At 53.1% G+C, this 283201-nt stretch overlaps 1 protein-coding gene across 1 annotated transcript; it reads left to right on the forward strand.

The window, feature by feature from the left end:
- The first annotated feature begins 24268 nt into the window (after positions 1 to 24268).
- On the forward strand, positions 24269 to 159514 carry LOC129016782 (tensin-3-like). Its single transcript, XM_063655982.1, has 17 exons — positions 24269 to 24625; positions 32392 to 32503; positions 54290 to 54327; positions 107918 to 107970; positions 110308 to 110479; positions 112638 to 112688; positions 114546 to 114668; positions 121536 to 121600; positions 128721 to 128804; positions 137712 to 137824; positions 138922 to 138982; positions 141110 to 141185; positions 152166 to 152295; positions 152622 to 152687; positions 156169 to 156273; positions 157210 to 157299; positions 158998 to 159514. The coding sequence occupies exons 1-17, from the start codon at positions 24548 to 24550 to the stop codon at positions 159009 to 159011; spliced, it is 1431 nt and encodes a 476-aa protein (XP_063512052.1). The 5' UTR covers positions 24269 to 24547; the 3' UTR covers positions 159012 to 159514.
- Positions 159515 to 283201: the final 123687 nt, after the last annotated feature.

Here is a 283201-nt window from a genome sequence, read left to right on the forward strand (position 1 = left end):
CTTTGATTTTTTTTTAACCTTTAGCTGCTTAACTGTAACACGTAGCAGCTCAGGTGAAAAGCATCTTTATTGTGGGGACTTTCCCTTAGTGCTCTGTGGCACAAAAGTGCAGACCTATGTAGAAGCATTTAAGTATTTTGTGCATCAACAGGAAAATTAAAGGAACAAATTCTTATTGTATCCTTTAGTCCCTGAAGACAAAACCACAGTGACAGTAACTGGGTCATGGCATTGTATTCAGAGAGGGTCAGCCTTGGTCTTTGAGAGAGAAACACCTTTACCCCACCATCAAGACTCACTGAGCAGATGGGAAAGTTCAGGTGGAACATGCAGTGAATAGCAAACATGGTGACAGGGGCTCACTGCCATGCACTGCCATGCCTGCCATGGTCAGCAGACCTGTCTTCTACTTGACAACAGGCAAGTGAGAAACATTTTCTTGGAGATTTTCTTGATTCTTCCCAGTTGTGGCAGGATGGACTGACTTAGAGGAGCTCAGGAAGGTTGTTAAACAACACAGAAACACAAGACGAATTGTACTCCTCATCACGCCTATGTTAGAGCAGCAGGTCCTTGAAGCCTCAGCCACTCCTGGACACAGCATAATGCCCCTAATGATTTGAAATTTGGCTGCTAATCCCTGTATCCAGGGACAAAAAGAGACATAAACAACAAAAAGTTATAAAATAAGTGTGCCTAACATCTGCTTATTGTGGGAGGTAGGGATTTAAGATATAAGAATTTAGCTGCATGTGGAAGCTCACACCTGTAATCTCAGCACATTGGGAGGCCAGTGCAGGAGGACGGCTTGAGCCCAGGTGTTTGACATGAGCCAGGCAACACAGTAAGTCCCCATTCGTACAAAAATATTTTTGAAGAAAAGTAGTTGAGTGTGCGGGCACATACCTGTAGTCCCAGGTACGTGGGACGCTGAGGCAAGAAAATTGCTTAAGCCTGGGAGATTGAGGCTGTAGTGAGCTATGATCACAACAATGCACGCCAGCCTGTGAGTCCGGAGACCCGAAACGGCACCCTCAAGCAGGGTCCACCTCCACCAGTAGAAATCGGCTCAAGGAGGTCCTGAGGACAGGACTCCCGGGGTCTTGCCCTGGGGGGCCGGAAGCCCCCACTCCCACAATGCCCCCTACTACATCCCCGCTCCAGCCACCACCGCGACTGCCACAGAAACCCCCGTCCACGCATCACAGAACCTGTTTAAAAGGGCCGCAGCCAGACCTTGAAGAGCAAACCAAGCGTTGCACTGGGAAATGCGCATGCGCAAGGCGCGAGCCCATTATCCTGTCACAGTTACTCCAACGGTTGGCTGAGGACGACTCCCTGAACCTTATCAAAGCAGGAGCCCTTCGTGGCAGTGAGTTGGTGTTGAGGCTCCAGCCTGACCAATCCTGTGGGTCGACAAAACAGTTTCAGGACACCAGAATACACGGAGAGTCGACCACGATGCAGAAAGAGCAGAGGGAGTCCAGGGAAAACAGCTCAGCCTCACAGCCTCAGGCCTGCACGGACAGTGTTCAGGTGAGTGCCCCCAAAACAGCTGCCCCCCGCGATGTCGAGGACAGGTCAGCCTATGTGCCCGTGGGCTGCACTCCATCCTAGGGTCGTACTCCTGAAGAGCAGAACCCCGCAGCCTCAGGGATTGCCTGGGGGTGTGCGTTTCTCGGCCACTGCTCTATGTCTGTGGACCTGTGTCTCCCACTCTCTCTTCTATGTCTCTCACTCTCTGTCTGTGTCTCTTGCTTTCTCTGTCTCTGTGTGTGTGCCCGTGTGTGTGTGTGTGTGTGTGTGTGTTGGGAACAATGTGCCCAGTGAGCTACGAAGAGGTTTCTTGCATGTCAGCGTGTCTTCATGCAGCCTCTTTCTGCATTTCTGCTTGGCTCATGTTGCCAGTTGTCCATCGTTTCCGGGGCGGTTCCACATTGGTTTCTGAAGGCCTCGACGATGTGAGGAGATGCGTCTTCCACAAAGACATTGAAATTTCATACCGATCCTGAGCTACCTCTTTTCTACGATCAACATGACCAGACTATAGGAAAACAACAACAACAACAAAAGCCTCACTGGAGCTACTTGTCTTGCAGGAGGGGAGCAGACCGACTTGAAAGGAGACAGTGCTATCTCCTTGTGGCTCTTCTCTGAGAAAAGAAGCCCCACACCGAAATCTTACAGAAGTTGAGAACGGGACATGGCAGGATTCCGGTCAACGGAATCCTGGCCTCTAAGGACAAGTAACCCCTTTGGCACTCCTCCCCTTATGCGCGTGGCGGTGGTTTCCAGGTGTTCTTTGTCTTTCCCGGGGATTGAGGGAACAGTCACCTTTACCCCCCTTCCAAGGGGCACATGCGTGGACACCATTGTTGGTTTCGCCATCGCACCGTATGCCCCGGTGACACACATTCACACCATCTGCTCTGGGATACACTAGTGCCACGCGTGATCGCATTGTCTCCACCTCGGATTCGCCCCGTCCCTGTTTGAACCTGTCCTGAAAGCGGTGTCGGCTTGCAGGAGCACCAGGGCTTTTAGAAGTGGAGCACGCCGCTGCTCTTTCAAAGGAGGAGGGAGGCAGAGGGATCACGGTTCAGTGAACTTTCAGCTGACGCCATGCCTTGAGGGCCATGGGATCATTCTGTGATGCAGGGAGGCCCTGTCTGCCTCACCAGATATGCTGAGCCCATTCTTTCTCACACGGAGGGGTCCAAACTCGGATCTGAAGAGGAGTTCTCAGAACCCAGCAGCCGCCCTGAAGCTCCCCTTCCATCGGTGGAAGTCGGCTCAAGGAGTACCTGAAGAAGGGACTCCTTGGGGCTTGGCCCTGGGACATCCGCGGCCCCCTCTCCAACGCCTCCCGAAACTGGACCCCGGATCCAGCCCCAGCCACAGCTGCAGCAGGAGCCCGCCTGCCGACGCGCAGCTGCCATTATTTAAAGGGGAGGCAGCCTGACTGCCAGTAGCTGAGCGCGAGTCGGCCCAGGCAGTGCGCATGCGCGAGGCGCGAGCGGCTTCTCCCGTCACAGTGCTTCCCACGGTTGTCTTAGAAACCAGTCCCTGAGGCTTGGCAAAGCAGGAGCCCTCCGTGGCAGTGCTTGGGTGTCGGGGCTCTGAGGCTCCGGCCTGACTTCTCTACGGGGTCGACGGGAACGTCTCCCGATGGCAGGAGTCGCAAAGGGCCGACCAGGATGAGGAAACCCCAGGCAGAGTCCGTGGGAAGCAGCACGGCATCTCAGCCTCAGGCCTGCCCTGACGGTGTTGTGGTGAGTCTCCCCAAAAGTCCTGCCGCCGTGATCTCCAGGACAGGTCGGCCTGCGTGACCCTGGGCTGCTCTCTCACCCGAGGGTCGTTCTGGTCGAGAGCAGAATCACGCAGCCTCAGGGGTTGCCTGCGGGTGTGTGTTTCAATGGCTCTGCTCTATGACTCTGTGTGAGTGTCTGTGTGTGTGTGTGTCTGTGTGTGTGTGTCTGTGTGTGTGTGTGTCGTTTGTGTGTGTGTCTCCCATTCTTTCTTCTCTCTGTGTCTTTCAGTCTCTGTGTGTTTCTTTCCCTCTCTCTGTCGGTTTGTGTGTGTGTGCGCCCGTGTGCGTGTGTGTCTTTGGCCGAAAGTACCCTGTGCGCCACAAACCGATTTCCACCATGTCGGCCTGTCTTTGGTGAGCCTCTTTGTGCGTCTCTGCCTGGGTCATGGAGCCGATTGTCAATCGTCTTCGCCGCCGCGGATCCGCTTTGGGTGTGTGAAGACCTGGTCCACGTGAGGAGATACGTCGGTCCTGGAGCAATGGAAATCTCATCCCTGTCCTGAGCGGCCTCTTTTCTGGGATCAAGATGAACACACTGCAGCCAAGGACAAGATCCCCACAGGAGCTCTGAGAAATGAAGCCACACCACCATACAGTCTGGAAGAGGAAGCCGGGAATGGGAGATGGCAACTATCCCTGTCACTGGAACGCTGGCTTCTCTGGACAAGCCACCCTTTTGGGACCCCTCCCCTTATGCCCGTGGCGGTGGCACGGTTCTGTATCCTGCCTGGGCTCTGGGCTCTGGCCTCGGTTCTGTCCTCCCTCTTGCTCTGCCTCCCCTGTTTCTCAGGGGCCCGGATGCCTCTCGCTCTGGCCACATGTCTTCAACAAAGATGACTTCCCAGTCCGTCAGGGAGACACTTCCTGGGGATCCCTGTCATGATTCTTTCTCTCTCCAGACGTGTTTCTGCTTCATTGGTCAGGTCTCATGACCCTGAAGCTCTTGGCTTCCATACGTGTCTCAGACGGGGAAGCTTCCTTCTTCTCCACGATTCCCCTCATGGGTGGGTGGATTGCCTAGAATGAGCGCTAGGCGACCGTGACTGGCCTTGACTTCTAGGACAGGTGGTGTCGCGTTTCCTCTGCACTTCCTGTCTCATTCTGGAGGGACATCCTCTCCTCTGCTCCTGGGTGGACTGACTTCCTTGATGTTCGGGCCGAAACGAATGTCAGGGAACCAAAGGGACTAGGCTGGGGCTGGGGCTGGGGCTGGGTGCAGGGGAGGTTTCGTCGGGGCTACCAGGACGGTGGAGGGTTGGGGATGGGGCGAATTTTGCAGAAACCTCTTTGCTCCTCTGGTAGGCATTTGAAAACGCGGCTTGGGTCAGGCACAGGCACCCCCACCCCCGCGGTTCCCAGGTGTTCTTTGATTTTCCTCGGCATTGATGGAAAGTCCCTTGTTCCCCCCTTCCACCGGACCATGCCTGGACTCTACAGTTTGTTTCGCCGTCGCCCCGCCCCATATGCCTCCGGTGACACACGTTCACACCGTCTGCTGTGGGATCCGCCAGTGCCACGCGTGGTCACATGGTCTCCACCTCGGAATCGCCCCTGTTCCTGTTTGCACGTGTCCCGTAAGGCGCGGTCGGCTCTCCGGAGCCCCAGGGCTTTTAGAAGCGGGGCAGGCCACTGCTCTTTCAGAGGAGGAGGGAGGCAGAGGGCTGATGGATCAGTGAATTTTCAGCTGACACTACGCCTTGAGACCTATGGGATCATTCTGTGCTGCGGCGAGGCCCTGCCTGCCTCACCAGGTGTGGTGAGCCCATCCTATTTCACTCGGAGGGGGCCGAAATCGGATCTGAAGGGGAGTCCCGGGGACACAGCAGGCGTCCTCAAGCTCCCCCTCCATCGGTGGAAGTCGGCTCAAGGAAATCCTGAGGACAGGACTCCTGGGGTTTGGCCCTGGGACAGGACACCCGCCCCCTCTCCCACGCCGCCCCAAACTGGACCCCGGATCCAGCCGCCGCCGCGCAGCGGTGGCCTAATTTAAAGGGGACGCAGCCTGACTGCCAGGAGCGGAGCGCGAGTCGGCCCAGCCAGTGCGCATGCGTGAGGCGCGAGCGGCTTCTCCCATCACAGTGCTTCCCACGGTTGTCTTAGAAACCAGTCCCTGAGGCTTGGCAAAGCAGGAGCCCTCCGTGGCAGTGCTTTGGTGTCGGGGCTCTGAGGCTCCGGCCTGACCTCTCCACGGGGTCGACGGGAACGTCTCTGGTTGGCAGGAGTCGCAAAGGGCCGACCAGGATGAGGAAACCCCAGGCGGAGTCCGAGAGAAGCATCACGGCATCCCAGCCTCAGGCCTGCCCTGATGGTGTCGGGGTGAGTCTCCCTAAAAGTCCTGCCGCCGTCATCTCGAGGACAGGTCGGCCTGCGTGCCCCTGGGCTGTTCTCTCACCCGAGGGTCGTTCTGGTCGAGAGCAGAACCCCGCAGCCTCAGGGGTTGCCTGCGGGTGTGTGTTTCAATGCCTCTGCTGTATGACTATGTGTGTGTGTGTGTGTCTGTGTGTGTGTGTGTGTCTCCCATTCTCTCTTCTCTCTCTTTCTTTCAGTCTTTCCTTCCCTCTCTCTGTCGGTTAGTGTGTGTGTGCCCTTGTGCGTGTGTGTCTTTGGCCGAATATGCCCTGTGCACCACAAAGCGATTTCTGGCATATCGGCCTGTCTTTGCTGAGCCTCTTTCTGCGTCTCTGCCTGGGTCATGAGGCCGGTTGTCAATCGTTTTCGCCGCCGCGGATCCTCTTTGGGTGTGTGAAGGCCTGGCCCACGTGAAGAGATGCATCGGCCCCGGAGCATTTGAAATCTCATCCCCATCATGAGCTGCCTCTTTTCTAAGATCAAGATGACCACACAGCCACCAAGGAAAAAAGCCCCAAAGGAGATCTTTGTCCTGCAGTAGGGGAGCAGAAGCACATCAGGGAAGGTGGTTGTATCTTTTCACGGCTCTTCGCTGAGAAATGAAGCCACACCACGATACCGTGTAGAAGAAGAAGCCGGGAATGGGAGATGGCAACAATCCCTGTCACTGGAACGCTGGCCTCTCTGGACAAGCCACCCTTTTGGAACCCCTCTCCTTATGCCCCTGTCGGTGGCACGGCACTGTATCCTGCCGGGGCACTGGCCTCTGCTCTATCCTCCCTCTTGCTCTGCCTCACCTGTTTCTCAGGGTCCTGGATGCCTCTCACTCTGGCCAAATGTCTTCAACAAAGATGACTTCCCAGTGCGTGAGGGACACACTTCATGCAGATCCGTGTCATGACTGTATCTCTCTCCAAACGTCTTTCTGCTTCATTGGGCAGGTCTCATGACCCTGGACTTCTTGGCTTCCATACGTGTCTCAGACAGGGAAGCTTCCTTGTTCTCCATGTTTCCCCTCATGGGTGGGTGGATTGCCTAGAATGAGCGCTAGGCGAGCGTGACTGGCCTTGTCTTCTAGGACAGGTGGTGTCGCATTTCCTCTGCACTTCCTGTCTCATTCTTGAGGGACATCCTCTCCTCTGCTCCTGGGTGCACTGACTCCCTTGATCTTGTGGCCGAAACGAATGTCAGGGAACCAGAGGGACTGGGCTGGGGCTGGGGCTGGAGCTGGGGCTGGGGCTGGGTGCAGGGGAAGTTGCGTCAGGGCTACCAGGGAGGAGGAGGGTTGGGGGTGGGGCGAATTCTGCAGAAACTTCTTTGCTCCTCTGATAGGCATTTGAAAACCTGGCTTGGGTCAGGCACAGGCCCCCCACCCACCGAATCCCAGGTGTTCTTTGATTTCCCTTGGTGTTCACCGAAAGGTCACTTGCTCCCCCCTTCCACTGGCACATACCTGGACACCACCGTTTGTTTCGCCGTCTCCCGATATGCCTCCGGTGACACACATTCGCACCATCTGCTGTGGGATACGCCAGTGCCACGCGTGGTCTCATGGTCTCCACCTCGGATTCGCCCCTGTTCCTGCCCGCACGTGTCCTGTAAAGCGCGGTCGGCTTTCCGGAGCCCCAGGGCTTTTAGAAGCGGGGCAGGCCACTGCTCTTTCGAAGGAGGAGGGAGGCAGAGGGCTGATGGATCAGTGAAGTTTCAGCTGACGCTGCGCCTTGAGACCTATGGGATCATTCTGTGCTGCAGCGAGGCCCTGCCTGCCTCACCAGATGTGATGAGCCCATCCTATCTCACTGGGAGGGGGCCAAAATCGGATCTGAATGGGAGTCCCCAGAACACAGCAGGCGTCCTGAAGCTCCCCTTCCCTCGGTGGAAGTCAGCTCAAGGAGATCCTGAGGGCGGGACTGCTGGGTGTTTGGCCCTGGGACAGGGAAACGGCGGCCCCCTCTCCCAAGGCGTCCCAAGCTGGACCCCTTACCGACACGCCGCCGCGGCTGCAGCGGGGGCATTATTTAAAGGGGACGCAGCCTGACTGCCAGGAGCGGAGCGCGAGTCGGTCCAGCCAATGCGCATGCGCGAGGCGGGAGCGGCTTCTGCCGTCACAGTGCTTCCCACGGTTGTCTTAGAAACAGATCCCTGAGGCTCGGCAAAGCAGGAGCCCTCCGTGGCAGTGCTTGGGTGGCGGGGCTCTGAGGCTCCGGCCTGACATCTCTACGGGGTCGACGGGAACGTCTCCGGATGCCAGGAGTCGCAAAGGGCCGACCAGGATGAGGAAACCCCAGGCAGAGTCCAGGGGAAGCAGCACGGCATCCCAGCCTCAGACCTGCCCGGACGCTGTTGGGGTGAGTCTCCCCAAAAGTCGTGCCGCCGTCATCTCGAGGACAGGTCGGCCTGCGTGCCCCTGGGCTGTTCTCTCACCCGAGGGTCGTTCTCGTCGACAGCAGAACCCCGTAGCCTCAGGGGTTGCGTGGGGGGGTGTGTTTCAATGCCTCTGCTGTATGACTCTGTGTGTGTGTGTGTGTGTGTGTGTGTGTGTGTCCCATTCTCTCTTCTCTGTCTGTCACTCAGTCTCTGTGTCTTTCCTTCCCTCTCTCTGTCGGTTAGTGTGTGTGTGCCCTTGTGCGTGTGTGTCTTTGGCCGAATGTGCCCTGTGCACCACAAAGCGATTTCTGGCATGTCGGCATGTCTTTGCTGAGCCTCTTTCTGCGTCTCTGCCTGGGTCATGAGGCCGGTTGTCAATCGTTTCGCCGCCGCGGATCCGCTTTGGGTGTGTGAAGGCGTGGCCCACTTGAAGAGATGCATCGGCCCCGGAGCATTTGAAATCTCATCCCCATCATGAGCTGCCGCTTTTCTAAGATCAAGATGACCACACAGCTACCAAGGAAAAGAGCCCCAAAGGAGATCTTTGTCCTGCAGTAGGGGAGCAGAAGCACATCAGAGAAGATGGTTGTATCTTTTCACGGCTCTTCGCTGAGAAATGAAGCCACACCACGATACCGTGTAGAAGAAGAAGCCGGGAATGGGAGATGGCAACAATCCCTGTCACTGGAACGCTGGCCTCTCTGGACAAGCCACCCTTTTGGAACCCCTCTCCTTATGCCCCTGTCGGTGGCACGGCGCTGTATCCTGCCGGGGCACTGGCCTCTGCTCTATCCTCCCTCTTGCTCTGCCTCACCTGTTTCTCAGGGGCCTGGATGACTCTCACTCTGGCCAAATGTCTTCAACAAAGATGACTTCCCAGTGCATGAGGGACACACTTCATGCAGATCCGTGTCATGACTGTATCTCTCTCCAAACGTCTTTCTGCTTCATTGGGCAGGTCTCATGACCCTGGATTTATTGGCTTCCATACGTGTCTCAGACAGGGAAGCTTCCTTTTTCTCCATGTTTCCCCTCATGGGTGGGTGGGTTGCCTAGAATGAGCGCTAGGCGAGCGTGACTGGCCTTGTCTTCTAGGACAGGTGGTGTCGCATTTCCTCTGCACTTCCTGTCTCATTCTTGAGGGACATCCTCTCCTCTGCTCCTGGGTGCACTGACTCCCTTGATCTTGTGGCCGAAACGAATGTCAGGGAACCAGAGGGACTGGTCTGGCGCTGCCACAAACCTTCAGTTTGTTAAAAAAAAGTCTCAGTATCTGCAAAGTTCTATAAAGCAAAGCACAATAAAACAAGGTATGTCTGCCTGTTTGTGTCTTGTTGATTTCTGCAACGGAGGCAGAGAGTGATTTTTTGTTGTTATGTTTCTTCTTCTTTCTCCAGGCAAATTGTTTCTAGCCTTCACTCATGTGCCATGCTCTAAACGGCTTCCTGGCTTGGCAAGATTACTTTTAACGCATCTCTAAGCATCCCTTTTATTTGTCAAATCCCTGTTATTCTCTTAGAATCTATCTTGCAGCCAAAATAGCCTCAGGAGAAAAATAATGAAAAAAAGAAATGAATTAGGTGTGCCAGAAGAATGTGATGGTCGTGGGGAGGTTTATGCAGATAAATATGGTGGGTAAGAATGTCGCTCCTTTTCAATGTCTGTTTAAATGTTTCCATTTTCCTTGTAAAGGCACTCTAACAGAAGAAGTGCATTTGCAGAGAGGCCAAGGGTCGGTCCCCGTGGACACATGATTTTGTAGCCTCCTTCCCCACCCCACCCCTGCCCCGCTCCAGTTGTGCCTTAGCAGACGTCATTCCCTGTTATTTCAGTCTCTGCAAGTGCAAGAATTTAGGGTGATAACAACCATACTTCCATTCCACGAATTTGCACACTTCTTACTCTCCACTCATCTAACACACATGTGCACAGTGTGAACCTTGGTCTGTTGACTTAACTTTGCCTGTGTGGGATGTTGTTTCTCTCCTGTCTGTGGACACTTATCGAGTTTAGATTCACAGGTGTGGAAAGAGCGAGGTCTGCAGTGCAAATGTTTTCGTAGTTCTCATTGTAGACTGTCCAATGACTTTTCAAAGTGCTCCTCAAGGCATGAATTATTCCACTGGGGGTCTCCTTGCCTGTAGTTTTGAACCCTGGCCTAGCCAAAGGCTCGCCTGCTCTTGGTGGCTATGCTGGAACTCTAGTTCCTTCCCTTTGGCCTGAGGTCGCCACACCCAGGGCTCCAGCCACATGACATTTTGTGCCCTCACCCACCTCCTCCATGGTCTCCCCATTTGCTTAAGGAAACACCTGGATCGAGACAGAACCATCCAGTCCATGGCTTGGCCCCACTGGGCCTCCACCTTCAGGACGTGCCCAGGGTCTAGCCACCTGCTCGTGCTCTGTTCCCGAGTCCAGCGGCAGGAAGTGGACACCAGGCCAGCCTTCTGCCCGGGAGCTCAGGTGCTAAAGCTTGTCTGCCCTCTGTGTGGCAGTGAGCCCAGCTTGCCCATTTGAGAAAGAAGCAGGGGCACTCCGAGGAAACGCTTCCTGAAGGAACCGGGTGTTTTAGGAAGATCTTCCTGGCGCTTCCCGCAGGTCTGGTGAATGGTATTCACCCAGGCTCCCAAGAGGCTTAGCCCCTCCTCACCTCTTTTCTGAGTGAGCTCATCTTCCTTGGCTGGGTGCAGACTTGGGAGATGTGCTCAGTCACTCCACAGCAAAATTCTGTCTCTTTGGGGTGGCGTGAATCCTCAGGAGTGGGATAAGACTGTTTAGGAATGACCAAAACTTAGGTTTGTTTTGTTTTGTAACTTTGTTAATATCCCATGGGTGTTTTCCGTATAAGTGAATATGGATGTGATTATTATTTTTAGTGACTTCATAGTATTTGAATCCCATTCTATGTTAGTACCATAAAATGACCAGAACCCAGTTGCTGGCTATTAAAACTGCTTCCAGCTTTTTTTGTTGTGCATAATTCTGTAGCCTGCCCTTCCACGTAGATCTTTCCAGGCATGGTCATTGCCTTAGAACACATTCCTTGAAGGAGAATTGACCATTGTGATAAGTGTTTTAAATGAGATCATAGAGATTTTGTTTGCATGTGCCTTGCCCATTGAGACCCTGCTGCAAATGTGTCTTTGTGCTTCTGTCTCCTGGTCCTAGCTGTCTTGCTGTGGGACAACTAGGGACAGCATAGTTGGGAAGGTGAAGGTCAGAGGGGCAGCAAGTCAAGGTTACTGCCTTCCAGGACAGATCCTATGGTCTGGTTGCTCACCCATTTGTTCTACAAGTTTATCTTTTGCAAAGGGCTGTGAAGTTCACCAAGCCCTCTCCATACATCCAGGCTTACTGTGGACATTGCTGGCCATGGAACCATGGGGCTGTGTTTCTATTCCTATTTCCCTTCTTCCTTCCTTTATTAATTCAGCAAACAGGCATGGGCCCCTTCTCATGTCCGGGCCTTGGATAGATGAAGGGCAGGGTGAGGGTGCAGGGTTTCTCTGTGATGTAAGAACTTTTGTGGGGCCCTGAGGCCTGGGGCCAGAAGACCTTGCCTGATCCTCCCTGAGAAGGCCTTGCAAGGGAGACCTCAGTGTTGCATTTGGGGACCAATGCTCAGCTGAGTGGGGATGGGTGGGAGGGATGGAAGAGGGGAAAGGAGACCAAGGCATGGGTCTGGCACCCCTGTCAAGAGCCAGACAAAGTAACTAGGTTGTGGGGATGGGGGTGGGAGGGCAGGGACGTGGGTAGAGTTGATACGGCAGTGTTCTGGTCAGAGCATGAAAAACCTGGAATGGCCCAGTAGGCGGTCTGTGTGCCAGGGACCATCAGGAGTATCACTCATTCATTCAGCAAATCCTTAGCTGTGTTCTAGGCAGGGGGATCTCTGTGAACTGGGTGGACAGATGGACTAGAGTTTATGCCCTCTTAGAGGTGAGTTTTTCATACCCGATGACTATAAGACCAAGGTGGATGGACTTTTCCCTAGGGCCTCATGCAGGAGTGACATAAACTGAGCAGGGATCTGGGGGAAGTGAGTCCCGTGTGCAAGGAACAGCAAGTGCTAATGTCCTGAGGCAGCACCTGGCTGAGGAAGTTGGAGAGCAGGCCAGAGATTGGCAGGGGCTAGATCGCGTTGGTCTGTGGGCTCATGAAAAGAACTTTTTTTTTTTGAGACGGAGTTTCCCTCTGTCGCCAGGCTGGAGTGCAATGGCGTGATCTCAGCTCACTGCAACCTCCGCCTCCTGGGTTTGAGTGATTCTCCTGCCTCAGCCTCCTGAGTAGCTGGGATTACAGGCACCCACCACCACACCTGGCTAAGTTTTTTTGGTATTTTTAGTAGAGACGGGGTTTCACCATGTTGGCCAGGATGGTCTCAATCTCCTGACCTCGTGACCTGCTCACCTTGGCCTCCTAAAGTGCTGGGATTACAGGTGTGAACCACCGCGCCTGGCCAAAAGAACTTTTATTTATTTATTTTTTAAGGGTATAGATTCTAAAAGCTGGGAGAGGGTTTTGTGCTACGTTGTCATGTCCTGATTCCTGTCTTAAGAAGCTCCATTTGGTTGGCCTGTGGATGCAGAGAGATGGTCAGTTCAGTGGTGGATGGACCAGGATGGTGAGAGTGGAGACCGGGGAACTGGGCCTTTCTGGGGCTTTATTTTGCGGGGCTTGCTGACAGATTGGCTGTGTGCTGTAAGAGAAAGAGAAGGAGCCCGAAGGTTGAGACTTGACTGTGTGGGGAAGTGGGTGCTATTTGTGCAGACAGAGCAGCAGGGAGGACATGTTGGGGAGAAAACTGGGAGTTCTTATTTGGAGGATTGAAGTGAGCAGTGCTTCAGGGATGGCCCAGTGAAGGTGGGAGCAGGTGGTGCTCAGGACTCAGCAGGTCAGGGGAGAAGAAGCTTGGAGCGGTCAGGACCGTCAGCCGGCAGACAAGTGGTGGGAAGGGTGACAGCCCGCCTAGGGGTGCATGCACACAGAGGACCTTTAGGTCAGAGCCCAGGCACCCTGAAACTTAGAAGTACCCAAGGGGATAAGACCCTCCAAAGGAGACAAAGGCAGGACCAGTGAGGTAGGGCATGGGGTCACAGCAACCAGGGAAGAAAATGCGTCAGGAGATGGTGTGTTCAAATGCGGCTGGGATTGGAATAAAGTGAGGGACAAGTGTCCCTTACTGGGTCTGACAGGCTATGGCTAGGTGGTGACTTATGGAAAGTTGCAGTGAGATGGGTTGAAAATGGATTCTGGAGCCCATGAGCCTTTGGGTAAGGGACAGTGACTATAGTCAGCCTTTGAGGAAGGCTTCCTGTAAGGGGAACAGCAGAGAAACAGGCCAGGTATGGGAAGGCTGGGTGGGCATCCAAGGAGGGTTGTGTTTTCAAAGATGGGATGTGTTACAGCAGGCTGTATGCCACTGGGAAAGTTGGCACAGGCAAGAAAAACGTGAAGGTTAGGAGCTGGGGGGGCGGGGTGGGTGGTGACTCACCCCTATAATCCCAGCACTTTGGGAGGCCAAGGCGGGTGGATCACCTTAGGTCAGGAGTTCGAGGCCAGCCTGACCAACACGGTGAAACCTCAACTCTACTAAAAATACAAAATTAGCCGGGTGTGGTGGTGCATGCCAGTAGTCCCAGCTACTTGGGAGACTGACACAGGAGAAACGCCTGAACCTGGGAGGCAGAGGTTGCAGTGAACTGAGATCACACCACTGCACTCCAGCTAGGGCGACAGAGTGAGACTCCATCAGGAGTTGGAGAATGAGAGCCAGGGTGGCTGGGGACAATGCTGGAGCCCACTGTGCATGTGCATCTGGGTTTGGCACCGGCAGCGATGCACATGAGCTGGTGAACTGCAGTGGTCTCCACTTTCTTCTGGGCTGAGGTTTGTTGGGAGGCTTTAGCTTGCGTGTCTTGCTGCACAGAGCAGCTATGCACTGATGAGTAAGGACTGTGGAGGGGTGGATGGCGGCGTAGACTCAGGGCCATGCTGAGGGCTCCTGGAATACGGTGACCTTGGCTTGCTGTCCCTCTGACCTTCATCTTCCCGACCTCATGCAGGGAAGATGCACAATGTGGACCTGGCCAGCTGATGGAACTATAGGATTGTCCCCAGTACCTTGTACTGGTGACTAACAGTGGACACCTAGAGGGCTGGGAGGAGCAGCTCCCGGAACCGCATTGATACAAGTGTCTTCGTGTCCAGTGTGTGCTGCTGTCCCCTGCAATTTCAGCAATTTCAGCAGAAGCATGCGTGCAAACCTAATGTCCCCAGGGCTCCACTGAGTGCTGGTTACTCCTTCAGGTCCCACCCACGCTTGCCCTCCACTCCCCGACACAGGCCCCTTATCTCTCTTAAATTCTTAGTCCAGTTGAAGTCAACACAATTCTTCGCTTTGCCCTCCACCCCACTCCACCCTTTGCTCCTGAGCCTCTGCTTACCTGTTTTGGGCAAGGCCCAGTCTACACTGGAGCCCGACACACACTGCCTCCCTCCCTCCTCACCCTGGAGGGTCCACCGCCTCCTTGGCTTTATCTTCTCTCTGCTCCTTTCTAGGCTAGAAACTCAGGAATGAATGAATGGACAGATGAACCCTGCCAGTATAATTGTAAACCATCTAATCAGAAACTCAAAGGGCAGCAGATAGGAGGCCACAGCTCAGGGTGTTCCAAAGGCCCAGCCCAGGGCATGACTGAGGGGTGTGGTAGTCAAGTGGGTGACCTTAAAACGTGGCGTCTGACTTTGTTGGTTTAGCCATTCCATCCGCAGCGCCTTTTGAGTACAGCCGTGTCTTACCAGGCGGGTGCTGAGCGCACACACTGAGAGACCATGGTCTTGGCACACGCGTAGTTTATAGTATGAGTGGGGTATGCCGCAAGGCCATGTCTGTTCCCTGCTAGCCTGGGTGGACAGTGATGGCTGTCACTGCAGACACAGGATGAGAAGCTTCAGTGGTGAGGTGGGACTTGAACTGCCTTTTTCTTTGCTTGAATAACATTTAAAAACATTTTTTTTTTAATAAGGAGGATAAGAGGATTGTGAGTACTATGCTGTAAGTATACTTTAGTGATATTTAAAAAAAATTATGAGAGCAATACATCGAACCTTTTAGGAAGCTGAAAACAGATGTGTAGAAATTGCCACAGGCTCCCAGCCTCAACACCTCATTGTCCTGGGCCACCTGGCGGTGGGGGAGGGGGTTTCCTCAGGCTCTTATGCAGTAGATGTGCACAGGGCTGGGACGCAGGAAGACTGTAAGGAAGGAGCTCTCCTGCAGTGATGGCAGGTCCTGGGAGCTCAGTCCAGCTCCGGAACAGCAGTGCTGCTGTGCGGTGACTGTATGCGAGGCCAGGGGGTGCCCGACGTGGACGCCATGTGAGACAAGTGGCTCAGGTAAGATGCTTAAGGTCTGAGCCTCAGCCCCTCATTAGAAGCTTTTGAGGTCGGTTGCAATTTGATCATCCGCTTTAGCAGATGAAGAAACTGTGGCCCATAATAATTAATAATAAACCCGCAGGCAGTGAGTAGAGGAGTGGGGTCAGGGTCCGCCGCAGCTCTTGGCCCACCTCGGTCCAGGCCTCCTGGGGGAGGCTCCAGGCTACAGGAGGGCAGGGAACTGCCTCTATCCCCAAATCTCATGGCTCTGTGCTTCTTAACCCAACTACAAATCAGAGCCCCTGGGAAGACTGTGAAGAAATATCACTGCCTAGGGTTCCCCCAAGTCTGTGGTGTCCCCTCACAGTGGTGTAAGTGGTAGGGGTGGAGTTTGTGTGATGTTGGCATGTTTTTAACCAGCTCCTGCAGGGGATTTGAGGAGCAGTGTTGGCTGAGAACTGCTCAGGCTGCCCCCAGGTGGGATCCCCTAGGGCTTCATTACCCACAGTTCCAGATGTGGTCCAGTGGTCATTTTCTGATCTAAGTCAGGGAATGTTGGGGCATTTTCAGTCAGGAAGAAACCGGGGAGGTGTGAAAGGATGGGGGTCGATTAGAGAGGTTTCCGAAAGGACACTGGTAACTGAGATGGCTATCTGTGGGTGACCCGCCTCCCACTGCCCCAGCCTCCCCATGGGAGCCCCCCAAGGGAGGGAAGACCAGGCTGGGTCCTCTTGCCGCCAGCACCCTTTTTAAGGATCTGGCACAGGTTTTGAAGCTGAGCAGGTTGTTAAACTTGCTAGAGCCTTGGGCACCTTGTCCACATCAAACGGAGTAACAGAGATTTCTATGGGAGGGGAGTGTAGAAACCCCTCCCCTTTTGTGACCAGTGGCATGCACTACCATCTAGCTCTTCCTCAGTGTTCTAGAAGAGACCAGTCTGGCCAATATGGTGAAACCTGTCTCTACTAAAAATACAAAAATTAGCTGGGCATGGTGGTACATGCCTGTAGTCCCAGCTACTCGGGAGGCTGAGGCAGGAGAATCGCTTGAACCTGGGAGGTGGAGGTTGCAGTGAGCCGAGATTGCGCCACACTGCACTCCAGGCGACAGAGCGAGACTCCATCTCAAAAAAAAAAAAAAAGAAAAGAAAATGCCCTCTTACACATCTCAATATATTATCACGGAAGAGTTTAAAAGGCCAGGCACAACACCAACAACTGCGTCCTTTTTCTCCACCCCCCTGGAGGAAGTGAACATACCTCTCTCTGATTTTAGTGTTCGAGGTGCTCAAAGTGGCAGAGTAAGTCCTAACACCGTGGATCTGGTCCAGGCTTTTCGTACAAACTAACTCAGCAGGGTTCTTCTGCTTGGAGTCAACTTGATGGTGAAGAAATGCTTGGCAAGGAGTGGAAAAGTAAAAAGTAAATCATGATGTCCTCAGCACAGGGCACCTCTTAACTAGACAGTTTCCTGTGTTCTCATTTTCGGTTAGAATAGGTGGGGCAGCTCATTTGACAGGAGGAAACTGGCCTGTCGGAAGTGCGGGGATGCTCTACTGATCCGTGCCTGGGTCCTGGGACACCCATTGATAGCAGTGGGTCTGTAAGCTGGACCTGGGGACTTGGGCTTGTGGTTATTTAGCTCTGCGACCTCAGGCAGTTCTGGAAGCTATCACAGTTGGAGGCTGGAAGTCCAAGATCAAGGCTCTGGCAGATTGTCTGGTGAGGGCTGGCTCCTGGTTCATCCAAGGCACCTTCTGTCTGTGTCCTCCCATGGCAGAATGGGTGAAGGGTCTTGTGGGGTCCCTTTTTTAAAGGCATTAACCCCATTCATGCAGAGTCTCCCCTCATGACCTAAGCACCTCCCAAAGGCCTTACCTCCTAATATCATCACCTCGTGGGTGAGGATTTCAGTATATGGATTTTGGAGGCACACAGACAGCCCATTAGCTATGGGGGTCCGTTTTACCATGAGAAAGGCGTGCTCTGTGCTAGTGAGGGGTGGAGACAAATGGGCCCTTGTTTATCTCTCTGGCCGGGCACCCCCACCCCCGACCCGTGGGTAGGTGAAGGAAGGAAGATGCTCCTCTTGGCACCAGCCCCTGACTCTTCCTGCTCCTCTGAAGGGAGGGAAGGGGGCAAGATCCTACCAGGGACTTAGCTGGAGGGGGCTGGGGAGCCACTTTAATTTAACACTTTTTTTTGCTCTCTTCTGCACAGTCTGTAATGAAACAGCTCTGTTTTGAGCAGAGAAGAGGGAAGAAGCACCCACTGGAGGTGAATTTTGTAAGGAAAGCATTTTTTATTTACTTCTCAAAGTCGGGGGAAGGAACTCTGTGATGAGTCAGAGCAGAGGGAAACGGAGAACAAATGCTAGTTTCCCCAGGGCAGGCAAAAACACCATGCAAAGGATGTCAGAAGTCACCATCTGTTTGTCAGAAGAAGCCCCGAAGTGTGGCAGTCGCAGAATGACATTTCATTGACAGCCTGAGCCTGCACACCCCAGGGGACTCCCATGGGTGGGGACAGGCTGCGTGCCCGGGAACTTTGTAGCCAATGGAGATGTTTTGGTTAAACTGGTGGAATACATACACTCTCCTCTGTGGCCAGTGGACTCTCATTCATCACATATCTACTGAGTGTCTGTGTGATTTTCATGAGAAACAGTGTTGTGTAAAGGACAAAGCAGTACTGCTTTCAAGTGCTGCTTCCACCCGAGTGGATAACTCCGGCTTTGGACCATCTTGAGGGTCAGGCACTTCACAAATGGCATCTTTGATCATTAATACCACTCTGGGAGTTGGACTCCTCATCCCCTAGGATGTTGCTGGGTCAGTAAGAGCCTGGGCGAAAGCCCCCTCACCGCAGGGACTGGAAGCCAGCTCCCCAGCTCTCCAGTATTTCAGGTGCCCCATGCACATATCCTGAGCCCCTGGGACCTCATGTACCCAAAAGTCCTCTGCTGGTCTTCCTCCTCCCGCATGGTCCTGGGGAACAGGTGGGAAGATGTTTGCTGGATAGGTGAGATGCAAGTGTGCCTGAACACTTCCTGAATGTCCCAGAGGGTGAGTGCCCTGGGAGGCACACTGTTACACTGTCCCTTCTGGATTTCGGATGGAGCACAAGCTGGCTGCACAAGGAAAGAGACAAGAGGGAGGATTTTCCCAAAGTCTGTGTTTGGACAGGGCCCAGGTACAAGACCTGCCCCTAGAGACAGAGTCTGGGACTCCTGCTGCCCAGGGACCAGTGTTCCCGCCTTTGGACAAGGAGAGAGGGCCAGGCTCAATTTCTGCAGATGAGAGCTGGCAACAACTTGCTGATGTCAGAAATTCCTTAAACTGAAGGCAGTCTTTTTCAATATCAGAGGCAAAGTGCTTTTTTTTTTTTTTTTGACAGTCTTACACTGTTCCCTGTGATTGGAGTGCAATGGCGTGATCTCGGCTCACTGCAATCTCTGCCTCCTGGGTTCACGTGATTCTCCTGCCTCAGCCTCCCAAGTAGCTGGGATTACAGATGCCCACCACCACACCTGGCTAATTTTTTGTATCTTTAGTAAAGACGTGATTTCACTATGTTGACCACACTCGTCTGGAACTCTTGACCTCATGATCTGCCCTCCTCAGCCTCCCAAAGTGTTGGGATTACAGGTGTGAGCCACCGTGCTCGGCCGTAAAGTGCTTTTAAATGTGCTTTAGGTGGCACATAGGAACTCCCTCACACTCGAACACCTTCAAGCCATGGAGCAGAGGGACTGGCCGTGTTACATTTCGTGTCGACGCACATGTAGTGGGTAGAGGAGAGCTGGGAGTCATCTGCCCAGAGTATCTGGTGGCCCCAACTGCAGAGCACTGAGGCTAGGAATCAGGAATCAGGGCTGGATCCTGCCAGGGCAGTGGCTCTGTGAGCACACATCAGAGGGACTAAGGATTTGGACTCTCCACCCCTCACTTGGGTTGTCTGGCCAAGGTGTGGTGAGGATTTGGTTTAGATGATGCCTCTCTGCAGAAACACCCAGTGGTAATGCATGTTCTCCTCTCTGAATCACAGGTGGTACCAACCATGGCTTGTCCCATCCAAGGTCATGGTCACCTTGACCCCTTGATTAGGTGGAGACTGAAGGCTTCTCTGTTGTTGACTTACTCTTTTCCCTTTTATAGTAAATAAAGGAAAATATTTAGAGACTATGTATTCTCTCTAAAGATCAACCAGTGACAGCCCATTAGATTCTGTCTCTCCACTGCACATAACTCCCGAGTCTCCCATCCCACGACGCATGGAAGCTGAGACCTTTACTCTTCCTAATAACCTGCTCTCAGGCCTCCCATTGCCTCTCGGAGACTGTCTCTGTGGTCATTTGCTTATTTTTTTTGAGATGTAGTCTCGCTCTGTCACCCAGACTGGAGTGCAGTGGCGCAATTTCGGCTCACTGCAAGCTCCGCCTCCTGGGTTCACGCCATTCTCCTGCCTCAGCCTCCCGAGTAGCTGGGACTACAGGCGCCCGCCACCACGCCCAGCTAATTTTTTTTTTCTATTTTTAGTAGAGACGGGGTTTCACCCTGTTAGCCAGGATGGTCTCCATCTTCTGACCTCGTGATCCACCGCCTCGGCCTCACAAAGTGCTGGGATTACAGGCGTGAGTCACTGCACCCGGCCTTGGTCATTTGCTTCTATCAGTAGGGACTCAAAGAGTCTTGGATTCATATTGTATTCAATGGGTCGTAATCCAATATTATCACTATTTTGACGTCCAAGTCGTTTACAGTTTGCCTGGTGGGAGCCTCTTCAGGCTGGCCCCTGTGTCTTTTTGTTAAAAAACCCATTGCTCTGTGAGCGCTGTCTTACTTTCTGGCCAAAAAGAAGAGATTTCAGGCTCATTGGGGGTGACTGTTGCTATTGGAGCCTCCCCACCCTCCAAGGACAGATCTGGGAGTATCTCTGTGTGTGTGTGCATGTGCACTGGTGCGTATACACACATTCACATCTACTTTGATTTCTAGATGTATCTATGTCTCTAGATTGGAAACTCTGAGTCACACCAATACCTGATTCCTGTCTCCCAACACAGGGCTTAGTATAATGTTCCCCTTTCTAGACTAGCAAGCTCCTCCCCAATGGAAAGGAAGGTGGCTCCCATTTTTGTTCTCACAGATCCTTATGCTCAATCTTCCTGTGCATGACCAATCTCCCGTCACCTCTCCACTGCTATGGCCGTCCTCTCCCCTGTACATTTATCTGTGTTTCTAGGGCTGTTGCCCAAGGCTGAGGTTCTCTTACCTAGAGTTTCCATGTCCACTCCTGCTTTCTCCTGAGTGTCCTCCCAGGACTGCCAGGGGTCCTCCAGGATGAACATACACCTGTGATGCTTTTTCCTTTTTTCCAGTTATAGCTCCCTGTGACGTTGGAGTCCAGCCCAGCTCGGTACTGGGGCCTCCTTCCTTGTCACTGCTTTGTGCAATCCTGCTCACCACCCTGTCCTTGCTTCTTGAGCCTTGTCTACCCTCAGTGTCCCAACACAGCTGTGCATTAGCCACCCAGCCTTTGGCCAGTTCACCAAAAATATGGCGCTTTACCACCCTTGCCTCTCTTCACCTCTTTTCCTGTCTGGAAAGTGTCTGCTTCTGCTTCAAGTCACAGCCCATTCATGGAGTTCTTCCCATGATCTGTGGACTCCGTGCCCCCTCCTAATGCTGTGTGTAGATCGTCCCTCTGGAAGGGGCGGAGTGAGCCAGCTGCTGTATTTCCTCTGACATCGAGCACACACGTTGTTCACATATCTGTGGTTGAATACATGATCGTGTGAGGGAATGGACACATAGAAGCAGCCTCCAGTTTCCAGTGACAAAACAAGGGCACGAGTGGCCCCTCAGCTCTCCCCCAGGGAACCTTGTACTTGGTGTTAAAGTCTGACTCATGGAGGGGCTCATGTCCCTAGTTCCAGCGGGGTTTCCAACCCAGGTTGAGATGTAGCCTCTCTTCCTGATGGCTGGTTTGCTGATGTCTGCCTTAGCCGTCTGGAATTCATCCTCCCTGGGAAGAACCTCATTTTGTTCCTGGGAAGAACCTTGTTTTGTTCCTGGGAACCAAGTGCAGTCAGAAGCTAGGGGGAGACAACCCGGCGAGTATAAAGCACAAAGGATTGTGGCAAAGCACGAAGAAAATTGGAAGCTGGGCAGCAGCACAGAGCTCGCTGTGGCCTTAAGATGGAGTGAGGCCAGTCTGCCACCCAAGTTTTGAGGTGAGGGTCTGTGCCTGGAGGAGTCTGTGCCCTGGCTTCTGAGTCTCTTCGCATCCCCAGACCCTCAGCTACAGCTTACTTCTGGGAGGACTCAGAAGGGTGTGGTCTGAGACAGGCAGTGAACACCAGTGTTGATGTGGTGGAAATACAGCAAAGCAGAATGTTTTCATTCCTGCACCAGTGTTTATTGCTCCTGCTTGGTGCTGTGTGTAGAAAATCCCAGACAAGGTTAGGACTTCCTATTGGAGGCACAAGACTTATGACCACACTAGAGTGTCAGGGCCCCAACCATCGTTGGGTGGCTCAGCCATGGAGGATGATAAACCAGTCTGGGAGGTCCGATGGGAGGCAGATCTTCAACTGAGCCTAGGACAGCGGTTTTCAGCCAGAAAGGAGAATGGGAAACTGCCTTGGGAGAAACCCCAAGTGAGCCCAAGGGCGCAGAGCAGAAGGACCCTGGAGTGTAAGAGCCTAGATTGCAAGCCTGGCAGGAGGCGGTCAGAGTGGCGGGGCAGGGAGAGGGGCTGGAGAGGTGGCCTGCTGATGAACGCAGATTCGCCTTAGGATTGAGCACTGTTTCTTGCCAGTGAAAAATCAGTTTGTTGTCCTCACCGGGGAGGTTTATCACATGCATGTTATTTGTTACTAGTAATGAAGTGTGGGAGTTTTCTGAATGGCTACTCTTTTAAATAAGTAAGAGCAGATTCAGGGTATCCCTGTAATAAAAAGCCACCTTCAACCATTTGCCTTCCACTCTGGCTTGCATAGGCAGTGGGCTGGCCTGTGCTCCTGGCCATTGTTCCTGGGTGGACCTCAGAGAGTGTGAATCCTGGTACTCAGGTTGGAGGATTTTTATCCTGCTGGGGGCTATCTGTTCATTGCTGAATTCAGATTTATTTGGCCGGTTCCTGTGGGCACCGTGGTAAGGGCGGTGGTAGATCCAGCTGACCTCTGGGCGTGTTTGCCCTGGGTAAACCATAACAGCAGCACATCTTGTTCTTAGCTGTTTGTAGGCACTGCTATGTACCTCGTATTGTGTCAGATGTGAAGGAATCTGGAATGAATACGATACAGATGTGTTCTCAGGGAAGGATGTTTGAAAAGACTAGAGTTTGGATATGCTATAGGAAAACAATGATGAACGAATACAGAAAAATAAATGAAGGAATGAATATAGAAAAAGGTGAATAATAGTGTCATTTGAAGGACAGGGGGAAATAAGAATGCCTGCTTGTCTGCCAGGTGATGATTTAGTGAGGAATTGGAACCCAGAATGGTGTGTTCTAGGAGGAGGTTTTTTGCTTTGTAGTTGAAAGTTGAAGAGCAGCTTTACTCTTCTACTGCAGAAGTAGAAAGATGGATATTTAGTGCCGGAACTTGAGAGGTTAACGTCGGCCAGTTGAATTGATGGCTGGAATTTGCATATATGTCAGCCATAAAGGCCACGACTTAGCCCACCCAGACTGCTCCCCACATCCAAGGCATGTGGAGTTGCAAGTGGAGCTGTAGATCTGAAGTTAGGGTGTTGGAGCCACAAAGGCTGAGCTCTGGGACACTTCCCCTAGGCTGGGCCTGGAGTGAAGGCCAGTGGTAGGAGTACAGGGTTAGCTGGCCTGAGACTAGAAGGCCCCCTATCCTGCTCTGAGGCAGGGGTCTCTTCCGCTGCCCCCCGTAGACCACAGGTAGTGGCTTCATCTTAAACATGTTCTTTTAGTTTTAGACTTGCCACAAAGCTTCTTGTAGACAGCCAAGATCCACTGCCCCGGGAAGGCTGGTGAAGTCCGACAGGCATTGAAAGGCGGGATCTGCCTGTGGATCTTGCCCGCCTCTCCTCCTGGCGTTTCTAAGTGACCCTTCCTTCAGGATCCTGGCTTGTCCATCTTCTGCCATCACCCTGTCATCTTCACCTCCTGAACTTCGGGTTTCTAATTTCCTTCTAAAATCGCAGACCCATAAAGGAAGAAGGCACTTCAGATGTGTTGTGAATTGTCCTGATTTGCCAGGAGCAGGATGGCGGGGGGTGGGGGTCGGGGGGGTGAGGGAGGGATAGGCTGGGAGATAGGGAGGGGGGCAGGGAGGTGCAGCCCAGCCCCCAGGTGTGCAAGGCCCCGGGCGGTCCTGTGCTTTGACCTTTGCTTGAAATCCTCACCTGGTTAGGCGTGTCCCTCTCTGCAAGGCCAGGCTCCTAGTTTTTCTTAGTTGAAGAGGCAAATTAGAAAAAAAGCCTTTCTGCCTCGGTGTTTCCCTGCTTTCCACTCCAAATGCCCTGTTTGCTAGTTAGATTATCAGGGTAGTGTAGATTACTGTTCATTACAGATGCAGAGTTGACTGGATAATAATCAAGATTTAGAAATTCCGAAAGCCAAAGAGCTTGCTCGGTTTTGATTCTTTTAAGCACCTAGCCAGCGTTCTCGGAGCGGTTTGAAATCCTAGTAAAGCTGAACCCTGCGCCAAGCGCGGCGCGTCGGTAATTCCAGTCAGATGGCGGCTGCAAGACCCCGCTCCCCCCGCCTGGAAGGCGTTTCTTCACCCACTTTCCCAGTGTTTGGCGGCTCAGCCTGTGCCTCCGCGCTTGTTCAGAGCTGCGGTTGGGGCGGGCGGGGGAGGGAGGGCTAATTCGTGTCAGATGGAGGGACGCCGTGCGGGACCGTGCGCTCGCGCCTGGCTTTTGTTCCCGGCGTCTGACTTCTGACGGGCAGGAGTGGCTGTGGAGGCGGCGGCGCGCGGCTGGGACCTGGGCCGGCGGCCACGGAGAGCCCTTGGCCCCTCCCGTGTTGGCCATTTCCTGGGACTTGTGTCCGCAGGGGACTCGGGAGGCATCCTCCCCCCACCGATAGCCGCTGGGGAGGGGTCAGCGGCCGTCCTCGCCTGGCCGGACCCGGCTCCCCGCGGGCGGCAGGGGCGGCCATGCGGCTGCGCGCCCTGACCCCCAGGCCACCGGGAGGGTTCGCGCGCGGAACCCGGTCGCGCCAGCGCCGGCGCCAGGTGAGTGCAGCCCGGAGCTGGTGTGCAGGGCCAGGGGCACGAGGCACGGGCGCCTTCAGGGCTGCATGCACGTGGGCTGCGCCGGGTGTGCACTGGTGCCCGTGGACGCTGTGCCGGTGTGTACCCGCTTGTGCTCATGTGTATGCGTGTGCCCTTGTCAGTGCGCGTATGTCGGTGTGTGTTTGTGCACCCCGTCTGCACGTCCACGCGTGTGTGCTTGTGAGCGCGCGTCTGTGTGTGCAGGCATGTGTGCGCTGGTCCGTGCCTGAGTCCTGGTGGGTGCGTGTGTACCCTTGTGTGTGCGCGCGCAGGACAAGGAGCGAGAGGGCCAGTGGAGCTTTGCCTAATGGGGGAGTCTTCTGGTAAGCGTGGAAGAGGGTTGGGGCTTAGCTCTTTCTAACCCAACTGCCTCTTGAAAAGGCTTCTTGGGTTCCTTTCCCTGCAATGGAATTGGGATACTGGCCATTGCGCAGACCTGCTATCCCTCGCGTGTTTCTTGCAAAGGTAAAGGGCATTTGAGCTCTGCAATGACGTGGGGGATGCGCTGGGATGTAGGAATCCTTACAGGTTCCCTGGGGACCGCATGGGTTCCAGCGGTGCTCTGTGGTCCACAAGACGGCCCTTCACGGTGTTTGAATTAAACAGAGCAGTGCTAGTTGGCTCCCCGCTAGGTTCAGCCTCCCTTTCCCCAAGTCATTGCATTTGTTTTTCTGAAACTTTTATAAGGTTCTGTGGAGTGAAAAACTGTCAAAATTTCAGCTGGTTACTTGAGGTGTACTGCGCTCCCTTTTAAAGTGTAGTGGTCAAACGCTGCTGCCTGGAAGTGTGGGAACAATATGTGCTGGATGTGGAGGGTGTCCCTCTTGCCCCAGATACCGCCCCCCTGTGGGCTGGGAAATATCCCCAGGCCTGGAAGTGTTCCTGGCTGTTTAACATCAGAGTGAAGTTGGGCTGGGAATGTGTTTTTGATCAGTGTCTGCCTCTCCAGAATGCCTCTGAAGGTTTCCCAGGTGCCTGAATGCCCACCTAAATCCTCTTACTATGGTGGAGCTGAATATTTCCTGAAAGGAAAACGTAGCTGGGATTGTGCTGATGCAGCTTTGCACTTTTGCGTGTGTAACCATTTTGCCAGGGCGACCTTTAGCCGGGAGAACCTATCCGAGAGGTCCCTGCGGTTTTGCATTTCGGCAGAGTGGAGCATTCATGTGGAGCACCTCCCTGTTCAATTTTGCAGAGATTTTTCTTTCTCAAAAGAGACCTCACAATCAAGACCAGCACTAATTACTGTGTCCCCCTCAGGGAGTCCTTGTGGAACCAGCAGCCTGCTCTCTACCCTTCCAACATTTTGTTCCTAACAATTAAGTGCAATTTAGATTCCTGAACTGAGCCTGCTAAATGCTTCAGCATTGCTGCCTCCTCTCCCCCTTTGGGAGAAATGAAAGCACAGTATCAGGTGAAAACAAGGGCAGTCTAATCCCGTCTGGTCTCATTTCACAATAGAGATGTTATGTACAGATGAAGCGTGAGCAGATGTTATTACACTATCTTAAATGAACTCCTCAGGGATCCAGCAATTCAAATGGCTGAGCCCTCGCAACAGTGCTTATGCTGTTTCCCTCTTTAAGTTTTCTAGCTGTGGACCGCTGGGCAAGAAAGCTGCAGGAAAACAGTGCCTCTTTCTCCCTGGTTGGAATAAAGGTATTTGTAAGGAATAAAAGGTCACAGTATCTTTCCTTGGCCCACAGACTGTGGCTAATTCATTTGGTCAACAGGTATTAATTGAGGGTCCATGGTCCACTGTCTGCCAGGCGCTGGGCAGGGCCCTAAGAGGACAAAGGGGAAAGAGCCTGGTGTCCTGCATCTAGGAAACTGCAATCTAGCACAGGAGAGAAGGCATATAAACAAATAACTGCAATACCAGTGAAAAGTAAGTACCAGCTGCTGCATTGCAATAGAGAGATGTGTTTGTTAGGTGTTTGAATGCTACTCTTGTCTGAGCGTGAGACTGGGGCTTGAGGCATATGGGGCCTGAGTCCCATATGCCTCATCCATTGGCTGTGTGGTGCTGCATCTCGGTTTTGCATCTCACCATCACGGTTTGTAGACTAGTGGTGATTACAGTAATGACACAGAAGCACTTGGCTAGTGTTACCAACTGCATAATTAGCAGCATCATTATCCTTCTTTTGCAGAGCATTGAACACACAATCTCTGTTATCAGAAAGGATGCAATCTCTTTGAAAAAACCAGATACCGACATAGGAACAACTACATAACAACAGTGCCTTAAATGTATATAGATACTTATAGTATAGTCTGTTATATACAGTGGTGATTCTGTCTTGGCCGCAAATTGGAATCACGGGATGGAGTTGGGGTGGGGGGTTTGACAACAGTCCAGTGTTCTGATTCAGCCTCCAGGTAATCTGATTTAATTGGTCTGGGGTGGAGCCTGGGTCAGCTGTTTTAAAAGCTGCCCCAGTGATTCTTATGAACTGATAGATGGTATAGCGTTTGGTCATTTACAATAGCTGTTAAGAGACAAGAGGGGGAGGATATCTTTTCTATTTAAGAGAGGTTGTGACTTGTCCTGGGCCACAGAGCTTGTAGTGTAGGTATCAGAACTTACATGAAGGCTTCTGCTTGGTTCAGGACCCTTTCCCTTAGTTTATTTATTTTTTCTTTTTTTTTGAGATGGAGTCTCACTCTGTCAACTCAGGCTGGAGTGCAGTGCCATGATCTCAGCCTACTGCAGCCTCCGACTCCTGGGTTCAAGCGATTCTCCTGCCTCAGCCTCCCGAGTAGCTAGGATTACAGGTGCCCACCACCGCACCCAGCTAATTTTTGTATTTTTAGTACAGGCGGGGTTTCACCATGTTGGCCAGGCTGGTCTTGAACTCCTGAGCTCAAGTGATCCACCCGCCTTGGCCTCCTAAAGTGCTGGGATTACAGGCATGAGCCACTGTGCCTGGCCATGAAGTTTTTTATTAGGTGATTGTATTAGTATATTTTCATGCTGCTGATGAAGACATCCCCAAAACTGGGCAATTTATACAGGAAAAAGGGCTTAATGGACTCACAGTTGCAAGTGCTGGGGAGGCCTCACAATCATTTTGGAAGGTGAAAGGCACATTTCACATGGCAGCAGGCAAAGAGAGAGAGCTTGTGCAGAGGAACTCCCTCTTATAAAACCATCAGATCTCATGATAATTATTCATTATCACGAGAACAGCACAGGAAAGACCTGCCCCCATGATTCGGTTACCTCCCACTGGATCCCTCTCACAACAGGTGGGAATTCAAGATGAGATTTGTATGGGGACACAGTCAAACCATATCAGTGATTAAATGTTTAGGATTGTTTTGTGTTCTTGATGAATCAGTCCTTTTATTGTTATGAGAGGACTTTCTATATCCTTGTTAATGTTCTTTGATCTGTAGCCTACTTTGTCTGATATAGCCACTCCAACTTCCCTTTGATTAACATCAGCAAGGTACCTCTTTTTTTTAGCCTTTGTCTTAAAAAAAAAAAAAAAAAAGACCAGGTGTAGTGGCTCACACCTGTAATCCCAGCGCTTTGGGAGGCCAAAGCGGATGGATCACGAGGTCAGGAGTTTGAGACCAGCCTGACCAATATGGTGAAACCCTGTCTCTACTAAAAATACAAAGATTAGCGAGGCGTGGTGGCGGTTGCCTGTAATCCCAGCTACTTGGGAGGCTGAGGCAGAGAATTGCTCGAACTCGGGAGGCAGAGGTTGCAGTGAGCCAAGATTGCGCCACTGCACTCCAGTGTGGGTGACAGGGTGAGACTCCGTCTCAAAAGAAAATATACTTATATAATCTGATGACTTTTGTTGACTTATAATTGAGATATTTAGACTATTTACATAAATATGATTATTAATATGGCAAGGTTTGACTCTGTCATCCTGCTACTTGTTTTCTATTTCTCCTACCTATTATTTGTTCTGCTTTTCTTTTATTTCCTTTTGCCATTTAGATTAATTGAATAATTTTTATTATTTCATTTTATCTCTCTTGTTTGTTTATTACCCACAATTCATGATTTTAGTGGTTGCTCTAGGGTTTATACTATACCTCTGTAACATCACAGGCTACCTTCAAGTGATATTATATCCACTTCATGAATACTATGAGAGCCTTATAATAGTCTTATGGAATCTTTGGGGTGTCCAATTTCTGACTGGAAACCTCTGTGGCCAGTGGCACCTTTGCCTGAGTTCTTGTCCTGTGTCCAGGAAGAATGAGATACGCAGACAGGGGAAGGGTGAAGAAGATGAAGATAAGCTTTATTAAGTGTTAAACAGCTCAGAGGAGACCCACAGTGTCCTCTCTGTAGGCAGGTCATCCCGAACTCTGCTGCTCTCAGCAGAGAGGAGGCCCTGGAGAGGGTGGTTCCGCTCTGCAGCTGGAAGTCCCAACATCTCTGCAGGTCTCTGAAGCTCTCGGCAGAGAGGGTAGGTCCTCTGTGCAGCTGGTCTCTTGTGGGCTCTCCATTCTCTCTGTCCTCTCTCTTGCTCTGGCTGAACATGGAAAAGCCCTTGGAGGGGAGGAAGTGCCTGCTGATTGGTCCATGGGCAGCCATGGGTGGGCTGGAAGAGGCACCATGAGTCCCCACTCCAGTCTGTGGGACTGGCAGCCCGTCCCCAGCCTACAGGCCCTCCCTGGCCTGAAGGTGGGGCCTTACTGAGGACCCACCCCGTTCTGTCCAGGACTTTGCCTACTGCTGCCATTCAAGGCCCTGGAACTTGTCCCCAATCCCGCTCTGAGATCAGAGGTGGGGGGCCGGGAGAGGAGACAGGCCAGGCAGCCAGAACAGACACTCCTGAGCCAGCAGGGATGGTGGGGTGGGGGGGGCTTCCATGCCCCCGAGGGTGCAGGCCGCAGAGATGCCTGGGTCCTGTGCCTGGGAGGGTGGCTGCAGCTGCCTGCACTCAGGGAGCTCCTGCTTTTCCCCAGCTCCCGCCTGCTTGGAGTAGGAGGCCCAGGTCTGCAGCCGTGGATGGTGGCTGCAGCTGCACCCCGGGGGACAGATCCTGCCTGCTCCTGGCCCCACTCAAGAACACAGGGAGGATTGGATCTACAGCTGCAGTTTGGGCAGCTGCAGTGGCACCCAGGGAGTTCCCACCCCAACTCAGAAGAGGCGGAGCTCCCACCGGCTCCATGGAGAGTGCAGCCCCAGCCGCACCTCCCTGCTGCAGCCAGTGTGATGTAGCAACCACTGTCATCAATAGTATATTTCCTTTTCTTCTTTCCTGAACTTTGTGCTATTTTATCAGAAAATTTACTTTTAGATATGTCATATGTCACATTACACTATTGTTTAAACAGTTAATTATCTTTTGGTGAGCTTTAAATAATAAGAAAAACTCGTAAATTTACCTGTGTAATTAGCATTTCTGGTGCTCTTCATTTGTTGGTGTAAAGCCGTAATTCCATCTGCCATGTCCTTTTTGCCCAAGCACTGTCTTTAATATGTCATATGTGTCAGCTGGTGATGATTTTTTTTGGGCTTTAATTGTATATCTTTTTTTGCATATTTTAAGAAGTTTTTGGTTCACTTTTATTTTTAAGAGCTATTTTTATTGGGTACAGGATTCTAGATTGACACATTTTCTTTCAGTTTTTTGTTTTATTTTATTTTGTTTATTTTTTTAACTTTTAGGTTCAGGGTACATGTGTGGGTTTATTATATAGGTAAATTTTGTGTCATGGGGGTTTGGTGTACAGATTATTTCCTCCCCCAGGTAATAAGCATAGTACTCGATAGGTAGTTTTTCAATTTTCACCCTCCTTCCACCCTCCACCCTCAAGTAGGCCCTGGTGTCTGTTCCCTTCTTTGTGTCCATCTTTCAGTATTTTCTATTATACTGCTGTCTTCTCACTTATATTTTTTAAAACAATGAGAAACCTGTTATCCTAATGGTTGGTTCCCTGCATGTAATGTGTCTTTTGGCCCTGTGGTTGTTTTTAAGGTCTTTCTCTTTGTTACTGGGTTTAAGCAATTTGATTATTGTATGCCTTGGGGGTAGTTCCTGTCACATTTCTTGTGCTAGAAATACATATATATATAGATGGAGTTTCACTCTTGTTGCCCAGGCTGGAGTGCAATGGCACGATCTCGGCTCACTGCAACCTCCACCTCCTGGGTTCAAGCGATTTCCTGCCTTAGCCTCCCAAGTAGCTGGGATTACAGGCACCACCGCCATGCCCAGCTAATTTTTTGTATTTTTAGTTGACACGGGGTTTCACCGTGTTGTCCAGGCTGGTCTGGAACTCCTGACCTCAGGTGATCCACCCGCCTCTGCCTCCCAAAGTGCTTGGATTACAGGTTTGAGCCACCGTGCCTGGCCAAGAAATTTCTTGAGTTTCTTGGATCTGTGGGTTTATAGTTTTCCTCCTGGTTTGAAAAAGTTTCAGCCATTATTTTTTCAAATATCCCCCCTTCCCTGCCCTTCTCCGTCAGTCTCCATTACACATATGTTATGTTGTTTAAAGTTCTCCCGCAGCTTACTGATGCTTGTTTATTTATTTATTTAGGTTGTCTCATCTCTGTGTGCTTTGTGTTGGGAGGTTTGTACTGTGATGTCTTCAAGTTCATTCACCTGTGCTTCTGGCAGGCTCTAACCTGCCCGTAATCTCATCCAGTGTATCTTGCATCTCATATTCTTACATTTTCCTCAATGAATGTTTGATTTGGATCTTTTTATGTTTTTCAGGTCTCTACTTAACCTTCCAGCATATAGAATAGTTATTATGATGGACATTTGGGTTATATAAAGCTGTTATGACCATTCTTTCTCTTGTGGACATAGGTTTTTATTTCTCTTTAGTGTAAATAAGAATGGAATTGCTGAGTCATAGGACAGGTGTGTGTTTAAGTTTATAAGAAATTGTCAAACCATTTTCTAAAGAAGTTGTACCATTTATTCCACATTCTAAATACCATTTCATCTTTTCAAATAAATTTAATTATTCCAGTGGGTGAGTAATGGCCTCAATGAATCCATATAGATATTAAGTACTGATGGAATACACGGTCACATATCAGCAAATAGATATGATTAGTGCTTGACTCTAAAAGCAAATTGAATTCTTACAAGGTTATCACATAGCTGGGAGCCTTGGCTCTACAAACATGAATAGGTAGCCGAGTGGTTAGTTTTTCCAAGTGCTAATGCTTGTAATTGTGTTTGAAGAAGAACCACATGTGTGTCACAGGCTGGACTGTCTCTTCTTCTGCAGGAGAGCTCAGAGAGGCTCAAGAGCTTAGTGGTGATTCTGGAACACCTTTGAACCAGGAAAGCCAGTTGACTTCCTCATAACATAATTGTGCTGTTTAGCTAATTACTTTTTCCAGAAGAAAAAGGGTTGAGAGTCTAGAAGTGTATGTGGATTACTTTGTCACAGAAGTAGGTGGCTCTACGGCTCAAGTCTGGAAGGGAGTGCATTTTCACATAATGATGTTGGTTGATGTAATGTTTCTAGGCACCCCATGTGGTGATTGATGAGTTGGGTGAAAGTGAACGTCCGTCTAGGACTCTGGAATTGGGAATGCTAACAGGGTATCCGTGGGTCGTCTTGGGAATTTTAGCATCACCAAGATGGTTTCTTGTTCTGTGTTTGCTTGGTAATATTCCTGTTTTTGCTCTTTACAAATTCCACTAGATTTATTATCTCCCGAAAAGGAAAAAGAAAAAAACTGTGAGATGAAACGTTGACAATTTCTTCCTTTACTTTTTCAGCCAGAAGAATTAACCTCGAGTCTGCACACTTTTAAGAACAAGGCCTTTAAAAAATCCAAAGTGTGTGGAGTTTGCAAACAAATTATTGACGGTCAAGGTATTTTATGCCGAGGTAAGTCTGTGTTTATGATTCTCTCACCGATTAATCCAAGGCAAAACAAACAAAAAACAAAACGAAAACTTTTTTTCGGGAGTTTCCGAAAGTTAAATCATGGAATTCCCCTTCTTAGTTTATATGTCCCCCAACCCCCCACCCCCTTACTTAGCAGGGGCCAACCGTATTTACACAGATAAGTGCTCTTGAGGACATTTTTACAGAAAGAGCAGAGTTCCCCGATGGGAGAGGAGGCAGCAATTTGTAAATTAATCATTTATTCTCGGGTCTGCTCTGAAGTGTCAGTAACTCAGGTAATTTAGTTTGACTTTCAGATCTCTTACTCAAGTTTGCGAATGAAATGTTTCTATCTTTAGAATTCAGGTTCATTTTGGTATGGCCCCTTTCAGATCCTGTCACTAAACTAAGCCACCAGCTTGGGTACTAGATATTTAGACGTCAAGTAATGAATGGAACTTGCCAATTCTTTTGTGACTGCACATTAATAAATCTAGTAAGAGATGTGTGACTGTAATGAATGTGGGAATGGTCGGGGGGCAGGGACTGCTGGGCGGACCAGTGGGGTAACCACACAGAGGGAGTCACTAGGAGGACCAGGCCCTTGGAGAGTGCGGGGGCTGCTCTTTGGCATCATTTCATCTGCGGGGTTGGGGATTTCCTCTAGAAAATGTGCAGAGTCTCAGCCTGTGGGCTTCTGTGGTGTTAGGACCTCCCCCTCAGTGCCTCCTTCCCTGCAGACCCCCAGCAGGTGGTCCCTGATGGCCACTTTAGACTAGGGTGCCTATGATGGAAAGATGCATGCAGTCAAACCTTAATGGGTTGAGGATGTGACCAGGGGCCTCTAAGGGGCTCTTGGGATTCTTTTACAGTTCAAAGGCCTGAGTGTGGGTGAGAAGACTGGGGTGCCCCTCCTCTGATTCGGCCCCTTGGAGAAGTCAGTGCTAAAGAATGTGTTGGATGAGTGGTGGGTACCGGCCACCCTGGTCGCTAAGTAGAAGCCAGAGACCAGGGAGCCATTTGTGTAATTCATCTAGATCGGCATCCAAGGCAGAGAACATGGGCTATAGTGTACTCGGAGCCAACTGATAGGACATCCTGTGATTCAAAAGTTTTTTTTTTTTTGAGACAGGATGTCGCCCTGTCATCCAGGTAAGAGTGCGGTGGGATGATAAGGGCTCACTGCAGCCTTGACCTCCTGGGCCCAAGCCATCCTCCCACCTCAGCCTCTCCAGTAGCTGGACTATAGGCATGGGCCACAGGCCCAGCTAATTTTCTTACTTTTTTGGAGACAAAGTCTCATTCTGTTGTCCAGGCTGGTCTGGAACTCTTGGCCCCAAGTGATTTTCCTGCCTTAGCCTCCCAAAGTGCTGGGATTACAGGTGTGAGCCATTGTTATAAGCCCATATTTGCAAATGGCACTGCACTGGGTGATGTCTTGGTCATCTGTGAATGCTGTGGCCTGTCACTGGCCATTCCCCTGCATAGCTTGTCCAGTTCAGGAGGGCCATGTCAGCCAAATGTGGTGGCCCTTTGTGTTTGGGGCCTGCAGGTATAAAGTGATGAGAAATTGCACTGATGCTCTTGGACAGGCGTCCTCCATCAAGCTTGCTCTAAAATGTCTGTGGGCAAACATAGCAGCCCCTCTGTGTCCCACATACCCTACAGGGTCCAGTAGGGGCTTTGTGCCTTTCCAGGAACATGGCAAAAATAGAAGCCCAAGGAGTCTCCCCATCTTTGAATGTCATTCTCATAGAAATGCTCATATTTTATTTATTTATTTATTTTTGAGATGGAATCTTGCTCTGTCACCCAGGCTGCAGTACAGTGGCACGATCTCGGCTCACTGCAAGCTCTGCCTCCCAGGTTCACGCCATTCTCCTGCCTCAGCCTCCCCAGCAGCTGGGACTACAGGTGCCTGCCACCATGCCAGGCTAATTTTTTTTTTTTTTTGTATTTTTAGTAGAGATGGGGTTTCACCATGTTAACCAGGATGGTCTCCATCTCCTGAACTTGTGATCCGCCCGCCTCGGCTTCCCAAAGTGCTGGGATTACAGGCGTGAGCCACGGCGCCCGGCCAGAAATGCTCATATTTTAAAATTTTGGTCTCTAACTTTGACTCTCAAGTGTGAAAAGAAGGAAAAGGAAAGTCGTGGTTGAATTGGAACCATGAAACCAGCAGCCCAGAGAGCCTGGGAATCAGAGCTATAAGGGCCTGGTGTTGATCCTAGAGCCCTGGTCCTGTGCCAGCGGAGCCACTGGGCGATACTGGGAGAGCTGTCATGAGCAGCATGGCACCAGCAGGGACACCCTGGGCTTGTTCTCGGCTTCCTCATCCTGTGATGACATCTCAGGCAAAGCTGCAAACCAAAGGTTCCCCATGAACTGACTTCTGCCTGTCAGGTGCTATGTGGGGACAGGTCTGATTTGGGAGCAAAGGCGGAGGTCAGACAGAGCTGGGTCCTGGCCCTGCCCCTGACATGGGCAAAGTCTCCTCACTCTGGGTCTAGGACTTAGGGCTGTTCCAAGGGCAGAAGTCAGGCTTAAAGTGCACAGCCAGCGTTGTGGCACTTAGTTTTGTTATTGGTGTTAGGATTGCTCTGAAGGGAACCCACTGTGGGTAGCTCCATATGGCTGATGCCGCATGTGTGTTTGGTTAGCCTCTGCACCACACATCCTTGAGCTGTAATCCAGTGGGGGAGCTGCTTAGACACAGAGGCCTTTTGCCCAACTTACCACAGTGGCTTGGGCTGCACTAGGTTGGTTATACTGCTTGAGGAGTAATTTTTCCTTCTTTGTATAAATGAAAACTGAGTTTACTGAAGAGTTATCTCAGACATCCTTTTTAGTACTTCAGTATTCTGTTCCTGCCATTCAAGTAGCATTGACTATTTTCAAAGTAAATGTAACCAATGAAAGAGAAGAGCTTGAAGAAAGCACGGCCTCCAGCTGTGAAACACGCAAGCGCGTCTTGGACGGCGGGGAGCTGTCTTCTTTCTTTATCTGGAGGATCATCGTCTTAGTGCCTTCCCTGGGTTGGGACTTGTGTCTCTTCCCCTGTCCTGCAGTTGCACACACTCAAAAGGGCCAGGGAAGGACCCCAGATTGATCATCTGGTTCCAAATGAACTCTGTTTTGTGACATTTTAAATATGTGGTGTGTGAAATATTAGGGAGGGGTGAGGAGGCCTGCCAGAGTGGTGTGTATGTGCCTGAGTGTGTGGGTGTACATATGCATGGCTATGTGTGCGGTGCATGCATGCATGATTGAGTTCATGCATATGAGGACAAGCAGTGCACACACCTGTGATTGCATGTGTGTGCATGCATGCATGCGTCTGAGTGAATGCATTTGCTTGAGCACACAGATATTCCACATTGTGAGGGAACATGTGAGAGCATCCCTTCTGTTCAGACCACTTTGTAGAGTTCAGCTGCTCTACGACATCCATTATCTTATCTTGAGGGAGACAGAAACAGAAAATGTGCATGCGCACAGGAGCAGCTTTTGTTCTTGAAAGAGAAGAGAGGGAATAAATAGTGCCCTATCTGGACAAGATGTTCAACAGGCTTATCTTGCTGTGTGTCATCTGGTTGTTAAGGAAGATGAAGTAAGGCATGCTATCTCCAGATAATGGTTTAAATTTCACATGCTTCTGGCAACATCCAGGCACTCATGAGAACAAGGCCCAGTGTGGTGGCCCCACAGCCCATCTACTGGTTTCTGTTGGTATTGATGCTTTCCCACCTCCTCTTGGAACTCTCTGGAGTTCTGCTTCGATGTGAGGCAGCGAGACACCTAGAGCATCACCTCTGAGGATTCAAGGCCCACTTTGGCCTGGAGGACCCCACACATACCCAACATGGACAAGCAACGGGGCTGCCAGCTCTGTCCTAGTGCAGCATTATCTTCTGTCCTGTTTGGCTAATGCTCCTCTACTCCAGGGAACCCAGTATAGCACTGGTTTTTCTCACTGGTGAAATAGATTCTTGGTCAGTGGAGGTAACAAGGGGAAAAAAAGCCATATACATTTTTTTATCCCTTGAAGAAAATCACTCATGGACAGGTATGATGTTAGGTGACTTCACCCCTCTTCTCATGCCTGGTTTATCCCTTTCTTCTTTACCTCCTCCTCCCCCACAGCTTACTTTCCACCGCAGGGACACATTGCTGCTCTCATTGCCTTTTTAGGCTGGTTCCTTTCCAGGGGCAGCCAGGATGCAGGTATTATGGGCACACAGGCACCTGCTCCCGCTGTGTCCCTGTCTGTGACTCTGGGCCCCTCAGCTAGGATAGGATATCTTGTCTAGAGGCAGTAGAAAGAGATCAGGATGTGGGGTCAAGTTCTGGCTGTGCCACTCTCACTCTGGGCAGTTTTAGACACTAGGCTTTTATGAAGCCCATTTTCTCAACCCTAAAATGGGCATGAAAATGCAGATCCAGTGGTGCAGAGCTGGGACTCAGGGAGGGGTGTACGTGAAAGGGCCTGGTCTGCCAGGCCAGTGAGGTGCAGGGCAGGACCACCACCTTCCCAGGGGACGGCTGCTTCGTGCTGGTAGGCAGTGCTGCACTGCACCCTGGATGTGATGCCTTTCAGAGGGCGCTGGTTCAGCCTCTCCCCAAAGAGTTGCCATGAGCTTGGTGGCTGTGAATCCTGGGGATGGTGTGTTGAGTTGTGCACACCTTTCCAGCCTGGGTGCCTGCAGTGCATGCATGTGTGTTCTTGTGTGTGTGTGTGTGTCTGAATTCCTCCCTCACTCCTTGCTCTCCTCTTAGCGGTCCCATATGGTGAAGCTCTTCTGCCTTGAGCCCTCTGGGCTGGTGGGCTTCAGTAGGGTCTGTCCCCATGGTCCCTGGGTCCTTTCTTTGTGGTGGGTGATGGCAAGCACACAGCTGCTTTTTGCAGAGAGAACTGGCAGAAGCTGAGGATGTGGTAGGCTCGGGAAGCTGCATGTCCTGTTGAGTTCATGGCAGGAGGCCCATTATCAGGAGAAGGAACCAGGAACTGGCCCAGATGAAGGAAAACCTTTGCCTTCTGGAGAAAGGAGGGCCACTGCCCTTCAGGGAGCACTTGCAGGCTCCATCCCCGAGGAGGGACCCCCACTCAAGGCGCTTGGTGGAGGCATTGGGAGGAAAGAGCAGCCATGGGCACCATTGGAGGCAGAGGCATTCTGACTCAAGGGACGGGCCCACCTCTGGTTTCTGGTGCTGTTGACTTAAGCACGTGGTGAGTGTTGTGCCCTTGGGCATGTGTGCACTGAGATCTTGAGGACTTCCGTTAGAGAAGTGTCTGTCTTCTTTCTGTGGGATAGTTTTTTGGAACTGCCTCACGTGTGCCCTGTGTTACGGTCAGAACGTTTGTGTCTCCCCAAAATTCCTATGTTGACATTCTAACCCTCCATGGGATGGTGGCATTATGAGGTGGGGCCTTGGGGAGGTGATTATGTTTTGCGAGTGGAGCCTCACGGGTGGGATTAGGGCCCTTATGAAGGGGACCCTAGAAAGCTCTCTCACCCCTTTGGCTAGGTGAGGATGCAGTAAGGAGACGCCATCTATGAACCAGGAAGTGGGTCCTCCCCAGACACCGCATCTGTGGTGCCTTGACCTTGGACTTGCAGCCTCCAGAGCTGTGAGAAATAAGCAACTGTTTATAAGCCACCTAGTTTAGGGTAATTTTTAAATAGCCCAAACTGGAGGAGACATTATGTTTTTATGCACATACCTCTAGGAATTATGTTAATAAACAATAGAAACTCTTTTTTTTTTTTTGAGATGGAGTCTCACTCTGTCACCCAGTCTGGAGTGCAGTGGTGGGATCTCAGCTCACTGCAAGCTCCACCTCCCGGGTTGACGCCATTCTCCTGCCTCAGCCTCCCGAGTAGCTGGGACTACAGGCTCCTGCCACCACACCCGGCTAATTTTTTTGTATTTTTAGTAGAGACGGGGTTTCACTGTGTTAGCCAGGGTTGTCTCAATCTCCTGACCTTGTGATCCACCCACTTCGGCCTCTCAAAGTGCTGGGATTACAGGCGTGAGCCACCGCGCCCGGCCTAGAAACTCTTTTTAAAAAACATACAGGATTCCATGTTTCAGAAGTCTTTTAGACATGATTGTTTTCATTAGCTTTTTCAGTTATGTTAAGTTAATGTGTGTGCTAGAGACCAGGAGGTGTTCGGGGATGCTCCCAAGCCTGAGGTGACAGGGGTGCTCCCAAGCCTGAGGTGCCATGGTCTGTTGAGGCCAAGACGCCCTGTGGACAGGAGGTGTCATGGTGTAGGCTGAGGCGGCTGAGATAAGCCCCCATCATCAGAGCAGGAGTACTGGGGGATGGGAAGTTACGTGGAGGCCATGAGGCTGGCCTGGGGGTGTGGATGGGACTACCTTCCAGTGCAGAGGCTTGGGGCTTAGAGGTGGGCAGATCTGAAATGCCTTAGGGAGACACACCAGGGAATGTCACCCGTTGAGAGCCCTTGGCCTGCAAAAGCTGCTGCTGCACAGAGGCTTTAGTTTTCTAACTTAACGCAAGCAATAAATCTATGATCCTGCTTGCCTCTGAGGAGGCAGGGGGATACGGTGTCCCCACTTTTGGGGGGCAGGCATCCCATCCCTGCTGATACCTGGGACCCAGATCCACTGAATGGGAGAGCCCCGGCCAGGCTCTGTCCCCCAGCCCTGCCTGCTGCTCCACCCTTGCTGGCCTTCTTCCTGGAGGCTGGGCCCCGGTCCCCATCACCCTGCAGACCTCCCATTCCTCCTTCCTAACCCGGCTTCCCTGGATCTGGCCCTTTGTCTGCCCAGGCTGGGATGCCCTTGAGATTCACTCTCCTGTTTGCCTCTCCGCTCCTCTCCTGTTTGTACTCAGAGAACGGCTCTGCGAAACTGTAAACCATCCAGCGGGAAGAACGTGTGCCTGCATCCTCATGGTGGCCCTTTGAGGCTGTGCCTGCCTTGTTTGGTCTCTCCTGAATCCCCCAGGTGCTTTGAGAGGCTGGCTGCACAGGGCTCATTTTTGACCTTTTGCTGGACTGTGCTGCTCTGCCTGCTGACCCTCATCCTTTAGGTTTCCGCTCAGCACCAGGTCCTCAGGAAGCTGCCTCCCTGCCCTGCCACTGTGTCCCCTAGCATCTGCCCTTTTCCCTCCAGAACTATCCATGGCCAGTGACTAGCCAGCCATCTGGATGTTCACTGGGGCAGTGATTCTCTGCCCTCAGCTGGAGCCCAGGAGGCATGAAGGGCTGGCTCTGTGTTGTTCACCAGGTGCCTGTGCACAGGGCAGACACCTCCGTCCCAAAGTGGAGTGCTGTCTTGTCTTGCAGGGTGAACCCTCACCAGCACACTTTTACTGAGCAGGTGCGGCGTCTGGTGCATTGCGATGCCCACGGTGACCAAGGCTTCGAAGGGCTCGGGGTCTAGTGGGCTGGAGCAGTGAGCACGAACAGGATCCCGTGTGAGGAGTGCTTTATCAGAGGTATTTGCAGCCGCCCTGGGAGCACAGAGGAGGGACAGGCAATTCTGGGGAGGTGGGTTGGCAGGGAGTGTGGGCATTGTCAGGACGATGGAGGAACTGCTGTATTCTGATCATTTGTTTATGAATGTATCTGCTCCCCTGGGCCGACTGCCCCCACTATGATGTGATGCACTGCTGTTACTTGGGTATCCTGAGTCTCAGCAAAGGGCCTAGAGCCCAGTAGGTGCACAGACAATGTAAGTTGCATGACAATCCAGATGAATTTGTGCAGATAAACACCTGGCTCATTGATCTGCTCTTGTCTGGCAAATCCATGTGAAATGGCTCCAGATGTTATTTCCAAAGTTCTTTCCAGAACAATTGGAGGTGGTGAGTCTCCCACCCTGAGGCCAAGCCCAGCCCCACCGTGGGGTTGACTCCCACCGGGGAACTGAGCTCAGCCCTCCCATCAGACTTGCCCCATCCAGAGAAGTGGCAACACGACAGAATCTTCCAGAAGCTCCCAAAGGGGAAGGAGGCCCCCAGGTCAAATTTCATCTGAGTAATTTCTGGTCGGTGGTGGTTATCCCATGGGAAGCAGCACTTCCCTGCCTCTAAATTCTGCTCCTCTGTGGCAATACAAAGCCTTTCTCAGCCGCCTCCACACTGACTTTACTCTTGGATTTTGACTGAAATCCTTCCTGTTTTCTAACTCTGTGGCTGGGAAGAAGGCCTGGACCCCTCCCAGATGTTTCTCAACGGTCTGGGTTGTCAGGATTTGGGGTTTCTGCATGCCAGGGACGTCTGGGATGTGTTAGTTGATTGTGCTGGTGGATTTTGATTCTTAAAACTCACTGAGTAATGTAGACAAGCTCATAAATCCAAGTATTTGTTTTGCAGTAACTGGATTCCAGTAACTGGAATTTTATGTTAAGTTGTGGGGTTGTTTTCTGTCGGTTTATTCAGATGGATATAATGCTGCTCTCTGGGTGTGCAAGGTCTGCCTAGGTGTGGCAGGGGGACAAGGCCAAGTGGCAACTTCTGATTCCACATCCTCCAAGCCAGGGAAGAGGCAGTGCTGTGCTTCACGGAGCGCACGTGGGTATCGGCTACCCTGGGACACTAGCAGGCCTGAAGTGTTAAGAAATGTGAGGAGTGGCCGGGCGCGGTGGCTCACGCCTGTAATCCCAGCACTTTGGGAGGCTGAGGTGGGCAGATCACTAGGTCGAGAGATCGAGACCATCCTGGATAACATGGTGAAACCCCATCTCTACTAAAAAAAAATACAAAAAATTAGCGGATGTGGTGGCAGGCGCCTGTAGTCCCAGCTACTCGGGAGGCTGAGGCAGGAGAATGGCATGAACCCGGGAGGCAGCGCTTGCAGTGAGCCGAGATTGCGCCACTGCACTCCAGCCTGGGCAACAGAGTGAGACACTGTCTCAAAAAAAAAAAAAAAAGAAATGTGAGGAGCTCTTTTCCAGAGGATGGGGTCAAAGCCTGGCCTCTGCATGAGTCAGCCAGATGGCCCCTAACCTAGGGTGAGCATGGACAGGCAGGCTCCCCTATCACCCTCGCCCCTCCAACCAGCTCACTGTGGCTAGCATGGGTCTAGGAGGTGCCTACTGTGTCAGGTGCTGGCCACCCACATACAGGTGGACATCTGCCACCAGGCTGCTGGGCTAGTGAGGGACAAAGAAGTCCTGGACAGTCACACCCATGTGTGTGGGGGACTGGGGTTCTTGGGAGGGTGCTCTTGGTTTACATGGTGATGAGTGGCCCCACCACTTGGGTCTGCTCACACACAGAGTGAGGTGGGGGACTTGTTTCCTTCCAAACGTGTATTTGAAGTAGACAATTACTAAGAGGGTTTCCTGAGTTAGACTTAAGATGTTTTTGAGGGATTGGTACCATCTTCTCTCTTTCCTTTCATTTTGCAATATTCTATATTATGATCCCTTTGAATATCTGATGGAGATGCAGAGACATTCTCCTTTGCACCTGTGCCTTGTGTTGGGGGGGATATCTTAAATGGGGGGCAGGTTGACAACAAGGTAAAGAGACAACAAGGTACGTCCTATACATAGATTATGTAAGTAATGTTAGGGATGGGAGCTGGCGCCCCGAGACGAAGCAGCAGGTGGGGCCCCAGCGGGTCTCACTGACTCTGGGCTTGATTCTCTGGACTGTGAAGTGGGCAGTAAGGCCTGGCTGGCCCTACTCACAGGCTGTTCAGAGGAACATGTGAGTCAAGGGACGTAAAAGGACTCTGTCAGCTCCTGAGTGCTTCATCAACATTAGTCAGTGCCGCAGCTGATTCAGTGTCCTATTTGTGAAGATTAAGTCCACCTTGATTGATTTCTGAGAGGCTCAAAAGTTAAACCTGTGATCTCCAGAGCCAGGCTGATGTGAATTCAGACCTCAGCTCCACTGCCTCTCTGTGCTTCAGTTTCCTGGTCTGCCACATGAGGACAATAACTGAAACTCATCAAGGGGTTGTGTGAGGATCAGATTCATATCTGAGCACGTGAATCATGCCCATATGATAAGAATCCCTTGAGGGAGATAATGATTTATTTATTTATTTATTTATTTATTTATTTATTTATTTACTTACTTACTTATTTATATTCTTTCTTGTAGAGATGGGGGTCTTACTGTTGCCCAGGCTGTTTTCCAACTCACAACCTCAAATAAGCCTGCCAACTTCGCCTCCCAAAGTGCTGGGAATTCAGGCGTCGGCCGCTGTGCCTGGCCCCAACGATAATTTTTCGAGAAAAGAAAATCATTACATGGAAAGAATGAGAGAGAAAGAGTAAAACTGAATATCTGGGGATGAAAACTTCAAGAGTTTTTAGGGGCTGTTGTCTTGAAGTGTGGTTCAGTGTTCTTGGGCAGATCTGGCGTGGGGAGGTGAGGATCTGTGAAGAGAGTGAGAACAGCAAATAGATAAGAGCATGGAGATGGCCGCCCTCTGACATCAGCGGAGGGACCATGCAGCGACATCGAATCCTACCTGTGCCACACGGGCACACAGAGACGGCTGCTCTGGCTCGAATGGGAGCATCTTGAGCCTTATCCCCATTCCTGAGTTCATGTTCAACAGAGGATGGTCTGGAGGGTTTAACTTCCCTTTTAGGAGGCACCTGGCTGAGGAAATGGTGCTGTGGGAGGCAGTCTGGGTGCAGCCAAGAGCCTTGGGGTCTCCGCAACCCCAGTCGACCTGCCACAAAGGCCTGTGCAAATACTGGAGTTTGTGAGAGTGACTATCTTGGTTGACTGATTCTTGATTGATTGATTATTGATTGTTGACTGATTCTTGATTGATTGATTATTGATTGGTTGATGCCCTCAACAATTAATTTTATAGCGCCTTTTGGGTGCTGGCCTCCCTGAGGCTGTTTGACCCAGCTCCCTGTCACCTTCTCACCCGTTTGCTGCTATTTTTCTTCTTGTCTCTTCAGACTTTTCTTGACCCCTGATACAGAAATGAGTGTGGAACCCTCCCTCTGCCTTTAGGCTCCCTCTGCACCTTCCTGGAGTTACTTTCCTGTACCTCATGTCATCCTGATTGGATCTACGGTTCCTGTTGATTTTCCTTTCCTCTTGCACTGCAATGTACATTCATCAATGTTTTCTGTGTTCCCAATTGTATCCAGGGCCAGATCAGTTTCTGCCCTGTTGTAGGTTTCCAGGACATATTTATAGGCTTACAAAATGTTTCAGCTCTGGGTATTAATGAATACCGGTGGAACTAATGAGGGAATAAAAGGCAGAAGTATTTAGTTTGGTGAGTATTAACTTGTGGTTAACTTTGCATCTTTACAAACATCTGGTTTGTTGGAGGTGGTGAAGGTCCCTGCGGGTGAGCTCTTCCCCTTCCCTTTCCCGATGAGACTTATCTGAGGCTTGCCCTGTGGGTGGCTTTTGCGGGTAAAGATTGGTAATGACACCTTTCCTCTAGGTTTCTTTTGTCAAGCATGGGGCTGCAGGATGCTGTGGCTAGTAGCCCTGGTAAGATGAGTGTGATTTGAAACGGGGCTTGTGGAGACCATCCAGGAAAACAGCACAGCAGGATTTCTATTGCAAGGTTGGACGTTCTTGTCTTCAGTCAACATTGGCCAGGCTCCAGTAGGACCATAGAACTGGCACACCCCATGACACTGTGAAGGAAAAAGAGCCTGTGTAAGTACACCAGGCTGAACTGGGATACAATACATGAGCTAGATTTTTGTTTGTTTGTTTGTTTTTGAGATGGAGTTTTGCTCTTGTTGCCCAGGCTAGAGTGCAATGCTGTGGTCTCGGCTCACTGCAACCTCCGCCTCCCAGGTTCAAGTGATTCTCCTGCCTCAGCTTCCCAAGTAGCTGGGATTACAGGTGCCCACCACCACGCCCGGCTAATTTTTATAGTTTTAGTGGAGGTGGGGTTTCACCATGTTGGCCAGGCTGGTCTTGAACTCCTGACCTCAGATGATCCACCCACCTCGGCCTCCTAAAGTGCTGGGATTATAGCCGTGAGCCACTGCACCTGACCCACATGAGCTAGATTTTTATTTGTGTGTGTTTGTGTATCTTCACAGGAAATCATTTTAGCCCTTGCTCTTGTCAGTGTAGTAGGAGGAGGATGGACCTGGCCCATCTCCTTAGGTGCTGCCGCATGTGTAGATGGGGCATTAGCAGGGTAGGGGATGCTGTTTACTGAGTTGGAGCTGGGAGCCGGGCACAGTCACTGTGGGTGTAGATGGGGTAGAGGCAGGATGTGGGGATGCTGCAGCTCACTGAGTTGAGATGGGGTCCTGATAGTCACTGCAGGTGCAGATAAGGCAGAGGCAGGATAGGAAGATGCTGCTCACTGAGTTGAGATGGGGTCCTGGCAGTCACTGCAAGTTTAGACGGGACAGAGGTAGGATGTGAGGACTCTGCTCACTGAGTTGAGATGGGGTCCTGGCAGTCACTGCAAGTGTAGATGGGAGCCTGGCAGAGTCAGGGATGGGCTGCTCCACAGGAAGCTGTGGCCCTGGACAGTTGCACCCTATTTCTGTTCCTCAGTGCCGTGATCTTTACAATTTGTACATTAGAGTAGTTAATCTCTAGGATTTTCTCTTTCTTAATAGACTATATAGAGACCACTCCACAAATAGACAATTTCATAGTGTTCTCTAGTAATAATTCACATATGTCATACATTTTTGCATTTTGATCCCTTTGTGTACATGCTACCTGGAGACAACAAGGTATTCCCTTTACATAGATTATGTAAGTAATCATGCATCACAGTGATGTGACGTTTTGGTAGAGGTGTTCTTTCTTTGGCTTATTTCTGGGGAAGCAGTAGAGCATGGTGGAGCTGAGGTGGATGGTGGAGACAGCCTGCCAGCATTCCTGCTCTGCCTCTTTCTGCTTAGAGTCATTGTGAGGAATAGCAGGGTAAATACACATGAAACACAAACACTGAGGAGCTCCAGAAAGTGTTCAATGGTGTCAGTAATGACGACGATGATGATGATGTTGTTAGTGATGGTGATGAGGGTGACAATGGTATGCCGATAATGATGTTGTAATTGATGGTGATGACGGTAACGATGATGGTGATGGTGGATGGTGGCGTAATTGATGATGATGGTATATTAGTGATGATGGTGTTGATGGGGATGGTGATGATGATGGTATGATGTTGGTGAAGATGGTGATGGTGAAGATGATCATGATGGTGATGGTGAGTGGTGATGGTGTAATTGATGGAGATGATGATGGTGATGGTGTGGTTGATGGTGACAGCGGCACTAGTGATTATGTAGACATGATGATGGTGATGGTGACGATGTTGATGAATGGTGACAATGATGGTGATGATGATGGTGATGACAGTAATGATAGTGCTGTGACTGGTGATGGTGATAGTGGTAGTGTAGTTGATGGTGATAGTAACAATGGCAATGGTAACGATTGTGATGATGATGCTGATCGTAATGATACTGATGGTGATGATAGATGGAGAAGGGTTAGGGGCATATTCTGTGATGCAGGCCAGTATTTCTACCATTCCTTTTCTGGCTCATCCTTGGACTTTCAGGTCCCTGACTTTCACATTTTAACCTCCTATTTACATGCAAATTTCATGTGTGGTTAAGTTGAAAGAAAACATTTCATGTTTTAAAAACTGTTATGTTAACATGTAAGGGCCCTGTTATCTCTACTCTTGGAACTTTAAGTAAGGGAAAGAAAAGATAGAAATGACATTGAGCAATGGGGTTAAGTGTCCAGTTGTGGTTTTTCTTACACTGCTCAAAACCTTGCTGGTGTGCTCATACCATCAGTTAGGACTCTGAGGCAATCCGTTCTCACTACATGTCACTGAGTTCCCTTGGGTGGCCTAACATGGTCCAATTGCCACTGATATCCCAAACTGGTTGTATTTCACAGAGGACAGAGGAAGGCGCTGTTATGGGTGAGTCTCGGCATTCTGGAGTTGAGTAGATTCAGCCCCAAAAGTTACAAGTTTTGTGGGACTTGGTCCCTGGAAGAAGGAAGATCCAGGGAGGATCCAGGGTCAGACCACGCATAAATGCTCCCCATTTGAGAGATGGTTTTCTGGGATCTAATAGTGGAATCAGCGAGACTATCATGGAATTAGACAGGATGGCACAGAATAAAGAAGTGCTGCAACAAGAGAGACAGCTGTAGGGAAGGCCTAAAGGAGATGAGAGTTGAGAAAGGAAGCAAGGAGAAAGGAGAAAAGAAGCAAGGAGAAAGCTGAGAAAGGAGAAAAGAAGCAAGGAGAAAGCTGAGAAAGGAGACCAGAGGGAAAATGGGATGAAGGGAGTTTTGTAAGAAAGATTTGGTAATGGGTTATTCCACACGGTTAACCCAACATTATTAAGCACCTGCTAGGAGAGAAAGATGAGAGTTTTGTGTCCTGTCTTTGAGTCTGACAGAGTCAGCAATACACTAAGTGATTACAGAAAAAAGTTTGGAGATAGACGGGCAGGTCGGTAGGTGTGTGTTTTTTGCTTTGGGCCAGATGCAGTATTAGGACTCCAGGAGAACATGGTAGTTATTTAAAACTAACAAGGCAACAATGGGATCATGGGGTCGAGCAGTGAATGTGACTGCCTTGTCTGGCGGTCCCCCGCTGTGGGTCAGTCACTCCCCTCCTGCCTTGTGGAGCCTGTTACTGGGACACAGAGAGGCTGGCAAACTTGACAGTTGATGCTAGGAGAAGCAGAGGGTGACTCACAGGCTTGTTTATAACTTGGTCAATATGTGTCAAGTGTATAAAAGATTCTGACAACCCTGTAAGACAGTGGCCTGGATTCCCAAGGCTCGTGGAGACGTGAAGAATAGCAGTTCCAAGACAACATATAAAAATGTTGGGCGTTTGCAAGCCAGACAGCTCTGTGCTGTAACTGCTGTAGCGGGAGCCAGGATTCTTAAACATGAGTCTGGAAACCTCGTCTGACAAGGGAACTGATGTGTGGTTTGCAGACTGTCAGCTGTGGAGCTGAGTGTTCAGGCAAAGCCATGAGAAGGGGCCTGCCACACACCAGCTCAGATGCCAGAGGGTAAGCTGGGCTGGAGGAGGGACAGGCTCCTTACAGGAAAATGCTTTTGGTGGCGCCTACTTGCATGGAATGTCATTGACTCTCACTTGAGATTTTTCAGCTTTTCAGTTTTGCAAGTTGATGGATGAAAAGTGATGTCTCCTTTTTATTATGTTTTTCATTCATCTGGTGATTACATGAGGTTGAACATCTAAAAAGATACAGAAAAGCTGCCTGCAGCATTTCTGTTTACTTAGCAAAGCAGCCTTTCAAATCCTTTGCTCATTGCTTATTTAATAATTAGATTATTTTAGGGCGTGGTGAGGTGGCTTATGCTTGTAATCCCAGCATTTTGGGACGCCGAGGCAGGAGAATCGATTGAAACCGGGAGTTCGAGACCAGCCTAGGCATCAAAACAAGACCCCATTTCTACAAAAAATTTAAAAATCGGCCTGCACAGTGGCACGCGCCAGTGGTCCCAGCTACTCTAGAGGCTGAGGCAGGAGGATTGCTTGCACCTGGAAATTTGAGGCTGCAGTGAGCTGTGATCATGCCACTGCACTCCAGCCCGGGTGACAGAGTGAGACCTCATCTCTAAAAAGAAAAAAAATAAATAAATAACATTTTGAAAATTAATAAATTTAAAAATCATTTTTTTAAATTTCTAAGACTTCACTATATTATGAATACTAAATCTTATCTGTGATATTAGGCAGAACTTTTGCCAATTTCTGATGACATTTGTCCTCAGAAAAGGTCAGTTTCTTATCTTTCCACTTTGTACATTGCAAACATTCCAGTCAGTTGCTTGTCTAAGTTTGTTTGTGGCCTGTTTGTCACACAAAAGTTGTAATGTTTGGTTTGTTCAGATCTACTCATCTTTTCATTTAGTTCATACTCTTGTTCCTTGTTTTAGAATGCCTGCCCTTCTCCAAGGTCACAAAGATGTTCTCTGATATTTATTCTAATATTCATTTCAGCTTTTCCAATTCCGAATCAGTTCCATGATTGATGCATCTAAAATTCATGGTATTTCTGTTATTATTATGATGATGTTTTTCATGGAGTAACCAGTGTTCCCAGTTTTATTGTCTGGCTCCTCCTTTCTTTCTGAGTTGTGATGTGTCTCTCCAGTGTCATTTTCTCTCCTATGGATGAGGACACCGCATATGTCCGTCTGTCACAAAGTTTATTTCATACAATACAGAGTGCTGTATATCTGTTAGTCTTGCCTTTTATAAGAACTCTCACATGTGAAATAGTTTAAGATCATAATTTTTCAATAGCTACCTAATATTTTGTTTGTATATATATGTTATTTTATTTTTTTATTGCTTAGGTAAACTTTTCTTTTCATGGCAGAGAGGAATCTTGGCTATCACCCTGTTCTACTCCTAATTACAGAAGGGGAAATGGGTGCCAGAGAGGACATGACTGGCATGGATCCTTGGAGAGGGGCTGGAGTGAGCATGTGAGTTCAGACTCCTGAGGTCCCTGGACACCTGCTCCTGGTCCTGGTGTGTAGCTCATGGTGGATGTTTGCTTTAGTGGGCTCATGCATGTGGAGCCCCAGTTTTTGCACCAGGCACAGAAGAGCCTTTGCACACCAGCTCACTGGCTGTTCCAGTCCAGCTCTGGGAGGTGGGCTCTGCCCACGTAGAGCTGGGCTGGCAGCTGATGTCACTGCTTAACCTGCTCTGTCACCCAGGGCAGGCAGCTTCTGCTCTGTGCTGCAGTTTGCTATTTGTACAACGGAGTGAGAATGTGCCTTTCTCCTGGTCCCCATGGGAACAGGTGGAACAAGGCATCTAAAGTACATGGAGCTTCGTGGAAGGCACCGTAGCAGCCAATAACGGGGCTGCATGGGTGGAGCCTCTCCCAGCCAGCAGGGCATGTGTCTTCTGCAGGGGGAGGTGCGGCGGCCGGCGGGCTCCAGGCAGTGTGCCTGGGCCCCGGTTCTGCAGCCCGAGTTCTCCAGGTTCTTCCTGTGGGTCCAGCTCCATGCTCAGAGGAGGAGGTTCCAGAGGCTGAGACATTTTCCTTCTCTTGCTTCGTTCACAGGAGTGGGAAGGTCTGCGCCAGAAGCCCCTGGGAGAATTCACTTACCTTTCTGTTGGTCAAAATTGGGTCCTTACCCCATTCTGAGAGCCTCAGGCAAGGAGAATGAACAGGGTTGCCCTCGTGCTGCGGGTCTCAGGCACCCACTGCTAGGGTCCTAGAAGACCCTAAAGGGCTCCTGTCAGTGTGGTTTGTATTCATCACGATTTACCCTATTAGAAATGAGAAACTGATGAGTATTTAAAATATTTAAGCCAGTTAAAAGCAATGGTAATGAACCAATTATATGTTAAAATGAACATATGCTTAATAAAAAATAACTGTATGTTTCAAAACAACAAAATGAGAGGAGGGGCATTTTTTTGTGATTCTGTTACGCAGCCTTAATCAAGAGGCTGGTTCCCCCTGCATGCAGTCTTCTGCAATGTTTGGTTTGAAGCATTGAAAACAATCTAGCACCATAAACATATCTACTTGGAAAAGGAAGCATTTTAATAGGCTTTTCAGGCCATTGTAGATAATCCATTTTGATTCTACACCAGAACTCAAGTGACAGTTGCTTGAAGTTCAATTTCACTGTGGAATCTGAAATTGTATCAGTAGAGTTTTTCCTACTCTGTTTTATTAAAATCCACTGGCCTGTCTTGCACACCAAGTGTATCTTTTACCCGGTGTGGAACACCATGCACTGGACATTTGGAAATTATTGGTTCACTGACAATTTCGCAGAACTTCTAATTGTTGACATATTTGTTATACAATCTCAGGAAAATCCCCACATTTGTTAATATTATTGTTGATTTTAACAGAAATATCCTAGGAGTTGTTAGGCCCTGGTGACGGGTACAAGTCTTTTTTTTTTTTTTTTTTAAGACAGAGTCTTACTCTGTCACCCAGGGCATGATCTCGGCTCACTGCAACCTCTGCCTCCTGGGTTCAGGAGATTCATGTGCCTCAGCCTCCCAAGTAGCTGGGATTACAGACATGCATCATCATGCCCAGCTAATTTTTTGTATTTTTAGTAGAGATGGGGTTTGACTATGTTGGCCAGGCTAGTCTCAAACTCCTGACCTCAAGTGATCTGCCCACCTCAGCCTCCCAAAGTGTTGAGATTACACGCGTGAGCCACCGCATCTGGCCTGGGTACTAGTCTTCTAAAATTCTAATTTTCACTTGAAATCTCAAATTTTGACATTGGTTTATGATGACAGACTCACTTCATTTTTGAGAAAATGACAAGCACTTGAGTCTGAATAACCGCATTTTGTCTGCTAGGAGTTCTTTGAAATAAAAATGACATTCCCTGAGAAGGTGGCTGGTTTAGCTGCCAGCTCACACAAGTGCTATTCCAAAAAGGAGGCAGGTCTGCGTGGCTGAGGGTCAAAGTGACCTGTGGCCTCTTCTGGGCCTGTGTGCTTCAGAGATGGATTTTGGTGTGAAGTTCTTCTGCTGTTTTGGAGCCTCCCTTGTGGCCAGCACCTTCACAGCCCCAAATCCCTAAGTGGTGATCAGGTAATGAGGTCTCCACAGCCTGTGGGCCTGTTGGCTATGGGCTTCTGAAAGCAGACCTGGAACAGGTCAGGATTGGGACACAGTTGTCCAGCACATGAATCCTCAGTCTCATCCACAAACCCCAGTCTCACATTAGTAAAACAGGTGAAGATAGGTAGCTTCTTTCCAGGGTGTGGTGGAAATTTGGTAATACCCATGCAGAGCAAGCTTTTAGGTGCTGAGTGTATCAGCTGCCTGTCACTCCTGTTAGTGCTGCTATTGTGAGACCCTGGTCATGCACCACAGAGACGCTGTCGCTTGATGAGCTTGCAGCCCATCGGGAGAGATGGACACAGGGAGATCATCATGATATGACAAGCCATGATGACCTGCCATGATGGGTCAGTGGCACAGAAGGGTGTGAATTCAGGAATGGAGGCAGCTGAGCTGGGCCCAGGAGGTGGGTGCAGGATGGCGTGAATGAGGAGCTGAGGTTGGTATGGGCAGGGTTAGGGCAGGCAGGGGTAGGGCAGGCAGGGAGCTGTCTCCTGTGGGTGGCAGGATAGGAAGCTGGGCCTGGGCACTGTTAGATTCATATTTTGTAATATGTCAGAAAGGCAGGGAGAGTATGGGTGGATGAAAACACTGAATTTGATGCGCAGACGGGCTGGAGTCCCACCTTCATGGACCACGGCTGCCCCCTTGGCTGAGTCACCCTTACAGTTTCTCCCCGAGAGGTGCTTACGAGGAGCAAGTGCAGTAACATACGGGAAAGTATCTTGTATACTGCCTGGTGCGGTGCTGACCAGAGCTGGGCCACAGATAGATTGACGGTGGACTTGCTACTCTGAGGATTACCCATACTGCTGGCAATTGAGTGTGAAGTCCTAGTCCAAACACATGTAAAACTTTGAGGGTCACTTGTCTACGTACCAGCAACAATGGCCCTGCCTCTCAGGATTGTAGTCTTGGCTCATGGGCAGTTTATATGATTTCACTACGATAATTGAATTTAATGATTTTGCCCTACGGTGCCGATGGCTGTCTGGTGGCCGAGTAGGCCACCCACCATGGATGTATCATACCAGTGCCACCCTTGCACTGACCAGGGCCATTTTTTTGTGTTGAGTTGGAATGTTGCATGACAAATGATTCCCAAAGTTAGTACCTTAGCATAACAGTAAGCATCTGTTATCTCCCACTGTGTCAATGATCAGAAATTTGGGACATAGGTGACTGAGCAGTTCTGGCTCAGGGTCTCTGGAGAGGCTGCACCATCTGAAGGCTTGGTTGGGGTTGGAGACCAGCTTCCGAGGTGGTGCACTTCTGTGGCTGGGAAGCTGGGGCCAGCTGTTGGTGGGAAGCCTCAGCTCCTCTCCATGGGGGCCTCTCCATAGGGCTGCTTGAGTGTCCTCACAACATGGCGTCTGGCTGTCCTCAGAATGAGTGATCCTGGAGACCAGGACAGAAGCCATGATGCCTTTTAGCCACAAAAGTCACACACCGTCCCCTCTGCCAGGTTGCACTGTCACACAGCCCAGCTGATTCACTGTGGGAGGGGGCTATACACCGGCATGGGGGCCAAGAGATGAGGTCACCCAGGCCATCTGGAAGGCTAACTGCTGCATGATGTCGTGGTCTTGTGACACGCTGCTAAACGTGTGTGGGCAGAATTCTTTGCCTGACTCTAACTCAGCCAGAGGCCAGAAGCCTGCCCACCGCCCTTCTCCTTATCTCAGTCCTTTGTGCTGGCCTCTGCCAGGGATGGTTTCTGTCTGAACTTTTAATCTTGTGTGGAAGCCCCTTGTTTCCCAATGGCAAGTCTCTCTTGATTTGAAAATCACTGATCACCTTTGTGTGTTTTGCCCATTAGAAGGTGTAGGATAAATACATGTCTTTGTGAATAATCTTACAAACCTCAAGGTATAGAACGACAATTCAGCAATTCAAAAACATAGATCATACAAAGATAACAACCTAGCTGTAACTACTGGAGTTCTAATAATTGCCATGCATGGGCAAGTGACCTTATCTGTTTCATCCTCATTCAACCCTACTCAAACCTTTTTGACTTTGATACGTCATTGAAAACAGAGTGCAGGAGGGGGAGTCACATGGTGTCGACACGCAGAGCTGGGATGTGGGGCCCCTCTCCCTGCCTTCCGAGGCCTTGGTCTTCAGGTCCCACACACTTCTGCATGTGGACATTGCTTTCTAGTTTCAAAACAGGGTCCCTTGAAGGATTCCATTTGACCCATGAAAGACCCAGCTAGAGGGGCAGAGCCTGGATAGGAGGCTTTGGTCACTGTTCCCCAACCCAAGTCTCTTTCCTTCCTCCCACAGCTGTCCCTGTGGGCTGGCAAACATGGGGGAAGGGAGGGCATGTACCCGACGCTCCCTTGGAACTGGTACAGGAGGCTGTGTTGGGATTATTAGGTGTGCTGCTTCATTTCTCTTTCCCTATCCTGCAAGGCCTGCCTGCAGCATGCTCGTGGTGCTCGTGGGGAGGTTTATGCCTCATCATCACAGCTGCAGCCTCTGGGCAGAAGGGCCTGTGAAATCCACATTAGTTCCAGCTCCGCATTGCATTGTTAGGGCCTCCAAAGGGACACAGGACTCGAAGGGACACAGGACTCAAAGGGACACAGGACTTGCTCCGTTCTCACAGTGGCCCCTCTGGAAGGATTCTCCTATAGGAATTTAGACATGAATTTATTCTGACAGTCAGTTCTCAGGTTGGCAGGAAGTGGGAGCACTTCCGAAATCCAGATGCACGACTTTCTCACAAATTTAAAGACTCCAATCCGGTCTTTCATGGACACTTTAAATTCTGATTCTTAAGGGGCATTTTCCAGTTTCTCTTCTTTTTTCAGGGATCAGCTATAATTTCTGGGCATACATGAATGCTTTCTGCTGCTGAAATTCTTCTTTAGGGATCCAGTTTGGCTGGACGTACATACCCCTTGAAAAACCAATCTGCTCGTGACCCTGCTCCCAAGACATTCCTACCTGAGCCACCTGAGCTGTTGCTAACAGACAACAGTTGTAACTCTGCTCTTGCACACCACATCCTCACTGCCTTCTGTCCACACTGCCGTGTGTCATAAGTAAAAATCTCCCTCGTGCCAGAGAGAGACCACCTATGGGATCTTCAAGCCAGAGACTTTGAAGGATTGAGAGGGTTTGAAGATGTAAGAATTCTTGCTAGAGAGACTGCTCGACACACATTCTTTCTCTCTTTTTTCTTTCCAGCCTGCAAGTATTCCTGCCACAAGAAATGTGAAGCCAAGGTAAGCATTCCGTTGCTTTCCCGTGGGACTTTTTATAGCTGACTTGGCCTTCATTGAATGATATGTGTGGGGGGGCCTCTTTGGACTGCAGCCACGGAAAGAAAACTCTTTAGGAAAGCCAGGGCTGGGATACGGTGTATACCTTTCATCTCAAGGATAAACCAAAGAGCTTTGAAATCCACGGTTTTAATTATGGAAAATAATTCTTAAGAATTTGATTTCAGATAAGAATTCAACAGTTGTCCCCTGGCCACATCAACGGCTCCTTCTCAGTGGCGCACAGTCCCTGGTTTCTCACTGCCTTGTCATACTGCCTCTCAGCGGAGAGAGGGCAGGAGCAGGGATGTCCAGGGCATTCCCCTGGCCTGGGGACTTTTCTGCCTCATTTTGGAGATAGTTGTGCATAGATGGATTGGGGTTTTCAGCTGCCACGGAAACCTGGGAACCCTGGAGTAAGGTTTAGTGATGTTCACTGAGGTTTGTGAGTCTCTGGAGAGGTTAAATTGCCCGAAGACCTCTATGACCAAAGGAGGCCTGGCTATGTCCTGTTGGGCTTAGGGTTTTGGTGAGTGGGGAAGTGAGGTGGCCTGGAAGTGCCATGTGGGAAGTGACAGACACCCCAAGGAAGAAGCACATGGTTTTCTACCTTGTCTTGGTGCTCGCACCTTCAGATCTCCTGGGGATGGTGGCTGTATTTACGGAATCCCCAGGTATGATTTGGGTTTGCAGTCGGGGTGTCAGCAGTGTTTTGCCCTATCTACTGTTTGGCCCTGCCTATGGGGGCTCCGTAGGTGTCCTGACAGGTTGTCCCCATGGCTGTAGGTCCAGGGAAGAGGAGTTTTAGAGTCTTGGGATTTTGCTACTGTTACAGACCTTATGGGTCAGCTGTTTTGATCATTTCCAGCCCTGCCTTGGGCTCCGAGTGGAAGGCTGTGCTGGAAGCTGACTTCACGTTACCATGAACTCACTGCGTGTGGGTCTGCTTTCCATGTGAGGACTAGGGGGGTTGGTTTCCCCGACACTCCCGATCTCAGGCATACACAAACACACACATGCATAAATACGCACATGTGTGTGCACATAAATACACACGCACACAAACACATTTGTGCTCACACACACACATGCATATGTGTGCACACAAATACACACACACACACAAAGTTGGAAGAACTAGACTAGTATAGCTCTATTTCTTTTCTCCCAAGAGACTTTTTAAAGTTTTCATTATGGAGAATGCTGAGCACATGCAGGAGCAGAGAGGATGGCACAGGGCCTTGCTGCCCGCTTCCTGAACCCCAGACCAGCAGCCCCTGTGACCTGGCCACACCTCCTTGCTGGCTGTCTCCTCCAGATGTCACATGGGGTGCACTTCTCGGGCCTCCTGGGGGCTGTGTGGAGTGCTTCTCCTCTTGCTTTCCACCCTGCTCTGGAGAGGGCTTCCCCTTTTCCAGAGGAGTAGGCATTTCTTGTTCACACACTCTTAGGTGTAGCTGATTTCTGACCATGGTTTATTTGAGGTTTTTTGTCCACAGATAGGCTCCTTTCCTGGGGTGCTGTGCACCTTCAGTGGTGTGGGAGCAGTGCTTCTGAATGCAGTGGTGAGTGGGAAGATTGTACCTTTGGGGGAGCATTTCAGACTTGGAGAGCTTCCCCCTTCTCTAGGAGGACTGGGATGTGTTGTCCCTTAACCCTGTTGTGTGGTGCCTTTGTCCTCATTGCTTGCATCTCAGGTCAGCTGCAGAGTAGGAGGAGGGGGTGGGCTGCTTGTCCTGACTCTGTTGTGGGCCCAGCCACCTCTGAGCTGCAGCCGCAGAGATGAGCCTGCTGTTGTTCCTTCCATTTCTTAAATGAAGCCTGTCGCCGGCTGCTTAAGGGATTGAATTCTTTGGTTCAAAGTGTATTCCAAAATCCTTAACTATCACTGAATATGGAATTTCTAACGGCAACCATTGGCAGTTTGCTGAGGGATGGATAAGCTCCTATTCCTATCAGATCACAGTGCGGGGAAATATATCCATGTTCTTTTTTTTTTATAATACAGCTTTGAACCACAGGGGAGAAAGCCACTGGCAATAACAAAGCAACTTCTCATTTCAAAAATATAATGCCATCGTTGTTGGGGATATGAGGGCCATAACTCCCCAGCTGCTCCTGCAGGGTACTCGGCTAAGGGAGCGGCTCGGTCTTCCAGGAACTGAATATGGCTGTGGCTTCTCCCACATTATTGCACTCGGCTTTTGAGTCCTTGATTACTGTGTTTACATATATCGCCCAGTGGGCTCCTTAGACGCTGCACTCAGATTGCTCAGGCAAGTATGAAACCTTGGTTCAGCTTATAGGCTTTGTCTGGCATCAGACCCGAGACTGGGTGGTAGCGTGTGCTGTGTTAAACCCCCTCGATGGTGTTCCCCTCTGTGTGGGAGCACTTGCGCCTGTGTCTACAGGCTCCACACATGCCCTGGAGCATGTGGCTGGTGTGTGGTGGTGCTAAAGGCCACAGCTGTTGATCTGCTGCTGTCAGTGACATTGTCACAGGCTCCTCCTGTCCAGGCCCTCAGAGCCCCTTCTGTGGCACTGACGATGTGGAGGAACCATCCTGCAGAAATGGGGACCGAGACAGCAGTTGGGGGCTCAGGCAGGGAGGCAGAGCCATTGTTGGGACATTTTGAGAAGCCCCAAAAGACTGCTGTCACTCTCTTCTTGAGCCATTGGACAGTATGTCCTCTCAGGCCAGGCCATGCAGCTCAGTGGGTAGATGGAGGCAGACACCTGGACTTGGATCCCAGTGGGGCTTTTTGTCTCCCAAAGCCTTTCTAGTTCCCCTTGCTATGGTCTTGATGTTTGTGTCTCCCCCAGAGTCCTGTGTTGAAACCTGATCCCCAAGGTGATGGTAGCTGGAAATGGAGGCCTTTGGGGAGATGATTAGGTCGTGAGGGTGGAATGTCTATGAATGGGATTAGTGCCTTTATAAAAGGGACCCCAGAGAGATCCCTTACCTCTTCTGCTATGTGCATACATGGCAAGAAGGCATCCTCTATGAACCCTGAAAAGGGCCCACATCAGACACTGAATCTGCTGGTGCCTTGATCTTGTACTTCCCAACCCTAGAACCTTGGGAAGTATATTTCTGTTGTTTATAAGCCTTCCAATATTTTGTTATAGCAGCCCATGTGGACTTAGATAGGCTCTGAGCCTCACTTTCTTCCTGCATAAAAAAAGTGAATAATAGTTTTCTATAATAAACAGAAAAATAGCTTTCTCTTAGCTGTTGGTTATGATAATACTTAAGTTTCAGGAAAGTCAAATAATGTATGTACAATCACTTGAAAGTTTGGGATTTCAACTATTTTGCTTCCTGGAATGCAGTGCATATTCATGTGAGCCACATGAGCTGTGTGGGCATCATGACTTGCTTTTTTCCTGGCTGTCACTTGACTTACTGGCAAGAGTGAAAAAAGAAGTACGAGAAATGAAGCAGTTGTAGGAAAGCAGATGTTGGGGAGGGGAGAAGAGGGAGGAAAGGGTGGCAGGTGGTGCCCCACTAAAGGAAATGAAAGGGAGGTTCTGTGGAGCTTAGGCAAGCAGATGGAGGCACGGGAATCCTATCCTTGAAACCTGCAGCCTGGCATCATGGTGAGATGCCTCTTCCGCCTCTGCCCACTTGCAGACACATTTGCTCCTTAGAGTTGCACTTTGTGTAGGGTATTGAGTATCATCTTGAATCATCAGAGGAGAATGTGTAGGGCATTGAGTATCATCTTGAATCATCAGAGGAGAAATAGACCTGCAGGTAATTTTTTTGTAAACTTAAGACCCCATGTAGGGACCACATGCAGGAGTTAGTGAGGGGAACATGTGCAGGAGTAATGTTGGGGAGACGCCCTGCAGAGGGTCCCGATGCGCAGCTCCCCCTTTAATCCAGGAAAAACACAGAACCTCCTGCCACCTGGGCTCCAATGCTCTCAGACCCCCTGGCTCATCCTCAGCCTTTGCAGCCTGGCTGCGAAGGTCCAGCTTGCTGTTTCTCTCTCTGCACGTGCCTCGGTTTGCACCCTTCTTGGATATAAAATACAGGAGTGCTGGTGTTGCCTCCTTGCTGAGTCTGTAGAAGGAGAATGCAGCAAGAGGAGAGAGGTCCCAGGCTCTGTCCAGCCTCTTGGCTCCTGCAGGTGGCCTCAGCGTCTTATTCCACTGTCCTGGTGCTCCATCTGGGCAGTTGCCAAGCCAGGAGCCTTTCCCCGCTCTCCAGCTGGCTGCTTGAGGGAGAGAACTTTGTGATAGGCTTGCTGCTCTTTTTAAGCTGAGGCTACAGGAGGTCCTGGGGAAGTCAGCGGAACCTCCTGCTGCCCTCATTGCCTGCTGCCCTGGGGGCCTTTGCTGGGCTCTCCTATCAGGGATCCCCATGTCCTGGCTGCGGCTGATGCAGGAGCTTTGTCACTTCCACCAGACAGGCCCAGGGCAAAGACTTGATCCTCTGCCATGGAAAACACGGGACCTAGAGTTTATGGCTTCTTCAGAAACTGTCCCTAGACATTCATCCTGGGCGTCAACAGACGCTCAGTGGCCTAACTGATAAGTTTCAACCATTAACTTCTGTCTGGCAGTTAACTTTCATCTTCAGATCACTCCTTTTCTCTGCATGCTAAGAGCCGCAGCTGCCGTGCAGTAGGATACGGGCCTGCTGGGTCCCAGGGATTGACCTGTCCAGCCCCCTCTCCCCATTGTCTGATGAAAAACCTCAAGACCCCAGGGAGGTGAAACAACTTACCTGTTGTCACCTAGCTTCTGAGGCCCAGAATTCATGGGTGTTGCATTTCAAAGCTCTGATTTTTGCTGTTCCATGTGTTCTTTTTGGTGCTTTGCCATCTTCATGTATCAGAAATGGAGCTGAGGTTTGTGTGGGTGACTTTAGCCTACCTTGCTCGTATGCCTACAGAACCTACTATGCCTCTTGTGAACTCCAGCTCCAGGGCCAACTTCTCTAAAACACAAGATGAGCATCTCTCCCGCTTGGCTTGGGGCTCACTCCTCCTGGGCTGCATTTCTATTTCTCTCTCATGAAATGATGCCTGAGAATTCTCTGACTCCCGCATGGCTCAGGGCTCTTCTTCCCCGTGAAGGCTCTGCTCATACATCCGTGGCATCTTGTCCAAGACTCCCAGTCCTCCCACAAGACAGTGAGCAGGGGCAGTATCTCTCCCCAATTCCCATAGCTCTTTGCAACCCTGCAGGGGCCTCAGCTGTCGCAGCTGTGTGTTTCTGTTTTGGACCTTCTCACCCGTGCACAAGGAGGGAGGCTGTGGGAGCTGCTGTTTTGCTGACCCTGAGCTCTCGGTTACTGCATTCTCTGAGCCTGTCTCACCTTCCATGTCCAGACCTTACCCTGTCTATGGCCCCAGAGCCTCCACTCTCCAGCATCCCACCAGCCAGCTCTGCTCTGCTTAGGGCAGGGGCCTGTCTTTCCTGCCAGGACACAGGGCACGGAGGCTGCAGACTCTCGTCCCCACCTTCAGCAGGGTTGGTGCTCCCTGGGCTCTTGGTGGAGGACGGAATCTGGTTGAAGCTCATTGCCACAGATTTTAAGGTTGGGGTGTCAGCTTTGACCTCCCCAAAAGTTGTAAGTAGTGGCCTTTTTTCATATGGTCTTCACTAGGAACGAATGATCTGAATTTGTTAGTAACAAGGCCTAATAAATTCTTTCTTTCTCTCTTTCTCTCTTCCTTTCTCCTTTCCTTCCTTCTTTCCTTCCTTCCTTTCCTCTCTTCCTCCCTTTCTTTCCTTCCTCCCTTCCTCCCTTCCTCTCTTCCTCCCTTTCTCCTCTTCTTTCTTTCTCCCTTTCTCTCTTTCTCTCTTTCTGTCTTTGTTTCTTCCCTCCATCACACGGGCTGAAATGCAGTGGTGCGATCTTTCACAGCAACATCCACCTCTTGGATTCAAGGGATTCTTCTGCCTCAGCCTCCCAAGTAGCTGGGGTTATAGGCGTGTGCCACCACGCCTGGCTATTTTTTTTAGTTTTTATTTTTAGTAGAGATGGGGTTTCACCATATTGGCCAGGCTGGTCTCAAACTCCTAACCTCAAGTGATCCACCCACCTTGGCCTCCCAGAGTGCTGGGATTCTAGTGTGAGCCATTGAGCCCAGGCAGGACCAATACGTTTTTCATAACCAAAAGGAAAATCCCTGGCCCTGCGTGTAAAAGCTCTTTTGTTGTTTGTGAGTTCATCTCTTTCCTGCCCCTATTTGTACCCTTTACAATAGCTTCAGGAAGATGGCTACTCCCTCTGAACTCAGCTTCTTCATTTGAGCATAGGATTTTTAGGGATGTCATGAGATACATCTCTCCATGTCCAGCCTGTGCAGAAGGAATGCCATTCAGTCAGCATTGTTGAGGGATCTGCAGGACCCTGCTGAGCGCTTTAGATATGCTCTGTCATTTACTCCTCACACTTCTCTCTGAGGAGGCTTGTTCTGCTCCCTCTTACAGGTGACAGGGCTGGGACCGAGCAGTTGCACCTCTTGCTAAAGCCTGCAATGGTCCTGCCCCAACTCACGCGGCCAGCACCGGCTCTTCCTCTCTCTGCCATCTCAGTAAATGTTTACACGGGCGTCCCTTCTCCTCCCTCCCCACTTCTTGCTCTAAGGGTGGAGGCAGTTAATTTTTAAGCCAGCCAGCTCAGCAGACATTTCCTGAGTGTAGCTCTCGGCTGTGCACAGAGCTGGACCCAGATGCAGCATGCTGTCCACAGGGAGCTTCTGTCTGCAGCCCCACAGGGTGAAGTGAGAGTCCGATTCTGCCAGATGATTGCAGGTCTCCACCTATGTTTGCCAAGTGTGTGTGTGTGTGTGTGTGTGTGTGTGTGTGTTTTAATGTTTGACAGCTTTTAAAATGGTTTTTAAAATTAGAAGATGTTATTTTTAGAGCAGTTTCAGATTTGCCACAAAATTGAGGGGAAACAACCGAGGGCTCACACACACGTGCTTACATGTTCACACGCATGCATATTCACGCACAGAGACACACTCTCCTGCCGTCAGCATCGCCGCACCAGAACAGCATGTTTGTTAGAATTGATGAACCAGTATTGATGAGTCCACAGTCTACGTTAGGGCTCACTCTGGGTGTTGTACATTCCATGGGTTTGGACAGGTGCATCCCAAGTCACACCCACCATGACAGTACCGTATGGAGTAGTTTCACTGCCCTAGAAATCCTCTGTGCTGCGCTTCTCTCTCCTGCACCCCAGCAGCCGCTGACCTTTTCACTGTCTTCATAGTGTTGCCTTTTCCAGAATGCAATAGGGTTGGAATCATACATGTGTAGCCTTTTCAGATGGGCTTCCTTCACTTGATAATATGCATTTAAATTTCTTCCCTGTCATTTCTTGGCTTGATAGCTCATTTCTTTTCAGCTGAATAACACTGTGTCATCTGGATGTGCCACAGTTTACCCTCTGTTCACCTACTGAAGGTGGGTACTGATCGGTGGCTTCCATATCTTTCTTTTTTGCTAGTTGTCACTACTGTCAGAAGAACCATGAAGCATCCTTAAATTCTGCTCTTTTTGAGGACACTTTTATTCCTTTTCCTGTAAGATCCCTTTTCTGGTAGGCTGTCCTCACCAATCTTTTTTGACTCATTTTAATTAGAAAGTCACTTTACACATTAACACCTTACTAGAGGCATGTTTATACCTGTGTCTCTTTTTCTACTGGGAACTATTATTCCTGACTCCCAGAGTCTGGGAAGTGGCCCCACTGTGTGAATCCCGCCAGCCAAAGCCACGGTGTGGGCTCAAGGCTCATTCTCAAAGTCAGCAAGCCATGTTTGGCTTTTCATGTCAGCACAGTTATACTTTGTACAAAAGAATTAAGGTTTCTAAATCCCTAATAATCTAAGCCTCAATCAGAGGCATTGATTGTGGATTTCTAGGCCTTTCTTGGACTCGAAGGCGGCCAGCAGGACCAAGCCACTGTCAACTAAGGAAGTGCGTCAGCCGGGCGACACCAGCTGCCAGCAGCTCGGGGCCTTGCCCTGTGGGGCTCTGCTCCTTGCACCGTCTCGGCATCTGCGGGGCTTTATGGTGACCCTGCTGGCATCCACAGGCTGGGAAGTCACTGGGTTCACCATTTTACACCAGAGGAAACAGATCTTTGAAACTGGTGGTGACCTTTGGCCTGGCTGACGGGACCATGTTGACTGTCTGGTTATGAGTGTAGTTCTCGCCCTGCGATGGCAGGTTTGTTTTTTAGTGTGGCATAAGTGTAAGCTATATTTGTGTAGGAAGTCCTAGCCCTGCCCCAAAAAGAGGCCAAAAGAGAATTATAATCTTTTGAAACAAGATATTTGTTTTAAATAAATAATATAATTTTAAAATGTATCCTGTGTTTTCTCTGAATCATCAGTTTTCATTCCATATTGTGTTGTAACAGATGAAACAACACACACCTGGAATGAATCTGCACCTATTTGCCACGTCATTTTAACTACATGGCCAGTAACCTAATTAGCAGCCCTGCAGCCAGCATCTGTATCTGTCTCCTGGGCAGGAGGCTAGAAGGTGCAGCCGGAGGGAGAATGTGGGTCCCTGCGTCCTGCACGTGGCTCAGGCCAGGCCTGTCTGTCTTGACTCTCGGCATCTGTTAAATGAGGGTAACTTTCCATGGCACTGTGGTTACATGAGAGTGTAAGAGGCTGTTGGCAAGGGCACCCCGTGGCTGCAAGTGTGTTTTATTGATTAAACTAGGGCTTTCGAGGTGCCCTGGAAATCTTCTTCTGAACCCCACCTCTGTGTCTTTTGACCAGTTCTAACCTAAGAAAGAAGCGCTCCCTGCAGACCCTCCATTACTTGAGAAATAATTTGGGCAAGTGTGCTGTTGGTTAAGGTTCACTCCCCACCTCCACTCCGTGGGATGTTGTTGGGTGTCTGTTTACCAGGGGTGTCATGGAGGAGAGAAGGGCCAGCTGACCTCATGCAGCCAGGCTCTGATGACAGAGTGGGACACCCAGAGAAGATGAGGCCCCTGAATTCAAAACAGATGCCACTTTCATGGTGACAATAATGAATGTTTGAGTGACTGCCCTGACTCGGTCAGACAGACCACGGTGGGGAACCCGGTCCTGGAGGGAGCCCCATATAGCTCGAGGGGCAGGGGACAGAGCAGCAAGGCCAGGCATCCATGGGCACACGTCGCTCCAATGTAAACAAAAACAAAAGAAAAGAGCACGCGGTGAACATTTCCTGCTCTGTGTGTGTGTGTGTGCGCTCCATACGTGAAACTCTGTACTAGGTGATTACTTATTTTCTCTTGCCTGGCCTCTTTGGGAGAGCAGAAGTACAAAATGGAAATTTGCATGTGTAGCTCTCAGAAGCAGCTTCTGAAACTGTGAGGACTCATAAAAGAGAAGAATGAATAACAGACCTGGGTCTGGATCCTGACTCTGCTTTGTCTTACCCCTGTGACCTTGGGCTTCAGTTTCTTCCTCTATAAAACAGGAATTAACCCCTACTAAGAGGACTGCTGAGAATTGAATTCAACAGCTCCCCAAGCACAGGGCCTGGTGGCTTCTGCAGGAGTGCTCTTTTCCCTTTTTAATACCTTAATCTGCATCATTGTATTAGGAATCACTGTAGATGTCTACAGTGTCAGTTGCTGGAAACTACTCTTTCTGCGGTTGTGGTACTGACGCTAGTAGATTTATTTCATGAAATGTTGCCTACCGCTAGCATAAATCACTATGCATTTTATTTATTAACTGTTAAAGGACAAGAAAGTATATATATTTCCTAAATTTTCTTCTGAGAATGGGATCTGCTCTTTTAAGCAAACAAATTCCATTTAGTAGGCTTAATTAGTGCCTCAGACTTAGCCTGGGCCCACCTGAAAGTGGTTCCATATGGCTAATGGCAGAGCCGTGGGCTTAATATTTTCTGACATGGGAATCCAAGTGCCTCTTGCTCAATGCTGCCTTGGTTCTGGCCAGCTCTGTGACCTTTCCCCTAACTGGCTGCCCTTCTTTCTACTCCCCCCAGCCTCCTGCATTTGCACAGGCTCACCCTGCCTTGGCTCACCCCACGGAGGACTTCTGTAGTCCTGGCCCAGATCGCTGCAGCCACGGTGTCTGGGCCTAGAGCAGAGGTGGGTGCTGCAGGTGTCCCTGCCTGCTTGGTCTTGGGCTTCTGATGTGATTTCCCACAAGTCCCTGACGAGCAGGTACAGATGCATCCCCAGCCCTCCGCCTCTCTCACCTGTGTCTGGCGTTCTGTACTGCGTGTGCGTGGACTCTCCCACTCAGCCTCTGTTTGCGTTGGCCACCATCACTTTTACTCTCACTTCTCTTGAAACAGGTTCTGGCCGGTGGTGTGCAGATGAGGGTTTATACCCTGCTGGGGGTGCAGCGGGCTGATTGGCAGCCTCTGCTGATTCCCCTGGTGGAAATACACCCCCTCCCCCCACCTGCTTCCAAGCTACCAGCCTGACATTAATCAACTTGAAACACTCCTGCAAATGCCCTGTTCGGCTCCAGCACCTCCTGCCCATCAGCTCTGGTCACAGGCGAAACGTCCCTCCTTCCACACATGTGGCCCCAGGCGCTCTTTCTGCTGACTCTGGCTGCCATCTGCAGGAGCCCTTGGCCCCTTTCTAGAAGACCCCAAACTCTGTATTCCCCTGTGTGAGCTCACATCCTGTTCAGTGATGTCCTTCTTCTGACGTGCTTTTCTTACTACCCCTTTTTTCAGACCACCATTCAGTTTGTGAACTGCTCAGAGTCTATAATGTATGCTTCCTCCCATTATCCTGTCACCCCGCCTCCAGGCTCACGGGGGTCCTCTGCGCTCCTCAATCCAGGGCCTCTTCACCTCTGGGCTTCTGGGCTGGGTGGCATCGGGGCCTCTCCCCAGCCCTGTGGCACCGTGTGCTCCTTTTGAATCACAGCTCTTCCTCTCTGACCCTGACTCTGGCTCTGTCCAGGTTAGAAATCCACTTGTCATAATGTGTGTGGTTTCGTCCACTGCTCTCCTGAGTGGTCTGTCCTTACCCTTCCCTCTGCTGAGAAGGAGGAGGAAGGTGTGCTGCAGTTGGGGAGCTGCAGAACAGCCTGTTCTCTTTTAATGTTTAGACACCATATGCAGTGCATCTTTTTAAAATTTCTACTACGGTCATTCTTCCACATGGATGCCACCCACCCTGGCATCTAGCAATGTCATCTCTGCAGAAGCTTATCTCTGGGACTTTCTGGCAGTCCTGGGCCCTGGCTCTGGCTGGGAGACTGCATTCTGGCTCTGAGTGTAGGTTCTGGCTCTGAGTGTAGGTTCCCAGTGGGATCTTGTTCCTGAGGCCTCTCTATGGCCCGTTCAGACTCAGGTCTTCCAGAGCCTGAGTTCAGGCTGGGAGAGGTGCTGGAAGCCCGCCCCTGTTGGGACATAACCATCCCTGTCAGGCTAGGAGAGACCTCTGCAGGCCTCGTCCTCAGGGCGGGGGCTGTGGCCCTGTGCCCACCATACTTCCAGACACCCCACTCTGTCTTGTGCAGCCCCTGCCCCAGACACTGCCGTCTCATGTTGTCAGCATGTGTGTCCGTGAGTCTCAGCCCTCTAGACCACAGGACAGGCACTTAGTTGATGTGCGGCACTGAAGCCTGTGCTCTCTGGCGACCGCACCAGTGTTGCTGTGCATGTGCCTTCACGCCTCTCGTTGAGACATGGCTTCATGTTCCATGGGGAGGAGAACGTTTCTAATCAAACCTCTGGCTTTATTTTCGTGGGGCTACTTCTGAAGGATAGGTTTCCTAGTAAAGCCCCCATTTCTTCTCTTTTTCAGCCACATTTTTATCAGCGGGGCCAAAACCCATAACGAAGCATTCAAATCCCCACCTCCAGATTTTGAATTGTACAATAAAACTTGTTTCACCATGGGTTTCCCCTTCCCCCCTTTTGTAAAGCAGTTAATTTTAGGCAGGGATTCAGGAAGTGCCTGCTCCCATTTTCTGCCAGGCACAGAAATAGCTCGCGGGGCGCCCTCTCTCTGCCTCCTGGGAGCAGCTGGCGGAGTTCAGTTTTGTGTGTTTCTAGGCATTTCAACTCCTGCCTTTCTGCGCACTGTGTGTGTGTCCGTGCACCCTCAACTCCAAATTACCCTGGAACTTTCCGAAGCCCGCAGGCTTCCCTTCTGTTCTTAATAAAGCGGTGTGCAAGGATCTAGCTGTTAACCCTCCTTTATCACTGGAAACCGCCCCCTCTTCAGAAGGTCTTTAGAATAATAAACTCACAACTGCGTCTTTCAGGGGAGGTGGAGTGGATAGAATGGCTGAATGGTTGCAATACTGTGATGTGAGAAATTCTGCTTTCAGAATCTTTATCTAAAACCTTTTGATTTTTCAGAGGTTTCTTTACTTCTAAAAAGCATTTGGAGGGGAGTTGATTGAACCTTGGGAGGTTGGTTAGAAAGCTTAGCGCTGCCCAGCAAGAGCTGGGGTGGCCCAACCTTGAACAATAGGTGGGGTCAGTAGGAAGTAGACTTGTGGGCATTTTAAAGGTAGACCTGTTAGGATTGGCGTACCCACCCGGTGGGTCAGAGGCACGGCTCGTGAGTAATCCTTAGGTTTTGAATTTGAGACACCGGGCAGAGAGGAATGCCATTGGCAGGATTTTGTTAACATGGGTGGAAGTTTAGCTTTAGACCTGCAGGAACCAGTTTAGTTTTCATGGAATATGTTTATGTGGACATTAGAGTTAAATGGAATGCCATTATCAAGATTTTGTGAACAGGGGTGGCAGTTTAGCTTCAGACCAGCAGGAACTAATTTGGGTTTCATGGAATATGTTTATGTGGACATTAGAGTTGGCCAGTTGGCCATTTGCAGCCCAGTGCTTAATTTTAAAAGATTCGATAAGTTGTGAACTCTTAGGGTTTCTCACGTTTTCTTTTCTTGTCAGCTTTCTTTTTTTTTTTTTGTTTTGAGATGGAGTCTCCCTCTGTTGCCCAGGCTGGAGTGCAGTGGCTCGATCTCGGCCCACTGCAAGCTCTGCCTCCTGGGTTCACGCCATTCTCCTGCCTCAGCCTCCCAATTAGCTGGGACTACAGGCGCCCACCACCATGCCCGGCTATTTTTTTTTTTTTTTTTTTTTGTATTTTTAGTAGAGACAGGGTTTCAGCGTGTTAGCCAGGATGGTCTCTATCTCCTGACCTCGTGATCCACCCGCCTTGGCCTCCCAAAGTGCTGGGATTACAGGTGTGAGCCACCACGCCCGGCCTCTTGTCAGCCTTCTTTAGATCAAAGGACAGTTGGTTAAACCCAAACTGTTCCTCATGTGATTCTTAAACACTCTTGCCAAAATGTATTTCAGGGAAAATTTCTCTGGTGCCTACCTTTGTAGAATTTACCATTTTCTTCCCTGAATAACTGTTGTATGTTTGTACCTTTTCTTTCATTTTAAACTGAATTTCGAAGACAACTACTAATTCTTTCTCATCTCTGAGTGCCCTGAAGTGTGATATTTGATATGCCATTCTGCAATGAATGAATGAATAAGAGGTTGAGACAACTGACCCAAAGTTTGGAGAAGTGACCAGCTCATTTATTTGTGCTATTCCTTTTCTTTACGGATGACCACTGAACATTGACTGTCAGAGCTCTGCGCTTCACTCTGGAGGGTGGTTTTATTCGAGATCCTGCGATCCCCTCCCTAGGGGTGACCACTTCCTCTGCCTTGTCATTAGCAACAGGTCAGTGGAAGCCAGGGCTTGATGTGAAGAGCCTGCTATTGATTTCATATGGAAACCTCAGATGCTGCAGACCCCCAAGAAGTAGGAGCTGGGGGTGGCATTAGCTGATGTCATCGCCTGAGTCTCTGCTCCCTGTGAGCTCAGTGCTGTTCTGATGAACGGGCCTCGGCTCTCAGGGGCAGTGGGAGCTCCTCCTGCTCCAGAGCTCCGTGACCGGAACCCCGCCTTTCTCAGCATGAGGCTGGTGTGGTTGAAAATACAAACACCTGCTTGCCTGCTCCCTGGTGGATGTGGGGCCCACCCCTCATTTTAAAAGCCTCTGAAAACTGTGCTTTGTTTTAGTGTTACTGCCTCCTTGGACCTTTTCCTTTGAAATAAGAAGAGGGTATTACAAAATCACAGGAGGGAGGGTCATAACATTTCTGTGCTCGTCTCTTGAAGCAGAAATAAAAGCACATCTTACTTGTGTGTCTCCTGAAGAAGGGGCCTTGCCACTGGGCCTTGAAGCACAGGCACCTGCCCAGTAGGAGGTGGGCAGGTGGTTTTCCAGGCAGAGGGAGCAGCCTGGGCTGAGGCTAACAGGTGGGAGGTGGGGTTAGGCAAGGGAGTTGAGCCTGGACTATGTTGTCTGCAGGTGAGGACAGAGGAGAAGAAGAGATCAGGCGTGGGGAACTGACAGTGCCAGGCCCTGGAATCTACCATGCGGCAAGCGGGGCGGCCTGCCGACGTGCGGCTGTGTCCTCCATGAAGGCCTGCGCACCAGGCACATGGGCCCCAAACCCAGCCTTCCTGCTGCTGGCCAAACAGAGAGCTGTGGTGAGGGGCCGCCCCCACTATGGGGTGGCCAGAGCCACGACAGAAAGCCAGCGTAGGGTGGACATGAGATGATGACTCCCTGTCATTCGTGAGTGGGATTAGGAGTCACTGGCACACAGTTGGAAAGGGAGCCATTTCTGGTGCCAATAATTAAGGTCCCCATTCAGTAGGCTCATACAGCTTCTTCAGAGTCAGGTATTTTAACTTGTATGTTAAACATGAATAAATCAAAGCAAAATCAAAAAGCGTTCCTTCATTTGCTTAGACTACCAGTTGAGTGTTTTAGAATGTTCATGGTGTCAGGCATGGCATCCGGACCCGTCCTTCCAGGAGCCTGTAGGATCGCTCTCAGAACTGGCTGTGATTGATGGGGCCATGCACACATCAACATGAACCCGGGGCCATCTCTGTAGGACATGACTCTCGGGTTTCACCGTCCCAGTCAGGACTATGGTCTTGGGCACTGGTTCCTTCCTGCCTTCCTTCAGGTGAACAGGGCGGGGCGAGGGACATGTCTGTTTTGCCCCTGGTTAAGTATTATCATGAATCAGTATCATTGCTGCAGCTTCATCATCAGAAAATTGTCCAGGAAATGCCTAGTCTGAACAATATGGAGTTTGTGTGTCAGGAGAGAGGCAAAGTCTGTATGGCCGAGATGGCCTTCGGTCACTATGTGTGGTCTGAGATGGCCTTCAGTCACTATGCTGCTGTCTTTGAAAGGCCGTGGGGTCCCTTTCACCCTCACTCCAATCTGACAGTGTATATTTGATATAGTCCCACTGTCAAGACTTTGCTATGAGCTTGAGGTTCACATCCACCCCACGACGTCGTATTATCCCTATTTCACAGATGAGGAGGAAAATTGAGTTCACAGAGGACAGTCTCCGTAAATTCATCAGAGCCAGCTGGGAGAAGCGGAGGTTGTGCCCTAATTTCGGTCTCTGGATGCAAAGACAGAGCTTTTTCAGCTCTGTCCAGTCACTCTGGGGCTTGAAACAGTATATATATGGTTTAAAATACATGTTTGTTTAAACCCGAAGCTTACATTCAAGAACACCACATACCGTGCATGTTCAGCCTGATGCGTTTTTTGGTGAATCACAGTGTAGATGGACGAGAGGCTGCCCCTCTGCCTCTCCGCCCACTGGCTGGTGTCCTGGGTCATGTCTGCCCGCCTCGTGCTGAAGCCACAGCCGCGCTCTGTCAGCCTCTTGCTCCCACCATCGGTGGCTGAAATCTCCTCACCTGTGACAGCTCATGGCCTCATTGCTGCTGTTGGCTTTTTCAAGTGCTGATTTTGAGCCCCTTTCCTCCACTTCCTGACACACAGCACTGAAGGATGGCATTCTGGTGCCCAACACACTCATCTGGGCATGCTGGGGATGTGCGCATTGCTGGGCACACTATTTCTGTTCCCTGTTGTTGCCTAACAAATCCCCTGTACACTCAGTGGCAGAAACCAACAAGCTGTGATGGATTTGTGAGCTGGCTGGACAGTGCTTGCTTCATGTGGTGCTGACAGGGGGACAGGGGTGGCCAGAAGGTCACAAATGCCCTCATGCCCATTTCCAACGATTGGCACTGGACCCCTCGGTGCCCCCTTGTAGGTGTCTCCGTGCGGCTCTTCAGGCTTCCCTTCATTATGGGGGCTGGGCCCAAGAATGGGATGCTCCGGGCGAAGGCGGCAACTGCAGCTGTCTAAGGCCAGGCTTCAGAGTTCTACCATATTCCACCACTCACAGCAGGCCACAGGGCAAACCCAGGACGAGCCCAGACTCAAGAGGAACAGGGACAGACTCTACCTCTTGATGGGGGAATGGCAGAGTTCCTTTACAGAAGACCCTGTGTGATGCCACCATCTTTGAAAACACAACCTACTAAACTTACTCAGGCAATAGCATGCAGGGATGTTATTGTAGAGGTAATCATCAATCTCTTCTGATGAATTAAAATGTAAATTACTCACAAATGTCAGTGTCAGTACTTTATTACTTTATTATTAATTATAGGTGGCCAGTGAGAATTATAGGCTGATCAGATGTAGCTAGTGAGGAGTACATGAGTTGGGACCTGGATTTTCCTTGTGGAAGTGGATCCAGTAATGTTGATGCAGTTAAATCTTGGTCCTTGGCATTATAATGCTCTAATAAAAAGACCATTCAACAACTCAGTACTGCCTTTTAATCTTTCTGCAATTAGGTTGGATTTATGATTTATGAGTTTTTCTTCTTGTTTTTTTTGCAAGCCATTAGCATGTTATCAATCACCAGATGTCCTCTTTCTCTTTTTAAAAAGTTAAGGCGTAGGACTGTGGTAAGTGTTGGCCTTCAGGGGTCTGTGGACCCCGATTCTGCTTCTGCAGACCTCAGCTGCACCATGAGACGCTTGGCCTCCCTGCTCAGCCCTGGTCTTGTAAGACAGACTCACTGCAGGCAGGTGTTTGGGCCCTCGAGCGATCCTGTCCTGTGCCCTTTGCTGGGACTCGTGTATACAGCACGCAAGGGATCCTGAAAGTGCTTTTCAGCCACTTCGAGAATCCTCTGGACATTGTTCCAACAAGAGGTTCACATTTGATTTCTGATCTGAGACAAATAATGGTGACATAATGGATACAGGATACTATGCTTTTGCTTTAAATCTATTATATTCCCTACCAGTGGTAACTTGTTTGCCTGAGGCCAGGGAAGGCCTGGCCCTGTGTTGTGGGCCATAGGCCTCAACTGGGTAAAGGTAGCCAATGTCAAACAGCTACACAGCCTAAGTAAAGAATGAAAAACTAGGTTCCAATAGGTTCAGCTAAGCCCATCTGGGATAGGGGCACAACTCTTTTGTCTAAAAATTATTAGATTCCATAGAGTTGGATTGAAAGGGGAAACTGAGGCCCCCAGAGGTGAGGAGAGCCGAGACCAAGCCAAGATCAAGGACTGGGAAAGCCTGAGCCTTTCTTTTTTTGTTTTACTATGCCACAGACATGATCTTCACTAGCTGCTTGTTAACTGTAAGGAAAAATATAATGACCTGATTCTGGGAATTTTCCTTCTCTTTCTCTTCCGCTCCTGTCCCGTTCTCGGCCCACAGGCTGAGAAGGTTTAATTGCGTCTGCCGGGCGGGTGTTTTCTCATGGGGATTAGAGCAGACTAAATTGGGCTTTTACGCTTAGTGGGATAACAGAGCTTCCTGAGGAATGTGAACCTAATTAGGGATTCCAGGGTCAAGCCTGACAAAGGAGACACAGAAGCAAAGTTAGGGCGAGCTCTTGAAGGCAGCAAAGAAAGTTAATAAAGTCTCAAATGTCCTCATTTTGTACTGCCATTCTTTGTATAGATCTGCTGTTGTTTGCAGGCTTGTGTTGAAAGTCTGACCCTGGGCCTCTCTTCAACCCTCTACGTAGCCCCCTGTCCCCAGGCACCATTGGAAGAGCAGGCTTGAATGATGAGTAAGGCCACCTTTGGCATGTCAGGAGCCCCCGGCCTCACCTGGGGGACCCAGCTCCTATTGGTGTGCCCAGAACGTTCTGTGTCGACCTGACGTCTCCACCCGTCCTATCAGACCTTTGTTAATGCTGGGGGGTTGCATTTTGTTCCCGCAAATTCAAATGTTGAAGTCCAAATCCCCAGGACCCCAGAATGTGGCAGGATTTGGAGATAAGGTCTTTAAAGAGGTAATTAGATTAAAATAGGGTCATTAGGGTGGGCCTAATCCAGTATGACTGGTGTCCTTAGAAAGACTGGGACACAGACACACCCAAGGAATGGCCACGTGAGGACACTGGGAGAAGGTGGCCATCTGCAGGCCCGGGAGAGAGGCCTCAGGAGGAACCACCCTGCCCACATCTTCATCTCAGCCTCCTAGCCTCCAGGACTATGGGAGGATAAACGGCTGTGGTGTCAGCTGCCCATTCTGTGGTATGTTGTTACGGCAGCCGCCCCTCACTCAAGCTAAGACTGTTGGTTATTTAAGCAGATAAATACTTTGGTCAGTGTCAGCACTGGGAATGAGGGGACTTTCCTTCTGTGATTATTCTCCTTACCTTGCCCTTATAATAAATGATAATAATGGTAATACAAACACATGAACAGTGTATCCTTTTTCAATCTTAACTAATGGGTGAATTATAGATCTTGCTATTTTATCGATCAGTAACATACAATGTAAGAAGTCAAAGCTGTGGTATAATAGAAGTGGTCCTTCCTAAAAGCTCCACCCTCCTTGCAACCAGGCTGCTACTCCGTGTAGAGATTAGAGAAGAGTCCCAACCCCCAATTGTATCGTAAGGTCCTGGTGGTCAGCAAATATTTGGCGTCCGTATCTGTTTTTCCCTGGCTAGTTCAGGGCCTCAGAGGTAGGTTACCTCTGACTGTTTTCATGACTTAGGAAAGAAAGTACTGCCATCTTGGCGTCATCACGAAGTTTCTTTAAAAAGAATTGTTTTTGTAAAGATAAAATGAAAGTAAACTTCATTTCTGAGTCTTTGCAACTTATCTTAGCGTTAAAACTATTATGATTAAAGTAATTTTATGTATGATAGAACTTGTGCATAAGGTGATGTCTCTGTACTTGGCTTAACTCAGTGAATTGCTTTCTCCCTTGTCTGCAAGGTTTGGCAAGGTCAGTGGCTGGCCCGTTTGTCTCTACTCAGTTTCCACTTGTTTTGCACCTGAATGCTGGCCCAAGGATTGGCATTCGGTGGTGTGTGGTGTGTGTGCATTTGTGGAACGCATTTCATTGCTGTGAGTTGGTAGTGTTGGGCTGATTCTCCCCTCCAGAATCCTGACATCAACAAGGTTTGTCCAGGCCTGCTTGTTACCAGAGTAGAGTAGAGACTTCACATGTGGGCAGAATGATCTGGAGAACTAGCAGGAAGAAACGGTTAGAGAAGCCAAGCATCCGGGCTTTCCCTGTAGCTGCCGGATGTGTAAAAGCATGCTTGATACTTGAGGGTGCTCGCTTCGGTTCTTTTTTTTTTTTTTTCTTTTGAGACAGAATCTTGCTCTGTTGCGCAGGCTGGTGTGCAGTGGCACGATCCCAGCTCACTGCAACCTCCCAGGTTCAAGTAATTCTCCTGCCTCAGCCTCCCGAGTAGCTGGGATTACAGGCACGCGCCACCATGCCCTGCTAAGTTTTGTATTTTTAGTAGAGACGGGGTTTTGCCTTTTTGACTAGGCTGGTCTCGAGCTCCTGACCTCAGGTGATCTGCCCATCTGGGCTTCCCAAAGTGCTGGGATTACAGGCTTGAGCCACTGTGCCCGGCCTCTCTTCAGTCCTTACTTCATGTTTCTGTGAGGTTCTAGGAAGCTGATTCACGTGACCCACCATGACTGGAATTTTTGATGATTTGGAAAAGATAGAATTGAAATTTACGTTTATTCTCTTTATACAGAATATGCATGTTTATAGAATATGTAGTGCATCAGTTATACCCACAGGATTTTAGAGAAACTGATGGAAAAATGTCACTTTCCATATGGCTGTTTACAAAGCGAAATTTAATAAGAAACAATAATAAAAGCTGAGTTTGGAGTTTTATTGTGTTCATCAAAAGGAAAGCAATGTCTGTCAAGCACGAGGAGAACTGAGTTGTCCTTTATTTCTCCCAGGACTTGGATCTCCCAGAAGTAAGCAGAGAGGGATTGGTTCAGGTTTGAAGAGTTGATCTCACTCCTTACTGAGGAAGATCTGCACCCAAGCCCTGTGTCTGTCAGCACTGGGGGTAATGGTGGCCGGGCCGGTACACCTTGGGTGAAAGCACTTTCTAAGGCAGAATGTGCTTGTTAGCTGAAGTGCTTTCATTCACCTTGGGGGATGGAACTGCAGGGCTAAGCTTTGTTGTGTGTGCACACACACAAACACACAGGGACACATACAGGTATATACACTCACACACGGAGACACACACAGACACGCTCTCACATCGATACACTCACATGAGGCAGGGTATACATAGAAACACACGCAGACACACTTAACAAAACTCAGTTTCAAACATGCACATTCATACATTCTCACAAGCACACACACTCACACTCCCCCTTTTCTCACAAGCACACACGCTCACACCCCCACTTTTACACTCCCATGCACATAACCACTGACTCACCCACTCATATGCAAACTCACAACACTCTCAAACTTAAACACATTCACACAAAAGAATACATTTGCAGATATCCACAGCAAAATATACCTAGTCAAACACAGACACCACCACATATAGTCACTCTCACACACACAGTCACCCACACTCACCAACACACCCACACTCACACACCCACACTCACCCACACTCACACACCCACACTCACACATCCACACTCACACTCACCCACATTCACACATATGCTCACTCACACACTCACATTCCCAAGGACACAGTCATGACTTGGTGGCAAGCCCTTGTCCCTCTGCCCCTCTCTCCTGTGGACCTGCTGGCTTGGAGACAAGGTTATTGATGCCAGCGTACCCAGGCACCCACGTAGCCAGGTGTGGGGCAGGCACAGCAGTGTGTGTTTGTGGTTTCCTTAGGAACAGTAGATTAGGATCCCAGGATAGCTGAAAGAAGGCAATAAAGAGGCTCCCAAACAGGCTTCTCAGAGGGGCCCTCGCCTCCACCAGGGGAGGGATGGATCCCGGGGATGCCACAGCCCATGGCTTTTGGCCCACAGCCCATGACCCACTGCCTTCTCTCCAGCCTTCAGTAGCTGCTAACGGGAGCTGCTCTGCCCCCTTCCTTGTCTCACTGTTGTCACCTCTTGTCACCCTAACCCCTGAGGGAGCTGCTCATTATGAGAGAGGGTGCAGCTCCTATCAGGAGAGGAGCCTGGAGCTGGGGCACCAGTTGGCGTCGTCTCTGTGAGAGTTCCCATGGCTGGCCTGGCCCTCTCTGAGATGCAGCTTCACATACACAGAGTGGGGGCTTGCTGGCCTTATTGTGAGGGCTACAGAGAAAGACCTGCAGACAGGGCACTGTTCCGTTTTTATCCAGCTGATTCGAGTCCACACATTGGATGAGCCGTGGGCCTCCCCAGGAGTGTGCCTTGATACAGGGAACGCTGCCTGGTTTTTGTCTCATCCTCTCACACCCCTGCAGCTCACTTAGCATCATGTTACAGAGCAGGCAAAGCGCAAGGCCAGTGGGTGCCCATCTAGACTCCTGGCCATGCCACCGCACACATCCCAGCCATGCTGGCTGTGCACTGATGGGGCCAGGCGCAGCTCAGAGGCTTCTGGTTGGTGTCTGCAGGACAGTCTCAGGGGATGCAGTGCACCGGGACCCTCCCAGCCCTGCAGCGTTGGGTGGCTGCTCTCTCTGTAAGTCAGACTGGCATGTGAAGAACATAAGTGCTAAAGAAGTGTCAGCTTCTTCGTGCCGAGGAAGGCCAAGCCCACCTGGAGTTGGCCCCAACCCACAGTGCTTCCCTCTGTCCAGTGAAAACAGTGAAAGAACCCCACAGTGCCGGGGAATATGTGATCAGAGCTGGAGTTTGAGGTGAGGAGAGCAAGCAGGTGTGCCTCACTCCCTTACCTGGCTCCATCCACAGGAGATACCCTCCTGATGCATGGGAGGCAGAGCAGCCTGTAGATCAGTGGAGAGCTGTGTGCGCTCTGGCAGGGATGCAGCTCTGTGCACGGAAGCACTGTGCTTCTGCTTCTGCTAAGGCCGAAGAACTGCAAGTGACACCTGACTGTCCAGCAAATGCAGCTGATCGCACCGTCGCACAGTCCCCATAGGTTCCTTGGTGCTGAGCAGGCCGGTGTGAGCATCCCTAGCCTGGCCGCCTCGTCCTGTGGTTCTGTCTGTGGTCAGCTTACCTGCCTTAGTATAAGGGAGGAAAAGTGTGACAGAAATACAGTCTCTTTTCAGGGACTTCCTGTCCTGGAATCTGGTTTTAGCCACATTGAAGGAACAAGTGCCCTCTGTGTTCACTTGGTCATGGTTTTTACTAAATAAGATGTTTGTACTTATATAAATGATGAGTTTTCTCTTTATCAACAAGTGACTCTTTGCCTCTAGAATGTCCCTTTTTCTCTGGTTGGTGCTCCATGTGCATTTTTATTTGCAAATCCACTCCCACAAAAGGTCTTTCCTGAGACATTTTTGTCTGCATTTTCAGACAGTAGGGCCTGTGACCGATTCTCTTGGAAGAGAGAAGCAAGTTCAGTAGGATGTGAATGTGGAGGCTCAGGGCCAGGCTGCCTGCCATTTGCTCTGCAGAACCTGGGAGCTGCTCACTCCCCACTGTTCCCCAGCTCGCTTTCTTAAAAATGATTCATTTTATGCAGTTTCTATTACGTGAGCCATAAGCTCTGTGGGGTTGGGGACCAGTCTGCTTCATTTCCAAGTGAAGTCCTGGCAGGAGAAGGCTGTCAGTGAAAATGTGCGGGACAAGTGATGGATGGAGTTCGACAAGATTGGGCGTGCCAACTTATCGGGCGAGCCCGTTAGCCATATAAGCCGTGGATGGTCTGGGGCGAGATGGGATTCGGGCAGTCACGGCTTACAGAGCTCACCTCTCCTTTTCTGTAGGACACCCTGGGGCCAAGCCAGGTGGTGGGCAGTTATTGCACCCCATCTGGCCACAGAGGGATGTGGGAACACACAGACCTGGCTTCTGGACCAAATCCTTAAGTGGCTGCCATCTTTAAAACTCAGGTTTCTGACATTGCACAGGGCTTTTCTTTTCATTGTCTCAACAAATGTGTGCTTCCAGACAGTGAATTTAAAAAATGTATTATAGACTCTATTTTTAAGACAGTTTTAGATTTATACAAAAATTGGACACACTCAGGCCCGGCGTGGTGGCTCACACCTGTAATCCTAGTACTTTGGGAGGCCGAGGCAGGTGGATCATGAGGTCAGGAGATCGAGACCATCCTGGCTCACACAGTGAAACCCCATCTCTACTAAAAATACAAAAAATTAGCCAGGCGTGGTGGCGGGCATCTGTAGTCCCAGCTACTCGAGAGGCTGAGGCGGGAGAATGGCATGAACCCGGGAGGCGGAGCTTGCAGTGAGCCAAGATGGCGCGACTACACTCTAGCCTGGGTGACAGAGTGAGACTTCGTCTCAAAAAAAAAAAAAAAAAAAAAATTGGACACACTCTTCTTCCTCTTCATATATAAACATTTTCCATTCCTGCGGTACATTTGTTGCACTTGATTAGCCAATATTGATACAGTCTTAGTAACCAGAGCCCTTGGTTTACATTAGGATTCTCTCCTGGTGTTGTACATTCTGTGGGTTTAGACAAATGCAGAATGACATGCGTCCATCCTTATAGTATCAAGCAGAATAGCTTCATGACCCTAAAGAGTCTCTGTGCTCTGCCTGTTCCTCTCTCCCTCCTAATCCCTGGCTTTCACTGACCTTTTCACTGTCCCATAGTTTTGCCTTTTCCAGAATGTCACAGAGTTGAAATCATACAGTATGTGACCTTTTCAGAGTGGCTTCTTTCACTTAGTAATATGCATTTAAGTTTCCTCTTTTTGTTTTCCTGCCTTCATAGCTCATTTTTTTTTTCGTCATGCTTGACATGCCATTGCAGGAATGCTGGTAGTGAGTTTGAAAAGCAGGGGCCCTGATTCTTCGCACATTTCTTGCCTGCATGTCACATGTGGAGTGAGGCAACAAGATGCATGTGTGCATTGAGTAGATACCGTGCTCGGGCGGAGATAAGTCACACCGCTCTGTTAACCATGGGGTCTCCTTGTCCGGCTGTTTCCACCATCCTGTAAGGTTTTGTCTGTGACTCCTTCTGTTTCCAAAGCCGTTTTTGTTTTGTTTTGCTTTACATTTATTTGTTTACTTATTCTCTCATCCATTCATCAAACTTTAAAGGGGCCCTGAGAGAGGATCCCTGCCCCAGACATCCGTCTGAGTCAGAGCCATGGTGGAGTAATGATGTGTCCCAGACACAGGAACGGCCATGTGTCACATACTCCCTGAGGACTGGACTGCGTAAGATAAGCAAGAGGCTATAAATAGTTGTCCTGGTAAGGGCCAAGGTAACGCCGCCACCCACCCCAAACCACAAGTACAATTAGTCAGATCTCTGAGATTCTCTACGATTCTCCTTCCTTTGCACATTTTCAGACAACTCTATGAGAAGGCAGGTGCCAGGGATCTGGAGGGGGTAGTGCCAGAAGAAAGCTAAGGAGTGAGGTCACTCACCAGGAACTGAATCCTGTTTGCTGGCGCCTGGCTCCTGAGCGGCCCCCCAGAGCAGTGCAATGCCTGTCTGGCTCCCTTAGCCCTTGACCTGTGCCACTCTTCTGAGCTCCTCACGTGCCATCTCTTAATTCTCACCGTGAACCTGCCTGGAAGGCACTGTTGTTACCTGCAGTTTTCAGATGTGGAAACTGAAGCACAGAGAGATTAAAGGCCAAGGTCTTGTGGCTAGTAAGTGGTGGAGATCCTGCCCAAGGTGAGGTCTTTGCCCTGCAGGACTGGTGGCTCCCTGTGCCTGTTACTAACTGCCTCTCCTGACTGTGTTTGAACCGCCTCGTCTTCATTACTTTCTTTGTCTTTCCCAGGGAGCTCTCGGTCTTCAGAGACTATGGTGGAGTCAAAGTCTCCTCTCCCCATCTCTTGTGCGGAATGGAATAACCACGTTGACATTGCCACATTCAGACTCTTCAGTTCTACTTGTAGAAATAGTTCTAGAAAAGGTGGCCCCTTGTGTAGAGAATGCATGCCCCTGGGTGAGGATGGGAGGAGTGGGGGCTTGAAGACCACCAGGCAGAGCCTTCCACCTCCTTCTCTGGGCCCTGCTCCCAAGCTCCCCAAGCACAGACCGACTCAGAGGTTTCCATCCTTGAGGTCTACCAGTTCTTTGTGAAAGTGGGGGCTAAATTTTGTATCTATGCGTGATTTGCATTTTTCTGGAAGGGGAGGCCCCATGGTTTCCATGACATTAGCAAAAAGGACAGGGACTTTCCAAAAGTGAACAAAACTCTGGACTCTCTTAACCCTAAATCTTGTCAATCTTGATCTGCTACAGCTTTGTGGCCAGAGTGAGGTTAGAGACAGTTTCATACCTTTGGGAGCCTGGCTTGATTATTATGCTAATTTTTTCCAGGAGAATCCATTTGCTTATCTGTTTCTTCTCTCTTTGAAAGGTGGTGATTCCCTGCGGTGTGCAAGTCCAACTGGAACAGATAAGCCCTTTGCATTTCTTTGGCTCCATTGTTCCATCCTGTGGGACTAAGTCCTTTCTTGAAGCTGCGCCCTCTTTGGGGATCTTTTAGCTTCCTCTAAGATCCATGCCCTCCCTTTGACCCGTAGCTTGCATTCACAAGGCTCTCTCTGAGGACTTTTGACCATGCTGCACTGGCCATTTGCATGGTTTTTTAGAGAAGAGGATCCGCTGCGCCTTTGCGGGAGCTGCCTTTCTATCAGTAATAGTTACCTTCGGGGCGAATCTCCCTGAGCCGACTTTCCTTGGCTATAAAGTGAAGACAGCACAAGTCTGTTGTCTTAGTGATAAAAACCTGGACAGTGAGGGTGCCTGGGTCGTCAGGTGGCTGTGGACAATGTAGTGCAGTGGTTTGTAGACTGACATCCAGCTCTGACAAATACTGGGTGTGTGTGTGTGTTCAAATCAGATTGAAGGTAAACACAATAGCACTTTCTCTTTGGCTTTTCAAATGCAGCTCCTTGGAAGGTCGTGGTACCTCCTGGTGTTTTCTTTGCTTCCACCCTTTGGAGCTGAGTGGGTGAAGCTTTGTTTCTGAGGGCTTATTAGCAGCTTGCAGGATAACTGAAAGGCTCACTGTGCCTAGACAGCAGGACACAGGACCCTTTTCTCTCACTGCAAGTCAGAAGCGACTCCCTGGGAGGCAAATGGGAAGCTGCCTCTTGCTGCTGGGGAAGTGTGTGCAGGTCTGGGCCTCCCCGGTGGGGTAAGGAAACAGGTGCACCCTGTGGTTCCTCCTGGGCATCTGTCAGGTGTGTTGTTCCCTGTACTTCTCAAGTAGGGCAGGGCTTTCTGCCCTTGACTCCCCCTAGCTTCACCATACACAGAATCTGGGGTGTTCTGCCGGAGATTTGGCAGTCTTTCTGGGTTGTGAGCCTGGTGGCCTCCAGACATGGAACTGGCTAACTGGCTCTATCTTGTGGTGCAGTAGGACATCCTTCCCTAGGCTCGGCCAGCGGCGCCCGTGTGGCAGCTTCCCTGCTTTGATGAAGTCAAGATCAGATCCTGGCTCCAGTGGCTGGGCCTTGCCCTTGCCCCCTGCCCACCTGAGCCTTGGTTTCCTCCTTTACCCAGTGGGTGTGGGGGTGGCTCTCTAACCTCATCACTTGAGCGGCCGGGCCATGCCCTCGCCCCTGCCCAGCTGAGCCTCGGTTTTCTCCTTTATGCGATGGCCATAGAGGTGCTCTCTAACCTAGCTGCGGATGAGAGAAGAGGGACTACGGGGTCAGGCCTGTCACAGAAGCCTGGCCACAGGTGGGGTGCCCTTATTATGCTCCTTTTAATGCTGTCGTGTGGTGTGGTCTCTTTGCTTATGGAAGAGCAAAGTATGCATTTGAGGTCATAGGAACTTTAAAAAAAAATCTCACCCAGAAACCTAAAATATTGACAAACTGTGAGAAACATGTTGCAGCATCAAGAGCTGAGGCCATCCGGGGCGGGCGCCTGCCCGGCCGTCCTTGCTGGCCTCAGCCGTGTCCCCAGGCCTGTGGTCCACTCTCACTCCATTCCTTCTGTGGCACTCACCGCCGACAAGGGGGTGGAGGAGTAGGGGGCGTGGGGGGACTTGGGGGCATGTGTTTGTAGTTGGTTTTGACAGGCTGCGGTTTGTGACTGATTTCCTCAGGCTTGTCATAGGCCCCAGGAGCCAGGGGCTGAGTAACTGGGATTATATGCATGTGCCACCACGCCTGGATGATTTTTGTATTTTTAGTAGAGACGGGGTTTCATCATGTTGGCCAGGCTGGTCTCAAACTCCTGACCTCAGGTAATTCTGCCTGCCTCCTAAAGTGCTGGGATTACAAGTGTGAGCCACCATGCCCGGCCTAATTTTTGTATTTTTAGTAAAGATGGGGTTTCACTGTGTTAGCCAGGCTGGTCTTGAACTCCTGATCTCAAGTGATCTGCCTGCCTCAGCCTCTCAAAGTGCTGATTTTTTTTTTTTAAATGTCTGCAGTTGGAGAGAAGTTGGCATGTGACAAGGAGGCGTTACAGATTCCAGGTCAGAGGAGGCATTTGATTGGTGCATTATTTATATTACCTGAGTGTATTTTACCTGCAAAAGGGATACTCATGTAGAAAACCACACACAACAACATCTCCAACCTACATCCACTTGCGGGACAGCCAGCGTGCTGTGGGAGGGAGCTGACTTGGTCCAGGAGCCAAGGTCTAGGCTCAGGCCCCTCCCGTTATATATGGCCTTGTTTTCTAACCTGTTTTCTTATCTTCAAATATGGGGGTTGCTTGGCTATGAATCTGTGGTCTCCTGTGGCTCAATTGTCCTGTTTTAGAGAAGCAGGTGCCATGGCGGTTTCCTCAGGTCACTGAAGGCATCTTGAGCTTTTTGGGCAGAAACTTGACTCATACTGTGTGTTGCTGGGGACTCAAGTCTGGGCGTCAGTCTGCCAGCATCAGGGCAACTGTTGGCTTCAAAATCTGAAACTTCATGGGCTCCTGGTCCTCATAGCTGCTGTGATAATTGTCTCATTCTCATAACAAGAAACTCATAACAAGTTTCTTTTGTGCACTTTCCCGAGAGTATCAGGAAACAATTTTTGTTAAAAAATTAAAAAAAAGTCCTCCTGGAAACCTTGTCATATTTGGAGGCTCAATTGTAAAGAAAGAATAAGGAGAAACATGTTTAATTGGATGAGTATTTTCTGCTTTAGTGGGAAGTTTTTCTCTATTTAACTAACACTTCGTTTCCCAGCATGATGACCACTAGCACTCCCCATCCCGTCCTCTCTGGCCCTCTGGCCCTCAGGCCCCGGGGTAGCCCCATGGCCTGTCTTTCCAGAAATTATAGAATTTGAAGAGAACCTGGGGTCATGGAAGATGAGGGACTTCACAGGGGCAGGCTGTGCTTGCATCCAGGTTGTAATAGCTGTTAGCTTTGTACTTTGGACACATATGTAATTTTCTAACGTATGCAACAGACTTTCAAAAGTACTACTTACACCATCACCACCACCATCATCACCACCATTACCACCGTCATCACCACAGCACTCACTAGTTAGTTACCTTTGGGGGATGCTAGGGAACCAACTCATTCTGATTTGGTAAATAAAGAGAAGCAATAGAGCATTTAACCTTTGGGAACTGTTCTTTGGAGTTTCCAAATAAAGGAAGAGGGAAAGTTGTATTGAAAGAGGAATTCCAGCTAATAAACCTTGAAAATGTGATAGGGTTAACATAGTGCCCTTTCCAAACTCCTAATAAATGACTGTCTGGCTCTAGGCTCTGGTCCTCTGTAACCTGCACTATCACAAAAGGGGAGTTAGACCACGGGTCATAGGGTTGTAAGCCTCCTTGCAGGAAGTACACAGCTGAGTCCTCACCCTAGCCAAGTCCTCACCAGAATCAAACCAGAATCAGACCCAGCCTCAGATCCATCTGCAACTGACAGGAAGTCCAGGGGCCAGGACATCTGTGAAGCCGTACTGCAGGGCTCAGTGAAATCCAGGGCAGAGGGAATTCTACTGTGTAGAAACAACCCCAGTCTTTTTCAAATACATTGCAAAAAGAGGAGAAAGAAAAAGGAACAGGGTCGGGTGCTGTGGCTCACGCCTGTAATCCCAGCACTTCGGGAGGCCGAGGCAGGCGGATCATTTGAGGTCAGGAGACCAGCCTGGCCAACATGGTGAAACCCCGTCTCTACTAAAAATACAAAAATTAGCTGGTCTTGGTGGTGCGCGTCTGTGATCCCAGCTACTTGGGAGACTGAGGCAGGAGAATGGCTTGAACCCAGGAGGCAGAGATTGCAGTGAGCTGAGATTGTACCACTGCACTCCAGCCTGGGCGACAGAGACTCCGTATCAAAAAAAAAAAGAAAGGAACTGAAGTGACATATTAAATAAACATCGTAAGACTTTATTCAGACTATAACTTAGACTATAAAAATAAATCCAGACAACCCCAAAACACTTATGGCAGAGAAATTTGAACATGAATTAGATATTTTAAGGAATTATTCTTCACAATTCTGGCAGTTTGTTCTACGTTTTAAAATGTTCTTGACTTTCATTTTTTTAAAATTATTATTTATTTATTTATTTATTTTTAGGTGGAGTTTCACTCTTGTTGCCCAGGCTGGAGGGCAATGGTGTGATCTCGGCTCACAGCAACCTCCGCCTCTTGGGTTCAAGCGATTCTCCTGCCTCAGCCTCCTGAGTAGCTGGGATTACAGGCATGCACCACCACACCCAGCTAATTTTGTAGTTTTAGTAGAGATGGGGTTTCTCCATGTTGGCCAGGCTTGTCTCGAACTCCTGACCTCAGGTGATCCTCCCACCTCAGCCTCCCAAAGTGCTGGGATTACAGACGTGAGCCATTGTGCCCGGCTTGACTTTTAAAGATATGTACTGAGATATTTATGGATGAAGTGATGTGATATCTAGGGTTAGCTTTAAGTGGCACAGTTGGGTGGGGGGTGTTGGTGTATGGATGCAGTTCATCTGGGGACAAGTTGGTGACTGGAAACAAAGTGGTGGGACCTGGGGCTCCTGATCCATATGTCTCTACTTCACAGGAGCATTGTGCAGGGCGCAGATGATGTGTTCAGGCACAGAGCTCAGGCTGGCTGGTCACTGTTTTTATCACATGACACACCAATGTTTTCCAAGCCAGCGTCCTTTCCCCATCTTGCAGTTAACTTCCATGACCTAATGGCTTATGACTTTCCCACAAGTCTCGTGTGTGGCATTGAGCCGTTGACATCTGGGTGATATCCCCTCAGCAGTGCTACAATGTGTCTTATTTGATGAAATGTTTCACTGAAAACCCACTGGGTTTGTCGACAACATGGCGCAGAGTTCACAGGCTGCTTTGTAAAATAGTAACACTTGCTTTGTAAAGCCTCTAAAGAAATCATTCTGAATAAAGGGTTGTTTCACACTAGCCAGGTACATTTTTACTTTTTTTCCCCTGGGAAAATCGTACAACTCACTCACCGGGGAGATCAGCCTTGATAGGTTTTGTGCATGGAAGGAAATAGGGCCAAGGCGCAGGCATCCAGTGAGCACAGATTGTGATTCAAGAGAGCGAAGCACTTTGGAAAATTAGGGGAGTTAAACATGGACTTGGACTTGTATGAGGTCCTGAGCTCCCCATCATTGGTGCCATTTAAGAAGTGGCTGGAAGTTATGTTGCCGTATTCCTTCTTAGGGTGATTGGGAGACTGAGTGCGAATGATGGCAGAGGATGCAGTAATGTAGCCCGCATTGTACGTGGTGACAAGGTCGTTAGTATAAACCACACTGATGTACAAATATTTTAGGTCAGTGGATCACAGAGTGTCATCTAAGACCAGCAGCATCAACATAAACCTGGGAATTTAGAAATACAAACTCTTTGTGCCCACTCAGACCTGTTGAATCAGAAATTCTGGGATACGATCCCTAAATCTCTCTCCTAATGTGCCCTCCTGCTGGTTCTGATGCAAGCTGAAGTTTGTTCAGCCTGTTCTAGGAGATGACTTGCTGGGGTGGGGCTGCCACCCGGGACCACCTTGAGCAATCCTGGAGGTGTTGAGGGTGCTCGGGGCATAGGGTTACTGAGAACTCGGAAGCCTCTGGGGTTTGGGTGACCTGACATTTATGATTTCCTTCCATCTGGGAAACTTGCATTCTCTGATGCCTTTCTCCTTTCCATCCCGGGCAGATGACTATTGGCTTCTGTCATACGTGCTCCAGAAAATATTCTGATGCCAGATTCCTCAATGTGTTTGCCTAGAAAATACTTTAAGCTTCTCAAGGCAAGGCATTGCCAAATCAATAGAGGTCCTCAGGTAGGGAACATAAATCTGGAAGAGAAATGCACGTCTTTAGAAGGCATCCGCAGCATGAACTTGCCACCCTGGAGCTTCCTTGTCAGGAGGAAGGATTCCTCGAAGGCTTTGCTTTCTGTAGCAGCATGAGGCATCCTAAGAATAAAGAAGTAGAGTCAGGTAGATAAAAATTATGGGTGGACTAGGCTGTGATTATGGCCCTTTTAATAATGTTAGAGTAACAGTGTATTAAGTAGGGGCATTAGAATTAGAAACTGGCAAGTTTCTAGCAATTTTAAATCTACAAATTTAAAGATTAAATTATAGTTGATTTTCATTGCTTGTGGATTCCATATTTGCAAATTAGCCTCCTGGATACAATTTATTTGTAACCTCAAAATCAATACCAAGGACAATTTTGTGATCATTTGAAGACATGAGCAAAAAGACTCAAAATTCGGGTTGTCCACCTGCATGTTCCCGTCTGACACTGAAAAAGCAAAACTCTTCCTTGTTTGAACTCATACTGCAGACAGGCATCCTTTCCACAGTCTATTTAGTGCCACATTTCCCCCTTTTTTGTGCTTCTGTTGTTGATTATGCTGTTTAAAATGCAAGTGCATTGCTGATGTGATGTCCATTGTCCCTAAGCACAAGAGGACTGTCCTGTGCCTGCTGGAGAAAGCACATGTGTTAGACAGTCCTTCCTTCAGGTGTGAGTTACAGCACCAATGGCTGAGAGTTTCATGTTAATGAATCCACAGTATTTATTAAATTAGGGTCTCTCTTTGTCACTCAGGCCAGAGTGCTGTGGCATGATCTCTGTTCACTGCAACCTCTGCCTCCCAGGTTCAAGCAATTCTCATGCCCCAGCTTCCCGAGTAACTGGGATTACAGGCATGCACGACCACTCCCGACAATTTTTCCATTTTTAGTAGAGACGAGGTTTCACCACATTGGCCAGGCTGGTCTGGAACTCCTGACCTCAGGTGATCCACCTGCCTAGGCCTCTCAAAGTGCTGAGATTACAGGTGTGAGCCACTGCACCCGGCCAAGGTTATGCGTTGAATCGGTTGGTGAAAATGCTGTGACTAGAGCTCGAAGGACCCTAACCCTGTATTTCTCCTAGAGACAGAAGCTCAGTGTTGGTCAAATCAGTGTTTGCAACGACTTTATAGAACACGACTACCTGCAATAACGAAAATCAACTGTAATTGATTAGGGTCCATAGTAGGACAGCCCCACTGTCAGGTTTTCACTTAATGGTTCTTTCCCTGAGCTTACTATCTGAGAGAACAGATCCAAGCCCACTTTCTGGCCGCCTTCTGTGAACCTATGATAGGCAATTTGCTTACAAACTGGAGAGGCAGGGAGAAGAGAGGCACAGTGGGGAGGAATCAGGGCAGAGGGCTAACTATTCTTGGCTGTGGAGTTCTAGGGAGGTAGGAAAGTCGGTGGTCTCTCGTGGTGGAGTGAAAGCTAAGACAGACCTGGCCTGTGTCCTAGCACTCCCCTCGCTGCAAATGGCCTCAGGTGGCCAAGCCTGGTCCTGGGTTTGAACTAGATGAAGTGACAACCTGACAATGGGGCTGTCTTACTATGGACCCCTAGTCAATACCTAATCAATTACAGTAGATTCTCATTATTGGTGGTAGTCGTGTTCGATAAAGTTGCTGCAAACACTGATTTAGCCAACACTGAGCTTCTGTCTCCAGGAGAAATAAAGGGTAGGGTCCTGCGAGCTCTAGTCACAGTGTTTTCACCAACTGATCAACACATAACCTCGGCCAGGTGCAGTGGCTTATGCCTGTTTGAAAGTGGGGATGATAAGGGTTCCTTGCTCAGCAGGCTGCTACAAGGATGGAGAGAGAATACAAGCAAATCATGTTGCATTATGTCAGGAATAGAGTGGATGTGGAATAACTTGCTGTGACAATGATCGTTACTGGTATTAATACAGGGGCAAAGAGGAGGGTAATTGCTGCTTGCATGTCACTTACTATGCATTTGGCTTCACATCCAGGCAGAACCTCTCATTTAAAGGGATCAGAATTTATAAGTGATTATTGAACTGAAATATCAGTTAACTTGCAGAATCCTGAACTTTTCACTTTAGCATTCCATTGTGTCTGAAAACTGGTAAAAGTAGCCACCTGTCTTTGACGTACCATCCCACCCTGTCTTTGAGTTCTCTCCAGGGTCTGGGGTTCCCTGTCCTGTTTTTACATAGTGTACATCTACAATGAGCCATTGAAATTTCCCATTTGGGGTTCCTCAGAGTGTAAGAAAGCTTAAAGATACTTAGGAATAATCGGAGCATAGAAATCCTCTGGACTCTGCCCCAGCTGCCTTACAGAAACTTGATGAGTTTTACTGACTGCCTCACGCCAGGCTCTCAAAAACCTCAGTGTTTGCAGCAGTAACAAATCCTTTTTTCTCACATTTCATTGATTTCTGCAGTATTTTATTAAACTCTGCAATTACAATAACTGGTACAACCGGCATTTGTAGGGTTGGGAGCAGACGCAGTGGTCATTTGGTCAGCTTTTGAGTTGACAGAAGAAACACAGTGCGGGACTGCAGAGCCCAGCCTGCTGGCTCCAGGCATGCAGTGGGCATGCAGTGCCCGGCTCCTCAGTAGTAATAATGATGTTCCTGGACAGGGGTGATGAGGAAGGCCCTGGGCCCCTTCGGTCTTCATCTAGTTCCTACTTCTGCACTGCTAGAGTCTTGGCTGACTGAGCCCCTCAGTGGGAGCGGGGACAGACAATTCTCTAGTGCTCCATTGTGGAGCCCAGCCAGCTGGCTCAGGCCATGCATTCCATATTGTCTCACAGAACGAACAGGGAGACAGCAGATCCATGGTTGGTGGGAAACCTGTAGAGGTGGTTTTGGAGTGACCTCATTTATGTGGTTCTTGGAGGGCAACATGCAGTTTCATTCTAAGCAGTAAGCAGAAAAGACTCACACGTGAATGTGGCTTTGCTCAGCCTGGTTCAGCTTCCAATGTACTTATTTCTCGACATACAGCACTTAATGCAGGGCTCACTGTCTTATGTTTACACCTGCCTGTGTCCCCTCATCTCACCGTAAGCTTCCCAAAGGCGGGAATATTCTCTTTCCCGTTTTTTTTCAACTCCAGCATTTTCAGTGAGGCTGGACACATTCTAACAGCTGGAAAATAAATTTTGAAGTTAATTGCTCAATAAACTTATTTTCTCATGGCGGGATCTATAGATCTGTAATATTAAGTTATATGATGCACATAAAACCTCTCTGGTTTAGAGCACATCCTCCTTCAGCTTTATTGGAAGTTACTAGGTAGAGGAAGCGCCGAAAGTAGTTGGATATCTTGTGTCTTGATGCTCCTGCTGTTCCTCCTCCTTCAATATTTTGGCACGTCCATCAAATTGTCCAATCTTCCTAGTTACGTTAACCAGTTTAACTTACTGGATTGTTTTCCCCACTGCCTCTCCCTTTTATTTAACACATTCAGAAGGAGGAGGCAATGTTTCCACGTGTGGCTAGGGGCCATTCCGGCCCCACACCTTACGCCACTCCTTGCTTTATTGCTGCTGTTCACAGTCAGCCTGGCTTCCTGCCGAGAGAGCGTGAAGTGAGGGGAGCGCAGGGTGGCAGGTGAGCATCTCCAGGCCACCTGCCCATCCTGGGAGCTGAAGGTTGCTCCTGGCAGCAGCATTTCCCAAACACCCACCAGACATCTCAGAGCTTTCAGATGGCGTCTTAGTCAGCTTAGGCTGCCAAGACAAAGCACCACCGTGTGGGGTGGCTGCAGCAATGGGCGGTTATCACCCTCAGTCCTGGAGGCTGGAAGGCTGAAATGAGGGTGTCTGCAGGGTTGGATTCTCCTGAGAGCTTTCTCATTGGCTTGTAGGTGGCTATTTTCTCCCTGTGCCCTCACATGGCTGCCCCTCTATGTGTGTCTGTGTCCTAATCTCCTCTTCTTTTTTTTTTTTTTTTGAGACGGACTCTCGTTCTGTCACCCGGGCTGGAGTGCAGTGGTGCGATCTTGGCTCACTGCAAGCTCCGCCTCCCAGGTTCACACCATTCTCCTGCCTCAGCCTCCCGAGTAGCTGGGACTACAGGCGCCCACCACCATGCACGGCTAATTTTTTGTATTTTTAGTAGAGACGGGGTTTCACCGCGTTAGCCAGGATAATCTCTTCTTTTTATAAAGACACCACTCATACTGGATTAGGGCCACCCTAATGGTGTCATTTTAACTTAATCGTTTCTTTAAAGATCCTGTTTCCAAACTGTCACCCTCTGAGGTCCTGGGCGCTAGGACTTCAACATATGGATGTTTGTGGGAATGCATTTCATTCATTAACAGATGACACCAGGCATTTTGTCAGTCTCCAATGGGGAGGAGGACGGTGCTACCTTTGCCAGATATGGTGGGTAATAAATCATAAACTTGAAGTTATGGTCTTGATTATGGAACAGATGAGTCCTCTCTTCCACTGCCCCTCCTTCATTAATCAATCAGTTTATAAATATTTATGTCCTGGGGAACCTCTGATGCACCAGGCACTGGGCCCTGTGTGGGGATGTGGAGGCCTGCCGTGGTTCTCTTGTGGGGGAATTTACATTCTAGGACACTCCAGTGGCATAGTCCACTTGGGGCCTGAGACTGACCTGGGAGGGGATGAAGGTGCTTGCAGAGAGGGTTGGAGGTGCCGTTTTCTGCTCTGCTCTGTTCTGTGGGACACTGGTTTCATAACTATCCAGACACTTCAAGTCCCTTTACCTTTGACAAGATAGTTTCTTTTTTGGAAAGGGGATAAAATATGCTTAAATAGAAAAAGATGGAATGGGTTTCATGTTTTGTATGTTTCCTCTTCTCTAGGATGATGCATGTGGTCCTGGAAGTCACAGCACTTTCTAGAGGAAGTCCTAGCGATGTGGACCCCAAGGCACATGGCATCTCTGGGTGTTTATCCCGAGGCAGCCACTAAGGATGTTAACATTTTAAACTATAGAATGTTTCTCATAGCCTCATTCATAAGAGTGGGAAATTGGAGACCAAAAAACATGCTGTTAAAGGGGGATTCGGTTCCATCTGGACAATTGAGTACTATGCCGCTGTTAAAAATTGCAGTGCAGAAGAAAATATAGTGATATGGACATAAAGCACCATTTGGCTTTTAAATAAGTATGGGCGGAAGAAAGTCGCCCATACTTATTTAGGGGTCCATCCTATTTGGCTAAAGTTGGTTATCTTGGGGTATGGGAGGGAGGGAGAGGCTGATTCTGTCTGCTTCTTTTTGTATATGTCTACTTTCTGAATTTTCTGTAACAAAGTAACTTTTATCATAAGAATGAAAGCAGGTGGTACTTGTTATTTAAAAAGCTGGTTCTCAGAGCTAGCCTCTCAAGGGCAGTGAGGCCCTGCTCTTCAGCCACAGGGGTCTACACAGGCTCCTCAGATGGCCTGGGGCCTGCATGCCTGGGGTCTGACTCCCAAGCTGCAAGCTTGAATCTGCGGGAAGGGACTGCTTGTTCCTCACGCAGAAGGCTTCGTCTGCGGTTGGCTTCTGCTCACAGGAGGCGGCTGGAGCAGCCCCATTTTTCACAGCTCATCCCAGCGCAGCCTGATTTTATTTCATCTTGTTTTATATTACATTTTATTATATTATCATTTTCAGATCCAATTTGTACAGGACATCTAATCTCTCTGAGATAGAAATGAGGGGGAAAAAAGCCTGGGGCATCCAGGAGGCACAGCCGTTCTAAACGTGAGCCACTGACTCATGAGGCACTTCCAGATGGAAGCCTCAGAGGTTAGAGGACACATCTGTCCCCGTCTTTAAAAGGGAAATGGATGCCCTGTGCTCAGCTAGTGAAGCTGCCCTTTGGCAGAGCCCCAGGTGACTGTCCCATGGCCTGTGTGTGGGAGTTGGGAGGAGCCGTGGGCCTTGGCCTAGAACACTGATCCTGGGCAGATGTGGCCTTAGCTGACTAACCAGATGACCTTGGACGGGCCAGTTAGATACCAAGGACATTATTTCCTCACCTGTAAGAAATTGAGTAAGATGACCCATGTTTCTGTGTAGTGTAAACTTCATGTATGTGGCATATTGACATTATTTTGGCATGAGACATATTGTCTCAATAGATTTTAGAATTGACCTGAGCAGATATACTTCCTTTTTGGTGCGTCAGACTATGTCCTCTTCCCAGAGTCTCCTGATAGACTCAAGCTTCTGCTTGTGAGCTGCTAGGAACAAGTGCAGGGTGCACCTCAGGATAGTGCTGGGTCCCTGTCATTGTCCCCCTTTTTACAGATGAGGACACTGAGGCGACAGGGCTCACTGACTATCCGGAGTACCCTGTCTGTAGGGCAGAGCTAGGATTTGAGTCGGGCTCCCTGCCTCCAAGTCCTTTCCCATGGTCCTTCAACTGTAATACGCTCTGCGGATGGCGGAGGATGGATGGAGGGCACCATAGTGTGTAGTGGTTGGAGGGGACTGATTTGGAGCTCTATAGAAATAGGCAGCATTCTAGGTGCTTGAGTGGCAGGAAACCATGGTCGTGATGGGTTTTTGATAGCTTGGGTTTCAGAAGTGGTAACGAAGTTAATTTAGTGGAGAAAGTGGGAAGATGAAAGGGAGAGTGATTAGGAGGAGTGGCCTCTTGGAGGCTGTTGAAGCTATTCGGAGTGAGAAGGGCCTGTCTCTGAGATAGGTTGCCTATCCATGACATGTGTGTGGAAGTGGGGAGGAGCTGTAGGCCCTGGCCTAGAGCACTGATCCTGGCCATATGTGGCTTCTGCTGACTAACCAGATGACCTTGGACAGGTCAATTAGATATCAAGGACATCATTTCCACACCTGTAAAAAGAGAACATTTTAGTGAGGAATTGAGTAAGATCACTCACACATCCCCACTCCGTCTTCAGGGGAATTACCCAGCTAGCTTAGAATGAATCACGGCGGGAGTGTTTATACCACAGGAATGGACAGAGGATACATCGAGGTGGTTGCCTCTCCCCTCCCCTCCCCTCCCCTCCCCTCCCTTCCCCTCCCCTTTACCAGCACACCTCCAGGGAGAATGATATGGGAAGAATTGAGCCCACATTGAATATTTTAAAAGACATTTATAAAGAGAGGTTATCATTTTCTTAAAAGAAAGGGGTAAGGTAGGGAGGAAGTTACTATGATACTGAATTGTCCTACACAATGAGAGTCCTTGGAAGACAGTCTTGTTAATGTCATTCACTAATACTCATAACCTTCAAAAGGGCTGAGAAACACTCGAGGAAGAAGAGCTGAAAGCATCCTTAAGGAATGGGGACCTGTTGTTGCCCAGTTGGTTCTCACTCTTGGAGCTCCAGATGTGGAGGGAGTTGGCTGAGGTGAGCAGCAGGTGTGGGGCAGTGAATGTCTCATGGGCTGTGTTTTGTGTGTGCTTGCCGGGCCTGCACCTGTACGTGCTGGTCCTTGCACGTTCCCTGTTGCTGTCTCAGCATCATTTACCTCCTCAGCTTCAGGGGACCTGGTTCTGTTGGCCTTGTCTTCCTTCTCCTCACATCCTGAATGGATGCCCTCCTGGCCTCCATTGACTGCCCCAATAGTAATGATGTAACATAGTAGTAAAAGCTGGCACGTGTCGAGCATGTGTGGTGTTCCAGGCACAGTATTAAGCACTTTGCATGCTCACCTTGCTTGATCTTCCTAGAACTCTGCATTATGTGCCATTTCCACCCCCATTCCCCAGGTAGGGAATCTGAGGCTTCTAGAGGACGAATATCAGGGGGTTGCTGGTGAATGTTTAATAGAGGCTTTCCAGGTAAAAGCTCGGTCAGCAGTGTTTGCTGATTTCTTTGGTATAAATACTCCCCCCATTGCTGATTTCAACCTCCAACCTGATGTCTGGGAAGTGCACCCTGGGCTCCTGGAGCCTGCTGGAGCCACTCCTGATGCCACTAACAGATGAGGTCCAGGTCAGCAGCTGTCTGCTCTTGGGCCTGACATTTCCACCTATCTCATCACTGCCCAGTGTTCCCCTTATATTAATCTTGCTGCTGCTACCACTAAACCTTGTTAAAAACATTGGGATTGTGTCACTCCCCTATGCAGAAACTTCTGACACCTTTCATCGTCATGGATTTATCACCTGGCATTTGGGCTCCTTGAGCCCGGACTTAAGCCTCTTTCTCATGCATCCTGTGAGCATGGTGTGTGTCACTCCTGGCTGCCCCCACCCACTACATGCAGTGTGTCTCCATTTCTCTGCCCAGACTCTGTCCTCTGAAGGAATTTGCTCCTCCTGCCCCGCCTCTGCCACAGGCGCTCACTTTGTATCAGTTGCTTTCTAGCCATCCTGGCCTATCCCAAGAGCTGCCCTGATGGATCTGCAAAGTGGCCATGGTTTCTAGAGCTGGAGACGAGCTCTTCCTCTCCCAGGTGCCCATCACCGCCACCTCTGGCACTGCCTTCTCTCTCCTTTATGGGGTCTTAAATGTGTACTTATCCAGCACCTCCAGGACAGGATTCTCATCCATTCAGTTTTCAGTCCATCCTGGTCTTTCCCTTCTGTCACACCTGCATTCTCCCTGCAGTGCCTGAAATGGGCTGGCCCTCCTGCAAATACGTGTTTGCATTCGTGGATATGAAAGGGAAGCAGGGCTGCTCAGAGCCCTCTCTGCTTGTTCTTTCCCGGGTTATCCATGTGAATCTGATTATTGCAGGATAAACTCCAGATTAAGGCTGCTCTGTCAGTGTCAGTGCAATTCGTTAGCTCTTCATTCTAAAGCAAAAGCCCTACTGTGCCCTTCTGGGTGTGGAGGCAGGTATGGTCCTGGCCTGAGTTGGGGTGATCCTCTCAGCATTCTCTGGGCAGCCCCTTTGCCCATCAGAGTTTGCCAGGCTGGGGTGGGTGAATTAGGCCCTTCCCTCAGCCTTGCAAACATTGAGCTATTGTATAGAACCAGCTGGCTGCAGGGCCAGGGACCTATCTCTGTGGCCCATGGTGGCCAGCATCTGTGGGTCTTGCCCCCCTCAGCACCGCCGACGTCCCATGTGGACAGGACCAGGTGTCTGTATGCTGGGGGTTTGGTGGGGCTGTCCATGGGATGCCTGTGCTATGCCCTGAGGGGCTGGTTTCCAGGCTCTCTGCAGGGGGATCTGTGTGAGTTTGGGTGGGACATCTAACAGGACAGAACACAGCTCTGCAGGGCACTCTCCAGAGTGGACTCAGCATACATAACCCCTCCCACCTGCTGCAGGGCACTTTCAGACTCCCGAGATGACTGACATTAACACGGGCTCATTAACAATGTTGTCACCTTCTAGAGAAGGCACTTCCCTCCCAGGCCGCCCTTGCTGACTTTCTCGCCTATGGATGGGAGCCCCTTGCCTGGCTCTGCCTGGCTGGCCGCTGCCTGCGGTTGAGGACACTCCCATTGGGGGTACTTTGGGAGAGCTGGCTCTCTAGGGCTCTGCCTGTTTTCTGTCACCATGAAGTAAGGAATAAACTGGCCTGTCCTCAGGGTGCCACACCCTGCCCAGCTGTTGCCCCCCAGAGCAGCCCCTCTCCATGACCTTTCCTCCATTGTAAAATGCGGGAGTGGGACTGGAAACAACACATGCAACCCTCCTCTCTCCCCCAGGGCTGATGATGAGTGCTGCTGGCTTGGGCTTGGTGCCTTGAGGCATCTTCTTAGTCCCCACAGAGATCCTGGGAGGCTGGTGGTGTTGTCAACTCGTTTGCTCGGAGGAGTTAAAGTCCTGTTTAGTGTCTCCGGGTCTGAGGACTGTGGCCAGTAAAGGGACAGGTGGTCCTATTTTGACCCCCTGCTGTCACTGCTCTGTCTGCCCCTGCCAAATGGTGGGCAGGTGGCAGGAAGCACAGGCTGCCCTGTGGAGCTGAGCCTGGTCTGAGCAGTGCACCCCTGGCTAGTTATAAACTGGGGCCCCCCATTTGTGTTCAGCCTGGAAGGAGACACCACGTGGTTTCCAGTGGAACGGGCGCCCCCAGAACACCCTGCTCACTGATAGGGTTATGCTGGGGGCCCAATGAGGCCCTCCCCACCTCCCCTCCCTTGGTCCACTTTTCTATGTGAAGAAATGTTTTCGTTATGAAATAACTGATAAAAATAAAAGAATGTAAGTGCATGTAAGATGTTACAAAAAAGCACACACAAATCTCCCTCAGTTAAAGGGACGTGACTGACCATGTAGTCATGAGATCAGTGAGATCAGTTTAAACAGCTGCCTGGGTGAGTCTAACAGCTGAGGACACGACGTGGCCTGGGCTGGCCACCCTTCCTCTTAGCTCTGAGTGCTAAGTGAGGTAATAAGCCCTCCTCAGGCAGGTCTGGGACTCTATGTCACCAAGATCTGCCGTGTATCCAGCCTCCATCTCCCGTTTTGTAACTCAGAACCTGTCTGGTGCCTCATTCCCATAATTGAGGTTTCGCTGCATACCTTTCCTTCTCTCTGGCCCGGCCACTCTGTCTTTAACCCTGTTTTTGTGCTTGTTTATTGGTTTGGTTTTTATTTTAAAAACTATTTAATTATGTTCAACTCATTCGATGAGTCATCTCAAATTCTATTTGGAATGAAGTGGAGCAAAAACAAACTAAGGAAGGAAGTGGTAAAGGAAAGAATGGGGTTGGGGGAGAGGAAGGAAAGAGGGAGGGAGGAAGGCCAGTGGGCATCAGGCATCTGTTACCTGGGATACAGAGGTGAGTAACCTGCCCTCTCAGCAACTCGAAGTAGGTTTTGTTTTTCCTGGGGGAACTTTTGAGAGGCGGTTCTCCCTAGTGGCTAGTCCCCAGGAAGGCACAGCCACTCAGCTTCCTGGTCAGAGGGTTCTCCCGGAGAGTGCTGTTCTTGTTCCTGTCCCTCAGGCCCTTGGCAGGCTGGCCCTCAGCCCCGGGCGGACATTGTCCTGTGAGCTCCGTGCCTGCATGCTCACCGTGGGGCCGGGCACACCTGCCAGCTGCTCCTGGCTGTGGTCCTGGGGATTCCCACACTCACCAGGCTCTCCCACCTGGTGGGCTATTCCAGCTGCCTCCTTTATGCCCAGAGCTGCCGAGACATTAACATGAAGAGGGGTGTGTTTGACTAAAGCAGGGGAAGGAGCGAAACGTAGGAGGAGCTGTTTCTGGAAGGGAAAAGCAGCCCTGGCCGGTGGTCCCTGCCCAGGCCCAGCACAGTAAGTTCCCAACTCCCCAGGTGCCGCCTCTTGGCTGGGCTGGCACTGGGCACTTTGTCTGTCCCTGGCCACCCTCCTCTGTGGCCTCCGGTACTGGCTGCTTTGCAGTGAAGGGGCATTTCCAAGTCATTTTTCCCCTTTCACTTCAATGCTGCAGATGTTCGGTGGGATCTTGTGTCCTAAGAACCGTCCGCCCCATCTGCCCCTTCTTGGGAAACTTATCTGTGAGAAGAGCAAAGGGGAGCTTCCGACTTCTTTGGAAATGCTGACATCTCTGTGTCCTCCCCGAGCGTTGCTTACCTCTCCCTGCTGCCAGTCTTCCTGAGATGCCTCTTTCCATATGGTTCCAAACCAGCCTGAGCTCCTGGCCAGGGAGGCAGGATCCTGTGACTATTTGGTTACAAATAAATAGAGATACAATCTTAGTCTGTTGTTTCTCATAGTTGAATGTGAAGGTAAAATGACAAGATTACTTTATTTTAGTTTCCCACCCTCCATGGGGTGTACTTTCTCTGGCAGTTCTTAATGATTGCTGCTTATGTTTAAAAGCATTAAGCAGAAAATCAAGTTGGGCAATCCTGATAATTAATTGGTTCCTGGTATTCTTGTTCTGGAAGGGAAAAAATGTCTTATTAACCCTGTGGCTTTGGGAAAATCACTTACCCTCTCTGAGCGTTGTTTCTCCTACTGTTAAATGGGCATTGTGGTCACAGTTAGTTTTGTGATCTAAGGGGGATCCCACAATGCACTTGTGGATAAAGTGCATTTCCAGGGCCTCACACAGGCCAGACACAGAAATAAGATAATGGAATAAGTAGCTAATATTTCTTTGGCACTTATTACTGGCCAGGCACTGTTCTAAGCCCTATGTTTATGTTTCCTTATTTAATCCTTCCAAGAATGCTGTTTCTGTCTCCCTTTTCCAGATGAGGAAACTGAGTCACACAGAGGGCAAGTAAATTCCCAAGATCAGATGGCTTACTCGAGCAGTAGAGCTGGCTGCCTACCCAGGCATTAGTATTCCAAAGAGTGTGCGCTAAACCCCCAAATCGTATGTGCTGGATGGTGGAGGAATCAATGAAGGATGAACAAATAAATGCCTTGAAATTTGCCAACTGAATGTTGTTCAGGTTGTTGCCTTTGAAAAAGATTTTACATGTATTTATTCTCCATTTGCTTGGTGAAACAAAAACAGAATGTGCAGAGGTGTCTCAGCCCAACCTGTTTAACTGTCCCCACCTCACACATAGCCCGGCAGCTGTGATCTGTGTCTCTCATCACCATGCCCTTCATAGTCCTGCTTCCTTGCGGATTTGTCCATTGCTTTTGTTTCTTTTGATTTATTTATTTGTTGGAGATGGAGTCTCACTCTGTTGCCCAAGCTGGAGTTCAGTGGCACCATCTCGGCTCACTGCAATCTCCACCTCCTGGGTTTGAGCGATTTTCCTGCCTTAGCCTCCAGAGTAACTGGGACTACAGCCACATACCACCACGCCTGGCTAATTTTTTGTATTTTTAGTAGAGACAGGATTTCGCCATGTTGGCCAGGTTGGTCTTGAACTCCTGGCCTCAAGTGATCCACTTGCCTCCACCTCCCAAAGTGCTGGGATTACAGACGTGAGCCACTGTGCCTGGCCTTTTGTTTCTTTTTACAGAGCTGTTTACATTGCTAGTTTTCAGGGCGGGTGAGGCTGCTAGGAGCAGCGCACAGGCCCTGGGGACAACCAGGGGAGCTGATATTCTCACTGCAGGCTTAGGCCTTGCTGGGATTCCTAACATGACGTCCATAAAAGGGCTTCTTTTTCTTTTTTTTCAGACAGCGTCTCAGGCTGGAGTGCAATGGCACGATCTCAGCTCATTGCAACCTCCCCCTCCCGGGTTCAAACAATCCTCCTGCCTCAGTCTCCCAAGTAGCTGGGTTTACAGGCACCTACCACCACACCTGGCTAATTTTTGTATTTTTAGTAGAGACTGGGTTTCACCACGTTGGCCAGGCTGGTCTTGAACTCCTGACCTTGTGATCCCCTGCCTTGGCCTCTCAAAGTGCTGGGATTACAGGTGTGAGCCACCATGCCCTGCCAAGGGCTTCTTTTCTTTCCTCTTCACCAAAAGCCAGTGAGGACAAGGAGAGGCAGGGAACGGGGTGCCATGTCTAACCGACCCTGGCTCAAGGATCCTGGCACTGCCCTGCACCCATATTGGCCCGTGGGTAAGCAGGAGCGAGGGCCAGTGCTAGTCACTGCTTCTTTGGCCAGCCTGGGCTGTAGCTAGAGGCCTGGCAGATAGTGGAGACCTGCTTTCTGCCAGTGGTCAGAGCCCCCCTGGGAAGAGGGATGGTCACCTCCACTCCAGGGTCTTGGGTCTTAGGGAGGCAGAGATGCTAAGGGGACTGCTTCTTAAAGGGTAGTCTTGGGGAATTACATGAGAAAGCACTTAAAAAATATGTATTACCGTTTTCAGTACTTGAGTAGGCACAGGATACTGAGTTCAGCTCAGTGGGTGAGAAAAATCCGTAGTTTATAGTCATGTGTATCCAAGTCACAATATTAGCTTTTACCCAGCTGTCAAGCTGATACTTAACCACATTGCTATTCTGTGGGCACTGTCTTCCTAAATAGGCCCCAGTTATTCCATGTTATAACCTTGGGAAGGAGCAGATGTCACTGCTTTTCATCCTACTCTTCTTTTAGATAAGCCTGTTAAAGTCAGTGGGTACATTTATTTTTGTTAACCCAAAACTAAAGCTAACTAGCTGTCTGTTATTGAAATCTAACAACAGCATCCTCATGCCTCTTCAGATGGCCAGATGACTCCACAGCCACTTTGGGATTAGTGGTTCATTTCTTCCTTTCTTCATTCTACAGACTGCTGTGCTGGGTGGCTATTGCGTGCAGAGTGCCACCCGAGAGGCTAGAGATACCTCTGGGAGCTAGACTGCCAGTGCCTCTGCTGGATCTGCATGGGAGGGGGCTGTAGAGCTCAGACGACAATTCACAGTTAGTTGTTTTCTTGTAGTTGTGGTCGACACAATAAAGTAGACCAGGGCTGGACGTGGTGGCTCACGCCTGTAATCCCAACACTTTGGGAGGCCGAGGAGGGCAGATCACCTGAGGTCAGGAGTTCAAGACCAGCCTGGCCAACATGGTGAAACCCCATCTCTACTAAAAATACAAAAATTAGCCAGGTGTGGTGGCAGGCACCTGTAATCCCAACTACTGGAGGCTGAGGCAGGAGAATCACTTGAACCCGGCAGATGGAGGTTGCAGTGAGCCAAGATCACCCCACTGCACTCCAGCCTGGGCAACAGAGTGAGACCCTGTCTCAAACAAACAAACAAAAAAACAAACAAACAAACAAAAAAAACAAAACAAAAAGGAGACCAAAGTAGAAAGAATATATTAATGGCATCCCGACTCAGGTCGGGTAGGGAGATCAGATTATGCTTTGCTGGAAGTTGCCATCTGAGCCAAGTGCTTTGAGAAATCACAGGAGTTAACCAGGTAAAACTGGGATACATGATGAGGAGCATTCTAAACTGTGTGTGGTATGTGCAAAGAACCTGGGGCAGGAGGAAGCAGAGCGGGTAAGGTAGGGACAGGGAGTGAGGGAGGCACACGAGGAGGCAGGGGCTGGCTCACCCAGGGCTCTGAGGACCAGGCTGAGCACCTGCCTTTCACCCCATGGCAATGGGACGTCAGTGAAGGATACTCCATTTGAAATGCCGCACTAGCATTAATTGCATGACACAGGCTTGGTTTGCTGCAGCTGAGCTCTACTCTTCGGACTGCCTTCCACCTGCAGGATACGCACCCATGCCAGGTGCACAGTGCTGAACGTCGAGCAGTGACTTCCCTGGGCAATGGAGATTCTGTACAGTTTAACTGGATGCATCCGCAACATACAGTGCAAGGCTCAGGGACAATCTGCAGTGAGCAAGGCTAGCTTGTTAGTCTCAGGCAGGCATTGGACTTTTTTGTCTTTATTCTATGAACAGCCTGACAAGGCAGACATCATTATCCCGCTCCACAGATGGGGTCACTGAGGCTCATGAGTGCCCTGGCCCAAGATTCTGTAGCTGGCAGGTGGTGTGGGACTCACACCCAGGTCTGTCTGATGCCAGATTTCATTACTATACTGTGAGGTTTTGGAAACTTTTGATTTGTTCAAACAAGCAGTCGAAGGACACAGGTTAAAAAAGAACCAAATTCTGGCTGGGTACGGTGGCTCACGCCTGTAATCCCAGCATTGGAAGCCGAGGTGGGTGGATTGCCTGAGGTCAGGACTTTGAGAGCAGCCTGGCCAACATGGTGAAACCCTGTCTCTACTAAAAATACAAAATTTATCCAGGTGTGATGGTAGGTGCTTATAATCCTAGCTACTAGGGAGGCTGAAGCAGGACAATCGCTTGAACCCAGGAGGTGGAGGTTGCAGTGAGCCGAGATTGTGCCACTCCATTCCAGCCTGGGTGGCAGAGTGAGACTCTGTCTCAAAAAAAAAAAAAAAAAAAAATCGAATCCCCACCAGAGTTGGGCTCTCATTGATTACAAGCTTGTCTCGAAATTAACCTTCCTGTCAGGTGGGGGCTCCCAGATCCTCACCTGTGGAGACAAACATCAAACCAACTGGAATCCCATCCCGCCTGGGGAGGATCCCATGTCTCCCTGGGACGTCGTGGACTTCAAGGAAGCTTTGTTGCAGAGGGAATGGGGCCTGTGTCTTTCACTCTTCCCTCCTCCCTGTGCTCCCCCTCTGCATGCCCCACATGGGTGAGTGCAGAGGAGGCTGCTGGCTTTCTGGTGAGTGTGCTTACTCCTGCCCGGGTGGTGGCCATGGTGTTGATGTGACAGCCAAGGGAGCAGCTCCAGGGTTGGCTGCTCTGGAAATGTGCTTTGGCAGTGGCCTTGGGGAATCTCCAGTGGCCTTTTCAGTCCCAGCAGTCCACGGCCTCGCCTCCTTCCGCCAGGGCCCCCGGCCTCCTGCTGTCTTCTCTGCCTTCGTTAGGTGGATTTGCTTGGCTCTTCCCTCGGTCTGCTCCCAGATGTGCAGAAAGACTCTTTGAAGCTCAGGTCTTCCTTCTGATCAGGCCTGTCCTCCTGAGCAAGAAGCCACAGTTCACAGTGGAAAGCATGGTTCTCATAGAGATACTAGAGCGAGCATCACCACATGTTCTAGAGTTGTCCGCTGGTCTTGGCAAATGGCACGTGGTGGGGTGGGGCGCTGTGGGATGAGATGAGGCTTTAGGGTAGGGTCTTTAGGGTGAAGCCTAGGGTGTGCTAGGATAGCGCACTGCAGGATGGCGCCCTGCAGGAGGGCACATTGGGACCGAGAACTGTAGGGTCACTGCAGGACCATGTGCCATAGGGCCACTGTGAAAAGCAGGTTTGCCCTAGTGTGCCATGCGTGGATTGCTAACTCCAAGGTGAGATCGGGACATGAGCACACAGTCCTGGCAAGAGGAGGGAGATGAGGCTGAGGCGAGTGGAGGACCTTTCCTAAGGCTGCAGGTGCCAAGCGGTGGACCCTTAACTTGGACCCAGACTGCCTGATGTGGAGCCTGTGTGCTTTGCCATGAGGCTAGGCTGCTTTCTCCCAAAAGAGGTGTTTTTGCCTTCCTGCCGCTTAGTCTGCTCTCACCCACTGCGTGTGACACACTAGGAAGTGCTCTGTCCTGGGCAACAGAGCGAGACTCCATCTCAAAACAAACAAACAAACATATGTGGAACCAGAATGACCCTCCAGGCAGTGCATCTAATTCTTTATCTGAGGAATGCCTCTCCTCCCTTTTCACTCACTGACTCAGGGAGTCCAGGGCTGGGATGACCTCCAAGTGTTTGATCCACAGCTGTCATTTTACCAGAAGAGAAAGGGAGTTTAGTGACCTCATTGAGTCCATGGGGCCAGTTTGTCACATGGCCAGGATGAGCTCCAGGACCTGTAGAAGGAAAATGCTTCTAAAGAGCAGTCTGGCCGGGCACGGAAGCTCACGCCTGTGATCCCAGCACTCTGGGAGACTGAGGCCAGTGGATTGCTTGAGCGTCAGAGCAGCCTGGACAACATGGCGAGACCCCCATCTCTACAAAAAAAATACAAAAATTAGCCGTATTTGGTGATACATGCATGTAGTTCCAGCTTCTTGGGAGGATGAGGTGGGATGATCACTTGAGCCCAAGAAGTCACTGAGAGGCTGCAGTCAGCCGTGATCACGCCACTGCACTCCAGCCTGGGCGACAGTGAGAGCTTGACTCAAAAAAAAAAGAAAAAAAAAAAGCAGCCTGGAACAGGGCGGTCTTTGCAGGCTTACCTTCTGCAGGTTTAACCTTAACCACAGATTCTACCTGGGCCCCCCTTTTCCCTTTCTCTTATTTGGGTGTTGAAGGCTGTGGTAAGAGCATGCCAACAGGGACACAGGTGAGGGAGGCATGGGCTGGGCAGAGGCTGGGTGGGAGGCTTTGCTGTCTGGGTTTTTTCACCCTGGAAAACAAGAGAAAAAAAGAAGCAACTTGTGTTTCTATCTCATGGGAACTCTAATCACGAAGGGCTTGGATTTGATCGCCATCGGTGCTAGGGTCCAGAAGGAAACCACAGCTTGGGAAGGCTTCTGAGGACGTGAGCGGGCAGCTCTCTTTTCAAAACACCTAGAGAGTGGAACCCCGTCTCTACTAAAAATACAAAAAAATTAGCTGGGCGTGGTAGCAGGCACCTGTAGTCCCAGCTACTTGGGAGGCTGAGGCAGGAGAATGGCAGGAACCTGGGAGGTGGAGCTTGCAGTGAGCTGAGATCATGCCGCTGCACTCCAGCCTGGGCGACAGTAAGACTCTGTCTCAAAAAAAAAAAACAAACAAACAAACAAAAAAAACACCTAGAGATAGTGAGTTTGCAACACAGATTTGCAGGACTGGTGCCTACAAGTAGAGAGAGTTTTTTAAACCTTGTATGAGGTTAGGATTTCGGGTTTCTCAGGAGCCAGGTTTAATAAACCTATAGCAAGTTAGTTTCTCAGTCATCCTACAGTCATGAAATGCATTATTGTGCACACACAGGGTTTAGATTTGTGCAACCCAAGTGTAGGTATATTGTTTACTTTCAAATAAAGACTCAAAGGGACATCATATCCCTGAGTCTCCTCTTGACAAGCACAGTATTTTGGAAACTCTTGGCAGTAGTTCCAGTTCAGTATGGGGCTTGGTTCTCATTTTAGTCCAAGTCAAAGCAGCTGAGGGGGTTCTACCCCAGTGTGTCAGGGGGACCTGTCATAGGCATGTCCTCTACTTGATTCCAGATTTAACCCCTGAATGATTCAGGGGGATTTTAGTGCACATCAGATCTCAGATGCTGACTTGGAAGTGACGGAAGGGCCATAGTTTCTCTCCCCTTTTTGGCACAGGGCTAGAACAGCTCCCCCAAGCAAGAGTCTTTTATCCTCACTGATGTTCATGTGATTCAGGGGCAGCCTGTGCAGGAGAGGGTGTGGACCACCCAAAAGCCAGGAGATGGAAGGAGAACAGAGTTTCGGCATCAGAAGGTGCTACTGCAGCTTAACTGTGGGATTCCAACACGCCCGCCCACCAAATCCTCGTTTCCTCATCACCATCCGTATGTTACCATCCTGTAACATGTAACATAGGGATGGTGATGTCTGCTTACTGGGGTTTCTGCTGGGCTCCGTGCAATGCTCTTCAGGGTTGTGCTATGGAAGCTGCTGAGCACCACATACCTTGGAGGTGGCCAGGCCTGGGTTTGCACATCTGGAGGCATGAGGTGGACAGATGCGGGTCTGGGGCTGGGGATTCGAGTGGGTGTTGAACTCTCTGTGTTCTTGGAGGGTGGCCCTGAGATGTGCTGGGTCTCGCCTCGATTTTAAGTGGATGTAGACTTACATAGAAAATTGGGCATGTTGGGGGACGGGCTGAGTTCCTCCTTCCTACCCCTCTTCCCAATACAGAGGTTAAGGAAGGAGTGTCTCTGGGCAATGCTGGGACACTTCACAGGAACCCTGCATTTCTGAACACTTCATGGAAGCAACTTTGTGCAATTCAACACTTTTTCTGACTTTTCACCAGCTCAGGTGCTGGGGCCTCCCTGTGGTGATAGCTCAGATTACAGTTTCCTCCATTGGCCTTGACCTTAGAAATTATGTAACTATTGATTTAAAAGGTTTTTTTTGTTTCTTTTTTTGGCAGTGGTTGCAATTTGTATGGTTTCCGGGTTTGAACATTGGAGTTACTGTATCAAGGCGTATAATGCTGAATTGGATTCAGAGATTATTGGATTGAGAAGATCCCGTGGGTCTGTCTGACCTGCCCTTCTCACTCTGCAGCTGAGGAAATGGGCCCTGGGTCCCGTCAGGGACAGCAGAGTCCTCATGCCTTCTGGGACCCTTCCCTCCTTCCCTCCTGCCGTCAGGGCCCTGCCTGAGGGACAGTGACACTCCTACCCCATCACGTTGGTGCCGGCAGTGAGCAGTCACGTATTTGTGTGGTTGTCATCTTGGAATGATGTGCCATGTGAAAGTTAAATAGCTTTGCCCAATGAGTTATATAATGCTGTTTGTATGTTAAGTTGCATGCCAGGCTTTCACGGTCAAATGATAAGCGTGACATAGGGTCTGAAGCGACAGCCCACTTGTAGGAACTGGGCCAGGGTACTCCAGCATGGCATTGCAATGGGAGTCACTGTATTTTGGATGTGTGGTCTGGTCAAGATGTGGGACACATATAGTCAGATCCTGGTGGGTTCATATAAGACCCAGGACCATGGTCGGTCAAACTCCTTGCTGTTCTCCCCTGAGATGTTGGCTTATTGAACACTTTTTTGAAGTAAATGGGACCCTGGTTAAGCTGAATTTCTCTTTGATGGGATTGGTTCTATTAGGATTGCATCTGAGCTGCTTGAATTTGAGTCTTACATGTACAGGTTGTATGAATTAACCTAAACGGGTTTTTGATGTATCATTTCCTTACTTTTCAGAGACTTCATTTTAGTGCATTCAGTTTGCTTCTGGGATTGCATTCTAAATACTTTTTTTTTTTGTTTATTTGTTTGGGACAGAGTCTTGCTCTGTTGCCCAGGCTAGAGTGCGGTGGCACGATCTCGGCTCACTGCAACCTCCTCCTCCCAGGTTCAAGTGATTCTTGTGCCTCAGCCTCCTGAGTAGCTGGGATTACAGGTGTGCGCCACCACACAGGCTAATTTTTGTATTTTTAGTAGAGACGTCGTTTCACCATGTTGACCAGGGTGGTCTTGAACTCCTGGCTTCAAGTGATCTGCCCACCTCGGCCTCTCAAAGTGCTGGGATTACAGGTGTGAGCCACTGTGCCCGGCCGTATTCTAAATACTTTTTATACACACTGACAAGTTGTCCTCTGAAATCTTGCATCTGTTTATATTTCACCAAAACTTTAAAAAATGTTTTCAAGATTTTTATTTTTGCTGCTCTACTAGGCAAAAGAGTAGTCTCCTGTTTTGTAGCTGTCTAGTCTGAGCTGTGAAAGGCTTTGGGTTAGGGCTTTGAGAAGATCAGAGGAACATGTTTAGAGCCTCCTGCAGCTTTGTGGGCACAGGGGATGAGCAGGGGGTGCACCTCAGAAGTCGGGGTGGGCGGGGTCTGGAGACCACGGGACTTCACTTGACCAGGTCTGCCCAGCACGGGCAGTGGCCATGCGGTGCCAGGCTGGGTTCCAAGCCATTGACAGAATTACCTCAGTGAATCCCTGGACAGCTCCATGAGACTGGCCCTGTCTGTTACTATTCTCACTTCAAAAGGCAGGAGACAAAGAAGTGGAGTGACCAAGGGGCTTGCCCAGGGAAAGCAATGAGGAGGTGGACCCAGGGCTGAGCTCACCAGCACCTTGGTGTAGAACTCAAGAGCACACCCCTAGATCCTGCCCCTGTCTTGGGAGGCTGAGACGATGATCTCTGCTGTTTTGGAATTGGTACTAGGCTTTGCATTGCTATGATTTCAGGAAAACATCTGTATTGTTGGTCTCCGAAATATACATAGAATTTGTTTTCTGTTCATTTCTTGCCAAAGGAGTCCAGGTGAGCTGCACCTGCCTGAGTGGGATCCCAGGTGTGATCGGGGGTGTTGATACCTCTGATGGTGGTGTCTGTGGGCCTGCTTTGATCGGGGAGCAGGAGGAGTGCTGGAGGCTCTGTGTCCCCCCAACTCGGGGGTCTCTGGGCTCATGTGTGCAGCATTACCTGGCTTGGGCCAGAAAGAGACTTCGAGGGAGCCCTGTAGGGGGTGTCTGGGTTTCCCCATTCACCACTGCCATCTGACAAGATCGCTTCCCTCTTTGAGCCCCAATTTCCTCACTTCTGAAATATTGGAGAGCCTTCTTACTCATACAGTTGCTGGGCATTTTTCCTGAAATAGTAGATCTCTGTCACCATAGTATATAACAACCCTTATGCACAAGGAAGGGTTATATAACTGTAAAGTAATTATAACCCGAGTCTTTTCTCTCTGTTGAATAGGCTCTTTAAAAAAGAGTAGGTATGATTGACAATTCCTGAAAGTCACTCATTAATTGGTTCTTTCAAGTAAATAATAGCAGCCATGATAGTCATAGTGCTGGTGTCATCTGGCACCTCCCGTGTTGGATGGCAGGGCACTGTTTGCACGCCAAGTGATGCCTACCTTGCCCTGACTGGAGGGTGGCCTCACTGGCTCCTGTGGAAGCCCGTCCTGATGCTAGTTAGTGGCATTGCGTCCTCTGGTGAGCTGAAGCACACAACATGGTGTAGACCCTTCTGAGGTGATAAGGTGAGCTAGCAGTTATGATTGACTTGCAGTTTATAATTAAACTATGGGACAGCTGTCATTGTTCCCTCTCAGTGGTGTCTGTGTCATGTAGACTGGCAGGAAAGGAAACTTCAAAATGACCCTTGTTTTGTTATTTGCAGGCTCCAGGGAGTTCCACACTGTCCAGTTCTCTCTGCCATGATAAACCTCTGTGGTGAGTGTCTGTGTGGGTCATGCATTCCTGTGTCTCTGGCTGTAGGTCAGCTCTCCACAGAGGAAACTTGGGCATGGCATCATTTTATTCTGTAGAAATCATAATTTCTGTTTTGGTTGTAAACATTGCCAATCAAAGGTGATACAGGCCACGTTTTCTATCCGTTTCTAAATGCTGTGTCAGGGTCAGAAGCCCAGCTGGTAGAAACATCTGTGATTGTCTTTGAATAAATAATTGCACTGCTGAGGCCTGATTGTGCAAGTGTCACTTTTGGGGGAGACTCCAGGGTGTGCTGGCAAGAGCCCCTTTAGAGCAGATGATGGGGGCCCTGAGCCAGCATTTTCTGGAGAGGCACTCACTGTGGATCCTCATGACCGTAGGAAGCGCTTCATTTCTGTTCTAACAGTGTTCAATTTGACTTGGAATTAAATCCATGTCTGATAAATAAGGTAGAGAAAACAAAATCCTTGGGAATTGTTTGGATGCTGATTTGAACAAATCAACCTTAAAAAATAAATGTATGGGCCGGGCGCAGTAGCTCACGCTTGTAATCCCAGCACTTTGGGAGGCTGAGGTGAGGAGACCATAAGGTCAAGAGATCGAGACCATCCTGGCCAACATAGTGAAAACCCATCTCTACTAAAAATACAAAATTAGCTGGGTGTGGTAGTGCATGCCTGTAATCCCAGCTATTCGGGAGGCTGAGGCAGGAGAATCCCTTTAACCCGGGAGGCAGAGATTGCAGCAAGCCGAGATTGTGCCACTGCATTCCAGCCTGGCGACAGAGTGAGACTCTGTCTCGAAAAAATAAAAATAAATAAAAATAAAAATAAATGTATGGTATTGGATGTTTGATGTTATTATTTCTTTTCAAGGTGTGATAATGGCGTTGTAGACATTTTAATCAAAAAGTGCCCTTATCTTTTAGAAATCAATACTGCAAGATTTATAAATGAAATTACATAGTATCTGGGATTGCTTTAAAGCAATCAAAGTGGTGGAGGAGATTGCTGGGGGTATTGATGGACAAAGGTTAGCTGTGTGTCGGTAATTTTGAAGTTAGGTGATGTGGGTACATGGAGGTTTGTAAAACCATTTTATATGGTTTTGAATTTTTCTAAAATTAAAAGAAAGAGAGGAACACATAGGAGTAGTAAAAATGAAAACTCCAAAGCTGGTGGCAGCACTTTGGAGGGACTTAAGGACACGTCCTGTGGACCCATGCCTCTGGCTTTACCTCATGGGGGCACCGATTGGGTTTGACCTCATCCCCTCTCCCTGGAACCTTTTCCACCTCCTCCTGGATACCACCCTCAGCCCTAATGTTAGGAGCCCTCCTGGGAGGGGCTCAGGCCTCCCTGGGAACCACAGGGCTGGTGGAGAATCTGTGGTCTGTGGGAGGCCCTTGTCTCCAGTCACATTGGGTGCCTGGCTCCCACACTGCCAGTCCTGCCCACGTCCTCAGGCTGCTGGCCATGACATGACCATTTCTACCCTCTTCCCTCTTCCCTCCTCCACAGTCTTCATCTCACACTTGGGGACCTGCCCTGGCCACCTGGGCCCCTGGCTGGGTGGCCAGCCCCACATTCTACTCTGCATCCACCTGGCCTGTGGTTAGCTGGGTGGCGTCCCAGCGGGGCCCCATGGAGCTCTTAGCCTTCTGATAGGAGTCTGCTGAGTTGCTGCTCAGTAGATGAAAGGCCGCTTTGATTATGCCCCAGCTGGTCCCCTCTCCACGTGAGGTCCTGCCTCCTTCTTGGGCCTGTAGGGTCCTCCACGACCATAGCTGGCCACCTCACCAGCCTCATCCTTGGCCACACCTGCCCCAGGATGCCACATACGGACACGAGGAGCTGCTTGCTGATGTTTGGCTTCTGCTCACACCATCTCCTCTTCCTCCTGGCCCCCTCCCGGTGTCCCCTCGTGCCGACCTTGATACCTCGGAGCAGGGTTGAGGCTCCCTCTCCAGGAGTCCCACCTGGAACCCTGTTCCTGCTCCCAGTGAAACCACAAAAAGTCCTTCCCGCCTTCGTGCTTTTGCATCTGAGCCCATGTGTCACTGCTCTGGGTTGCTTTCTCTTTGTGCGTTCCCTGGCTGCAGCTTGCGGTACCCTGTCATGCCCTGCTAGGAAAATTCAATCTTGTGCCCCTCCCCACACTGCCCACCATTATGGGAACACAGCGCAGAGGCTGTGCACACTGTAAATTCCCGTAGCTGGCCGCCCAGGTGCTGGTGTGAACACCCAGGGGATGAGTGTCCGTCGTCTTCACCTTTTTCCTAGGGGATGTCTGTTGTCTCCTTACCCTGCTTCTGATCTGCCCACTGCTCTCTCGCAGGCTCGTCATCCTGAGTCCCACCATGGAGGAGGGCCATGGGCTGGACCTCACTTACATCACGGAGCGCATCATCGCCGTGTCCTTCCCCGCCGGCTGCTCCGAGGAATCCTACCTGCACAACCTGCAGGAGGTCACGCGCATGCTCAAGTCCAAGCATGGGGACAACTACCTGGTGATAGGTGGGCAGCTCCGGGAGCCTTTGGGCAGGCTCTGCAACAGGCACTGTGTAGGGATGGGCACTCACAGAACACTGGTTTACACATGAGGGAGAAGCTCAAGGGCCTGGGCTCACACAGCTGTCCATGTCGCCCTCGTCCTGTGTCTCTCTGCTGCCACGCCTGGGGAGGAGCCTTATGTGTCTCTGTAGGTAGCTTTCAGGGACACACGACTGCTGACCACAGGGATGGCTGTTGCCTCGTCCTGCACTCATCAGTGAGGCTGGCTCCCCAGTGCCTTGGGACATGTCCCCGGCCAGCCACCCCTGCACTCCCATGCTGCATCCCTGGTATCAAAAGACAAACTTGTGACTCTCCTCCTGAGCCAGAAATTAGGAAGACAAATTAGGTGGGCACCCAAGAAACCAGGGGCTGCCCTGGAGACAAGGAGACAGGTTGATTTTCAAAACACACGTGTCGAGTTGATGGTGGAGCCACATCTGAGGAATAAATAATACAGAACAGCTTCTCACCATCTCTCACCCTCTGATTGGCCCCTTGTTTTCTGTTCCCATGGTTGGTAGCCCAGGTGGAGGCTGACTTCCTTCTGCTGTCAACAGTCACTAATGGGATTGAATGACAGCTCCCTGGCACCCTCTCTCTACCTGCCTTCTTATCTCTAGTAAGGAGGCCTCCTTATCTGTGGTAAAGCTAATCTGCCCCGCAAGCCTACAAGGTGGTCATTGTCTTCCTTGTTGGTCTGCTCCAATGACTGGGACACCAGTGGCTGGGAGAGGTGGACCCAAGTGGCAGAGTAGGATGTGGCCTCCGTCTGATGCCAGAGCAGCCCTGGCCCGGGTGCTTCCTGTGTCCTGACCCCTCCCCAATCCTTGATTCACTCAAGCTCCTGCCTCTTTCTCGTCTTGAAGCCCATCTTGTCTGTGACCTGGCAGTGGACAGGAAGTGGTGGCCAAGCCCCATCTGATGGTGGTGCCTCTCACCAGGGGCCCTCTCCTCCCCAGGGCTTCCTCCTTCATCACTGAGGCAGTGTGCTCTGCAGGACCATGGCTCCTTCCTTTGGAAGCCACTCCCAGGCTGGTCAGCACATCCCGAGTCTCCTCTCTGGCCATCCTTCCCCTCTTCCCCAGTCCACCTTCCCCAAAGAGACCATGCAGAGGGCCTGGAGCCCTGGCCAGCACCTGTCTGTGGGGCCTTGTCAGGGCCAGAGCTCTCCCTGCAAAATGGCTATGGCAGGGATCTTTTTCTTGTGCAGGGTTAAGAAATGAACTGTGGGTCTCAAAGCAGCGCCCCCCCTTGTCATAAACAGGGCTTGCTGGGTGACCAGGACAAGCCCCCACCCTTCACTTTCCTCACATCTCTGACTCTGAAGTGAGAGGGACGTTTAGTTAATTTTTAAGGCTCCTTGTTGCTGGAACATTATTGTTATTATTTTTTTCAGTTTGAACTAGTGGAGTATTTAGCAAGGTTCCACAAATGGCTGTGATTTTTTCAGTGAACTTAGGCCGTGGCTCTTGGCTGGGCATGAACTCAGCCCTTTCCAGGCCTGGGGCCACCAGGCCATAGAGGAGGGACTGCCTTCCCCACCATGTGCCACCTCTCTATTGGGTCAGTTTGTGTTGTCAGGAGCAAGACTATGGAATTTATTTTATATATATATGTATATATATTTTATATTATATATTTTTTATGTGTGTGTGTGTATATATATGTGTACATATATATATCCTGTATGTTGGGATATTTTGTAGCCATGAGAATTAAAAAAAAAATAGTAACACGGTAAATTGCCTGGTTTAATACTAGTTAACGAAGTAGAATATAGACTTTATGTGTAAGGGTTCTGTATGCCATCCTTATCTTATTTATTTTATTTGTTTTGTATTCTGTGACCACACACGTCTATATTTTTCAATCTTTTCTGATCCTCAGTACCTGGAAGGGAAACATCATGTAAAAATGCAGTGTGTTTTCTCCTTTCATCTCTGATGTCAAGGATTTGTCTAAAAGCTTTTTATCCCCCAATTTGTGAGTGTGAAGATTTTAGATATTTTTTTAAAAAATTAGTATTAATTAAAATTAAATAAAAATTAAAGTATTAATTTTTTAAAATATTAAAATCTATTTTACGCAAGGCATTTTTTCTCTCTTTTATAGGTATTGAATCTTTCAGAAAAGAGATATGACCTTACAAAGCTTAACCCAAAGGTATGGAGTTCATCCCTTTATATTCTGCATTTTTGAAAAATGTAAACAATGCTTATTTTGTGCAAAAATAATTTGCTACTAGTCTTTGTGGAATGTGACTTGATAAGGAGTATTAGGAATTGTTCATATCAATTGTTTTAATTACTTTTTTTTTCAGTTTGAAATAGTTAGAGATTCATAGGAAGTTGTGAAAATAATACAGAGATCTCCTGTACTTCTCACCCAGTCTTTCCAGTGGGAGACTCTTACAACACTAATAGTAAAATATCTAGGTCAGGAAGTTGGCATTGGTATAGTCCACGGACCTCACTCACATTTCCCTGGTTTTGCGTACATGTGTGTTTCTCGGCATCGTGTGTATAGATGATAAATACTACATATATATGTATAGAACAAATCTATACACGTGATGCTTCCTCCTCCCGCCTCCTGGGATCTTTCATATATACTGCATATATATATGCATGGAACAAATCTATAACAAATATATGTATAGAACAAATCTAAACTGCATCATGTGTATAGATTTGTTAAGCCACCACAAACAAGAGACAAAACATTTCCATCAGCATGGGGCTCTCTTCTCCTAGTATCTCTTTATGGTCATAGTAATCCACTCCTTTCATGATAATTTTCATTTTTTAAAACATTGTTAAAATTTTTTCAAATTTTACTTTAAGTTCTGGGATACAGGTGCAGAACGTGCAGGTTTGTTATATAGATATACATGTGTCATGGTGATTTGCTGCACCTATCAACCTGTCATCTAGGTTTTAAGCTCCTCACGCATTAGGTATTTGTCCTAATGCTCTCATTCCCCTTGCCCCTCACCCTTCATGATCATTTTCAATAGCAAAGCTTGGGATAATTTTAAGACTCAATCAACATAAGTTGTGGTAATATATGTATGTATATTCTATATGTTGAAATATTTTGCAGCCATTAGAGTAACAGAGCGGAAACATGATAAGTTGCCTATTTTAATACTAGTTATCAATAGTAGAGTATAGAATTTATGTATAATGGTATCTCAATTATGCTGAATGTATATGGAAAAGAGACTAAGGGATTCATGAAAACATTGCAGTGGTTATCTTTGAGTGGTGGCAGCGGTAGTGACTTTTCCTACTTCCTGGCAGTTTTCTGAAATTTCCAACAATCTTACACTATTTCTACGACTTTCATCGTAAGATAGAGCCCCTTGTCCTCACCCTACTGACAAAAGGAAATCAAAGGAAAAGCAACACCCCCATGTGGCCACAGGCCACTGTGGACTTCTGTGTGCCTCAGGATGCTCAGAGCTGCAGTTCTGTACCGAGTCACTGTGTCTTTAGCACATGGTGGTGATTTTCTTTGTCCAAGCACCAAACTTAATCAGGGTTTTGAAGGTGCTTCCTCCTTAAGTCCTGCCTTTCCAGGAGATTGTCTCTGAGGTGTTGTCTGCACAGTGTGGGAGATGGCTGGCTGCACTCTCCAAACTGGGATTTTAACCCGAGTGGGGAGATTTTGGCAGCAGCTTGGGCCTAGGACTGCTGTTTGAGATCTCACTGGACTGCAGCCCTCTTCACACAACCTGCACCATCGGCAACTCAAAGACCTTTCTAGAATTGTCACCCCAGCTGCAGAAGAGCAGATGAGCCCCTAGAGGAAGAGGCATCACGTGGGCAGTATAATGCTTTATTTTTTCTTCCCAGTGAAGGAAGTTGGTCCTCGTGCTCACTGAGTTTTAGGAAATGGTCACCCAGCATGTTCTTTACTCCCAAATGAAATGTATCGATGATGAAAGAAGTCATTGTGAGATGGCCTCAGAAGGTTTCAGGAAATGGAAACTGAGGGAGCTCCCCTCTCTTGTTGCAGATCATGGATGTGGGCTGGCCGGAGCACCACGCACTGCCCCTGGATAAGATGTGTACCATATGCAAGGCACAGGAGTCCTGGCTGAACAGCAACCCCCAGCATGTGGTCGTCATTCACTGCAGGGTGAGCGCACCCCCTCTCACATTTGGGGGTCTGGCTAGGCTTTAGCCTTTGGAGTTGAGATGGAGACAACTGCTGCATATGAGCACATTTCCGCTTTGAGCTGGTGTGATGCGCTCCTTATGGGTTTGTCTTTAGGTTTTCCTACTTGCTCTTAAAGAAGGAAACAAAGAGTTATCACACCTCCCCAAGTTTGGCCTTAGAATTTATAGGATTGTGGTCCCTGAATGTGTAGCTGGACATTTGAAACTATTGACCCCAAATTGACCACAGTTATGAGAGCAAATCGTTTCGTTTTTATTAAATTTTATTTTTCATGGAAAGCCCTCCTTTTCAAAACAGCTATGCCCTTTTCAGATGGACTGTGTCAGACTTTCCATGCCGTCTTGAGTTATGGTAATCAGTTGATAGACTAGATGATGGCATGATGCCATTGCAGTAAACATGTCGTCCTTTCCACGTGGAGCCATTGCAGTGCAGATGTGGCCTGTGCATCTTCACAGAGTGGCTGGGACTGTCTGTGTGTCAGCCCCAGCAGGCTTGGTGGATGCCGGCAGCCCAGGTGCATAGCTGGTGGGCACTCCTCCTCCTGGCTGCATCGGGTTCCTTCCATGCTTCCTCCTCCTACCTCCTGGGATCTTTCCTCTTAATTCCCAGTTTTCTCAGCTGCTTTGCACTGCTCCTCAAATGTGATTGGTGTTGAAAGGGGTTGGACTGAAAGCAAACTCACTGAGGGGTAAGCGTGTGAAGCTTAACCCTCCTGCCAGAAACTTACTATTAGAGAAAAGCTCTTATCCCAGTCACACCTTGAGTCAGGGAGGAATCCTTTGGGAAAGGATGTAGCCAGGGGGCTGGGGTCGCTGTTCATTAATGGGCAGCTCCCTGTTTTGTGTGTTTGACAAAGCATTCTTAGGACCATCAAAGTATCTAGGAAGTGTTGACGGTTCAAGATAGAAGTGTTTTTTTTTTCTTCCGGACTCTTTCACACTAAAAAACTGCACAGAAATCCATTGTATTATGGAATTTAGTTTGAAAGAAGCTTCCATTTGAGTTATGTTAGACTCTCAGTATATCTTTCCCGCAAAGGCACTAGGTAGACCGGCCTGTGGATGCTGTTTACAGCTGTAAGGCATTTGATGACCATTCGATGTGCAGAAAACTTCCATCAGGGACACACAGATGTTATTTGCTTCTCTCTGGTATTGTCTCTTTCCTCACATCTAACTTGATCATATTTTCCCCCCAAATGGACAGGCACACCCATTAGGACCACCAAATTGTCTATGATGACCTGATCTTTTCAAGTATTATGTTAAATTATGGATCCTCCACCCAAATTGTGTTTTGGTGCAAACTAAGAGAGAGAAAAAGAGAGAGAGAGAGAGAGAGTCAGACAGACTTTTAAATCAATGTAATTCTTGTTAATTAAAACAACCTATGCTTTTCAGGCTTGGTGTGGTGATCTTGACACAGTGAGCCTGATATTGATGGATCATCATTGCCCAGGATCACGTAGCAAGCTGTTCTAAGCAGCATTCCTGAGCTGTGAGCCTGGGCCCAGCAGCAGCACCTGTGGAAAGTGCAGGTTCTAGGGCGCACCCAGACCTGCTGCCAGCTGCATTGTCAGAAGACTCTTGGAGTTGCTGGACTTGAAAAGTGCCATCCTTGGCCATTTATTCCATTTTAGTTGTTGTTCACTTCAATTCTTTAGATGAAATTGAAAGAAATGATGAGATTATTTAAAACATATGGGTCCTAGTGGGGACCACCTAGAGCTTTCTAAAATTCATCATTTTGCTAAGCAACTTTAGGCTTTCTGGACAGCTCTTGTTAGTGGAATTCATGGGAACATGTTGAAACTTCTCAGAAGTGATTTGCTAATCGCTTGCCCTCTTCTGGTGCCATGTAAATCATTTTTGAAAAGCTTAGAAATTGTGCCCTGAGAGATAAGCCCTCTTTTAATTTGAAATTGCTGATGTCGATGTTAACAGAAGTTCATCATCATCACTGCAGGGGTGAAATCGCTGACATTTGGCGAAATCCGCCTGCTTTGCAGAATGCGCGTATCCTTCCACACATGCCAGGAATTTCTAGCATAGCTGGGTGTGTCTCAGCCTGGGCGGGAACAGAGTGAGGGTCAGTCCTGCTATGCTTCCCATTCTGCTGTGTGATGCAGAGGCTTGTGTTTGTGTGGGTGTGTGCAGTCTCCTCCTCACCCCTCCACATCCTGGTTATTGACTGACCAGAAATGGCCTGCAGTTCTTTTGGGAGATTTCATCCACACCATGCCTTTTGTTTCTGAGTCCATGGTGAAGAATACCCATGGAAAATTGTGCAATTAGTGATTCTGTGATTTTTGTTAAGAACAGTTCCAAGTCCAAAAGAATGCAGCTTGCACTAAAACGTAACAGTCCATGAGCCTATCGTGCCCTCTTGTGTTTTCTACATCCTGTGAGCTAAGAGCTTTATTTACATGAACATTACATGAAGATGTCCTACTTCAGTTCCATACGTAGTTTGAGTGGAACATGGCCACCTCCATCTGTTCACGTACATCCATGGCTGCTTCCACCCACAATGCAGGGGTAGGTTTGAATGGTTGAAACAAGACTTTGCAGCCTGCAAAACCTTAAATACTTACTATTGCATTAAGAAAGACCTCATATCAGGGTACTGCTGGCCTTGTAAAATGAGTTTGAAAGTGTTTGCATTTCTTCAGCTTTCTGGCAGAGTTTGCAGTAGTCTGTTTTCTGTTACTTATAACAGAATATGTGAAACTGGGTAATTTGTAAAGAAAAGGAATTTATTTCTTATATTAAAATTTATAGGAGCTGAGATGTCCAAGCTCAAGGGGCTGCGTCTGGTGAGCGCCTTCTTGCTCTTGGGGACTCTGCAGAGGTCCTGAGGCTGCACGGGGCATCACATGGCGAGGGGGCTGAGGGTGCTAGCTCAGGTCTCTCTTCCTCTTCTTAGAAAGCCACCAGTTCCGCTCCTGTGATAACTCGTTAACCCATTAGTTAATTAATCCGCAGATGTATTAACCCATTCATGAAGGCAAGGTTCCCCATGACCCAGTCATCTCTTAAAGGCCTCACCACTCAATACTGCCACATTGGAGATTAAATTTCAACATGAGTTTTGGAAGGGGCTAATATTTAAACCATAGCAAAGTTTTCTCTTTTTTTCGATGATGGAATTCATCAGTTAAGTGATCAGGTCCTGGGCTTTTCTTTGTCGGAGAGTTTATATTACTGATTCAATCTCCTTACTTGTTATTGTTTTGTTCAGATTCTCTGTTTCTTCATGATTCAGTCTTAGTAGGTGGTATGTGTCTAGGAATTTATGAGTTTGTTCCAGGTTATCCAATTTATTGCTATGTAATTGTTTGTAGTTTTTTGTGTTTCTTTGTGTCTAAATGGCATCAGTTATGATGACTGCTCTTTCATTTCTGATTTTGAGTTTTCTCTTTTTATGTTAGTCTAGGTAAAGATTTGTCAATTTTGTTAGTCTTCAGGAAACCCAACCCTTAGTTTTGTTGATCTTTTCTATTGTTTTTCTAGTCTCTCCTTTATTTGTTTCTGCTCCAACCTTTGTTTTTTCCTTCCTTTGCTAATTTGGGGTTTAGTTTGTTCTTTGTTCCTTCAGGTGCAACATTAGGTTTTTTGTTTTGTTTTGTTTTTTGAGACAGAGTCTCACTCTGTCACCAGGCTGGAGTGCAGTGGCGTGATCTCGGCTCACTGCAACCTCCAACTCCCTGGTTCAAGTGATTCTCCTACCTCAGCCTCCCTAGTAGCTGGGATTACAGGCACGTGCCACCACAATGAGCTAATTTTTGTATTTTTAATAGAGACGGGGTTTCACCATGTTGGCCAGGATGATCTTGATCTCCTGACCTCGTGATCCACCCACCTCGGCCTCCCAAAGTGCTGGGATTACAGGCGTGAGCCACCGCTCCCGGCCTAACATTAGGTTTTTTTATTTGAGAGTTTTTTCTTTTAACATAGGCATTTATTGCCATAAACTTTCCTCTTACAACTGCTTTTGCTGCATCCCATAAGTTTTGGTGTGTTGTGTTTCAATTTTTGTTTCTCCCAAGATATTTCTAAACCTCTCTTCTGACTTTTTTCTTTGACCCAGTAGTTATTTAGGAGTATGTTGTTTAATTTCCATAAACTTGTGAATTTTCCAAGATTCCTCCTGTTATTGATTTCTGGTTTCATACCACTGTGGTCAGAAATGATACTTGAGGCCAGGCGCGGTGGCTCATGCCTGTAATCCCAGCACTTTGGGAGGCCAAGGCGGGCAGATCACCTGAGGTCAGGAGTTCGAGACCAGCCTGGCCAACATGGTAAAACCCCGTCTCTACTAAAAATGCAAAAAAATTAGCTGGGCATGGTGGCATGCACCTGTATTCCCAGCTACTCGGGAGGCTGAGGCACGAGAATCGCTTGAACCCAGGCAGTGGAGGTTGTAGTGAGCTGAGATCTTGCCACTGCACTCTAGCCTGGACGACAGAGGGAGACTCCATTAAAAAAAAAAAAAGAAAAAAAGAAAAGATACTGGATATGATTTCAGTCTCCTTAAATTCGTTAAGGTTTGTTTTGTGGCCTAACGTGCCATCTATCCTGGAGAACCTTCTGTGTGCACTTCAGAAGAATGCATATTCTGATGCAGTGTTCTGTATATGTCTGTAAGGTCTGTTTGGTCTAAAGTGCAGGTTGAGTACCCTGTTTTCTTATTGGTTTAGGTGATCTGTCCATTGTTGAAAATGCGGTACTGAAGTCCCCTACGGTTGTGGTATTTCTATCTGTCCCTTCAGATCTTTTAATATTTGCTTTATAGGCCGGGCGCAGTGGCTCATGCCTGTAATCCCAGCACTTTGGGAGGCCAAGGTGGGGGGATCATCTGACATCGGGAGTTCGAGATCAGCCTGATCAACATGGAACAACCCTGTCTCTATTAAAAATACAAAAAATTAGCCGGGCATGGTGATGCATGCCTGTAATTCCAGCTACTTGGGAGGCTGAGGCAGGATAATCACTTGAACTTGGGAGGTGGAGGTTGCCGTGAGTCGAGATCGTTCCATTGCACTCCAGCCTGGGCAACAAAAGCGAAACTCTGTCTCAAAAAAAAAAAAAAAAAAGAAAAAAAATCCATAAATAGTGCCACAAAAGCGATTGGTAATGGGGTAAATGTTACCGCCATGTGTGCCTGTTTTGGCTGAAGTGTTGTTTCTTTGTAGGTGAATTGCTGTCAAATACAGTTTTATGCAAGAGGCATACTAGTAGCCATACTGTTAATAATTTGCACGTGCCAGGATTCAGCTGCAAAGAGTGTATCAAGTGCCCGCATTGAGTACCTATAAGGCATGCTCTTGACTTTCACTGACAGAGAGGATGCTCCTGGGTGACATTCATGTGTGACTGGGCTTATCAGAATTGTGACTTGAATTTGATCAGTAGTTTCTTCTCAAGAAGTTAGGGAGCTACATATTAGAGGCCCTGCCTTTTTGGCTTTATATGATTCCAGATAAGGGGTTGGCAAATATTTTTAAAAACAGCCAGATTAGGCCGGGCGCGGTGGCTCACGCCTGTAATCCCAGCACTTTGGGAGGCTGAGGCGGGTGGATCACGAGGTCAGGAGATCGAGACCATCCTGGCTAACATGGTGAAACCCCGTCTCTACTAAAAACACAAAAAATTAGCTGGGCGTGGTGGCGGGCGCCTGTAGTCTCAGCTACCTGGGAAGCTGAGGCAGGAGAATGGCGTGAACCTGGGAGGCGGAGCTTACAGTGAGCCGAGATTGTGCCACTGCACTCCAGCCTGGGCGACAAAGCGTGAGACTCCGTCTCCAAAAAAAAAAAAAAAAAGAGCCAGATTGTATTTTACGCTTTTCAGTCCCCGTGGTCTTGCTGCAAATACTCAAACCTACCCCTGCAGAGAGAGTGAAAGCAGCCCTGGATGTAGGTGAACAGATGGGAATGGCCATGTTCTAGTCAAACTTTGTATATGGACAACTGAAATCTGAACTTCAACACATTTTCACATGGCATGGAATCTTCTCTTTTCAAAATTTTTTCTTAATAGTTAGAAAATGTAAAACTACTCTTAGCTCACAAGTTGTGGGAAAGTAGGTAATGGGCAGAAGTAGCTCCTGGGCTGTGGTTTGCAATCTGCTGTTGTAGGTTGTAAGAGTATGGTCTAGAAGGTGGCACTCTATGGCCCTGGGTGAGGGTGGCCTGTCCAATACTTTCTGCTTCTCCTGCTGGTGTTGCTGGTCTGTGGGCTGGGCTGTTGGTGTCTGTGGTTATGGTTTGAGTGGGTCCTTTTCCAGAACTTCTGCCTGGGACAATGGTTCCTCTATGTGTAGTGAGGGCGGGCTACGGGGGTGTACGTGGAGCTCAGGTGCTGGCAGTGCTGCCAGTGAGCTGGAATCTGTGTCCCATCATGCTGAGCTGTGTTTGCAGCCCTGATCGTTGTCAGCCCGTTAGCAGGCAGGCGTTCACTTCTGTCTGACGTGGATAATTAAGTCATGCTAATTGCTGCAGCTCCTGGCACAGTTTCTTCCAGCCTAATTGGGTAAAATGACAGGCAGCTGCTGTGTTGGTCTGCCCTCCTGGGCTTCTACGGCTGCTCCAGTTAGCACCCGCTCTTACTGTTTGCACCCAGCATGCAGGTTCGGTTCCCTGTTGCAGAGACTTCAGTTGCACTGGGTACTGACTTTCCCAGACAGGAAGGCTGTGGGTAATGCTGGCCTTACCTCCAAGGCAGGCTCTCTATTATTTTGTCCACTAGTGAGTCTTTTCCTGTTCTAATTACATCTCTGCTGTGGGATTTCAGAGAAAATCAGCTGATCTTTTGTCTCCTGCAGGGCGGGAAAGGATGCATAGGAGTGGTCATATCATCCTACATGCATTTCACCAACATCTCAGCCAGGTAGGATGATGTCAGCTCGCTGTCTTCAGGTGCTAAAAGCTGAGCCTGCATGGGGCTGAAGGCTGTCTGCGCAGGAGCTGTTCTGGATACCAAGGGCTTGGCTGACCTGTGTTTCCCATCCCCCAGTGCTGGGGTGGTCAGTGCCTGGAAACCCAGTTTCCAGTTAAGCGTTTACACTTGTGAAAGTGGCATTTTCCAGGTTGGGTGACTGTGTATGATTGATTCTAAGTACTTCCATGGAGGCATTAAAAAAATAAGTGGCCCCACTGTCCCTTGTTCTTTAATAGAGAATTCTCTAATAAAAAATAACAGAGATAAAAGTCACGATTATGAAAAGAACAGAGTGGTCTCACTAAATCAGCTCATACCTTGTATATAATGATGGTGACAGCCACCTCTTTTGCAGGCACTGGGCCTCTGGGAAGTATACTGAATAGTTTCCTTTTCTCCCTGAATTCTCCTAACTAACCCATGAGGCAGTTAGTATCATTCCCATTGCATGGATGAGGGAGGTGAGGCTCAGAGGAGCCAGGCAGCTTGCTCATGATCCCACAGCCTAGGAGTGGAGAGCCAGGTCTGGGCTGGTTTCCATAAGATGGAACTGTAATCATGGAGACTTTGGAGGTGCCACTTGGGTCCCCTTAGCCAGACATGACACAAACACGGCAGGGCCACCAGGACCTCAGCCCTATGCCCATCCTCCTGGCCTTGGGCAGCTGTGGTGTACACCTGAACCCTTCCCAGAGTGCAGATCTTCACTCTCGCTGAAATGCAATGCAGAAAATGTCATTATTTATGGGGTCTGCATTTGCATCTGCCCTGTCTTCTCAATGGCCTCTTTGTAAAGCCTGAGCTTTCCATTCTGAGGAAATAGAAGCCTATTCATATCAGCCGATAAACCTTTTCCTTTCTAGCACCAAGGAGTGAAATTTGACTTTCTGAATGTTTTCTCTGGAAACCAACTGCGGAGTTGGTGTCTGCCAGGGAGGAAACCAACCCCCAAGTGAAAATCAGATACCCTCTTGGTGAGAATAATCATCGGTGTGTGTGTGTGCCAGGAAAATCGAGATTCCTGGGCACATCCATCCCTCAATGATGCCAAAGACATTTGGTTGGTAACTAAACATAGCCTGGCTGGTTCTGGACAGAGACCACCTGAGCCTGAGCACTTCTGTTTTTTTTTTTTTTTTTTTTTTGACAGACTCTTGCTCCGTTGCCCAGGTTGGAGTGCAGTGGTGCAATCTTGGCTCACTGCAACCTCTGCTTCCCGGGTTCAAGTGATTCTCCTGCCTCAGCCTCCTGAGTAGCTGGGATTATAGGTGTGTGCCACCATGCCCAGCTAATTTTTTGTATTTTTAGTAGAGACAGGGTTTCACCATGTTGGCCAGGCTGGTCTTGAACTCCTGACCTCAGGTGATTATTCGCCTCGGCCTGCCAAAGTGCTGGGATTACAGGTGTGAGCCATCACGCCCAGCTGCAACTGAGCATTTCTATCCCCAGCAAAGTAGTACTGCCTGAACCGAAGTTCCATGCACTGTGGGTAGTCCTGGATTTTTTGGGAAGGGTAGATGTCTTAGGGCTAAAAACACACCTTTGACCTCTTGCTACAAATTCTGTTTTCTCTCAGTAGTCAATATGTATTTCATCTGCATGTGTCAGGCAATTTACATGAATCTCTCTAAGCCTCAGCATCCTTACCTGGAAAATGATGGTAGTCCTACTTCCCGGAATGTTGTGACAGTTCAACATATGTTACACAAAAAGCACTTAGAACAGCATCAGTACTCAGGTATTGGCTACCATTAACGCTGTTGTGATTAGTAGGTGTAATAGTATTAAGTGCCTTTCAATTAAATGGGCTGATACCACATGCTCTTTGTGACTTGCTTTTCTACATTAATATCATTTTATACGCATCGTTTCCCGACATCATTTCAGTGGCAGCATAGCACTTTATTCAACGGATATGTTATGTATTTAAGCATTTGTTGATTTTGCCTATCCAAGTTGCTTCCAGTTTTGTCAGTTTTGTGTGTGTGTGTGTGTGTGTGTGTTTAAGACGAAGTCTCACTCTGTCACCGGGGCTGGAGTGCAATGGCGTGATCTTGGCTTGCTGTAACCTCCACCTCCCAGGTTCAAGTGATTCTCCTGCCTCAGCCTCTCAAGTAGCTGGGATTACTGGCACCCGCCACTATGCCCAGCTAATTTTTTGTATTTTTAGTAGAGACGTAGTTTCACCATGTTGGCCAGGCTGGTCTTGAACTCCTGACCTTGCGATTTGCCCACCTTGGCCTCTCAAGTGTTTTTTTTTTTTTTTTTTTTTTTTTTTTGGTAATTAAGGTTGCTTCCAGTTGTTTTCTACTGCAAAGCTTGCCATGATGAACACATTCTTATACATACATCTTTGATCATTTCTACAATGTTCCCTCTTAGATTATATTTCAGAAGTAGAGTAATCCCAGATAGCACAAGCACATGTTTGAGATCTTTATCACAAACTGCAAACAGAAGAAAACAGAAACTTCAAGTCACCAGAGAAGAAGAACATTCTTGTATCAACACCATAAAAATAAGAGTTATAAAGACAAAACCAGTACTAATATTATTACTACTACTAATATTACTATGGAAAATAAACATTGGTCAAAATGTATTCTCAGCATTTAATAAAACAAGTAAATTTCAGAAAAAGGAATGCTTAAAAGTCACTGGGAGGCTATGGAGCTGCATTCTCCTGCTCAGTATGTGATGGACTCGGTGCTAAAGTGGGCCCTTCTGTTTGTAACTGCGCCACCAGCACAGCCCCTTGCCTAGTAAATGCACGTAGCAAGTTGTCCATTTTATAGCATTCTGTGAAAGTCAAATCACACTCAACTTACTTTTGAGTATGTTTCTTTCTCCTCCTGCCTGTCTCTCTACCGGTATTTTTATGAAGTCCACAGTGCTTATGTACATCATTTTTCTAGAGGGGCACAGACACGTTTTTCTAAGTAAGGGGCCCACTTTATCAGGTGTTGTTGTTGTTGTTGTTGTTGTTTTGAGATGGAATCTCACTCTGTCACCCAGGCTGGAGTGCAATGGTGTGATCTCTGCTCACTACAACCTCCGCCTCCCGGGTTCAAGTGATTCTCCTGCCTCAGCCTCTCAAGTAGCTGGGATTACTGGCACCCGCCACTATGCCCAGCTAATTTTTTGTATTTTTAGTAGAGACGTAGTTTCACCATGTTGGCCAGGCTGGTCTTGAACTCCTGACCTTGCGATTTGCCCACCTTGGCCTCTCAAGTGTTTTTTTTTTTTTTTTTTTTTTTTTTTTGGTAATTAAGGTTGCTTCCAGTTGTTTTCTACTGCAAAGCTTGCCATGATGAACACATTCTTATACATACATCTTTGATCATTTCTACAATGTTCCCTCTTAGATTATATTTCAGAAGTAGAGTAATCCCAGATAGCACAAGCACATGTTTGAGATCTTTATCACAAACTGCAAACAGAAGAAAACAGAAACTTCAAGTCACCAGAGAAGAAGAACATTCTTGTATCAACACCATAAAAATAAGAGTTATAAAGACAAAACCAGTACTAATATTATTACTACTACTAATATTACTATGGAAAATAAACATTGGTCAAAATGTATTCTCAGCATTTAATAAAACAAGTAAATTTCAGAAAAAGGAATGCTTAAAAGTCACTGGGAGGCTATGGAGCTGCATTCTCCTGCTCAGTATGTGATGGACTCGGTGCTAAAGTGGGCCCTTCTGTTTGTAACTGCGCCACCAGCACAGCCCCTTGCCTAGTAAATGCACGTAGCAAGTTGTCCATTTTATAGCATTCTGTGAAAGTCAAATCACACTCAACTTACTTTTGAGTATGTTTCTTTCTCCTCCTGCCTGTCTCTCTACCGGTATTTTTATGAAGTCCACAGTGCTTATGTACATCATTTTTCTAGAGGGGCACAGACACGTTTTTCTAAGTAAGGGGCCCACTTTATCAGGTGTTGTTGTTGTTGTTGTTGTTGTTTTGAGATGGAATCTCACTCTGTCACCCAGGCTGGAGTGCAATGGTGTGATCTCTGCTCACTACAACCTCCGCCTCCCGGGTTCAAGTGATTCTCCTGCCTCAGCCTCTCAAGTAGCTGGGATTACTGGCACCCGCCACTATGCCCAGCTAATTTTTTGTATTTTTAGTAGAGACGTAGTTTCACCATGTTGGCCAGGCTGGTCTTGAACTCCTGACCTTGCGATTTGCCCACCTTGGCCTCTCAAGTGTTTTTTTTTTTTTTTTTTTTTTTTTTTTTGGTAATTAAGGTTGCTTCCAGTTGTTTTCTACTGCAAAGCTTGCCATGATGAACACATTCTTATACATACATCTTTGATCATTTCTACAATGTTCCCTCTTAGATTATATTTCAGAAGTAGAGTAATCCCAGATAGCACAAGCACATGTTTGAGATCTTTATCACAAACTGCAAACAGAAGAAAACAGAAACTTCAAGTCACCAGAGAAGAAGAACATTCTTGTATCAACACCATAAAAATAAGAGTTATAAAGACAAAACCAGTACTAATATTATTACTACTACTAATATTACTATGGAAAATAAACATTGGTCAAAATGTATTCTCAGCATTTAATAAAACAAGTAAATTTCAGAAAAAGGAATGCTTAAAAGTCACTGGGAGGCTATGGAGCTGCATTCTCCTGCTCAGTATGTGATGGACTCGGTGCTAAAGTGGGCCCTTCTGTTTGTAACTGCGCCACCAGCACAGCCCCTTGCCTAGTAAATGCACGTAGCAAGTTGTCCATTTTATAGCATTCTGTGAAAGTCAAATCACACTCAACTTACTTTTGAGTATGTTTCTTTCTCCTCCTGCCTGTCTCTCTACCGGTATTTTTATGAAGTCCACAGTGCTTATGTACATCATTTTTCTAGAGGGGCACAGACACGTTTTTCTAAGTAAGGGGCCCACTTTATCAGGTGTTGTTGTTGTTGTTGTTGTTGTTTTGAGATGGAATCTCACTCTGTCACCCAGGCTGGAGTGCAATGGTGTGATCTCTGCTCACTACAACCTCCGCCTCCCGGGTTCAAGTGATTCTCCTGCCTCAGCCTCTCAAGTAGCTGGGATTACTGGCACCCGCCACTATGCCCAGCTAATTTTTTGTATTTTTAGTAGAGACGTAGTTTCACCATGTTGGCCAGGCTGGTCTTGAACTCCTGACCTTGCGATTTGCCCACCTTGGCCTCTCAAGTGTTTTTTTTTTTTTTTTTTTTTTTTTTTTTGGTAATTAAGGTTGCTTCCAGTTGTTTTCTACTGCAAAGCTTGCCATGATGAACACATTCTTATACATACATCTTTGATCATTTCTACAATGTTCCCTCTTAGATTATATTTCAGAAGTAGAGTAATCCCAGATAGCACAAGCACATGTTTGAGATCTTTATCACAAACTGCAAACAGAAGAAAACAGAAACTTCAAGTCACCAGAGAAGAAGAACATTCTTGTATCAACACCATAAAAATAAGAGTTATAAAGACAAAACCAGTACTAATATTATTACTACTACTAATATTACTATGGAAAATAAACATTGGTCAAAATGTATTCTCAGCATTTAATAAAACAAGTAAATTTCAGAAAAAGGAATGCTTAAAAGTCACTGGGAGGCTATGGAGCTGCATTCTCCTGCTCAGTATGTGATGGACTCGGTGCTAAAGTGGGCCCTTCTGTTTGTAACTGCGCCACCAGCACAGCCCCTTGCCTAGTAAATGCACGTAGCAAGTTGTCCATTTTATAGCATTCTGTGAAAGTCAAATCACACTCAACTTACTTTTGAGTATGTTTCTTTCTCCTCCTGCCTGTCTCTCTACCGGTATTTTTATGAAGTCCACAGTGCTTATGTACATCATTTTTCTAGAGGGGCACAGACACGTTTTTCTAAGTAAGGGGCCCACTTTATCAGGTGTTGTTGTTGTTGTTGTTGTTGTTTTGAGATGGAATCTCACTCTGTCACCCAGGCTGGAGTGCAATGGTGTGATCTCTGCTCACTACAACCTCCGCCTCCCGGGTTCAAGTGATTCTCCCACCTCAGCCTCCCAAGTAGCTGGGATTATAGGCACCCACCATCATGCCCCGGTAATTTTTATTTTCGGTAGAGCCAGGATTTCACCCTGTTGACCAGGCTGGTCTTGAACTCCTGACCTCAGGTGATCCGCCTGCCTTGGCCTCCCAAAGTGCTGGGATTACAGGTGTGAGCCACCACACCCGGCCTATCAGGGTTTTAAGGAAGCATTTGGCCCAAATGAGTTGGAATTGTTAAGACACTGCACTCATATTCCAGGATTTGTGCTGAAGTCATATCAAGAAATCCCACGAATGCCCTGCTGTGAGATTTCTGGAAGTTTCTGTCAGACACTAACTGTGAGCACTGTGGACCTGGCATTGAAGGTCAACTATATTGTTGAAAAGCAGGGTTACTTTCAATCACTTCAAAAACAATGCTGCAGCCCCGAGGCCTCAGATACATTTCCAACCCCGGTGCCCTGCAGTGTTCTCAAGCCCAGTCCTGGGAGTGACATACTGGTGGGGCACAGGCTGGCCCACTTGTGTCTTGAGGGTGCCTCTTGGGACTTCATGGGGGGGTCCGTTGACTCTCCTGCCCTGGGTTGCTCCCTGCATCCTTGTGGTCCTGAGACTTGAGTCTGCCTGCTTGTCTTGCACAGAACCCACTTAAAATGGTCTTTATTTAGGACGTAGGGTGGCCAAGGGACAGTTTTGGACACCAGCCCTACCACTTGCCTGCTGAGATGCCTCAGTTGGTTCTTCTGCAAGCTGGGTATTCAGCACTCTTAAGAATCATATCTTTAGATAAGGAGCTGTTATTTCAGATGAGAATTCTGACCCTGCACTATGGCTCCACTTTGAGCACAGTATATTCCTGCAGGGGAAATGAAGTCTAACAGGAGACAGGTGGATTGGGTGTGCACAGGTGCAGCAAAGGGTGAAGCCCCCTGTGGGAGCTGGTCGCTTTCAACAGCCATGAGACACATCCCCCATCACGCACCCACGTGGTGTGAGCTCCATTGAGTTATCTCTCTCTCTCTCTCTCTTTCCCCTCCAGCGCCGACCAGGCCCTTGACAGGATTGCAATGAAGAAGTTTTATGATGACAAAGTTTCAGCTTTAATGCAGCCTTCCCAAAAACGGTATGTATACATCCCCAAAGCCAGAGTGAAGAGGTGAATGAAATTTTACATATAAAAATGTGAAAACAGAAGAGGCATCTCTTCTGTCCCAATACCTAAATGGTATTCTTGGGTCATGCCAAAGACTGTGAAGGTGGTGGGGAGGCTTGTCCCTCCCGGAGGTTAAGGACCTAGCCATCCTGTGTGTCTGTGGTGAGAGAGAGCCCCCTATGCTGCTGGCTTGCACTGACAGGTAGAGGGAGGACTTGCTCCAGTTGGCATTTTCCTCTCTTGCAGTGAGTGTGTTTTGATTTCCATTATTATGTTGGAACTTGGTTCTATTGGCTAGACCAGGGGTCAGTGAACTCTCTCTGCAACAGACTAGAGAGTGGATATTTTAGGCTTTGCAGGCTACAGGATCTTTATCGCAACTGTTCTAACATGAAAGCAGCCCTGGGCAATATGGAAATCAGGGAATGTGGCTATATTCCAATAAAACTTTACTTACACAAACACATTAGCAGTTGCACTTGGCCAATTCTTGTAGCTCATCAGTTCCCTGAGGCCACGGAGTATTTTTCTGTCATGCTGCCCATCTCTCCCTTCTCTACTTCTGGGCATGGCCCCTGGAATGTGCTCAGTAAGTGGTGGGGAATAGCCATGGTGGGGTGCAGAACTTTCTCCTTTTGCTACCAGCCCCAGCAGGCTGAGGTCAAGAACCTGAGCAGGGCTGGCTGAGAGGCAGTGAGAAGGACCCACAGCTGGCTCCCCATCCAGGTGCACTTCCTCCACAGATGGTGACACCTAGAGCCAACCAGGTAGCTCCATGGCATATTTCAAAGCCCACAGCAGGGAATTTGTAGGAGAATTGCCAAGGTGATTGCCAAATGGTGTTCCGTTTTGGAGACAGGTAGTTGCACACCCGACCTTGTGTATGCAAGTTTTGATGCCTTGTATGTTTTCTCCAGTGCAACTGAGGGCTATATCAGCAGACACGGGGGTAGACGGGCAGAAAGGGATTTCAAGCATCACCAGAGGCACCTTTTCCTTTTGTCTTGCTATTTCCAATGGCATGGCTCTGTTTCTCTTGAAACCGGGTGTGTTGGAGGAACATGGGCTAGGGTGTGGGACCATGGTCAGCAACAGGGCCCACATGCAATGCAAGTTGCGTGCAGAAAACCTAGCATATTTTTTTTCAGAAAACCTAGCATTTTATAAAATATTTTAGTTAAACAGTCACTTGTGGTTTTTTTTTTGGAACCATTAAATGTTATTTCTTTGTTGAACAGTTTCCAAAATTGTGACATTCATATGACCTCCTGCATGGAAAATGAGGTGTAAATAGGGAGTAACTCATGCAGAATGCTTGGCACACAGGAAGTCCAGCTGTCGTCTTTCCTTTTTTTTGGTTCTTATTTCTTACGGCACCAGCAGCTTGTTTATAACATTAAAAGAATATGGGTAAAGGGAGAAAATATCTCCTCATTTTCTTTTTTTTCTTTTTTTGAAACAGAGCCTTGCTCTGTCACCCAGGCTGTAGTGCAGTGGTGCAATCTTGGCTCACTGCAGCCTCAACCTCCTGGGCTCAAGCAATCCTCCCACCTCAGCCTCTTGAGTAGCTGAGACTATAGGCACACATCACCATGCTCAGCTAATTTAAAAATTTTTGTGGAGACAGTGTCTCACTGTGTTGCCCAGGCTGGTCTTGAACCCCTGAGCTTGAATAATCCTTCTGCTGTGGCTTCCCAAAATGCTGGGATTGCAGGTGTGAGCCACCGTGCCCTGCTCTTCTCACGTTCCCATGCCCAGGGATTTCATGCATCCTTCCCGTCGTTACACATTTGAAGCCAGAGCATTTGCATTGTTTAATGTTTGTTGGATTCAATTTTACATACCATGGTTAATCCCTCTGCTCCTGAGATTAGGGAAATGCCCCTTATTCCTTGCTCTTTTCTTTTTATCTTGACCAGAGCCTCCATGAAAAGATGCTCACCAAATGGTAATCGAGCATGTAAACGAATGAATGCATAAGATAGATCTGGAGGAAAGTTTGAGACCAGAAGAACGTGTGAGGACAGCTTGTATGGGAATAGGCTCTGTGATGGGAGGTTTCTCTGTTGTCCTGAATGGCCTGGGAAGTGGGATGGGTGCGCTGCAGGCTGTTTTAGGACTGAGCTCAAGAAATCATTTTAAAGTCAAACTCGTAATAATCACTCTTGAGAATAATTAATTAGCAAGGAATTTGTGACTGGGAAGCTCAGAAGTCTCAACAGCAACTCTGATGGGAGGTCAATCTTTGTTACCTTGTTTGTTACACTAAAACACCATGGAGCAGTTGGCCCATGGAGCTGACCCATAAAACTTAAGTTTTCTGTTTTTATACCTTCCTTGTCTTCAGCAAATCATGAGAAGCAGCTTGTTGACACCCCGGTGTGGCCTCCTGTTGGTGCTCATGACCACCGTTGTGTTACTGAGGCACCCCTGAACTTCCTTCCCTAAACTTGGAAGCCTTCCTCTTTGAGAAGTAGTTAAAAAGAAATACTGGGTGTGGCACAGTGACTCTAGCCTGTAATCCCGATTTTTTGGGAGGCTGAGACAGGACAATCCCTTGAGTCTAGGAGTTTGAGACCTGCCTTAGCAACACAGGAAGACCCCATCTCTATCAGAAAAAAAAAAAAATTAGCTGGATGTGATGGCACACACCTGTAGTCCCAGCTACTCTGGAAGCTGAGGTGGGAGGATCCCTTGAGCCCAGGAGTTGGAGGTTACAGTGAGCTGTAATTGCCCCACTGCATGCCAGCCTGGATGACAGAGCTAGACCCTGTCTCCTCCTACCCCCCAAAAATCCGGGTATAGTTTTGGTTTATTATCAGCATCATGGAAAAATATTAAAATTATTAACGTTTCTGACATCTCTTTTCTTTTCCGCCTTTCCTTTCTTTCTGAGAGAGTTGAGACAGCAGCACACGTTTCTTGGCCCCATCACTGAGTTAATGGGGAAAATCACAGGTAGCCAGTCGTTTCTTTGGGGAGCTGATCTCTCCTGCGTGTTGCCTACCAAGGTGACCCTGGGAGGCCCCACATGGGAGTCAGACCTAAGGCCATCAGTCATGTTGTCTATGCACATTTGGGTGTCCCTTTGAGGTAAAGGGAAGACAGACCAAACAAATGTCTTGGCATGCAGAAATCAGGATGTCCTAGAAATTATCCTATATAGTGTTACTGGTGGAAGGTATCTGAGTTACCAGCAGTGAATCCATAATTGAGGTCTGCAGCAACCTCAATTCTTGCCTGCTCAGAAGAAAGAATTTGACTGAGGGGCATAAGGCAGAAAAAGGGACAGAGACAAGTTTCAGAGCTGGAGTGGAAGTTTATTTTAAAAGGCTTTAGAACAAGAAAGAAAGGAAAGTACGCTTAGAAGAGACCCAAGTGGGCACATGAAGGTCAAGTGTGGTGTTTACCCTTGGTCTAGACTTCATAGGCTGGCCCACTTCCCATGTCTTGTGCCCCTTTCCCATGATTCTTCCCTTAGAGGGGGCTGCCCGCATGCATAGTGCCCTCCTTTTGCTTGGGAAGTGAGCACATGCAGTATGTTTAGGAAGTTGTATGCATGCCTATCTGAGGGTTTCTTCCCTTTTCTGGTGGTGTACCCTGAGAAGGTCATACTCTGCCATTTCTTTCTGTTAATGCACGTGCCTGAGAAGTTGTGTCTCCCTGGGGCCTGCATTCAATTAACAGTGCAATAGGCGTGGACCATCAGGAAATGGCCTCCTCCTGGCACCGGCTGCCAGTGTATCACTTTCAGAGAGGCAATGTGGTAATTGCCGAACCATTACCCGACATTCTCCTAGTGGGTGCGGAAAGAGCCCACTGCTGCCCTGCTCATGCCTGTCTAACTACATGTAAAAATGGCATTATTTGATTTTTGATATTTCTGTCATTTTTGACACACTACCTCAGGTGCCTGAAAGAATACTTTAAAGATACAAAGGGAGTAGTTTTCCACATTCTCTAAAGGATGAGGCTCCTCAGGTAGTCTCTGTAACCGACAAATGGGTTCGTTATTCAGTGCCCAGATAGAACCGATTTACCAAGACGGGAATTGCAGTAGAGAAAGAGTTTAACTCATGCAGAGCTGGCTGAACAGGAGACCAGAGTTTTATTACTACCCAAATCAGCCCCCTGGAAAATTTGGAGGCTAGGGTTTTTCAAAGGTATTTTGGGGAGAAGGGGGTGGCTAGGGAATGGGTGCTGCTAAGTGGTTGGGGGTGCAATCATAGGGGAAAATGGCCCTCTTGCCTCTGAGTCCGCTTCTGGGTGGGTTGCCAGAGAACAGTTGGCAGGTCAGGTAGAGCTGTCAGTTGTCAGAAATGCAAAAGCCTGAACAGACATCTCAAAAGGCCAATCTTAGGTTCTACAATGGTGATGTTCTCTCTAGCAGTAATTGAGGAAGCTGCAAATCTTGTGATCCCCCGAGTAATCTTTTAAGTCTATACCTGGGCAGAATTCAAGCTGCGTTCATCCTCCCAATGTGGTAGTCTTGCATTAGTTTTACAAAGGTGGTTTAGTTCTGGGCTATTATCACTTAAACTATAAACTTCACTTTCTCCTAAAGTTAGTTTGGTCCAAGCCCAGGAATAGCCAAGGGCAGCTAGGAGGTTAAAGGCAAGATGGGGGTTGGTTACATTAGATCTCTTTCACTGTCATATTCTCTCACTGTTAAAATTTTTGCAAAGGCTATTTTACTTCATGCCCCTGTGGCCCTTCCCTGCACATCCTCCTTGCTGCCCACAGCCTGCGGAAAAAGGGTGACCATTCCTCAGGGAGCCACACACTTTGCCTGGGCCCGGACATCCCCTCTGAGTCACCAACTCTGTGGGCCAAGCCACCTACACTCTGGCAGCATACCTCAGGAGAGCAGAGGCTGTGGCAGATGTGTTGTGGTCTACTCTGACCCTTATGTCCATGCAACTGACTCATCTTTGCAGCAATTCCAATGTGTAGGTCTCATTATTCTCCCCGTTATATGAGAGGGAAGGGAATGCTCAGCAGAATGTTAAGAAACAGCCCAGTCTTGGCTGACACCAACAGGTGGCCCAGCTCACCTTTCCTGGACGGTTCGTGCTGCCCCTGCAGCCATGGCTGACTCTGTGAGTGCTAGGAATGTAGAATGAGTAAGCTGTTGGGAAAGATGTCCTGTAATGATGGTTCCTGTTGCTTGGAAAAGTAACATTTGAATGCTGATTTTTATGCACCCACTTTTCAGACAGATTTAAGCTTACGTCTACTGCAACTCAAATGTTTAGGGAGATTTATGGAGATTCCAAATGGAAGTTTTTGCTGTTAGAAGTGACTGTGAATAATGCAAGGGACAACTGAAAATTTCAAGCTGCTTTTATGTTCGTTTGCTTACAAGTTAAAAACAATCCTTTAGTTTTTAAAATGTGCTCACTGGTTTGAGAAGAAGCATGGAAAACATCATCTCCAGGGAGTTATTGCCTAAAAAGAAAGAAAAGATAGCAATGGGAAAATAATGGAGCTGTTTTTATAAAGTAACTGGTTTCTAATCTTTCCAGCTCTGAAAACTGTGTTGACTAAGTAGGAACATTTTATTTTGGATAAGGCTGTTGGGATGGTCTTCAGAGAGCATCTGATACCCTAAATTGATTCATTTATATCTACCTTTAATGCCACAGATAAATACCATGTATACGAAGTTAAAGTTGATCCTTTCCATAGTCAGCGGGATGAACTAATTGTGCAATTCTGTCCTGTCATGTTCGTTTCCCCTTCTTTTCTTTTTTTACTTTGAGACAGGGTCTTGCTCTGTCACTCAGGCTGGAGTGCAGTGGTGCACTCTAGGCTCACTGCAACCTCTACCTCCTGGGTTCAAGCGATTCTCATGCCTCAGCTTCCTGTGTAGCTGGGATTACAGGCGCATGCCACCATGCCCAGCTAATTTTTAAAATTAATTAATTAATTTTTTTGGTAGAGACAGGATTTCAGCACGTTGGCTAGGCTGGTCTCAAACTCCTGACCTCAGGTGATCCGCCCACCTCAGCCTCTCAGAGTGCTGGGATTATAGGCGTGAGCCACCGTGCCTGGCCTCCCTTATTTTCATCCATACCTGAATGTTCTTTTCTTTGATACTGATGGTGGTTCTCTAGGAAGTCACTCACAAACTCGGTGCTATCACCTATGCTTGGCTATCTTTCTGCAATCTCATAGCATTCACTACAGCTTATATTTGCAGTGAACTTCGTTGTTTTTATAAGGCATTGCTATTTTTTAAATGTTTTTTAAAGGCATGCTTTTATTTGGGATTTTGAACAATATGTTGGGTTTTTTTGTTGTTGTTGTTGTTAATCTTATCTTATTAAGAAAGCATGTGAAGGAAGAAAAAAAATTACATTTACCTTAGCATTTTATGTCTTTAATTTACCTGAAAATATGATGCATAAAAAGTTGTTTTCTATAAAGGACAGATGAGAATTATATTCCAAGGGGTTACTTTTTGATTGGTTAAGCTATCACCTGAGCAGCCCTTTGTAGACTGACCTGGGAGGTGATGACTGTTGAGAACTGGTTTTGGGGAAAGGACTCTGGAGTCCTGGGTCCCAGGCAGTGACAGCCTCCTTCCCTTCCCCTCTGACCACCACTGGGCTTGTGGCCCTGGACTTTGGCCTTCTTTGGGAGCCTGTGGCAAAACAAAGTTCTTCTGCTGTCAGCTTGGCCCTCCTCATCTGAAGGAAATACTTCTTGTGCTTTGTCTGGTGTCAGGGGCAACAATTCCAGCGAGGCCACATCAGCAGAAATGAAGCTCTGTGACCACAGTATGGTACAAGACCTGGGTCAGGGAGAGGCTGTGGTTTCCCGGAGGATGGCTGTTTGCCCCTCATAGGACCTTGGCGCTAACTCTGGGCTTAGCTACTTGGACCCCTTATGCAGCCATGAACAGGAGCCCCTCAGGCCCAGCGCTCCAGAGCCTTCCATGTTTGCATGAAGTCATAAAACAAACATCGACTTCATCTAGATGCCTGGTCCAGGTGCACATGGGGCACTGAGAACACCCCCAGGGAACAGGGCCATCTCAGCCACATGGTCACTACAGAACCGCCCAAGCACATGGCCAGACGGTGTAGGACTCAGTGTGCCACTGACAAACCGGACAAGCTGAGATGATTTCCCAGTGACCAGAGCTGCCCCGTGCTGGAAGAAGGGCGGAACTGCCCCAGAGGAGGTGACTCAGGCCTCTCAATCCGGGCATTTGTGGTTCCTCACTTTTACTCAAAACCAGGGAGCCAAAGGACCCATGAAATCCACAATGCATAAAATTTGCATGGTTAAAATTACACAATTCATGCATTCCTCTGCGTACATACAACGGAGGGTGAGAAGTCCTGTTGCCAGGGTAGAAAGTACCCTGCAGGGGAGGCGTGTGGGAGCTGCCTGGAGGTCCACTGAAGTCTGATCATTGGCCTCACAGGGTCCCCATGTCTCCAGGCTGAGCGTCTCTGTCCTCTGAGACTCTTGTGAGGTTTTGCCCTGTTCTGAGAGAGCAGAAGAGAAGTTTGCTGCCAGGAAGATGAAAATACTGACATGCCCTGTTTCTCACTATTAATTGTAACTGAACTAAAAGCAAACTCGCTTTTCAAACATTTTCCTAGTGGGTGGACTATAAGTAGGGTTTTCCTTTTTTTGATAATGTTTAACAGAAATCTCTTGTTTAGTTTGTTTGTATACAAATTTAACTGCTTGAATAAGGGACTGGGTGTGAATTGCCAGTGTAAGTGAGAGATTTTTTTCTTAACACAAGATCCGTGATGGCCGTTTCTGGCTTGGGGTAGTATGGTTGTAGGTGCTGGCAACACAGTCACCTGCCACTTCCTGCCTCAGTCTGCTGTGGCAATAGAGAGACGCACAGATTGTTAAATATTGCGGGGTTTTTGATTGTTTGGGTTTTTCTTGCAAAGAGTACAGTACTTTGGTGGAGACAGATATGGAAACACAGATTCCATGAGAGGTGTTGAGGCTACAGTGGAGGTTGTGTGGGTGCAGTGGCCACGGTGAGGGACCTCAGGGCAGGAGCCACGCCAGGCAGGGCACCAACAGGCAGGACAGGCCAGGGAAGCATCAGAGAGCTTGGCAAGCCTCCGGCTTGTCTTGTGGTCACTGCTGCCATGTCATGCCTCACGAGGACCTCAGCAGTCAGATGCTCCTAGTGTAGGAGCTTCCCTCTTGACCACCAAATGCTCATGGAAGTTGTGTGTGGTCGGTGTCGGAAGCATGAGGCTGATGCCTAGAATTCAGAAAGGCTGACGGCCCACATGGCCTTCACCTTTGGAGCTGGGCCCTGAAGAGAGAGGGACAGCAGGAAGGAGAGCCTCTTATCAGATGTGGTGTGGCAGGCTGCGAGATACGAGGGGAGTATGGACTCCAGCCTTTTCTTAGGGCTCTCGAGTATGAGCAGAAAGCAGCAGGTGCAGTGAGTGGTTCTGGGCCTGGGTCACGTGACCCTGCCATAGGTACAATGCTAGTGACAGAGCACACACCCACCGGTGTGCCAGGCCTCTGCTTCCTGCTGCTCACCAATGGGGATTGTGATGGCCTGTGGCCTGTGGCCTGGCTTTGCCTGGCGATAGGTTCAGTGGACAGGCACAGAGGCCTTTCAGGTGTGGGATGCTCAAGCCGAGAGGCCGGTTATGCCTTGGTGTCTCTGGTGCCTGGTGCCTGGTGCCTGGTGCGCTGGTGGGAAGCCCTCAGACCTGTGAGCGCAGCACCATGCTGAGAACAAACCCCAGGCTGTGAGCAGTGGACCGGTTCTCTCCCAGAGCCCCAGACCTAGCCAGGATGTTTCTCCTTGAGTTCCCTTCTCAGCAGGGGCTGAAGACACTTCTGGGAAGTCTAACCCAGCTGTCCGTTTTGCAGGTACGTTCAGTTCCTCAGTGGGCTCCCGTCCGGATCGGTGAAAATGAATGCCTCTCCCCTGTTCCTGCATTTTGTCATCCTCCACGGCACCCCCAACTTCGACACAGGTGGAGGTGAGTGTCCTTCATGATATGGCACCTGCGATTGGCTGGCCCAGACTTGGAGCTGGTCCTGGGCCCCTCAGTTTAGATAAGCCTCTGCTTTCCTTCCGAGAGGGCCCAGGGTCTGCTCCTCTGCCTCCCTGGCAATTGACTGTGTCCCCCTTCAGTGGTCAGAGCCCCATGTTTATGTGGTTGGGCCAAGTTATTTAATCAGGGGAGGGACTGGCAGCCAGCAAGGGGGATCAGAAATACCCCTGTGTATATGCACAGTGACTCGGGCAGGCAAGCATTTTCTGGGCTGCAGCCCTGGTGGGTCAGCTGTGCAGTTGGCCTTGAGGTCACAAGCTATGGAAGAAGCCCAGTAAGAGAGGCATGAATGCGACCCAGTCTCCCCTGATGCATCTCACAAGCCCGTCTCCTCCTTCTCCTTTAAAATGACCCCACAGGAAAGCACACAGCATGTAGCTGAGGGTGAGGGCCCTGAGCCCTCCTCCCTGTCCCACTTAGATGAGCACAGCACATGACTGGGGATCAGGGCCCTGTCCCCACATCCCCAGTTCCCCAACGGTGCACAGAGCATATGGCCGAGGGTCAGCAGGGCTCTATCCCTCCTCCCTTGTCCCATGCAGGAGCACATGGCACATGGCTGAGGGTCAGGGCCCTGTCCTCTCCTTCCCAATCCCGTGCAGGCACACACAGCACATGGCTGGGATTCAGGACCCTTGCCCCTCCTCGCCAGTCCCATGCAGGTACTTGCTCAGAGGTTTCTATTGTCTCTGAAGTACATCTATACCTTCAGGTCCCCCGGGTCATCATGGCCAGAGTGACCTTGCCAAGCTGCTAGTTGGTTTTGAAGCAGCCTGGCTTCAATTCAGGAGCCTTTGGCACCCTTTGGATAAAGGTCAAACTGTGTTGCTCTGCAGGCTTCTAGGACCGGGTCCGGCCTTTTCCTGCAGCAACCCTGTGGCTCCATGCACTGCCTTCCCAAACCTCAAAGGCCGCAGGTGCAGTCTTCTGGTCTCCTCGTCCCTTTCTGTCTTTCTGATTGCCAAATTCCTGTTCGTTCTGTACCGGTCATGCCTCTACAGACAGTTGTGCCTTTCTTTCAGTGTGCCGGCCCTTTCTGAAGCTCTACCAAGCCATGCAGCCTGTGTACACCTCCGGGATCTAGTGAGTGCTGCTGCTGCTGCTGCTGCTGCTGCTGCTGTGGGATCTGGATGGCTCAGGGAATTGCAGCTGAGCCTCAGGTGCCTGTCTAGTAGGAAGAGGGTGGGAGGGTTCAGGTCAAAGAATGCCAAGAAGCCAAAGAAGAGTCCAGTCGGGAAAACCCTCTTATGGCATGTGCTCCAGCATCACGCCTCGGCCCTCCCTCCTGCCCTGCACAAGTGTCTTTGGGCTGTCATACCAGTTGGATCCATTAAAGGACACAGGGGCTGGAATTTTGAGGGGAGAGAGGGCCATTTGCTTTTTGGAGTATGGTGGCACCTCGGTTTTCAAGGGGGATTGATTCCAGGAACCCCTTTGATTACCCAAATCCGAGGATGTTCAAGTGTGTTTTATAAAACAGCATTGTCTTGAACTCCTGACCTCAAGTGATCCACCTGTCTTGGCCTCCCAAAGTGCCAGGATTACAGGTGTGAGCCACCGAACCCCTGGCCATCATGGTGAAACCCCATCTCTACTAAAAATACAGAAATTAGCCAGTTGTGGGGTTGTGCACCTGTAAACCCAGCTACTCGAGGTGGAGGCAGGAGAATCACTTGTACCTGGGAGGCAGAGGTTGCAGTGAGCCGAGATCGCACCATTGCACTCCAGGCTAGGGGACAGAGCAAGAATAAAAAAAAAAAAAAAAAAGCCAGGCTTGGTGGCTCACGCCTATAATCCCAGCACTTTGGGAGGCCGAGGTGGGTGGATCACGAGGTCAAGAGATTGAGACCATCCTGGCCAACATGGTGAAATCCCATCTCTACTAAAAATACAAAAATTAGCTGGGCATGGTGGCATGTGCCTGTAGTCCCAGCTACTTGGGAGGCTGAGACAGGAGAATTGCTTGAACCTGAGACACAGAGGTTGCAGTGAGCTGAGATCGTGCCACGGCACTCTAGCCTGGCGACAGAGCGAGATTTTGTCTCAAAAAAAATAAAACAACAACAACAAAAAACTGGCATTGTATTTACATATAACCCATGAGCATTCTCCTGTATACTTTAAATCATCTCTAGATTACATAACAATACCTAATTCAATGTAAAGGCTGTGAAAATGGTTGTTACAATGTATTGTTTTTTAACTTCTATTATTTTTTATGGTTGCATTTTTGTTTTTTATTTATTTCCCACAATATTTTCTATCCCCAGTCAGTTGAGTCCATGAATGTGGAACCCAAGAATAGGGAAGGTTAACTGTGAGCATATTGGAGAGAGTCCTACGATAGGCTCTCACTACTGTGGTTTTTCTTTCTCGCTCCTTTCCATTTTGTTTTTTATTTTTATTTATTTATTTTTTTTGAGACAGCATCTCGCTCTGGCACGATCTCTGCTCACTGCAACCTCCACTTCCCAGATTCAAGCGATTCTCCTGCCTCAGCCTCCTGAGTAGCTGGGATTACAGGCAGCTGCCATCATGCCCAGCTAAATTTTGTATTTTTGTAGAGATGGGGTTTCACTGTGTTAGCCAGGCTGGTCTCAAATTCCTGACCTCAAGTGATCCGCCTGCCTTGGCTTCCCAAAGTGCTGGGATTACAGGCGTGAGCCATGTCCGGCCTCCTTTGCATTTTAAACAAAAGGTAGCCACACATCCCCCAAATTTGTATATATTTCTGAGCTTTCTTTGTCTTTTTGGATGTGGACAGGCATTTTATGAAAAGTCAGTAAAGGTAACAAATCTCACTACTCACAAAGAGCTGTTGTCACATTTCTGGGTTTGCTGTGGGCCCTGTGTGCACTGATGTCACTCTGGAATTGCACCCGCAGTTTGTAACTGAAACTGTGGCTGTGCCCACCCTGGGCCCCTTCGTCTAAGGCTGTATGGTCGTCTCCAAGCTTGGGCCTCTGGAGTTGGACCTTAGTCACTTCAAGTCAGTCACTGACCGTGATGATGCTATGAGGACCCTCCATGGCCTGGGAGCTTTCTTTACCTTTTTAGATTCATTTAGATTCTCAGGAATTAGATTCTGGGCGGATTGGGCATTCTGTGTAATTTCTGAGTTTTTGGTTGTAGGGTTGCTTTTCTCTACATGTATTCTTCCCACGAAATTATGAAGTTGCATAATGATCTGCCTTCTTCTTCATCCCAAAGCAACATTGGCCCAGAAAACCCCAGCAGGATCTGCATCATCATCGAGCCGGCCCAGCTTCTGAAGGGAGATGTCATGGTGAGTGCCCGCCGTGGCCGCAGATGTGTCTGTGTCCCCACTCTCCCAGTGGTGATGACTTGAAATCATGATTCTGTGTTAAAAAAGTAACCCCCACCCCCCAAAAAAAGTACCCTGTAGGAAGAATGAAAAGTAGCTTTTATCTTAACACTGGGGTCCCCCAGCCCCGGGCCGTGGACCTTATCGGTCCGTGGCCTGTTAGGAACTGGGCCTAGTGAGCGAGCAGGACCACCTGAGCCTCCCGTCAGATCAGCGGTGCCATGAGATTCTCATAGGAGTGCGAACCCTATTGTGAACTGTGTGTGCGAGCGATCTAGGTTGCACACTCCTTAGGAGAATGATGATCTGAGGTGGGTAAAAATATTGAGGCGCCGTTAGCATGGAGATGTGGATAATTCAGCCATAGTTTACATCTCAAGTGATGTGGGCGATTGATGAGAAGGCGGTTGAAGCGTCTGGTGAGTAGTGCATGGTTAGGAATAGCCCTGTAATAATTTGAGCAGGCGCCAAGAAGTGAGCGGAACAGTTTGATCCTGAAACCATCCTCCACCAGTCCATGGAAAAATTGTCTTCTGTGAAACCAGTCCCTGGTGCCAAAAAGATTGGTGACCACTGCCTTAAGGCATTTAATTAACTTTCTGAATAAAACTATTTTAATTAAAGGGACGGAACAAATCTTCATTCTTGATTCTCTTTCATTCTAGAGCCCCTTGAGATATATAACCTGGAAATTAATGTCCTAACTTGGCCACTCACTTCGGAGAACCCCTGTATTCTGACTATAATTTGCATTCTTCACATGATCACAGGCCTCCCAGAGTGTGGGTGCAGAAATAGAATATTTAAGTATCATTAATAGCCGAAGTGTGAAATACAGCTGGTGCAATTACAGCTTGATTAATGGTCAAAACAATGATTTCTCCAGATAATTTTGACTCTTGGGTGTGTTGGTTCTTGGAGGAGATTAGCCATTACATAATTACATTTTTGCCTTTTATCTTTCTTGAATACAGACAATTCATACATTTAAAATAATTTTACGAAAGTTTTTTATCTGAAATAAGGTAAGCTTTTAAGGCATATAATATGACTTTCAGCATGCATAGAATCATAGAATGTAAAGATTTCATGGCCTTGGAAGACCCACTTCTATAAGGCAGTAGGGTGAATTGAGAATTAGCTTTTCATTGTATTATAAATGCCCTGTACAATGTTTTTGAGGATATTCATTAATTTCCCCGTAACCCCTAGATTTTAAAATCTTAGCTTAGTGGGTGGTGAACTCCCTACCTTGCTGGTCCTGAATTCTTACAAAAATCAAATCAGCGAGGATCGAAAGTGGAGAGGATTGAAGATGGAGACCGTCTAAACCCATCCATGCCAGCGGGGTCCCTCTGGGGCCTCCAGTTCTGTCCTGTTTCACATGCTCACCACCTAATTGAGGGGTTCTTCAGGCCTGGAAGGCAGATCTGGAACAACAGCCGGGCCCAGCCCTTTTCAAGGCATTGAGTAAGCACTTTATAAACATCTTGCCTCCCATTTCATAGGCAAGAAAGCTGAGGTTTGGGGTGCGTCATACGTTTTTATAGACGCGTTTCCTTAGCTCTCTGTTCTACTGTCCTAAGGAGGAGGACCTGGGCTGGAAGTCTGTCCTCAGCGGTGCTGTGCTGCAGCGATGGTGCAGCATCCCTGTGGTTGGAAGTGAGAGGGAGGACCAGGAGGGGAGAGAGACATCCGCTCTGGTGTTCTCTCACATCCTGTGGTCCAGAAGGCAGCCCTGGGCTTGTTTCCTAGGAGACTTCACCCTGGAGGCTACTTCTCCCAGGACACTTCCTGGGATTGTTGGACAAAGGGCCTGAGTCTTTATTGAGCACCGGCTATGTTCAGCACTTTACTCCTCCACCCACTCTGGAACTGGGTCCAGTGTTCCAGCTTTAAAGAAGAGGCCGGGCTGGGTGCAGTGGCTCACGCCTGTAATTCCAGCACTTTGGGAGGCTGAGGTGGGTGGATCACGAGGTCAGGAGATCGAGACCATCCTGGCTGACACGGTGAAACCCCATGTCTACTAAAAATACAAAAAATTAGCCGGGCATGGTGGCGCGCGCCTGTAGTCCCAGCTACTCAGGAGGCTGAGGCAGGAGAATGGCATGAACCCAGGAGGCAGAGCTTGCAGTGAGCCAAAATTGCGCCACTGCACTCCAGCCTGGGCGACAGAGCGAGACTCCGTCTCAGAAAAAAAAAAAAAAATAGTAGGCCAAGAGAGGCTGGGGGCGATGCTGGTAGGATTTGCACCCGCCCTCATCTTGTTTGCATAGTGTTCTACCTGCCCTGGGAGGCAGCATCTCAAGGGCGGGTGCTCCCCAAACCAGATCTTCAGTGATGAGTAGTTATGGCCCCATGACCCAGTCCCTTTAAGATGACTCATGGGAGGCAGCTGAACAACTCAGTCATGGAGGGTGACCCTGTGGCTTCCCCCCTACCCTCCACCAAGAGCATGGGACAACCCTCTCCCCTGGGCTGTTTATGGGCTGGTAACTGCAGGGTCTTCCTGAGACCAGGCGGGTGGGGCAGTCTCCTGGGAAGTGCCTGGCTCCTCTCCTCTCTTCCAGCTACCTCCTCCTCCACCTGCCTCCTCCTCCTCCTTTCTCCCCTTTCTTCTCTCCCACCCCACCTTTACAAATTTCTCCCTCCTCCTCTTGCCCTTCTTCCTTTTCCTCCTCCCTGCTCCCTCCCTCCTTCCTCCTCATTATTTTCTGTGGCCCCTTCTTCCTACTGTCATTCATCCAGTAGTCTTTTTTTTGAATGTTTTGTGCTTTTTGAGTCCCTGTGCTTGGCTCTAGGCCCATGAGTGAAGTTTTTGCCCTAGGGATCCTGTTGGGGACATGGGCTTTCTGGCAGGAGGGAACCTGCTGCTACTGTGTAGCCCACAGAGGCCTTGATGAGACGGGGTGGGAGAGGTCACAGGAGGACTCAGATGGAAGTGTCCTGTGAGTTGGCTCCAGGTTGGAAGGGGTGTTATTATACAAACAGAGATGCAGCATCCCAGTCTTGAGGCACCCACAGAGGCTGATGCTGTTGTTAGGATGTCTGTCTTGCAAGGAAAGTCGTTGTCTTGGAAGGTTGAAACGAGATTTTGTAGGGCTTACATATTTGCATATTTTGTTTTGGGAAATGTTAGACCTCTTCCCAGTGAAGACCATACTTAGGGTTTGTGAGGATTAAATGTACTCAGTCGCATAAGTCTCCCAGGACAGCACCTGGCGGAGGATGAAACGGCATCGATGTGACCCTGCGGCATCACCAGGTCACTTTCCTCTATCAGACCAGACTGTGGCTTAGTCTTTGGGGCAGCCACTGCCTCTTCCCTCTGGAAGAACCCCCAGCACCCCACCCACCCCACAGGCCCTCTCCCCACGGTGCTGCGTCCTATCCTGTCCCACCCTGTAGTGGGCACCGCAGTCCAAGCGTGTGGTCTGAGTAGACATTACATGCATCTCTGTTGTAGCAGTTGGAATGAGGCTTTGAGTGGGTGGCATGGGTGGGACTTGGAAGGTGTGTGGTGGAGGTGTGGGTTTGGCACTTGATAACTGAGGCAGGCCCAGGAACAGGGTGGGGCGGGGTGGAGAGGGGCCATGAGTGGGTGAAGGAGGCGGTGGCCTCCTTTCCTCAGCGTCCCACCTGCAGCCCTTGGGAGTCTTCCCACTGGCCTCCAGGCCACTGTGGGCTGGCGTTCTCCAGCCTGACATCTCCTCCTGGTCCTCTACCTGTTGCTGGCTCTAACCTGCTTGGCATTCAGACTGTGTGTCCCTCAGGCCACTAGAACCCGCCAGCCGCCTCATGCTGCCCCAGCTGATCCCGCCATTCTGTCCCCAAGCCCTGCTGATCCAGCACTGTCCACCCACCCTGGCCCTGATCGCTCAACTCAGGCTTCACCGTTTGGTCTCAGCTTAAACAGCAGAGGTGATTCTCCCACAGTCCTGGAGGCTGGGAGCCTGAGATCCAGGTGTGGGCAGGGTGGTTTCTCCTGAGGCCTCTCTCCTTGACCTGGAGGTGGCTGTCTTCTCCCTGTGTCCTCACCTGGGCTTCCCTCTGTGTGTCTGTGTCCTCATCTCTTCTTCTTACAAGGACACCAGTTATCATTCATTCGAGCCCAGCCTAACGACCTCATTTTAATTTACCTTTGTGAAGACCCCATCTCCAAACACAGCCCTATGCTGAAGTGCTGAGACCTTCAACCTATGGATTTTAGAGGGACACCATTCAGCCTGTGACAACTCTGTTTATTAAATAAACCTCTCTTAGAAAGTTTAGTAAGATTACTAGTGCAGTCAGGTGCCATTGACAGCCCGGTCCATGTGGCTGTGGTTTGTCAACAGCCTTTATCCTGAGCACGTTCAGCGTGCGGCCTGCATGAGAGGATGTGGTGGACATGAGAGTGGGCAGTGCAGGGCTCCTGCTCCCGGGAGTCTGGGTCCTCCAGGGAGATGAGCATGCAGATAGCTAGGGCAGGTGGAACTGAGCATGGCAGAAGGTGTGCCGTGGCAAGAACTGAAGGTTAGGTGGGAGAGACGATTTCCAGCGTGTCAGAGAAGGCGTGGCTTCACAGCAGAGCTCACATCTGTGGTCGACCTGGAGAGTAGAAGCCCAGGGTGTCACTGCCAGTGCTCCCATCAGAGTCGGGAGTGCATCTTTTGCCAAAGCCCAGAAATCTCAGTGCTGTTGACTCCCTCTGAAAACGATCTAAGGGAACAACACAGGAAGAAAAAAATGTGGTTGCACGTTTCTCATTATTGGCAAAGCATCCCTAGAGAGGAGCGGGAGCCATCCCCTCCTCCTGTTCACGCTTCTTCTGGGTGTTCTGAGGGTGTGCAGTGCAGGAGTAGCACCGGATTCATCCTCTCCAGCCTCTTCCCACCTTCCAGTGACCCACTCTGCCATGCTCAGCACAGGATGCCCACGCCGCCTTCACTTTGCCCTTCATTCAGTTTTTCCCTGTGACTGCTTGACATGCCCTGCTGCAGGTTCACTGAGCACACCTTAAGTTGAGAAGGCTGCAGTGGGGGAAGAAGTTACAGGGCCTTTTCTGTGTAAAGTTCAGATACGCAGGTGGTTTTATTTCTTTTGGCAACAGTCATGGCTTGGAGAGGATCCTAAGGAGCAGAAAGCATGTGCATAGATTTATACCCTGAAGACTGCAGATGTCTTGGTGCTCTCAGTCTGGGTGTTTTCTGAGGCTGTCTGTGTACTTTTGAAGGCGGAAAGTGGCTTCCCAGGCGGGCTAGCCATCCTTCATCCTCCTCCTTCGAAAGGCCTCTTGTCCTCTTTGAGTTTTCCCCTCCGTGGTTCTGGTGTCTGCCTTGCCTGCGGGGACATCTGCCTGGCTTTCCTCATGAGGGCCTCTGCACTGGGACTTACTGGCAAAGATCACAGTCATCAAGTTCACAGAGAAGGAAGGGCCAGAGTCAAGTCTAACTGCAGAAAGTGACTTGGGAAAACAGAGCCCCACTTGCCACTCCCTGGACTCAGTTACTAGCAGGTGGAGCTGCTGCAGGCAACAGCAAAGCTGACCGTGACTCGCCGTCTGCCTTCGCCTCGACACAGCCAGCCCATCCCTGCTCAGCCCCTCCCAGTTGCACACCTGACCCGTCCCATCTTTGCAACGTGCTTTTCGCCAAAAGTCAGATTCTTAAGCCTGCTCCTTTCAAAAGGGCAGAACCTCAAGAGGTTTAGTAAATATGGCATTGTCGGGCAGTGCCATGGAGAGGGCAGCCGAGGCCTTGTGTAACCCTGTTCAGGAATTCATGCGGGCCCATCAGGAGTCTGGCAGGGCTCCAGGAGCCTGATCCGGCTTGCTCCCTCCCTGATCTCGGCTCTCAGGTCCAGAGTTTGTAAACACATGCTTCGTCTTGCTCCCCCTGCTTGGGCAAATCCACGGCCACTTGAATTTTGTGTTCATGGTTGCTGGCTCTAGAACCTTGCTCCGGTGACCCGACTTGTAAACAAAGGTGTTGCCTGCTCAAGAAGTTTTCACAAACAAACAGTGCTGTTCCTGGTTGTTTCTTACCAAGGGCACTTACATAAGGCCAGGGAAAATGAAAGTGTTCTCCTGAGACTCTGCCCCAGGAGAGGTTTCTACAGATCTCTGTTGGACACATCACAGCATTATTTTGTGATTATCTTTTCCTCTCGCTTTTAGACTGGGCTGCGTCTTAATCCATGCTGTCGTCTCAGCATAGTGGACTTGGTTGTGTTTTCACTTGCAGCCAGTATTTACCCACCTTTCAATTGCTTTAGGTCATGAATTACAATATTGCGAACATCTGAAATCATTTTCGGCTCCAAGCGAAGAAATCATGGTTTAGTGTTGGCCCTGCCTGACTTAAGTCTTTGACCTATGGGGCTTAGCTATCTAACTTTCTACCCTCCAAATATGTGGCTGTAACTCATTCTCTGAGTTCACAGATTCCTTGAGGCCTACGTAGACAGTTGCCTGGGCCACCAGTGGAGCGTTGAGTGAGAACGCTACTCTTTTCTGTTAGGGATGCTTTGAGGGTTCTGCTCTTTTGCTTAGTAAATTTAGGGGAAGCAGATCTGAATAGGAGCTGCCCAGCAACGGCTGGCATTGGGGGAGGATAGGAACCTGAGGGCTGACTTCTGAATTGGGGACTGGCATTCCTGGGGCTGATACCTTAAGCCTTGACCCTCTTGGTACAAGGTGCTTTTTCTCTTGTTGATGGAGAGTTTGAAATAAAAATACACTTATGTGGCCTAAAGTTAAGCAAGTCATCAGCGTCTTTAAACACTGGATTGATGGATAACTTCTTTGAGAATTCCACGTGTCTGCCTTCGACTTGGTGTACTCCAGGAGCAAATGAGGTCCAGGCAGGGCTCTGTTCCTGGTCACCAGCAACTTGTCCAGTCCAGTCAAGGGCACAGGCATATTTTTATTTTTATTTTTATTTTTTGAGACGGAGTCTCGCTCTGTCGCCCAGGCTGGAGTACAGTGGTGCAATCTTGGCTCACTGCAAGCTCCACCTCCCGGGTTCATGCCATTCTTCTGCCTCAGCCTCCCGAGTAGCTGGGACTACAGGCACCGGCCACCATGCCCGGCTAACTTTTTGTATTTTTTTAGTAAAGACGGGGTTTCACCATGTTAGCCAGGATGGTGTCGATCTCCTGACCTTGTGATCCGCCCGCCTCGGCCTCCCAAAGTGCTGGGATTACAGACGTGAGCCACCGCGCCCGGCCCGGCACAGGCATATTTTTACACCACTATTAGAAAATAAATTTTTGCGATGGTTTCTGAATTGCCTCATCAGACTAAAAGAAAGCAAGAGTGCTTACAGGCCTTCCCACTGAGATCATCATTCACCCTATATGTTTTTGAGTACCAAGTGCCCTCTCTCTAGAAGCTTATGCCCTTTAAATAATATATTCATATAAATATAGCATATCATTATTGGATTTATGAATTATATTAATATGTAGTGCAAATTTAATCTTTATAACAACATAGCCAGGTCAATATCATAATACTCATTTTGCAGTCAGAGAATTTAAAGTCTAAAGAGGCTACAACATTCTGAAGATCTGAGTGCTCCCAGTGATTTGTGATGTTGGCATCACACCCACGTACTTTTGTGGTTGGCTCTATGATAGCATGGTGACAGGCCATGCGCAGCCTTCGTTGCAGTGCTTGCTATTTCTTATTTCGTTTTTCTATGCTACCAAATCGTGACTGCACATCTTTGAGTTGTTATTTTAAATGCAGATATTCTAAAATCTGAAGGCAAAGGATCAACATATTCTAGAAACACTCTGGGGAGACCCAGGTAAATAAAGTTAAAGCCGGAGGGATGAAGAGAAAATTATAGACTTGAATCACTCTAATCTTTACGAAATGTTTGCATTACTATTATATCTTAAAGGGAGGCATTTGGGGGCCCTCGTACCAAGTACCATGTTGATTGTTCTTTCTGTTAAGTATTACAAGCATAATTCTGAGCTCTTGCCATCGGTCCTAAAAAGATTTGTTGGTGTAGATAACGCATAATTATTGCACACTATGGAGGGCTCCTGGTTGGTGAGTGGATTTTGTCTCAAGATCTGACCTGCTGTGTTGATGGTGGTTGCTGGGAGCCCCGAGTTAGGGAAAATCCTGTGATTTTCCGTGTCTTTCAGAAGAAGCCGGAGTCAGTTCATGATTTGGTCAGGGGGACTGGAGGGGGTGGTATTTACCTCCCTTAATCAAGAGGAAAGAGATTTAATATGAAACAGGGAGTGTGTATGATGAGGCCGTTAGGATCTCAAGCCAGCAAACAAAGTTAGCATTAAAATACACAGAGAAACCCCTGAAGGGAGGGCCACGTGATTTCAGGCAGCAGTTGTTCTCTGCCAGTGGGATAGACCGCTGTTTCTTTCACTGTGGAGCCTTAGGAGTATTTGAAAGCTTGTGCTGTGAAAAATAGGAATCTTACAGGAGAATCATATGGGGCCTGGAGAGGAACCTGTTTGGGACAGGCCGATTCCCATCTCCCGCCGCTCTGTACCTCCTGGGCACCATGGCCTGCCTTCTCCTCCCTTCTGGTATGTGGAGGGAGCTGGGATTGCTGCGGGAGGTGCAGTGTGTTTGTGTGTAGCTGCTATGAGGAGCAGTGGGGGGACCTGGGGGAGCATCCTGGATTCCTGAAGAGGGAGGGCAGGACCTGGCCTGGAAGGAGGCCCTGCGCTGGGCGGGGCGGTACTGACGGGAGGGGCACAGTGAGCTGCGGTTGGGGAGATTCCACTGTGCCCCTTATGCGGCCTGTACTGGAGCCCACAGCTCCCTCTGTTTTCACCCAGGACACTCCCTGCCTGCCAGGACCGAGCCCACAGCTGCCTCCTGAGGAATTTCCTGACTCCTGTGGGCAGATGTTGGTGCCCATGTCAGCACAGGCTGCGTGAGCTATCAGCTGACATCCTGTTGTTGTTTTTATTTTTTTAAATCTCTGGTTCCCTTAAATATTTATAAAATTTGAGAGCAAGACTGGCTTGAATTGGGGCCTCTCTTTTCCTTTTCCCTTCCCTAACCACTTTTCACTCCCCGTTTGCAAGGCACCAGTGGGAAGAAGGCAGACAGGGAGAGGTGGGTGCTATCATCCTTAGCAGTGGGGATGCATGTGTGGATTTACCCTTGGCCAGAAGGACCTCCCTCTGGGGATCTCTACAATATGCCCCAGGTTGAAGCATTTGAGGGGTGGTCAGTGTACTGAGTGTGGGGCATGCGGAGCTCAAAGGAGGGACCCAGATAGTCTCAGAACATCCTGGAAGGATCCCTGCAAGGGCAGCCTTTGATTGAGTCTTGCTGAGAAGTCAGACAGTCTCAGACAGAGGTGGTAGATTTGTGGCCAACGTGCCATTGGCTGTTGGAAAGCAAATTGAGGCAACATTTCTTCACAATGCCAGTTCTCTCTACTTGCAAACACCCTGGTTCCTGGGCCCCTGGAGGCCAGGCCTGAGTCTGAGCCCCATGTTTACGGCACCCCTGGCCAGCACCAGGCCGTACAAGGGAGACCCAGTCATGTTTGTCAACAGGGAACATCCTTCTACGGTCTTAATTATATTTTTTGGTTTGTTTACCCGTCCCTTTCCTTGTAGATAGCACAAGGGTAAACATCTTCTGGGTCTGCCTGGAGTCACAGCTCCCTGCCTCCTTGGCTGGGCTTCTGGGTCTTTTGTTCCTCTGGTGGACGTTCATCTGGTTAGGGAAGACAGAGCCCTCCCTGCCACGTTCTCCTGCGTGCTGGTCTGGATCATATCTGCTGCGGTGGCTTCTCATTTACTGTTGTGAGGCATGTGATATTTTAAAGCCATCTCTCTCCAAGAAAAGTCTCTTTTACGGGAACGTGGCTGTCTCTGCTAGTCACCACCCCTCAGCCTCGGGGTGGGGGAGGTGCCCGCCTGTGCACGGTTTGGTCTGAGAGCAGAATCTAGCCTGTCCAGGGCCTTCGACCTTCTGGGGATTTGGGAAAGTGCCACTACCTGGTGGTCCTGCCCCTGATCTCTGAGTGAGGGGTGTCCCTGTCCCTGCAGCTCTCCCAGCTGTGGCCTGAGAACCCTCCCAATGATGCCAGTGCTGCGCACGGTCACAAGAAGCAGGGGGGCCCCAGTTATAAAGGCAGGTCGGGACACTCAGGCGCCTGCTCTGCCCACCGTTCCCCACATGCCAGGCATCTGCAAGGAGGGGCTCTACCCTTTGGCTCATTGGCACAATCATTTAGGGTACTTGAGCTGCACCCTGGGGACCTCATGAACCCTAGCTTGAGTTCAAATCACATCAGGGTGATTCTGAACACTTGTGTCACACGACCCCTGACAGGACCTCTGGACAGTCAGGCATGGGAAGCTAAATGCCAACACCCTCTCTGTCTCCCTCTCTCCCTTCCTCCTTCTTTGTGTCTCTGTCTCTAAATTACAGCATGCACATAATCATTTAGGATAGTACACACAGTAATGACCAGCTGCTTCTTTTTGGAAAACAAAAAGCTTTAAGTTGCAACATGGAGCATTGAGATCAAAGAAAAGCTATCACAATCAGTTGTTAAAGTCTAGAAAAAAGAGACCATGGAATTCCATTTTTCAGATGTGTTCCAAAACAGGGCACATTCAGGTGGTCTGAAAGGGTTTAGGTGTGGCCTCTCTGAGGACTAGCGATAGTGGTGTTCAGAGCTGTGGTTCCACAGGAGCAGCACAGGGAACACATTGAAGCCTCCAGTGGAGCCCCGCACCCAGCAGCAGCAGTGTGGTGCCTCTGCCTGCACCCCAGCTGTCTGCAGGCGCCTGTCCCCCAGGGCTGAAGTTCCACTCCAAAGCGTGAACTCCCAGCCAGAGTCCAGAGGGGAGGCCCTGCTGTGCTGGCCTCCGCAGAGTGTGTTCCTTGCCGGGAGCATGTGTCCCCGCTGCAGCTGCTTTGTTTTGTTTTGTTTTGTCTCTCTAACCCAGGTGAAATGCTACCACAAGAAGTACCGCTCGGCCACCCGTGATGTCATTTTCCACCTGCAGTTTCACACTGGGGCTGTGCAGGGCTACGGGCTGGTGTTTGGGAAGGAGGATCTGGACAATGCCAGCAAAGGTGAGGCGCGGAGCTGGCAGCCCTGTGCTTGTGGGCAGCTGTGGTTGAATCTCCTTGGTTGATTCTTTCACTATCCTCTCTACCCTCTTTCCAAAATTCAGCCTACTGACAAAATTGTTCCCAAATCGGGAGAAAGTGATCATTGACCTTTGGGGGAAAAAAATTATGGATAACCAATGAAACTGCCTGTACTTTCTGTATCATGGGGCGTCTTTATTGCAGATTTGCGAGTGGTGCTGCACTGGTTGGAATAAAGGACAAAGTCAGCCCATCCTTTTCCAGTTAATCATCTCCACAAATGTGTTAAAACACATTGTTTTCTTCAGATGACCGTTTTCCTGACTATGGGAAGGTTGAATTAGTCTTCTCTGCCACGCCTGAGAAGATTCAAGGTGGGTAGCTTGGTGGAATACGGGGAGGTCCTTGTTGACACTGGTGAAAGGTGCATGATGGCTACACTGGGGCTGTAGTACTAGTCTCCTGCCTTTGTGCATATTTGGAGATTTCTGTGATTAATTTTATTTAAATTCAGGATATTGGATAGTGGAACAAGAAGGCCCACTTGTGTCAGTAAGCCCCAGAAGTGGCGTGACTTGCTCACAGCCACTCAGCCAGGAGAGCCTTGGGCATGACTGGCCGTTCTTGTAGGAGTAAGGTGGTATTGCATTGTGGTTTTAATTTGCATTTCCCTGGTGGTTAGTGATGTTTAGCATTTTTTCGTGTGTTTTGTTGGTCATTTGTATATCTTTTGAAAAATGTCTGTTCATATCTTTTGCCCACTTTTTGATGAGATTATTTATTTTTGTTGAGGATTTGTTCGAGTTCCTTGCAGATTTTGGATATTAGCTCTTTGTCAGATGCATAGTTTGCAAATATTCTCTCTCACTCCGTGGGTTCTGTTTACTCTGATGATTATTTCTTTTGTGGTACAGAAGATTTTTGGTTTAATTAGGTCCCATTTACTTATTTTTGTTCTGTTGCATTTGCTTTTGGGGTCTTAGTCATGGATTATTTGCCTAAGCAAATGCCCAGAAGAGTTTTTCCTAGGTTGTCTTCTAGACTTTTTATGGTTTCAGGTCTTAGATTTAAATCTTGGATCCATCTTGAGTTGATTTTTATAATATAAGGTGAGAAATGGGGATCCAGTCTTATTCTTCTACATGTGGCTAGCCAGTTTTCCCAGCACCGTTTGTTAAATAGGGTATTCTTTCCCCAGTTTATGTTTTTGTATGCTTTGTTGAAGATCAATCGGTTGTAGTCAGTTGTATTTCTGGATTCTCTATTCTGTTCCATTGATCTGTGTGTCTACTTTTATACCATGATGTTTTGGTAACTATAGCCTTTTAGTATAGTTTGAAATCCAATAATATGATGCCTCCAGATTTTTGTTTTGTTTTGTTTTTAGGATTGCTTTGGCCATTTGGGCCCCTTTTTGGTTCCATATGAATTTTAGGATTTTTTTTTCTAGTTTTGTGAAAAGTGATGTTAGTATTTTGATAGGAATTGCATTGAATCTGTAGATTGCTTTGGACAGTATGGTCATTTTCAGTATATTGATCCTTCCAATCCATGAGCATGGGATGTGTTTCCACTTGTTTGTGCCATTTCTGATTTCTTTCAGCAGTGTTTTGTAGTTCTCCTTGTATGGATCTTTCACCTTTTGATTAAGTATATTTCTAGTTTTTTTTTTTTTTTTTTAGCTGTCTTAAATAGAATTGAGTTCTTAATTTGATTGTCAGTTTGGTCATTGTTGGTGTATAGCAGTGCTACTGATATGTTTACATTGATTTTGAAACCTGATACTTTACTGAATTCGTTTATCAAATCTAGAAGTCTTTTGGAGGAGTCTTTAGTGTTTTCTAGGTATATGATCATATCATTGGCAAATAGCAACAGTTTTAATTCCTCTTTTCCAATTTAGGTGCCCTTTATTTCTTTCTCTTAGCTGATTGCTCTGGCAGTACTATTCCAGTACTATGTAGAATAGAAGTGGTGAAAGTAGGCATCCTTGTCTTGTTCCACTTCTCAGGGGGAATGCTTTCCACCTTTCCCCATTCAGCATGACATTGGCTGTGGGTTTGTCATATATGGCTTTTATTATTTTGAGGTAAGTCCCTTCTCTGCCTAGTTTGTTGAGTGTTTTTATCATAAAGGGATGCTAGATTTTATCGAATGCCTTTTTCGCATCTACTGAAATGACATATGGTTTTTGTTTTTAATTCTGTTTGTATGGTGTATCACATTTATTGACTTCTATATGTTAAATCATCCCTGCTTTCCTGGGATGAAATCCACTTGATCATGGTGTATTATCTTTTTAATGTGCTGTTAGATTCAGTTAGCTAGTATTTTGTTGAAGATTTTTGCATCTATGTTCATCAGGGATATTTGTCTGTGATTTCTTTTTGTGTTTGTGTGTGTGTTTTATATTCTTTCCCAGTTTTGGTATCAGGCTGATACTGGCTTCATAGAATGAGTTAGTTAGGGACAATTCCTCTTTCTCAGTCTTTGGAATTGTTCAGTAGGGTTGGCACCAATTCTTCTTTGAATGGATGGTAGAATTCAGCTGTGAACCCATCTGGCCCTGGGCTCTTTTTTATTGGCATTAAAAAAAATTATTGATTCATTTTCACTGCTTGTTACTAGTCTGTTCAGGGTTTCCGTTTCTTCCTGATTTAATCGAGGAGGGTTGTCTGTGTCCAGGAATTGACCAATTTTCTCTCAGTTTTCTAGTTCATATACATAAAGGTGTTCATAGTAGTCTTGAATGATCTTTCGTGCTGGTTGTAATGTTTCAAGTTTTATTTCTAATTGAATTTATTTGAATCTTCTCTCTTCTTGGTTAATCTAGCTAATGGTCTATCAATTTTGTTTATCTTTTAAAAATACCAGCTTTTTGTTTCATTGATCTTTTGTATTTTGTTTGAATTTCATTTAGTTCTGCACTGATTTTTGTTTTTTATTTTCTTCTACTAGCTTTGTGTTTAGTTTATTCTTACTTCTCTAGTTCCTTGAGGTTTGACGTTAGGTTGTCAATATGTAATCTTTCAGACTTTTTGATGTAGGCATTTAGTGCTATAAACTTTTCTCTTAGCACTGGCTTTGCTGTATCCCAGAGGTTTTGATAACTTGTGTCACTATTATCATTCATTTCAAGGAATTTTTAAATTTCCATCATGATTTCTTCATTAAGTAACCAGCATTTTAAAAAGAGAATTAGAAGTATAGTAGGCTGCAAGTATTATGTGCAAAACAAATTTTTTCCCTAAAAAATATATTTCAAAAGAAACCAGTCCCTTTATCATCAAGGTGAATTGTCCAGATCCATCACCAAGATCCACATCCATGGGAGTTTTGTTTCCCTTTTTAATAGCTATGTAAATAATCATGCTTTTTCTATGTTCATTGTCATAGATTTAGGCAAAAACCTTTAAATATATGGCTTGTGTGTTAAAAATCCCCTTGGTGTTCCTAAAAAGACTTGAAGGGAGGAGTGTGGATCTGAGAGCCTGGAGCCTGGATTCAAATCTGTGGGCTCTGAGGCTCAGAGACAGCTTATCGGGCCTCTGTGTCCTCATCAGTGAGGTGGTCTGAAGACTCCTGTTTTGCAGAAGTGTCCAAGCCTGGGACACAGTGGGCAAAAAATCAGTGCTTACTTATCCCTTTCCCCTCGTGGTTTTAACTATGGTTCTATCTGTGGAAAATCCTCCACAGTCTCTGATTAGTGTCATGGCTCCTGGCAGGAGGGTGGAGGATGGAGTGGCTTCTCTCTCCTGCTCAAGTCAGGCTGCTCACCTGTCCTTATGGTGGAGTCCGGTGGATGGAGGTGATGGGTTTCACTGGGACTAATGTTGCTGCCTGTGCCCTGTGCAGGGTCCGAACACTTGTACAACGACCACAGTGTGATTGTGGACTACAACACAACAGACCCACTGATATGCTGGGACTCGTACGAGAACCTCAGTGCAGATGGAGAAGGTGCGTGTGGTCATCTTGTGTGCAGTTATGGAGGTTAAGGGTGCAGGGAAGACAGCCCACTCAAAGATCTGAAGTGTTTTGCAGTCTGCTAAGAAGAAAAAAATCCCTGTTTTCTCAGAGGTCCAGAATCACACCTTTGTGTGACACTGTTGTGAGTTTTGAGGGTCTTCATGAGAATAAGTCATGGTGAGTTTGGGTCAGGGCTTTTCGTGAAGCTGTAACGGGTGGATGAGCTGTCCGTGAAGTTATATCGAGGAGCTCCTTGGCCTGAACTTGTGTGTATGTATAATGCCAGGGACCATTCCCCCTTCTTCCCTCCCTTCCTCTTTGCATATGGGGATGCCAAGCACTGGCCACAGCCAGCCTAGCTACTGTTATATGGCCCCAAATGCAACAGACATCTTGTTTTAATTTCTGTTTGCTTGTTAGTCTAGTGTTCCTGATTTATGGCTATATCATTTAAATCTCTGTTTTCATGAAACCATCTCACCCAAACATGTCCTCTGTTCACCTGTGGAATACGCACATTGGGTCATAGCTAGGAGCGTGATGGAGGAAAGGAAGGAAGGGGCAGCTGTGTGCTGGAATCTCCACAAGACACAACTGGAGGCTGATTTCAAAGGAGGGGAATTGAGGCTTTTCCTGGCATGTCATGCTGATCTCTTGTCTTTTTCAACCACCGACTGAGAATCAGACTTGCTTTGGGAAAGAAATTAAAACACTTTTTGTCAGATTAGTTACATCCAGATGTAAAATAGCTAAAAGCAAGTGTTGTGGAAAGAACTGCAGTAGCGCCCCATCTTTGTGGCTCGCTGAGCTTCCCATGACTCCAGGAAGGTGGTGTCTGTGGTTAGTGAGAAAGGACACCAATTGTGTGTCCCAGGGCAGCACACGGCTCCTCTCTGTTGCCCTGGGGAAAAGCTTGCTCCTTCGTAGGCCTTGTGGGATGGAATTTCAACTCAAGGAATTGTTGCAATGCAAATACACCTGGACCAGAGGTGGAGACCCACAGACGGAATGCTGATGGTAAGGACATTAAAACACAGATGAAATCTGGGGCTAGTGGGCAAGTTGTTGTGGATGGGGAGAGCCTTTCTCTGGCCTGTAAAGTAAACAGAGTATTCTTTGCTGGTGTGAATTATTCAGCACACCAGTCCTTCCAGATAACCAGCACGTTAAAAGAAATGTAGCTGAAAACTCTTGGAAAATGATACATTGTCTCTCAAAAGATCACAGTGCACACTGGAATCTTAAAGCTGTGAGAATAATTTCATAAGATTTATCAAACAACAATTATCAAACTTTTTGATCACAGAGCCCTTTTTCCAGTAACGTCTGTTTGCGTCTGCATAGCTATACTCTGTCTATCACATGGTGATGTTTTCCACTGGAGGAGAGAAGGGTGAAGCGGTGGCTGGTGAAGTGTGTAAATAATCAGCGCAAGGCAAGATGGGGAAAGGGGCTAATTTGGAGAGCTGGATGGGGACTCTGAGGACAGCTGACTTAGCATCCTAAATTCCAGACTGAGGCGAGTAGATTTTACCAGAGAGGTCCCTTGCTGCATGGGAGCCAGTGAACAGCGCTCTGTCCTGAGGTGAAGATTTGGTGGCTGTGCCGAGTCTCCTGGAGAACAGGGAAGCGAGTTGTGGAAAGGTCATTCTCGTGATGCTGGGAGGTTCCTTGCTTGCCAAGGGAGGGGCGAGCCTGGAGGGTTATTGACCATGTGGGAGGCAGGGGTTCTAAAACACAGGTGGGTGTTCTCTGTGCCAATGCCATAAGAGGGGAGCAGTGAAGTCCAGTGGACAGTGTGGAGGAGCCCCAGCTCCTGTGAGGAGCATGCTGTGGAGGGCGGCTCTGTGCTTAGTCCCGCTGTGGGTGCCCCGCTGTTGTCCCCAAGCTGGCTCCCAGCTGAGCCTGTGACCTGCCTGCGGGGCAGACTTTATCCTTCCCATGTCACAACCAGGGAACTGAAAGCTGGGCTCCTACAGCACGTCACTCACAGGTGGTGAAGGACCTACGTTGATTTTATGTAGAAAACATATAGACAGAAAATCAGTTGAGTGTTCACCATCCTTTAGGGGTTACATGAAACTTTACAGAGAATCTGTGGAATTACATGTGTGAACGTGTGTGTATAGATCCATATGTTGTAGAGGACTTGCCGTTATCACTGGGTGAAATAGACAGAATTCAGTCTTAAAGACTCAGCCACCTCAGCGTCTCCTGAAGATGCAGAGGGAGATACTTCTTTACTTAGAGGCCCTCTCAGCCCATTCATGCTGCCTTAACAGATGACCATAACCTGGGTGTCTTAAACAACAAACGTGTATTTCTCCTACTTTGAGAGGCTGGGAAGTCCAAGATCAGGCAGCCAGCCTGGCGGATTCTGGTGAGAGCTGTCATCTGGTTGCCAACTCCTGCCTTCTTGTGTCTCCACGTGGTGGTGAGGAGAGGAAGCTCCTTGGGGCCTCCTTTCTGAGGGCATCAATCCCACTTATAGGGGCTCCACCCTTATGCTCTGAGCACTGCCAAAGGTCCTGCCTCCTAATACCATCACACTGGGGATTAGGTTTTGATGTATGAATCTTAGGGGACACAGATATTCAGTCCACAGCAGATACTCAATGCGTGTTTCTTGAATGAATGATTAGAGAAGCAATTTGAACTTTAAATATCTAAGGCCCTGAAATTACAAATCACAATTCTCATTGGTGTATTTTTCAGGCAGCATCTTCTGAGCCAGTGGTGTGAGCAGGCGGGAGACTGCTGTGGACTGTGTGGTTGGAGGTGGTGGAGCCATGCAGGTGATGGTCTGGGCATCCACTTGGGACTCTGTGTCACCAAGAGTTGGGTCTAGGGGCGAGTAGAGAAGGTCTGGCATTGCCATGCAAAGGGTGGAGCCAGTCGGGAGTGGGTGCATAGGAGTTCTGGAAAGAAACTGAGAAAGACAGGGCAGAGTGGGAAGGACACCCTGGAGAGAGTGGTTCCCAGACAGGAGGGTGAGGAGTCGGATAGGGCGCCAAGGCAGCCAGGTACACTTTGCAGCCAGATTCACAGCTTTGTCATCACTGCTTCCAGGCTTCATAAAGCAGCAGAGACCCCCTTTATGGGCAGAGTCACGCCCAGACTCCTCAGGGATATAGTGGGTGAGAGTGCAGCCTCCTCCCAGCGCCTGGTTCATCCCTTGCAGCCTCGATGATATCTGAAGCCCATGAGCACCCCCAGGGAGATGGAGGGACAGGGGAGGACTCAGAGCGAGCTTAGGACTGGTATCCGGATGCTTAGCCCAGAACCCACCACACGGAATCTGAGTCGTCTCCCAAAACTGGATCTCAGCAACCTTCCCTTGAACCACTGCCTGAGCATTCTTGAGAATTCCAGCTCCTGAGTTACAGACAAGCACGGAGCCTTTCCTCAAATCTGCATCCCCTCCTCCTGAATCCCCTCCATCCCCATGTGCTGTCTGGCGTGTCTGGGGTACCTGATTCAATGGAGTGAGTTTTATGCTTTTCTTTCTTTCTTTTACATACATTTAAGATTGTATCAATACTTTTTGAAGATGTAAATTATCAAAAAGAAGGAATAATTACCCCCATCTTACCGTCTAAAGATGAAGCACTCGTCACTGGTGTATTTTCGGCATGATTTCTAAATATCATGTGATTTGTCATAATAGGATCAGCCTGTGCATTGTTTTATAGCCTGAATTTTTCACTTAACCCACCTCCTTGAGCATCTTTGCACATCTTTAAACTTTTCTTCCCATGTCCTTCTCACTGAGCACACTGGATTCCCTTAGAGGGGCTTCCAAAGTGCGTTTGATGTTATTGCTGCACTCCTGCAGGGTTTCCAAGTTCTGCCTGGGAGACACGAGGCTGCCATCACCACCTCTGCCATCAAAGCTCTGCAGAATCCCCAGGCTTGGGTCCTTTTGAGAAGGTGTTCCTCAGAAAGAGTAGTCACCTGTGGATAGAAAACTCATCCTTGCTGAATTTCCCTCCTCTCTTCCACTCTGCAGCCCTCCTCAGCCTCTCTTTGGCGTGGCGGCCGGTATGCTTCATTGGTGAGCTGTTACTCCAGGCAGCCTTCGCTCTTGCCTGTGGTCAGCAGTGCCTGGCTCGGGTCCCTGGACTGGATGCCACCTGGCGGGTGAAAGGCGGAGTCTCAGCCGCATTCCCACCAGGGCTTTAGTCTTCAGAGCTGTCCAATGCTTTGAGGAGTTAAGGAAGGTTTGGCAGCCTCTGAAACATTCTCTTTTAGCTGGGAAAATGATGTATTGCGGCACTCTCTTTTCCACCCCTGCCCTTGCATTTTCTATCCCCACCCCTGCCTGGTTAAAAACCCCAAAAGTGTTGACTTAAGCCGCATTTATCTCTAGCAGTGGTTGCCGTCCTGGAATGGAGCCCTCTGCAGCTGCCTTCAATCTGGGCCTGTGTTAGGGGAGTGCCTGCTTTGATGTGTGAGCGTAACATTCTGCTTCTATACTCAGAAAAGAGCCGGCCTTGAATCCGTTCCAGTGTGGGCAAGTGATTACAAACGCCCCGTCTTCAGCACAGAGAGGAGCACATGGCCCTGGTCTCCCCGTGGGTCTGTGGTCCTGGCAGATGATGGCTGTGGGGGATGGCAGTCGTGTCAGTGTTCCCTGGGGTGGTTGCTGTCCCTGAGGAGAAGGAAAAATGTCTCACCGCACACAGTGTGGCAGCCTGCCGGAAGCCTCACTATGGTATTTTAATCCTCGAGAGAACTTGTGAGCCCATTTTAGAGATAAAGAGAGCAGATCCAAAGAGAAATCAGAAGCTAGGCCAGGGACCCTGGTAGCCTTCTGGAGTTGTACACTGTCGGCGATGGCAGCTGTGACTCAGAGTGTGTCTTGTGCTGGAGACCGTGCAGGACAGGGCTCATACCCTTGACTTTCCTCTTTGAGACTTTGAGACTCAGTGAGACTGGGCTGAGTCTCACTGGGTGCCCCACCTCCTTGTCACACAAGAGGGCTGTGGGTGGGGGAATTTCTTACCCTAGTAGGATGTACCAGCTTTTTCAGTATCAGACTTGCTGTGATGGTCTAAGGGAATGCCCACAGCAACATATGTGTCCCTGGATTTGTAATGTCACCACCAAGAACGCAGCGTGTAGACAGATCCCACTGCTCCCTCCTCTCCATGGCTGAGAGTGATGAAAGATGGCCTCACTTCCTTTTTCTCCCCACCATTGGGCCTCAGCCCCTCCAGACAGGATTCTCCCCACAGTACCCTTCAGGGAGGCTCTGCAAAGCCCTGGACCCCCATGTTGCTGAGCCCCATGGAGAACATCTCATTTTCCTCGCTGGACGTCTCTGGAGCATCCGTGTCAGTGGCCACACTCCCCATCGGGATGCTTTCTACTTGCTCTCATAAGCCACATTCTCTTTGACTTTCCCAGTCTGTAAAGTGGACTGTTGTAATTGGATGACTCTAAAGATACCTCCCTCCAACTCTGAGATTTTTGTTATCATACACACCATTTGTCATATTCACACATCTCGTATTTTCTCGGGAATTGCCATGGCTCCGATGTTGGGGTGGGCGCAGGAAGAAACACAGCAGACCCTCTAATTGGGAAGACACAGATATACATTAGTTGTTGCCACAGGGTGCACCGTGTACCATAATTGGGGTATACCAGGAATTAGGAAAGAATTGAAGAGAAACAACCACTTTGCCTGTACAATCCAAGGAGATTCACGAAGAGGACGGCCCTTGCAGGTAGGGAATGCAGACAGGGTATGCCTAGCCCTGGGCATGGGGCATAAGTGAGCAGCACATATTCATGGGGTGGAAGTGTGTTCCGCCTGGCTGGTGTGTGCAGGAGGAAGTAAGAGGTGCTGTGTGTGATGGATCATGAGATCGGGGAACGTCAGCTTCCTTTCCTGAGCCTGGCTCCTTTGCCAGGTGACAGTGAGGATCCCAGGAGCCACATGACTGGAGGATACAGAAAGATAACAAAGGGGCTGGAGGACTCCCTGGGGGAGGCAGAGTCTGGAGAGGAAGGAGAGTAGAGAATGGGCTTCTGGACTCCCCAGCTAAGAACTGACGGAGGCCTGGACTTGGGTGTGGCTCTGGCGATGGAGAGTAGGGGCCTTTAGATATTTAGGAGGTAGATGAGTAAGACTCTATGACAGATTTAGAGGAAGGGTTGAGCAGCAGGGAAGCTTCAAGAATGGCTGAGGGTTGGAGATGAAGGCCTGCTCTGTCACTCTTGTCCTTGGTTTCTTGCCTTGACCTAGGACTTTTTGAGTGCAGCTCAAACTCTTACCAATCCAAGAGTATGCAGGACGAGGGCTGTGGCATTGCCAGGCCTGGGCTCTGCCACTTTAAGTGGATACCTTGATGAACATTCCCAGAGTCCAGGCTTTGGGGCTCCCATGGGGCTGCTAAAGCAGGCAGACAGAGGAGATTCACATTTGTCTGCAGCCTTCGCAATAAGACACAGTCCTGAAGTGGCCATACCGTGTTCTCAGAATACTGTTCCGAGCTCCAGGAATGGGCTACGATGAGGACATGTTGGGTCAGGAAGCACTGGCTGCAGTGTGCAGAGCTGGCTGGGAAGTGCCGGATCAAGCTGAGACCATTCAAGTGTTGCCACTTTGAAAATGGATTTGAAAACTTTCCTCCCCAGACGTTGTTGGGTTTTAAGATTTGGAAATTGAAGTAAACTTTGACAATTTTAGTGGAGGAGGGGGCCGATGGCACCTGACAGATCCTTCAGTCCTGGCTCTGCTCTTTGCTGAGTGCTTGGGTATACACAGTGCCTTGTGTCTGCAGCCTGGTCCTTGTTGGCAAGATGCGGTGCTGCCCCCCAGCATCCAGAGCTGCTCCAGGGCACTTTGCATGGTGTTCAGCCACCCTGTGACATTTGACTCTGCACCAGGCAGAAGAATATTTCTTTGGGTCTTGCCCCCAAACCAGGCTTTTCTAGGCATTGCTTGCTTGGATAGCTCTAGTGAAAAGCAGCTGTCATCAGGCAACTGAAGTTGTATGAGACAGAAACGGGCCAGATGGGCGTGTAGTCCTGTTCTGAGCCTGAGATTTCCTCCCTCTGCATCTCTTGATTGTGAATTGAGGCTGCAAGCTTCCAACCCACAAACACCAAAGGACCCCCTTGCAGGTGTGATCGCAGACCAAACAGCAAATCTTCCTGAATCTCACCTGAGAGAGTGGCCTGGGGGTGCCGGCTTCCTCCTGTCTCAAGTGTGAGAGGCCTACCCTCTGTTAAAACCAGGATCAAGTCGTGTGGGTGTTACTTTCAAAAAATTGATACACTCCATCAGAAGAGTGAGGGTGGCATTGGGGGCAGTCAAAAGAGTTGTTCGAGTCCCTGAGCCGCCATCTCATTAAGTGTTCTTACTTTTCGGATCCGACAGTAATCAAAGGAATTGGCTCAAGTTCTATGTTGTCCTGTACAAGTTTGCAGAAATCAGTCCACGAGAGTGGCCTTAATAGTTAAGTAGCATCACCCCCTGGGACAGTGAAAGAGGTGCTGAGAGTTGGCTGGATTTGTCCTGGGTCCTCAGGGGCCCCCCAACCCCCAGTCGGCACACAAACCTTGGGCCTCCTCTGCTTCCTGGGAGGAAGGGTACCCCCGATATCCCACTGGATGGGGTGCCCTGTGCATGCATACAGGGGTCTACAAGGTGAATGGCTTGTTTGTATTTCTGCAGTTACTGTGTCTTCTCCTTCTTCTTCTTCTCCTTCTTCTTCCTCTCCTTCTCCTTCTCCTTCTCCTTCTCCTCCTCCTCCTCCTCCTTCTCCTCCTCCTTCTCCTTCTTTCTTTCTTCTTTCTTCTTTCTTCTTTCCTCTTCCTCCTCTTCCTCCTCTTCTTCTTCCTCTTCTTCCTTTGCTGCTGCTGCTGCTTCTGCTGCTGCTGCTGCTGCTGCTGCTGCTGTTGCTGCTTCTGCTGCTGCTTCTGCTGCTGTTTCTTCTGCTTCTTCTGCTTCTGCTTCTGCTTCTGCTTCTTCTGCTTCTTCTTCTTCTCTTCTCCTCCCTCTCTCTCCCCTTCTTCTTCTTCTTTTTCTTTTTTTTCTTTCTTTGAGAGAGAATCTCACTCTGTCATCCAGGCTGGAGTGCAGCGGCCCAATCTTGGCTCACTGCAACCTCCACCTCCTGGGTTCAAGCAGTTGTCCCTGCCTCAGCCTCCCAAGTATCTGGGACCACAGGTGCCTGCCACCATGCCCAGCTAATTTTTGTATTCTCAGTAGAGATGGGGTTTTCACTATGTTGGCCAGGCTAGTCTTGATCTCCTCACCTCAGGTGACCTGCCCACCTGGCCCTCCCAAAGTGCTGGGATTACAGGTGTGAGCTACCGCGCCTCGCCTACTATGTCTTCTTAGAGTCCAGAGGAGCTGTGCTTCTTAATCTCTTTTCACTTTCCTCTGCTATTTGTGGTCAGTATCTCCATTGCTCTTTGGTGACCCTGCCCACTTAACCAACATGCATGCAATGATTCATGCCCCTGTCCTGCATTCCTTCCCCAAAGCTGCAGATCTTTGGACTCTAATTCCCACCTATGGGGACTACAACCTTGACTGTTCTTCTGTTGGTGGATTCCCTGAGACGTGAACCTGGAAGAGGGCTCCATCCCCACAGTCTTCCTGGGACCCTGAGCCACAAAGCTTCCCACACCCAGCGTGAGCAGCAGTGTGTGTGTGTGTTTGTGTGTGTGTGTGTAGACCCTGGTGTAATGAGGGTTTGGTCCTTATTCTTCTTACAAGGCCCTTGCTGCCACCTCTTTCCAAGTCACATCTCAGTCAAGCCCCTCTTCCCAGATGTGCTCTTCTGCCCATCTCCTGGTAGGAGTAGGGGGCCAGAATGGCACTCGATCAAACCTGCTGAGTTTCCATCTGTGTCTTCCTTGGGTAAAACCTTTCTCTCCATTGCCTGGAAGAGTCAGGGCTGCAACTTCATTTTGCCTCTCTGTAAGAGCCTGCAATTGCACTTGTGCCAAGTCGGGGAAAGAGAGCACCTGCTGACTTTAAGTATTTGATAAACAGAACCAAAATGTGAGAGAGAACGAGGCTGGGACTGAAGAAAAGCAGAGTCTCTTCCTCACATGCACACGCTTCTGTGTGCCCGGCCCACAGGGTCATCCTCACCATCTTCCTCAGCCCTTGGCTGGAAGAGTAGAACTTGTGCGTGTTCTCGCTCTTCTCTTTCAGGCTTAAAGGAATGTCTGGCGAGGCCTTTTAGATTATGCATGCAAGACTGTCTCATCTACTCCTTTCTTTGGAAAGTTCTGCAAGACAGAGCTGCCAGTGCTTCCTAGGGGAGGGAAAGGTTGTGGATGACTTAGGGGAAAAGGGAAGTGTTCATACAAAAGAGGCAGCTGGGACAATCTCTTTGACTTGGGTTTTTTGTCCTTGTGGGGCCAGGGACCCTTACATGGAGGTGCACCCTCACGGCCTGCATCTCTGACCCCATTCGGCCATCTGGGCTAAGAGACCACCATCCACATGCACGCTCCCTTTAAGCAAATGATTCTCCTGCCTTTTACGGTGATGTTCTTGGTGCTGGCATTGACCTTAGGAGTAACAATATTCTTGGGCTCAACAGCTTTCAAACTCTATGCCTGTGGCTCCAGGATTCCAAGTTGGTTATTAAGGAGCAGCCCCAGCCTCTCTCCATCCACTCCTGTCAGAACCCTCCGCAGCCCCAGCCCCACCTTGATCTTTTTCTGTTTTTATATTGGGTTTCTGCATAAAGATTTGTTTGAAGATCAAGTTCTGCTATTGAAAGTTGGGAACTCTGGCCTTGTACTGTTGATTCTGGGACTTTAGATAGTTAAAGTTGTGTTTAAGTGTTGACAAACAAGCTACTTGATGTTAAACACGCATTCAGTTGCATGTAAATTGTCACTTAATCTCTCTGGAAGTCCAAGGACAGAGGGGATGCAGTTGTTGTATTCCATTACTATTATCTAAGATGCCATGGAGGGCAGGGCATGTGAGGTAGAAGGCATAGGTGTCAGAGACTAGTGGGTGTGTTCCTTACTTAAATTTTTTAACATAGCACAGACTGCAGAGGATATTTTATGTAAAACATCCAGCTATTTCTTGAAAAACAGGGTTGACATAATGGCAGCTTGTGCTGTTATGTAAGAAAAGCGAGCTTTAATGGATCTTCAGACTTGCTCAGTTTATCTTGCTGATAGGAGCAATTCTGACCTACTTTGGGGATGAAAGCTGGTTTCCACAGCACTCCTTTCCCCCTGCAGACGCTGTGCTGGGTGGGGACGCATGCCAGGCTGAGCAAAGCTGAGACTGCCTCAGCTTGTTGCCTCAGCACAGCCATATACCTAGAGCTTGGCTGTCTGTCGGGGAGACCTGGCATGGAGGTCCATGGATCAGGGTAAGAGACAGGGTAACCTCTTTGCTATGTGAGCCAGGAGTGTGATTAGAGCATGTCACAGAGAGGGAGCCAAGGTCAAGGCCTGTCAAGGGTGGACACCCAGTGACAGTTTCTCTGGCTGGAACTGGGAGCCCAGATTTAAATCCCTAGGGCCTGAGAGACTGACGCAAAGTGCAGGGAAAGCCATTGACCCCAGGAGCTGGGAAAACAGGTTTCTGTGGACAGGAGGAGGGCATCCCCAGCAAATGTCCTGTGTGTGCTCTGCCTGCACCTACCTGTTGTGGATGTGGGGGGACACCCTCCAGTTGATAGGGCCTAGGCGGAGAGTACAACTGTCCCCAGGAAGTTTTCTTCCACATAGCAAGAGCCAGAGATGTGTTTAGTGTTTCTTTATAAGTGCATAGTGGTGATTTCTTAACGAGGAAAATATACCCTTTGACATTGTGTTCTTTCAGACTTCACCATGGAAAGTTGAATTAATTTACGATTCATGATGGTGACAGTCTATGGAAAATTATACTATGAAAATTCAATAGTATTTGTTTTTGTCAGTGTGAATGTGAGCTAATTTGTGACCTGGGATATATTCTCACTGAAATTAGGCCAAATGGTTAGAGCAATAGCAAGATTTGGTGTTGATTGATTGAGGGAATTCTGCCAAGATCTCAACAGCTGTCCTTTGGTGGCAGCAGTAGCCGTACATTGCCCCTGAACTCATAGCAGTGAGTCTGGGATGCTGCTGGGACCCTGACTAGGATGAGGCAGAAGGAAAAGCAGCGGGGGAGCCACTGAGTGATGGGCACTATCGGTGCTTTCCCAAGGGTGGGCAGAGGCTGCGAGGAAACCATCTTTCTCGTAGTATTGGGAGTTCATTCTTTATTCCTGTACACGTAAGATATTGCTCTCTTGTTAATCATAAGTCGGAGGATTCCAATAGGTCACCTGGGAAGTGAAGACAGAGTGTCACCTTCTGGGAAGCTCATGAAAGAAAACCAGAGGCCACGTGTGCTTGTCAGGCAGGCTCTGTAGGATCCAGGATGCAGTCTCCATCTCCTCCCTGCCTCTCTGAACATCGGCAGTGCTGGATACTGCAGATACAGAGCTGAATTGGATGGCACAGCTCCGTGCAGAAGCCAGGATAGGGCTGGAATGGCTAATGGTTGTTGTTGTCAGAGCTCACCCTTGCTGAGTGCTGCTTATGAGCTGCACAACCTTCTGAGCATGCAGCCTGCATTAACATATCAAATCTTTACCACACTGAGGGGTCAGAGGGCTAGTTGGTGAAGCCAGGAGTGGGGGCTTGGTCGCCGGCTGTGAATCTCCTTCTGCTGATGTGCCGAGCTCATTTCAGTCAGGGACTGGATTGACAGAGGCAGGAGGCTGAGAGCACCATGAGTGTGTCCAAGGCAGGGTGCCTGGTGCAGAAGCCAGGATGCAGAGAAGGGTAGAGAGCAGACTGGGAATGAGTTCACTGGCTGTGGCATCACTTGACCTGTGCAAGGCAGGCGAGGTTGTCTGCTGGGAATGGACAACAGTCTGGGGAGTGGAGGTGTTGAGAGCTGGGACAGCTTGGAGGAGCTTTCCCTGGCAACAGGTGATTGTTGGGTGAGCAGTGTGGTGTGCTCAGTGATGTGTGGACACCACACTGGTATGGCCTCTGTGATTTCAGAGGCATGCACATCAGCAGGGGCATGGACATGGGCCACAGGTGAGGGAGACAGCAGGCCTTGTGGGTCTAGATGGGCTAGGAGAGGAAGCACCATGGATCTGTGTTGCCCTCAATGTCTTAAATTTGGTGCTGGAGTTAAACATACATTGGCTCTGACTCCACTGTGCTGAGGGAAGGGCTGGATACATGCAGAGAAGAGCAGGAGCCAGGGAGCTGTAGCAGCTGCTAGAGAAAGGAGAGGCCTGGCCACCACTCCTGAAGAGCTCAAGGCTTTCAACGTTTGGTGGAAGTTGAGGGTATGTCATGAGAAATTCTAAAGTCAAACCAAAGAAAGTTATCTAAAGTCCAAAGAGTCAAGGCCAGGGCCCCAATAAAATGTTGATGGTTTCCCAGGAGAAGCCACAGAAATGCCTGTGATGAGAGTGTTTGAACCTGGACCAAGGGAGGCATGGACGTTTGGGGGATGGGCTGGGAAGTGAGGGGCAATGGTAGCCCACAGGGCTGGAGAACGCTGTAGCCAGGGGTACCAGTTTCCAGAGAGAAATGAGTTTTGGGTGAAAGTGTTCTGAAGTGGAGTGCAGGAGGCACAGGCTGCCCCTTCCCGGCCTCTGGGCACACAGCTGCCTCTCCAGAGATCCCCTGGGACAGGCCTGTCTGCCTAGGTGGGTGGGGAGGGGCCTGACATTGGAGCAGGATCACACAGGCTCAGTGTGGTGGACAGGTAGGGATGTCAGCTCGGGAGGACGAGTCCTTGGAAAGAAAGTTGGGAGAGGAGCAAACGGTAGAGACAGTGAGGAGAGAATGGGTGGTCAAGGGCTGGAGGGACCTGCATTTGTTGAAAGTTGGTGGTGTCATGTTTTCAAATCAGAAATTTCTACCAGAAGCTATGTGAATTTAGATGTCACTTTCATGTGTCTCTCCTCATGAGGAGGAACTTCACGGGAGGCCCTGCGTGTCACTTTCTGACCTGCAGTCCAGGTAATGGCCTCCTCAGAAGCCACACACTGATCTGTCTAGGTGGGCAGCTTTCTTTCGGCCTGGAACCCTGCACTAGAGGGTGCAGTGTGTGATCACAGCATCGGTTTCATTCCAGTGACCAGCGCACAGAAGAGTGTCTTCTGTCTCCTTGAATGTTGTGTGCTCCAGGCTCTGTTGCAGAAATCCCCTGTCTACCTGGGGTCAGAGCCTGCCTCTGTCCCCAGACGCTTTGTATAAAACCTGAGTGCATGTGCGAGCCTCGGGCTGGTTGCCGTTGCTTTCTAAATATGCTCTTTTTACCATGTGGTTTCTAGCCTGAGAATGTTCTTACTTTTATTTATTGAGATCAGATTCATAGCACGTAAATTTACCATTCTAATCATTTTAAAGTATACGATGCATTGATTTTTAGTATGTTCACAAGGTTGTGGAACTGTCGCCATTATCTAATTCCGGAACATCTTCATCACCCCAAAAGAAGCCCTGTACTCATTAGCAGTCACTCCCAGTTCCTCCTTTCCTCAGCCCCTGGCAACCGCGAAGCTACTTTCCTTCTCTCTGTTTCCCATTCCAGACGTCTCACTCAGTGGAGTCGTGCAATGAGTGGCCTTCTGTGATTCGCTTCTTTCACTCAGCCTGTGTTCCAGCTTCATCCTTGTTATGCTCCATCCTTTCATGGCTGTGGTGTGCCGCTGTGTGGACACACCATGCTCTGCCTATTCATTTGTCAGCTGGTGTGCATTTGGGCTCTTAACACTTTTTGTCTAGTATGAATAACGCTGCCTGTGAACATTCTTGTCTGTGTTTTGGCCCTAGGATATTCTTATACCTCTAATCTTTCCCACTACTTTTTGAAATTTCCATGTGTTTTCTCATCCTTCTAATTGGTTTCCCATTCTGGAATTTTCTTCTGCCTTTAGGGAGTCCCAAACAGGAGTGGCACTAAACATACTGCCAACCTTCTGTCCCACTTGCTATTTTCAGAGATATTCGGGAAACTCAACAAGTCTTTTCTTCATTAGCTACACAGTGGTCCCTTGAATAATAATTGAACTGTGTGAGTCCACTTATATGCAGATTTTTTTCAGCCAACACACAGATGGAAAATACGGTGTATTTAGGATGAGAATTCTGTGTATATGGAGAGCCTACTTTTCCTATACTCAGGTTCCTCGAGGTCGACTGCAGGATTTGAGTATGTACAGATTTGGTATACTCACGGGGGGTGGTGGGGGACTGGGGGGTGCTGGTGTCTTGGAACCAATCCCCCGCATATACTAAGGGTTGATTGGCCAGCCTTCTGCACAAAATTACAACCCTTCAGGGTGAAAAGGCTTGGGGCCTTTCAAAACACTCTGAGCCACAGAACTGCCTTCTGGCCAAACATCAGCAAAGCTTCAAAAGACCGCGTTGTTTCAAGAAAAGTTAATACTAACAGCCTGAACAGGCTCCATGTAATCAAGACCCATTAGCAGGGAACGTGTAGAAAATGAGAGCGTTCTGAGCCTGCCTGCTCAGTGGCCGCCAGCTACATAAACAAGATCTGAAGACCAGTGGGTGCCTGTTGCCATATATTCACAAAGGCTTATGGCAGCCCGTTTACAAAGCTGTCATCCGCATGAAGAAAATTTGCCCTCAGCCACCGAAAAACAAAACAACAAAAACCCCAGCCCCACCAAAATCAAGCCCAACCCAGAACAACATGAAAGGAGACACTCCTTTTGAACATACAACTAATCCTGCCACCTCTTTCCATTAGAAATGGATAAAGGTACCTTGGCCGTTGCTTTTCTTGCACAATTTTGTGATGCAATGGTCTGATTTTAAGATTTGTATCCTGTAGGAGGCTGGGACCCCCTAGCCATATCTAGACATACAGTTAGCTACAGTTTGGCAAGACCCCGGTGCTCAGGAGAGACTCGGACATACATTGCGTTGTATTCACTACTTCTAATCTCTTTTCTTTTGATGTGTATTCATTAAAGCAAACTATTTTGTGATAAATTAGTCACTGCCTTTATTGCAGCGATCACGTCATTTGCAGAATGGTAACAATAATTTCTGTTCTCTTGATAGGAAGGTGGGTTAGCCAATACCCTTTAAAGAATACAAAATTTAATAGAACTTTTTGCACAATAAGTGCATTATGTCTCATCATAAAAGAGATTGTTTCTCCCAAGGGTGCGCTGAGTTTTACCTTAACCTCCTGTAAGCGACATATGCCAATGTGGCCATCTCAGGTGATTTAAAAGACTTGTTACCCTCTGCGTGCACTTACAGCCCGGGTATGTCCTGTCTCCCCCGGATGGCTGATTGGTGATTTTTAAAAGGGTTTCCATTGTGCTGTGGGAACCTGAAGGCATCAGAATGGGCTTTTGCTTGTTTGCTGTGTCATATTCTGTTTATTTAAAGAGTAAAAGTGTGTGGTTGGTGTTGTGGCCCATGTTGAGCCAAAGCAAAGAGTAAGCCACTGGCTGAAGCCCACCTACACTGAATGTAAAGAGGCTGAGATGAAAAGGATCTGCTACACTGAACACAGAACGTGGAGGTCTGGGCTAACCACACAAAATATGCTGTGTGCAGTGAACATTCACACTGTACTCTTAGCCACATCCCACACAAAAGACAGAGAGACAGCTCCCGGGAGATGGAGCGTGTGTGGCAAAGATTTTCCACCTGGTTGCCTTGAGGAAAGCAAAAGGAGGCGGAAACTGTGCTTTGTAAGCTGCGTGGGTTGGTGCTGGCTCCTGGACATCAGTTCAGAATGCTCAGGAGTGAACACAGAAACCTGGTGAGGGACTCCCAGGAGGAGCTCCTTTCTCCACCTCCTCAGCCTCCGGAGTTCAAATTTCACTCAACCTGAGTGCACCAAACCCCACCCTCGTGTTTACATTGCCCTGGCCTTTTTGGTGGAATCAAAGTCCCCACATAGCCAAGGAGATCTTTTACCTTCTATGCTAGTGGGAGGCCAGGTGCCTGGGAGGGAGGTGGCATGCCCCCGCCCTCCCCTGGCATGCCACTGTCCTGCTGTGAAAGGCTGTGTCAAGGAAAACTGGGCTCAGAGGTGTAGACTGAGAGAGCCGCTGGGCTGTTTTGAAGGAAGGTAAGCAGAGAGCTTTTGTGTGTGCGTGTGTGTGTGCGTGCGTATGTGTGCATGTGTCTGTGCCTGTGTGGTGAGTGTGTGTGTGCATGTGTGCATGTGTATGGCTTCTGTAATGCTACAAAAACCTGAAACTGAGCTGTGTGCCTGCTGAGATTTACCAACTCGCCAAGATTTCCAGAGGGAAAGAGCTGGTGCTAGCCAGGAGGAGAGGGCGTAATGGAGTGGAATAATCAGCAGAACGGATGCTTTAACCCGGCAAGGAATGTCGCTCAGGATTTGTCCAGGAATGCCTTTATTGGTTTGCAAGCTGGAGGAGTCTTAACTTACCGACCTCTTTTTGGGGAAGAGCTCAGTGATGGTCTGACATGTTGTTAGCAAGCTCTCTGGCCGCCTCTGTGGCCAGCTGGCTTGGGTGGCCTCAGATAACGTCAACAGGACCTCCTCTTTTCCTCTGAGTTTGGGCCCCCGTGTTTTCAGTTAGAAGTGCCCAAAAGGGAACTGAGCTGCCCAGTCAGAGGCCTGAGATTGCCGACTGCTGAATGCTGAGCCTGCACCGGCGTGCTAGTGTGAGAGGTCTGCCCAGGGAGATGCCCTGGCCTGCCCTGCTGTCAGTGTGGATGTGGGGGCACGTTGGAGGCGTCTGGGACATGCCTGCCACAGCCCCACTCAGAGCAGAGCGCTCCTTTCTCGCCACATTCCAGAGCCTCACCCAGGAGACCACGGGAGCGCTTGGAATCTGGCCCAGCTCCTGAGTCGTTCCTGTTCTGCAGTGGGATGACTTCCCTTCCCAGAGAGGAAGTTTGTGGCTAGGCAGGCGTTTCCGGATGCCAGGAGTCGCAAAGGGCTGACCAGGATGAGGAAACCCCAGGTGGAGTCCGGGGAAAGCAGCACGGCATCCCAACTTCAGGCCTGCAAGGACGCTGTTGGGGTGAGTCTCCCCAAAAGTCGTGCCGCCGTCATCTCGAGGACAGGTCGGCCTGCGTGCCCCTGGGCTGTTCTCTCACCCGAGGGTCGTTCTCGTCGAGAGCAGAACCCCGCAGCCTCAGGGGTTGCCTGGAGGGGTGTGTTTCAATGCCTTTGCTGGATGACTCTGTGTGTGTGTGTGTGTGTGTGTGTGTGTGTGTGTGTGTCTCCCATTCTCTCTTCTCTCTCTGTTTCTGTGTCCCTGTGTCTTTCTTTCCCTCTCTCTGTTACTGTGTGTGTGCCCTTGTGCGTGTGTGTCTTTGGTCGAATGTGCCCTATGCACCACAAAGCGATTCCTGGCATGTCGGCCTGTCTTTGCTGAGCCTCTTTCTGCGTCTCTGCCTGGGTCATGAGGCCGGTTGTCAATCGTTTTCGCGGCCTCGGATCCGCTTTCGGTTTGTGAAGGCCTGGACCACGTGAGGAGATGCATCGGTCCCGGAGCAATTGAAATCTCATCCCCATCATGAGCTGCCTCTTTTCTAAGATCAAGATGACCACACAGCAACCAAGGAAAAGAGCCCCACAGGAGCTCTTTGCCCTGCAGTAGGGGAGCAGAATCACATCAGAGAAGATGGTTGTATCTTTTCACGGCTCTTCTCTGAGGAATGAAGCCACACCACGATACCATGTAGAAGAAGAAGCTGGGAATGGGAGATGGCGACAATCCCTGTCACTGGAACGCTGGCCTCTCTGGAAAAGCCACCCTTTTGGAACCCCTCCCCTTATGCCCGTGGCGGTGGCACTGCGCTGTATCCTGCCGGGGCTCTGGCCTCTGCTCTATCCTTCCTCTTGCTCTGCCTCACGTGTTTCTCAGGGGCCTGGATGCCTCTCGCTCTGGCCAAATGTCTTCAACAAAGATGACTTCAACAAAGATGACTGCCCAGTGCGTCAGGGACACACTTCCTGCAGATCCGTGTCATGATTGTATCTCTCTCCAAACATCTTTCTGCTTCATTGGGCAGGTCTCATGACCCTGGATTTCTTGGCTTCCATACGTGTCTCAGACCGGGAAGCTTCCTTGTTCTCCAGGTTTCTCCTTATGGGTGGGTGCATTGCCTAGAATGAGCGCTAGGCGAGCGTGACTGGCCTTGTCTTCTAGGTCAGGTGGTGTCGCATTTCCTCTGCACTTCCTGTCTCATTCTTGAGGGACCTCCTGTCCTCTGCTCCTCGGTGGACTGACTCCCTTGATCTTGTGGCCGAAACGAATGTCAGGGAACCAGAGCGACTGGGCTGGGGCTGGGGCTGGGGTGGGGGCGGGGGCTGGGGCTGGGGCTGGGGTTGGGGCTGGGTGCAGGGGAAGTTGCGTCAGGGCTACCAGGGAGGAGGAGGGTTGGGTGTGGGGCGAATTCTGCAGAAACTTCTTTGCTCCTCTGATAGGCATTTGAAAACCTGGCTTGGGTCAGGCACAGGACCCCCACCCACCGAATCCCAGGTGTTCTTTGATTTCCCTTGGCATTGACCGAAGGGTCACTTGTTCCCGCCTTCCACTGGCCCATACCTGGACACCACCGTTTGTTTCGCCGTCTCCCGATATGCCTCCGGTGACACACATTCACACCATGTGCTGTGGGATACGCCAGTGCCACGCGTGGTCTCATGGTCTCCACCTCGGATTCGCCCCTGTTCCTGCCCGCACGTGTCCTGTAAAGCGCGGTCGGCTTTCCGGAGCCCCAGGGCTTTTAGAAGCGGGGCAGGCCCCTGCTCTTTCGAAGGAGGAGGGAGGCAGAGGGCTGTTGGATCAGTGAAGGTTCAGTTGACGCTGCGCCTTGAGACCTATGGGATCATTCTGTGCTGCAGCGAGGCCCTGCCTGCCTCACCAGATGTGGTGAGCCCATCCTATCTCACTGGGAGGGGGCCAAAATCGGATCTGAACGGGAGTCCCCAGAACACAGCAGGCGTCCTGAAGCTCCCCTTCCCTCGGTGGAAGTCGGCTCAAGGGGATATTGAGGGCGGACTGCTGGGGGGTTTGTCCCTGGGACAGTGAACCGGCGGCCCCCTCTGCCACGGCGTCCCAAGCTGGACCCCGTATCCACACGGCGCCACGGCTGCAGCGGGAGCCTCGCTGCAGCCGCGCAGAGGGGTCATTATTTAAAGGGGATGCAGCCTGACTGCCAGGAGCGGAGCGCTAGTCGGTCCAGCCAATGCGCATGCGCGAGGCGCGAGCGGCTTCTGCCGTCACAGTGCTTCCCACGGTTGTCTTAGAAACCGGTCCCTGAGGCTCGGCAAAGCAGGAGCCCTCCGCGGCAGTGCTTGGGTGGCGGGGCTCTGAGGCTCCGGCCTGACATCTCTACGGGGTCGACGGGAACGTCTCCGGTTGGCAGGATTCGCAAAGGGCCGACCAGGATGAGGAAACCCCAGGCGGAGTCCGGGGGAAGCAGCACGGCATTCCAGCCTCAGGCCTGCCCGGACGCTGTTGGGGTGAGTCTCCCCAAAAGTCGTGCCACCGTCATCTCGAGGACAGGTCGGCCTGCGTGCCCCTGGGCTGTTCTCTCACCCGAGGGTCGTTCTCGTCGACAGCAGAACCCCGCAGCCTCAGAGGTTGCCTGGAGGGGTGTGTTTCAATGCCTCTGCTGTATGACTCTGTGTGTGTGTGTGTGTGTGTGTGTGTGTGTGTGTGTGTGTGTGTGTGTCTCCCATTCTCTCTTCTCTCTCTGTCTCTCAGTCTCTGTGTCTTTCTTTCCCTCTCTCTGTCGGTTAGTGTGTGTGTGCCCTTGTGCAAAGATGACTTCCCAGTGCGTCAGGGACACACTTCCTGCAGATCCGTGTCATGATTGTATCTCTCTACAAGCGTCTTTCTGCTTCATTGGGCAGGTCTCATGACCCTCGATTCCTTGGCTTCCATACGTGTCTCAGACAGGGAAGCCTCTTTGTTCTCCAGGTTTCTCCTCATGGGTGGGTGGATTGCCTAGAATGAGCGCTAGGCGACCGTGACTGGCGTTGTCTTCTAGGATAGGTGGTGTCGCATTTCCTCTGCACTTTCTGTCTCATTGGTGAGGGACATCCTCTCCTCTGCTCCTGTTCGGACTGACTCCCTTGATCTTGTGGCCGAAACGAATGTCAGGGAACCAGAGGGACTGGGCTGGGGCTGGGGCTGGGGCTGGGGCTGGGGCTGGGGCTGGGGCTGGGGCTGGGGCTGGGTGCAGGGGAAGTTGTGTCAGGGCTACCAGGGAGGAGGAGGGTTGCGGGTGGGGCGAATTCTGCAGAAACTTCTTTGCTCCTCTGATAGGCATTTGAAAACCTGTCTTGGGTCAGGCACAGGGCCCCCACCCACCGAATCCCAGGTGTTTTTTGATTTCCCTTGGCACTGACCGAATGGTCACTTGTTCCCCCCTTCCACTGGCACATACCTGGACACCACCGTTTGTTTCGCCGTCTCCCGATATGCCCCCGGTGACACACATTCACACCATGTGCTGTGGGATACGCCAGTGCCACGCGTGGTCACATGGTCTCCACCTCGGATTCGCCCCTGTTCCTGCCCGCACGTGTCCTGTAAAGCGCGGTCGGCTTTCCGGAGCCCCAGGGCTTATAGAAGCGGGGCAGGCCATTGCTCTTTCGAAGGAGGGAGGCAGGCAGAGGGCTGATGGATCAGTGAAGTTTCAGCTGACGCTGCGCCTTGAGACCTATGGGATCATTCTGTGCTGCAGCGGGGCCCTGCCTGCCTCACCAGATGTGATGAGCCCATCCTATCTCACTGGGAGGGGGACAAAATCGGATCTGAACGGGAGTCCCCAGAACACAGCAGGCGTCCTGAAGCTCCCCTTCCCTCGGTGGAAGTCGGCTCAAGGGGATCCTGAGGGCGGGACTGCTGGGGGTTTGGCCCTGGGACAGGGAACCGGCGGCCCCCTCTCCCACGGCGTCCCAAGCTGGACCCCGTATCCACACGCCGCCGCGGCTGCAGCGGGAGCCTCGCTGCAGCCCTGCAGAGGGTTCATTATTTAAAGGGGACGCAGCCTGACTGGCAGGAGCGGAGCGCGATTCGATCCAGCCAATGCGCATGCGCGAGGCGCGAGCGGCTCCTGCCGTCACAGTGCTTCCCACGGTTGTCTTAGAAACCGGTCCCTGAGGCTCGGCAAAGCAGGAGCCCTCCGCGGCAGTGCTTGGGTGGCGGGGCTCTGAGGCTCCGGCCTGACATCTCTACGGGGTCCACGGGAACGTCTCCGGATACCAGGAGTCGCAAAGGGCCGACCAGGATGTGGAAACCCCAGGCGGAGTCCGGGGGAAGCAGCACGGCATCACAGCCTCAGGCCTGCCCGGACGCTGTTGGGGTGAGTCTCCCCAAAAGTCGTGCCGCCGTCATCTCGAGGACAGGTCGGCCTGCGTGCCCCTGGGCTGTTCTCTCACCCGAGGGTCGTTCTCGTCGAGAGCAGAACCCCGCAGCCTCAGGGGTTGCCTGGAGGGGTGTGTTTCAATGCCTTTGCTGGATGACTCTGTGTGTGTGTGTGTGTGTGTGTGTGTGTGTGTGTGTGTGTGTGTGTGTGTATGTCCCATTCTCTCTTCTCTCTCTGTCTCTCAGTCTCTGTGTCTTTCTTTCCCTCTCTCTGTCGGTTAGTGTGTGTGTGCCCTTGTGCGTGTGTGTCTTTGGACGAATGTGCCCTGTGCACCACAAAGCGATTTCTGGCATGTCGGCCTGTCTTTGCTGAGCCTCTTTCTGCGTCTCTGCCTGGGTCATGAGGCCGGTTGTCAATCGTTTTCGCCGCCGCGGATCCGCTTTGGGTGTGTGAAGGCCTGGCCCACGTGAGGAGATGCATCGGTCCCGGAGCAATTGAAATCTCATGCCCATCATGAGCTGCCTCTTTTCTAAGATCAAGATGACCACACAGCAACCAAGGAAAAGAGCCCCACAGGAGCTCTTTGTCCTGCAGTAGGGGAGCAGAACCACATCAGAGAAGATGGTTGTATCTTTTCACGGCTCTTCTCTGAGGAATGAAGCCACACCACGATACCGTGTAGAAGAAGAAGCCGGGAATGGGAGATGGCAACAATCCCTGTCCCTGGAATGCTGGCCTCTCTGGACAAGCCACCCTTTTGGAACCCCTCCCCTTATGCCCCTGGCGGTGGCACGGCGCTGTATCCTGCCGGGGCTCTGGCCTCTGCTCTATCCTTCCTCTTGCTCTGCCTCACGTGTTTCTCAGGGGCCTGGATGCCTCTCGCTCTGGCCAAATGTCTTCAACAAAGATGACTTCCCAGTGCGTCAGGGACACACTTCCTGCAGATCCGTGTCATGATTGTATCTCTCTCCAAACGTCTTTCTGCTTCATTGGGCAGGTCTCATGACCCTGGATTTCTTGGCTTCCATACGTGTCTCAGACCGGGAAGCTTCCTTGTTCTCCAGGTTTCTCCTCATGGGTGGGTGGATTGCCTAGAATGAGCGCTAGGCGAGCGTGACTGGCCTTGTCTTCTAGGACAGGTGGTGTCGCATTTCCTCTGCACTTCCTGTCTCATTCTTGAGGGACCTCCTGTCCTCTGCTCCTGGGTGGACTGACTCCCTTGATCTTGTGGCCGAAACGAATGTCAGGGAACCAGAGGGACTGGGCTGGGGCTGGGGCTGGGGCTGGGGCTGGGGCTGGGGCTGGGGCTGGGTGCAGGGGAAGTTGCGTCAGGGCTACCAGGGAGGAGGAGGGTTGGGTGTGGGGCGAATTCTGCAGAAACTTCTTTGCTCCTCTGATAGGCATTTGAAAACCTGGCTTGGGTCAGGCACAGGACCCCCACCCACCGAATCCCAGGTGTTCTTTGATTTCCCTTGGCAGTGACCGAAGGGTCACTTGTTCCCGCCTTCCACTGGCCCATACCTGGACACCACCGTTTGTTTCGCCGTCTCCCGATATGCCTCCGGTGACACACATTCACACCATGTGCTGTGGGATACGCCAGTGCCACGCGTGGTCTCATGGTCTCCACCTCGGATTCGCCCCTGTTCCTGCCCGCACGTGTCCTGTAAAGCGCGGTCGGCTTTCCGGAGCCCCAGGGCTTTTAGAAGCGGGGTAGGCCCCTGCTCTTTCGAAGGAGGAGGGAGGCAGAGGGCTGTTGGATCAGTGAAGGTTCAGTTGACGCTGCGCCTTGAGACCTATGGGATCATTCTGTGCTGCAGCGAGGCCCTGCCTGCCTCACCAGATGTGGTGAGCCCATCCTATCTCACTGGGAGGGGGCCAAAATCGGATCTGAACGGGAGTCCCCAGAACACAGCACGCGTCCTGAAGCTCCCCTTCCCTCGGTGGAAGTCGGCTCAAGGGGATCCTGAGGGCGGACTGCTGGGGGGTTTGTCCCTGGGACAGTGAACCGGCGGCCCCCTCTGCCACGGCGTCCCAAGCTGGACCCCGTATCCACACGCCGCCACGTCTGCAGCGGGAGCCTCGCTGCAGCCACGCAGAGGGGGCATTATTTAAAGGGGACGCAGCCTGACTGCCAGGAGCGGAGCGCTAGTCGTTCCAGCCAATGCGCATGCGCGAGGCGCGAGCGGCTTCTGCCGTCACAGTGCTTCCCACGGTTGTCTTAGAAACCGGTCCCTGAGGCTCGGCAAAGCAGGAGCCCTCCGCGGCAGTGCTTGGGTGGCGGGGCTCTGAGGCTCCGGCCTGACATCTCTACGGGGTCGACGGGAACGTCTCCGGTTGGCAGGATTCGCAAAGGGCCGACCAGGATGAGGAAACCCCAGGCGGAGTCCGGGGGAAGCAGCACGGCATTCCAGCCTCAGGCCTGCCCGGACGCTTTTGGGGTGAGTCTCCCCAAAAGTCGTGCCACCGTCATCTCGAGGACAGGTCGGCCTGCGTGCCCCTGGGCTGTTCTCTCACCCGAGGGTCGTTCTCGTCGACAGCAGAACCCCGCAGCCTCAGAGGTTGCCTGGAGGGGTGTGTTTCAATGCCTCTGCTGTATGACTCTGTGTGTGTGTGTGTGTGTGTGTGTGTGTGTGTGTGTGTGTGTGTGTGTCTCCCATTCTCTCTTCTCTCTCTGTCTCTCAGTCTCTGTGTCTTTCTTTCCCTCTCTCTGTCGGTTAGTGTGTGTGTGCCCTTGTGCAAAGATGACTTCCCAGTGCGTCAGGGACACACTTCCTGCAGATCCGTGTCATGATTGTATCTCTCTACAAGCGTCTTTCTGCTTCATTGGGCAGGTCTCATGACCCTCGATTCCTTGGCTTCCATACGTGTCTCAGACAGGGAAGCTTCCTTGTTCTCCAGGTTTCTCCTCATGGGTGGGTGGATTGCCTAGAATGAGCGCTAGGCGACCGTGACTGGCGTTGTCTTCTAGGATAGGTGGTGTCGCATTTCCTCTGCACTTTCTGTCTCATTGGTGAGGGACATCCTCTCCTCTGCTCCTGTTCGGACTGACTCCCTTGATCTTGTGGCCGAAACGAATGTCAGGGAACCAGAGGGACTGGGCTGGGGCTGGGGCTGGGGCTGGGGCTGGGGCTGGGGCTGGGGCTGGGGCTGGGGCTGGGTGCAGGGGAAGTTGTGTCAGGGCTACCAGGGAGGAGGAGGGTTGCGGGTGGGGCGAATTCTGCAGAAACTTCTTTGCTCCTCTGATAGGCATTTGAAAACCTGTCTTGGGTCAGGCACAGGGCCCCCACCCACCGAATCCCAGGTGTTTTTTGATTTCCCTTGGCACTGACCGAATGGTCACTTGTTCCCCCCTTCCACTGGCACATACCTGGACACCACCGTTTGTTTCGCCGTCTCCCGATATGCCCCCGGTGACACACATTCACACCATGTGCTGTGGGATACGCCAGTGCCACGCGTGGTCACATGGTCTCCACCTCGGATTCGCCCCTGTTCCTGCCCGCACGTGTCCTGTAAAGCGCGGTCGGCTTTCCGGAGCCCCAGGGCTTATAGAAGCGGGGCAGGCCATTGCTCTTTCGAAGGAGGGAGGCAGGCAGAGGGCCGATGGATCAGTGAAGTTTCAGCTGACGCTGCGCCTTGAGACCTATGGGATCATTCTGTGCTGCAGCGGGGCCCTGCCTGCCTCACCAGATGTGATGAGCCCATCCTATCTCACTGGGAGGGGGACAAAATCGGATCTGAACGGGAGTCCCCAGAACACAGCAGGCGTCCTGAAGCTCCCCTTCCCTCGGTGGAAGTCGGCTCAAGGGGATCCTGAGGGCGGGACTGCTGGGGGTTTGGCCCTGGGACAGGGAACCGGCGGCCCCCTCTCCCACGGCGTCCCAAGCTGGACCCCGTATCCACACGCCGCCGCGGCTGCAGCGGGAGCCTCGCTGCAGCCCTGCAGAGGGTTCATTATTTAAAGGGGACGCAGCCTGACTGGCAGGAGCGGAGCGCGATTCGATCCAGCCAATGCGCATGCGCGAGGCGCGAGCGGCTCCTGCCGTCACAGTGCTTCCCACGGTTGTCTTAGAAACCGGTCCCTGAGGCTCGGCAAAGCAGGAGCCCTCCGCGGCAGTGCTTGGGTGGCGGGGCTCTGAGGCTCCGGCCTGACATCTCTACGGGGTCCACGGGAACGTCTCCGGATACCAGGAGTCGCAAAGGGCCGACCAGGATGTGGAAACCCCAGGCGGAGTCCGGGGGAAGCAGCACGGCATCACAGCCTCAGGCCTGCCCGGACGCTGTTGGGGTGAGTCTCCCCAAAAGTCGTGCCGCCGTCATCTCGAGGACAGGTCGGCCTGCGTGCCCCTGGGCTGTTCTCTCACCCGAGGGTCGTTCTCGTCGAGAGCAGAACCCCGCAGCCTCAGGGGTTGCCTGGAGGGGTGTGTTTCAATGCCTTTGCTGGATGACTCTGTGTGTGTGTGTGTGTGTGTGTGTGTGTGTGTGTGTGTGTGTGTGTGTGTGTATGTCCCATTCTCTCTTCTCTCTCTGTCTCTCAGTCTCTGTGTCTTTCTTTCCCTCTCTCTGTCGGTTAGTGTGTGTGTGCCCTTGTGCGTGTGTGTCTTTGGACGAATGTGCCCTGTGCACCACAAAGCGATTTCTGGCATGTCGGCCTGTCTTTGCTGAGCCTCTTTCTGCGTCTCTGCCTGGGTCATGAGGCCGGTTGTCAATCGTTTTCGCCGCCGCGGATCCGCTTTGGGTGTGTGAAGGCCTGGCCCACGTGAGGAGATGCATCGGTCCCGGAGCAATTGAAATCTCATGCCCATCATGAGCTGCCTCTTTTCTAAGATCAAGATGACCACACAGCAACCAAGGAAAAGAGCCCCACAGGAGCTCTTTGTCCTGCAGTAGGGGAGCAGAACCACATCAGAGAAGATGGTTGTATCTTTTCACGGCTCTTCTCTGAGGAATGAAGCCACACCACGATACCGTGTAGAAGAAGAAGCCGGGAATGGGAGATGGCAACAATCCCTGTCCCTGGAATGCTGGCCTCTCTGGACAAGCCACCCTTTTGGAACCCCTCCCCTTATGCCCCTGGCGGTGGCACGGCGCTGTATCCTGCCGGGGCTCTGGCCTCTGCTCTATCCTTCCTCTTGCTCTGCCTCACGTGTTTCTCAGGGGCCTGGATGCCTCTCGCTCTGGCCAAATGTCTTCAACAAAGATGACTTCCCAGTGCGTCAGGGACACACTTCCTGCAGATCCGTGTCATGATTGTATCTCTCTCCAAACGTCTTTCTGCTTCATTGGGCAGGTCTCATGACCCTGGATTTCTTGGCTTCCATACGTGTCTCAGACCGGGAAGCTTCCTTGTTCTCCAGGTTTCTCCTCATGGGTGGGTGGATTGCCTAGAATGAGCGCTAGGCGAGCGTGACTGGCCTTGTCTTCTAGGACAGGTGGTGTCGCATTTCCTCTGCACTTCCTGTCTCATTCTTGAGGGACCTCCTGTCCTCTGCTCCTGGGTGGACTGACTCCCTTGATCTTGTGGCCGAAACGAATGTCAGGGAACCAGAGGGACTGGGCTGGGGCTGGGGCTGGGGCTGGGGCTGGGGCTGGGGCTGGGGCTGGGTGCAGGGGAAGTTGCGTCAGGGCTACCAGGGAGGAGGAGGGTTGGGTGTGGGGCGAATTCTGCAGAAACTTCTTTGCTCCTCTGATAGGCATTTGAAAACCTGGCTTGGGTCAGGCACAGGACCCCCACCCACCGAATCCCAGGTGTTCTTTGATTTCCCTTGGCATTGACCGAAGGGTCACTTGTTCCCGCCTTCCACTGGCCCATACCTGGACACCACCGTTTGTTTCGCCGTCTCCCGATATGCCTCCGGTGACACACATTCACACCATGTGCTGTGGGATACGCCAGTGCCACGCGTGGTCTCATGGTCTCCACCTCGGATTCGCCCCTGTTCCTGCCCGCACGTGTCCTGTAAAGCGCGGTCGGCTTTCCGGAGCCCCAGGGCTTTTAGAAGCGGGGTAGGCCCCTGCTCTTTCGAAGGAGGAGGGAGGCAGAGGGCTGTTGGATCAGTGAAGGTTCAGTTGACGCTGCGCCTTGAGACCTATGGGATCATTCTGTGCTGCAGCGAGGCCCTGCCTGCCTCACCAGATGTGGTGAGCCCATCCTATCTCACTGGGAGGGGGCCAAAATCGGATCTGAACGGGAGTCCCCAGAACACAGCACGCGTCCTGAAGCTCCCCTTCCCTCGGTGGAAGTCGGCTCAAGGGGATCCTGAGGGCGGACTGCTGGGGGGTTTGTCCCTGGGACAGTGAACCGGCGGCCCCCTCTGCCACGGCGTCCCAAGCTGGACCCCGTATCCACACGCCGCCACGTCTGCAGCGGGAGCCTCGCTGCAGCCACGCAGAGGGGGCATTATTTAAAGGGGACGCAGCCTGACTGCCAGGAGCGGAGCGCTAGTCGTTCCAGCCAATGCGCATGCGCGAGGCGCGAGCGGCTTCTGCCGTCACAGTGCTTCCCACGGTTGTCTTAGAAACCGGTCCCTGAGGCTCGGCAAAGCAGGAGCCCTCCGCGGCAGTGCTTGGGTGGCGGGGCTCTGAGGCTCCGGCCTGACATCTCTACGGGGTCGACGGGAACGTCTCCGGTTGGCAGGATTCGCAAAGGGCCGACCAGGATGAGGAAACCCCAGGCGGAGTCCGGGGGAAGCAGCACGGCATTCCAGCCTCAGGCCTGCCCGGACGCTGTTGGGGTGAGTCTCCCCAAAAGTCGTGCCACCGTCATCTCGAGGACAGGTCGGCCTGCGTGCCCCTGGGCTGTTCTCTCACCCGAGGGTCGTTCTCGTCGACAGCAGAACCCCGCAGCCTCAGAGGTTGCCTGGAGGGGTGTGTTTCAATGCCTCTGCTGTATGACTCTGTGTGTGTGTGTGTGTGTGTGTGTGTGTGTGTGTGTGTGTGTGTGTGTGTGTGTCTCCCATTCTCTCTTCTCTCTCTGTCTCTCAGTCTCTGTGTCTTTCTTTCCCTCTCTCTGTCGGTTAGTGTGTGTGTGCCCTTGTGCAAAGATGACTTCCCAGTGCGTCAGGGACACACTTCCTGCAGATCCGTGTCATGATTGTATCTCTCTACAAGCGTCTTTCTGCTTCATTGGGCAGGTCTCATGACCCTCGATTCCTTGGCTTCCATACGTGTCTCAGACAGGGAAGCTTCCTTGTTCTCCAGGTTTCTCCTCATGGGTGGGTGGATTGCCTAGAATGAGCGCTAGGCGACCGTGACTGGCGTTGTCTTCTAGGATAGGTGGTGTCGCATTTCCTCTGCACTTTCTGTCTCATTGGTGAGGGACATCCTCTCCTCTGCTCCTGTTCGGACTGACTCCCTTGATCTTGTGGCCGAAACGAATGTCAGGGAACCAGAGGGACTGGGCTGGGGCTGGGGCTGGGGCTGGGGCTGGGGCTGGGGCTGGGGCTGGGGCTGGGGCTGGGTGCAGGGGAAGTTGTGTCAGGGCTACCAGGGAGGAGGAGGGTTGCGGGTGGGGCGAATTCTGCAGAAACTTCTTTGCTCCTCTGATAGGCATTTGAAAACCTGTCTTGGGTCAGGCACAGGGCCCCCACCCACCGAATCCCAGGTGTTTTTTGATTTCCCTTGGCACTGACCGAATGGTCACTTGTTCCCCCCTTCCACTGGCACATACCTGGACACCACCGTTTGTTTCGCCGTCTCCCGATATGCCCCCGGTGACACACATTCACACCATGTGCTGTGGGATACGCCAGTGCCACGCGTGGTCACATGGTCTCCACCTCGGATTCGCCCCTGTTCCTGCCCGCACGTGTCCTGTAAAGCGCGGTCGGCTTTCCGGAGCCCCAGGGCTTATAGAAGCGGGGCAGGCCATTGCTCTTTCGAAGGAGGGAGGCAGGCAGAGGGCCGATGGATCAGTGAAGTTTCAGCTGACGCTGCGCCTTGAGACCTATGGGATCATTCTGTGCTGCAGCGGGGCCCTGCCTGCCTCACCAGATGTGATGAGCCCATCCTATCTCACTGGGAGGGGGACAAAATCGGATCTGAACGGGAGTCCCCAGAACACAGCAGGCGTCCTGAAGCTCCCCTTCCCTCGGTGGAAGTCGGCTCAAGGGGATCCTGAGGGCGGGACTGCTGGGGGTTTGGCCCTGGGACAGGGAACCGGCGGCCCCCTCTCCCACGGCGTCCCAAGCTGGACCCCGTATCCACACGCCGCCGCGGCTGCAGCGGGAGCCTCGCTGCAGCCCTGCAGAGGGTTCATTATTTAAAGGGGACGCAGCCTGACTGGCAGGAGCGGAGCGCGATTCGATCCAGCCAATGCGCATGCGCGAGGCGCGAGCGGCTCCTGCCGTCACAGTGCTTCCCACGGTTGTCTTAGAAACCGGTCCCTGAGGCTCGGCAAAGCAGGAGCCCTCCGCGGCAGTGCTTGGGTGGCGGGGCTCTGAGGCTCCGGCCTGACATCTCTACGGGGTCCACGGGAACGTCTCCGGATACCAGGAGTCGCAAAGGGCCGACCAGGATGTGGAAACCCCAGGCGGAGTCCGGGGGAAGCAGCACGGCATCACAGCCTCAGGCCTGCCCGGACGCTGTTGGGGTGAGTCTCCCCAAAAGTCGTGCCGCCGTCATCTCGAGGACAGGTCGGCCTGCGTGCCCCTGGGCTGTTCTCTCACCCGAGGGTCGTTCTCGTCGAGAGCAGAACCCCGCAGCCTCAGGGGTTGCCTGGAGGGGTGTGTTTCAATGCCTTTGCTGGATGACTCTGTGTGTGTGTGTGTGTGTGTGTGTGTGTGTGTGTGTGTGTGTGTGTGTGTGTATGTCCCATTCTCTCTTCTCTCTCTGTCTCTCAGTCTCTGTGTCTTTCTTTCCCTCTCTCTGTCGGTTAGTGTGTGTGTGCCCTTGTGCGTGTGTGTCTTTGGACGAATGTGCCCTGTGCACCACAAAGCGATTTCTGGCATGTCGGCCTGTCTTTGCTGAGCCTCTTTCTGCGTCTCTGCCTGGGTCATGAGGCCGGTTGTCAATCGTTTTCGCCGCCGCGGATCCGCTTTGGGTGTGTGAAGGCCTGGCCCACGTGAGGAGATGCATCGGTCCCGGAGCAATTGAAATCTCATGCCCATCATGAGCTGCCTCTTTTCTAAGATCAAGATGACCACACAGCAACCAAGGAAAAGAGCCCCACAGGAGCTCTTTGTCCTGCAGTAGGGGAGCAGAACCACATCAGAGAAGATGGTTGTATCTTTTCACGGCTCTTCTCTGAGGAATGAAGCCACACCACGATACCGTGTAGAAGAAGAAGCCGGGAATGGGAGATGGCAACAATCCCTGTCCCTGGAATGCTGGCCTCTCTGGACAAGCCACCCTTTTGGAACCCCTCCCCTTATGCCCCTGGCGGTGGCACGGCGCTGTATCCTGCCGGGGCTCTGGCCTCTGCTCTATCCTTCCTCTTGCTCTGCCTCACGTGTTTCTCAGGGGCCTGGATGCCTCTCGCTCTGGCCAAATGTCTTCAACAAAGATGACTTCCCAGTGCGTCAGGGACACACTTCCTGCAGATCCGTGTCATGATTGTATCTCTCTCCAAACGTCTTTCTGCTTCATTGGGCAGGTCTCATGACCCTGGATTTCTTGGCTTCCATACGTGTCTCAGACCGGGAAGCTTCCTTGTTCTCCAGGTTTCTCCTCATGGGTGGGTGGATTGCCTAGAATGAGCGCTAGGCGAGCGTGACTGGCCTTGTCTTCTAGGACAGGTGGTGTCGCATTTCCTCTGCACTTCCTGTCTCATTCTTGAGGGACCTCCTGTCCTCTGCTCCTGGGTGGACTGACTCCCTTGATCTTGTGGCCGAAACGAATGTCAGGGAACCAGAGGGACTGGGCTGGGGCTGGGGCTGGGGCTGGGGCTGGGGCTGGGGCTGGGGCTGGGTGCAGGGGAAGTTGCGTCAGGGCTACCAGGGAGGAGGAGGGTTGGGTGTGGGGCGAATTCTGCAGAAACTTCTTTGCTCCTCTGATAGGCATTTGAAAACCTGGCTTGGGTCAGGCACAGGACCCCCACCCACCGAATCCCAGGTGTTCTTTGATTTCCCTTGGCATTGACCGAAGGGTCACTTGTTCCCGCCTTCCACTGGCCCATACCTGGACACCACCGTTTGTTTCGCCGTCTCCCGATATGCCTCCGGTGACACACATTCACACCATGTGCTGTGGGATACGCCAGTGCCACGCGTGGTCTCATGGTCTCCACCTCGGATTCGCCCCTGTTCCTGCCCGCACGTGTCCTGTAAAGCGCGGTCGGCTTTCCGGAGCCCCAGGGCTTTTAGAAGCGGGGTAGGCCCCTGCTCTTTCGAAGGAGGAGGGAGGCAGAGGGCTGTTGGATCAGTGAAGGTTCAGTTGACGCTGCGCCTTGAGACCTATGGGATCATTCTGTGCTGCAGCGAGGCCCTGCCTGCCTCACCAGATGTGGTGAGCCCATCCTATCTCACTGGGAGGGGGCCAAAATCGGATCTGAACGGGAGTCCCCAGAACACAGCACGCGTCCTGAAGCTCCCCTTCCCTCGGTGGAAGTCGGCTCAAGGGGATCCTGAGGGCGGACTGCTGGGGGGTTTGTCCCTGGGACAGTGAACCGGCGGCCCCCTCTGCCACGGCGTCCCAAGCTGGACCCCGTATCCACACGCCGCCACGTCTGCAGCGGGAGCCTCGCTGCAGCCACGCAGAGGGGGCATTATTTAAAGGGGACGCAGCCTGACTGCCAGGAGCGGAGCGCTAGTCGTTCCAGCCAATGCGCATGCGCGAGGCGCGAGCGGCTTCTGCCGTCACAGTGCTTCCCACGGTTGTCTTAGAAACCGGTCCCTGAGGCTCGGCAAAGCAGGAGCCCTCCGCGGCAGTGCTTGGGTGGCGGGGCTCTGAGGCTCCGGCCTGACATCTCTACGGGGTCGACGGGAACGTCTCCGGTTGGCAGGATTCGCAAAGGGCCGACCAGGATGAGGAAACCCCAGGCGGAGTCCGGGGGAAGCAGCACGGCATTCCAGCCTCAGGCCTGCCCGGACGCTGTTGGGGTGAGTCTCCCCAAAAGTCGTGCCACCGTCATCTCGAGGACAGGTCGGCCTGCGTGCCCCTGGGCTGTTCTCTCACCCGAGGGTCGTTCTCGTCGACAGCAGAACCCCGCAGCCTCAGAGGTTGCCTGGAGGGGTGTGTTTCAATGCCTCTGCTGTATGACTCTGTGTGTGTGTGTGTGTGTGTGTGTGTGTGTGTGTGTGTGTGTGTGTGTGTGTGTGTCTCCCATTCTCTCTTCTCTCTCTGTCTCTCAGTCTCTGTGTCTTTCTTTCCCTCTCTCTGTCGGTTAGTGTGTGTGTGCCCTTGTGCAAAGATGACTTCCCAGTGCGTCAGGGACACACTTCCTGCAGATCCGTGTCATGATTGTATCTCTCTACAAGCGTCTTTCTGCTTCATTGGGCAGGTCTCATGACCCTCGATTCCTTGGCTTCCATACGTGTCTCAGACAGGGAAGCTTCCTTGTTCTCCAGGTTTCTCCTCATGGGTGGGTGGATTGCCTAGAATGAGCGCTAGGCGACCGTGACTGGCGTTGTCTTCTAGGATAGGTGGTGTCGCATTTCCTCTGCACTTTCTGTCTCATTGGTGAGGGACATCCTCTCCTCTGCTCCTGTTCGGACTGACTCCCTTGATCTTGTGGCCGAAACGAATGTCAGGGAACCAGAGGGACTGGGCTGGGGCTGGGGCTGGGGCTGGGGCTGGGGCTGGGGCTGGGGCTGGGGCTGGGGCTGGGGCTGGGTGCAGGGGAAGTTGTGTCAGGGCTACCAGGGAGGAGGAGGGTTGCGGGTGGGGCGAATTCTGCAGAAACTTCTTTGCTCCTCTGATAGGCATTTGAAAACCTGTCTTGGGTCAGGCACAGGGCCCCCACCCACCGAATCCCAGGTGTTTTTTGATTTCCCTTGGCACTGACCGAATGGTCACTTGTTCCCCCCTTCCACTGGCACATACCTGGACACCACCGTTTGTTTCGCCGTCTCCCGATATGCCCCCGGTGACACACATTCACACCATGTGCTGTGGGATACGCCAGTGCCACGCGTGGTCACATGGTCTCCACCTCGGATTCGCCCCTGTTCCTGCCCGCACGTGTCCTGTAAAGCGCGGTCGGCTTTCCGGAGCCCCAGGGCTTATAGAAGCGGGGCAGGCCATTGCTCTTTCGAAGGAGGGAGGCAGGCAGAGGGCTGATGGATCAGTGAAGTTTCAGCTGACGCTGCGCCTTGAGACCTATGGGATCATTCTGTGCTGCAGCGGGGCCCTGCCTGCCTCACCAGATGTGATGAGCCCATCCTATCTCACTGGGAGGGGGACAAAATCGGATCTGAACGGGAGTCCCCAGAACACAGCAGGCGTCCTGAAGCTCCCCTTCCCTCGGTGGAAGTCGGCTCAAGGGGATCCTGAGGGCGGGACTGCTGGGGGTTTGGCCCTGGGACAGGGAACCGGCGGCCCCCTCTCCCACGGCGTCCCAAGCTGGACCCCGTATCCACACGCCGCCGCGGCTGCAGCGGGAGCCTCGCTGCAGCCCTGCAGAGGGTTCATTATTTAAAGGGGACGCAGCCTGACTGGCAGGAGCGGAGCGCGATTCGATCCAGCCAATGCGCATGCGCGAGGCGCGAGCGGCTCCTGCCGTCACAGTGCTTCCCACGGTTGTCTTAGAAACCGGTCCCTGAGGCTCGGCAAAGCAGGAGCCCTCCGCGGCAGTGCTTGGGTGGCGGGGCTCTGAGGCTCCGGCCTGACATCTCTACGGGGTCCACGGGAACGTCTCCGGATACCAGGAGTCGCAAAGGGCCGACCAGGATGTGGAAACCCCAGGCGGAGTCCGGGGGAAGCAGCACGGCATCACAGCCTCAGGCCTGCCCGGACGCTGTTGGGGTGAGTCTCCCCAAAAGTCGTGCCGCCGTCATCTCGAGGACAGGTCGGCCTGCGTGCCCCTGGGCTGTTCTCTCACCCGAGGGTCGTTCTCGTCGAGAGCAGAACCCCGCAGCCTCAGGGGTTGCCTGGAGGGGTGTGTTTCAATGCCTTTGCTGGATGACTCTGTGTGTGTGTGTGTGTGTGTGTGTGTGTGTGTGTGTGTGTGTGTGTGTGTGTATGTCCCATTCTCTCTTCTCTCTCTGTCTCTCAGTCTCTGTGTCTTTCTTTCCCTCTCTCTGTCGGTTAGTGTGTGTGTGCCCTTGTGCGTGTGTGTCTTTGGACGAATGTGCCCTGTGCACCACAAAGCGATTTCTGGCATGTCGGCCTGTCTTTGCTGAGCCTCTTTCTGCGTCTCTGCCTGGGTCATGAGGCCGGTTGTCAATCGTTTTCGCCGCCGCGGATCCGCTTTGGGTGTGTGAAGGCCTGGCCCACGTGAGGAGATGCATCGGTCCCGGAGCAATTGAAATCTCATGCCCATCATGAGCTGCCTCTTTTCTAAGATCAAGATGACCACACAGCAACCAAGGAAAAGAGCCCCACAGGAGCTCTTTGTCCTGCAGTAGGGGAGCAGAACCACATCAGAGAAGATGGTTGTATCTTTTCACGGCTCTTCTCTGAGGAATGAAGCCACACCACGATACCGTGTAGAAGAAGAAGCCGGGAATGGGAGATGGCAACAATCCCTGTCCCTGGAATGCTGGCCTCTCTGGACAAGCCACCCTTTTGGAACCCCTCCCCTTATGCCCCTGGCGGTGGCACGGCGCTGTATCCTGCCGGGGCTCTGGCCTCTGCTCTATCCTTCCTCTTGCTCTGCCTCACGTGTTTCTCAGGGGCCTGGATGCCTCTCGCTCTGGCCAAATGTCTTCAACAAAGATGACTTCCCAGTGCGTCAGGGACACACTTCCTGCAGATCCGTGTCATGATTGTATCTCTCTCCAAACGTCTTTCTGCTTCATTGGGCAGGTCTCATGACCCTGGATTTCTTGGCTTCCATACGTGTCTCAGACCGGGAAGCTTCCTTGTTCTCCAGGTTTCTCCTCATGGGTGGGTGGATTGCCTAGAATGAGCGCTAGGCGAGCGTGACTGGCCTTGTCTTCTAGGACAGGTGGTGTCGCATTTCCTCTGCACTTCCTGTCTCATTCTTGAGGGACCTCCTGTCCTCTGCTCCTGGGTGGACTGACTCCCTTGATCTTGTGGCCGAAACGAATGTCAGGGAACCAGAGGGACTGGGCTGGGGCTGGGGCTGGGGCTGGGGCTGGGGCTGGGGCTGGGGCTGGGTGCAGGGGAAGTTGCGTCAGGGCTACCAGGGAGGAGGAGGGTTGGGTGTGGGGCGAATTCTGCAGAAACTTCTTTGCTCCTCTGATAGGCATTTGAAAACCTGGCTTGGGTCAGGCACAGGACCCCCACCCACCGAATCCCAGGTGTTCTTTGATTTCCCTTGGCATTGACCGAAGGGTCACTTGTTCCCGCCTTCCACTGGCCCATACCTGGACACCACCGTTTGTTTCGCCGTCTCCCGATATGCCTCCGGTGACACACATTCACACCATGTGCTGTGGGATACGCCAGTGCCACGCGTGGTCTCATGGTCTCCACCTCGGATTCGCCCCTGTTCCTGCCCGCACGTGTCCTGTAAAGCGCGGTCGGCTTTCCGGAGCCCCAGGGCTTTTAGAAGCGGGGTAGGCCCCTGCTCTTTCGAAGGAGGAGGGAGGCAGAGGGCTGTTGGATCAGTGAAGGTTCAGTTGACGCTGCGCCTTGAGACCTATGGGATCATTCTGTGCTGCAGCGAGGCCCTGCCTGCCTCACCAGATGTGGTGAGCCCATCCTATCTCACTGGGAGGGGGCCAAAATCGGATCTGAACGGGAGTCCCCAGAACACAGCACGCGTCCTGAAGCTCCCCTTCCCTCGGTGGAAGTCGGCTCAAGGGGATCCTGAGGGCGGACTGCTGGGGGGTTTGTCCCTGGGACAGTGAACCGGCGGCCCCCTCTGCCACGGCGTCCCAAGCTGGACCCCGTATCCACACGCCGCCACGTCTGCAGCGGGAGCCTCGCTGCAGCCACGCAGAGGGGGCATTATTTAAAGGGGACGCAGCCTGACTGCCAGGAGCGGAGCGCTAGTCGTTCCAGCCAATGCGCATGCGCGAGGCGCGAGCGGCTTCTGCCGTCACAGTGCTTCCCACGGTTGTCTTAGAAACCGGTCCCTGAGGCTCGGCAAAGCAGGAGCCCTCCGCGGCAGTGCTTGGGTGGCGGGGCTCTGAGGCTCCGGCCTGACATCTCTACGGGGTCGACGGGAACGTCTCCGGTTGGCAGGATTCGCAAAGGGCCGACCAGGATGAGGAAACCCCAGGCGGAGTCCGGGGGAAGCAGCACGGCATTCCAGCCTCAGGCCTGCCCGGACGCTGTTGGGGTGAGTCTCCCCAAAAGTCGTGCCACCGTCATCTCGAGGACAGGTCGGCCTGCGTGCCCCTGGGCTGTTCTCTCACCCGAGGGTCGTTCTCGTCGACAGCAGAACCCCGCAGCCTCAGAGGTTGCCTGGAGGGGTGTGTTTCAATGCCTCTGCTGTATGACTCTGTGTGTGTGTGTGTGTGTGTGTGTGTGTGTGTGTGTGTGTGTGTGTGTGTGTCTCCCATTCTCTCTTCTCTCTCTGTCTCTCAGTCTCTGTGTCTTTCTTTCCCTCTCTCTGTCGGTTAGTGTGTGTGTGCCCTTGTGCAAAGATGACTTCCCAGTGCGTCAGGGACACACTTCCTGCAGATCCGTGTCATGATTGTATCTCTCTACAAGCGTCTTTCTGCTTCATTGGGCAGGTCTCATGACCCTCGATTCCTTGGCTTCCATACGTGTCTCAGACAGGGAAGCTTCCTTGTTCTCCAGGTTTCTCCTCATGGGTGGGTGGATTGCCTAGAATGAGCGCTAGGCGACCGTGACTGGCGTTGTCTTCTAGGATAGGTGGTGTCGCATTTCCTCTGCACTTTCTGTCTCATTGGTGAGGGACATCCTCTCCTCTGCTCCTGTTCGGACTGACTCCCTTGATCTTGTGGCCGAAACGAATGTCAGGGAACCAGAGGGACTGGGCTGGGGCTGGGGCTGGGGCTGGGGCTGGGGCTGGGGCTGGGGCTGGGGCTGGGGCTGGGTTCAGGGGAAGTTGTGTCAGGGCTACCAGGGAGGAGGAGGGTTGCGGGTGGGGCGAATTCTGCAGAAACTTCTTTGCTCCTCTGATAGGCATTTGAAAACCTGTCTTGGGTCAGGCACAGGGCCCCCACCCACCGAATCCCAGGTGTTTTTTGATTTCCCTTGGCACTGACCGAATGGTCACTTGTTCCCCCCTTCCACTGGCACATACCTGGACACCACCGTTTGTTTCGCCGTCTCCCGATATGCCCCCGGTGACACACATTCACACCATGTGCTGTGGGATACGCCAGTGCCACGCGTGGTCACATGGTCTCCACCTCGGATTCGCCCCTGTTCCTGCCCGCACGTGTCCTGTAAAGCGCGGTCGGCTTTCCGGAGCCCCAGGGCTTATAGAAGCGGGGCAGGCCATTGCTCTTTCGAAGGAGGGAGGCAGGCAGAGGGCTGATGGATCAGTGAAGTTTCAGCTGACGCTGCGCCTTGAGACCTATGGGATCATTCTGTGCTGCAGCGGGGCCCTGCCTGCCTCACCAGATGTGATGAGCCCATCCTATCTCACTGGGAGGGGGACAAAATCGGATCTGAACGGGAGTCCCCAGAACACAGCAGGCGTCCTGAAGCTCCCCTTCCCTCGGTGGAAGTCGGCTCAAGGGGATCCTGAGGGCGGGACTGCTGGGGGTTTGGCCCTGGGACAGGGAACCGGCGGCCCCCTCTCCCACGGCGTCCCAAGCTGGACCCCGTATCCACACGCCGCCGCGGCTGCAGCGGGAGCCTCGCTGCAGCCCTGCAGAGGGTTCATTATTTAAAGGGGACGCAGCCTGACTGGCAGGAGCGGAGCGCGATTCGATCCAGCCAATGCGCATGCGCGAGGCGCGAGCGGCTCCTGCCGTCACAGTGCTTCCCACGGTTGTCTTAGAAACCGGTCCCTGAGGCTCGGCAAAGCAGGAGCCCTCCGCGGCAGTGCTTGGGTGGCGGGGCTCTGAGGCTCCGGCCTGACATCTCTACGGGGTCCACGGGAACGTCTCCGGATACCAGGAGTCGCAAAGGGCCGACCAGGATGTGGAAACCCCAGGCGGAGTCCGGGGGAAGCAGCACGGCATCACAGCCTCAGGCCTGCCCGGACGCTGTTGGGGTGAGTCTCCCCAAAAGTCGTGCCGCCGTCATCTCGAGGACAGGTCGGCCTGCGTGCCCCTGGGCTGTTCTCTCACCCGAGGGTCGTTCTCGTCGAGAGCAGAACCCCGCAGCCTCAGGGGTTGCCTGGAGGGGTGTGTTTCAATGCCTTTGCTGGATGACTCTGTGTGTGTGTGTGTGTGTGTGTGTGTGTGTGTGTGTGTGTGTGTGTGTGTATGTCCCATTCTCTCTTCTCTCTCTGTCTCTCAGTCTCTGTGTCTTTCTTTCCCTCTCTCTGTCGGTTAGTGTGTGTGTGCCCTTGTGCGTGTGTGTCTTTGGACGAATGTGCCCTGTGCACCACAAAGCGATTTCTGGCATGTCGGCCTGTCTTTGCTGAGCCTCTTTCTGCGTCTCTGCCTGGGTCATGAGGCCGGTTGTCAATCGTTTTCGCCGCCGCGGATCCGCTTTGGGTGTGTGAAGGCCTGGCCCACGTGAGGAGATGCATCGGTCCCGGAGCAATTGAAATCTCATGCCCATCATGAGCTGCCTCTTTTCTAAGATCAAGATGACCACACAGCAACCAAGGAAAAGAGCCCCACAGGAGCTCTTTGTCCTGCAGTAGGGGAGCAGAACCACATCAGAGAAGATGGTTGTATCTTTTCACGGCTCTTCTCTGAGGAATGAAGCCACACCACGATACCGTGTAGAAGAAGAAGCCGGGAATGGGAGATGGCAACAATCCCTGTCCCTGGAATGCTGGCCTCTCTGGACAAGCCACCCTTTTGGAACCCCTCCCCTTATGCCCCTGGCGGTGGCACGGCGCTGTATCCTGCCGGGGCTCTGGCCTCTGCTCTATCCTTCCTCTTGCTCTGCCTCACGTGTTTCTCAGGGGCCTGGATGCCTCTCGCTCTGGCCAAATGTCTTCAACAAAGATGACTTCCCAGTGCGTCAGGGACACACTTCCTGCAGATCCGTGTCATGATTGTATCTCTCTCCAAACGTCTTTCTGCTTCATTGGGCAGGTCTCATGACCCTGGATTTCTTGGCTTCCATACGTGTCTCAGACCGGGAAGCTTCCTTGTTCTCCAGGTTTCTCCTCATGGGTGGGTGGATTGCCTAGAATGAGCGCTAGGCGAGCGTGACTGGCCTTGTCTTCTAGGACAGGTGGTGTCGCATTTCCTCTGCACTTCCTGTCTCATTCTTGAGGGACCTCCTGTCCTCTGCTCCTGGGTGGACTGACTCCCTTGATCTTGTGGCCGAAACGAATGTCAGGGAACCAGAGGGACTGGGCTGGGGCTGGGGCTGGGGCTGGGGCTGGGGCTGGGGCTGGGGCTGGGTGCAGGGGAAGTTGCGTCAGGGCTACCAGGGAGGAGGAGGGTTGGGTGTGGGGCGAATTCTGCAGAAACTTCTTTGCTCCTCTGATAGGCATTTGAAAACCTGGCTTGGGTCAGGCACAGGACCCCCACCCACCGAATCCCAGGTGTTCTTTGATTTCCCTTGGCATTGACCGAAGGGTCACTTGTTCCCGCCTTCCACTGGCCCATACCTGGACACCACCGTTTGTTTCGCCGTCTCCCGATATGCCTCCGGTGACACACATTCACACCATGTGCTGTGGGATACGCCAGTGCCACGCGTGGTCTCATGGTCTCCACCTCGGATTCGCCCCTGTTCCTGCCCGCACGTGTCCTGTAAAGCGCGGTCGGCTTTCCGGAGCCCCAGGGCTTTTAGAAGCGGGGTAGGCCCCTGCTCTTTCGAAGGAGGAGGGAGGCAGAGGGCTGTTGGATCAGTGAAGGTTCAGTTGACGCTGCGCCTTGAGACCTATGGGATCATTCTGTGCTGCAGCGAGGCCCTGCCTGCCTCACCAGATGTGGTGAGCCCATCCTATCTCACTGGGAGGGGGCCAAAATCGGATCTGAACGGGAGTCCCCAGAACACAGCACGCGTCCTGAAGCTCCCCTTCCCTCGGTGGAAGTCGGCTCAAGGGGATCCTGAGGGCGGACTGCTGGGGGGTTTGTCCCTGGGACAGTGAACCGGCGGCCCCCTCTGCCACGGCGTCCCAAGCTGGACCCCGTATCCACACGCCGCCACGTCTGCAGCGGGAGCCTCGCTGCAGCCACGCAGAGGGGGCATTATTTAAAGGGGACGCAGCCTGACTGCCAGGAGCGGAGCGCTAGTCGTTCCAGCCAATGCGCATGCGCGAGGCGCGAGCGGCTTCTGCCGTCACAGTGCTTCCCACGGTTGTCTTAGAAACCGGTCCCTGAGGCTCGGCAAAGCAGGAGCCCTCCGCGGCAGTGCTTGGGTGGCGGGGCTCTGAGGCTCCGGCCTGACATCTCTACGGGGTCGACGGGAACGTCTCCGGTTGGCAGGATTCGCAAAGGGCCGACCAGGATGAGGAAACCCCAGGCGGAGTCCGGGGGAAGCAGCACGGCATTCCAGCCTCAGGCCTGCCCGGACGCTGTTGGGGTGAGTCTCCCCAAAAGTCGTGCCACCGTCATCTCGAGGACAGGTCGGCCTGCGTGCCCCTGGGCTGTTCTCTCACCCGAGGGTCGTTCTCGTCGACAGCAGAACCCCGCAGCCTCAGAGGTTGCCTGGAGGGGTGTGTTTCAATGCCTCTGCTGTATGACTCTGTGTGTGTGTGTGTGTGTGTGTGTGTGTGTGTGTGTGTGTGTGTGTGTGTGTCTCCCATTCTCTCTTCTCTCTCTGTCTCTCAGTCTCTGTGTCTTTCTTTCCCTCTCTCTGTCGGTTAGTGTGTGTGTGCCCTTGTGCAAAGATGACTTCCCAGTGCGTCAGGGACACACTTCCTGCAGATCCGTGTCATGATTGTATCTCTCTACAAGCGTCTTTCTGCTTCATTGGGCAGGTCTCATGACCCTCGATTCCTTGGCTTCCATACGTGTCTCAGACAGGGAAGCTTCCTTGTTCTCCAGGTTTCTCCTCATGGGTGGGTGGATTGCCTAGAATGAGCGCTAGGCGACCGTGACTGGCGTTGTCTTCTAGGATAGGTGGTGTCGCATTTCCTCTGCACTTTCTGTCTCATTGGTGAGGGACATCCTCTCCTCTGCTCCTGTTCGGACTGACTCCCTTGATCTTGTGGCCGAAACGAATGTCAGGGAACCAGAGGGACTGGGCTGGGGCTGGGGCTGGGGCTGGGGCTGGGGCTGGGGCTGGGGCTGGGGCTGGGGCTGGGTTCAGGGGAAGTTGTGTCAGGGCTACCAGGGAGGAGGAGGGTTGCGGGTGGGGCGAATTCTGCAGAAACTTCTTTGCTCCTCTGATAGGCATTTGAAAACCTGTCTTGGGTCAGGCACAGGGCCCCCACCCACCGAATCCCAGGTGTTTTTTGATTTCCCTTGGCACTGACCGAATGGTCACTTGTTCCCCCCTTCCACTGGCACATACCTGGACACCACCGTTTGTTTCGCCGTCTCCCGATATGCCCCCGGTGACACACATTCACACCATGTGCTGTGGGATACGCCAGTGCCACGCGTGGTCACATGGTCTCCACCTCGGATTCGCCCCTGTTCCTGCCCGCACGTGTCCTGTAAAGCGCGGTCGGCTTTCCGGAGCCCCAGGGCTTATAGAAGCGGGGCAGGCCATTGCTCTTTCGAAGGAGGGAGGCAGGCAGAGGGCTGATGGATCAGTGAAGTTTCAGCTGACGCTGCGCCTTGAGACCTATGGGATCATTCTGTGCTGCAGCGGGGCCCTGCCTGCCTCACCAGATGTGATGAGCCCATCCTATCTCACTGGGAGGGGGACAAAATCGGATCTGAACGGGAGTCCCCAGAACACAGCAGGCGTCCTGAAGCTCCCCTTCCCTCGGTGGAAGTCGGCTCAAGGGGATCCTGAGGGCGGGACTGCTGGGGGTTTGGCCCTGGGACAGGGAACCGGCGGCCCCCTCTCCCACGGCGTCCCAAGCTGGACCCCGTATCCACACGCCGCCGCGGCTGCAGCGGGAGCCTCGCTGCAGCCCTGCAGAGGGTTCATTATTTAAAGGGGACGCAGCCTGACTGGCAGGAGCGGAGCGCGATTCGATCCAGCCAATGCGCATGCGCGAGGCGCGAGCGGCTCCTGCCGTCACAGTGCTTCCCACGGTTGTCTTAGAAACCGGTCCCTGAGGCTCGGCAAAGCAGGAGCCCTCCGCGGCAGTGCTTGGGTGGCGGGGCTCTGAGGCTCCGGCCTGACATCTCTACGGGGTCCACGGGAACGTCTCCGGATACCAGGAGTCGCAAAGGGCCGACCAGGATGTGGAAACCCCAGGCGGAGTCCGGGGGAAGCAGCACGGCATCACAGCCTCAGGCCTGCCCGGACGCTGTTGGGGTGAGTCTCCCCAAAAGTCGTGCCGCCGTCATCTCGAGGACAGGTCGGCCTGCGTGCCCCTGGGCTGTTCTCTCACCCGAGGGTCGTTCTCGTCGAGAGCAGAACCCCGCAGCCTCAGGGGTTGCCTGGAGGGGTGTGTTTCAATGCCTTTGCTGGATGACTCTGTGTGTGTGTGTGTGTGTGTGTGTGTGTGTGTGTGTGTGTATGTCCCATTCTCTCTTCTCTCTCTGTCTCTCAGTCTCTGTGTCTTTCTTTCCCTCTCTCTGTCGGTTAGTGTGTGTGTGCCCTTGTGCGTGTGTGTCTTTGGACGAATGTGCCCTGTGCACCACAAAGCGATTTCTGGCATGTCGGCCTGTCTTTGCTGAGCCTCTTTCTGCGTCTCTGCCTGGGTCATGAGGCCGGTTGTCAATCGTTTTCGCCGCCGCGGATCCGCTTTGGGTGTGTGAAGGCCTGGCCCACGTGAGGAGATGCATCGGTCCCGGAGCAATTGAAATCTCATGCCCATCATGAGCTGCCTCTTTTCTAAGATCAAGATGACCACACAGCAACCAAGGAAAAGAGCCCCACAGGAGCTCTTTGTCCTGCAGTAGGGGAGCAGAACCACATCAGAGAAGATGGTTGTATCTTTTCACGGCTCTTCTCTGAGGAATGAAGCCACACCACGATACCGTGTAGAAGAAGAAGCCGGGAATGGGAGATGGCAACAATCCCTGTCCCTGGAATGCTGGCCTCTCTGGACAAGCCACCCTTTTGGAACCCCTCCCCTTATGCCCCTGGCGGTGGCACGGCGCTGTATCCTGCCGGGGCTCTGGCCTCTGCTCTATCCTTCCTCTTGCTCTGCCTCACGTGTTTCTCAGGGGCCTGGATGCCTCTCGCTCTGGCCAAATGTCTTCAACAAAGATGACTTCCCAGTGCGTCAGGGACACACTTCCTGCAGATCCGTGTCATGATTGTATCTCTCTCCAAACGTCTTTCTGCTTCATTGGGCAGGTCTCATGACCCTGGATTTCTTGGCTTCCATACGTGTCTCAGACCGGGAAGCTTCCTTGTTCTCCAGGTTTCTCCTCATGGGTGGGTGGATTGCCTAGAATGAGCGCTAGGCGAGCGTGACTGGCCTTGTCTTCTAGGACAGGTGGTGTCGCATTTCCTCTGCACTTCCTGTCTCATTCTTGAGGGACCTCCTGTCCTCTGCTCCTGGGTGGACTGACTCCCTTGATCTTGTGGCCGAAACAAATGTCAGGGAACCAGAGGGACTGGGCTGGGGCTGGGGCTGGGGCTGGGGCTGGGGCTGGGGCTGGGGCTGGGTGCAGGGGAAGTTGCGTCAGGGCTACCAGGGAGGAGGAGGGTTGGGTGTGGGGCGAATTCTGCAGAAACTTCTTTGCTCCTCTGATAGGCATTTGAAAACCTGGCTTGGGTCAGGCACAGGACCCCCACCCACCGAATCCCAGGTGTTCTTTGATTTCCCTTGGCATTGACCGAAGGGTCACTTGTTCCCGCCTTCCACTGGCCCATACCTGGACACCACCGTTTGTTTCGCCGTCTCCCGATATGCCTCCGGTGACACACATTCACACCATGTGCTGTGGGATACGCCAGTGCCACGCGTGGTCTCATGGTCTCCACCTCGGATTCGCCCCTGTTCCTGCCCGCACGTGTCCTGTAAAGCGCGGTCGGCTTTCCGGAGCCCCAGGGCTTTTAGACGCGGGGCAGGCCCCTGCTCTTTCGAAGGAGGAGGGAGGCAGAGGGCTGTTGGATCAGTGAAGGTTCAGTTGACGCTGCGCCTTGAGACCTATGGGATCATTCTGTGCTGCAGCGAGGCCCTGCCTGCCTCACCAGATGTGGTGAGCCCATCCTATCTCACTGGGAGGGGGCCAAAATCGGATCTGAACGGGAGTCCCCAGAACACAGCACGCGTCCTGAAGCTCCCCTTCCCTCGGTGGAAGTCGGCTCAAGGGGATCCTGAGGGCGGACTGCTGGGGGGTTTGTCCCTGGGACAGTGAACCGGCGGCCCCCTCTGCCACGGCGTCCCAAGCTGGACCCCGTATCCACACGCCGCCACGGCTGCAGCGGGAGCCTCGCTGCAGCCGCGCAGAGGGGGCATTATTTAAAGGGGACGCAGCCTGACTGCCAGGAGCGGAGCGCTAGTCGGTCCAGCCAATGCGCATGCGCGAGGCGCGAGCGGCTTCTGCCGTCACAGTGCTTCCCACGGTTGTCTTAGAAACCGGTCCCTGAGGCTCGGCAAAGCAGGAGCCCTCCGCGGCAGTGCTTGGGTGGCGGGGCTCTGAGGCTCCGGCCTGACATCTCTACGGGGTCGACGGGAACGTCTCCGGTTGGCAGGATTCGCAAAGGGCCGACCAGGATGAGGAAACCCCAGGCGGAGTCCGGGGGAAGCAGCACGGCATTCCAGCCTCAGGCCTGCCCGGACGCTGTTGGGGTGAGTCTCCCCAAAAGTCGTGCCGCCGTCATCTCGAGGACAGGTCGGCCTGCGTGCCCCTGGGCTGTTCTCTCACCCGAGGGTCGTTCTCGTCGACAGCAGAACCCCGCAGCCTCAGAGGTTGCCTGGAGGGGTGTGTTTCAATGCCTCTGCTGTATGACTCTGTGTGTGTGTGTGTGTGTGTGTGTGTGTGTGTGTGTGTGTGTGTGTGTGTCTCCCATTCTCTCTTCTCTCTCTGTCTCTCAGTCTCTGTGTCTTTCTTTCCCTCTCTCTGTCGGTTAGTGTGTGTGTGCCCTTGTGCAAAGATGACTTCCCAGTGCGTCAGGGACACACTTCCTGCAGATCCGTGTCATGATTGTATCTCTCTACAAGCGTCTTTCTGCTTCATTGGGCAGGTCTCATGACCCTCGATTCCTTGGCTTCCATACGTGTCTCAGACAGGGAAGCTTCCTTGTTCTCCAGGTTTCTCCTCATGGGTGGGTGGATTGCCTAGAATGAGCGCTAGGCGACCGTGACTGGCGTTGTCTTCTAGGATAGGTGGTGTCGCATTTCCTCTGCACTTTCTGTCTCATTGGTGAGGGACATCCTCTCCTCTGCTCCTGTTCGGACTGACTCCCTTGATCTTGTGGCCGAAACGAATGTCAGGGAACCAGAGGGACTGGGCTGGGGCTGGGGCTGGGGCTGGGGCTGGGGCTGGGGCTGGGGCTGGGGCTGGGTGCAGGGGAAGTTGTGTCAGGGCTACCAGGGAGGAGGAGGGTTGCGGGTGGGGCGAATTCTGCAGAAACTTCTTTGCTCCTCTGATAGGCATTTGAAAACCTGTCTTGGGTCAGGCACAGGGCCCCCACCCACCGAATCCCAGGTGTTTTTTGATTTCCCTTGGCACTGACCGAATGGTCACTTGTTCCCCCCTTCCACTGGCACATACCTGGACACCACCGTTTGTTTCGCCGTCTCCCGATATGCCCCCGGTGACACACATTCACACCATGTGCTGTGGGATACGCCAGTGCCACGCGTGGTCACATGGTCTCCACCTCGGATTCGCCCCTGTTCCTGCCCGCACGTGTCCTGTAAAGCGCGGTCGGCTTTCCGGAGCCCCAGGGCTTTTAGAAGCGGGGCAGGCCCCTGCTCTTTCGAAGGAGGAGGGAGGCAGAGGGCTGTTGGATCAGTGAAGGTTCAGTTGACGCTGCGCCTTGAGACCTATGGGATCATTCTGTGCTGCAGCGAGGCCCTGCCTGCCTCACCAGATGTGGTGTGCCCATCCTATCTCACTGGGAGGGGGCCAAAATCGGATCTGAACGGGAGTCCCCAGAACACAGCACGCGTCCTGAAGCTCCCCTTCCCTCGGTGGAAGTCGGCTCAAGGGGATCCTGAGGGCGGACTGCTGGGGGGTTTGTCCCTGGGACAGTGAACCGGCGGCCCCCTCTGCCACGGCGTCCCAAGCTGGACCCCGTATCCACACGCCGCCACGGCTGCAGCGGGAGCCTCGCTGCAGCCGCGCAGAGGGGGCATTATTTAAAGGGGACGCAGCCTGACTGCCAGGAGCGGAGCGCTAGTCGGTCCAGCCAATGCGCATGCGCGAGGCGCGAGCGGCTTCTGCCGTCACAGTGCTTCCCACGGTTGTCTTAGAAACCGGTCCCTGAGGCTCGGCAAAGCAGGAGCCCTCCGCGGCAGTGCTTGGGTGGTGGGGCTCTGAGGCTCCGGCCTGACATCTCTACGGGGTCGACGGGAACGTCTCCGGTTGGCAGGATTCGCAAAGGGCCGACCAGGATGAGGAAACCCCAGGCGGAGTCCGGGGGAAGCAGCACGGCATTCCAGCCTCAGGCCTGCCCGGACGCTGTTGGGGTGAGTCTCCCCAAAAGTCGTGCCGCCGTCATCTCGAGGACAGGTCGGCCTGCGTGCCCCTGGGCTGTTCTCTCACCCGAGGGTCGTTCTCGTCGACAGCAGAACCCCGCAGCCTCAGAGGTTGCCTGGAGGGGTGTGTTTCAATGCCTCTGCTGTATGACTCTGTGTGTGTGTGTGTGTGTGTGTGTGTGTGTGTGTGTGTGTGTGCGTGTGTCTCCCATTCTCTCTTCTCTCTCTGTCTCTCAGTCTCTGTGTCTTTCTTTCCCTCTCTCTGTCGGTTAGTGTGTGTGTGCCCTTGTGCAAAGATGACTTCCCAGTGCGTCAGGGACACACTTCCTGCAGATCCGTGTCATGATTGTATCTCTCTACAAGCGTCTTCCTGCTTCATTGGGCAGGTCTCATGACCCTCGATTCCTTGGCTTCCATACGTGTCTCAGACAGGGAAGCTTCCTTGTTCTCCAGGTTTCTCCTCATGGGTGGGTGGATTGCCTAGAATGAGCGCTAGGCGACCGTGACTGGCGTTGTCTTCTAGGATAGGTGGTGTCGCATTTCCTCTGCACTTTCTGTCTCATTGGTGAGGGACATCCTCTCCTCTGCTCCTGTTCGGACTGACTCCCTTGATCTTGTGGCCGAAACGAATGTCAGGGAACCAGAGGGACTGGGCTGGGGCTGGGGCTGGGGCTGGGGCTGGGGCTGGGGCTGGGGCTGGGGCTGGGGCTGGGTGCAGGGGAAGTTGTGTCAGGGCTACCAGGGAGGAGGAGGGTTGCGGGTGGGGCGAATTCTGCAGAAACCTTTGCTCCTCTGATAGGCATTTGAAAACCTGTCTTGGGTCAGGCACAGGGCCCCCACCCACCGAATCCCAGGTGTTTTTTGATTTCCCTTGGCACTGACCGAATGGTCACTTGTTCCCCCCTTCCACTGGCACATACCTGGACACCACCGTTTGTTTCGCCGTCTCCCGATATGCCCCCGGTGACACACATTCACACCATGTGCTGTGGGATACGCCAGTGCCACGCGTGGTCACATGGTCTCCACCTCGGATTCGCCCCTGTTCCTGCCCGCACGTGTCCTGTAAAGCGCGGTCGGCTTTCCGGAGCCCCAGGGCTTATAGAAGCGGGGCAGGCCATTGCTCTTTCGAAGGAGGGAGGCAGGCAGAGGGCTGATGGATCAGTGAAGTTTCAGCTGACGCTGCGCCTTGAGACCTATGGGATCATTCTGTGCTGCAGCGGGGCCCTGCCTGCCTCACCAGATGTGATGAGCCCATCCTATCTCACTGGGAGGGGGACAAAATCGGATCTGAACGGGAGTCCCCAGAACACAGCAGGCGTCCTGAAGCTCCCCTTCCCTCGGTGGAAGTCGGCTCAAGGGGATCCTGAGGGCGGGACTGCTGGGGGTTTGGCCCTGGGACAGGGAACCGGCGGCCCCCTCTCCCACGGCGTCCCAAGCTGGACCCCGTATCCACACGCCGCCGCGGCTGCAGCGGGAGCCTCGCTGCAGCCCTGCAGAGGGTTCATTATTTAAAGGGGACGCAGCCTGACTGGCAGGAGCGGAGCGCGATTCGATCCAGCCAATGCGCATGCGCGAGGCGCGAGCGGCTCCTGCCGTCACAGTGCTTCCCACGGTTGTCTTAGAAACCGGTCCCTGAGGCTCGGCAAAGCAGGAGCCCTCCGCGGCAGTGCTTGGGTGGCGGGGCTCTGAGGCTCCGGCCTGACATCTCTACGGGGTCCACGGGAACGTCTCCGGATACCAGGAGTCGCAAAGGGCCGACCAGGATGTGGAAACCCCAGGCGGAGTCCGGGGGAAGCAGCACGGCATCACAGCCTCAGGCCTGCCCGGACGCTGTTGGGGTGAGTCTCCCCAAAAGTCGTGCCGCCGTCATCTCGAGGACAGGTCGGCCTGCGTGCCCCTGGGCTGTTCTCTCACCCGAGGGTCGTTCTCGTCGAGAGCAGAACCCCGCAGCCTCAGGGGTTGCCTGGAGGGGTGTGTTTCAATGCCTTTGCTGGATGACTCTGTGTGTGTGTGTGTGTGTGTGTGTGTGTGTGTGTGTGTGTGTGTATGTCCCATTCTCTCTTCTCTCTCTGTCTCTCAGTCTCTGTGTCTTTCTTTCCCTCTCTCTGTCGGTTAGTGTGTGTGTGCCCTTGTGCGTGTGTGTCTTTGGACGAATGTGCCCTGTGCACCACAAAGCGATTTCTGGCATGTCGGCCTGTCTTTGCTGAGCCTCTTTCTGCGTCTCTGCCTGGGTCATGAGGCCGGTTGTCAATCGTTTTCGCCGCCGCGGATCCGCTTTGGGTGTGTGAAGGCCTGGCCCACGTGAGGAGATGCATCGGTCCCGGAGCAATTGAAATCTCGTGCCCATCATGAGCTGCCTCTTTTCTAAGATCAAGATGACCACACAGCAACCAAGGAAAAGAGCCCCACAGGAGCTCTTTGTCCTGCAGTAGGGGAGCAGAACCACATCAGAGAAGATGGTTGTATCTTTTCACGGCTCTTCTCTGAGGAATGAAGCCACACCACGATACCGTGTAGAAGAAGAAGCCGGGAATGGGAGATGGCAACAATCCCTGTCCCTGGAATGCTGGCCTCTCTGGACAAGCCACCCTTTTGGAACCCCTCCCCTTATGCCCCTGGCGGTGGCACGGCGCTGTATCCTGCCGGGGCTCTGGCCTCTGCTCTATCCTTCCTCTTGCTCTGCCTCACGTGTTTCTCAGGGGCCTGGATGCCTCTCGCTCTGGCCAAATGTCTTCAACAAAGATGACTTCCCAGTGCGTCAGGGACACACTTCCTGCAGATCCGTGTCATGATTGTATCTCTCTCCAAACGTCTTTCTGCTTCATTGGGCAGGTCTCATGACCCTGGATTTCTTGGCTTCCATACGTGTCTCAGACCGGGAAGCTTCCTTGTTCTCCAGGTTTCTCCTCATGGGTGGGTGGATTGCCTAGAATGAGCGCTAGGCGAGCGTGACTGGCCTTGTCTTCTAGGACAGGTGGTGTCGCATTTCCTCTGCACTTCCTGTCTCATTCTTGAGGGACCTCCTGTCCTCTGCTCCTGGGTGGACTGACTCCCTTGATCTTGTGGCCGAAACGAATGTCAGGGAACCAGAGGGACTGGGCTGGGGCTGGGGCTGGGGCTGGGGCTGGGGCTGGGGCTGGGGCTGGGTGCAGGGGAAGTTGCGTCAGGGCTACCAGGGAGGAGGAGGGTTGGGTGTGGGGCGAATTCTGCAGAAACTTCTTTGCTCCTCTGATAGGCATTTGAAAACCTGGCTTGGGTCAGGCACAGGACCCCCACCCACCGAATCCCAGGTGTTCTTTGATTTCCCTTGGCATTGACCGAAGGGTCACTTGTTCCCGCCTTCCACTGGCCCATACCTGGACACCACCGTTTGTTTCGCCGTCTCCCGATATGCCTCCGGTGACACACATTCACACCATGTGCTGTGGGATACGCCAGTGCCACGCGTGGTCTCATGGTCTCCACCTCGGATTCGCCCCTGTTCCTGCCCGCACGTGTCCTGTAAAGCGCGGTCGGCTTTCCGGAGCCCCAGGGCTTTTAGAAGCGGGGCAGGCCCCTGCTCTTTCGAAGGAGGAGGGAGGCAGAGGGCTGTTGGATCAGTGAAGGTTCAGTTGACGCTGCGCCTTGAGACCTATGGGATCATTCTGTGCTGCAGCGAGGCCCTGCCTGCCTCACCAGATGTGGTGAGCCCATCCTATCTCACTGGGAGGGGGCCAAAATCGGATCTGAACGGGAGTCCCCAGAACACAGCACGCGTCCTGAAGCTCCCCTTCCCTCGGTGGAAGTCGGCTCAAGGGGATCCTGAGGGCGGACTGCTGGGGGGTTTGTCCCTGGGACAGTGAACCGGCGGCCCCCTCTGCCACGGCGTCCCAAGCTGGACCCCGTATCCACACGCCGCCACGGCTGCAGCGGGAGCCTCGCTGCAGCCGCGCAGAGGGGGCATTATTTAAAGGGGACGCAGCCTGACTGCCAGGAGCGGAGCGCTAGTCGGTCCAGCCAATGCGCATGCGCGAGGCGCGAGCGGCTTCTGCCGTCACAGTGCTTCCCACGGTTGTCTTAGAAACCGGTCCCTGAGGCTCGGCAAAGCAGGAGCCCTCCGCGGCAGTGCTTGGGTGGCGGGGCTCTGAGGCTCCGGCCTGACATCTCTACGGGGTCGACGGGAACGTCTCCGGTTGGCAGGATTCGCAAAGGGCCGACCAGGATGAGGAAACCCCAGGCGGAGTCCGGGGGAAGCAGCACGGCATTCCAGCCTCAGGCCTGCCCGGACGCTGTTGGGGTGAGTCTCCCCAAAAGTCGTGCCGCCGTCATCTCGAGGACAGGTCGGCCTGCGTGCCCCTGGGCTGTTCTCTCACCCGAGGGTCGTTCTCGTCGACAGCAGAACCCCGCAGCCTCAGAGGTTGCCTGGAGGGGTGTGTTTCAATGCCTCTGCTGTATGACTCTGTGTGTGTGTGTGTGTGTGTGTGTGTGTGTGTGTGTCTCCCATTCTCTCTTCTCTCTCTGTCTCTCAGTCTCTGTGTCTTTCTTTCCCTCTCTCTGTCGGTTAGTGTGTGTGTGCCCTTGTGCAAAGATGACTTCCCAGTGCGTCAGGGACACACTTCCTGCAGATCCGTGTCATGATTGTATCTCTCTACAAGCGTCTTTCTGCTTCATTGGGCAGGTCTCATGACCCTCGATTCCTTGGCTTCCATACGTGTCTCAGACAGGGAAGCTTCCTTGTTCTCCAGGTTTCTCCTCATGGGTGGGTGGATTGCCTAGAATGAGCGCTAGGCGACCGTGACTGGCGTTGTCTTCTAGGATAGGTGGTGTCGCATTTCCTCTGCACTTTCTGTCTCATTGGTGAGGGACATCCTCTCCTCTGCTCCTGTTCGGACTGACTCCCTTGATCTTGTGGCCGAAACGAATGTCAGGGAACCAGAGGGACTGGGCTGGGGCTGGGGCTGGGGCTGGGGCTGGGGCTGGGGCTGGGGCTGGGGCTGGGGCTGGGTGCAGGGGAAGTTGTGTCAGGGCTACCAGGGAGGAGGAGGGTTGCGGGTGGGGCGAATTCTGCAGAAACTTCTTTGCTCCTCTGATAGGCATTTGAAAACCTCTCTTGGGTCAGGCACAGGGCCCCCACCCACCGAATCCCAGGTGTTTTTTGATTTCCCTTGGCACTGACCGAATGGTCACTTGTTCCCCCCTTCCACTGGCACATACCTGGACACCACCGTTTGTTTCGCCGTCTCCCGATATGCCCCCGGTGACACACATTCACACCATGTGCTGTGGGATACGCCAGTGCCACGCGTGGTCACATGGTCTCAACCTCGGATTCGCCCCTGTTCCTGCCCGCACGTGTCCTGTAAAGCGCGGTCGGCTTTCCGGAGCCCCAGGGCTTTTAGAAGCGGGGCAGGCCCCTGCTCTTTCGAAGGAGGAGGGAGGCAGAGGGCTGTTGGATCAGTGAAGGTTCAGTTGACGCTGCGCCTTGAGACCTATGGGATCATTCTGTGCTGCAGCGAGGCAATGCCTGCCTCACCAGATGTGGTGTGCCCATCCTATCTCACTGGGAGGGGGCCAAAATCGGATCTGAACGGGAGTCCCCAGAACACAGCACGCGTCCTGAAGCTCCCCTTCCCTCGGTGGAAGTCGGCTCAAGGGGATCCTGAGGGCGGACTGCTGGGGGGTTTGTCCCTGGGACAGTGAACCGGCGGCCCCCTCTGCCACGGCGTCCCAAGCTGGACCCCGTATCCACACGCCGCCACGGCTGCAGCGGGAGCCTCGCTGCAGCCGCGCAGAGGGGGCATTATTTAAAGGGGACGCAGCCTGACTGCCAGGAGCGGAGCGCTAGTCGGTCCAGCCAATGCGCATGCGCGAGGCGCGAGCGGCTTCTGCCGTCACAGTGCTTCCCACGGTTGTCTTAGAAACCGGTCCCTGAGGCTCGGCAAAGCAGGAGCCCTCCGCGGCAGTGCTTGGGTGGTGGGGCTCTGAGGCTCCGGCCTGACATCTCTACGGGGTCGACGGGAACGTCTCCGGTTGGCAGGATTCGCAAAGGGCCGACCAGGATGAGGAAACCCCAGGCGGAGTCCGGGGGAAGCAGCACGGCATTCCAGCCTCAGGCCTGCCCGGACGCTGTTGGGGTGAGTCTCCCCAAAAGTCGTGCCGCCGTCATCTCGAGGACAGGTCGGCCTGCGTGCCCCTGGGCTGTTCTCTCACCCGAGGGTCGTTCTCGTCGACAGCAGAACCCCGCAGCCTCAGAGGTTGCCTGGAGGGGTGTGTTTCAATGCCTCTGCTGTATGACTCTGTGTGTGTGTGTGTGTGTGTGTGTGTGTGTGTGTGTGTGTGTGTGTGCGTGTGTCTCCCATTCTCTCTTCTCTCTCTGTCTCTCAGTCTCTGTGTCTTTCTTTCCCTCTCTCTGTCGGTTAGTGTGTGTGTGCCCTTGTGCAAAGATGACTTCCCAGTGCGTCAGGGACACACTTCCTGCAGATCCGTGTCATGATTGTATCTCTCTACAAGCGTCTTCCTGCTTCATTGGGCAGGTCTCATGACCCTCGATTCCTTGGCTTCCATACGTGTCTCAGACAGGGAAGCTTCCTTGTTCTCCAGGTTTCTCCTCATGGGTGGGTGGATTGCCTAGAATGAGCGCTAGGCGACCGTGACTGGCGTTGTCTTCTAGGATAGGTGGTGTCGCATTTCCTCTGCACTTTCTGTCTCATTGGTGAGGGACATCCTCTCCTCTGCTCCTGTTCGGACTGACTCCCTTGATCTTGTGGCCGAAACGAATGTCAGGGAACCAGAGGGACTGGGCTGGGGCTGGGGCTGGGGCTGGGGCTGGGGCTGGGGCTGGGGCTGGGGCTGGGGCTGGGTGCAGGGGAAGTTGTGTCAGGGCTACCAGGGAGGAGGAGGGTTGCGGGTGGGGCGAATTCTGCAGAAACTTCTTTGCTCCTCTGATAGGCATTTGAAAACCTGTCTTGGGTCAGGCACAGGGCCCCCACCCACCGAATCCCAGGTGTTTTTTGATTTCCCTTGGCACTGACCGAATGGTCACTTGTTCCCCCCTTCCACTGGCACATACCTGGACACCACCGTTTGTTTCGCCGTCTCCCGATATGCCCCCGGTGACACACATTCACACCATGTGCTGTGGGATACGCCAGTGCCACGCGTGGTCACATGGTCTCCACCTCGGATTCGCCCCTGTTCCTGCCCGCACGTGTCCTGTAAAGCGCGGTCGGCTTTCCGGAGCCCCAGGGCTTATAGAAGCGGGGCAGGCCATTGCTCTTTCGAAGGAGGGAGGCAGGCAGAGGGCTGATGGATCAGTGAAGTTTCAGCTGACGCTGCGCCTTGAGACCTATGGGATCATTCTGTGCTGCAGCGGGGCCCTGCCTGCCTCACCAGATGTGATGAGCCCATCCTATCTCACTGGGAGGGGGACAAAATCGGATCTGAACGGGAGTCCCCAGAACACAGCAGGCGTCCTGAAGCTCCCCTTCCCTCGGTGGAAGTCGGCTCAAGGGGATCCTGAGGGCGGGACTGCTGGGGGTTTGGCCCTGGGACAGGGAACCGGCGGCCCCCTCTCCCACGGCGTCCCAAGCTGGACCCCGTATCCACACGCCGCCGCGGCTGCAGCGGGAGCCTCGCTGCAGCCCTGCAGAGGGTTCATTATTTAAAGGGGACGCAGCCTGACTGGCAGGAGCGGAGCGCGATTCGATCCAGCCAATGCGCATGCGCGAGGCGCGAGCGGCTCCTGCCGTCACAGTGCTTCCCACGGTTGTCTTAGAAACCGGTCCCTGAGGCTCGGCAAAGCAGGAGCCCTCCGCGGCAGTGCTTGGGTGGCGGGGCTCTGAGGCTCCGGCCTGACATCTCTACGGGGTCCACGGGAACGTCTCCGGATACCAGGAGTCGCAAAGGGCCGACCAGGATGTGGAAACCCCAGGCGGAGTCCGGGGGAAGCAGCACGGCATCACAGCCTCAGGCCTGCCCGGACGCTGTTGGGGTGAGTCTCCCCAAAAGTCGTGCCGCCGTCATCTCGAGGACAGGTCGGCCTGCGTGCCCCTGGGCTGTTCTCTCACCCGAGGGTCGTTCTCGTCGAGAGCAGAACCCCGCAGCCTCAGGGGTTGCCTGGAGGGGTGTGTTTCAATGCCTTTGCTGGATGACTCTGTGTGTGTGTGTGTGTGTGTGTGTGTGTGTGTGTGTGTGTGTGTGTATGTCCCATTCTCTCTTCTCTCTCTGTCTCTCAGTCTCTGTGTCTTTCTTTCCCTCTCTCTGTCGGTTAGTGTGTGTGTGCCCTTGTGCGTGTGTGTCTTTGGACGAATGTGCCCTGTGCACCACAAAGCGATTTCTGGCATGTCGGCCTGTCTTTGCTGAGCCTCTTTCTGCGTCTCTGCCTGGGTCATGAGGCCGGTTGTCAATCGTTTTCGCCGCCGCGGATCCGCTTTGGGTGTGTGAAGGCCTGGCCCACGTGAGGAGATGCATCGGTCCCGGAGCAATTGAAATCTCGTGCCCATCATGAGCTGCCTCTTTTCTAAGATCAAGATGACCACACAGCAACCAAGGAAAAGAGCCCCACAGGAGCTCTTTGTCCTGCAGTAGGGGAGCAGAACCACATCAGAGAAGATGGTTGTATCTTTTCACGGCTCTTCTCTGAGGAATGAAGCCACACCACGATACCGTGTAGAAGAAGAAGCCGGGAATGGGAGATGGCAACAATCCCTGTCCCTGGAATGCTGGCCTCTCTGGACAAGCCACCCTTTTGGAACCCCTCCCCTTATGCCCCTGGCGGTGGCACGGCGCTGTATCCTGCCGGGGCTCTGGCCTCTGCTCTATCCTTCCTCTTGCTCTGCCTCACGTGTTTCTCAGGGGCCTGGATGCCTCTCGCTCTGGCCAAATGTCTTCAACAAAGATGACTTCCCAGTGCGTCAGGGACACACTTCCTGCAGATCCGTGTCATGATTGTATCTCTCTCCAAACGTCTTTCTGCTTCATTGGGCAGGTCTCATGACCCTGGATTTCTTGGCTTCCATACGTGTCTCAGACCGGGAAGCTTCCTTGTTCTCCAGGTTTCTCCTCATGGGTGGGTGGATTGCCTAGAATGAGCGCTAGGCGAGCGTGACTGGCCTTGTCTTCTAGGACAGGTGGTGTCGCATTTCCTCTGCACTTCCTGTCTCATTCTTGAGGGACCTCCTGTCCTCTGCTCCTGGGTGGACTGACTCCCTTGATCTTGTGGCCGAAACGAATGTCAGGGAACCAGAGGGACTGGGCTGGGGCTGGGGCTGGGGCTGGGGCTGGGGCTGGGGCTGGGGCTGGGTGCAGGGGAAGTTGCGTCAGGGCTACCAGGGAGGAGGAGGGTTGGGTGTGGGGCGAATTCTGCAGAAACTTCTTTGCTCCTCTGATAGGCATTTGAAAACCTGGCTTGGGTCAGGCACAGGACCCCCACCCACCGAATCCCAGGTGTTCTTTGATTTCCCTTGGCATTGACCGAAGGGTCACTTGTTCCCGCCTTCCACTGGCCCATACCTGGACACCACCGTTTGTTTCGCCGTCTCCCGATATGCCTCCGGTGACACACATTCACACCATGTGCTGTGGGATACGCCAGTGCCACGCGTGGTCTCATGGTCTCCACCTCGGATTCGCCCCTGTTCCTGCCCGCACGTGTCCTGTAAAGCGCGGTCGGCTTTCCGGAGCCCCAGGGCTTTTAGAAGCGGGGCAGGCCCCTGCTCTTTCGAAGGAGGAGGGAGGCAGAGGGCTGTTGGATCAGTGAAGGTTCAGTTGACGCTGCGCCTTGAGACCTATGGGATCATTCTGTGCTGCAGCGAGGCCCTGCCTGCCTCACCAGATGTGGTGAGCCCATCCTATCTCACTGGGAGGGGGCCAAAATCGGATCTGAACGGGAGTCCCCAGAACACAGCACGCGTCCTGAAGCTCCCCTTCCCTCGGTGGATGTCGGCTCAAGGGGATCCTGAGGGCGGACTGCTGGGGTGTTTGTCCCTGGGACAGTGAACCGGCGGCCCCCTCTGCCACGGCGTCCCAAGCTGGACCCCGTATCCACACGCCGCCACGGCTGCAGCGGGAGCCTCGCTGCAGCCGCGCAGAGGGGGCATTATTTAAAGGGGACGCAGCCTGACTGCCAGGAGCGGAGCGCTAGTCGGTCCAGCCAATGCGCATGCGCGAGGCGCGAGCGGCTTCTGCCGTCACAGTGCTTCCCACGGTTGTCTTAGAAACCGGTCCCTGAGGCTCGGCAAAGCAGGAGCCCTCCGCGGCAGTGCTTGGGTGGCGGGGCTCTGAGGCTCCGGCCTGACATCTCTACGGGGTCGACGGGAACGTCTCCGGTTGGCAGGATTCGCAAAGGGCCGACCAGGATGAGGAAACCCCAGGCGGAGTCCGGGGGAAGCAGCACGGCATTCCAGCCTCAGGCCTGCCCGGACGCTGTTGGGGTGAGTCTCCCCAAAAGTCGTGCCGCCGTCATCTCGAGGACAGGTCGGCCTGCGTGCCCCTGGGCTGTTCTCTCACCCGAGGGTCGTTCTCGTCGACAGCAGAACCCCGCAGCCTCAGAGGTTGCCTGGAGGGGTGTGTTTCAATGCCTCTGCTGTATGACTCTGTGTGTGTGTGTGTGTGTGTGTGTGTGTGTCTCCCATTCTCTCTTCTCTCTCTGTCTCTCAGTCTCTGTGTCTTTCTTTCCCTCTCTCTGTCGGTTAGTGTGTGTGTGCCCTTGTGCAAAGATGACTTCCCAGTGCGTCAGGGACACACTTCCTGCAGATCCGTGTCATGATTGTATCTCTCTACAAGCGTCTTTCTGCTTCATTGGGCAGGTCTCATGACCCTCGATTCCTTGGCTTCCATACGTGTCTCAGACAGGGAAGCTTCCTTGTTCTCCAGGTTTCTCCTCATGGGTGGGTGGATTGCCTAGAATGAGCGCTAGGCGACCGTGACTGGCGTTGTCTTCTAGGATAGGTGGTGTCGCATTTCCTCTGCACTTTCTGTCTCATTGGTGAGGGACATCCTCTCCTCTGCTCCTGTTCGGACTGACTCCCTTGATCTTGTGGCCGAAACGAATGTCAGGGAACCAGAGGGACTGGGCTGGGGCTGGGGCTGGGGCTGGGGCTGGGGCTGGGGCTGGGGCTGGGGCTGGGGCTGGGTGCAGGGGAAGTTGTGTCAGGGCTACCAGGGAGGAGGAGGGTTGCGGGTGGGGCGAATTCTGCAGAAACTTCTTTGCTCCTCTGATAGGCATTTGAAAACCTGTCTTGGGTCAGGCACAGGGCCCCCACCCACCGAATCCCAGGTGTTTTTTGATTTCCCTTGGCACTGACCGAATGGTCACTTGTTCCCCCCTTCCACTGGCACATACCTGGACACCACCGTTTGTTTCGCCGTCTCCCGATATGCCCCCGGTGACACACATTCACACCATGTGCTGTGGGATACGCCAGTGCCACGCGTGGTCACATGGTCTCCACCTCGGATTCGTCCCTGTTCCTGCCCGCACGTGTCCTGTAAAGCGCGGTCGGCTTTCCGGAGCCCCAGGGCTTATAGAAGCGGGGCAGGCCATTGCTCTTTCGAAGGAGGGAGGCAGGCAGAGGGCTGATGGATCAGTGAAGTTTCAGCTGACGCTGCGCCTTGAGACCTATGGGATCATTCTGTGCTGCAGCGGGGCCCTGCCTGCCTCACCAGATGTGATGAGCCCATCCTATCTCACTGGGAGGGGGACAAAATCGGATCTGAACGGGAGTCCCCAGAACACAGCAGGCGTCCTGAAGCTCCCCTTCCCTCGGTGGAAGTCGGCTCAAGGGGATCCTGAGGGCGGGACTGCTGGGGGTTTGGCCCTGGGACAGGGAACCGGCGGCCCCCTCTCCCACGGCGTCCCAAGATGGACCCCGTATCCACACGCCGCCGCGGCTGCAGCGGGAGCCTCGCTGCAGCCCTGCAGAGGGTTCATTATTTAAAGGGGACGCAGCCTGACTGGCAGGAGCGGAGCGCGATTCGATCCAGCCAATGCGCATGCGCGAGGCGCGAGCGGCTCCTGCCGTCACAGTACTTCCCACGGTTGTCTTAGGAACCGGTCCCTGAGGCTCGGCAAAGCAGGAGCCCTCCGCGGCAGTGCTTGGGTGGCGGGGCTCTGAGGCTCCGGCCTGACATCTCTACGGGGTCCACGGGAACGTCTCCGGATACCAGGAGTCGCAAAGGGCCGACCAGGATGTGGAAACCCCAGGCGGAGTCCGGGGGAAGCAGCACGGCATCACAGCCTCAGGCCTGCCCGGACGCTGTTGGGGTGAGTCTCCCCAAAAGTCGTGCCGCCGTCATCTCGAGGACAGGTCGGCCTGCGTGCCCCTGGGCTGTTCTCCCACCCGAGGGTCGTTCTCGTCGAGAGCAGAACCCCGCAGCCTCAGGGGTTGCCTGGAGGGGTGTGTTTCAATGCCTTTGCTGGATGACTCTGTGTGTGTGTGTGTGTGTGTGTGTGTGTGTGTGTGTGTGTGTGTGTGTATGTCCCATTCTCTCTTCTCTCTCTGTCTCTCAGTCTCTGTGTCTTTCTTTCCCTCTCTCTGTCGGTTAGTGTGTGTGTGCCCTTGTGCGTGTGTGTCTTTGGACGAATGTGCCCTGTGCACCACAAAGCGATTTCTGGCATGTCGGCCTGTCTTTGCTGAGCCTCTTTCTGCGTCTCTGCCTGGGTCATGAGGCCGGTTGTCAATCGTTTTCGCCGCCGCGGATCCGCTTTGGGTGTGTGAAGGCCTGGCCCACGTGAGGAGATGCATCGGTCCCGGAGCAATTGAAATCTCATGCCCATCATGAGCTGCCTCTTTTCTAAGATCAAGATGACCACACAGCAACCAAGGAAAAGAGCCCCACAGGAGCTCTTTGTCCTGCAGTAGGGGAGCAGAACCACATCAGAGAAGATGGTTGTATCTTTTCACGGCTCTTCTCTGAGGAATGAAGCCACACCACGATACCGTGTAGAAGAAGAAGCCGGGAATGGGAGATGGCAACAATCCCTGTCCCTGGAATGCTGGCCTCTCTGGACAAGCCACCCTTTTGGAACCCCTCCCCTTATGCCCCTGGCGGTGGCACGGCGCTGTATCCTGCCGGGGCTCTGGCCTCTGCTCTATCCTTCCTCTTGCTCTGCCTCACGTGTTTCTCAGGGGCCTGGATGCCTCTCGCTCTGGCCAAATGTCTTCAAAAAAGATGACTTCCCAGTGCGTCAGGGACACACTTCCTGCAGATCCGTGTCATGATTGTATCTCTCTCCAAACGTCTTTCTGCTTCATTGGGCAGGTCTCATGACCCTGGATTTCTTGGCTTCCATACGTGTCTCAGACCGGGAAGCTTCCTTGTTCTCCAGGTTTCTCCTCATGGGTGGGTGGATTGCCTAGAATGAGCGCTAGGCGAGCGTGACTGGCCTTGTCTTCTAGGACAGGTGGTGTCGCATTTCCTCTGCACTTCCTGTCTCATTCTTGAGGGACCTCCTGTCCTCTGCTCCTGGGTGGACTGACTCCCTTGATCTTGTGGCCGAAACGAATGTCAGGGAACCAGAGGGACTGGGCTGGGGCTGGGGCTGGGGCTGGGGCTGGGGCTGGGGCTGGGGCTGGGTGCAGGGGAAGTTGCGTCAGGGCTACCAGGGAGGAGGAGGGTTGGGTGTGGGGCGAATTCTGCAGAAACTTCTTTGCTCCTCTGATAGGCATTTGAAAACCTGGCTTGGGTCAGGCACAGGACCCCCACCCACCGAATCCCAGGTGTTCTTTGATTTCCCTTGGCATTGACCGAAGGGTCACTTGTTCCCGCCTTCCACTGGCCCATACCTGGACACCACCGTTTGTTTCGCCGTCTCCCGATATGCCTCCGGTGACACACATTCACACCATGTGCTGTGGGATACGCCAGTGCCACGCGTGGTCTCATGGTCTCCACCTCGGATTCGCCCCTGTTCCTGCCCGCACGTGTCCTGTAAAGCGCGGTCGGCTTTCCGGAGCCCCAGGGCTTTTAGAAGCGGGGCAGGCCCCTGCTCTTTCGAAGGAGGAGGGAGGCAGAGGGCTGTTGGATCAGTGAAGGTTCAGTTGACGCTGCGCCTTGAGACCTATGGGATCATTCTGTGCTGCAGCGAGGCCCTGCCTGCCTCACCAGATGTGGTGAGCCCATCCTATCTCACTGGGAGGGGGCCAAAATCGGATCTGAACGGGAGTCCCCAGAACACAGCACGCGTCCTGAAGCTCCCCTTCCCTCGGTGGAAGTCGGCTCAAGGGGATCCTGAGGGCGGACTGCTGGGGGGTTTGTCCCTGGGACAGTGAACCGGCGGCCCCCTCTGCCACGGCGTCCCAAGCTGGACCCCGTATCCACACGCCGCCACGGCTGCAGCGGGAGCCTCGCTGCAGCCGCGCAGAGGGGGCATTATTTAAAGGGGACGCAGCCTGACTGCCAGGAGCGGAGCGCTAGTCGGTCCAGCCAATGCGCATGCGCGAGGCGCGAGCGGCTTCTGCCGTCACAGTGCTTCCCACGGTTGTCTTAGAAACCGGTCCCTGAGGCTCGGCAAAGCAGGAGCCCTCCGCGGCAGTGCTTGGGTGGCGGGGCTCTGAGGCTCCGGCCTGACATCTCTACGGGGTCGACGGGAACGTCTCCGGTTGGCAGGATTCGCAAAGGGCCGACCAGGATGAGGAAACCCCAGGCGGAGTCCGGGGGAAGCAGCACGGCATTCCAGCCTCAGGCCTGCCCGGACGCTGTTGGGGTGAGTCTCCCCAAAAGTCGTGCCGCCGTCATCTCGAGGACAGGTCGGCCTGCGTGCCCCTGGGCTGTTCTCCCACCCGAGGGTCGTTCTCGTCGACAGCAGAACCCCGCAGCCTCAGAGGTTGCCTAGAGGGGTGTGTTTCAATGCCTCTGCTGTATGACTCTGTGTGTGTGTGTGTGTGTGTGTGTGTGTGTGTGTGTGTGTGTGTGTGTGTGTGTGTGTCTCCCATTCTCTCTTCTCTCTCTGTCTCTCAGTCTCTGTGTCTTTCTTTCCCTCTCTCTGTCGGTTAGTGTGTGTGTGCCCTTGTGCAAAGATGACTTCCCAGTGCGTCAGGGACACACTTCCTGCAGATCCGTGTCATGATTGTATCTCTCTACAAGCGTCTTTCTGTTTCATTGGGCAGGTCTCATGACCCTCGATTCCTTGGCTTCCATACGTGTCTCAGACAGGGAAGCTTCCTTGTTCTCCAGGTTTCTCCTCATGGGTGGGTGGATTGCCTAGAATGAGCGCTAGGCGACCGTGACTGGCGTTGTCTTCTAGGATAGGTGGTGTCGCATTTCCTCTGCACTTTCTGTCTCATTGGTGAGGGACATCCTCTCCTCTGCTCCTGTTCGGACTGACTCCCTTGATCTTGTGGCCGAAACGAATGTCAGGGAACCAGAGGGACTGGGCTGGGGCTGGGGCTGGGGCTGTGGCTGGGGCTGGGGCTGGGGCTGGGGCTGGGGCTGGGTGCAGGGGAAGTTGTGTCAGGGCTACCAGGGAGGAGGAGGGTTGCGGGTGGGGCGAATTCTGCAGAAACTTCTTTGCTCCTCTGATAGGCATTTGAAAACCTGTCTTGGGTCAGGCACAGGGCCCCCACCCACCGAATCCCAGGTGTTTTTTGATTTCCCTTGGCACTGACCGAATGGTCACTTGTTCCCCCCTTCCACTGGCACATACCTGGACACCACCGTTTGTTTCGCCGTCTCACGATATGCCCCCGGTGACACACATTCACACCATGTGCTGTGGGATACGCCAGTGCCACGCGTGGTCACATGGTCTCCACCTCGGATTCGCCCCTGTTCCTGCCCGCACGTGTCCTGTAAAGCGCGGTCGGCTTTCCGGAGCCCCAGGGCTTATAGAAGCGGGGCAGGCCATTGCTCTTTCGAAGGAGGGAGGCAGGCAGAGGGCTGATGGATCAGTGAAGTTTCAGCTGACGCTGCGCCTTGAGACCTATGGGATCATTCTGTGCTGCAGCGGGGCCCTGCCTGCCTCACCAGATGTGATGAGCCCATCCTATCTCACTGGGAGGGGGACAAAATCGGATCTGAACGGGAGTCCCCAGAACACAGCAGGCGTCCTGAAGCTCCCCTTCCCTCGGTGGAAGTCGGCTCAAGGGGATCCTGAGGGCGGGACTGCTGGGGGTTTGGCCCTGGGACAGGGAACCGGCGGCCCCCTCTCCCACGGCGTCCCAAGCTGGACCCCGTATCCACACGCCGCCGCGGCTGCAGCGGGAGCCTCGCTGCAGCCCTGCAGAGGGTTCATTATTTAAAGGGGACGCAGCCTGACTGGCAGGAGCGGAGCGCGATTCGATCCAGCCAATGCGCATGCGCGAGGCGCGAGCGGCTCCTGCCGTCACAGTGCTTCCCACGGTTGTCTTAGAAACCGGTCCCTGAGGCTCGGCAAAGCAGGAGCCCTCCGCGGCAGTGCTTGGGTGGCGGGGCTCTGAGGCTCCGGCCTGACATCTCTACGGGGTCCACGGGAACGTCTCCGGATACCAGGAGTCGCAAAGGGCCGACCAGGATGTGGAAACCCCAGGCGGAGTCCGGGGGAAGCAGCACGGCATCACAGCCTCAGGCCTGCCCGGACGCTGTTGGGGTGAGTCTCCCCAAAAGTCGTGCCGCCGTCATCTCGAGGACAGGTCGGCCTGCGTGCCCCTGGGCTGTTCTCTCACCCGAGGGTCGTTCTCGTCGAGAGCAGAACCCCGCAGCCTCAGGGGTTGCCTGGAGGGGTGTGTTTCAATGCCTTTGCTGGATGACTCTGTGTGTGTGTGTGTGTGTGTGTGGGGGGGGGGGGGGGGGTGTGTGTGTGTGTGTCCCATTCTCTCTTCTCTCTCTGTCTCTCAGTCTCTGTGTCTTTCTTTCCCTCTCTCTGTCGGTTAGTGTGTGTGTGCCCTTGTGCGTGTGTGTCTTTGGACGAATGTGCCCTGTGCACCACAAAGCGATTTCTGGCATGTCGGCCTGTCTTTGCTGAGCCTCTTTCTGCGTCTCTGCCTGGGTCATGAGGCCGGTTGTCAATCGTTTTCGCCGCCGCGGATCCGCTTTGGGTGTGTGAAGGCCTGGCCCACGTGAGGAGATGCATCGGTCCCGGAGCAATTGAAATCTCATGCCCATCATGAGCTGCCTCTTTTCTAAGATCAAGATGACCACACAGCAACCAAGGAAAAGAGCCCCACAGGAGCTCTTTGTCCTGCAGTAGGGGAGCAGAACCACATCAGAGAAGATGGTTGTATCTTTTCACGGCTCTTCTCTGAGGAATGAAGCCACACCACGATACCGTGTAGAAGAAGAAGCCGGGAATGGGAGATGGCAACAATCCCTGTCCCTGGAATGCTGGCCTCTCTGGACAAGCCACCCTTTTGGAACCCCTCCCCTTATGCCCCTGGCGGTGGCACGGCGCTGTATCCTGCCGGGGCTCTGGCCTCTGCTCTATCCTTCCTCTTGCTCTGCCTCACGTGTTTCTCAGGGGCCTGGATGCCTCTCGCTCTGGCCAAATGTCTTCAACAAAGATGACTTCCCAGTGCGTCAGGGACACACTTCCTGCAGATCCGTGTCATGATTGTATCTCTCTCCAAACGTCTTTCTGCTTCATTGGGCAGGTCTCATGACCCTGGATTTCTTGGCTTCCATACGTGTCTCAGACCGGGAAGCTTCCTTGTTCTCCAGGTTTCTCCTCATGGGTGGGTGGATTGCCTAGAATGAGCGCTAGGCGAGCGTGACTGGCCTTGTCTTCTAGGACAGGTGGTGTCGCATTTCCTCTGCACTTCCTGTCTCATTCTTGAGGGACCTCCTGTCCTCTGCTCCTGGGTGGACTGACTCCCTTGATCTTGTGGCCGAAACGAATGTCAGGGAACCAGAGGGACTGGGCTGGGGCTGGGGCTGGGGCTGGGGCTGGGGCTGGGGCTGGGGCTGGGTGCAGGGGAAGTTGCGTCAGGGCTACCAGGGAGGAGGAGGGTTGGGTGTGGGGCGAATTCTGCAGAAACTTCTTTGCTCCTCTGATAGGCATTTGAAAACCTGGCTTGGGTCAGGCACAGGACCCCCACCCACCGAATCCCAGGTGTTCTTTGATTTCCCTTGGCATTGACCGAAGGGTCACTTGTTCCCGCCTTCCACTGGCCCATACCTGGACACCACCGTTTGTTTCGCCGTCTCCCGATATGCCTCCGGTGACACACATTCACACCATGTGCTGTGGGATACGCCAGTGCCACGCGTGGTCTCATGGTCTCCACCTCGGATTCGCCCCTGTTCCTGCCCGCACGTGTCCTGTAAAGCGCGGTCGGCTTTCCGGAGCCCCAGGGCTTTTAGAAGCGGGGCAGGCCCCTGCTCTTTCGAAGGAGGAGGGAGGCAGAGGGCTGTTGGATCAGTGAAGGTTCAGTTGACGCTGCGCCTTGAGACCTATGGGATCATTCTGTGCTGCAGCGAGGCCCTGCCTGCCTCACCAGATGTGGTGAGCCCATCCTATCTCACTGGGAGGGGGCCAAAATCGGATCTGAACGGGAGTCCCCAGAACACAGCACGCGTCCTGAAGCTCCCCTTCCCTCGGTGGAAGTCGGCTCAAGGGGATCCTGAGGGCGGACTGCTGGGGGGTTTGTCCCTGGGACAGTGAACCGGCGGCCCCCTCTGCCACGGCGTCCCAAGCTGGACCCCGTATCCACACGCCGCCACGGCTGCAGCGGGAGCCTCGCTGCAGCCGCGCAGAGGGGGCATTATTTAAAGGGGACGCAGCCTGACTGCCAGGAGCGGAGCGCTAGTCGGTCCAGCCAATGCGCATGCGCGAGGCGCGAGCGGCTTCTGCCGTCACAGTGCTTCCCACGGTTGTCTTAGAAACCGGTCCCTGAGGCTCGGCAAAGCAGGAGCCCTCCGCGGCAGTGCTTGGGTGGCGGGGCTCTGAGGCTCCGGCCTGACATCTCTACGGGGTCGACGGGAACGTCTCCGGTTGGCAGGATTCGCAAAGGGCCGACCAGGATGAGGAAACCCCAGGCGGAGTCCGGGGGAAGCAGCACGGCATTCCAGCCTCAGGCCTGCCCGGACGCTGTTGGGGTGAGTCTCCCCAAAAGTCGTGCCGCCGTCATCTCGAGGACAGGTCGGCCTGCGTGCCCCTGGGCTGTTCTCTCACCCGAGGGTCGTTCTCGTCGACAGCAGAACCCCGCAGCCTCAGAGGTTGCCTAGAGGGGTGTGTTTCAATGCCTCTGCTGTATGACTCTGTGTGTGTGTGTGTGTGTGTGTGTGTGTGTGTGTGTGTGTGTGTGTCTCCCATTCTCTCTTCTCTCTCTGTCTCTCAGTCTCTGTGTCTTTCTTTCCCTCTCTCTGTCGGTTAGTGTGTGTGTGCCCTTGTGCAAAGATGACTTCCCAGTGCGTCAGGGACACACTTCCTGCAGATCCGTGTCATGATTGTATCTCTCTACAAGCGTCTTTCTGCTTCATTGGGCAGGTCTCATGACCCTCGATTCCTTGGCTTCCATACGTGTCTCAGACAGGGAAGCTTCCTTGTTCTCCAGGTTTCTCCTCATGGGTGGGTGGATTGCCTAGAATGAGCGCTAGGCGACCGTGACTGGCGTTGTCTTCTAGGATAGGTGGTGTCGCATTTCCTCTGCACTTTCTGTCTCATTGGTGAGGGACATCCTCTCCTCTGCTCCTGTTCGGACTGACTCCCTTGATCTTGTGGCCGAAACGAATGTCAGGGAACCAGAGGGACTGGGCTGGGGCTGGGGCTGGGGCTGGGGCTGGGGCTGGGGCTGGGGCTGGGGCTGGGGCTGGGTGCAGGGGAAGTTGTGTCAGGGCTACCAGGGAGGAGGAGGGTTGCGGGTGGGGCGAATTCTGCAGAAACTTCTTTGCTCCTCTGATAGGCATTTGAAAACCTGTCTTGGGTCAGGCACAGGGCCCCCACCCACCGAATCCCAGGTGTTTTTTGATTTCCCTTGGCACTGACCGAATGGTCACTTGTTCCCCCCTTCCACTGGCACATACCTGGACACCACCGTTTGTTTCGCCGTCTCCCGATATGCCCCCGGTGACACACATTCACACCATGTGCTGTGGGATACGCCAGTGCCACGCGTGGTCACATGGTCTCCACCTCGGATTCGCCCCTGTTCCTGCCCGCACGTGTCCTGTAAAGCGCGGTCGGCTTTCCGGAGCCCCAGGGCTTATAGAAGCGGGGCAGGCCATTGCTCTTTCGAAGGAGGGAGGCAGGCAGAGGGCTGATGGATCAGTGAAGTTTCAGCTGACGCTGCGCCTTGAGACCTATGGGATCATTCTGTGCTGCAGCGGGGCCCTGCCTGCCTCACCAGATGTGATGAGCCCATCCTATCTCACTGGGAGGGGGACAAAATCGGATCTGAACGGGAGTCCCCAGAACACAGCAGGCGTCCTGAAGCTCCCCTTCCCTCGGTGGAAGTCGGCTCAAGGGGATCCTGAGGGCGGGACTGCTGGGGGTTTGGCCCTGGGACAGGGAACCGGCGGCCCCCTCTCCCACGGCGTCCCAAGCTGGACCCCGTATCCACACGCCGCCGCGGCTGCAGCGGGAGCCTCGCTGCAGCCCTGCAGAGGGTTCATTATTTAAAGGGGACGCAGCCTGACTGGCAGGAGCGGAGCGCGATTCGATCCAGCCAATGCGCATGCGCGAGGCGCGAGCGGCTCCTGCCGTCACAGTGCTTCCCACGGTTGTCTTAGAAACCGGTCCCTGAGGCTCGGCAAAGCAGGAGCCCTCCGCGGCAGTGCTTGGGTGGCGGGGCTCTGAGGCTCCGGCCTGACATCTCTACGGGGTCCACGGGAACGTCTCTGGATACCAGGAGTCGCAAAGGGCCGACCAGGATGTGGAAACCCCAGGCGGAGTCCGGGGGAAGCAGCACGGCATCACAGCCTCAGGCCTGCCCGGACGCTGTTGGGGTGAGTCTCCCCAAAAGTCGTGCCGCCGTCATCTCGAGGACAGGTCGGCCTGCGTGCCCCTGGGCTGTTCTCTCACCCGAGGGTCGTTCTCGTCGAGAGCAGAACCCCGCAGCCTCAGGGGTTGCCTGGAGGGGTGTGTTTCAATGCCTTTGCTGGATGACTCTGTGTGTGTGTGTGTGTGTGTGTGTGTGTGTGTGTGTGTATGTCCCATTCTCTCTTCTCTCTCTGTCTCTCAGTCTCTGTGTCTTTCTTTCCCTCTCTCTGTCGGTTAGTGTGTGTGTGCCCTTGTGCGTGTGTGTCTTTGGACGAATGTGCCCTGTGCACCACAAAGCGATTTCTGGCATGTCGGCCTGTCTTTGCTGAGCCTCTTTCTGCGTCTCTGCCTGGGTCATGAGGCCGGTTGTCAATCGTTTTCGCCGCCGCGGATCCGCTTTGGGTGTGTGAAGGCCTGGCCCACGTGAGGAGATGCATCGGTCCCGGAGCAATTGAAATCTCATGCCCATCATGAGCTGCCTCTTTTCTAAGATCAAGATGACCACACAGCAACCAAGGAAAAGAGCCCCACAGGAGCTCTTTGTCCTGCAGTAGGGGAGCAGAACCACATCAGAGAAGATGGTTGTATCTTTTCACGGCTCTTCTCTGAGGAATGAAGCCACACCACGATACCGTGTAGAAGAAGAAGCCGGGAATGGGAGATGGCAACAATCCCTGTCCCTGGAATGCTGGCCTCTCTGGACAAGCCACCCTTTTGGAACCCCTCCCCTTATGCCCCTGGCGGTGGCACGGCGCTGTATCCTGCCGGGGCTCTGGCCTCTGCTCTATCCTTCCTCTTGCTCTGCCTCACGTGTTTCTCAGGGGCCTGGATGCCTCTCGCTCTGGCCAAATGTCTTCAACAAAGATGACTTCCCAGTGCGTCAGGGACACACTTCCTGCAGATCCGTGTCATGATTGTATCTCTCTCCAAACGTCTTTCTGCTTCATTGGGCAGGTCTCATGACCCTGGATTTCTTGGCTTCCATACGTGTCTCAGACCGGGAAGCTTCCTTGTTCTCCAGGTTTCTCCTCATGGGTGGGTGGATTGCCTAGAATGAGCGCTAGGCGAGCGTGACTGGCCTTGTCTTCTAGGACAGGTGGTGTCGCATTTCCTCTGCACTTCCTGTCTCATTCTTGAGGGACCTCCTGTCCTCTGCTCCTGGGTGGACTGACTCCCTTGATCTTGTGGCCGAAACGAATGTCAGGGAACCAGAGGGACTGGGCTGGGGCTGGGGCTGGGGCTGGGGCTGGGGCTGGGGCTGGGTGCAGGGGAAGTTGCGTCAGGGCTACCAGGGAGGAGGAGGGTTGGGTGTGGGGCGAATTCTGCAGAAACTTCTTTGCTCCTCTGATAGGCATTTGAAAACCTGGCTTGGGTCAGGCACAGGACCCCCACCCACCGAATCCCAGGTGTTCTTTGATTTCCCTTGGCATTGACCGAAGGGTCACTTGTTCCCGCCTTCCACTGGCCCATACCTGGACACCACCGTTTGTTTCGCCGTCTCCCGATATGCCTCCGGTGACACACATTCACACCATGTGCTGTGGGATACGCCAGTGCCACGCGTGGTCTCATGGTCTCCACCTCGGATTCGCCCCTGTTCCTGCCCGCACGTGTCCTGTAAAGCGCGGTCGGCTTTCCGGAGCCCCAGGGCTTTTAGAAGCGGGGCAGGCCCCTGCTCTTTCGAAGGAGGAGGGAGGCAGAGGGCTGTTGGATCAGTGAAGGTTCAGTTGACGCTGCGCCTTGAGACCTATGGGATCATTCTGTGCTGCAGCGAGGCCCTGCCTGCCTCACCAGATGTGGTGAGCCCATCCTATCTCACTGGGAGGGGGCCAAAATCGGATCTGAACGGGAGTCCCCAGAACACAGCACGCGTCCTGAAGCTCCCCTTCCCTCGGTGGAAGTCGGCTCAAGGGGATCCTGAGGGCGGACTGCTGGGGGGTTTGTCCCTGGGACAGTGAACCGGCGGCCCCCTCTGCCACGGCGTCCCAAGCTGGACCCCGTATCCACACGCCGCCACGGCTGCAGCGGGAGCCTCGCTGCAGCCGCGCAGAGGGGGCATTATTTAAAGGGGACGCAGCCTGACTGCCAGGAGCGGAGCGCTAGTCGGTCCAGCCAATGCGCATGCGCGAGGCGCGAGCGGCTTCTGCCGTCACAGTGCTTCCCACGGTTGTCTTAGAAACCGGTCCCTGAGGCTCGGCAAAGCAGGAGCCCTCCGCGGCAGTGCTTGGGTGGCGGGGCTCTGAGGCTCCGGCCTGACATCTCTACGGGGTCGACGGGAACGTCTCCGGTTGGCAGGATTCGCAAAGGGCCGACCAGGATGAGGAAACCCCAGGCGGAGTCCGGGGGAAGCAGCACGGCATTCCAGCCTCAGGCCTGCCCGGACGCTGTTGGGGTGAGTCTCCCCAAAAGTCGTGCCGCCGTCATCTCGAGGACAGGTCGGCCTGCGTGCCCCTGGGCTGTTCTCTCACCCGAGGGTCGTTCTCGTCGACAGCAGAACCCCGCAGCCTCAGAGGTTGCCTAGAGGGGTGTGTTTCAATGCCTCTGCTGTATGACTCTGTGTGTGTGTGTGTGTGTGTGTGTGTGTGTGTCTCCCATTCTCTCTTCTCTCTCTGTCTCTCAGTCTCTGTGTCTTTCTTTCCCTCTCTCTGTCGGTTAGTGTGTGTGTGCCCTTGTGCAAAGATGACTTCCCAGTGCGTCAGGGACACACTTCCTGCAGATCCGTGTCATGATTGTATCTCTCTACAAGCGTCTTTCTGCTTCATTGGGCAGGTCTCATGACCCTCGATTCCTTGGCTTCCATACGTGTCTCAGACAGGGAAGCTTCCTTGTTCTCCAGGTTTCTCCTCATGGGTGGGTGGATTGCCTAGAATGAGCGCTAGGCGACCGTGACTGGCGTTGTCTTCTAGGATAGGTGGTGTCGCATTTCCTCTGCACTTTCTGTCTCATTGGTGAGGGACATCCTCTCCTCTGCTCCTGTTCGGACTGACTCCCTTGATCTTGTGGCCGAAACGAATGTCAGGGAACCAGAGGGACTGGGCTGGGGCTGGGGCTGGGGCTGGGGCTGGGTGCAGGGGAAGTTGTGTCAGGGCTACCAGGGAGGAGGAGGGTTGCGGGTGGGGCGAATTCTGCAGAAACTTCTTTGCTCCTCTGATAGGCATTTGAAAACCTGTCTTGGGTCAGGCACAGGGCCCCCACCCACCGAATCCCAGGTGTTTTTTGATTTCCCTTGGCACTGACCGAATGGTCACTTGTTCCCCCCTTCCACTGGCACATACCTGGACACCACCGTTTGTTTCGCCGTCTCCCGATATGCCCCCGGTGACACACATTCACACCATGTGCTGTGGGATACGCCAGTGCCACGCGTGGTCACATGGTCTCCACCTCGGATTCGCCCCTGTTCCTGCCCGCACGTGTCCTGTAAAGCGCGGTCGGCTTTCCGGAGCCCCAGGGCTTATAGAAGCGGGGCAGGCCATTGCTCTTTCGAAGGAGGGAGGCAGGCAGAGGGCTGATGGATCAGTGAAGTTTCAGCTGACGCTGCGCCTTGAGACCTATGGGATCATTCTGTGCTGCAGCGGGGCCCTGCCTGCCTCACCAGATGTGATGAGCCCATCCTATCTCACTGGGAGGGGGACAAAATCGGATCTGAACGGGAGTCCCCAGAACACAGCAGGCGTCCTGAAGCTCCCCTTCCCTCGGTGGAAGTCGGCTCAAGGGGATCCTGAGGGCGGGACTGCTGGGGGTTTGGCCCTGGGACAGGGAACCGGCGGCCCCCTCTCCCACGGCGTCCCAAGCTGGACCCCGTATCCACACGCCGCCGCGGCTGCAGCGGGAGCCTCGCTGCAGCCCTGCAGAGGGTTCATTATTTAAAGGGGACGCAGCCTGACTGGCAGGAGCGGAGCGCGATTCGATCCAGCCAATGCGCATGCGCGAGGCGCGAGCGGCTCCTGCCGTCACAGTGCTTCCCACGGTTGTCTTAGAAACCGGTCCCTGAGGCTCGGCAAAGCAGGAGCCCTCCGCGGCAGTGCTTGGGTGGCGGGGCTCTGAGGCTCCGGCCTGACATCTCTACGGGGTCCACGGGAACGTCTCTGGATACCAGGAGTCGCAAAGGGCCGACCAGGATGTGGAAACCCCAGGCGGAGTCCGGGGGAAGCAGCACGGCATCACAGCCTCAGGCCTGCCCGGACGCTGTTGGGGTGAGTCTCCCCAAAAGTCGTGCCGCCGTCATCTCGAGGACAGGTCGGCCTGCGTGCCCCTGGGCTGTTCTCTCACCCGAGGGTCGTTCTCGTCGAGAGCAGAACCCCGCAGCCTCAGGGGTTGCCTGGAGGGGTGTGTTTCAATGCCTTTGCTGGATGACTCTGTGTGTGTGTGTGTGTGTGTGTGTGTGTGTGTGTGTGTGTGTGTGTGTATGTCCCATTCTCTCTTCTCTCTCTGTCTCTCAGTCTCTGTGTCTTTCTTTCCCTCTCTCTGTCGGTTAGTGTGTGTGTGCCCTTGTGCGTGTGTGTCTTTGGACGAATGTGCCCTGTGCACCACAAAGCGATTTCTGGCATGTCGGCCTGTCTTTGCTGAGCCTCTTTCTGCGTCTCTGCCTGGGTCATGAGGCCGGTTGTCAATCGTTTTCGCCGCCGCGGATCCGCTTTGGGTGTGTGAAGGCCTGGCCCACGTGAGGAGATGCATCGGTCCCGGAGCAATTGAAATCTCATGCCCATCATGAGCTGCCTCTTTTCTAAGATCAAGATGACCACACAGCAACCAAGGAAAAGAGCCCCACAGGAGCTCTTTGTCCTGCAGTAGGGGAGCAGAACCACATCAGAGAAGATGGTTGTATCTTTTCACGGCTCTTCTCTGAGGAATGAAGCCACACCACGATACCGTGTAGAAGAAGAAGCCGGGAATGGGAGATGGCAACAATCCCTGTCCCTGGAATGCTGGCCTCTCTGGACAAGCCACCCTTTTGGAACCCCTCCCCTTATGCCCCTGGCGGTGGCACGGCGCTGTATCCTGCCGGGGCTCTGGCCTCTGCTCTATCCTTCCTCTTGCTCTGCCTCACGTGTTTCTCAGGGGCCTGGATGCCTCTCGCTCTGGCCAAATGTCTTCAACAAAGATGACTTCCCAGTGCGTCAGGGACACACTTCCTGCAGATCCGTGTCATGATTGTATCTCTCTCCAAACGTCTTTCTGCTTCATTGGGCAGGTCTCATGACCCTGGATTTCTTGGCTTCCATACGTGTCTCAGACCGGGAAGCTTCCTTGTTCTCCAGGTTTCTCCTCATGGGTGGGTGGATTGCCTAGAATGAGCGCTAGGCGAGCGTGACTGGCCTTGTCTTCTAGGACAGGTGGTGTCGCATTTCCTCTGCACTTCCTGTCTCATTCTTGAGGGACCTCCTGTCCTCTGCTCCTGGGTGGACTGACTCCCTTGATCTTGTGGCCGAAACGAATGTCAGGGAACCAGAGGGACTGGGCTGGGGCTGGGGCTGGGGCTGGGGCTGGGGCTGGGGCTGGGTGCAGGGGAAGTTGCGTCAGGGCTACCAGGGAGGAGGAGGGTTGGGTGTGGGGCGAATTCTGCAGAAACTTCTTTGCTCCTCTGATAGGCATTTGAAAACCTGGCTTGGGTCAGGCACAGGACCCCCACCCACCGAATCCCAGGTGTTCTTTGATTTCCCTTGGCATTGACCGAAGGGTCACTTGTTCCCGCCTTCCACTGGCCCATACCTGGACACCACCGTTTGTTTCGCCGTCTCCCGATATGCCTCCGGTGACACACATTCACACCATGTGCTGTGGGATACGCCAGTGCCACGCGTGGTCTCATGGTCTCCACCTCGGATTCGCCCCTGTTCCTGCCCGCACGTGTCCTGTAAAGCGCGGTCGGCTTTCCGGAGCCCCAGGGCTTTTAGAAGCGGGGCAGGCCCCTGCTCTTTCGAAGGAGGAGGGAGGCAGAGGGCTGTTGGATCAGTGAAGGTTCAGTTGACGCTGCGCCTTGAGACCTATGGGATCATTCTGTGCTGCAGCGAGGCCCTGCCTGCCTCACCAGATGTGGTGAGCCCATCCTATCTCACTGGGAGGGGGCCAAAATCGGATCTGAACGGGAGTCCCCAGAACACAGCACGCGTCCTGAAGCTCCCCTTCCCTCGGTGGAAGTCGGCTCAAGGGGATCCTGAGGGCGGACTGCTGGGGGGTTTGTCCCTGGGACAGTGAACCGGCGGCCCCCTCTGCCACGGCGTCCCAAGCTGGACCCCGTATCCACACGCCGCCACGGCTGCAGCGGGAGCCTCGCTGCAGCCGCGCAGAGGGGGCATTATTTAAAGGGGACGCAGCCTGACTGCCAGGAGCGGAGCGCTAGTCGGTCCAGCCAATGCGCATGCGCGAGGCGCGAGCGGCTTCTGCCGTCACAGTGCTTCCCACGGTTGTCTTAGAAACCGGTCCCTGAGGCTCGGCAAAGCAGGAGCCCTCCGCGGCAGTGCTTGGGTGGCGGGGCTCTGAGGCTCCGGCCTGACATCTCTACGGGGTCGACGGGAACGTCTCCGGTTGGCAGGATTCGCAAAGGGCCGACCAGGATGAGGAAACCCCAGGCGGAGTCCGGGGGAAGCAGCACGGCATTCCAGCCTCAGGCCTGCCCGGACGCTGTTGGGGTGAGTCTCCCCAAAAGTCGTGCCGCCGTCATCTCGAGGACAGGTCGGCCTGCGTGCCCCTGGGCTGTTCTCTCACCCGAGGGTCGTTCTCGTCGACAGCAGAACCCCGCAGCCTCAGAGGTTGCCTAGAGGGGTGTGTTTCAATGCCTCTGCTGTATGACTCTGTGTGTGTGTGTGTGTGTGTGTGTGTGTGTGTGTGTGTGTGTGTGTGTCTCCCATTCTCTCTTCTCTCTCTGTCTCTCAGTCTCTGTGTCTTTCTTTCCCTCTCTCTGTCGGTTAGTGTGTGTGTGCCCTTGTGCAAAGATGACTTCCCAGTGCGTCAGGGACACACTTCCTGCAGATCCGTGTCATGATTGTATCTCTCTACAAGCGTCTTTCTGCTTCATTGGGCAGGTCTCATGACCCTCGATTCCTTGGCTTCCATACGTGTCTCAGACAGGGAAGCTTCCTTGTTCTCCAGGTTTCTCCTCATGGGTGGGTGGATTGCCTAGAATGAGCGCTAGGCGACCGTGACTGGCGTTGTCTTCTAGGATAGGTGGTGTCGCATTTCCTCTGCACTTTCTGTCTCATTGGTGAGGGACATCCTCTCCTCTGCTCCTGTTCGGACTGACTCCCTTGATCTTGTGGCCGAAACGAATGTCAGGGAACCAGAGGGACTGGGCTGGGGCTGGGGCTGGGGCTGGGGCTGGGGCTGGGGCTGGGGCTGGGGCTGGGGCTGGGTGCAGGGGAAGTTGTGTCAGGGCTACCAGGGAGGAGGAGGGTTGCGGGTGGGGCGAATTCTGCAGAAACTTCTTTGCTCCTCTGATAGGCATTTGAAAACCTGTCTTGGGTCAGGCACAGGGCCCCCACCCACCGAATCCCAGGTGTTTTTTGATTTCCCTTGGCACTGACCGAATGGTCACTTGTTCCCCCCTTCCACTGGCACATACCTGGACACCACCGTTTGTTTCGCCGTCTCCCGATATGCCCCCGGTGACACACATTCACACCATGTGCTGTGGGATACGCCAGTGCCACGCGTGGTCACATGGTCTCCACCTCGGATTCGCCCCTGTTCCTGCCCGCACGTGTCCTGTAAAGCGCGGTCGGCTTTCCGGAGCCCCAGGGCTTATAGAAGCGGGGCAGGCCATTGCTCTTTCGAAGGAGGGAGGCAGGCAGAGGGCTGATGGATCAGTGAAGTTTCAGCTGACGCTGCGCCTTGAGACCTATGGGATCATTCTGTGCTGCAGCGGGGCCCTGCCTGCCTCACCAGATGTGATGAGCCCATCCTATCTCACTGGGAGGGGGACAAAATCGGATCTGAACGGGAGTCCCCAGAACACAGCAGGCGTCCTGAAGCTCCCCTTCCCTCGGTGGAAGTCGGCTCAAGGGGATCCTGAGGGCGGGACTGCTGGGGGTTTGGCCCTGGGACAGGGAACCGGCGGCCCCCTCTCCCACGGCGTCCCAAGCTGGACCCCGTATCCACACGCCGCCGCGGCTGCAGCGGGAGCCTCGCTGCAGCCCTGCAGAGGGTTCATTATTTAAAGGGGACGCAGCCTGACTGGCAGGATCGGAGCGCGATTCGATCCAGCCAATGCGCATGCGCGAGGCGCGAGCGGCTCCTGCCGTCACAGTGCTTCCCACGGTTGTCTTAGAAACCGGTCCCTGAGGCTCGGCAAAGCAGGAGCCCTCCGCGGCAGTGCTTGGGTGGCGGGGCTCTGAGGCTCCGGCCTGACATCTCTACGGGGTCCACGGGAACGTCTCCGGATACCAGGAGTCGCAAAGGGCCGACCAGGATGTGGAAACCCCAGGCGGAGTCCGGGGGAAGCAGCACGGCATCACAGCCTCAGGCCTGCCCGGACGCTGTTGGGGTGAGTCTCCCCAAAAGTCGTGCCGCCGTCATCTCGAGGACAGGTCGGCCTGCGTGCCCCTGGGCTGTTCTCTCACCCGAGGGTCGTTCTCGTCGAGAGCAGAACCCCGCAGCCTCAGGGGTTGCCTGGAGGGGTGTGTTTCAATGCCTTTGCTGGATGACTCTGTGTGTGTGTGTGTGTGTGTGTGTGTGTGTGTGTGTGTGTGTGTGTATGTCCCATTCTCTCTTCTCTCTCTGTCTCTCAGTCTCTGTGTCTTTCTTTCCCTCTCTCTGTCGGTTAGTGTGTGTGTGCCCTTGTGCGTGTGTGTCTTTGGACGAATGTGCCCTGTGCACCACAAAGCGATTTCTGGCATGTCGGCCTGTCTTTGCTGAGCCTCTTTCTGCGTCTCTGCCTGGGTCATGAGGCCGGTTGTCAATCGTTTTCGCCGCCGCGGATCCGCTTTGGGTGTGTGAAGGCCTGGCCCACGTGAGGAGATGCATCGGTCCCGGAGCAATTGAAATCTCATGCCCATCATGAGCTGCCTCTTTTCTAAGATCAAGATGACCACACAGCAACCAAGGAAAAGAGCCCCACAGGAGCTCTTTGTCCTGCAGTAGGGGAGCAGAACCACATCAGAGAAGATGGTTGTATCTTTTCACGGCTCTTCTCTGAGGAATGAAGCCACACCACGATACCGTGTAGAAGAAGAAGCCGGGAATGGGAGATGGCAACAATCCCTGTCCCTGGAATGCTGGCCTCTCTGGACAAGCCACCCTTTTGGAACCCCTCCCCTTATGCCCCTGGCGGTGGCACGGCGCTGTATCCTGCCGGGGCTCTGGCCTCTGCTCTATCCTTCCTCTTGCTCTGCCTCACGTGTTTCTCAGGGGCCTGGATGCCTCTCGCTCTGGCCAAATGTCTTCAACAAAGATGACTTCCCAGTGCGTCAGGGACACACTTCCTGCAGATCCGTGTCATGATTGTATCTCTCTCCAAACGTCTTTCTGCTTCATTGGGCAGGTCTCATGACCCTGGATTTCTTGGCTTCCATACGTGTCTCAGACCGGGAAGCTTCCTTGTTCTCCAGGTTTCTCCTCATGGGTGGGTGGATTGCCTAGAATGAGCGCTAGGCGAGCGTGACTGGCCTTGTCTTCTAGGACAGGTGGTGTCGCATTTCCTCTGCACTTCCTGTCTCATTCTTGAGGGACCTCCTGTCCTCTGCTCCTGGGTGGACTGACTCCCTTGATCTTGTGGCCGAAACGAATGTCAGGGAACCAGAGGGACTGGGCTGGGGCTGGGGCTGGGGCTGGGGCTGGGGCTGGGGCTGGGTGCAGGGGAAGTTGCGTCAGGGCTACCAGGGAGGAGGAGGGTTGGGTGTGGGGCGAATTCTGCAGAAACTTCTTTGCTCCTCTGATAGGCATTTGAAAACCTGGCTTGGGTCAGGCACAGGACCCCCACCCACCGAATCCCAGGTGTTCTTTGATTTCCCTTGGCATTGACCGAAGGGTCACTTGTTCCCGCCTTCCACTGGCCCATACCTGGACACCACCGTTTGTTTCGCCGTCTCCCGATATGCCTCCGGTGACACACATTCACACCATGTGCTGTGGGATACGCCAGTGCCACGCGTGGTCTCATGGTCTCCACCTCGGATTCGCCCCTGTTCCTGCCCGCACGTGTCCTGTAAAGCGCGGTCGGCTTTCCGGAGCCCCAGGGCTTTTAGAAGCGGGGCAGGCCCCTGCTCTTTCGAAGGAGGAGGGAGGCAGAGGGCTGTTGGATCAGTGAAGGTTCAGTTGACGCTGCGCCTTGAGACCTATGGGATCATTCTGTGCTGCAGCGAGGCCCTGCCTGCCTCACCAGATGTGGTGAGCCCATCCTATCTCACTGGGAGGGGGCCAAAATCGGATCTGAACGGGAGTCCCCAGAACACAGCACGCGTCCTGAAGCTCCCCTTCCCTCGGTGGAAGTCGGCTCAAGGGGATCCTGAGGGCGGACTGCTGGGGGGTTTGTCCCTGGGACAGTGAACCGGCGGCCCCCTCTGCCACGGCTTCCCAAGCTGGACCCCGTATCCACACGCCGCCACGGCTGCAGCGGGAGCCTCGCTGCAGCCGCGCAGAGGGGGCATTATTTAAAGGGGACGCAGCCTGACTGCCAGGAGCGGAGCGCTAGTCGGTCCAGCCAATGCGCATGCGCGAGGCGCGAGCGGCTTCTGCCGTCACAGTGCTTCCCACGGTTGTCTTAGAAACCGGTCCCTGAGGCTCGGCAAAGCAGGAGCCCTCCGCGGCAGTGCTTGGGTGGCGGGGCTCTGAGGCTCCGGCCTGACATCTCTACGGGGTCGACGGGAACGTCTCCGGTTGGCAGGATTCGCAAAGGGCCGACCAGGATGAGGAAACCCCAGGCGGAGTCCGGGGGAAGCAGCACGGCATTCCAGCCTCAGGCCTGCCCGGACGCTGTTGGGGTGAGTCTCCCCAAAAGTCGTGCCGCCGTCATCTCGAGGACAGGTCGGCCTGCGTGCCCCTGGGCTGTTCTCTCACCCGAGGGTCGTTCTCGTCGACAGCAGAACCCCGCAGCCTCAGAGGTTGCCTGGAGGGGTGTGTTTCAATGCCTCTGCTGTATGACTCTGTGTGTGTGTGTGTGTGTGTGTGTGTGTGTGTGTGTGTGTGTGTGTGTGTGTGTGTCTCCCATTCTCTCTTCTCTCTCTGTCTCTCAGTCTCTGTGTCTTTCTTTCCCTCTCTCTGTCGGTTAGTGTGTGTGTGCCCTTGTGCAAAGATGACTTCCCAGTGCGTCAGGGACACACTTCCTGCAGATCCGTGTCATGATTGTATCTCTCTACAAGCGTCTTTCTGTTTCATTGGGCAGGTCTCATGACCCTCGATTCCTTGGCTTCCATACGTGTCTCAGACAGGGAAGCTTCCTTGTTCTCCAGGTTTCTCCTCATGGGTGGGTGGATTGCCTAGAATGAGCGCTAGGCGACCGTGACTGGCGTTGTCTTCTAGGATAGGTGGTGTCGCATTTCCTCTGCACTTTCTGTCTCATTGGTGAGGGACATCCTCTCCTCTGCTCCTGTTCGGACTGACTCCCTTGATCTTGTGGCCGAAACGAATGTCAGGGAACCAGAGGGACTGGGCTGGGGCTGGGGCTGGGGCTGGGGCTGGGGCTGCGGCTGGGGCTGGGGCTGGGGCTGGGTGCAGGGGAAGTTGTGTCAGGGCTACCAGGGAGGAGGAGGGTTGCGGGTGGGGCGAATTCTGCAGAAACTTCTTTGCTCCTCTGATAGGCATTTGAAAACCTGTCTTGGGTCAGGCACAGGGCCCCCACCCACCGAATCCCAGGTGTTTTTTGATTTCCCTTGGCACTGACCGAATGGTCACTTGTTCCCCCCTTCCACTGGCACATACCTGGACACCACCGTTTGTTTCGCCGTCTCCCGATATGCCCCCGGTGACACACATTCACACCATGTGCTGTGGGATACGCCAGTGCCACGCGTGGTCACATGGTCTCCACCTCGGATTCGCCCCTGTTCCTGCCCGCACGTGTCCTGTAAAGCGCGGTCGGCTTTCCGGAGCCCCAGGGCTTATAGAAGCGGGGCAGGCCATTGCTCTTTCGAAGGAGGGAGGCAGGCAGAGGGCTGATGGATCAGTGAAGTTTCAGCTGACGCTGCGCCTTGAGACCTATGGGATCATTCTGTGCTGCAGCGGGGCCCTGCCTGCCTCACCAGATGTGATGAGCCCATCCTATCTCACTGGGAGGGGGACAAAATCGGATCTGAACGGGAGTCCCCAGAACACAGCAGGCGTCCTGAAGCTCCCCTTCCCTCGGTGGAAGTCGGCTCAAGGGGATCCTGAGGGCGGGACTGCTGGGGGTTTGGCCCTGGGACAGGGAACCGGCGGCCCCCTCTCCCACGGCGTCCCAAGCTGGACCCCGTATCCACACGCCGCCGCGGCTGCAGCGGGAGCCTCGCTGCAGCCCTGCAGAGGGTTCATTATTTAAAGGGGACGCAGCCTGACTGGCAGGAGCGGAGCGCGATTCGATCCAGCCAATGCGCATGCGCGAGGCGCGAGCGGCTCCTGCCGTCACAGTGCTTCCCACGGTTGTCTTAGAAACCGGTCCCTGAGGCTCGGCAAAGCAGGAGCCCTCCGCGGCAGTGCTTGGGTGGCGGGGCTCTGAGGCTCCGGCCTGACATCTCTACGGGGTCCACGGGAACGTCTCCGGATACCAGGAGTCGCAAAGGGCCGACCAGGATGTGGAAACCCCAGGCGGAGTCCGGGGGAAGCAGCACGGCATCACAGCCTCAGGCCTGCCCGGACGCTGTTGGGGTGAGTCTCCCCAAAAGTCGTGCCGCCGTCATCTCGAGGACAGGTCGGCCTGCGTGCCCCTGGGCTGTTCTCTCACCCGAGGGTCGTTCTCGTCGAGAGCAGAACCCCGCAGCCTCAGGGGTTGCCTGGAGGGGTGTGTTTCAATGCCTTTGCTGGATGACTCTGTGTGTGTGTGTGTGTGTGTGTGTGTGTGTGTGTGTGTGTGTGTGTGTGTATGTCCCATTCTCTCTTCTCTCTCTGTCTCTCAGTCTCTGTGTCTTTCTTTCCCTCTCTCTGTCGGTTAGTGTGTGTGTGCCCTTGTGCGTGTGTGTCTTTGGACGAATGTGCCCTGTGCACCACAAAGCGATTTCTGGCATGTCGGCCTGTCTTTGCTGAGCCTCTTTCTGCGTCTCTGCCTGGGTCATGAGGCCGGTTGTCAATCGTTTTCGCCGCCGCGGATCCGCTTTGGGTGTGTGAAGGCCTGGCCCACGTGAGGAGATGCATCGGTCCCGGAGCAATTGAAATCTCATGCCCATCATGAGCTGCCTCTTTTCTAAGATCAAGATGACCACACAGCAACCAAGGAAAAGAGCCCCACAGGAGCTCTTTGTCCTGCAGTAGGGGAGCAGAACCACATCAGAGAAGATGGTTGTATCTTTTCACGGCTCTTCTCTGAGGAATGAAGCCACACCACGATACCGTGTAGAAGAAGAAGCCGGGAATGGGAGATGGCAACAATCCCTGTCCCTGGAATGCTGGCCTCTCTGGACAAGCCACCCTTTTGGAACCCCTCCCCTTATGCCCCTGGCGGTGGCACGGCGCTGTATCCTGCCGGGGCTCTGGCCTCTGCTCTATCCTTCCTCTTGCTCTGCCTCACGTGTTTCTCAGGGGCCTGGATGCCTCTCGCTCTGGCCAAATGTCTTCAACAAAGATGACTTCCCAGTGCGTCAGGGACACACTTCCTGCAGATCCGTGTCATGATTGTATCTCTCTCCAAACGTCTTTCTGCTTCATTGGGCAGGTCTCATGACCCTGGATTTCTTGGCTTCCATACGTGTCTCAGACCGGGAAGCTTCCTTGTTCTCCAGGTTTCTCCTCATGGGTGGGTGGATTGCCTAGAATGAGCGCTAGGCGAGCGTGACTGGCCTTGTCTTCTAGGACAGGTGGTGTCGCATTTCCTCTGCACTTCCTGTCTCATTCTTGAGGGACCTCCTGTCCTCTGCTCCTGGGTGGACTGACTCCCTTGATCTTGTGGCCGAAACGAATGTCAGGGAACCAGAGGGACTGGGCTGGGGCTGGGGCTGGGGCTGGGGCTGGGGCTGGGGCTGGGGCTGGGTGCAGGGGAAGTTGCGTCAGGGCTACCAGGGAGGAGGAGGGTTGGGTGTGGGGCGAATTCTGCAGAAACTTCTTTGCTCCTCTGATAGGCATTTGAAAACCTGGCTTGGGTCAGGCACAGGACCCCCACCCACCGAATCCCAGGTGTTCTTTGATTTCCCTTGGCATTGACCGAAGGGTCACTTGTTCCCGCCTTCCACTGGCCCATACCTGGACACCACCGTTTGTTTCGCCGTCTCCCGATATGCCTCCGGTGACACACATTCACACCATGTGCTGTGGGATACGCCAGTGCCACGCGTGGTCTCATGGTCTCCACCTCGGATTCGCCCCTGTTCCTGCCCGCACGTGTCCTGTAAAGCGCGGTCGGCTTTCCGGAGCCCCAGGGCTTATAGAAGCGGGGCAGGCCATTGCTCTTTCGAAGGAGGGAGGCAGGCAGAGGGCTGATGGATCAGTGAAGTTTCAGCTGACGCTGCGCCTTGAGACCTATGGGATCATTCTGTGCTGCAGCGGGGCCCTGCCTGCCTCACCAGATGTGATGAGCCCATCCTATCTCACTGGGAGGGGGACAAAATCGGATCTGAACGGGAGTCCCCAGAACACAGCAGGCGTCCTGAAGCTCCCCTTCCCTCGGTGGAAGTCGGCTCAAGGGGATCCTGAGGGCGGGACTGCTGGGGGTTTGGCCCTGGGACAGGGAACCGGCGGCCCCCTCTCCCACGGCGTCCCAAGCTGGACCCCGTATCCACACGCCGCCGCGGCTGCAGCGGGAGCCTCGCTGCAGCCCTGCAGAGGGTTCATTATTTAAAGGGGACGCAGCCTGACTGGCAGGAGCGGAGCGCGATTCGATCCAGCCAATGCGCATGCGCGAGGCGCGAGCGGCTCCTGCCGTCACAGTGCTTCCCACGGTTGTCTTAGAAACCGGTCCCTGAGGCTCGGCAAAGCAGGAGCCCTCCGCGGCAGTGCTTGGGTGGCGGGGCTCTGAGGCTCCGGCCTGACATCTCTACGGGGTCCACGGGAACGTCTCCGGATACCAGGAGTCGCAAAGGGCCGACCAGGATGTGGAAACCCCAGGCGGAGTCCGGGGGAAGCAGCACGGCATCACAGCCTCAGGCCTGCCCGGACGCTGTTGGGGTGAGTCTCCCCAAAAGTCGTGCCGCCGTCATCTCGAGGACAGGTCGGCCTGCGTGCCCCTGGGCTGTTCTCTCACCCGAGGGTCGTTCTCGTCGAGAGCAGAACCCCGCAGCCTCAGGGGTTGCCTGGAGGGGTGTGTTTCAATGCCTTTGCTGGATGACTCTGTGTGTGTGTGTGTGTGTGTGTGTGTGTGTGTGTGTGTGTGTATGTCCCATTCTCTCTTCTCTCTCTGTCTCTCAGTCTCTGTGTCTTTCTTTCCCTCTCTCTGTCGGTTAGTGTGTGTGTGCCCTTGTGCGTGTGTGTCTTTGGACGAATGTGCCCTGTGCACCACAAAGCGATTTCTGGCATGTCGGCCTGTCTTTGCTGAGCCTCTTTCTGCGTCTCTGCCTGGGTCATGAGGCCGGTTGTCAATCGTTTTCGCCGCCGCGGATCCGCTTTGGGTGTGTGAAGGCCTGGCCCACGTGAGGAGATGCATCGGTCCCGGAGCAATTGAAATCTCATGCCCATCATGAGCTGCCTCTTTTCTAAGATCAAGATGACCACACAGCAACCAAGGAAAAGAGCCCCACAGGAGCTCTTTGTCCTGCAGTAGGGGAGCAGAACCACATCAGAGAAGATGGTTGTATCTTTTCACGGCTCTTCTCTGAGGAATGAAGCCACACCACGATACCGTGTAGAAGAAGAAGCCGGGAATGGGAGATGGCAACAATCCCTGTCCCTGGAATGCTGGCCTCTCTGGACAAGCCACCCTTTTGGAACCCCTCCCCTTATGCCCCTGGCGGTGGCACGGCGCTGTATCCTGCCGGGGCTCTGGCCTCTGCTCTATCCTTCCTCTTGCTCTGCCTCACGTGTTTCTCAGGGGCCTGGATGCCTCTCGCTCTGGCCAAATGTCTTCAACAAAGATGACTTCCCAGTGCGTCAGGGACACACTTCCTGCAGATCCGTGTCATGATTGTATCTCTCTCCAAACGTCTTTCTGCTTCATTGGGCAGGTCTCATGACCCTGGATTTCTTGGCTTCCATACGTGTCTCAGACCGGGAAGCTTCCTTGTTCTCCAGGTTTCTCCTCATGGGTGGGTGGATTGCCTAGAATGAGCGCTAGGCGAGCGTGACTGGCCTTGTCTTCTAGGACAGGTGGTGTCGCATTTCCTCTGCACTTCCTGTCTCATTCTTGAGGGACCTCCTGTCCTCTGCTCCTGGGTGGACTGACTCCCTTGATCTTGTGGCCGAAACGAATGTCAGGGAACCAGAGGGACTGGGCTGGGGCTGGGGCTGGGGCTGGGGCTGGGGCTGGGGCTGGGTGCAGGGGAAGTTGCGTCAGGGCTACCAGGGAGGAGGAGGGTTGGGTGTGGGGCGAATTCTGCAGAAACTTCTTTGCTCCTCTGATAGGCATTTGAAAACCTGGCTTGGGTCAGGCACAGGACCCCCACCCACCGAATCCCAGGTGTTCTTTGATTTCCCTTGGCATTGACCGAAGGGTCACTTGTTCCCGCCTTCCACTGGCCCATACCTGGACACCACCGTTTGTTTCGCCGTCTCCCGATATGCCTCCGGTGACACACATTCACACCATGTGCTGTGGGATACGCCAGTGCCACGCGTGGTCTCATGGTCTCCACCTCGGATTCGCCCCTGTTCCTGCCCGCACGTGTCCTGTAAAGCGCGGTCGGCTTTCCGGAGCCCCAGGGCTTTTAGAAGCGGGGCAGGCCCCTGCTCTTTCGAAGGAGGAGGGAGGCAGAGGGCTGTTGGATCAGTGAAGGTTCAGTTGACGCTGCGCCTTGAGACCTATGGGATCATTCTGTGCTGCAGCGAGGCCCTGCCTGCCTCACCAGATGTGGTGAGCCCATCCTATCTCACTGGAAGGGGGCCAAAATCGGATCTGAACGGGAGTCCCCAGAACACAGCACGCGTCCTGAAGCTCCCCTTCCCTCGGTGGAAGTCGGCTCAAGGGGATCCTGAGGGCGGACTGCTGGGGGGTTTGTCCCTGGGACAGTGAACCGGCGGCCCCCTCTGCCACGGCTTCCCAAGCTGGACCCCGTATCCACACGCCGCCACGGCTGCAGCGGGAGCCTCGCTGCAGCCGCGCAGAGGGGGCATTATTTAAAGGGGACGCAGCCTGACTGCCAGGAGCGGAGCGCTAGTCGGTCCAGCCAATGCGCATGCGCGAGGCGCGAGCGGCTTCTGCCGTCACAGTGCTTCCCACGGTTGTCTTAGAAACCGGTCCCTGAGGCTCGGCAAAGCAGGAGCCCTCCGCGGCAGTGCTTGGGTGGCGGGGCTCTGAGGCTCCGGCCTGACATCTCTACGGGGTCGACGGGAACGTCTCCGGTTGGCAGGATTCGCAAAGGGCCGACCAGGATGAGGAAACCCCAGGCGGAGTCCGGGGGAAGCAGCACGGCATTCCAGCCTCAGGCCTGCCCGGACGCTGTTGGGGTGAGTCTCCCCAAAAGTCGTGCCGCCGTCATCTCGAGGACAGGTCGGCCTGCGTGCCCCTGGGCTGTTCTCTCACCCGAGGGTCGTTCTCGTCGACAGCAGAACCCCGCAGCCTCAGAGGTTGCCTGGAGGGGTGTGTTTCAATGCCTCTGCTGTATGACTCTGTGTGTGTGTGTGTGTGTGTGTGTGTGTGTGTGTGTGTGTGTGTGTGTGTGTCTCCCATTCTCTCTTCTCTCTCTGTCTCTCAGTCTCTGTGTCTTTCTTTCCCTCTCTCTGTCGGTTAGTGTGTGTGTGCCCTTGTGCAAAGATGACTTCCCAGTGCGTCAGGGACACACTTCCTGCAGATCCGTGTCATGATTGTATCTCTCTACAAGCGTCTTTCTGTTTCATTGGGCAGGTCTCATGACCCTCGATTCCTTGGCTTCCATACGTGTCTCAGACAGGGAAGCTTCCTTGTTCTCCAGGTTTCTCCTCATGGGTGGGTGGATTGCCTAGAATGAGCGCTAGGCGACCGTGACTGGCGTTGTCTTCTAGGATAGGTGGTGTCGCATTTCCTCTGCACTTTCTGTCTCATTGGTGAGGGACATCCTCTCCTCTGCTCCTGTTCGGACTGACTCCCTTGATCTTGTGGCCGAAACGAATGTCAGGGAACCAGAGGGACTGGGCTGGGGCTGGGGCTGGGGCTGGGGCTGGGGCTGCGGCTGGGGCTGGGGCTGGGGCTGGGTGCAGGGGAAGTTGTGTCAGGGCTACCAGGGAGGAGGAGGGTTGCGGGTGGGGCGAATTCTGCAGAAACTTCTTTGCTCCTCTGATAGGCATTTGAAAACCTGTCTTGGGTCAGGCACAGGGCCCCCACCCACCGAATCCCAGGTGTTTTTTGATTTCCCTTGGCACTGACCGAATGGTCACTTGTTCCCCCCTTCCACTGGCACATACCTGGACACCACCGTTTGTTTCGCCGTCTCCCGATATGCCCCCGGTGACACACATTCACACCATGTGCTGTGGGATACGCCAGTGCCACGCGTGGTCACATGGTCTCCACCTCGGATTCGCCCCTGTTCCTGCCCGCACGTGTCCTGTAAAGCGCGGTCGGCTTTCCGGAGCCCCAGGGCTTATAGAAGCGGGGCAGGCCATTGCTCTTTCGAAGGAGGGAGGCAGGCAGAGGGCTGATGGATCAGTGAAGTTTCAGCTGACGCTGCGCCTTGAGACCTATGGGATCATTCTGTGCTGCAGCGGGGCCCTGCCTGCCTCACCAGATGTGATGAGCCCATCCTATCTCACTGGGAGGGGGACAAAATCGGATCTGAACGGGAGTCCCCAGAACACAGCAGGCGTCCTGAAGCTCCCCTTCCCTCGGTGGAAGTCGGCTCAAGGGGATCCTGAGGGCGGGACTGCTGGGGGTTTGGCCCTGGGACAGGGAACCGGCGGCCCCCTCTCCCACGGCGTCCCAAGCTGGACCCCGTATCCACACGCCGCCGCGGCTGCAGCGGGAGCCTCGCTGCAGCCCTGCAGAGGGTTCATTATTTAAAGGGGACGCAGCCTGACTGGCAGGAGCGGAGCGCGATTCGATCCAGCCAATGCGCATGCGCGAGGCGCGAGCGGCTCCTGCCGTCACAGTGCTTCCCACGGTTGTCTTAGAAACCGGTCCCTGAGGCTCGGCAAAGCAGGAGCCCTCCGCGGCAGTGCTTGGGTGGCGGGGCTCTGAGGCTCCGGCCTGACATCTCTACGGGGTCCACGGGAACGTCTCCGGATACCAGGAGTCGCAAAGGGCCGACCAGGATGTGGAAACCCCAGGCGGAGTCCGGGGGAAGCAGCACGGCATCACAGCCTCAGGCCTGCCCGGACGCTGTTGGGGTGAGTCTCCCCAAAAGTCGTGCCGCCGTCATCTCGAGGACAGGTCGGCCTGCGTGCCCCTGGGCTGTTCTCTCACCCGAGGGTCGTTCTCGTCGAGAGCAGAACCCCGCAGCCTCAGGGGTTGCCTGGAGGGGTGTGTTTCAATGCCTTTGCTGGATGACTCTGTGTGTGTGTGTGTGTGTGGGGGGGGGGGTGTGTGTGTGTGTGTCCCATTCTCTCTTCTCTCTCTGTCTCTCAGTCTCTGTGTCTTTCTTTCCCTCTCTCTGTCGGTTAGTGTGTGTGTGCCCTTGTGCGTGTGTGTCTTTGGACGAATGTGCCCTGTGCACCACAAAGCGATTTCTGGCATGTCGGCCTGTCTTTGCTGAGCCTCTTTCTGCGTCTCTGCCTGGGTCATGAGGCCGGTTGTCAATCGTTTTCGCCGCCGCGGATCCGCTTTGGGTGTGTGAAGGCCTGGCCCACGTGAGGAGATGCATCGGTCCCGGAGCAATTGAAATCTCATGCCCATCATGAGCTGCCTCTTTTCTAAGATCAAGATGACCACACAGCAACCAAGGAAAAGAGCCCCACAGGAGCTCTTTGTCCTGCAGTAGGGGAGCAGAACCACATCAGAGAAGATGGTTGTATCTTTTCACGGCTCTTCTCTGAGGAATGAAGCCACACCACGATACCGTGTAGAAGAAGAAGCCGGGAATGGGAGATGGCAACAATCCCTGTCCCTGGAATGCTGGCCTCTCTGGACAAGCCACCCTTTTGGAACCCCTCCCCTTATGCCCCTGGCGGTGGCACGGCGCTGTATCCTGCCGGGGCTCTGGCCTCTGCTCTATCCTTCCTCTTGCTCTGCCTCACGTGTTTCTCAGGGGCCTGGATGCCTCTCGCTCTGGCCAAATGTCTTCAACAAAGATGACTTCCCAGTGCGTCAGGGACACACTTCCTGCAGATCCGTGTCATGATTGTATCTCTCTCCAAACGTCTTTCTGCTTCATTGGGCAGGTCTCATGACCCTGGATTTCTTGGCTTCCATACGTGTCTCAGACCGGGAAGCTTCCTTGTTCTCCAGGTTTCTCCTCATGGGTGGGTGGATTGCCTAGAATGAGCGCTAGGCGAGCGTGACTGGCCTTGTCTTCTAGGACAGGTGGTGTCGCATTTCCTCTGCACTTCCTGTCTCATTCTTGAGGGACCTCCTGTCCTCTGCTCCTGGGTGGACTGACTCCCTTGATCTTGTGGCCGAAACGAATGTCAGGGAACCAGAGGGACTGGGCTGGGGCTGGGGCTGGGGCTGGGGCTGGGGCTGGGGCTGGGGCTGGGTGCAGGGGAAGTTGCGTCAGGGCTACCAGGGAGGAGGAGGGTTGGGTGTGGGGCGAATTCTGCAGAAACTTCTTTGCTCCTCTGATAGGCATTTGAAAACCTGGCTTGGGTCAGGCACAGGACCCCCACCCACCGAATCCCAGGTGTTCTTTGATTTCCCTTGGCATTGACCGAAGGGTCACTTGTTCCCGCCTTCCACTGGCCCATACCTGGACACCACCGTTTGTTTCGCCGTCTCCCGATATGCCTCCGGTGACACACATTCACACCATGTGCTGTGGGATACGCCAGTGCCACGCGTGGTCTCATGGTCTCCACCTCGGATTCGCCCCTGTTCCTGCCCGCACGTGTCCTGTAAAGCGCGGTCGGCTTTCCGGAGCCCCAGGGCTTTTAGAAGCGGGGCAGGCCCCTGCTCTTTCGAAGGAGGAGGGAGGCAGAGGGCTGTTGGATCAGTGAAGGTTCAGTTGACGCTGCGCCTTGAGACCTATGGGATCATTCTGTGCTGCAGCGAGGCCCTGCCTGCCTCACCAGATGTGGTGAGCCCATCCTATCTCACTGGGAGGGGGCCAAAATCGGATCTGAACGGGAGTCCCCAGAACACAGCACGCGTCCTGAAGCTCCCCTTCCCTCGGTGGAAGTCGGCTCAAGGGGATCCTGAGGGCGGACTGCTGGGGGGTTTGTCCCTGGGACAGTGAACCGGCGGCCCCCTCTGCCACGGCGTCCCAAGCTGGACCCCGTATCCACACGCCGCCACGGCTGCAGCGGGAGCCTCGCTGCAGCCGCGCAGAGGGGGCATTATTTAAAGGGGACGCAGCCTGACTGCCAGGAGCGGAGCGCTAGTCGGTCCAGCCAATGCGCATGCGCGAGGCGCGAGCGGCTTCTGCCGTCACAGTGCTTCCCACGGTTGTCTTAGAAACCGGTCCCTGAGGCTCGGCAAAGCAGGAGCCCTCCGCGGCAGTGCTTGGGTGGCGGGGCTCTGAGGCTCCGGCCTGACATCTCTACGGGGTCGACGGGAACGTCTCCGGTTGGCAGGATTCGCAAAGGGCCGACCAGGATGAGGAAACCCCAGGCGGAGTCCGGGGGAAGCAGCACGGCATTCCAGCCTCAGGCCTGCCCGGACGCTGTTGGGGTGAGTCTCCCCAAAAGTCGTGCCGCCGTCATCTCGAGGACAGGTCGGCCTGCGTGCCCCTGGGCTGTTCTCTCACCCGAGGGTCGTTCTCGTCGACAGCAGAACCCCGCAGCCTCAGAGGTTGCCTAGAGGGGTGTGTTTCAATGCCTCTGCTGTATGACTCTGTGTGTGTGTGTGTGTGTGTGTGTGTGTGTGTGTGTGTGTGTGTGTGTGTGTGTGTCTCCCATTCTCTCTTCTCTCTCTGTCTCTCAGTCTCTGTGTCTTTCTTTCCCTCTCTCTGTCGGTTAGTGTGTGTGTGCCCTTGTGCAAAGATGACTTCCCAGTGCGTCAGGGACACACTTCCTGCAGATCCGTGTCATGATTGTATCTCTCTACAAGCGTCTTTCTGCTTCATTGGGCAGGTCTCATGACCCTCGATTCCTTGGCTTCCATACGTGTCTCAGACAGGGAAGCTTCCTTGTTCTCCAGGTTTCTCCTCATGGGTGGGTGGATTGCCTAGAATGAGCGCTAGGCGACCGTGACTGGCGTTGTCTTCTAGGATAGGTGGTGTCGCATTTCCTCTGCACTTTCTGTCTCATTGGTGAGGGACATCCTCTCCTCTGCTCCTGTTCGGACTGACTCCCTTGATCTTGTGGCCGAAACGAATGTCAGGGAACCAGAGGGACTGGGCTGGGGCTGGGGCTGGGGCTGGGGCTGGGGCTGCGGCTGGGGCTGGGGCTGGGGCTGGGTGCAGGGGAAGTTGTGTCAGGGCTACCAGGGAGGAGGAGGGTTGCGGGTGGGGCGAATTCTGCAGAAACTTCTTTGCTCCTCTGATAGGCATTTGAAAACCTGTCTTGGGTCAGGCACAGGGCCCCCACCCACCGAATCCCAGGTGTTTTTTGATTTCCCTTGGCACTGACCGAATGGTCACTTGTTCCCCCCTTCCACTGGCACATACCTGGACACCACCGTTTGTTTCGCCGTCTCCCGATATGCCCCCGGTGACACACATTCACACCATGTGCTGTGGGATACGCCAGTGCCACGCGTGGTCACATGGTCTCCACCTCGGATTCGCCCCTGTTCCTGCCCGCACGTGTCCTGTAAAGCGCGGTCGGCTTTCCGGAGCCCCAGGGCTTATAGAAGCGGGGCAGGCCATTGCTCTTTCGAAGGAGGGAGGCAGGCAGAGGGCTGATGGATCAGTGAAGTTTCAGCTGACGCTGCGCCTTGAGACCTATGGGATCATTCTGTGCTGCAGCGGGGCCCTGCCTGCCTCACCAGATGTGATGAGCCCATCCTATCTCACTGGGAGGGGGACAAAATCGGATCTGAACGGGAGTCCCCAGAACACAGCAGGCGTCCTGAAGCTCCCCTTCCCTCGGTGGAAGTCGGCTCAAGGGGATCCTGAGGGCGGGACTGCTGGGGGTTTGGCCCTGGGACAGGGAACCGGCGGCCCCCTCTCCCACGGCGTCCCAAGCTGGACCCCGTATCCACACGCCGCCGCGGCTGCAGCGGGAGCCTCGCTGCAGCCCTGCAGAGGGTTCATTATTTAAAGGGGACGCAGCCTGACTGGCAGGAGCGGAGCGCGATTCGATCCAGCCAATGCGCATGCGCGAGGCGCGAGCGGCTCCTGCCGTCACAGTGCTTCCCACGGTTGTCTTAGAAACCGGTCCCTGAGGCTCGGCAAAGCAGGAGCCCTCCGCGGCAGTGCTTGGGTGGCGGGGCTCTGAGGCTCCGGCCTGACATCTCTACGGGGTCCACGGGAACGTCTCCGGATACCAGGAGTCGCAAAGGGCCGACCAGGATGTGGAAACCCCAGGCGGAGTCCGGGGGAAGCAGCACGGCATCACAGCCTCAGGCCTGCCCGGACGCTGTTGGGGTGAGTCTCCCCAAAAGTCGTGCCGCCGTCATCTCGAGGACAGGTCGGCCTGCGTGCCCCTGGGCTGTTCTCTCACCCGAGGGTCGTTCTCGTCGAGAGCAGAACCCCGCAGCCTCAGGGGTTGCCTGGAGGGGTGTGTTTCAATGCCTTTGCTGGATGACTCTGTGTGTGTGTGTGTGTGTGGGGGGGGGGGTGTGTGTGTGTGTGTCCCATTCTCTCTTCTCTCTCTGTCTCTCAGTCTCTGTGTCTTTCTTTCCCTCTCTCTGTCGGTTAGTGTGTGTGTGCCCTTGTGCGTGTGTGTCTTTGGACGAATGTGCCCTGTGCACCACAAAGCGATTTCTGGCATGTCGGCCTGTCTTTGCTGAGCCTCTTTCTGCGTCTCTGCCTGGGTCATGAGGCCGGTTGTCAATCGTTTTCGCCGCCGCGGATCCGCTTTGGGTGTGTGAAGGCCTGGCCCACGTGAGGAGATGCATCGGTCCCGGAGCAATTGAAATCTCATGCCCATCATGAGCTGCCTCTTTTCTAAGATCAAGATGACCACACAGCAACCAAGGAAAAGAGCCCCACAGGAGCTCTTTGTCCTGCAGTAGGGGAGCAGAACCACATCAGAGAAGATGGTTGTATCTTTTCACGGCTCTTCTCTGAGGAATGAAGCCACACCACGATACCGTGTAGAAGAAGAAGCCGGGAATGGGAGATGGCAACAATCCCTGTCCCTGGAATGCTGGCCTCTCTGGACAAGCCACCCTTTTGGAACCCCTCCCCTTATGCCCCTGGCGGTGGCACGGCGCTGTATCCTGCCGGGGCTCTGGCCTCTGCTCTATCCTTCCTCTTGCTCTGCCTCACGTGTTTCTCAGGGGCCTGGATGCCTCTCGCTCTGGCCAAATGTCTTCAACAAAGATGACTTCCCAGTGCGTCAGGGACACACTTCCTGCAGATCCGTGTCATGATTGTATCTCTCTCCAAACGTCTTTCTGCTTCATTGGGCAGGTCTCATGACCCTGGATTTCTTGGCTTCCATACGTGTCTCAGACCGGGAAGCTTCCTTGTTCTCCAGGTTTCTCCTCATGGGTGGGTGGATTGCCTAGAATGAGCGCTAGGCGAGCGTGACTGGCCTTGTCTTCTAGGACAGGTGGTGTCGCATTTCCTCTGCACTTCCTGTCTCATTCTTGAGGGACCTCCTGTCCTCTGCTCCTGGGTGGACTGACTCCCTTGATCTTGTGGCCGAAACGAATGTCAGGGAACCAGAGGGACTGGGCTGGGGCTGGGGCTGGGGCTGGGGCTGGGGCTGGGGCTGGGGCTGGGTGCAGGGGAAGTTGCGTCAGGGCTACCAGGGAGGAGGAGGGTTGGGTGTGGGGCGAATTCTGCAGAAACTTCTTTGCTCCTCTGATAGGCATTTGAAAACCTGGCTTGGGTCAGGCACAGGACCCCCACCCACCGAATCCCAGGTGTTCTTTGATTTCCCTTGGCATTGACCGAAGGGTCACTTGTTCCCGCCTTCCACTGGCCCATACCTGGACACCACCGTTTGTTTCGCCGTCTCCCGATATGCCTCCGGTGACACACATTCACACCATGTGCTGTGGGATACGCCAGTGCCACGCGTGGTCTCATGGTCTCCACCTCGGATTCGCCCCTGTTCCTGCCCGCACGTGTCCTGTAAAGCGCGGTCGGCTTTCCGGAGCCCCAGGGCTTTTAGAAGCGGGGCAGGCCCCTGCTCTTTCGAAGGAGGAGGGAGGCAGAGGGCTGTTGGATCAGTGAAGGTTCAGTTGACGCTGCGCCTTGAGACCTATGGGATCATTCTGTGCTGCAGCGAGGCCCGGCCTGCCTCACCAGATGTGGTGAGCCCATCCTATCTCACTGGGAGGGGGCCAAAATCGGATCTGAACGGGAGTCCCCAGAACACAGCACGCGTCCTGAAGCTCCCCTTCCCTCGGTGGAAGTCGGCTCAAGGGGATCCTGAGGGCGGACTGCTGGGGGGTTTGTCCCTGGGACAGTGAACCGGCGGCCCCCTCTGCCACGGCGTCCCAAGCTGGACCCCGTATCCACACGCCGCCACGGCTGCAGCGGGAGCCTCGCTGCAGCCGCGCAGAGGGGGCATTATTTAAAGGGGACGCAGCCTGACTGCCAGGAGCGGAGCGCTAGTCGGTCCAGCCAATGCGCATGCGCGAGGCGCGAGCGGCTTCTGCCGTCACAGTGCTTCCCACGGTTGTCTTAGAAACCGGTCCCTGAGGCTCGGCAAAGCAGGAGCCCTCCGCGGCAGTGCTTGGGTGGCGGGGCTCTGAGGCTCCGGCCTGACATCTCTACGGGGTCGACGGGAACGTCTCCGGTTGGCAGGATTCGCAAAGGGCCGACCAGGATGAGGAAACCCCAGGCGGAGTCCGGGGGAAGCAGCACGGCATTCCAGCCTCAGGCCTGCCCGGACGCTGTTGGGGTGAGTCTCCCCAAAAGTCGTGCCGCCGTCATCTCGAGGACAGGTCGGCCTGCGTGCCCCTGGGCTGTTCTCTCACCCGAGGGTCGTTCTCGTCGACAGCAGAACCCCGCAGCCTCAGAGGTTGCCTAGAGGGGTGTGTTTCAATGCCTCTGCTGTATGACTCTGTGTGTGTGTGTGTGTGTGTGTGTGTGTGTGTGTGTGTGTGTGTGTGTCTCCCATTCTCTCTTCTCTCTCTGTCTCTCAGTCTCTGTGTCTTTCTTTCCCTCTCTCTGTCGGTTAGTGTGTGTGTGCCCTTGTGCAAAGATGACTTCCCAGTGCGTCAGGGACACACTTCCTGCAGATCCGTGTCATGATTGTATCTCTCTACAAGCGTCTTTCTGCTTCATTGGGCAGGTCTCATGACCCTCGATTCCTTGGCTTCCATACGTGTCTCAGACAGGGAAGCTTCCTTGTTCTCCAGGTTTCTCCTCATGGGTGGGTGGATTGCCTAGAATGAGCGCTAGGCGACCGTGACTGGCGTTGTCTTCTAGGATAGGTGGTGTCGCATTTCCTCTGCACTTTCTGTCTCATTGGTGAGGGACATCCTCTCCTCTGCTCCTGTTCGGACTGACTCCCTTGATCTTGTGGCCGAAACGAATGTCAGGGAACCAGAGGGACTGGGCTGGGGCTGGGGCTGGGGCTGGGGCTGGGGCTGGGGCTGGGGCTGGGGCTGGGGCTGGGTGCAGGGGAAGTTGTGTCAGGGCTACCAGGGAGGAGGAGGGTTGCGGGTGGGGCGAATTCTGCAGAAACTTCTTTGCTCCTCTGATAGGCATTTGAAAACCTGTCTTGGGTCAGGCACAGGGCCCCCACCCACCGAATCCCAGGTGTTTTTTGATTTCCCTTGGCACTGACCGAATGGTCACTTGTTCCCCCCTTCCACTGGCACATACCTGGACACCACCGTTTGTTTCGCCGTCTCCCGATATGCCCCCGGTGACACACATTCACACCATGTGCTGTGGGATACGCCAGTGCCACGCGTGGTCACATGGTCTCCACCTCGGATTCGCCCCTGTTCCTGCCCGCACGTGTCCTGTAAAGCGCGGTCGGCTTTCCGGAGCCCCAGGGCTTATAGAAGCGGGGCAGGCCATTGCTCTTTCGAAGGAGGGAGGCAGGCAGAGGGCTGATGGATCAGTGAAGTTTCAGCTGACGCTGCGCCTTGAGACCTATGGGATCATTCTGTGCTGCAGCGGGGCCCTGCCTGCCTCACCAGATGTGATGAGCCCATCCTATCTCACTGGGAGGGGGACAAAATCGGATCTGAACGGGAGTCCCCAGAACACAGCAGGCGTCCTGAAGCTCCCCTTCCCTCGGTGGAAGTCGGCTCAAGGGGATCCTGAGGGCGGGACTGCTGGGGGTTTGGCCCTGGGACAGGGAACCGGCGGCCCCCTCTCCCACGGCGTCCCAAGCTGGACCCCGTATCCACACGCCGCCGCGGCTGCAGCGGGAGCCTCGCTGCAGCCCTGCAGAGGGTTCATTATTTAAAGGGGACGCAGCCTGACTGGCAGGAGCGGAGCGCGATTCGATCCAGCCAATGCGCATGCGCGAGGCGCGAGCGGCTCCTGCCGTCACAGTGCTTCCCACGGTTGTCTTAGAAACCGGTCCCTGAGGCTCGGCAAAGCAGGAGCCCTCCGCGGCAGTGCTTGGGTGGCGGGGCTCTGAGGCTCCGGCCTGACATCTCTACGGGGTCCACGGGAACGTCTCCGGATACCAGGAGTCGCAAAGGGCCGACCAGGATGTGGAAACCCCAGGCGGAGTCCGGGGGAAGCAGCACGGCATCACAGCCTCAGGCCTGCCCGGACGCTGTTGGGGTGAGTCTCCCCAAAAGTCGTGCCGCCGTCATCTCGAGGACAGGTCGGCCTGCGTGCCCCTGGGCTGTTCTCTCACCCGAGGGTCGTTCTCGTCGAGAGCAGAACCCCGCAGCCTCAGGGGTTGCCTGGAGGGGTGTGTTTCAATGCCTTTGCTGGATGACTCTGTGTGTGTGTGTGTGTGTGTGTGTGTGTGTGTGTGTGTGTGTGTATGTCCCATTCTCTCTTCTCTCTCTGTCTCTCAGTCTCTGTGTCTTTCTTTCCCTCTCTCTGTCGGTTAGTGTGTGTGTGCCCTTGTGCGTGTGTGTCTTTGGACGAATGTGCCCTGTGCACCACAAAGCGATTTCTGGCATGTCGGCCTGTCTTTGCTGAGCCTCTTTCTGCGTCTCTGCCTGGGTCATGAGGCCGGTTGTCAATCGTTTTCGCCGCCGCGGATCCGCTTTGGGTGTGTGAAGGCCTGGCCCACGTGAGGAGATGCATCGGTCCCGGAGCAATTGAAATCTCATGCCCATCATGAGCTGCCTCTTTTCTAAGATCAAGATGACCACACAGCAACCAAGGAAAAGAGCCCCACAGGAGCTCTTTGTCCTGCAGTAGGGGAGCAGAACCACATCAGAGAAGATGGTTGTATCTTTTCACGGCTCTTCTCTGAGGAATGAAGCCACACCACGATACCGTGTAGAAGAAGAAGCCGGGAATGGGAGATGGCAACAATCCCTGTCCCTGGAATGCTGGCCTCTCTGGACAAGCCACCCTTTTGGAACCCCTCCCCTTATGCCCCTGGCGGTGGCACGGCGCTGTATCCTGCCGGGGCTCTGGCCTCTGCTCTATCCTTCCTCTTGCTCTGCCTCACGTGTTTCTCAGGGGCCTGGATGCCTCTCGCTCTGGCCAAATGTCTTCAACAAAGATGACTTCCCAGTGCGTCAGGGACACACTTCCTGCAGATCCGTGTCATGATTGTATCTCTCTCCAAACGTCTTTCTGCTTCATTGGGCAGGTCTCATGACCCTGGATTTCTTGGCTTCCATACGTGTCTCAGACCGGGAAGCTTCCTTGTTCTCCAGGTTTCTCCTCATGGGTGGGTGGATTGCCTAGAATGAGCGCTAGGCGAGCGTGACTGGCCTTGTCTTCTAGGACAGGTGGTGTCGCATTTCCTCTGCACTTCCTGTCTCATTCTTGAGGGACCTCCTGTCCTCTGCTCCTGGGTGGACTGACTCCCTTGATCTTGTGGCCGAAACGAATGTCAGGGAACCAGAGGGACTGGGCTGGGGCTGGGGCTGGGGCTGGGGCTGGGGCTGGGGCTGGGGCTGGGTGCAGGGGAAGTTGCGTCAGGGCTACCAGGGAGGAGGAGGGTTGGGTGTGGGGCGAATTCTGCAGAAACTTCTTTGCTCCTCTGATAGGCATTTGAAAACCTGGCTTGGGTCAGGCACAGGACCCCCACCCACCGAATCCCAGGTGTTCTTTGATTTCCCTTGGCATTGACCGAAGGGTCACTTGTTCCCGCCTTCCACTGGCCCATACCTGGACACCACCGTTTGTTTCGCCGTCTCCCGATATGCCTCCGGTGACACACATTCACACCATGTGCTGTGGGATACGCCAGTGCCACGCGTGGTCTCATGGTCTCCACCTCGGATTCGCCCCTGTTCCTGCCCGCACGTGTCCTGTAAAGCGCGGTCGGCTTTCCGGAGCCCCAGGGCTTTTAGAAGCGGGGCAGGCCCCTGCTCTTTCGAAGGAGGAGGGAGGCAGAGGGCTGTTGGATCAGTGAAGGTTCAGTTGACGCTGCGCCTTGAGACCTATGGGATCATTCTGTGCTTCAGCGAGGCCCTGCCTGCCTCACCAGATGTGGTGAGCCCATCCTATCTCACTGGGAGGGGGCCAAAATCGGATCTGAACGGGAGTCCCCAGAACACAGCACGCGTCCTGAAGCTCCCCTTCCCTCGGTGGAAGTCGGCTCAAGGGGATCCTGAGGGCGGACTGCTGGGGGGTTTGTCCCTGGGACAGTGAACCGGCGGCCCCCTCTGCCACGGCGTCCCAAGCTGGACCCCGTATCCACACGCCGCCACGGCTGCAGCGGGAGCCTCGCTGCAGCCGCGCAGAGGGGGCATTATTTAAAGGGGACGCAGCCTGACTGCCAGGAGCGGAGCGCTAGTCGGTCCAGCCAATGCGCATGCGCGAGGCGCGAGCGGCTTCTGCCGTCACAGTGCTTCCCACGGTTGTCTTAGAAACCGGTCCCTGAGGCTCGGCAAAGCAGGAGCCCTCCGCGGCAGTGCTTGGGTGGCGGGGCTCTGAGGCTCCGGCCTGACATCTCTACGGGGTCGACGGGAACGTCTCCGGTTGGCAGGATTCGCAAAGGGCCGACCAGGATGAGGAAACCCCAGGCGGAGTCCGGGGGAAGCAGCACGGCATTCCAGCCTCAGGCCTGCCCGGACGCTGTTGGGGTGAGTCTCCCCAAAAGTCGTGCCGCCGTCATCTCGAGGACAGGTCGGCCTGCGTGCCCCTGGGCTGTTCTCTCACCCGAGGGTCGTTCTCGTCGACAGCAGAACCCCGCAGCCTCAGAGGTTGCCTGGAGGGGTGTGTTTCAATGCCTCTGCTGTATGACTCTGTGTGTGTGTGTGTGTGTGTGTGTGTGTGTGTGTGTGTGTGTGTGTGTGTGTCTCCCATTCTCTCTTCTCTCTCTGTCTCTCAGTCTCTGTGTCTTTCTTTCCCTCTCTCTGTCGGTTAGTGTGTGTGTGCCCTTGTGCAAAGATGACTTCCCAGTGCGTCAGGGACACACTTCCTGCAGATCCGTGTCATGATTGTATCTCTCTACAAGCGTCTTTCTGTTTCATTGGGCAGGTCTCATGACCCTCGATTCCTTGGCTTCCATACGTGTCTCAGACAGGGAAGCTTCCTTGTTCTCCAGGTTTCTCCTCATGGGTGGGTGGATTGCCTAGAATGAGCGCTAGGCGACCGTGACTGGCGTTGTCTTCTAGGATAGGTGGTGTCGCATTTCCTCTGCACTTTCTGTCTCATTGGTGAGGGACATCCTCTCCTCTGCTCCTGTTCGGACTGACTCCCTTGATCTTGTGGCCGAAACGAATGTCAGGGAACCAGAGGGACTGGGCTGGGGCTGGGGCTGGGGCTGGGGCTGGGGCTGCGGCTGGGGCTGGGGCTGGGGCTGGGTGCAGGGGAAGTTGTGTCAGGGCTACCAGGGAGGAGGAGGGTTGCGGGTGGGGCGAATTCTGCAGAAACTTCTTTGCTCCTCTGATAGGCATTTGAAAACCTGTCTTGGGTCAGGCACAGGGCCCCCACCCACCGAATCCCAGGTGTTTTTTGATTTCCCTTGGCACTGACCGAATGGTCACTTGTTCCCCCCTTCCACTGGCACATACCTGGACACCACCGTTTGTTTCGCCGTCTCCCGATATGCCCCCGGTGACACACATTCACACCATGTGCTGTGGGATACGCCAGTGCCACGCGTGGTCACATGGTCTCCACCTCGGATTCGCCCCTGTTCCTGCCCGCACGTGTCCTGTAAAGCGCGGTCGGCTTTCCGGAGCCCCAGGGCTTATAGAAGCGGGGCAGGCCATTGCTCTTTCGAAGGAGGGAGGCAGGCAGAGGGCTGATGGATCAGTGAAGTTTCAGCTGACGCTGCGCCTTGAGACCTATGGGATCATTCTGTGCTGCAGCGGGGCCCTGCCTGCCTCACCAGATGTGATGAGCCCATCCTATCTCACTGGGAGGGGGACAAAATCGGATCTGAACGGGAGTCCCCAGAACACAGCAGGCGTCCTGAAGCTCCCCTTCCCTCGGTGGAAGTCGGCTCAAGGGGATCCTGAGGGCGGGACTGCTGGGGGTTTGGCCCTGGGACAGGGAACCGGCGGCCCCCTCTCCCACGGCGTCCCAAGCTGGACCCCGTATCCACACGCCGCCGCGGCTGCAGCGGGAGCCTCGCTGCAGCCCTGCAGAGGGTTCATTATTTAAAGGGGACGCAGCCTGACTGGCAGGAGCGGAGCGCGATTCGATCCAGCCAATGCGCATGCGCGAGGCGCGAGCGGCTCCTGCCGTCACAGTGCTTCCCACGGTTGTCTTAGAAACCGGTCCCTGAGGCTCGGCAAAGCAGGAGCCCTCCGCGGCAGTGCTTGGGTGGCGGGGCTCTGAGGCTCCGGCCTGACATCTCTACGGGGTCCACGGGAACGTCTCCGGATACCAGGAGTCGCAAAGGGCCGACCAGGATGTGGAAACCCCAGGCGGAGTCCGGGGGAAGCAGCACGGCATCACAGCCTCAGGCCTGCCCGGACGCTGTTGGGGTGAGTCTCCCCAAAAGTCGTGCCGCCGTCATCTCGAGGACAGGTCGGCCTGCGTGCCCCTGGGCTGTTCTCTCACCCGAGGGTCGTTCTCGTCGAGAGCAGAACCCCGCAGCCTCAGGGGTTGCCTGGAGGGGTGTGTTTCAATGCCTTTGCTGGATGACTCTGTGTGTGTGTGTGTGTGGGGGGGGGGGGGTGTGTGTGTGTGTGTCCCATTCTCTCTTCTCTCTCTGTCTCTCAGTCTCTGTGTCTTTCTTTCCCTCTCTCTGTCGGTTAGTGTGTGTGTGCCCTTGTGCGTGTGTGTCTTTGGACGAATGTGCCCTGTGCACCACAAAGCGATTTCTGGCATGTCGGCCTGTCTTTGCTGAGCCTCTTTCTGCGTCTCTGCCTGGGTCATGAGGCCGGTTGTCAATCGTTTTCGCCGCCGCGGATCCGCTTTGGGTGTGTGAAGGCCTGGCCCACGTGAGGAGATGCATCGGTCCCGGAGCAATTGAAATCTCATGCCCATCATGAGCTGCCTCTTTTCTAAGATCAAGATGACCACACAGCAACCAAGGAAAAGAGCCCCACAGGAGCTCTTTGTCCTGCAGTAGGGGAGCAGAACCACATCAGAGAAGATGGTTGTATCTTTTCACGGCTCTTCTCTGAGGAATGAAGCCACACCACGATACCGTGTAGAAGAAGAAGCCGGGAATGGGAGATGGCAACAATCCCTGTCCCTGGAATGCTGGCCTCTCTGGACAAGCCACCCTTTTGGAACCCCTCCCCTTATGCCCCTGGCGGTGGCACGGCGCTGTATCCTGCCGGGGCTCTGGCCTCTGCTCTATCCTTCCTCTTGCTCTGCCTCACGTGTTTCTCAGGGGCCTGGATGCCTCTCGCTCTGGCCAAATGTCTTCAACAAAGATGACTTCCCAGTGCGTCAGGGACACACTTCCTGCAGATCCGTGTCATGATTGTATCTCTCTCCAAACGTCTTTCTGCTTCATTGGGCAGGTCTCATGACCCTGGATTTCTTGGCTTCCATACGTGTCTCAGACCGGGAAGCTTCCTTGTTCTCCAGGTTTCTCCTCATGGGTGGGTGGATTGCCTAGAATGAGCGCTAGGCGAGCGTGACTGGCCTTGTCTTCTAGGACAGGTGGTGTCGCATTTCCTCTGCACTTCCTGTCTCATTCTTGAGGGACCTCCTGTCCTCTGCTCCTGGGTGGACTGACTCCCTTGATCTTGTGGCCGAAACGAATGTCAGGGAACCAGAGGGACTGGGCTGGGGCTGGGGCTGGGGCTGGGGCTGGGGCTGGGGCTGGGGCTGGGTGCAGGGGAAGTTGCGTCAGGGCTACCAGGGAGGAGGAGGGTTGGGTGTGGGGCGAATTCTGCAGAAACTTCTTTGCTCCTCTGATAGGCATTTGAAAACCTGTCTTGGGTCAGGCACAGGACCCCCACCCACCGAATCCCAGGTGTTCTTTGATTTCCCTTGGCATTGACCGAAGGGTCACTTGTTCCCGCCTTCCACTGGCCCATACCTGGACACCACCGTTTGTTTCGCCGTCTCCCGATATGCCTCCGGTGACACACATTCACACCATGTGCTGTGGGATACGCCAGTGCCACGCGTGGTCTCATGGTCTCCACCTCGGATTCGCCCCTGTTCCTGCCCGCACGTGTCCTGTAAAGCGCGGTCGGCTTTCCGGAGCCCCAGGGCTTTTAGAAGCGGGGCAGGCCCCTGCTCTTTCGAAGGAGGAGGGAGGCAGAGGGCTGTTGGATCAGTGAAGGTTCAGTTGACGCTGCGCCTTGAGACCTATGGGATCATTCTGTGCTGCAGCGAGGCCCTGCCTGCCTCACCAGATGTGGTGAGCCCATCCTATCTCACTGGGAGGGGGCCAAAATCGGATCTGAACGGGAGTCCCCAGAACACAGCACGCGTCCTGAAGCTCCCCTTCCCTCGGTGGAAGTCGGCTCAAGGGGATCCTGAGGGCGGACTGCTGGGGGGTTTGTCCCTGGGACAGTGAACCGGCGGCCCCCTCTGCCACGGCGTCCCAAGCTGGACCCCGTATCCACACGCCGCCACGGCTGCAGCGGGAGCCTCGCTGCAGCCGCGCAGAGGGGGCATTATTTAAAGGGGACGCAGCCTGACTGCCAGGAGCGGAGCGCTAGTCGGTCCAGCCAATGCGCATGCGCGAGGCGCGAGCGGCTTCTGCCGTCACAGTGCTTCCCACGGTTGTCTTAGAAACCGGTCCCTGAGGCTCGGCAAAGCAGGAGCCCTCCGCGGCAGTGCTTGGGTGGCGGGGCTCTGAGGCTCCGGCCTGACATCTCTACGGGGTCGACGGGAACGTCTCCGGTTGGCAGGATTCGCAAAGGGCCGACCAGGATGAGGAAACCCCAGGCGGAGTCCGGGGGAAGCAGCACGGCATTCCAGCCTCAGGCCTGCCCGGACGCTGTTGGGGTGAGTCTCCCCAAAAGTCGTGCCGCCGTCATCTCGAGGACAGGTCGGCCTGCGTGCCCCTGGGCTGTTCTCTCACCCGAGGGTCGTTCTCGTCGACAGCAGAACCCCGCAGCCTCAGAGGTTGCCTAGAGGGGTGTGTTTCAATGCCTCTGCTGTATGACTCTGTGTGTGTGTGTGTGTGTGTGTGTGTGTGTGTGTGTGTGTGTGTGTCTCCCATTCTCTCTTCTCTCTCTGTCTCTCAGTCTCTGTGTCTTTCTTTCCCTCTCTCTGTCGGTTAGTGTGTGTGTGCCCTTGTGCAAAGATGACTTCCCAGTGCGTCAGGGACACACTTCCTGCAGATCCGTGTCATGATTGTATCTCTCTACAAGCGTCTTTCTGCTTCATTGGGCAGGTCTCATGACCCTCGATTCCTTGGCTTCCATACGTGTCTCAGACAGGGAAGCTTCCTTGTTCTCCAGGTTTCTCCTCATGGGTGGGTGGATTGCCTAGAATGAGCGCTAGGCGACCGTGACTGGCGTTGTCTTCTAGGATAGGTGGTGTCGCATTTCCTCTGCACTTTCTGTCTCATTGGTGAGGGACATCCTCTCCTCTGCTCCTGTTCGGACTGACTCCCTTGATCTTGTGGCCGAAACGAATGTCAGGGAACCAGAGGGACTGGGCTGGGGCTGGGGCTGGGGCTGGGGCTGGGGCTGGGGCTGGGGCTGGGGCTGGGGCTGGGTGCAGGGGAAGTTGTGTCAGGGCTACCAGGGAGGAGGAGGGTTGCGGGTGGGGCGAATTCTGCAGAAACTTCTTTGCTCCTCTGATAGGCATTTGAAAACCTGTCTTGGGTCAGGCACAGGGCCCCCACCCACCGAATCCCAGGTGTTTTTTGATTTCCCTTGGCACTGACCGAATGGTCACTTGTTCCCCCCTTCCACTGGCACATACCTGGACACCACCGTTTGTTTCGCCGTCTCCCGATATGCCCCCGGTGACACACATTCACACCATGTGCTGTGGGATACGCCAGTGCCACGCGTGGTCACATGGTCTCCACCTCGGATTCGCCCCTGTTCCTGCCCGCACGTGTCCTGTAAAGCGCGGTCGGCTTTCCGGAGCCCCAGGGCTTATAGAAGCGGGGCAGGCCATTGCTCTTTCGAAGGAGGGAGGCAGGCAGAGGGCTGATGGATCAGTGAAGTTTCAGCTGACGCTGCGCCTTGAGACCTATGGGATCATTCTGTGCTGCAGCGGGGCCCTGCCTGCCTCACCAGATGTGATGAGCCCATCCTATCTCACTGGGAGGGGGACAAAATCGGATCTGAACGGGAGTCCCCAGAACACAGCAGGCGTCCTGAAGCTCCCCTTCCCTCGGTGGAAGTCGGCTCAAGGGGATCCTGAGGGCGGGACTGCTGGGGGTTTGGCCCTGGGACAGGGAACCGGCGGCCCCCTCTCCCACGGCGTCCCAAGCTGGACCCCGTATCCACACGCCGCCGCGGCTGCAGCGGGAGCCTCGCTGCAGCCCTGCAGAGGGTTCATTATTTAAAGGGGACGCAGCCTGACTGGCAGGAGCGGAGCGCGATTCGATCCAGCCAATGCGCATGCGCGAGGCGCGAGCGGCTCCTGCCGTCACAGTGCTTCCCACGGTTGTCTTAGAAACCGGTCCCTGAGGCTCGGCAAAGCAGGAGCCCTCCGCGGCAGTGCTTGGGTGGCGGGGCTCTGAGGCTCCGGCCTGACATCTCTACGGGGTCCACGGGAACGTCTCTGGATACCAGGAGTCGCAAAGGGCCGACCAGGATGTGGAAACCCCAGGCGGAGTCCGGGGGAAGCAGCACGGCATCACAGCCTCAGGCCTGCCCGGACGCTGTTGGGGTGAGTCTCCCCAAAAGTCGTGCCGCCGTCATCTCGAGGACAGGTCGGCCTGCGTGCCCCTGGGCTGTTCTCTCACCCGAGGGTCGTTCTCGTCGAGAGCAGAACCCCGCAGCCTCAGGGGTTGCCTGGAGGGGTGTGTTTCAATGCCTTTGCTGGATGACTCTGTGTGTGTGTGTGTGTGTGTGTGTGTGTGTGTGTGTGTGTGTATGTCCCATTCTCTCTTCTCTCTCTGTCTCTCAGTCTCTGTGTCTTTCTTTCCCTCTCTCTGTCGGTTAGTGTGTGTGTGCCCTTGTGCGTGTGTGTCTTTGGACGAATGTGCCCTGTGCACCACAAAGCGATTTCTGGCATGTCGGCCTGTCTTTGCTGAGCCTCTTTCTGCGTCTCTGCCTGGGTCATGAGGCCGGTTGTCAATCGTTTTCGCCGCCGCGGATCCGCTTTGGGTGTGTGAAGGCCTGGCCCACGTGAGGAGATGCATCGGTCCCGGAGCAATTGAAATCTCATGCCCATCATGAGCTGCCTCTTTTCTAAGATCAAGATGACCACACAGCAACCAAGGAAAAGAGCCCCACAGGAGCTCTTTGTCCTGCAGTAGGGGAGCAGAACCACATCAGAGAAGATGGTTGTATCTTTTCACGGCTCTTCTCTGAGGAATGAAGCCACACCACGATACCGTGTAGAAGAAGAAGCCGGGAATGGGAGATGGCAACAATCCCTGTCCCTGGAATGCTGGCCTCTCTGGACAAGCCACCCTTTTGGAACCCCTCCCCTTATGCCCCTGGCGGTGGCACGGCGCTGTATCCTGCCGGGGCTCTGGCCTCTGCTCTATCCTTCCTCTTGCTCTGCCTCACGTGTTTCTCAGGGGCCTGGATGCCTCTCGCTCTGGCCAAATGTCTTCAACAAAGATGACTTCCCAGTGCGTCAGGGACACACTTCCTGCAGATCCGTGTCATGATTGTATCTCTCTCCAAACGTCTTTCTGCTTCATTGGGCAGGTCTCATGACCCTGGATTTCTTGGCTTCCATACGTGTCTCAGACCGGGAAGCTTCCTTGTTCTCCAGGTTTCTCCTCATGGGTGGGTGGATTGCCTAGAATGAGCGCTAGGCGAGCGTGACTGGCCTTGTCTTCTAGGACAGGTGGTGTCGCATTTCCTCTGCACTTCCTGTCTCATTCTTGAGGGACCTCCTGTCCTCTGCTCCTGGGTGGACTGACTCCCTTGATCTTGTGGCCGAAACGAATGTCAGGGAACCAGAGGGACTGGGCTGGGGCTGGGGCTGGGGCTGGGGCTGGGGCTGGGGCTGGGTGCAGGGGAAGTTGCGTCAGGGCTACCAGGGAGGAGGAGGGTTGGGTGTGGGGCGAATTCTGCAGAAACTTCTTTGCTCCTCTGATAGGCATTTGAAAACCTGGCTTGGGTCAGGCACAGGACCCCCACCCACCGAATCCCAGGTGTTCTTTGATTTCCCTTGGCATTGACCGAAGGGTCACTTGTTCCCGCCTTCCACTGGCCCATACCTGGACACCACCGTTTGTTTCGCCGTCTCCCGATATGCCTCCGGTGACACACATTCACACCATGTGCTGTGGGATACGCCAGTGCCACGCGTGGTCTCATGGTCTCCACCTCGGATTCGCCCCTGTTCCTGCCCGCACGTGTCCTGTAAAGCGCGGTCGGCTTTCCGGAGCCCCAGGGCTTTTAGAAGCGGGGCAGGCCCCTGCTCTTTCGAAGGAGGAGGGAGGCAGAGGGCTGTTGGATCAGTGAAGGTTCAGTTGACGCTGCGCCTTGAGACCTATGGGATCATTCTGTGCTGCAGCGAGGCCCTGCCTGCCTCACCAGATGTGGTGAGCCCATCCTATCTCACTGGGAGGGGGCCAAAATCGGATCTGAACGGGAGTCCCCAGAACACAGCACGCGTCCTGAAGCTCCCCTTCCCTCGGTGGAAGTCGGCTCAAGGGGATCCTGAGGGCGGACTGCTGGGGGGTTTGTCCCTGGGACAGTGAACCGGCGGCCCCCTCTGCCACGGCGTCCCAAGCTGGACCCCGTATCCACACGCCGCCACGGCTGCAGCGGGAGCCTCGCTGCAGCCGCGCAGAGGGGGCATTATTTAAAGGGGACGCAGCCTGACTGCCAGGAGCGGAGCGCTAGTCGGTCCAGCCAATGCGCATGCGCGAGGCGCGAGCGGCTTCTGCCGTCACAGTGCTTCCCACGGTTGTCTTAGAAACCGGTCCCTGAGGCTCGGCAAAGCAGGAGCCCTCCGCGGCAGTGCTTGGGTGGCGGGGCTCTGAGGCTCCGGCCTGACATCTCTACGGGGTCGACGGGAACGTCTCCGGTTGGCAGGATTCGCAAAGGGCCGACCAGGATGAGGAAACCCCAGGCGGAGTCCGGGGGAAGCAGCACGGCATTCCAGCCTCAGGCCTGCCCGGACGCTGTTGGGGTGAGTCTCCCCAAAAGTCGTGCCGCCGTCATCTCGAGGACAGGTCGGCCTGCGTGCCCCTGGGCTGTTCTCTCACCCGAGGGTCGTTCTCGTCGACAGCAGAACCCCGCAGCCTCAGAGGTTGCCTAGAGGGGTGTGTTTCAATGCCTCTGCTGTATGACTCTGTGTGTGTGTGTGTGTGTGTGTGTGTGTGTGTCTCCCATTCTCTCTTCTCTCTCTGTCTCTCAGTCTCTGTGTCTTTCTTTCCCTCTCTCTGTCGGTTAGTGTGTGTGTGCCCTTGTGCAAAGATGACTTCCCAGTGCGTCAGGGACACACTTCCTGCAGATCCGTGTCATGATTGTATCTCTCTACAAGCGTCTTTCTGCTTCATTGGGCAGGTCTCATGACCCTCGATTCCTTGGCTTCCATACGTGTCTCAGACAGGGAAGCTTCCTTGTTCTCCAGGTTTCTCCTCATGGGTGGGTGGATTGCCTAGAATGAGCGCTAGGCGACCGTGACTGGCGTTGTCTTCTAGGATAGGTGGTGTCGCATTTCCTCTGCACTTTCTGTCTCATTGGTGAGGGACATCCTCTCCTCTGCTCCTGTTCGGACTGACTCCCTTGATCTTGTGGCCGAAACGAATGTCAGGGAACCAGAGGGACTGGGCTGGGGCTGGGGCTGGGGCTGGGGCTGGGTGCAGGGGAAGTTGTGTCAGGGCTACCAGGGAGGAGGAGGGTTGCGGGTGGGGCGAATTCTGCAGAAACTTCTTTGCTCCTCTGATAGGCATTTGAAAACCTGTCTTGGGTCAGGCACAGGGCCCCCACCCACCGAATCCCAGGTGTTTTTTGATTTCCCTTGGCACTGACCGAATGGTCACTTGTTCCCCCCTTCCACTGGCACATACCTGGACACCACCGTTTGTTTCGCCGTCTCCCGATATGCCCCCGGTGACACACATTCACACCATGTGCTGTGGGATACGCCAGTGCCACGCGTGGTCACATGGTCTCCACCTCGGATTCGCCCCTGTTCCTCCCCGCACGTGTCCTGTAAAGCGCGGTCGGCTTTCCGGAGCCCCAGGGCTTATAGAAGCGGGGCAGGCCATTGCTCTTTCGAAGGAGGGAGGCAGGCAGAGGGCTGATGGATCAGTGAAGTTTCAGCTGACGCTGCGCCTTGAGACCTATGGGATCATTCTGTGCTGCAGCGGGGCCCTGCCTGCCTCACCAGATGTGATGAGCCCATCCTATCTCACTGGGAGGGGGACAAAATCGGATCTGAACGGGAGTCCCCAGAACACAGCAGGCGTCCTGAAGCTCCCCTTCCCTCGGTGGAAGTCGGCTCAAGGGGATCCTGAGGGCGGGACTGCTGGCGGTTTGGCCCTGGGACAGGGAACCGGCGGCCCCCTCTCCCACGGCGTCCCAAGCTGGACCCCGTATCCACACGCCGCCGCGGCTGCAGCGGGAGCCTCGCTGCAGCCCTGCAGAGGGTTCATTATTTAAAGGGGACGCAGCCTGACTGGCAGGAGCGGAGCGCGATTCGATCCAGCCAATGCGCATGCGCGAGGCGCGAGCGGCTCCTGCCGTCACAGTGCTTCCCACGGTTGTCTTAGAAACCGGTCCCTGAGGCTCGGCAAAGCAGGAGCCCTCCGCGGCAGTGCTTGGGTGGCGGGGCTCTGAGGCTCCGGCCTGACATCTCTACGGGGTCCACGGGAACGTCTCTGGATACCAGGAGTCGCAAAGGGCCGACCAGGATGTGGAAACCCCAGGCGGAGTCCGGGGGAAGCAGCACGGCATCACAGCCTCAGGCCTGCCCGGACGCTGTTGGGGTGAGTCTCCCCAAAAGTCGTGCCGCCGTCATCTCGAGGACAGGTCGGCCTGCGTGCCCCTGGGCTGTTCTCTCACCCGAGGGTCGTTCTCGTCGAGAGCAGAACCCCGCAGCCTCAGGGGTTGCCTGGAGGGGTGTGTTTCAATGCCTTTGCTGGATGACTCTGTGTGTGTGTGTGTGTGTGTGTGTGTGTGTGTGTGTGTGTGTGTGTGTATGTCCCATTCTCTCTTCTCTCTCTGTCTCTCAGTCTCTGTGTCTTTCTTTCCCTCTCTCTGTCGGTTAGTGTGTGTGTGCCCTTGTGCGTGTGTGTCTTTGGACGAATGTGCCCTGTGCACCACAAAGCGATTTCTGGCATGTCGGCCTGTCTTTGCTGAGCCTCTTTCTGCGTCTCTGCCTGGGTCATGAGGCCGGTTGTCAATCGTTTTCGCCGCCGCGGATCCGCTTTGGGTGTGTGAAGGCCTGGCCCACGTGAGGAGATGCATCGGTCCCGGAGCAATTGAAATCTCATGCCCATCATGAGCTGCCTCTTTTCTAAGATCAAGATGACCACACAGCAACCAAGGAAAAGAGCCCCACAGGAGCTCTTTGTCCTGCAGTAGGGGAGCAGAACCACATCAGAGAAGATGGTTGTATCTTTTCACGGCTCTTCTCTGAGGAATGAAGCCACACCACGATACCGTGTAGAAGAAGAAGCCGGGAATGGGAGATGGCAACAATCCCTGTCCCTGGAATGCTGGCCTCTCTGGACAAGCCACCCTTTTGGAACCCCTCCCCTTATGCCCCTGGCGGTGGCACGGCGCTGTATCCTGCCGGGGCTCTGGCCTCTGCTCTATCCTTCCTCTTGCTCTGCCTCACGTGTTTCTCAGGGGCCTGGATGCCTCTCGCTCTGGCCAAATGTCTTCAACAAAGATGACTTCCCAGTGCGTCAGGGACACACTTCCTGCAGATCCGTGTCATGATTGTATCTCTCTCCAAACGTCTTTCTGCTTCATTGGGCAGGTCTCATGACCCTGGATTTCTTGGCTTCCATACGTGTCTCAGACCGGGAAGCTTCCTTGTTCTCCAGGTTTCTCCTCATGGGTGGGTGGATTGCCTAGAATGAGCGCTAGGCGAGCGTGACTGGCCTTGTCTTCTAGGACAGGTGGTGTCGCATTTCCTCTGCACTTCCTGTCTCATTCTTGAGGGACCTCCTGTCCTCTGCTCCTGGGTGGACTGACTCCCTTGATCTTGTGGCCGAAACGAATGTCAGGGAACCAGAGGGACTGGGCTGGGGCTGGGGCTGGGGCTGGGGCTGGGGCTGGGGCTGGGTGCAGGGGAAGTTGCGTCAGGGCTACCAGGGAGGAGGAGGGTTGGGTGTGGGGCGAATTCTGCAGAAACTTCTTTGCTCCTCTGATAGGCATTTGAAAACCTGGCTTGGGTCAGGCACAGGACCCCCACCCACCGAATCCCAGGTGTTCTTTGATTTCCCTTGGCATTGACCGAAGGGTCACTTGTTCCCGCCTTCCACTGGCCCATACCTGGACACCACCGTTTGTTTCGCCGTCTCCCGATATGCCTCCGGTGACACACATTCACACCATGTGCTGTGGGATACGCCAGTGCCACGCGTGGTCTCATGGTCTCCACCTCGGATTCGCCCCTGTTCCTGCCCGCACGTGTCCTGTAAAGCGCGGTCGGCTTTCCGGAGCCCCAGGGCTTTTAGAAGCGGGGCAGGCCCCTGCTCTTTCGAAGGAGGAGGGAGGCAGAGGGCTGTTGGATCAGTGAAGGTTCAGTTGACGCTGCGCCTTGAGACCTATGGGATCATTCTGTGCTGCAGCGAGGCCCTGCCTGCCTCACCAGATGTGGTGAGCCCATCCTATCTCACTGGGAGGGGGCCAAAATCGGATCTGAACGGGAGTCCCCAGAACACAGCACGCGTCCTGAAGCTCCCCTTCCCTCGGTGGAAGTCGGCTCAAGGGGATCCTGAGGGCGGACTGCTGGGGGGTTTGTCCCTGGGACAGTGAACCGGCGGCCCCCTCTGCCACGGCGTCCCAAGCTGGACCCCGTATCCACACGCCGCCACGGCTGCAGCGGGAGCCTCGCTGCAGCCGCGCAGAGGGGGCATTATTTAAAGGGGACGCAGCCTGACTGCCAGGAGCGGAGCGCTAGTCGGTCCAGCCAATGCGCATGCGCGAGGCGCGAGCGGCTTCTGCCGTCACAGTGCTTCCCACGGTTGTCTTAGAAACCGGTCCCTGAGGCTCGGCAAAGCAGGAGCCCTCCGCGGCAGTGCTTGGGTGGCGGGGCTCTGAGGCTCCGGCCTGACATCTCTACGGGGTCGACGGGAACGTCTCCGGTTGGCAGGATTCGCAAAGGGCCGACCAGGATGAGGAAACCCCAGGCGGAGTCCGGGGGAAGCAGCACGGCATTCCAGCCTCAGGCCTGCCCGGACGCTGTTGGGGTGAGTCTCCCCAAAAGTCGTGCCGCCGTCATCTCGAGGACAGGTCGGCCTGCGTGCCCCTGGGCTGTTCTCTCACCCGAGGGTCGTTCTCGTCGACAGCAGAACCCCGCAGCCTCAGAGGTTGCCTAGAGGGGTGTGTTTCAATGCCTCTGCTGTATGACTCTGTGTGTGTGTGTGTGTGTGTGTGTGTGTGTGTGTGTGTGTGTGTGTGTGTCTCCCATTCTCTCTTCTCTCTCTGTCTCTCAGTCTCTGTGTCTTTCTTTCCCTCTCTCTGTCGGTTAGTGTGTGTGTGCCCTTGTGCAAAGATGACTTCCCAGTGCGTCAGGGACACACTTCCTGCAGATCCGTGTCATGATTGTATCTCTCTACAAGCGTCTTTCTGCTTCATTGGGCAGGTCTCATGACCCTCGATTCCTTGGCTTCCATACGTGTCTCAGACAGGGAAGCTTCCTTGTTCTCCAGGTTTCTCCTCATGGGTGGGTGGATTGCCTAGAATGAGCGCTAGGCGACCGTGACTGGCGTTGTCTTCTAGGATAGGTGGTGTCGCATTTCCTCTGCACTTTCTGTCTCATTGGTGAGGGACATCCTCTCCTCTGCTCCTGTTCGGACTGACTCCCTTGATCTTGTGGCCGAAACGAATGTCAGGGAACCAGAGGGACTGGGCTGGGGCTGGGGCTGGGGCTGGGGCTGGGGCTGGGGCTGGGGCTGGGGCTGGGGCTGGGTGCAGGGGAAGTTGTGTCAGGGCTACCAGGGAGGAGGAGGGTTGCGGGTGGGGCGAATTCTGCAGAAACTTCTTTGCTCCTCTGATAGGCATTTGAAAACCTGTCTTGGGTCAGGCACAGGGCCCCCACCCACCGAATCCCAGGTGTTTTTTGATTTCCCTTGGCACTGACCGAATGGTCACTTGTTCCCCCCTTCCACTGGCACATACCTGGACACCACCGTTTGTTTCGCCGTCTCCCGATATGCCCCCGGTGACACACATTCACACCATGTGCTGTGGGATACGCCAGTGCCACGCGTGGTCACATGGTCTCCACCTCGGATTCGCCCCTGTTCCTGCCCGCACGTGTCCTGTAAAGCGCGGTCGGCTTTCCGGAGCCCCAGGGCTTATAGAAGCGGGGCAGGCCATTGCTCTTTCGAAGGAGGGAGGCAGGCAGAGGGCTGATGGATCAGTGAAGTTTCAGCTGACGCTGCGCCTTGAGACCTATGGGATCATTCTGTGCTGCAGCGGGGCCCTGCCTGCCTCACCAGATGTGATGAGCCCATCCTATCTCACTGGGAGGGGGACAAAATCGGATCTGAACGGGAGTCCCCAGAACACAGCAGGCGTCCTGAAGCTCCCCTTCCCTCGGTGGAAGTCGGCTCAAGGGGATCCTGAGGGCGGGACTGCTGGGGGTTTGGCCCTGGGACAGGGAACCGGCGGCCCCCTCTCCCACGGCGTCCCAAGCTGGACCCCGTATCCACACGCCGCCGCGGCTGCAGCGGGAGCCTCGCTGCAGCCCTGCAGAGGGTTCATTATTTAAAGGGGACGCAGCCTGACTGGCAGGATCGGAGCGCGATTCGATCCAGCCAATGCGCATGCGCGAGGCGCGAGCGGCTCCTGCCGTCACAGTGCTTCCCACGGTTGTCTTAGAAACCGGTCCCTGAGGCTCGGCAAAGCAGGAGCCCTCCGCGGCAGTGCTTGGGTGGCGGGGCTCTGAGGCTCCGGCCTGACATCTCTACGGGGTCCACGGGAACGTCTCCGGATACCAGGAGTCGCAAAGGGCCGACCAGGATGTGGAAACCCCAGGCGGAGTCCGGGGGAAGCAGCACGGCATCACAGCCTCAGGCCTGCCCGGACGCTGTTGGGGTGAGTCTCCCCAAAAGTCGTGCCGCCGTCATCTCGAGGACAGGTCGGCCTGCGTGCCCCTGGGCTGTTCTCTCACCCGAGGGTCGTTCTCGTCGAGAGCAGAACCCCGCAGCCTCAGGGGTTGCCTGGAGGGGTGTGTTTCAATGCCTTTGCTGGATGACTCTGTGTGTGTGTGTGTGTGTGTGTGTGTGTGTGTGTGTGTGTGTGTGTATGTCCCATTCTCTCTTCTCTCTCTGTCTCTCAGTCTCTGTGTCTTTCTTTCCCTCTCTCTGTCGGTTAGTGTGTGTGTGCCCTTGTGCGTGTGTGTCTTTGGACGAATGTGCCCTGTGCACCACAAAGCGATTTCTGGCATGTCGGCCTGTCTTTGCTGAGCCTCTTTCTGCGTCTCTGCCTGGGTCATGAGGCCGGTTGTCAATCGTTTTCGCCGCCGCGGATCCGCTTTGGGTGTGTGAAGGCCTGGCCCACGTGAGGAGATGCATCGGTCCCGGAGCAATTGAAATCTCATGCCCATCATGAGCTGCCTCTTTTCTAAGATCAAGATGACCACACAGCAACCAAGGAAAAGAGCCCCACAGGAGCTCTTTGTCCTGCAGTAGGGGAGCAGAACCACATCAGAGAAGATGGTTGTATCTTTTCACGGCTCTTCTCTGAGGAATGAAGCCACACCACGATACCGTGTAGAAGAAGAAGCCGGGAATGGGAGATGGCAACAATCCCTGTCCCTGGAATGCTGGCCTCTCTGGACAAGCCACCCTTTTGGAACCCCTCCCCTTATGCCCCTGGCGGTGGCACGGCGCTGTATCCTGCCGGGGCTCTGGCCTCTGCTCTATCCTTCCTCTTGCTCTGCCTCACGTGTTTCTCAGGGGCCTGGATGCCTCTCGCTCTGGCCAAATGTCTTCAACAAAGATGACTTCCCAGTGCGTCAGGGACACACTTCCTGCAGATCCGTGTCATGATTGTATCTCTCTCCAAACGTCTTTCTGCTTCATTGGGCAGGTCTCATGACCCTGGATTTCTTGGCTTCCATACGTGTCTCAGACCGGGAAGCTTCCTTGTTCTCCAGGTTTCTCCTCATGGGTGGGTGGATTGCCTAGAATGAGCGCTAGGCGAGCGTGACTGGCCTTGTCTTCTAGGACAGGTGGTGTCGCATTTCCTCTGCACTTCCTGTCTCATTCTTGAGGGACCTCCTGTCCTCTGCTCCTGGGTGGACTGACTCCCTTGATCTTGTGGCCGAAACGAATGTCAGGGAACCAGAGGGACTGGGCTGGGGCTGGGGCTGGGGCTGGGGCTGGGGCTGGGGCTGGGTGCAGGGGAAGTTGCGTCAGGGCTACCAGGGAGGAGGAGGGTTGGGTGTGGGGCGAATTCTGCAGAAACTTCTTTGCTCCTCTGATAGGCATTTGAAAACCTGGCTTGGGTCAGGCACAGGACCCCCACCCACCGAATCCCAGGTGTTCTTTGATTTCCCTTGGCATTGACCGAAGGGTCACTTGTTCCCGCCTTCCACTGGCCCATACCTGGACACCACCGTTTGTTTCGCCGTCTCCCGATATGCCTCCGGTGACACACATTCACACCATGTGCTGTGGGATACGCCAGTGCCACGCGTGGTCTCATGGTCTCCACCTCGGATTCGCCCCTGTTCCTGCCCGCACGTGTCCTGTAAAGCGCGGTCGGCTTTCCGGAGCCCCAGGGCTTTTAGAAGCGGGGCAGGCCCCTGCTCTTTCGAAGGAGGAGGGAGGCAGAGGGCTGTTGGATCAGTGAAGGTTCAGTTGACGCTGCGCCTTGAGACCTATGGGATCATTCTGTGCTGCAGCGAGGCCCTGCCTGCCTCACCAGATGTGGTGAGCCCATCCTATCTCACTGGGAGGGGGCCAAAATCGGATCTGAACGGGAGTCCCCAGAACACAGCACGCGTCCTGAAGCTCCCCTTCCCTCGGTGGAAGTCGGCTCAAGGGGATCCTGAGGGCGGACTGCTGGGGGGTTTGTCCCTGGGACAGTGAACCGGCGGCCCCCTCTGCCACGGCTTCCCAAGCTGGACCCCGTATCCACACGCCGCCACGGCTGCAGCGGGAGCCTCGCTGCAGCCGCGCAGAGGGGGCATTATTTAAAGGGGACGCAGCCTGACTGCCAGGAGCGGAGCGCTAGTCGGTCCAGCCAATGCGCATGCGCGAGGCGCGAGCGGCTTCTGCCGTCACAGTGCTTCCCACGGTTGTCTTAGAAACCGGTCCCTGAGGCTCGGCAAAGCAGGAGCCCTCCGCGGCAGTGCTTGGGTGGCGGGGCTCTGAGGCTCCGGCCTGACATCTCTACGGGGTCGACGGGAACGTCTCCGGTTGGCAGGATTCGCAAAGGGCCGACCAGGATGAGGAAACCCCAGGCGGAGTCCGGGGGAAGCAGCACGGCATTCCAGCCTCAGGCCTGCCCGGACGCTGTTGGGGTGAGTCTCCCCAAAAGTCGTGCCGCCGTCATCTCGAGGACAGGTCGGCCTGCGTGCCCCTGGGCTGTTCTCTCACCCGAGGGTCGTTCTCGTCGACAGCAGAACCCCGCAGCCTCAGAGGTTGCCTGGAGGGGTGTGTTTCAATGCCTCTGCTGTATGACTCTGTGTGTGTGTGTGTGTGTGTGTGTGTGTGTGTGTGTGTGTGTGTGTGTGTGTGTCTCCCATTCTCTCTTCTCTCTCTGTCTCTCAGTCTCTGTGTCTTTCTTTCCCTCTCTCTGTCGGTTAGTGTGTGTGTGCCCTTGTGCAAAGATGACTTCCCAGTGCGTCAGGGACACACTTCCTGCAGATCCGTGTCATGATTGTATCTCTCTACAAGCGTCTTTCTGTTTCATTGGGCAGGTCTCATGACCCTCGATTCCTTGGCTTCCATACGTGTCTCAGACAGGGAAGCTTCCTTGTTCTCCAGGTTTCTCCTCATGGGTGGGTGGATTGCCTAGAATGAGCGCTAGGCGACCGTGACTGGCGTTGTCTTCTAGGATAGGTGGTGTCGCATTTCCTCTGCACTTTCTGTCTCATTGGTGAGGGACATCCTCTCCTCTGCTCCTGTTCGGACTGACTCCCTTGATCTTGTGGCCGAAACGAATGTCAGGGAACCAGAGGGACTGGGCTGGGGCTGGGGCTGGGGCTGGGGCTGGGGCTGCGGCTGGGGCTGGGGCTGGGGCTGGGTGCAGGGGAAGTTGTGTCAGGGCTACCAGGGAGGAGGAGGGTTGCGGGTGGGGCGAATTCTGCAGAAACTTCTTTGCTCCTCTGATAGGCATTTGAAAACCTGTCTTGGGTCAGGCACAGGGCCCCCACCCACCGAATCCCAGGTGTTTTTTGATTTCCCTTGGCACTGACCGAATGGTCACTTGTTCCCCCCTTCCACTGGCACATACCTGGACACCACCGTTTGTTTCGCCGTCTCCCGATATGCCCCCGGTGACACACATTCACACCATGTGCTGTGGGATACGCCAGTGCCACGCGTGGTCACATGGTCTCCACCTCGGATTCGCCCCTGTTCCTGCCCGCACGTGTCCTGTAAAGCGCGGTCGGCTTTCCGGAGCCCCAGGGCTTATAGAAGCGGGGCAGGCCATTGCTCTTTCGAAGGAGGGAGGCAGGCAGAGGGCTGATGGATCAGTGAAGTTTCAGCTGACGCTGCGCCTTGAGACCTATGGGATCATTCTGTGCTGCAGCGGGGCCCTGCCTGCCTCACCAGATGTGATGAGCCCATCCTATCTCACTGGGAGGGGGACAAAATCGGATCTGAACGGGAGTCCCCAGAACACAGCAGGCGTCCTGAAGCTCCCCTTCCCTCGGTGGAAGTCGGCTCAAGGGGATCCTGAGGGCGGGACTGCTGGGGGTTTGGCCCTGGGACAGGGAACCGGCGGCCCCCTCTCCCACGGCGTCCCAAGCTGGACCCCGTATCCACACGCCGCCGCGGCTGCAGCGGGAGCCTCGCTGCAGCCCTGCAGAGGGTTCATTATTTAAAGGGGACGCAGCCTGACTGGCAGGAGCGGAGCGCGATTCGATCCAGCCAATGCGCATGCGCGAGGCGCGAGCGGCTCCTGCCGTCACAGTGCTTCCCACGGTTGTCTTAGAAACCGGTCCCTGAGGCTCGGCAAAGCAGGAGCCCTCCGCGGCAGTGCTTGGGTGGCGGGGCTCTGAGGCTCCGGCCTGACATCTCTACGGGGTCCACGGGAACGTCTCCGGATACCAGGAGTCGCAAAGGGCCGACCAGGATGTGGAAACCCCAGGCGGAGTCCGGGGGAAGCAGCACGGCATCACAGCCTCAGGCCTGCCCGGACGCTGTTGGGGTGAGTCTCCCCAAAAGTCGTGCCGCCGTCATCTCGAGGACAGGTCGGCCTGCGTGCCCCTGGGCTGTTCTCTCACCCGAGGGTCGTTCTCGTCGAGAGCAGAACCCCGCAGCCTCAGGGGTTGCCTGGAGGGGTGTGTTTCAATGCCTTTGCTGGATGACTCTGTGTGTGTGTGTGTGTGGGGGGGGGGGGGGGGTGTGTGTGTGTGTCCCATTCTCTCTTCTCTCTCTGTCTCTCAGTCTCTGTGTCTTTCTTTCCCTCTCTCTGTCGGTTAGTGTGTGTGTGCCCTTGTGCGTGTGTGTCTTTGGACGAATGTGCCCTGTGCACCACAAAGCGATTTCTGGCATGTCGGCCTGTCTTTGCTGAGCCTCTTTCTGCGTCTCTGCCTGGGTCATGAGGCCGGTTGTCAATCGTTTTCGCCGCCGCGGATCCGCTTTGGGTGTGTGAAGGCCTGGCCCACGTGAGGAGATGCATCGGTCCCGGAGCAATTGAAATCTCATGCCCATCATGAGCTGCCTCTTTTCTAAGATCAAGATGACCACACAGCAACCAAGGAAAAGAGCCCCACAGGAGCTCTTTGTCCTGCAGTAGGGGAGCAGAACCACATCAGAGAAGATGGTTGTATCTTTTCACGGCTCTTCTCTGAGGAATGAAGCCACACCACGATACCGTGTAGAAGAAGAAGCCGGGAATGGGAGATGGCAACAATCCCTGTCCCTGGAATGCTGGCCTCTCTGGACAAGCCACCCTTTTGGAACCCCTCCCCTTATGCCCCTGGCGGTGGCACGGCGCTGTATCCTGCCGGGGCTCTGGCCTCTGCTCTATCCTTCCTCTTGCTCTGCCTCACGTGTTTCTCAGGGGCCTGGATGCCTCTCGCTCTGGCCAAATGTCTTCAACAAAGATGACTTCCCAGTGCGTCAGGGACACACTTCCTGCAGATCCGTGTCATGATTGTATCTCTCTCCAAACGTCTTTCTGCTTCATTGGGCAGGTCTCATGACCCTGGATTTCTTGGCTTCCATACGTGTCTCAGACCGGGAAGCTTCCTTGTTCTCCAGGTTTCTCCTCATGGGTGGGTGGATTGCCTAGAATGAGCGCTAGGCGAGCGTGACTGGCCTTGTCTTCTAGGACAGGTGGTGTCGCATTTCCTCTGCACTTCCTGTCTCATTCTTGAGGGACCTCCTGTCCTCTGCTCCTGGGTGGACTGACTCCCTTGATCTTGTGGCCGAAACGAATGTCAGGGAACCAGAGGGACTGGGCTGGGGCTGGGGCTGGGGCTGGGGCTGGGGCTGGGGCTGGGGCTGGGTGCAGGGGAAGTTGCGTCAGGGCTACCAGGGAGGAGGAGGGTTGGGTGTGGGGCGAATTCTGCAGAAACTTCTTTGCTCCTCTGATAGGCATTTGAAAACCTGGCTTGGGTCAGGCACAGGACCCCCACCCACCGAATCCCAGGTGTTCTTTGATTTCCCTTGGCATTGACCGAAGGGTCACTTGTTCCCGCCTTCCACTGGCCCATACCTGGACACCACCGTTTGTTTCGCCGTCTCCCGATATGCCTCCGGTGACACACATTCACACCATGTGCTGTGGGATACGCCAGTGCCACGCGTGGTCTCATGGTCTCCACCTCGGATTCGCCCCTGTTCCTGCCCGCACGTGTCCTGTAAAGCGCGGTCGGCTTTCCGGAGCCCCAGGGCTTATAGAAGCGGGGCAGGCCATTGCTCTTTCGAAGGAGGGAGGCAGGCAGAGGGCTGATGGATCAGTGAAGTTTCAGCTGACGCTGCGCCTTGAGACCTATGGGATCATTCTGTGCTGCAGCGGGGCCCTGCCTGCCTCACCAGATGTGATGAGCCCATCCTATCTCACTGGGAGGGGGACAAAATCGGATCTGAACGGGAGTCCCCAGAACACAGCAGGCGTCCTGAAGCTCCCCTTCCCTCGGTGGAAGTCGGCTCAAGGGGATCCTGAGGGCGGGACTGCTGGGGGTTTGGCCCTGGGACAGGGAACCGGCGGCCCCCTCTCCCACGGCGTCCCAAGCTGGACCCCGTATCCACACGCCGCCGCGGCTGCAGCGGGAGCCTCGCTGCAGCCCTGCAGAGGGTTCATTATTTAAAGGGGACGCAGCCTGACTGGCAGGATCGGAGCGCGATTCGATCCAGCCAATGCGCATGCGCGAGGCGCGAGCGGCTCCTGCCGTCACAGTGCTTCCCACGGTTGTCTTAGAAACCGGTCCCTGAGGCTCGGCAAAGCAGGAGCCCTCCGCGGCAGTGCTTGGGTGGCGGGGCTCTGAGGCTCCGGCCTGACATCTCTACGGGGTCCACGGGAACGTCTCCGGATACCAGGAGTCGCAAAGGGCCGACCAGGATGTGGAAACCCCAGGCGGAGTCCGGGGGAAGCAGCACGGCATCACAGCCTCAGGCCTGCCCGGACGCTGTTGGGGTGAGTCTCCCCAAAAGTCGTGCCGCCGTCATCTCGAGGACAGGTCGGCCTGCGTGCCCCTGGGCTGTTCTCTCACCCGAGGGTCGTTCTCGTCGAGAGCAGAACCCCGCAGCCTCAGGGGTTGCCTGGAGGGGTGTGTTTCAATGCCTTTGCTGGATGACTCTGTGTGTGTGTGTGTGTGTGTGTGTGTGTGTGTGTGTGTGTGTGTGTATGTCCCATTCTCTCTTCTCTCTCTGTCTCTCAGTCTCTGTGTCTTTCTTTCCCTCTCTCTGTCGGTTAGTGTGTGTGTGCCCTTGTGCGTGTGTGTCTTTGGACGAATGTGCCCTGTGCACCACAAAGCGATTTCTGGCATGTCGGCCTGTCTTTGCTGAGCCTCTTTCTGCGTCTCTGCCTGGGTCATGAGGCCGGTTGTCAATCGTTTTCGCCGCCGCGGATCCGCTTTGGGTGTGTGAAGGCCTGGCCCACGTGAGGAGATGCATCGGTCCCGGAGCAATTGAAATCTCATGCCCATCATGAGCTGCCTCTTTTCTAAGATCAAGATGACCACACAGCAACCAAGGAAAAGAGCCCCACAGGAGCTCTTTGTCCTGCAGTAGGGGAGCAGAACCACATCAGAGAAGATGGTTGTATCTTTTCACGGCTCTTCTCTGAGGAATGAAGCCACACCACGATACCGTGTAGAAGAAGAAGCCGGGAATGGGAGATGGCAACAATCCCTGTCCCTGGAATGCTGGCCTCTCTGGACAAGCCACCCTTTTGGAACCCCTCCCCTTATGCCCCTGGCGGTGGCACGGCGCTGTATCCTGCCGGGGCTCTGGCCTCTGCTCTATCCTTCCTCTTGCTCTGCCTCACGTGTTTCTCAGGGGCCTGGATGCCTCTCGCTCTGGCCAAATGTCTTCAACAAAGATGACTTCCCAGTGCGTCAGGGACACACTTCCTGCAGATCCGTGTCATGATTGTATCTCTCTCCAAACGTCTTTCTGCTTCATTGGGCAGGTCTCATGACCCTGGATTTCTTGGCTTCCATACGTGTCTCAGACCGGGAAGCTTCCTTGTTCTCCAGGTTTCTCCTCATGGGTGGGTGGATTGCCTAGAATGAGCGCTAGGCGAGCGTGACTGGCCTTGTCTTCTAGGACAGGTGGTGTCGCATTTCCTCTGCACTTCCTGTCTCATTCTTGAGGGACCTCCTGTCCTCTGCTCCTGGGTGGACTGACTCCCTTGATCTTGTGGCCGAAACGAATGTCAGGGAACCAGAGGGACTGGGCTGGGGCTGGGGCTGGGGCTGGGGCTGGGGCTGGGGCTGGGTGCAGGGGAAGTTGCGTCAGGGCTACCAGGGAGGAGGAGGGTTGGGTGTGGGGCGAATTCTGCAGAAACTTCTTTGCTCCTCTGATAGGCATTTGAAAACCTGGCTTGGGTCAGGCACAGGACCCCCACCCACCGAATCCCAGGTGTTCTTTGATTTCCCTTGGCATTGACCGAAGGGTCACTTGTTCCCGCCTTCCACTGGCCCATACCTGGACACCACCGTTTGTTTCGCCGTCTCCCGATATGCCTCCGGTGACACACATTCACACCATGTGCTGTGGGATACGCCAGTGCCACGCGTGGTCTCATGGTCTCCACCTCGGATTCGCCCCTGTTCCTGCCCGCACGTGTCCTGTAAAGCGCGGTCGGCTTTCCGGAGCCCCAGGGCTTTTAGAAGCGGGGCAGGCCCCTGCTCTTTCGAAGGAGGAGGGAGGCAGAGGGCTGTTGGATCAGTGAAGGTTCAGTTGACGCTGCGCCTTGAGACCTATGGGATCATTCTGTGCTGCAGCGAGGCCCTGCCTGCCTCACCAGATGTGGTGAGCCCATCCTATCTCACTGGGAGGGGGCCAAAATCGGATCTGAACGGGAGTCCCCAGAACACAGCACGCGTCCTGAAGCTCCCCTTCCCTCGGTGGAAGTCGGCTCAAGGGGATCCTGAGGGCGGACTGCTGGGGGGTTTGTCCCTGGGACAGTGAACCGGCGGCCCCCTCTGCCACGGCTTCCCAAGCTGGACCCCGTATCCACACGCCGCCACGGCTGCAGCGGGAGCCTCGCTGCAGCCGCGCAGAGGGGGCATTATTTAAAGGGGACGCAGCCTGACTGCCAGGAGCGGAGCGCTAGTCGGTCCAGCCAATGCGCATGCGCGAGGCGCGAGCGGCTTCTGCCGTCACAGTGCTTCCCACGGTTGTCTTAGAAACCGGTCCCTGAGGCTCGGCAAAGCAGGAGCCCTCCGCGGCAGTGCTTGGGTGGCGGGGCTCTGAGGCTCCGGCCTGACATCTCTACGGGGTCGACGGGAACGTCTCCGGTTGGCAGGATTCGCAAAGGGCCGACCAGGATGAGGAAACCCCAGGCGGAGTCCGGGGGAAGCAGCACGGCATTCCAGCCTCAGGCCTGCCCGGACGCTGTTGGGGTGAGTCTCCCCAAAAGTCGTGCCGCCGTCATCTCGAGGACAGGTCGGCCTGCGTGCCCCTGGGCTGTTCTCTCACCCGAGGGTCGTTCTCGTCGACAGCAGAACCCCGCAGCCTCAGAGGTTGCCTGGAGGGGTGTGTTTCAATGCCTCTGCTGTATGACTCTGTGTGTGTGTGTGTGTGTGTGTGTGTGTGTGTGTGTGTGTGTGTGTGTGTGTGTCTCCCATTCTCTCTTCTCTCTCTGTCTCTCAGTCTCTGTGTCTTTCTTTCCCTCTCTCTGTCGGTTAGTGTGTGTGTGCCCTTGTGCAAAGATGACTTCCCAGTGCGTCAGGGACACACTTCCTGCAGATCCGTGTCATGATTGTATCTCTCTACAAGCGTCTTTCTGTTTCATTGGGCAGGTCTCATGACCCTCGATTCCTTGGCTTCCATACGTGTCTCAGACAGGGAAGCTTCCTTGTTCTCCAGGTTTCTCCTCATGGGTGGGTGGATTGCCTAGAATGAGCGCTAGGCGACCGTGACTGGCGTTGTCTTCTAGGATAGGTGGTGTCGCATTTCCTCTGCACTTTCTGTCTCATTGGTGAGGGACATCCTCTCCTCTGCTCCTGTTCGGACTGACTCCCTTGATCTTGTGGCCGAAACGAATGTCAGGGAACCAGAGGGACTGGGCTGGGGCTGGGGCTGGGGCTGGGGCTGGGGCTGCGGCTGGGGCTGGGGCTGGGGCTGGGTGCAGGGGAAGTTGTGTCAGGGCTACCAGGGAGGAGGAGGGTTGCGGGTGGGGCGAATTCTGCAGAAACTTCTTTGCTCCTCTGATAGGCATTTGAAAACCTGTCTTGGGTCAGGCACAGGGCCCCCACCCACCGAATCCCAGGTGTTTTTTGATTTCCCTTGGCACTGACCGAATGGTCACTTGTTCCCCCCTTCCACTGGCACATACCTGGACACCACCGTTTGTTTCGCCGTCTCCCGATATGCCCCCGGTGACACACATTCACACCATGTGCTGTGGGATACGCCAGTGCCACGCGTGGTCACATGGTCTCCACCTCGGATTCGCCCCTGTTCCTGCCCGCACGTGTCCTGTAAAGCGCGGTCGGCTTTCCGGAGCCCCAGGGCTTATAGAAGCGGGGCAGGCCATTGCTCTTTCGAAGGAGGGAGGCAGGCAGAGGGCTGATGGATCAGTGAAGTTTCAGCTGACGCTGCGCCTTGAGACCTATGGGATCATTCTGTGCTGCAGCGGGGCCCTGCCTGCCTCACCAGATGTGATGAGCCCATCCTATCTCACTGGGAGGGGGACAAAATCGGATCTGAACGGGAGTCCCCAGAACACAGCAGGCGTCCTGAAGCTCCCCTTCCCTCGGTGGAAGTCGGCTCAAGGGGATCCTGAGGGCGGGACTGCTGGGGGTTTGGCCCTGGGACAGGGAACCGGCGGCCCCCTCTCCCACGGCGTCCCAAGCTGGACCCCGTATCCACACGCCGCCGCGGCTGCAGCGGGAGCCTCGCTGCAGCCCTGCAGAGGGTTCATTATTTAAAGGGGACGCAGCCTGACTGGCAGGAGCGGAGCGCGATTCGATCCAGCCAATGCGCATGCGCGAGGCGCGAGCGGCTCCTGCCGTCACAGTGCTTCCCACGGTTGTCTTAGAAACCGGTCCCTGAGGCTCGGCAAAGCAGGAGCCCTCCGCGGCAGTGCTTGGGTGGCGGGGCTCTGAGGCTCCGGCCTGACATCTCTACGGGGTCCACGGGAACGTCTCCGGATACCAGGAGTCGCAAAGGGCCGACCAGGATGTGGAAACCCCAGGCGGAGTCCGGGGGAAGCAGCACGGCATCACAGCCTCAGGCCTGCCCGGACGCTGTTGGGGTGAGTCTCCCCAAAAGTCGTGCCGCCGTCATCTCGAGGACAGGTCGGCCTGCGTGCCCCTGGGCTGTTCTCTCACCCGAGGGTCGTTCTCGTCGAGAGCAGAACCCCGCAGCCTCAGGGGTTGCCTGGAGGGGTGTGTTTCAATGCCTTTGCTGGATGACTCTGTGTGTGTGTGTGTGTGTGGGGGGGGGGGTGTGTGTGTGTGTGTCCCATTCTCTCTTCTCTCTCTGTCTCTCAGTCTCTGTGTCTTTCTTTCCCTCTCTCTGTCGGTTAGTGTGTGTGTGCCCTTGTGCGTGTGTGTCTTTGGACGAATGTGCCCTGTGCACCACAAAGCGATTTCTGGCATGTCGGCCTGTCTTTGCTGAGCCTCTTTCTGCGTCTCTGCCTGGGTCATGAGGCCGGTTGTCAATCGTTTTCGCCGCCGCGGATCCGCTTTGGGTGTGTGAAGGCCTGGCCCACGTGAGGAGATGCATCGGTCCCGGAGCAATTGAAATCTCATGCCCATCATGAGCTGCCTCTTTTCTAAGATCAAGATGACCACACAGCAACCAAGGAAAAGAGCCCCACAGGAGCTCTTTGTCCTGCAGTAGGGGAGCAGAACCACATCAGAGAAGATGGTTGTATCTTTTCACGGCTCTTCTCTGAGGAATGAAGCCACACCACGATACCGTGTAGAAGAAGAAGCCGGGAATGGGAGATGGCAACAATCCCTGTCCCTGGAATGCTGGCCTCTCTGGACAAGCCACCCTTTTGGAACCCCTCCCCTTATGCCCCTGGCGGTGGCACGGCGCTGTATCCTGCCGGGGCTCTGGCCTCTGCTCTATCCTTCCTCTTGCTCTGCCTCACGTGTTTCTCAGGGGCCTGGATGCCTCTCGCTCTGGCCAAATGTCTTCAACAAAGATGACTTCCCAGTGCGTCAGGGACACACTTCCTGCAGATCCGTGTCATGATTGTATCTCTCTCCAAACGTCTTTCTGCTTCATTGGGCAGGTCTCATGACCCTGGATTTCTTGGCTTCCATACGTGTCTCAGACCGGGAAGCTTCCTTGTTCTCCAGGTTTCTCCTCATGGGTGGGTGGATTGCCTAGAATGAGCGCTAGGCGAGCGTGACTGGCCTTGTCTTCTAGGACAGGTGGTGTCGCATTTCCTCTGCACTTCCTGTCTCATTCTTGAGGGACCTCCTGTCCTCTGCTCCTGGGTGGACTGACTCCCTTGATCTTGTGGCCGAAACGAATGTCAGGGAACCAGAGGGACTGGGCTGGGGCTGGGGCTGGGGCTGGGGCTGGGGCTGGGGCTGGGGCTGGGTGCAGGGGAAGTTGCGTCAGGGCTACCAGGGAGGAGGAGGGTTGGGTGTGGGGCGAATTCTGCAGAAACTTCTTTGCTCCTCTGATAGGCATTTGAAAACCTGGCTTGGGTCAGGCACAGGACCCCCACCCACCGAATCCCAGGTGTTCTTTGATTTCCCTTGGCATTGACCGAAGGGTCACTTGTTCCCGCCTTCCACTGGCCCATACCTGGACACCACCGTTTGTTTCGCCGTCTCCCGATATGCCTCCGGTGACACACATTCACACCATGTGCTGTGGGATACGCCAGTGCCACGCGTGGTCTCATGGTCTCCACCTCGGATTCGCCCCTGTTCCTGCCCGCACGTGTCCTGTAAAGCGCGGTCGGCTTTCCGGAGCCCCAGGGCTTTTAGAAGCGGGGCAGGCCCCTGCTCTTTCGAAGGAGGAGGGAGGCAGAGGGCTGTTGGATCAGTGAAGGTTCAGTTGACGCTGCGCCTTGAGACCTATGGGATCATTCTGTGCTGCAGCGAGGCCCTGCCTGCCTCACCAGATGTGGTGAGCCCATCCTATCTCACTGGGAGGGGGCCAAAATCGGATCTGAACGGGAGTCCCCAGAACACAGCACGCGTCCTGAAGCTCCCCTTCCCTCGGTGGAAGTCGGCTCAAGGGGATCCTGAGGGCGGACTGCTGGGGGGTTTGTCCCTGGGACAGTGAACCGGCGGCCCCCTCTGCCACGGCGTCCCAAGCTGGACCCCGTATCCACACGCCGCCACGGCTGCAGCGGGAGCCTCGCTGCAGCCGCGCAGAGGGGGCATTATTTAAAGGGGACGCAGCCTGACTGCCAGGAGCGGAGCGCTAGTCGGTCCAGCCAATGCGCATGCGCGAGGCGCGAGCGGCTTCTGCCGTCACAGTGCTTCCCACGGTTGTCTTAGAAACCGGTCCCTGAGGCTCGGCAAAGCAGGAGCCCTCCGCGGCAGTGCTTGGGTGGCGGGGCTCTGAGGCTCCGGCCTGACATCTCTACGGGGTCGACGGGAACGTCTCCGGTTGGCAGGATTCGCAAAGGGCCGACCAGGATGAGGAAACCCCAGGCGGAGTCCGGGGGAAGCAGCACGGCATTCCAGCCTCAGGCCTGCCCGGACGCTGTTGGGGTGAGTCTCCCCAAAAGTCGTGCCGCCGTCATCTCGAGGACAGGTCGGCCTGCGTGCCCCTGGGCTGTTCTCTCACCCGAGGGTCGTTCTCGTCGACAGCAGAACCCCGCAGCCTCAGAGGTTGCCTAGAGGGGTGTGTTTCAATGCCTCTGCTGTATGACTCTGTGTGTGTGTGTGTGTGTGTGTGTGTGTGTGTGTGTGTGTGTGTGTGTGTGTCTCCCATTCTCTCTTCTCTCTCTGTCTCTCAGTCTCTGTGTCTTTCTTTCCCTCTCTCTGTCG

The sequence above is a fragment of the Pongo pygmaeus genome, chromosome 19, assembly GCF_028885625.2.
Source record: "Pongo pygmaeus isolate AG05252 chromosome 19, NHGRI_mPonPyg2-v2.0_pri, whole genome shotgun sequence".
NCBI lineage: Eukaryota > Metazoa > Chordata > Mammalia > Primates > Hominidae > Pongo > Pongo pygmaeus.

Excerpts from the sequence above, each read along its gene's own strand:
- LOC129016782 (XM_063655982.1), top strand. The coding sequence starts at position 24,548 with ATGCGGCTGCGCGCCCTGACCCCCAGGCCACCGGGAGGGTTCGCGCGC. Across the intron at positions 110,480-112,637 it reads AGCATGGGGACAACTACCTG|GTATTGAATCTTTCAGAAAA; the intron begins GTGATAGGTGGG and ends TCTCTTTTATAG. Across the intron at positions 138,983-141,109 it reads GTGTACACCTCCGGGATCTA|CAACATTGGCCCAGAAAACC; the intron begins GTGAGTGCTGCT and ends TTCATCCCAAAG.